We start from the raw sequence: 267,081 nt of genomic DNA, 5'->3' as shown, positions 1-267,081 counted from the left end.
AGAGTATTAGAGTTGAATCAAAATTAATTGTCAAGCTTGCTATTGTTTGAAATTTATCTCTCTAATTTTATAAGGTAAAAATCCACGTAGCGTTCTAAGTAAACATGTATCTTGAAACAAAGGAATTATTACTACAGATAACACCACCTGATACAATAACTTTGGATTTGGGGGGACTTTTTCAGTTTATTGCATTAGCTATTCTTATCTTTTCTTATCTTTATCTTTCTTTTGTCTTCCATTCCTTGGACTTTGGTTATACCAAAAGTCAGGATAAAAAAAAATTGAACACACCTCTTCAAGTGGATAAAATCAAACCAAACCTGTTGCCATTGAGTCAATGACTCATAGCGACCCTATAGGACAGAGTAGAACTACCCCATAGGGTTTCCGAGGCTGTAGTCTTTGCAGAAGCTCACTGCCACAACTTTCTCTCGTGGAGTGGCTCATAGGTTTGAACCACTGACCTTTTGGTTAGCAGGGGAGGGCTAAACCATGTGCCACCAGGGCTCCTTCTTCAAGCAGATACTTTTTAGAAATTTTAGTCACCATTTGGTGGTGGGGAGAATAATTTGAGGTTTGTGAATATTAACTGATTGATTCAGCAGGACCCCCTTCCTCATTTAATTTCGATTTTTCTGCTTTCAGTTTTGCTTTAATTGACAGTTGATAACCCGGACGAGGGGAAGACTCATCTTTTATTTTTGATTAGTGAACTAACCTCAGAAAAACAGCTTTTTCTGTTTCTAAATGTAATGTCTCTTTTTTCAAAAATGAGCAATTTTTAAATGTTAAGGGTTTGGTTTATATTTCTGTATGTTAGCCCTCCTTTCACTTAAGATCTCAACAATAACCAAAGAAATGGCATGAGACCAGTATACCCCATATCACACCATTATCCTTGAATCAGAAAATCCCTATTTCCTCTGAAGTTTTCCATGAACCTGACACCTCAGAAACTGAGACTGTCTTAAACCCTTGACCAGGTAGGTCCTGCCAGATTGCTGTCAGATTAAAGAAAAAAACGTGCTTTGGGTTATTCAGTGAACAGTCACACTGAAGAAATAATCTTCCTTCCTTCTCCACGTCTCTACCAGAAATGTTCTCCTTTCTTTAAAAATCTAGGTTTAAAAAAGAACATTTTTCATCTATTTAATTTGCATTTTTCCAGGCTGAATATATTTATTTCCTAAATGTCGAAGTCACATTATGCATATCATGCCTGATGCAATCTGAACACGTGTGTCCCCTAATACATATAATATGAGAGTTCCATACTCTTTTCTAGACACCTAAAATCAGTTGCCGTCAAGTCCATTCTGACTCACGGCGCCCCTATGTCTGTCAAAGTAGAACTATGCTCCATAGAGTTTTCGAAGGCTGATTTTTTGGAAGTAGATTGCCAGGCTTTTCTTCCGAGGCACCTCTGGGTAGACTCAAACCTCCAACCTTCTGGTTTGCCACCGAGCACATTGACCGTTTGCACCAACCAGGGACTCCTCTAGGCACCTAATGAAGGCTAAATACACTGTAATCTTCTGAGACCATATGATTCTAATCCCACCTGTTCGTTCTGATTTCCAACTGGCGTCCTTCCATATAAATAAATGCTTACTGTGTAATAACTGAAAATGTGACAAAAGCATTAAGTAACAAAGTCCCCCTACCCTAAAAAGCCCAAACAAAAATGTTAGGTGAAAGGGCAAACATCCAGTTGAGGTAAGTGGCTGTGACAGGCCAGAATTTGTTTTGTTTTACTTTTTCTTTTTTCCTTTCTCAACATTGTTTCATTCTGAGATCTTCAGCTCCAGGCAGGCCTGAAGCACAGTACTTCCCTACTTTTCTGCTACTGGTAGCTGGTAGTCATATGCTAGCAACAAGATGCTGAATGGGAAAGTGTCTGATGGACATTTAATTTTGTTAATCATCCACATACAGGTAGTCCCCGACTTATGATGGGGTTCCATTCCACCAACTCTGTGGTAAGTTGGTTCTGATGTACGTTGAATACTTAATTTTTTTTTTTAGTTTTCATTATTGTTGCCTTTTATTATCAGTATCTTTATAAAGCTGATCTTTATTTGTCTTTGGGGGTTGGAAACATATAAATTTACAGATATGATGACATCAGCAAATTACTCACTGCAACATTGTATGTAATACATGTTACTAATGAAGAGATGTACAAAAAACCAACCAAAAAAACAGGCGGTAGTAAGTGCGGGTCATCATAACTTGAACACATCATTAAGTTGGGGACTACTTATATTTGAAAAAGAGGCTTTAGGAAGCATACAAATGACTAATCAGGAAAGTTTTCTAGCTGTTGGTTATTTCCTGTTCTTCTCTACAAAACCCTTATTCAGCAGTCCTGTCAACTTGATAGAAACTTTTAAAATTTGAAGAGAAACCGATAAATATTTGATTATTCTGACATTGTTCAATTTCTACTTCTTGTGGGCCAGAAACAAAAAATTTAAATCTTCAGGGTGCGTTCTAAACTATGCAAATCCCAGGTTAATGCCTGAATTATTTGAGTTGTTCTTTTTCATTTATACCCTTCATCTGCTAAAATAATGAAAAATAGCAAAATGGTTACTATTCAGAATCTTTATGGAGTCATTTTGGACAATGGTTCAAGCACTTGAGCCTCAGTTTCTTCAGCTTTAAAATAGGCATGGTTTGTGTAAAGTAGCAGAAAGCACCAATACCAACATAAGGTATTAGTGTGACAACTCAAGGCCTTACCACTTTAGCACGCCAAATGTTATTTTAACTGTTTAGGATAGCAGTTTTGCTCTACCATCATATAAGACATGTTGAGCATAATTGTACAGTTTTTAATGACATAAGAGCTTCATTGCATATCAACCGTGAAAGCATGCTACAATTTTCTGATGACCAGGGCTTCTTCACTGCATATTGAAGGTCCTTAGACTATTGTACTTGAGATCAAATACTTTAACTTATTATTTTTATTAATTTTCTTGTGGGATTTGAAGCTGTCCTCTCTCACACCTCTGTCAATTACCTTCCATAAAAGCTACTCATCACCTTCTTTCTTGCTTCTGTTTTGTGAGGCTGATGTTCAAATAACCAAGCAAGTTGACAATGTAAGTAAAGTAAGAATAAATGTATATTGGAAGAGAGCTTAAGAACATCTCCTGAGTGAAGAAAGTCTATACGTTTCAGCCCTTGGACTTTTGGTATGTTGTATCCATTTGTTTTTTCTTACTATTTGATTCTGAGCTGTGTTCTGGAGATTTCAGAATGCCAATAGACTGATTCCAGATAGATGAGGTAGTGTTACTGTATATTTAATGTCAATAAATCATGCAGTGGTTAAGAAGACGGTCTCAGAGGTCAACATAACTGGATTTGAATCTCATTGTTTTGCTTACTAGCTTTGTTACCTTGTTCAAGCTCTCTAAGCTTCAATATCCTCATCTATAAAGTGGGGAGGAAACCCTGGTGGTGTAGTGGTTAAGTTCTGTGGCTGCTAACCAAAAGGTCGGCAGTTCAAATCCACCAGGTGTTCCTTGGAAACTCTATGGGGCAGTTCTACTCTGTCCTATAGGGTCGCTTTTCGATAGAATCGACTCAACGGCAATGGGTAGGCAGATCCACGCATCTATCTTCGGAAACCCTTGTGGCTTGTGGTTAAGTGCTACTGCTGCTACCCAAAGGGTTGGCAGTTTGAATCTGCCAGGTGCTCCTTGGAAACTCTATGGGGGCAGTTCTACTCTGTCTAGAGGGTCGCTATGAGTCGGAATCGACTCGATGGCACTCTTTGTTTTTTTTTTTTTCTTGGTATAAAGTAGGGAGGATAACACTACTTTTGTCATAGGATTGGTGTAAATTTTAAATGAAATAACACATGCAAAGTGCCTGGCATAAGATCAAATGCTTAGCATAAAATCAAATAGTAGCTATTGTTGTTATTATTATTATTGCCAGTTCTTGAGACCACTGTTTTAATAGTATTAAAACACACACTATGGTGAAGTTGTTGGTATTGCTTCTAATCCAGGCAAGTGGCACATGCAGACAGGGCAAAGCCCAAAGCCCTAAACCCCTGGTCAGAATTCCAGGAGCCATCAAACACAAATGTCCAGACAGATCAAATATTCAACTTCATTTTTACATTAAAATGACTACCTTAAATATATGTTTGGGAGATGTTGGTCATTTATTCATTGATTTTTATGCACTGGAAAGAATGTTAATGAGAACATTAATTAATAACTACCTGCAAAAGTATGAGGCAACTCTGTATAGTTCATCTTTGTCTAGATGGAGCTGGGAAAAATGTTTTTTTTTTTTAAAGGCAGAAGCTTACAACGAGAAGGCGTTCTTGAGGAACCAACATAAGGCTTCTAGTGAAAACCTTAGTTCACTTTCATAATTCAAGTAAATTAAGTTCAAATTCCAATTAAATACCCCATGCTTTTTGAGAATAATCCCTCTGTCTACATATTCTAGTGAGATAGGTTTTAGTATTTGTTGGTTGCTATTAAACCAATAGAAATGCACTGTGGGATGTGGATATTAGTTTTAAATACTTACTAGTTTGTTAGTACTTGAGTCAGCAGCACAAAAGACACTGTCAATGGCTTCTAATGATGCATAAGAAAATATATAATCAGGATTATAGAACCTCTTGATCTCTGTCAACAACAGCTTTCCAAAATTTTTCACTATCATTACTCACATACTTTGGACATGTTATCAGGAGGGACCAATCCCAGGAGAAGGACATCATGCTTGGTAAAGAAGGGGTCAGCAAAAAAGAGAAAGACCCTCAATGAGGTGAATTCAGACAGTGGCTGCAACAATGGGTTCAAACATAGAAAGGATTGTGAGGATGGTGCAGGACCAGGCAGTGTTTCCTTCCCTTGTACGTAAGGTCGCTATGAATTGAAACCGACTCAACGGCACCTAACAACAACAGCACTCACTTTATTAGTATGCGTCAATGGTAACTGCTTCAATGGTAATGAAACGTCACCTGAAGAACTATGGCAATAACTGGGCTATCATTGGGTTTTAAACCATTTATACCCACATTTTATTTAAACCTACCTACCATTTTCCCTGGTGGCGTAGTAGTGGTAAAGCGCTATGGCTGCTAACCAAAGGGTCAGCAGTTTGAATCCGCCAGGCGCTCCTTGGAAACTCTATGGGGCAGTTCTACTCTGTCCTATAGGGTCACTATGAGTCGGAATCGACTCGACGGCACTGGGTTTGGTTTTGTTTTGGTACCATTTTCATTACCCATTGCTGTGGAGTCGATTCTAACTCATAGCAACCATATAGGAAAGAGTAGAAACACCCCACAGGGTTTCCAAGGAGTGGCAGGTGGACTCAAACTGCTGACCTTTTGGTTAGCAGCTGAGTTCTTAACCACTGTGCCACCAGGGCTCTTAAACCTACCTAGTCGTATGGATTTGGGTGTATGTTAGTTTTTACTGTGATCAAAAATCCTTCTCTGTGGAATTAAAATATTTTTCCCCGTCATGCTTTTTAATTTACAAAGGATTTTTGTATTCATTTTAGTTGACATCATTAATTCTCACAGCCACATAATCAAGCTGATAGGGCAGATATTCTTCTCATTTTACTTACCCTCAAAGAAAGATTGTTTCCAATGCTGAAGAAAGGTGAGGATGAATAGTAAAATACATTACTAGAGATAAACAAAACTACTTCATTATGATAAAAGGTTCAATTTACCAGAAAGATATTACAATTCTAAAATCATATGCACTTAATAACCAGCCTCAAATATATAAAGCAAAAATTGACAGATTTATAAGAAGTAATTAACAAAAACATTATCATAATGGGGGACTTTACCATACTACTCTAGGTAATTGGTAAACCTAAAAGATAAAAAGTTAGTAAGGACATAGAAGACTTGAAAGTAAAATTACTATTGTACACATAAAATGGTACATGTAGAAATTCTTAAAAATTGATATGTGCTAGTTCATAATGTAGCTTTACCAAGTTTCACTGATTGGTATTATACAGATCACATTCTCTGATCCTAATAAAATTGAGTTAGAATTAAATAATAAGTAGATAACTAGAATGTTTGGGAATTACAAAAGAACACTTCTAAATAACTTACAGTTCAAAGAAGAAATCATAGTGGAAGTTATAAAATACATATAACTGAACAGTTATGAAAATCTACGTATTATAATTTATGGTATACAAGTAAACTGGCATTTAGAGGGAATTTTTCAGCTTTACAACCTTATAAAAGGAGAAGGGTTAAAAATTAGTGGGTTAAGAAGCACTCAACTGAAGAAATTAAAAAAGAAAAGCAGAATAATCCCACAAAAAAAATATAAAGATAACATAAAGGGATGAGCAGATATTAATGAAATAGGAAAAATATTTGACAGGATCAAAAAAGACAAAAATTGGTTGTTTGAAAAGTCAATGAAATCAACAAATATCTGACAAGATTATAAAAGAGAGAGAAAGCCCAAACCAAACCTGTTGTCTCTGAGTTGATAATAACTCATAGTGACCCTAAAGGACAGAGTAGAACTGACTCATAGGGATTCCAAGGAGTGCCTGGTGGATTTGAGCCACTGACCTTTGGTTAGAGGTCGTAGCTCTTAACCACTATGCCACCAGGGTTTCCAAAAGGGAGAGAATGAACAACTGCATAATATTATGAATGAAAAGGACATTAAACTATGGGTGTGGTGGTGATTTTAAAAATTAGATTATGACAAATATGAAAAACTTTGTGACAATACATTTGCACATTTGGAACAAATGGACAATTGCCTAGAAAAAAATATAGTCTACCAAAATGGACACAGAAAGAAACCTGAATAATACTAAACCCATTAAAGATTTTTAAATACTTTCCCAAGGAAAACAGCAAGCTTTACATGTCTGGCAGTTTTGCACTGTGTTAACTTGATAAGATGGAATTATTTACCAAAATTGCATCCCTATATGATTTTGGGATACAGTTGGTCACTCATAGAAATTTGCATGAGTTTTGGAAGGCAGAGTTGAAGTAACATCCATTTTCTCTGAAGATCGTGTTGGTCGGGTGTAGTGAAAAACAGATGCACAGTGACCCTTAGTTTATTCCCCACGGTGATAGCTGTCAGGTTGCAGATTGTCTTCACTCTCCCTTGCTTGGTGTCCAGCTCCTTTTCCTGACTGCTGGATCTGATGCATACTAGCAGCGCAGCAGCCCCAGGCCCACCATCAGACAGAAAACAGCCTTCATAGAGTTCTACTTGGGCAGCTGGGAGCACCTGGCTTCCCAGATTTCCCTTCAAGTGCCAGCTTGTCCACTCATCCCTTTGCATCATGAGTGCTGATTAGTAGCTTCTCTCTAATCCTCCATCTCCCCTGTCTGGACCTTACTTTCCTAGCATCTTCTGCAATTATATAAGATCCAATTTCTATAATAAATCTCTACATCATAACATTCAGTAATTTGTTTTCTTGATTGAATACTGATTGATACAACAGGCACATTTAACCAACTATTTAAGGTACAGATAATTCTCACATTACACAAACCCTTCCAAAGAATTAAAGAAGGAAAACACCCCTTGCTCATTTTAGGAGGTTAGTATAAACTTTATTTCTAGAGTAGGTGAGTATAGCACAAGAATGGGGACATCAGTGGTTCAGTGGTTGAATTCTCTCCTTCCATGTGGGAGACCTGGGTTCAATTCCCAGCCAGTGCACTTCATGCACAGCCACCCCCCATCTGTTAGTGGAAGCTTCTCTGTTAATACGATGCTAAGTAGGTTTCAGCAGAGCTTCCAGGTCTGCTGGAAATATGTAAATATGGTTACATATTTAAAACCAATATGTGCAATTCAACACAATAACAAAAGAGAGCGAGAGAGAGAAGACTAGTAATAAAGGCCTGAAAATCTACTTCCAAAAATCAGCCAATGAAAACTCTTTGTATCATAATGGTCCAATCTGCAACTAATCATGGAGAGAGTGCAGGACTGGACAATGTTTCAATTTGTTGTGCATGAGGTCACCATAAGTAGAGAGTCAACTCAATGGCAGTTTTTAACAACAACCTGACACAAGAAAGAAATATTACAGGCTAATCTCAATTACAAATACAGAGGCAAAAAGTTTAAACAAAATACTAACAGACTAAACCCAGCAATATATTAAAAAGATAGCATATCATGACCAAGTGTCAATTATATAAGAAATGAAAGATTGGTTACATATTTAAAGCCAATAAGTATAATTCAATGCAATAAAAAAAAACCGAGAAAAACATCTCAATAAATGCATAAAATTTTTTCAATAAGATTCAACATTCATATATGACAAAACCTCTTTCTTACCAAAAAAACCAAATTTACATAACATGATGAAGGAAATCTACTAAAAACCCACAGAAAACATTATACTTAATAGTAAAATGTTGAAAATATCCGTTTTAAAATACAGGTCAAGACAAAGATGCCCCCTATCATTATTTCTATTCAGCATTGTGTTAAATGTCTTACTAATCTGATAGCAGAGTAATAGTCTAAAGATATAAAATTAAATTTTAAAAATATATAAGGATTGGAAATAAGAAAATTAAATTCTCATTATTTACTGATGAAAACACAAAAGAGTCTACAGCTAAATTATAAAAATAACACAAATATATAGCAATATAACTAGAAAATATAATTAAAACATATCTATTTTAATTACTAATGTAAATATGAAGTAACTATGAATTAATCTAACATATGTGTCCAGGCCCATTATAGGGAAGGTAAAAAACTTAACTGAAAGACATTAAAGATGACCTAAAACATTTTTGAATGATATATCATAAGAAGTCTTAATATTATAAACTTGTCAATTCTCCCCAAACAGATCTATAGATTCAGTTAAATTTCAATAAAAATTCAATTTTATTAAATAAAACTTGAGACACTGGTTCTGAAATTCATATGGAAATATCTGGATTTATCAGAAATCTCCTGACGAAATCAATTAGGTGACTGGATAAAATACAAACAACAATCCATTTGAAGGCATCAAATAATTACCAAGGAAGTTGGACTAGGTACTAAGATTTTGGAGAGAAGGAATGGAAAGTGCAAAGAGATGCACCTGATAGTCACTGTCACTTTTTACCCTTGAGGCATTTGCTAGTTTGTAAGAGTAGGCTTAAAAGACAAACAGAGGCTAGGAATAAAATAAGGAGCAGTGATTAAGCACCTGACCGCTAACTGAAAAGTTGTTGGTTCAAACCCACCAGCTGCTCTGCAGGAAAAATATGCGGCAGTCTGCTTCTGTAAAGATTGGAAACCCTATGGAGCAGTTGTAGTCTCTCCTATAGGGTTTCTGTGACTCAGCATTGACTCAGTGGCCATGGGTTTTTAATAAGATTGAAGAAGTTCATATTCTACAGCTTAACCATTTTAATCTGAGATATATATCTTAAAGAAACTCTAAGGCCTATGTATCTCAAGGCACATGGCCCTAATAAGCCATACAAGCTTTCACATGGGATGTTTAAATGGCTACACCTTAGTCAAAAGTACTAAATAAAAATAGTCCAGCCCTCAGAAAGAAACAAAACTTCAGATTCATTCATTCCAAAACTGAATTAAGGTGATCTAACCACATCTTTAATTTTGCTACAATAAAATGTAAACCCTCTATGGAGGAATATAACATCATTTAGAGCCTCTGATTATCTCTTCAATATTTTACATGTTTAGCATTTAATAAAAAAAAAAAAAAAACTACCAAGCAAACCAAGAGTTAAGATAATTGAACAGAAGCCAAGAGGAATTTTTAAAAAAGGCAAAATAAACAGACCTACAGCAGTCTAGATACTGGAGTTATTTGACATGGATTTTATATAAAGACAGATATTTTTCAGCAAAAATTTATTAACAATAACCAACTGGAAAATACAAAAGCTGAAATTAAAAACACAATAAATAAGTTTAACAGCAGATTTGACACAGCAAAGGCAAGGTTAGTGAATTAGCAAATAGGTCAATAGAAAATGCCCATACCGAGGCATGAAAAAAATACAGGAAAAGCATGAGACATGAGGCACACCAAAAAGTTATTACTGATTTTTTATTTCTAGAAGGAGAGAAGAGAGATTGAGGGTGTCATGGATTAAATTGTGTCCCCCAAAAATATGTGTATGAGTTTGGCTAGGTCATGATTCCCAGTACTGTGTGATTGTCCACCATTTTGTCAACTAATGTGATTTTCCAACGTGTTGTAAATCCAACCTCTATAATATTAATGAGGTGGGATAGGCAGCAGTTACGTTAATGAGGCAGGACTTAATCTACAAGATTGAATTGTGTCTTGAGCTGATCTCTTTTGAGATATAAATGAGAGAAAGCGAAGCTGGGTACAAAGCACGTTCTTTGAGTTTCCCGCACAGAGAAGCTCCTAGCACAGGGGAAGACTGATGAAAAGGACCTTCCTCCAGTGCCAAGAGAGAATGCCTTTCCCTGGAGCTGACACCCTGAATTTGGACTTCTAGTACTAGACTGTGAGAAAATTAATTTTTCTTTGTTAAAGCCATCCACTTGCGGTACTTCTGTTATAGCAGCAGTAGATAACTAAGACAGAGGGTATAAGCTATATTTGAAGGGATAATATCTGAGAACTTTTCAAAACAGGAAGCCAGATATAAGAAAGGCTACAAACAGATAAATACAAAAGCAACCATATTTGGCAAATAAGAATATATAAAAATTTTTTAAATAGGAAAAAAGTATTACTTTTGAATGAACAACAAGTAATCAACAAAAGAATCAACAGAAGTAACAAAGCCAAAAAATAATGGGATAATATATTTACAGTGATGAAAGAACATAACTGGAATTCTGCATCTAGTAATGAATATTGTTCAAAAATCAAGGCAAAACAAGGACTTTTATAACAAAAACTTGGAGAATAAGACACCAAAAGATCTGCACAAATAGAAAAATTGAAAGATGTGTTTCAGGCACAACAAGAAATGACAATCAAAAGGGTAAAAATGTGGGTAAATTTAAATGAATGTAGACTGTACTAAAGAGCAAAAGTTATTCATGAAAAAAATTAAATAGGAGGACTTCGTGTATCACATATTAGAAGTTATTATAAAGCTGTAGTAACGGTCTTAGTCTGGGTTCTCTAGCCAAGCTGACATACAACATTAACTGTCACAATAACTTAAGAAGTATAATATTATTACAGAGATAAATAAGTAGATAAACACACACATAGAAAAACACACACACATAGAAATCTGAAAGATGATAGAGGGAGCAATGAACATTAATGGTACAAGGGTGAATTATAAGTAAGTAAAGCTTGGAAAGTGATAAAGCGTACAGAAAATAATACATAAAAATCGATTCCAGGCAGGACTTGGAAAGCAAAACTATAAACGTAATAGAATAACTTATAGGAGTAAATCTTATAAACTTGAGGTAAAGAAGGATTTTTTAATCATGATCTCCCAAAAAAGGAAAAAAAGTCAATAAATTCTCATTAAAATTAAGAACTTATGTTCATCAAAATACACCATAAAGAAGGTGAAAAGAAGCTTTGAAAAGAAGCTTGCAAAAAATATAACTGACAAAGGATAATATAAATCTATAAAAATCTAGAATGTATAAATACACCCTCAAATTAAAAGAACATGTTCAGCATTTCTCAAGCTGAGAGAACTGAAGAAAAAATTGAAGGATTCTATGAGCAAAATATTGAATAATGCAGGAAGCATCAAAAGAAGATGGAAGGAATACACAGAGTCACTGTACCAAAAAGATTTTGGTCAATGTTCAAACATTTCAGGAGGTAGCATATGGATCAAGAACCAATGGTACTGAAAGGAAAAGTCCAGCCTGCACTGAAGGCATTGGTGAAAAGCAAGGCTACAGGAATTGACAGAATGCCAACCAAGATGTTTCAACACATAGATGCAGCACTGGAGGTACACACTCATCTCTGCCAAGAAATTTGGAAGATGGCTATCTGGCTAACCAACAGGAAGAGATCCATATCTGTGCCCATTCCAAAGAAGGGTGATCCGACAGAATGAAGATATTATTGAACAATATCACTAATATCACATGCAAATAAAACTATACTGAAGATAGTTAAAAAATCGTTGCAGCAGTACAACAGGGAGCTGCCAGAAATTCAAGCCAGATTCAGAAAGGGATATGCAACCAGGGGTATCACTGCTGATGTTAGATAGATTTTGGGTGAAAGCAGAGAGCACCAGAAAAATGTTTACCTGTGTTTTATTGACTATGCAAAGGCATTTGACTGTGGGGATCATAACAAATTATGGATAACATTGGAAAGAATGTGAATTCTGGAACACTTAATTGTGCTCATTAGGAACCTGTACATAAACCTAGAGGCAATTATTTCAACAGGACAAGGAGATACTGCATGATTTAAAATCAAGAAAGGTGTGCATCAGGGTTGTATCTTTTCACCATGCTTATTCAATCTGTATGCTGGGAAAATAATCTGAAAAGCCACACTATATGAAGAAGAACGTGGCATCAGGATTGGAGGAAGACTCATCGACAACTTGTGATATGTAGATGACATATCTTTGCTTGCTGAAAGCAAAGAGGACTTGAACTACTTACTGATGAAGGTCAAAGACTACAGCCTTCAGTATGGATTACACCTTAACATAAAGAAAATGAAAATCCTCCCTACTGGACCAATAAGCAGCATCATGATAAACAGAGAAAATGTTGAAGTTGTCAAGGATTTCATTGTACTTGGATCCACAATCAATGCCCATAGAAGCAGCAGTCAAGAAATCAAATGGTGTATTGCATTGGGCAAATCTGCTGTGAAAGACCTCTTTAAAGTGTTAAAAAGCAGAGATGTCACATTGAGGACTAAGGTGTGCCTGACCCAAGCCATGGTATTTTCAATCGCCTCATACACATGTGAAAGCTGAACAACAAATAAGGAAACTGAAGAAGAATTGATGCATTTGAATTATGGTGTTGGAGAAGAATATTGAGCATACCATGGGCTGCCAGAAAAATGAACACGTCTGTCTTGGAAGAAATACAGCCAAAGTGACCCTTAGAAGCAAGGATGGCAAGACTCTGCCTCACGTACTCCAGTCCCTGGAGAAGGACATTATGTTTGGTAAAGTAGAGGGTCAGCGAAAAAGAGGAAGATCCTCAGTGAGATGGACTGACACAATGGTTGTAGCAATGGGCTCAAACATAGCAAAAATTGTGCAGGACCAGGCAATGTTTCGTTCTGCTGTACATAGGGTCACTATGAGTCAGAACCTTCTCCATGTCACCTAAAAACAACAAAATTAAAAAAGAAAGAGACAGACAACACAATAGAAAAATAGGTAGAAGGCGAAACACAAATATAGCCATAAACCACATGAAAAGATGATCAATTGCATTAGTAATCACGGAAATGTGAAATTTATAACTTTGTGATATCATTTCACACCCACCCATTGGCAAAAATTTTAAAGTCAGGTAATTCCAAAATTTGGCAAGAATGTGGAACAATCAGAACTCTGATGCACCATTAGTGGGAGTGTTAATTGATTACACTCAATTTAGCATTACCTCATAAGGCTGAGGGGCCCTGGTGGCACAGTGGTTAAGAGCTATAACTGCTAACCAAGAGGCTGGCAGTTGAATTCACCAGCTGCTCCTTGGAAACCCTATGGGGCAGTTCTACTTTGTCCTGTAGGGTTATTGTGGGTTGGAATCAACTCAACCACAATGGGTTTTTAATGAAGTTGAAGAAGTTCATATTCTACAACCTACCAGTTTTAATCTGTGGTATATATCTTAGAGTAACTCTTACGCCTGCATATCTCAAGGCATATACGAAAGAGTTCATATAGCAAACAAACAAAAAAAACCACATAAATATCCATCAAGTGTAACATGAATAAAAGTATGCTGGTATAGTTATATAATGGAATATTGTATAGCAGTTAAAATAAGTGTATTAAAGCTAGGCACATCAAATGGATCAATCTTAAAAACAATGTTGAAGCAAATTTTACATACCAAGTAATTCCATTTACATAAAGTGTTTAAGTAAGTAAAACTAAACAATGTATTTTTTGTGTATTCAAACTAAAGTGGTAGAACTATATAGAAAAGCAAGGGCATCACTGGTAAAAAAAATTCTGGAGAGGACTTGTCTTTGGTGCTGACAGAGGATGCCTTCAGTGATGGGCACTGCGGCTTAGGTCCTGTCAATGCTTTGTTTCTTAAGTCTCAGTGGTAGATACGTGGGCTTTATTATTATTATTATTGTATTTTAAGTTGCCCATGCAGTTTTTCAGTTTTTTTTTTTTTTTTTGATGATATGTCTTAGAGTTTAAAAAGAAAGAAAAGAACACAACAGAAATTGTCCCCAAATTCTCATGAGCACTTCATGGATTCCAAAGCAGAATTATTCACATTCCTTGCATAGTCTGAGCTGGGTCTGCTGAACAATGGATCCCTGAAGCCATGGAGCTTGCATGCTGGATTAACATGTTTCTGAGCTGGGGAATTTTCCTTTGCCATTTGAAGAGCCTGAGGAGAGATGGAAAATGCTGTGTACCACACACACATCTTGAACACTTTGGGCAAAGAGAGGGATTAAAAAAAAAAAGAAATGAGATAATAATGGGGGTTCTGAGGAAAGAAAGGCTGTGTAAAATCTAGGAGACAGTAGGGAAAAAAAGGCATTTGGAATCTCATAAGAAATTATTTTGTTGGAAATGGTAAAATCGAGATGTTCATACTTGTGAAGGATTAATCAAATTCTAATGCCTTCATTCGCTTTGATCTTCTCTGTAGCTTCTCTTAATCTGAGCTTCAACAATCCATTGTTGGGTTTTCCCCCCCCATTTTGAGTTTTAAGAGCTGCTTTTGAATACTTGAGCAAGTGTCTCTGTGTTTGCTAAATTATTAAGCAGATTTTCATAGCAATGCATATGTCTATTCTGAGCTACAAGTTATAATGAAACTGTCCTTCCTGCATTTGTGAGATGATGAATAAGGATTACATTGTAAATAATTAAATTGAATAGAGGAAATCAACATCACAAATGGAAGAAAGCAGCAGCTTTCCCGATCTGGCTTCCAAGTCTCCTGCCTCTGAGATCTTTGTTTTTAACCCTCCTCCATATTAGACCTCTTAGCTTTGTTGCTTCTCATTCCAAACCCATAGCTTTCTTTCAGTCTGTCTCTTAGAGTTCAAAAAAACCTTTTATTCCCTCATGATTGTTTTTTCCATATTAGACCTCTCAGCTTTGTTGCTTCTCATTCCAAACCCAGAGCTTTCTTTCAGTCTGTCTCTTAGAGTTAAAAAAACCCTTTTATTCCCTCATGATTGTTACCACCTTCTTATTCAAAAAACGGCATAAAACTCAGCAAAATTCTCAGAGCACGAGGCAAAATAGAAAGTCATTTCAGTCATTGCTCAGTCAGCTCACTGAAGCAGTCATTCGATCCACTTAAGATTAGAAGAGAGAAAAGAACCTTCCCAAACCTAGCCCAGCAACTAGAGAATCTTAGATATACCACATATCCTAAATGTCATTTGGTTCCATGTTCAATGTAGAATTTCCTCTCAAATGTCTACAGAAAGGACCCTTCAGCTTCAGCTTTTGCCTTAACACTTGCAATCACCAGGAGCTTGGTACCTCAAAAGACAGCTGTTAATGCTGTTGGAATTATAAGAAAATTCTTCCTTATACTCAGCTCCAACAGCAATCCACTGGGCTCACTCTGCCCTCTAGAAGATCAATTCTTTCAGTGCTGGAAATTTTAGAAAATAGTGCCTCCTTGTTTCAAGACTCCTCGTGAAGCCAAATATCCCTGCTTTTGTTGTCCATTCCTCAACTGATTATGTTTTCAGAGCTCACACTATGCTGATGTCTCTTCTTTGGAGGTCTGCCTTTGGTATATCAGCATCTTTTTTAAAGTGAGATGTCCAAACAGAGTACCACACACCAGACGTGGTCCAAATCCTGTGGAGTATAAAGTGATTTATTTCCCTCTTTTATGCTAAACTTCCCAGAGCAGTCTAAGACATTGTCAGTTTTGTTAGAAACTACATCCCACAGGAAGCTCAGATAGAAATAATCAGGGATTAGTACCAGGAACCCAATGGAGCTGGCTGCAACAAAGAAAGGTTCTTTGTGAGGTTGCCACAGGTCTCCAAGGCATTCATCCAAGACCTAGAAGTGAAATATGCCTGGGCCACAGGGGCATTGGGCAGGAAAATAGGGAACTGGGGTTACTCCCTCGGTCCCTTGCTCCAAGGCCTTGTGTCTCTGTTTTTCTCTGCAGGTCTGCTCTACTCTCCCTCTTCTCTTGGCAAGGTGGCCCTTTCACATCTTTTATGTTTCCTTGTAATTTGTCTTGCCTGTAATCTAATGTGCCATGAAACCAATCCAGCCCAAACTCTATATCACCTTTCATTCCAAGTATCTTTCATCATGTAACTAATTGCATCTCAAACTTTGCTGTCATAGAACCACCTGGAGACCTTGTTAAATGCAAGTACCGGTTCAGCAGGTTTAAGGTAGGAGTCTGGGTGGTACCAGTGGTTTGCGATGGGCTGCTAACCTAAAGGTTGGCTGTTTGAACCTACCCAGGGGCACCATGGGAGAAAGGCCTGACGAAATGCTTTTGTAAAGATTACAGCAAAGAAAACCCTATGGGACGGTTCTTTCTACTCTGTAATACCTGGGGTTACCATGAGTCAGAGACGACTCAACGGCAGCTGACAACAATAGCTCTAGTGTATGAGGGGATCTGCATTTCCAACAAGTTCCCAGCTGACATGGATGCTGCTAGTCCACAGATGTCGCTTGGAGTAGCAAGGATGCAGCTGATTCAGTTTCTCAGTTTCCAAATTCCAAACTGCTGGTGAGGAAATCTGATTTTCTTTGTCCAGTTTTTGGATTTGCTCTCCCTGGGTCAGGTGTTCCCCCTGGTCGAATTAGCCATTGACAGGAGAATAGAGGCACATAATACAAATAGGATTAACCCCCTTCAGTAGGAACAGTGAGTGTAAGACAGGGAGCAAAGGCCCTGAGATCGGAGGGTGCCTGTTGGAGAAATAGCGAAGAGACTGCTGTGGTTAGAGGAGAAGCAAGTAAAAGAGAAATAGAGTATACTATCAGGGAGGTATATAGAGGGCTGAGTGTGAAACCTAGAGACTTAGTAAGACAAGGAACAGAGGGGCCCCCAAATCTGCAAACAAAGTAACAAGAAATGGGCCAGGGAGCAGAAACAAAGCCATTCCCCAGAACAATGGGGCAGGGTATCTAAAAATAGCCCACAAACTTTTTTAAAGTTGCCTTTCAGAGGCAGCTGGAGAAAATCAGGCCCAGAGACATGCACAGAACATCCAACTGCGACTGCTGTGTGACCTTCCACCAGGGACAGTGAGGGGCTACAGCCCCAGCTGGGGAATCGAACCCAGGGAGTGAGAGACTGCACAGGCACGGCACCCCATAATAAGTTCTGTCACGAATCCCAGAGGTCTCCAGGACAGGAGCCATCTTAGAAAGCTGCTGCTCGTGCACCGTAGTTAACATATCTCCGCCTGTGTCTATGAATAAATATGAATCTTTTCCCCCCCAAGAACTTTTAAAAACTCAGGCTCGTCTTTTGTTCTGTGAGATGAGGGTGAGCGTTGCTCTAGGCCCTTCTCGTCTCCACTTGCAAGCCTCTTCAATAAAGCTTTGCTCATGTGGAAAACTACGTGCCTTACCTGCTCATTCTTGACCAGTGAGAGGCAAGAACCTTACTCCAGTAACAAGTGGGCTAGGTAGTTCACTAAAATCCACCTACAGGTGGCTTCACTGGAGAATTCTACTGAACATTCAGAGAAGAGTTGACACCAATACTGCTCAAACCATTCCAGAACATAGAAAAGGAAGGGATACTCCCAAATTCATTCTATGAAGCCAGCATGACCCTGGTACCAAAGCCAGGCAAAGACTCCACCAAAAAAGAAAACTATAGACTAATATCCCTCACAAATATAGATACAAAAAAATTCTCAACAAAATTTTAGGCAGTAGAATTTAACAGCATACCAAAAAATAGTATATCACCACCAAGTGGGCTTCATACCAGGTATGCAAGGAAGTTTCAACATTAGAAAATCAATCAGTGTAATTCACCACGTAAATAAAACAAAGGGCAAGTATTACATGATCATCTCAATAGATGCAGAAAAGGCATTTGATAAAAGCCAACACCCATTTCTGATAAAAACTCTCAGCAAAATAGGAACAGAAGGGAAATTTCTCAGGATAATTAATGCCATATATACAAAACCAATAGTCAACATTATTCTCAATTGAGAGAAAGTGAAAGCATTCCCCTTGAGAATGGAAACCAGACAAAGATGCCCTTATCACCACTCTTATTCAATATTGTACTGGAAATCCTAGCTAAAGCCATAAAGCAAGAAAGGGAAATAAAGTGCATATAAATTGGTAAGGAAGAAGTAAAACTATCCCCATTCTCAGATGACATGATTGTATACACAGAAAATCCCAGAGACTCTACAAGAAAGCTACTGGAACAAATAGAAGGATTTAGCAAAGTGGCAGGGTACAAGGTCACCAAACAAAAATCAGGTGGATTCCTCTACACTAACAAAGAGAACACCGAAAAGGAAATCAGGAAAATAATACCATTTACAATAGCCTTCAAAAAGAAAAAATACTTAGGAATAAATTTAACTAAGGACTTAAAAGACTTATAGAAAGAAAACTACAAAATACTACTGCAAGAAACCAAAGAAGAACTACATAAATGGAAAAACAAATCATGCTCATGGATAGGAAGACTTAACATTGTGAAAATGTCAATACTTAACATTGTGAAAATATAATGCAATTCCGATCCAAATTTTAACAATATTCTGTGATGAGATGGAAAAGCTAATCACCAACTTTATAAGGAAAGGAAAGAGGCCATGGATAAGCAAACATTACCGATGAAGAAGAACAAAGTAGGAGCCCTCACATCCCCCAATCTCAGAACCTACTATATAACCATTGTAGTCAAAACAGCCTGGTACTGGTACAACCATAGTCACATAGACCAATGGTGCGGAATTGGGGACCCAAGAGTAAATCCATCCACCTAGGGACAGCTGATCTTTAATCAAGGGCAAAGTTCATTAAATGGGGACTTTAACAAATGGCGCTGGTGAAACTGGATATGAACAACTCTAGGGGCCCTAATAAATGGCATAAATAGAATACCAAACGTACCTAAAATGTACAAACAGCAGAAGATAAACTAGATAACTGTGATCTCCTAAAAATTAAACACTTGTGCTCATCAAAAGACTTTACCAAAAGAGTAAAAAGAGAACCTACAGACTGGGAAAAAAATCTTTAGCCACGACATATGCGAGAAAGGTCTAATTTCTGAAATTTATAGAAAACTTCAACACCACCACATCAAAAAGACAACCCAATTAAAAAATGTGCAAAGGACATGAACAGACACTTCATCAAAGAAGAGATTCAGGCAGCTAAAAAACACGTGAAGAGATGCTTGCGATCACTGGACATTAGAGAGATGCAAATCAAAACTACAATGAGATGTCATCTCACCCTGGTAGTAATGGCACTGATTAAAAAAAAACACAGAAAACAGCAAATGCTGACTAGGTTGTGGGGAGATTGGAATTCTTATACACTGCTGGTGAAATGGTACAACTACTATCGAGAACAGTATGGCGCTTCCTTAAAAACCTAGAAATAGAAATACCAATATGACCCAACAATCTCACTCCTAGGAATATATCTTAGAGAAATAAAAGCCATGAGAAGAATAGACATATGGGCATCCATATTCATTGCAGCATTATTCACAATGGCAAAAAGATGGAAACAACCTAAGTGCCCAACAACAAATGAATGGATAAACAAACTGTGGTACACACACACACAATGGAATACTATGCAATGATTAAGAATAATGATGAGCCCTTGAAACATCTCACAACATGGATGAACCTGGAAGACACTATGCTGAGTGAAATAAGTCGATCACAAAAGGACAAATATTGTATGAGACCACTATTATAAAAAGTCAAGAAAACGTTTAGGTACAGAAAGAAACATTGTCTGATGGTTACCAGAGATGGGAGGGGGAGGAAGGGGAAATCACTAACTTGAAAACACTAAAAAAAAAAAAAAAAAATCCCATTACCGTCAAGTCAATTCCGACTCATAGCGACCCTATAGAACAGAGAAGAACTGCCCCACACGGTTTCCAAGGAGCATCTGGTGGATTTGAACTGCTGACATTTTGGTTGGCAGCCATAGCTTTTAACAACTACGCCACCAGGGTTTCCAAACTAGAAAATCGACATGTGTTAACTTTGGTGAAGGTAAAGGCAATATACAATATGAGGGGAGTCATTACAATATGATCAAAGCAAAGGAAGACACTGAGAGGTATGAAAGAGTAAAAAAAAAAAAGTAAATACTACAACATACACAATTCAGCAACAACAGTAATAACAATCATTTATGAGTGGATAGCTAGGTAGATATGTATGCAGAATAGGTGGGGGAGAGCGTATGGGAGCACACCTATGTGCATATATAGGTCTGACTGTGCATATTTCTACATACATATTTGTACGTGCTACATGAATATTCATATATACAATACAGCACACAGGGAACACAGCCATGGAAACTTCTTAGACGTAACCAGACATCTTTTGGAACTGAGTCACTGGACTTAAAGGGTAGTGACTATAGTCTCAGGGGACATCCAGGTCAATTGGCATAACATAGTTCACAAGCACAATGTTCTAAGTCTTAAACTTAGGTGAGTATCCACTAGTGTCTGAAAAGTTTACCAACGGCCATCTAAGATACATCTATTGGTCTCTTTCCATTCAGAACAAAGCAGAATGAAAAAAAAAAAAAGCAAACACTTAAGGAAACAATTAGTCCAAAGGAGTAATGGACCACAGGACCACAGCCTCCACTAGCCTGAGACCAGAATTAGATGGTGCACAGCTACCATTACCGACCACTCTGACTAGGGTCACAATAGAAGGTCCTGGTTAGAGAGGGAAGAAAATGTAGAACAAAATTCAAATTCACAAGAAAGACTAGACTTATTAGACAGAGAGAGACTGGAGGAATGCCAGAGACAATGGCCCATAGAGAGCCTTCTAATTTGAAACTGAAGCTACTTCAGAAGATCACCTTTCAGCTGAATAATAAAAAACAAACAACCAAACCCAGTGCGGTTGAGTCGATTCTGACTCATAGTGACCCTATAGGGCAGAATAGAACTGCCCCATGGAGTTTCCAAGGAGCGCGTGGCGGATTCGAACTGCCGACCCTTTGGTTAGCAGCTGGAGCACTTAACCACTACGCCACCAGGGTTTCAGAAAATAAACAGTAACAGCCGTGAGGAAAGTGTTCCTTAAACAATCATCTATGAGAACAAAAGGGTAACATCCGCCCAAATGCAAAGATGAGAAGGCAGGAAGGGGCAGGAAAACTGGACAAATGGAAATGGGGAACTCAAGGTGGCAATGGGGAGAGCGTTGACACATTGCAGGGATTGCAACCAAAGTCGCAGAACAATTTGTTATAAAATATTGAATGGGAAACTAATTTGCTCTGAAAACCTTCACCAAAGGCACACACACACACACAATGTATCCACAACAGAGGTCAACTAAAACCCCTAAATAATTTTTACATAAGTTGCTCACTAAGCCAGGTTTTGTCCGTCTTGTACTTATTTAATTCTTCTGATGGGAAAGACTGCCATTTTCCAATGTAACTGACATGGCTCTGATTTCCTTTAAGCACTATCCACAAATTAAGCTAAACTTGTTCCTGATGATGTGAAACTTTGTCCCTTAAATTAAAATAGCCTGGGGAAAAAATACTTTACGAATTATCCCCTTAAGATAATTTTCCATGCTTCAGATTTTATTTTTCTGATATAACTTTGAGAGTTTTGGGGGAAGAAATGATAAATGCTTGCCCCCAGGCAGTCATCTAAAAGAAGAAACCCTTTATATCGCATTCTTTTTCTTTGTTCCAGGCCCTGAACTCAGTGCAAACCAGCCTTCACGTATGTGAGATCTGCAATTATAATGGCCAATGTCTCTTTACAACAGCTTCTCCAGGCGGGCCTATATGACCTTTCCAGGCTTCTTTACTGTGCAAATGACATCTTGGAGGAAACACTGTGCAAGTTCAGAACAAAAACCTCTACCCTGCACCTCCCAGCCCACATACCATACAAGACACCGAGTTCCCCACAACACTGATGACATTGGAAAAGATCTCAGCAATTTCCTTTTACCATCTGCTCTAGATGCTTACTCCTTGGTGGAGATACTATAGTGCTGCCACTCGATTCCAACTGGCTCAATGTTTTCTGAGTTTCAAGTATACAGGTAGTTTCTAGGGACTGAAGTGCTTCAAGGAGTATGCAGTGAAGAGGGGGTGACAGGGATGGATGAGACAGGATAACGAGAAAGTTCTCTGGTATGAGAGTAGGGAGGGTAAAGTGATTCTAGCTTGGGGGAGTTTAGAAAGAAATCCTGTAGCGATTCATTTCAGTCCTGGATTGTCAGAGTTGGACCTATTGTTCATTGACTTTTTTTTTTTTTACTAGTCCTAGAAAAAATCATATGATCCGTTTGGGGTTTGCAAGAGGTCGTCCATAATTCAGAGAACTGGCACGTTAATTTAATCAGAAACTTGGCCTCTTTTCCATCTCTTCATTTTGTCAATTAAGAGGCATAGCCACAATGGATAGATTCATTCTGAATGCAAAAAAAATCAAAGTACTCTCAGAGATTTGCTGGACCAAGGAGACACTCACATGGGACCACTTTGGAGATCAATTTTCAAAGCTCATGAAAAATAAACGCAAGTGTCCTTGGGTGAGTCTGTTAGCATCTGTACCACTGCATTATGTATGACCCTGGCGGTGCCCATGGCTCGCCTATTCATCACACTGTTTCAACAAGGCTTTTCCATTCTTGCCAAGTAGTAGATATCAAGACAAATACAGTTTCCTCACTCTGCTTTTCTTGGCAGAAACCTCTTTTGTACTTTCCTTTTAGCAACTGGTAATTTATCTTTGGTATAGTTGTGGTGGTCTGGCCTCTCCCCTTAGGGGGCAGTTTTGTAGGTTTCTCAACATCTCCCTAGTCTTAATATTGACTTGATAATTTTCTTTTTGTATACCATCACTTTTTAAAAAAAAATTTCAAATAAACTTTTTGTTTGATTCCCAGGTAGATAATTCCAGATGAAAAAAATATAGATCTAATTGCTATCCTCTATTAGCTTACACACAAAACAAAACAAAAAAACCAAACCAGCTGCCATGGAATAGATTCCGACTCCTGACAACACCTAGGTACAGAACTCCATAGGGTTTTCAATGGCTTATTTCTTGGAAGTAGAGTAGGCCTCCAGCCTTTGGGTTAGCAGTAGAGCGTGTTAACCATTTGCACCACTCAGGAACTTACACACAAATAAAACCAAAAAAATAAACCTGTTGCTGTTTAGTTGATTATGACTCATGGCAAAACCATATGCTACATAGTAGAACTGCCTCACAGGGTTTTCTTGGCTATAGTCTTTAAGGTAACAGATTGCCAGACTTTTCTTCCACGCAGCTGCTAGGTGGGTTTGAAGTGCCAAACCTTAGGTCAGTAGTCTAGGGCAAATCATTTGTGCCATGCAGGGAACTCACACACATATATACACAGATATAAAGCAAAGCAACTAGCAGCAATTAATTTATTCATTTTAATGCTATGGTATGTAAAATGGAAATTTGCATTTGAGCTGTAGTTCCAATACACAGAGTCATTATATTTGCCTAATTAGAATGATTTCTGTGTTTTATAGACGTTTAATTTTTGGCTACCATAGCAAGTAGAAAGCCCGGTGCCATTTTTCTTTCTTCCACAGATTTAATCTATGTTAACAGCCACTGAAACTCTTTCAGACTGCTGAATATTTGTCTTCAGGCAGAGGTTCCCCCCGCCCCCCTTGGCCAAGACAGTAATTGCCATTACTTAAAAAAAAAAATCATTTTCTTTATTTTGCTTATGCTCCAAACCTCCTATTCTAATTTTGCTTTGTATTGCTTTCCCTGCTGTTCCTAGATTCCTCAATTCTCATTAAGAACTATTGTTTAAACCTTGCAAAGGACAGTCATTGGTTTGTCAAAAAATGTTTTTTAGTCTAAGTCACATCATGTGGGTTGTCATTAGATTAAAATACGTGATAACTGCATACTGCAACTGAACCGTCCCTCCAGAAATTCAACAAGTTCTCTCAGGCAATGGTTGGGGCAGCCTAGAATGTTTCCATAATTTGTAAATTTAACTCACAAAGTTCTACGATTGTCAGCTTTGAATTTTCTCATTGTGCCCTTAAATTAGAGACATATTTGTGCAGTGACCATGTCTTGCAGAAGCCAAATCTTTCTTTCTTCCTAAAGAATGACTTTCCTTAAGGAGAATAGAGCTCATTTAGAAAATTTAGTCAGTTGTTCCTTTGCTTCAGAGAAGTTTGGAATGAAGACAAATTGGAGGAAGTGTGCAATTTTTGACATGAAAAATGGAGACATGGATACGATCCTAAACCATGAAATTTTCTCTTAGCTTTAAAGGCTTAAACAGAGCTGGAATGATGTTCTTTTGCAACTCTAAACATCTAGAGAAGTCAGCTTTTGCTGTAGCAGTGTTTGCAGAGTATAAGCATTTACTACTGGAGCTAGGTAGGATGTTTTTAAGCGGTATAGATAAACAAATGGAGCCCTGGTGGCACAGTGGTTAAGAGCTACAGCTGCTAACCAAAAGGCTGGCAGTTCAAATCCACCAGCAGCTCCTTGAACACCCTATGAGGCAGTTCTACTCTGTCCTATGGGGTCGCTATGATTTGGAATCAACTCGATGGCAGTGGGTTTTTTGTTTGTTTATATAAACAAATTTATATTTTAATGGTTAGCTGTTACTTTTTATCCAACATTTTATCATGAAAATTTTCAAAGTGCAGCCAAAGAGTTTTACAGTAAACACACATAAGACCACCACCTAGATTCTATCAATATTTTATTATACTTGCTTTACCACCTATCTAATCTTCTATCCATCCTCCGATTCAGTCATCAATCCACCATATTTTTTAAAATATATTTCATGGTAAGTTGCAAACATCAGTACATTTCCCCCTCAAGTACTTCAGCGTGCAGGTCTTTAATGAGAGTTCAATATTTGTTTACAGTTTATTTTTCTTTGGAAATAAAGTTTACTGAGTTTGATGAATGCATACATACATTGACGTAACTCGAGCCTCTATCAAAATATAGAACATTACCATTATCCCAGAAAGCTCTTGCCTGTTCTTCCTTAATCCTTTCACCTGCTCCTATACCAGGCAACTCCTGTTCTGAATTTTTTCCACCACACATTAGTCCTTATTCTAGAACTTAAATGAATTCATGCAGCATGTACTCTTCGTGGAAAACTTCTCTCACTCAGCCTAATTTTTTTTTCATTCATCCTGTTGCTGTACATATCAGTACTTCATTCCTTTTTATTGCTGAATAATATTCCATTATGTGAATATATCACAATTTGTTTACAGTCTCTCAAATAAATAAAGCTTATATGAGCATTTTCATACAAGTTTTTTTGTGTGTGCAAATATGTTTGTATTTCTCTGGGGAGAATGTTTAGGATTGAAATTGAAGGGTAATAGGATAGGTGTATTTTTTAGTTTTATAAGAATGTTTTAATATTTTTTCTAAGATGAATGTACCATTTTACATTTCTACCAATAATGCATGACAGTTTCAGTTGTCTACAGTCAAAATGCACCCATTCTGGTTGCGTTAATGGTATCTCACTATAGGTTTAATTTGCATTCGCCAGGCATTTATTTTTAATGTTTTAGGAAAAATACAATTACAACATCAAGTACATGATTTTAGGCACGTTATTGTTTGAGCCAAGGCCAAGTAAAAAATGAGTCAATTTAAGATAAAATAAAAATAGAAAAATTGATAGCTGCCATCAAGTTGACCCCAACACTTGGTGAACTTACGTACCACAGAACAAAATGTTGCCTTGGTCCTGCATCATCCTGTTATGTTTGAGTTTATTGTTGCAACTATTGTGCCAGTCCATCTCCCTGAGGGCCTCCCTCAATCTTACTGGCCCTCTGCTTCACCAGATATGATGTCCTCCTCCAGCAATTGATTCCTCCTGATGATGTGTTTAAAGCACATGAGTCTGACTGTCTTAGGCGGGGTTCTCTAGAGAAGCAAAACCAGTAAAGGGTATAAATATATATACATAGAGAGATTTATATCCAGGAAATGGCTCATGCAGTTGCAAAGGCTGGAAAGTCCCAAGTTTGTGGGTCAGGATAGATGCTTCTCCTGATTTGTGGAGCCGCATGGGGCTGGTGAACCCATGATCGGCAGGTCAGAGAGCAGGGCTCTTGCTCACAGGCTGCGAAGATCAACAAATTCCAAGATCAGTAGGCAAGACTGCAGGTAAGCTGCTAGCTCAAGTCCCAAGAACCGGAGGTCCGATGAACAGGAGCAGGATGCAGAAGGAGCAAAAGGCGACGAGACTTGCCAAAATGTTCACTTATGTTTGATGTAGGCCACACACCCAAGGAAACTCCCTTTCAGCTGATTGGCTACTAACAGCAGGTCCTATCATGGAGGTGATCACATTACATCAAATCTCATCATGGAAGTGATCACAACATCATACGGCTCCCAAACCACTGAGAATCATGGCCTAGCCAAGTTGACACACAACTTTATCCATCACACCAACAATGTTCTATTGTGATCTGTAAGGTTTTCTTTTGCCCAACTTTTAGAAGTAGATTGCCAGGCCTTTCTTCCTATTTGGAAGCTCTGCTGACCCTGCTGGTATTTGAAATACTGGTGGCATAGCATCACAGCAACATGTAAGCCACCACAGTATGGCAAACTGACAGATGGGTGGTGAAAAATAAAAATACTAGGTTAACAATAGTTGATTTCCAATTTTGAAACAATTTTAAACCTTTTTTTTTTTGGAAATAGGTGATTCAAAATTGGAAAAGGTATGTGGCAAGTTGTATCCTTTCACCTTACATAGTCAATCTGTATGCTGAACAAATAATTTGAGAAACCAGATTATATGAAGAAAAATGCAGCATCAGGATTGGAGGAAGACGCATTAATAATCTGTGATATGCAGATGGCATAATCTTGTTTGCTGAAAATGAAGATGACTTAAAGCACTTACTGATGAAGGTCAAAGACAATAGCCTTCGGTGTGGCTTACACCTGAAGAAAATGGAAACCCTCACAACTGGACCAATAAACAGCATCTTGATAAATGGAGAAGAAATTGAGGTTGTTAGCGATTTCATTCTACTTAGATCAACAATCAGCATCCATGGAAGAGGCAGTTAAGAAATTAAATGACATACTGTATTTATTGGGCAAAACTGCTGCAAAAGGCCTCTTTAAAGTTTTAAAAAGCAAAGATGCCATTTTGAAGATTAGGGTTCATCTGACCCAAACCATGGTCTTTTCAATGGTTGAGAAAGTTGGGTAGTGACAAAGGAAGACAGAAGAAGAATTGATGTGTTCAAACTGAATAAGTGAACATTTGAGAAACTCTGTTACAAAGGAGGTAATTTTTTACTCCATTTATTTCTGTGGTTTTTTTGGACTTAGTAAAAACACCAAAACCTAGAAATCTTTAAAAAATTCTAATTACCATCATTTAGAATACTGTTGTTGAACTCTGAGATTAGCCTGAGAGAAAATATCAGGCATCATCCCTGCTTTTGAAACCATGCTTTAAACAGTCTAATTGTAAAAAACCAAAACAAAAGAAAATTGAATTACAAAGGCACACAAGGTGAATATTAGTACACCCTCTGGAACCAGGCTGCTCCTTGGCTCCATCATTTACTAGCTGTGTGACCTTGGTGAATTACCTTACTTTTCTGTGTTTCAGTTTCCTCATCCATAAAATGTGAGTAATAATGGTACTAACTTCATATGGAGTTGCGAGGAGAATGTGAGTAAAAATGTGTAAATAGCAGGTAAACCAAACCAGAACAAACCAAACCCAAACCAGTTGCCGTTGAGTTGATCCCAACTCATAGTGTCCCTACAGGACAGAGTAGAACTGTCCCATAGGGTTTCCAAGGAGCGCCTGGTAGATTCAAACTACTGACCTTTTGGTTAGCACTCGAGCTCTTAACCACTGTGCCACCAGGGCTCCTTAAATAGCTCAGAGTAAGCACCATATTGAAGTCCTTGGGGGGTGCAAACAGTTAAGTGTTCAACTACTAGCTGAAAGGTTGGTGGTTTGAACCCACCCAGAGGCACCTTGGAAGAAAGACTGGGTGATACGCTTCTGAAAGGTCACACAACCTTGAAAACTCTGTGGAGCACAGTTCTCCTCTGCACACATGGGGTTGCCATGAATCGGAATCAACTCCTCAGCAACTAACAACAACAAGCACCATGTAAGGGGTAAGCTATTATTACTGTTGTTATTTTAGAAGAACTAATCAGCTCAAGGAGTGAAAGACTCTATAGGCCAACATATTCAACTAAGGAATGAGACAGGGGAATAAATAGCTCTAGAAAGCAGAAAAATCACCTGGAAGAGGCATATAGTCCTGTGTGGAGATGAAGCTGCTTGACTGAGACCTTGTGCTTTGAAGGTTTTCTCAGGATGTCAATGGATTGCATGAAACCAACTAGGCACCTTCTGGTATGGGCATATGTCATTGTCAGCCTGGCATTCGCTTCCCCTTTTTCTAATTCAGCAAGCTGCTTTTTCTTAGGCGACACCTGTTCTAAATTCTCAGGGTAGGTGGCTGACCCATTTCCTGGCCCTGTGACACAGACCTGGCCAATCAGCATTTCCCATCGCTCTGTTCACAATAATTGATGTAGAGATGAGCACTTGATCCAAGTCAGAATAATAATACTCAATTCTGGGACTTCTTCTGGAGCTACTGAGAAAGAGTAACTCTGTTTCTATTGGAGTTGCCAAGCTGATAAGCCATAGTGATGGTACTGCCGAGGCCATTTTGCCACCACCTCCCAAAGTCTGGCTGAAACTATGTCCCACAGAGAGAAATGCAGAGCCGGAGCCAGAAAGAACAAGAAGGAGAGACAGATTACTGACTTCATTTAAGCAACTGTTCAAGCTGTACGTGATCAGACCTTTCCAGCTTGTGAATATCACCTTTTTTTTGCCTTACCAGTTTGAGTTTGGTTTCTGTCTTTTGTAACTAAAAATTCTGATGAGTATATTTTTATAATCTAGGGCACATTTTTGCAAAACCATTTCCTTGCATTAAGGGGGCTTTGCTGTGTTAATACAAACATTTTTCTCCATTGAAACTTGTGTAGGTGGTTGTATAGATTATGTGGAGACACTGGCCGAGCCAGGTTTATGAAATTTCCCAGCAGATCAGGTGGTAGGTTTAGAGAGAAATTATGTCAGCCAGCTTATTGTGAAGCAGCCATGGGAACCAAGAAGAGAATAATTATCTCTTGGGATCACCTGGATTCCATGATCTGTGTGTTATGGAATGAAGTGCGATAAGGGAGTGGGTAGGGTAGGATTTTTGAACAAATCTATATTACACAGATGCTGCCCTGGTGGTGAAAATGCGATGGGGAAGGCAAGAGATACGCTGCTTTACTTTCCTTCTTTTTCTCTCAGTCTGTCCCTCTCAGTTGTTGTTTCTGAGAATTCCAGAACCTCTGCCTCTAGGTCTCAACACTCTTTGAGTGCCTCTGATAATAATCTTACCTCATATCCCTGGACTAAGATTCTTGTAACTATGATGTAATCATATGATTTCAATTGGACTGGTCGTTTGGAAAAGGCGACTTTCAATCTTCTAGTTGCACTGGAACTAAGCCTAAGACTATCACATCTATATTTAGTGATTTACTAATCACAGTATCAATAAATATGGCTTCTTATGACAAAGCTGGATAATTGTACTTCTTGTTAACAGCTCATGTGCCTCAAAGAGTAATTACAGATAATCAGAAAGTTTAGGTTCAAAAGATTTTGCATATTATTGAATGATGAAAGGAAGATGCTTGAAAAGTGTCGTAGCAGTTAATCACTGAGGAATAAAACTGTCTGCTTGTGCACACCAGAGCCTTGGTGGCACAGTGGTTAAGAGCTCAGCTGCTAGCCAAAAGGTCAGCAGTTCAAACCCACCAGCTGCTCCTTGGAAACCCTATGGGGCAGTTCTACTCTGTCCTATAGGGTCACTATGAGTCAGAGTTGAATCAACAGCAACGGGTTTGCTTTAGTTTGGTTTTCATGCACACCTAAGAGAAGTGGGCTTGAGCTCTTCTGTGATGTCTTAGTTATCTAGTGTTGCTTTGACAGAAATGCCACAAGTGGGTGGCTTTAACAAACAGAAATTTATTTTCTCACAATTTAGGAGGCTAGTAGTCCAAATTCAGAGTGCCAGCTCTAGGAGAATGCTTTCTATTTCTATTGGCTAGGGAGGAAAGTCCTTGCCTCTTCAACTTCTGCTTCCTGATTCCTCCATGTGACTTGGCATGAATCTTACCCCATCTAGGCTTCTTCAGCTTGCTTGTTTAATCTCTTTTATATCTCAAAAGAAATTGTCTGAAGACACATCCTACACTATTCCTGTCTCATTAACATAACAAAGACAACCCATTCCCAGATAGGATTATAACCATGGCATAGAGGTTAGGATTTACAACATATATTTTGGGGGAACACAGTTCAATGCATAACATTCCACCCTTTGACTCCCAAAATTCATGCCTTTCCCACATGCAAAACACATTCACCCTATCGCATCATCCCAAAGCCTTAAATCAACACCAAGTCCAGAATCTCATCTTCTGAATCATCTAAATCAAATATGGGTGAGACTTTAGGCATATTCCATCCTGAGGCAAAATTCCTCTTCAACTGTGAACCTGTGAAATCTAGAATACAGGTTAAAAATACAGGTTACCTGTTTCCAAAGTGCAATGGTGAAAAAGGCACAAGGTAGACATTTCCATTACAAATGGGAGAAATTGGAGGGAAAGAAGGGATAACTGACACCAAGCAAGTCCAAAACCAAGCAGAACACATTACGTCAGCTCTCAAGGCTTTAAAATAATCTTCTTTCTCTGAGACCATCTGAACAATGGCCCCGACCGCCAGACTCTAGGTGTTGACCATACTATCCAGATTCTGGCTGGAGACCCTTTGTCCCTGAGCTTCAACTCCACCTTCCAGGCCTACTGAGATGGCAACTCTGCTCCCTTGGCTTTGAGTGGTCCTATTTTCCCAGTCATGGGAAACCCTGGTGGCATAGTGGTTAAGTACTATGGCTGCTAACCAAGAGGTTGGTGGTTCAAACCTACTGGGCTCTCCTTGGAAACTCTATGGGGCAGTTCTACTCTGTCCTATATGGTTGCTATGAGTCGGAATCAACTCGATGGCTGTGGGTTTGGTTTTTTTTTTGTCTTTATTTTATTCTTCTAGTCTACCTGAGTGGTGACCCCATTCCCTCGGCCCTGGCAGCTTTGGGAGGCATTCCTATCCCCTGGAACACCTTAATTGCAGCCCCACACTCCGGAACTGAGTTAGCAAAGATCTGACTCTTTGAAACCTAGGAGACCACGGCCGCAGTCTTTGTCATAGAGAAGGGCCCACTTCCCATGCTTCTTCTAACAGTTCTGCTGATTTCCAAGCTGCTCCAGGAATGGCCGTTTCCTTGGAAGACAACAGATGTAGTTTCTTTGGCCTCTTTTCTGCTTGTAGAATCCTAAGAGGCAGACAGTGTTCTTTGGTTTCATTCATTCTCTGTTCCCTTCGGTCTAAACTGATGGATTTTGTCCTGTGGTAGTTGGTTAGATCCATCAGTCACAGGCTTACATTCTTGGAGAAAATTCTAGAACATGTGTCCTTAGTTTGTACAAGAAGAATTTTCCAAACCTTTAAGTTCTGTTTTCATTTTGCACAGTTCATTTTTAAGTCCATCCTTTTCCCTTGCATTTTACAATAAGGGGCAAGGAGAAACCATGTGGCCCTTTAAGAGCTTCCTTAGCAAGCTCCTCAGCCAGTTTTCTAAGTTCGTCACTTACAAATTCTACCTTCCACCAAACATTTGAACACACTTTAGACAAGTTATTTGACACTGCATAAAAAGCATCACCCTTCCTCCATTGTCCAATCACATGTTCATCATTTTTCTTTTAAAGCCTCACCAGAAGCACATTTAACATCCTCATTTCTAGCAACATTCTGTGGCTGGTGCCACATCTCTAAGACAATAGAGACTTTCTCCTCACTTCTTTCTGGGCCTTCACCAGAGTTGCCTTTGATGTCCATAATTCTACCAACAATCACTTCAAGGTAATCTAAGCTCTTACCACTAGGCATTATAAAACTTTTCCAGCCTCTACCCATTACCCAATTCTAAAACTGCTTCCACATTTTAGGTATCTGTTAAAGCAGCACCCCACACTTGTAACATGATGTAATTATCCAATTTCAATTGGTCTGGCCATCCGAAAAAGGCGCCTTTCAATCATCTGGTTGCACTGGAACTAAGCCTAAGATTGTCGTTGTTGTTGTTAAGTGCTGTCTAGTCAGTTCCGACTCATAGCGACCCTATGTACAACAGACGGAAACATTGCCAGGTTCTGAGCCATCCTCAGAATTGTTGTTATGCTTGAGTCCATTGTTGCAGCCACTGTGTCAGTCCGTCTCTTTGTGGTCTTCCTCTTTTTTACTGATCCCCTACTTTACCAAGCATGATGTCCTTCTCCAGGGAGTGGGCCCTCCTGATAACACATCCAAAGTATGTGAGACCAGGTCTTGCCATCCTCACCACATGTATATTTAGTGACTTCCTAATGGCAGTGTCAATAAGTATGACTTCTTGTTACAAAGCTGGATAATTGTACTTCTTGTTAACATCTCATGTGCCTCAAAGAGTAATTACAGATAATGAGAAACTTTAGGCTCAAAGGATTTTTCATATTATTGAATGATGAAAGGAGGGTGCTTGTAAAGTGTCATAGGGGTTAATTACTGAGGACTAAAACTGCCTGCTCATGCACAGCTAAGAAAAGTCGTATGAGTTGCAATAATTCTGTATGCGAACATTGCAACTTCACACTAACCTACCTTATGGAATATCAAACACTCAGGAAAACAAAGAGAAAAGGTACTAAGAAATATGTGGGTTCAAGGGGGAAATTAGAAGTCAAAAAAACTAACTTGTAATCATTAGCAAGAATTTCCTGACTATAGTCCATTCTCTCTTTACTTCATTTTTCATTCATTTATATATTTAATTAATTCATTTATTAAATAAATATCAAGACTCTACTTGTGTTCCAGGAACTACACAATGTGCTGGGTATACAATGAGCTGCCCTCACAATGAGGTAGGCGTTAATAATTATTAATTATAATTAATTAATAGGGGCAATGATGGTTCAGTGACAGAATTCTTGTGTTTAATGCAGGAGGCCTGGGTTCGATTCCAGCCAATCTTCTTCATTTATAGCCATCACCTGTTCGTAGGTGGAGGCTTTCATGTTGCTATGATGCTGAATGGAAACCCTGGTGGCGTAGTGGTTAAGTGCTATGGCTGTTAACCAAAGGATCGGCAGTTCAAGTCCACCAGGCGCTCCTTGGAAACTCTATGGGGCAGTTCTACTTTCTCCTATAGGGTCGCTATGAGTCGGAATTGACTCGACGGCACTGGGTTTGGTTTTTTTTTTTTTTTTTAATGATGCTGAACAGGTTTCAGCAGTGCTTCCAGACTAAGACAGACTAGGAAGGAAAACTTGACAATCTACTTCTGAAAATCAGCCAGTGAAAACCATATGGATCACAGTGGTCCAATCCATAACTGATCATAGGGATGGTACAGGACCTGGGAGCTTTTCTTTCCATTGTGTATGGGTTTGCCATAAATTGGGGGCAAACTCAAAGGCAGCTAACAACAAAAACATAATTCATTCATTAATTAATGAAACATTGTTTAGTGGAAAATGATAGTCCATCTGGGGAGACAGATGTTAAACTACTGTCGTTATGACTACTACAGAGGAACGTTACAGTGTGAGATACTGGAATTTAACCTAAACTGTAGGGGTCAGGGCAGGTTTCCCTGAGGGACTGATATTGAACCTGAGAACAGAAGGAGGAAAAGAGTTAGATCAGGAGGAGGGGTGTGGAAAGACCATTTTTCACCAAAAGAACAGTGAAGCCCCTGAAGTGTGGAGCAGCTGGCTCTTTGAAATAGTTGAAAGAAGTTAGAGTGGTTGGAGGAAGGTGAAGAAGGTGAGAGTGGCTGGGGCCTGATCAGACCAGACTTTCTTGGCTTTGCATAGGAGACCGAACTTTATCCCAAAGCTGGCAATGCCAGAACACGGACAGGTGTAATGGGAAATTTTAATTTTTCTTATGATTGATACTTAAGTCCCCCACATGTCTGTCAGTTTGTCATAATGTAGAGGTTTGTGTGTTGCTGTGATGCTGGAAGCCATGCCGCTGGTATTCAGATACCAGCAGGGTCACCCGTGGAGGACAGGTTTCAGCTGAGCTTACAGATTAAGACAGACTAGGAAGAAAGACCTGGCAGTCTACTTCTGAAAAGCATTAGCCAGTGAAAACCTTATGAATAGCAGCGGAACATTGTCTGACATAGTGCTGGAAGATGAGCCCCACAGGTTGGAAGGCACTCAAAAGATGACTGGGGGAGAGCTGCCTCCTCAAAGTAGAGTCCACCTTAATGATGGGGATGGAGTCAAGCTCTCGGGCTGATGTGGCACGACTCAAAATGTGAACAGCTGCAAACATCCATTAATAATCGGAATCTGGAACGTACAAAGTATGAATCTAGGAAAATTGGAAATCTTCAAAAATGAAATGGAATGCATAAACATCAATATCCTAGGCATTAGTGAGCTGAAATGGACTGGTATTGACCATTTTGAATCGGACAATTGTATAGTCTACTATGCTGGGAATGACAACTCAAAGAGGAATGATGTTACATTCATCATCAAAAGAACATTTCAAGATCTACCGTGAAGTACAATGCTGTCAGTGATAGGATAATATCCATACACCTACAAGGAAGACCAGTTAATACGACTATTATTCAAATTTACGCACCAACCACTAGGGCCAAAGATGAAGAAATAGAAGACTTTGAACAGCTGCTGCAGTCTGAAATTGATCGAACGTGCAACCAAGATGCATTGATAATTACTGGCGGAAGGGAAACAAAGAAGAAGGGTCAGTAGTTGGAAAATATGGCCTTGGTGATAGAAACAATGCCAGAGATCAAATGATAGAATTTTGCAAGACCAACAACTTCTTCTTTGCAAATACCTTCTTTCACCAACATAAACGGCCACTATACACATGGACCTCGCCAGATGGAACACAGAGAAATCAAATTGACTACATCTGTGGAAAGAGACGATGGAAAAGCTCAATATCATCAGTCAGAACAAGGCCAGGGGCCGACTGTGGGACCGACCATCAATTAATTGCTCATATGCAAGTTCAAGCTGAAACTGAAGTAAATCAGAGCAAGTTCACAAGAGCCAAAATATGAACTTGAGTATATCCCATCTGAATTTAGAGACCATCTGAAGAATAGATTTGATGCATTGAGCACTAGTGACTGAAGACCAGATGAGTTGTGGAATGACATTAAGGACATCCTACATGAAGAAAGCAAGAGGCCACTGAAAAGACAGGAAAGGAAGAAAAGACCAAGATGGATGTCAGAGGAACTCTGAAACTTGCTCTCGAACGTCAAGCAGCTAAGCAAAAGGGAGAGTTGATGAAGTAAAAGAACTGAACAGAAGATTTCAAAGGGCCTCTCGAGCAGATAAAGTAAAGTCTTATAATGACATGTGCAAAGAGCTGGAGATGGAAAACCAGAAGGGAAGAGCATGCTCAGCGTTTCTCAAGCTGAAAGAACTGAAGAAAAAATTCAACCCTCGAGTTGCAATAGTGAAGGATTCCATGGGGAAAATATTAAACGACACAGGAAGCATCAAAAGAAGATGGAAGGAATACACAGAGTCATTATACCAAAAAGAATTAGTCAATGTTCAACCATTTCAAGAGGTGGCATATGATCAGGAACCGATGGTACTGAAGGAAGAAGTCCAAGCTGCTCTGAAGGCATTGGCGAAAAACAAGGTTCCAGGAATTGATGGAATGTCAATTGAGATGTTTCAACAAACGAATGCAGTGCTGGAGGTGCTCACTCGTCTATGCCAAGAAATATGGAAGACAGCTTCCTGGCCAACTGACTGGAAGAGATCCATATTTATGCCTATTCCCAAGAAAGGTGATCCAACCAAATGTGGAAATTATAGAACAACATCATTAATATCACACTCAAGCAAAATTTTGCTGAAGATCATTCCAAAGCAGCTGCAGCAGTATATCGACAGAGAACTGCCAGAAATTCAGCCCGGTTTCAGAAGAGGACATGGAACCAGGGATGTCAGATGGACCCTGGCTGAAAGCAGAGAATACCAGAAAAAAACAGAAGGATGTTTAAAAAAAAAAAAAAATTTTTTTTTTTGTTTTATTGACTATGCAAAGGCATTCGACTGTGTGAATCATAACAAACTATGGATAACATTGAGAAGAATGGGAATTCCAGAACACTTAATTGTGCTCATGAGGAACCTTTACATAGATCAAGAGGCAGTTGTTCGGACAGAACAAGGGGATACTGACTGGTTGAAAGTCAGGAAAGGTGTGCGTGAGGGCTGTATTCTTTCACCATACCTATTCAATCTGTATACTGAGCAAATAACCTGAGAAGCTGGACTATATGAAGAAGAACTGGGCATCAGGATTGGAGGAAGACTCATTAACAACCTGCATTGTGCAGATGACACAACCTTGCTTGCTGAAAGTGAAGAGGACTTGAAGCACCTACTAATGAAGATCAAAGGCCACAGCCTTCAGTGTGGATTGCACCTCAACATAAAGAAAACAAGTACCCTCACAACTGGACCAATGAGCAACATCATGATAAATGGAGAAAAGATTGAAGTTGTCAAGGATTTCATTTTACTGGGATCCACAATCAATAGCCATAGAAGCAGCAGTCGAGAAATCAAAAGCTGCACTGCATTGGGTAAAGCTGCTGCAAAGGACCTCTTCAAAGTGTTGAAGAGCAAAGTTGTCAACTTGAAGACTAAGGTGCACCTGACCCAAGCCGTGGTATTTTCAACTGCATCATATGCATGTGAAAGCTGGACAATGAATAAGGAAGACTGAAAAAGAATTGATGCCTTTGAATTGTGGTGTTGGTGAAGAATATTGAATATACCATGGACTGCAAAAAGAACAAACAAACCTGTCTTGGAAGAAGTACAACCAGAATGCTCCTTAGAAGCAAGGATGGCAAGACTGCATCTTACATACTTTGGACATGCTGTCAGAAGGGATCAGTCCCTGGAGAAGGACATCATGGTTGGCAGAGTACAGGGTCAGCAGAAAAGAGGAAGACTCTCAACGAGGCGGATTGACACAGTGGCTGCAGCAATGAGCTCAAGCATAACAATGATTATAAGGATGGCGCAGGACCAGGCAGTGTTTCGTTCTGTTGTGCATGGGGTCGCTATGAGTTGGAACTGGCTCCTCCGCACCTAACAACAACAACAACTTATATTGTTTTATATATACATGAGATTCTCTTGCTTAATTTCTGTAGTGTTGACCACTTTTTTTTTTTTTCAAGGGAAGCAGAGAAATTTAGAGTTAAAAGAATAAGTAGGTCAACAAGGACAGAGAGCTTAAAAGAAATTGGGGGTGGTGGTTTGGGGGTTTTCTTTGTTCCATTATATCATTTTAGAAATACGTTTTCTACCTTTTTATTTGCATATTTTGAAAAATAGCAAACAAAAGCTGTCAAACCATTTTGTGACGTAGTTGTTTTGCCAAACTTTGTTAAACCATTAAGGCTATAACTGACTGAAGTATGTGAGATTTAAGATTATTCTTAATCCATTCTAGATTAAGTTGGTATTTGTAAAGTAGTAACTGAAATCTTACAATAACGTGGTGGTTAAGAGCGTAACTGTGGACTTGGGTCAGTAAAGTTCAAGTCCAGCTCTGTTAATCACTGGATGTATGACAGTGAACGTGTGGCTTAACCTTGTCTACCTTTATTTTGCTCTTATCTGTAAAACAGAGACAGTAATATTGGCTACTTTATAGGATTGTTGTGAAGATTATGAAATAATGCATTTAAGCAGGGTGTCAGTAAATAAATAGTACAAGATCAATCAACCATTAACTGATTAAATAGATAAAATTTTTAGTCGAAATTTTTTTCCACTAAAATAGATCACGAAACTTCCATGTTTATTGTAGTAGATATTCTCTTATAAGTACACTGTGACAAATAACAGATAACCAAGTTTACACACACGAACATCAGCTAATATACAGAAGCTTTGGAGGGCAGTCAGGAGAGTTAGAAGTTTGGATAAGAATGAATGAATAAGAGATTAAACAAGATAGATGTTAACTACAAAAAGACAATCAAATTTAAATGGGCACATGAACAGAGAAGCTAAAAAGAAAAGGCAAGAGGGTTTGAACTCTCATTTTAGAGAGTTCAAAAAGCAATAAAATTTTTTTTTTTTTAATTGACTCTTGAAAGTAAAATGTCTAGAGAAGAGCAGGACAACGAACAATTATTTTCAGGGGCTGGGGAAGTAGTGTGAAATATGGAAAACTGTTAAGTATAATACAGTGGGGAGTAAGGGGGTCTGCATAAATGCATTCAAATGAAAAACCATATATATTAAAAAAAAATAATCCTGGCCAAACAGTTTACAACCTCAGAAATAAAATGATGAATACCCCAAATTAGTAGATAATATCAATTCTGAACTAACCCTTCTCTGGCATAACTCATGTCTTGTAACTCCTCCCTCTTTCCTGATCCACTCCAAGGCATATGCTCTGGCTCCTGTTGGTGATGCATGTTAGCCAGGTCCTGTGGTTGCCTGAGAGGACAATCTATCTCTATCATTATCAGACCCAGAACTTTCTTGGTCAGGTAATGTTGAGAGTTGACTCTAATTATGGGTCTGGTGACCAGGAGGAGAGATTGCAGCAGACCATGAGAAGGACAAGCATTGCCTAGTAAGGTGCTTTTCTAACTTGAAGCATCTTGGGGTATATGTGTGTGTGTTGCGGTGGTGGTGGTAGTTCCATCTTCCAACAATGGGAAGTGGGCCTCCCCTGTAGTTCCAGAAAATTCAAGGGAGTCTGGCTGCCCAAGGCTCTCAAGTGCATCAACTCAGATATTTCTCATTTTCAGAGTCCCACTTCTTCCCCATCAAGGCCTTGATTTTGGCCTGGGAGACTGGCCTTTGCTAGGGATTCAGCCTTCTCTGAATTTCGATCATTCCTAAATTAAGCTCTTCAGCCATGGGAGATCCGAGGGTCACTGTGAAAACTGCCAGAGTGTTTTTTTTTTTTTTTTGAAACTCTCATGCTTTGCTTTAAACCATTGATTAACAGAACTGCCAGTCATTTTCTGTCTTTATTAAATCAGTTCCCCAGTCATAGTTACTACTGCTCTGATACCTATTAAACACCTGTCCCATTGCACCAGTTACTTTATCCGTTTCCACATGTATCTTTTCCCAGTTTAGGTAAATGTTTAAGCAATCAGCGTGCAGGGCCTATTAGTCTGCCGCCACTGAAGTGGTCCTCATTCCTGTCTCGCAGATCAGTGATCCAACTAGAAAATCTCATCCTTGGCATTGTTCCCTACAACTATTTGTGATATGAATTCTCTGAGGTTGGGGCCCCTAGAAGAGGCACTTGATTTGCATTTTTTTGGTTCAAGTTATTTGAGGAGTGCTCTCTGGAGAAAACTAGTAAGAGTAGCAGGATAGAGCAGGAAGAGAAACTAACTCAGGGAGGGGTCTCAGCTGGAGACTAGCGTCCCCTTGGGGAAGATTTAGAGCAGGAACTGCACTGCAGATTAGGTACTACCTACTGTAAGGGGGCTTGTCTTTGGTACCAATATCAGTCAGTCTGCACTGTCTGCCTCACTCCTACCCACCCCAACACTCCTGTTTGGCCTAGAGGACAATTCTCCATGGAGTTATCAGCTAACACCTAGAGCAGTTGCGGGGTGGGTGCTTTAGGCAGGAAAGAGAGTGTGGCACCAACAACAAATAGCACTACCACCATTATAATTGTTATCGTGCTTAAAAATATTCTTGAAAGGCAGTCAGTATTTTTACAATTGGAAAAATTCTCCCTTTCATGGCTGCTGTGAAACTGATGTTATTTTCTTCTTCTACAAATAGTTGTTTTCCTTAATGGTAAACTTTGTCTAAGTGGAAAAGCCTTTTAATTTGAAGTGAAAATGCAAGTAAATTTATTAAACAGAGTGTTAATAAAAAGGTTTATTGTAGTAATTTTCTCTCCTCGTTCCTCACAAGGCCTCCTAACATATATCCACACACACATTGCCCTCCTAAAAATGGCTGTCTGTTGGGTTCTGAGGTAAGAACAGTTTTTTTTTTTTTGGTCAGCTGTAATCCAGGAGAGGGTTTCCAAGTTGGTGAATTAATGCACTGTCTCCTGCTTACAACTAGCTAAGAAGGATACAGTATCACATTATATATTCACAAACATAAGTGGAAACCAGAATTAATTAGCACTTTGTGCCGAAAAATCCATTTTGCCTCAGTCATTTCATGTGAGTACCTGAGAAATTGTTTTCTGAAAGTTGCTGGGAAACTTCCAGAATGATCCATTAAACTATTAATGTGAATCTACTTATAATTTACAGGCATGTTTTTACAGTTTCAGGCTACTCTGGGTAGTCCTCACAACAGAAAAGAAAATACTTTTCTGAAGGTAAATCTAATTTTCTTCTTACATTCAGCAGACGTGAAGGAATTTGGGGACATGTTGCATTTAGGGAAACCCATTTATAAATGTTTTTTAACTCTTGCAGCAGTCATGAGAAGTGCTTAACTTTTATTCAAGCCATTGGTTATGAATATTGGAAGTGAAAGCTGAGGTTTTGGTGCAGAGGTAGTGGGCTGAAGTATCTTGTCAAAAGAGAACAACTTGCACATTTCAGTGTTCACTGAAGTTTGTAGCACCACAAATACTATAATCTTCTCTAGGGGAAAAAAATGCAGAAGAGGTGGATTGCTTCTCTTGCCAGGAGACAGACATTTTGAGCAGGTCTCACAAGAGCAATAATGGCCCAGCATGGGTTTGATTGATCTGTGACTGGATAAGTACTAACTTGAAGAAAGTATTCTAGACATATTTGGAACTTATACCTTCTCTATTGGGCTGCCTTGAAGATTTAACTGTCACCACAGGTGCTATGTGATCAGTAAAAAATGTAGTGACTCCTGAGCTTTTGGAGGTGGGTGATGAAGGGTGATAGTGACATGTTGAAGGAAACCAAATCTTCTCTTTTCTGGTCTGGAGTAGTGGCTAGGTGTGATGTATACTGTTGTGTGCTGTCAAGTCGATTCTGACTCATAGCCACCCTATAGAACAGTGTAGAATTGCCCCATAAGGTTTTCCTTGGCTGAAATCTTTATAGGAGCAGATCACCAGGTTCGAACCTTCAACATTTTGGTTAGCAGCTAAGCTGTTAATCATCACACCACCAGAGCTCCTGTGTACTAGTCAAGAGTTATTGAGGACTAAGGATGTACTAGGCACTAAGACTTTTAGTGTATTTATTCATAAGGGAGGTACTGTTACTACTCACATTTGACAGGTAAGGAAATTGAGGCAAAGAGAGGTTCAGTAACTTACCCATAGTCACAAAGCTGGTTAGTGATAGAGTAAGATTTAAACCTAGGTAGTTTGACTCCAAGAGCACACAGGATCTTAGTTATTTTGCTGCAAAGCTTCTGAAGGTATAACATAACCAGGAGAAGGAATCTACCTGTAAACTTACATCACTCAAGTTAGTTTGAAGCAAGGCAATATCTCCACAAAAAAGTTAAGTGAGGAATTGGAAAATTTTCTGATGAATTTGGTCAATTCTATTCAGCAATCCATCTGTTTCGAAAAAGTCAAGTAGTTGGTGGTGGTTTTTAAGTCCTCAATTACTGTTTGTTTGTTTCTCCCCTTGTTTTCCTGAATTCTCCACTTAAATTTATTGAGTCTGTAGCAGCTAAAAAGAACCAAACTGTGGTGATACAAATGGAAAAAAAAAAAAAAATAGCCTGCATCTGACTTTGAATATGTTTCCCTCTGCCGATGTGGATTTGTAGAAGGGTTTTGGAGAGACATATGCAACTTTAGTTGGAAAAAAAAAAAAAAAAAAGTAGGAGCATCAGAAACTTTGGAGATCATCTGGAGATGAGGAAACCAAGGGTGAACAGAGACCAAAGACTTGTCCAAGACCAAGTGAGATGGCTCAGAGAGCAGCTTAAAGTGAGCCTTGCATGTTGGCTTCTTATAACAGAGCTCTTTCCACAATGGTGCCCTATAAATTGAAGAATCAAGCTATCAGGCAACACCCAAAAAGTAACAGCTCTGGTGACAGGGTGTTTGCTGACAGAGAGGCAAAGTCAAATGGAAAAACTCCCATACTGAAAGGCTTCTGGGCCATTCAGCCACAGAGAGTCCTCTGGGGAAGAATATATTTGGCTCGAGTTTACTCTTTGGTACAATAGATGCCTGACAATGAGGTGGCTGGGGCTGGCTGGAAGGGTGATAATGACAAATTGGCAACCAAAAAGAGTATAAAGCAGACTTGTCGCTTGAAAACCTAACCCAAACCACAGTGAAAAACAAGGGGCTATCAATTGTAAAGTGCCAAGGATCTCAGGGGATTTGATATGCTGGGAAACTATTCCAATTTCTTCCTTATATACTAGGTCTTTTGAATATATCACGATACTGTTATCCCACCTTTGACAGTTGTGCAAAATGTTTAGTTGTGACTGATTTACATTCACAAAAATTTCCTGTCTCCAGAAATTAATTTAAAACATCACGGCTATAAAGACTAAATGTTGGTGCTTCAGATTTCCAGGCATATAAATATTTATTGACTAAATGAAGAAATGAAGGTTTACTGTAGCTGGAACATCATGTCCCTGGTCAATCTTGACCTATTTTTATGTGGAATAAATTTTTAAAAAATTATAATAACACTTCCTTTTACATCTTTAACTGAAAGTTAATTAAATAATTTCCAGTTAGTATCACTTGCATAATGCTTCTTGAACTGCTTTGTACAGTTTCTTTTAAGCCTTCAGTAGCTTTTGTTAACAGTGAGAGAACATGAATGATGCCTTAAGGTTTACACATACCTAATATTCTGTACAATTAAATTTGTGCATTTCTATTCAGCTCACCTTATTAAATGAGGATAAAACTGTCTTGTACCAACTTAATGGGAACATTGAAAAACCAGTGAGAAAATGCCCCAAGTGCTTTGATAACCTTACTTGTGTGTGCCTGGTGATTATATTAATTAAAATGTCTTTTGCAAGCAGCGCATAAGTGTGTTTTTAGTCTTTGAAATAAGTTGATTTTTAACAAGACAATGCAGTTAGACTCAGATTCATTTGAAATGTAAGCATTTTAGAAGGGGAAAAAATTCAAGCTGTAATGTCCTGACTAAAAGAAACCATGACATGGTTTCAGGGGATATCTAGGTCAATAGGCATAACAAAGTTTATTAAGAAAATGTTCTGCATCCCATTTCGGTGAATGGTGTCTGGGGTCTTAAAAGCTAGTGAGCGGCCATCTAAAATACATCGATTGGTCCCAACTGACCTGGAGCAAGGAGGAATGAAGAACACCAAAGACAGAGAGAAAATATTAGCCCATGAGACAGAAAGGGCCATATAAACCAGAGACTCCATCAGCCCAAGGCCAGAAGGACTAGATGGTGCCTGGCCACCAACAATGACTGCCCTGGCAAGGAACACAACAGAGTGTCCCTGACAGAGTAGGAGAAAAGTAGGGTGCAGAACTCAAATTCTAGTAAAAAGACCAGACTTAATGGTTTGACTGAGACTGGAGGGACCCCAGAAGACATGGTCCCCGGACTGTCTGTTAATCCAGAACTAAAAGCACTCCGGAAGCCAACTCTTCAGACAAAGATTAGACTGTACTATAAGACATAAAATGATACTCGTGAAGAGAGTGCTTCTTGGCTCAAGCAGATGCATGAGACTAAATGCGCGTCTCCTCTCTGAAAGTGACATGAGACGGCAACAAGGGACAGGAGCTGGTTGAATGGACAAAGGAAATCCAAGGTGGAAAAGAGGGGTGTGCTGTCACATTATAGCAACTACGGTCACATAACAAGGTGTATATAAATTTTTGTATGAGAAACTAACTTGAACTGTAAACTTTCACTTAAAGCACAATAAAAAAATGTAAAAATAAAAAAAAGTTAAAAAAAAAAACCCAAAACCATGATCCCTTAGAGAAATGGTTGATTCTGTGTCTTGAGCTAGAAAAGTACAAGGTGAACCTGGGACTTCCTGTAACAAAAAGCAAGGAAGCTATCAAACACTACCGAGGACATGTCAAAAGAACATAGTAGAAGCCATTCTGAAGGGCTCCCACTGGCCAAAGATGGGATAATTAGAGCAACTAAAAAGAATAACAACTACAATTGATCAAAATACATTGGGTATTTTAAAAACCATGAGTTCATAAAGATAGTTAAAAAAAAAAAACTCTCAAAACTCATTTGTCGCCATCGGAGGTGGCTAGTACATTAAATAGATACTCTGAAATTGGTTAATTGGTAATTTAAGGGCAGAATTGAGCATTCATTCTGTCTTTCTTATGTAGTTTCCTATATAAATTGTGTTTCAGGATGCTCAAAATGCCTCAGTTAAAGAAGAATGCTTTTTTTCTAAGCAAAAGAATTTTAGTTAATAAATGTGGATGAAAGAATGCAGTTATAAAATCACAGGTTTTCATTCCCCAAAGATTCAGGCAACTATTATCAAAACGGATGATGAAAGGATTAGGTAAAAGTTTACAGGGACCTGGATATGTGAAAGGTATCAAAGTAAAAATCCATAGATTATTTACTAGTATAAGCGGAAAAGTCAATGCTGTGATGGGAGAGATTGCCATCTGAACCACTTGATCCATCCTAAAACAGTTGCCATCTATGTGTCAAAATAGAACTATGCTCCTTAGGATTTTCAATGACTGATTTTTTGGGAAGTGCCTCTAGGTGGACTCAAACCTCCAACCTTTCAGTTAACAGCAGCGCATATTAACAATTTGCACCATCCAGCAACTCCTTGCACCCTAGACTGTCTAAAAACAGAGCATCCAGGCATGTATGCCTCCTTAGAGAAGCAATACGAAGTGCACATGCCACCTAAAAATGTTTTTTGGCAAAAATCTTACGCCTAAATTTAATCATGCTTTAAGATCTAATGTCTCATTTATAGGCAATACCAGGGATAGAGGAATGAGGTAAATGACACCATAAGCTAACAATAAGACAAATCAGAATGTGGGGAAATTCATAGGCCCACTGATCCGGATTCTTTAATAAATCATTTGACATGGAAAAAAATCAGGGAGGACCACTCTGTAAGAAGACATTTTGGAGACAATCAGGGAAATTTGAAAAAATGGCAAGGTTATTATATGATAGTTAGAAATTATTATTAGTTTTGCTAGGTTTCATAATGGTATTGTGGTTATGTAAGCATGTGTCACTTTAAAAAGATGCGTGCTGAAGTCTTTAACAGTAAAATGTCATAATGTTTGAGTTTTGTTTTAAAACAAATATGGTAAACATAGCAAAATGTTAATTGTTAAAACTAGGTGCTGGGAACATATGGGATTATTGTACTATTCTCTACTTTTATGTATAAAAATTTTCATAATAAACAGTTTAAGCTGTGGTTAGGCACAATAAAATTATTTGTGAAATAAGCTCTGAGACACAGTTCAAAATATTCAAAAATACTTCTAATCACTTTTTAAAATATGCATGCATATGTATATGTTGGACATTTTGATAGGAATAAAATAGATTTTAAGATGCAGTAAGGATTTTACTTGATATACTAACTCTACGTAATAAAAGAAAAAAAGGAAAAATAAACAGATTTTTATATTCTGTTTTTTGGGAATACTTAGCTTCATTGCAGCTCCAAAGCTACGAACTGAATAAGGAGTAAAATTCATTGACTAGAACTGCAATTTTTAAAGAAACATGCCATTATAATGAAAACATAGTTACTATACTATAGTTGTAAAGTAAGAAGTATAAAGGTCATGCATTACACCAAAATCCTAGACGGGGAGAGTCCTTTTTAATGGTATTATGAGTGAATTCCACCACCCCATCCGTCAGTTTGTAGTACTATGGTGGCTTGCATGTTGGTATGATGCTGGAAGCTATGCCACTGGTATTTCAAATGCCAGGAGGGTCACCCATAGTGAACAGGTTTCAGCAGAGTTTCCAGACTAAGACAGACTAGAAATAAAGGCCTGGGATGCTAATTCTAAAAATTAGCCAATAAAAACTCTATGAATCACAACAGAATATTGTCTGGTATAGTGCTGGAAGATGAGACCCCCTAGGTTGGAAAGTACTCAAAATACACAGTGGCTACAACCATGGACTTGAACATACCAACAATCACGGAGATGGTGCAGGACCATGTAATGTTTCGTTCTGCTGCTCATGGGGTTGTCATGAGCTGGAGCTGACTCGATGGCAACTAACAACAACCTGAGTAAATTAAATGAGATTTCTAAAATTTCCACAGTTAAAGCAAAATCCATAATCTAAAGCCTCAAAATACAGTTAACTTAGTTTCAATGGACAAACAAATGTGCTTCCTCAGCACACACATGATTTCTGACAATTCAGTTGCCTTCACATACTTAATCTCATCTTCTACATTTTTAAATTAAAGGTTTACTTATGGGTCTAAAGGTAGGTGAATAGGCCTACATTTAATGACATTCCTAATGAGTAATATTTCATTCAATACTTTCGAATAATAAATGCATGTTTAATTAGCTTGAAATTTTATATGAAATCCAGAGTTTTAGGGCATTTTGAATATAACAATCACTTGGGAGTTATCTCCATTTCTGGAATCAAGTTTCTTTTCCTAAAAATCCCAGTAATAAGACACACATGTTCTTGACAGACTCACCCATTAGAGCCACGATACAGAAAGGCCATTCAATTTTAAATTCAAAAGTTTGTGTTCGTATTAATAGCTCTGGCCATTTCAAATTGCATTATGCTGAAAAGTTGATATTTAAGCTATGAGATGCAACAATTTATCTCTATCTCCCCCCAAATTTTTCTTATAATAGCCATGCTAGAAGTGAGCTTGTAGTGAAAAATGATCTCTGAGAATAATATCTGGGCTCAAATAATGGACATTCAGGTGAAAGCATTTTTCTTTATCTCATGAATTTCGTCTAACCCATCATGAGTGGATATCAAAAGTAGTGAACAAAAACAAAACACGTAATGGACCACAACTACCACGGCCTCTACCAGACTGAGTCTAGCACAATTAGATGGTGCCCAGCTACCACCAACAACCGCTCTGACAAGGATCACACTAGGGAGTCCTAGAGAGAGGTGGAGATAAATGTTGAACAAAATTCTAACTCACAAAAAAAGACCAGACTTACTTATCTAACAGAGACTGGAAAAACCCTGAGAGTATGGCCCCCGGACACCCTTTAAATCAGTACTGAAGTCACTCCTGAGGTTCACCTTTAGCCAAAGATTAGACAGGCCCATAAAACAAAATAGACTAAATGGACACACCAACCCAGGGGCAAGGATGAGAAGGCGGGAGGGGACAGGAAAGCTGGTAATGGGGAACCCAAGGCCGAGAAGGGAGAGTGTTGATGTGTAGTGGCGTTGGCAACCAATGTCACAAAACAACGTGTGTATTAATTGTTTAATGAGAAACTAATCTGCTCTGCAAACCTTCATCTAAAGCACACACACACACACACAAAACACAACAAAAATGTCAGAAAGAAGTTTGCATTTACCCTAATGGAAAAAAGTTTTTTACTTAGCATCCTTTTCTGTATTAGCCTAAAAAAAGTGTTTTCTTTCTTTCTAATTTGTGTCAAAATAACGAGACAGCCAAGTTCTTTTGGCAAACTTCTGGAGGATCATGGTAAAGAATAAACCAAGGCTCATTATAGCCCACCCAGAAAAGAGAAAGTAAGAAATAGTAAAATACATAAGAAAATAAGTAATATTAGCTAATATTTATTGACCAACTACTAAGTACCAAGGGAAGAACATTCCCAGCATTTCTTGAGCTGAAAGAACTGAAGAAAATTCAAGCCTCAAGTTGCCATATTGAAAGATTCTATGGGCAAATTATTGAACGACAGAGGAAGAATCAAAAGAAGATGGGAGGAATACACAGAGTCACTGTACCAAAAAAAATTTAGTCAATGTTCAGTGATTTCAGGAGGTATCGTATGATCAAGAACTGATGGTGTTGAAGGAAGAAGTCCAAGCTACACTGAAGGCATCGGCGAAAACAAGGCTCCAAGAATTGATGGAATGCCAGTTGAGATGTTTCAACAAATGGATGCAACACCAGAAGCACTCACTCATCTCTGCCAAGAAATTTGGAGGACGGCTACCTGGCAAACTGACTGGAAGAGACCCACATTTATGCCCATTCCAAAGAAAGGTGATCCAGCAAAATGTGGAAATTATCGAACAATATCATTAATATTACATGCAAGTAAAATTATGCTGGAGATAATTCAAATATGGTTGCAGCAGTACATTGACAGGGAACTGCCAAAAATTCAAGCTGGATTCAGAAGAGAATGTGGAACGAGGAATATCATTGCTGATGTCAGATGGATCTCGGCTGAAAACATCAGAAAGATGTTTACTTGTGTTCTATTGACCACGTGAAGGCATTTGACTGTGTGAATCATAACAAATTATGGATAACAGTGAGAAGAATAAGAATTCCAGAACACTTAATTGTGCTCTTGTAGAACCTATACATAGACCAAGAGGCAGTGTTCAAACAGAACAAGAGAATGCTACATGGTTTAAAATCAGGAAAGGTGTGCATCAGGGTTGTACTCTTTCACATACATATTCAATCTGTATGCTGAGCAAATAATCCAAGAAGCTGGACTATATGAAGAAGAATGTGGCATCAGGATTGGAGGAAGACTCATTAGCCACCTGTGATACGCAGATGACACAACCTTGCTTGCAGAAAGCAAAGAGAACTTGAAGCACTTACTGATGAAGATCAAAGATTACAGCCTTCAGTACCGATTATGCCTTACCATAAAGAAAACAAAAATCCTCAAAACTTTACCAACAAGCAACATCGTGATAAACAGAAAAGACTGAAGTTGTCTGGAATTTCATTTTACTTGGATCCACTGTCAACATCCATGGAAATAGCAGCCAAGAAATCAAAAGACACATTGCATTGGGCAAATCTGCTGCAAAAGATCTTTTTGAAGTGTTAAAAAGCAAAGATGTCACTTTGAGGACTAAGTCGTGCCTGACCTAAGCCATGGTATTTTTGATTGCCTCATATGTCTGCGAAAGCTGAAGAATGAATAAGGCAGACCAAAGAATTGATGTTTTGAATTATGGTGTTGTCAAAGAATATTGAATGTACCACAGACTGCCAGAAGGGCATCTTGCTTGGTAAGGTAGAGGGCCATTGAAAAAGAGGAAGACCCTCAATGAAATGGATTGACACACTGTCTGGGACAATGTGCTCTTGCATAACAGCAATTGTGAGGATGGCACAGGATCACGCAGTGTTGCGTTCTGTTGTACATAGGGTCGCTATGAGTTGGAACTGACTGGATGGCACCTAAGAGCAGTAACAAAGTACTATGCCAAGCGCTTTACAAGGATTATCTCATTTAATCCTCATGACAATTCTATGCATTGGGGACCTTTACAATCCCCTTTACGTAGACAAGGAAACTGAGGCACAAAGTGGTTAAATAACTACCTCAAACAAATGGTGGAGCCAGTTACTTGGACTCCAGAGTCTATGTCCTTTAGTCCCAGGTAAGAACTTTCATTGATCACAGCCACTATAATAAATGAGATTTTTAAATTTCCAGTGAAACAAGGAAATGTCTATAATCCAATGCCTGAAAAGACTGTTCTGCCAGTTTAAAAGTATACAGTGAAAAGCCATGAGTACTTTTCCAACACACACACGCACACACACACGTTCATATACATACACACCAAACATACAGACACCTGAGGGAGAAGTCAGGGATCTATAATGATACAGCTTATACCCACAAGCACATGTTAAAATTTACTGATCCATTCAAAACCTAGTTAGCCCTTGCCAGGCCCTAGAGATACCAGGGAAAACATGCAAAAACAGATTCCTGACCTGCAGAGCTTGTCATCTATTGAAAAAGATACACGTTCAACTGACGGTTACACAAATAGCAGTTTATCTAGGTGGTGATAAGCCCCACGAAGCAGAAGCACACAGTGCTGTGAGAACACAGTGCATCTTCCAGGTAGAGGAAATGGGGACTCGTGAAGGTGTGAATCGGGAATAATCAGAGCAAATCTAAGAAATTACTGTGCCTTTCTGCCTTTTGCCTTTTTAATTCACAAAGCTGATTTTCACTGGAAAGATAAGGACTTGTATTGTTTTATATATGTTTATACTTCTCTATGGAGTCACTGGGTGGTGCACGTGGTTATGCGTTCGGGTACTAACTGAAAGGTTAAAGGTTCAAATCCACCCAGAGGCTCCTTAGAAGAGAGGCCTGGTGATCTACTTCAAAAAGATCACAACCCTTGAAAACCGTATGGAGTGCAGCGCTATCCTGAAACACATGGGGTCACCATGAGTTGGAATCAACTTGATGGCAACTGGTTTATACTTCATTATTAGTTTAAGTGTGTAACAGGGCAACCAGATGTCTGGACCTATCGGGGGGTGAAGAGTCTGCAGGAAAGGTGGGGTGTTTCTAGAAAAGGAATTTCAGCTGTGCTATCACTTGGGCTCAGATACATCCAGGCAAGTCTGGGGAGCATGTGTGGTGGTCAAAGGAATCCATTTCAATGGGGCTGAGGACCCTCCAGGGAGGGTACTCACCCAGTGAAAGAAGAATCTAGGCTCAAAAAGCTCAACCCAGGGTAAAGATTTGGTCATTGCAGAGGAGAGTGTAGAGATTCTGAATCAGTGTAGTGGCTGTTACCCCAATCCATCCCCTGGCCCCCCATAGAGAAGGGGCAAGCTTTTTCACATAGAACATCTAACTAAGGGGGAAGAGGCAACTTGCCCCACTGCAGAGCAGTGCCTGCCTTGCCTGTCAGAGCACAGAGATTTCAGGGTTCAATGGAGAGCTGTGACAGCAGCTGAGCCTGGTGGGATGGGAGCAGGAGAGGTGGGGTGGAGTTGACCACAGAATCTGGTGGAGCAGAGTGTGCATAATAGAAATGCATGATAGAGTAGGGACTGTGAGACAGCCCTTGGCAAGAAATCAGAGTCCTGCATCAGTGGGAACAACAAGCCAGCAAAAAAAAATTGCCTCAATATAGGCTGATGGGTCCTGGGGAAATCTGGGTTACGTGTAAATGAACAAATGAGTTGGCAGGGCTGCCTATGTCCATTTGGAAGTTCAAGAGGTTTATTTACATTGTATTGATTTTCTTATTCTAAAACTAAGTCGAAATCAGAACTGCATCGAATTGGAAGACAAAGTGTTCATTTTCCAGAAGTGCTCTGGTATTTTATAGTAACTCATATGTAACTATGAGCAGTGGAGGAAGATTCAGGAATAGCAAACACTATTTGCCTTCTCTTCATAAAAAGATACTGGCTGCCTTAAGAAACACCCAGTGCTGGAGTTTTCGTAAATAAAACATAGCAGAGAAACACCCAGGGGAACAGATTTTCCTTCTAGTATGAAAGGAATTAGTGTAGTCAATAGAAAAGGAAGCTGTGTATGAAACCCCAGAATACAGCACAGGGTTTTCACCCTGCGGGTCTGCAAATACCAAAGATTACAAAAACCCATAGTGAGATCCCAGGATGGTGTGTCAGGAAGCAGCTGTCACATTTACTTAACCCTTAGGTTGCTTCATTGTTTTAATAGAGCTGTATATGTATGCTTTGTGTGTATAATCTTTTCTATAAAAATGTTGCTGTTGTTAGTGCTATCAAGTCAGCTCTGACTCATGGGACCCCATGTACAGCAGAACAAAACATGGCCTGGTATTGCACCTTCTTCCTAACCGTTGGCATGCTCAAGTCTACTGTTGTGACCATTGTATATTTTGAGTGCCTCTCAACCTAGGAGGCCCACTTCCAGCATTATATTGGACAATGTTCTATTGTGAACCATAAGGTTTTCACTAGCTAATTTTCAGAAGATCTCCAAGCTTTTCTTCCTGGTCTTAATCTGGAAGCTTGCTCTGCTGAAACCTGTCTACCATGGGTGGCCCCTACTGGTATTGGAGATAACAGTTCCATAACTTCCAGCATCACAGCAACAAGCAAGCCATCACAGTATGGCAATACATATGCTATAATGCATGTATAAACTTAAATATAAAGCCAAAAACCAAACCCATTGCCGTGGAGTCAATTAAGGGTTCCTTCCTTCAACTATTATATAGATGAAGAATAATGAAAAGGAGAAGAAAACCTAAAAGATTACAGCTCAAGGGGATAATCAGTTAGGTAATAGTCTCTTTTATATCAGTACATTCCAATCTTTTCTTGACCCAGAGCTCTCCTGACTTGCCTGGAGTCTTGACCCGGCAGAGGATCAGGGCCTTAGAGGTGGCCAGCGCATGCATGATTCTGCGTGTGTCTCCAGTTTGTGGGCAGGGGGAACACTCTGTCCGCATAGCTTTTGCCCGCCTTCCCCCAAATTTTAGAAATCCTTGTGGTCACCATGGCTTCTCAGCAGGGCCTCCTCGCTTTGATCTCAGGGAGAGGCCTTTGGTAATAACCATTAGTGCCTGCCCCAGACCTACGGGGGCTGGAGATGAATCAGGTAACGTTAAAATCAGCCAGTAGGGAGCCCTTAAATTATTTTAACAGTTTTAATCATTGATTTAGCCACCTACTGTGGCTCTAATTAATTTCATTCACACTTAAAAAAAACAAAAAGCAGTCAATATTTCAGTCATGTACCTGAAATATTGGTATTCCGGTCCTGTTTTTATTTTCTTTCCTAGGTAGTTGGCTATGTTATACCATCTCAAAGTTACACAAATACAATATTTTCGTTAGCTAGACAGCGAGCCCTGGTGGCGCCATGGGTAAGCACTCGGTTGCTAACAGAAGGTCGGTGGTTGGAAATCTTCAAGGACTCTGGGGGAGAAAGATGTGGCAGTCTACTTCCGTAAAGATTACAGCCTTGGAAACCCTGTGGAGCAGTTCTGTTCTGTCCTATAGGGTCGCTGAGTCAGAAGTGACTCCATGGCAATGGATTAGACAGGGATACAAATTGCATGTATGTTTTAATGCTTGCTTTATTCATTTCTGAAGCTTGCATTTATTGAGATTGTGCTTCTATCATTTGTATTAGGCCTCTAGGACTTGGCTAGTCAAAGGCAGAAATGACCTCTTAATGCTTTTCTTTTTTTAAAGTTAAGGAAAATGCTTTGTGTCCATTATGCATTTTTCTCCATTTTACTCTGGGCTAAGAAAATACATTAGATTGCAAAATGAATAGAATTTTCTATTGTAAAAATATGTTCTGAGGTGATGTGAAAAGAGGCATAATGTTCAGAGTAACTTGGCTGAGGAAGGTCTCCACAAATAGAAGGTTCTTGGTTGTTAAATAACAGTGCTGTAGGGGCATTGCCACTGTACACATTGTATAAACCTGTGGCCACTGAGTTGATTCCAACTCACGGTGACCCTATCTGTTACAGAGTAGAACTGCTCCATAGGGCTTTCCTTGTGGTAATCTTTACAGAAGCAGATTGCCAGGCCTTCCGCAGTACCGCTGGATGGGTTCGGACCGCCAACCTGTAGGTTAGTAACCAAGTGCAAACTGTTTGCACCACTAGGATACCACAGTGTATAGATGCTCCAAAGAGCCATGAAGAATGACGTAAGTCAATTGATCTAAAAAGTATGAAACAGAACGTGAGAAACGCAACACCAGAAGTTGAAGTCCAAATTATTTTTGGATCAGAGAGTGAGTGGACGACTTGGACTCTATTTGCTAACAGCAGCAGGTGTCTAAGTACAGTACTGACCAATCACCAGGAACAAGATATTTTCTCCCAAATATATTTGTCCTGAAACACTTTGCTCAATGACATAGCAAGATGCTTCCTAGTCAGTGCAGAGAACTGGGGTTTTATCCATTTATACTCCACTCCTTTCCAAAGGAATTGAATGTCTGTAATGAAATTGAACTTAGAATTACATTGAAATCTTACCCTTTTACTTTTGATCTAATGAGCGATTTTCCTCATCTGTAAAACTGTGATCCAATTTAGACTGCCCCACTAGGACTGCTTTGGTGAGCCAATATGGAAATCACGTGAACTGTAAAATGATTCCGACTCATAGTAATCCTAATAGGATAGAACTGCCCCATAGCATTTCCAAGCCTGTAAGTTTTTACGGTTTATGACTTCCCCATCTTTCTCCTGCAGAGCAGCTGGTGGGTTTGAACAGTGGGCCTTTTGGTTAGCAGCCAAGTGCTTAACCACTGTGCAACACACCCACCGCCTTCGAGTTGATTCCAACTCATAGTGACCCTATAGGACAGAGTAAAACTACCTCATATGGTTTCCTAGGCCGTAAATCTTTACAGAAGTAGACTGCCACATCTTTCTCCCATGGAGCGGCTTGTGTGTTTGAGCTGCTGACCATTCGGTTAGCAGCTGAACGCTTTAACCACTGCACCACTTGGTTGGTAACAATAGGTCGGTGGTTGGAAACCATCAGCTACTCTGCGGGAGGAAGATGTGGCAGTCTGCTTCTGTAAAGATTACAGCCTTGGAAACCCTGTAAAATATACGTGGATACTATTACTGAAAGGCTTAATACAAACAGTTAAGCTGAAAAGTTGGTGTTTCAAACCCACCCAGAGATGCCTTGGAAGACAGGCCAAGCGATCTGCTTCCAAAAGGTCAGTCTTGAAAACCCTATGGAGCAGTTCTACTCTGCACACATGGGGTCACCAGGAGTTGAAACTGACTCTATGGCAACAGGTGTGGTTTGGTTTTAGATTTAGAAATTACATCATTGTTGGACTTCACTAGATAGCAGTTTTAATGACTTATCTATGTTCTATGGCGTCAGTGGCCTTGTGATTTTTGAGTAGCCCTCAGGGTCCTGGATGCCCCTCTGAACTGCCCATAAAAGGGATAAAAGAAAACAGAAACATAGATTAATTTTAAATCAAAAGTTATGATTTTATTTTTAATCTTAATACACCAGAAAAAATAACTTTTTCAAATGTTGTGAAGTAAGCACTTGAAAATAACATTTCCAACATTGCTGTGAGGCTTGTATGGGTGGGCTTCTATCTGAACATTGGCTCTGGGGCCCCTAAGAGGCTAAATCTCCCAGTGGTTTTCAAGGTAGCAGCAAGCAGCCTCCTGCCTGAACATCAGAAACTGACATGACCCGGGAGCACTATTAGGCTACTTCTGTAGCCTTCTTGATTTTTGTCTACTGGGAGAAAGACTCAAGTGCAGCCAAGCATTTATAGCTGGGTTTAAATACCAACATATGGGTTTAAGTACCAACATATGAGTCAGGCGCTTCAGTTACGGCCTAAATGTTTTGCAAATGTGTCTTGACCTTGATTTATGGAACCAGGTTCTTTAATTTAACCAGTTGCTTGAAGGAGAAGTTTGCTACAATGTATTTTTGGTTTCGGACTTCCACTGAACTGATTTTAAGACTTTTGCCTGCCCAACCTAAAATCAAAGTGCCCTTATGGAGACCTCCCCAAACCCACACACTGACATGCTCCCATTGTCAGTCTCTTTAATACCAGGACAATTTCTATTTTACTTAAAAAAAAAAAAGAGAGAGAGAAGTATAATTCAGGAGGAGGGAAGGGTAGCAGAAGAGCCTGGGAAGTAGATTCCTTTTTTCCTTCTGTGAGGAAAGCAACTTGATGATTCAACAGGCTTGTGGGCATTTCTTGACGCTCTGCACAGGTGTACTAATACAACCACTTCAGTTATGGATTCTGCCACATGGCTCACGGATGTTTGTAACTGGAGCCTGTGACAACTGGTGTTCAAGAAAATGCTTTAACTGCACTGACACTTGTCCTGCTTAAGTCCCGGGTTCGGGCCTATGAAGGCTCTTAATTCACTGGCAAACTGGGACCTAACACTTTGTCCTGATTGTCGGCACAAAATGGGGTATCGTTGCTTTACCAGCTCTCAATTTAATGTGTACACACTACCGGCCAAGTCCTGTGGGACATTCTCAGCAAAATCTCTTCCATATTGTAATGAATCTGAGGCACAAAGAATCAGGTCTTGCATATTTGAAACAAATACAAAAGGGACAGGAGAACAACTTTAAAAAAGCTATAAGACAATGAGTCACAGCATTAACAAAGGCTCCTATAATGTACTGTCTCACATCAATAGTAAAATATTTATTATTGAAACAAAAGATGGGAAGTGACCTTCCCTTCAACTGTTGGAAAGTCCTGGGCTTTCATCATGAAGTTCTCACACAATTATATGAAAATTTTTCATGATGAAAAATTAGGATGGAAACTTTTCAGAGAAATAAGTATCTAAAAGAGGCAGAAATGGGCCATGCCTATACAAATACACAAGTCAAAGCGCTGAACTGTGGGAGGCCAGGTCTGTCTGATCTTCTTCACTCCTTCAAGAGCTCTCCTGAAGCAGCCCATGGCCAATCCAACCACTGTGTTAGATCATCACCCGCCAAACTGGAAAAGAAATGCCCTTAAACTGTGTTACAGCTGACTCAGTCTTTAAGCAGAAGCTATTCTATCAGAATAAAGAATTAAGATGGTAGCCTGATCATGTTGTCCTTCCCAGGTAATTCAGCAGTCTGGGAATGAGGCCAGACTTCTGGAATATTCCACTCCAGTGTAATTGACTCCAGTTGCTTTCCTTGTTCTCTGATGTGATAGGCATTATCTTATAAAGATATCTGATTTTCAAAACAATTCTGTGGACTTCCTATAAGTGCTCTCTTAGGTTGCTACTGTCTTTCCATTAAACTGGAAACCTTGGTGGCACAGTGGTTAAGAGCTACAGCTGCTAACCAAAAGGTTGGCAGTTCAAATCCACCAGACTCCTTGAAAAACCTAAGGGGCAGTTCTACTCTGCCCTATAGGGTCACTATGAGTTGAAATCGATCGATGCAACAGGTTTTTTTTTTTTTTGGTTTTCCATTAGATTATACAAAATCCCACTCAAATGAAGTTTCTGACTCAGTCTAGATCTACATTAGTAAAGAGAGGTGAAGAAGTGAGGGAGATACGATCAACCCTTTCTTTCCTTTCAAGCATCATATATGTATGTATTTCCCTTCGCTCTCCCCCCATCTAATTTTTTGTAGTGGAGGGTGATACCCTAACTGCCATCAAGGTGATTCGGACTCATAGTGACCCTATAGGACAGAGAAGAACTGCCCCATAGGGTTTCCAAAGCTATAAATCTTTGCAGAAGCAGACTGCCACGTCTTTTTCTCTCGACGAGGCTGGTGGGTTAGAACCACCGATCTTCCGGTTAGCAGTCCAGAGCTTTAACCACTGCACCACTATGGCTCCTGGAGGGTGATTAGAAGGATGGGAATAAATTTTTGGAATAACAACATCAGTCCATGATTTTAATTTGGTACTCTGGACCTGGCTTTGGATAGGAATAATGTAGTTGTTTTTGTCTCATAACCCATCCAGAAGATTCAGGTAAACCCCTCTGCCACATGAATAGTGTATTGCTCACTAGATTGTTTTCCATCGCAAACTCATGGCTGATGCTCACGCCCTGTGTACAAAGTCGCATGTATACATGTATAAGAAATCAGGGTTCATTTTTATTCAGGAATGATGTTTTCACCATACTGGGACTGGAATGCAGTGGAACATCTTCAATAGAGAGATAATCTATTGCAGCACAGTGGGGCAGCTATAAAAACTTGCCTGCCCAAGTTTTCTGGAATGTTAACTGACAGCAGGATTATCTATGTGACAGTCGATTCTCTGGTAGGTTTCAGATTTGCCATGGGATTGTGATCCAGCCTCATATCTTGATACAATTAAGCAGCTGAGATGTTTAAAAACATGGTACTAAAACCGTAATACCAGAATTTTGATTTTTAAAATGTGTTTTTTTTTCCTTCCCATGATAAACATCAGAAATGCTTTCAGATATATTTAGCTAATTTAAAAACTATTTATTACACATTCAACCTGTAAACAAAAATCCTAAATCATTTCACAAGTGAACACAAGTACAAAATCATTACCAAGATGGAGGTGCTTTGGAACCATCATTTGGGATCTATTTAAGGGTTCTGCTCATTGCCTTATTCTAACCTGCATTAAAGGATCAATAACAAATCACTGAATTAAATAATTAAATTAAATCAACCAGATGAGCCTCTAACTGGTCCCTCAATTAAACTCCAGTTAGCTATTATTTTGCCTTTTCCTCATTTTAATTATTCGGCTCACTTTCTGTATAAGGAAAAAAAGGCTTATTGCACAGTATCATGTATTTTCAAAGCTCAAAATAACATTATTCGAATCCTACAAATCTATTAGTTGTTTTTTATCGAGGGACCGGTCTTTTCAGCTCATGTCAGTTTTTACCATAGTAATAGTGCATTCCACCATCAACTGTTTCTCATCCATGAGCCAACGTCAAGTCATCACAAACTGTCCACAATAATTTAACACAGATGTCACAGCTCTGCTCCCTGTCACACCTTCTCCCAGCTCTACCAGCCATGACTTGGTTTACATGGACTCTTTGTTCATTGTTCAAGCCATTCACACAGAATGGAATAAAACTTTTTTCTTTTTAAATTCCACACATAAACGAGGTGCTGAAAAAGCCCTTGTCATCTCTGACAGAAAAGCAGAGCAGCTCTGTTTCATGAATGACAGCACAATTAAAGCTAAAATAATATAAAAATAATTTTGAAAAAAATCCCTTTTACTGTACACTCTCAAATAAAGCCAGGAAACAAACAAGTTTCTTTTTCTGCTAGCCATAAAATGTGTTTCTATTCATTTAGGCTTTGAGGTTCAGTGTACCCCACATCTGTATGCATATATGTGTGGTTACGTGTGTAATCTATGCAATGTAGGAGCCCCTATTCTTTTCATCTAGTTTGTCTAATCATTAAGCTACTTAACCAATTAAAATACTGTTTTATCACACTGGATGACTTTATGTAATTGCTTCTGTGAACTACTAGGAACGTTTTACATATTTATTTGGCTTGCAAAGGATTGAAATATCATAGGTAATATAATCTAGCTTTTTTTTTTTTTTTAATATGGCTCTTAAATTGATTTTCTGAGTTCCAGAGAGAAAGTCCCTTTTAAAAAATTTCTGAAGCCGACTTGAAGCAGAATGTCTTCTGATTTGGTCCAAAAAAAAAAAAAAAAAAAAACCGATGAATATTTTACCCCATTTGAAACTATAGTAAGTCTATAGGGGGCCCTTGGTTGTCAACTGTTTCAGCCAAACTTGCCATGAAGTGTTTGTTGAAGTATCTTCGCGTGGCCAGCAGAGGGCATTTTAAACACCTCCACATTGCTTGGGGGAGCAAATGCAGAAACACAGTGTTCACACGTGTCAGGAAAAGCCTTGTAGGATTCTTTTTGAAAGTCACAAAAATGCAGAAAATATGGACTGTATCACAGGGTTTCATCTGGAAGGTTATGCGTATGTGTGAAGTCAGATCGGGAGGAATAGACATATTGACTGTTGAATAGAATCTCCGGCTCATCTCTCTCCCTCACCATCTTTTCTCAGCTCGGGAATGGTATTGCACTGAACCTCCTTTACAGACAGTACAGAATCCATTTCCAAATCGTTTGGTTGAGTTCTCTTAATCGAGTTTTTGTCTGATCTATTCTGTATTTACTCTCCTGTTACAAAAGCCTGGGGCAACCGGATAAAGGCTAATACTTCCTATCTCATTTAAGAGCAGAAACTGCAGTTCAGTGATCGGAAAAGATAGAGCTGCCCCTTTGGGAACTGGGTGACAAGGCTTCCATCCTCCCAGGAAGAACCCTGAAGAGCATTCTGCCCCGTTTGGCTTGGGCAAACTCACTAGCCTGAGGCTGTGCCCCCCAAAAACGAAAAACCTGTATAGGACAGAGTAGAACTGCCCCATAAGGTTTCGAAGGAGCGCCTGGTGGATTCGAACTGCCGACCTCTTTGGTTAGCAGCCGTAGCTCTTAACCACTATGCCACCAGGATTTCCAGACACTGTATGGTAAAAGGAAAATATTAGTCTTTCTCTAAGTTGAAACATCATTGTTTACATCCAATTTCTTAATGGGTGATTAAGACATCTTTTGTGAAGGTGGGGAGGGGGGCTACAATGGCTCACTCTTCTTTAAAAGTTTTTAATTTTTTCAAAAACATTTGTTGTTCTAGCTATACACCCAGTGTCTCTTCCATTTTTATCTTTGCTATATTGGCTCTGGTTTAGTGTTGAAAAAGAATAGGAAGGATTTTATGTGTATGTGTGTGTGCTCGCACAGTTTTTTAAATAAAATTCTTTCATCCTTAGAGAGATGTAACAGTAAATACATTTTTTTCATATCGTGTTAATAGCCTTTGTTTGCCTTCTGTTTCTCTTTCTCTCTGCCTCTGGCTCATTTTTGTTCTCATTTGTCATAGAGTTGACAGATAACGAGGGGATGGGGTCTTCCAGCAGCTGTCCTTTGAGATGGAGGTGAACTCAGTGAGTCCTCACCAAAAAAGGATCATAAACTTACTGGGTTAAATCAACCTAATTATCCCTAAGCTGCCTTGGGTGTTGTGTTTGCTCGTATGTTTTGTTTTAGCTGCACCATATGTGATTCCTTGTGCCATTTTCTTTTGTCTATTTTTTTTTTCCTTGATGACCCTGAGCTACGGCTTTCTCCTCAGTTCGAACACTATTCAGCTTTCATTGTTTTCCTCATTTTGCCGATGTAGGCCTCAAAGAAGAAATGGCAGAAGAGCACAAAGTAGCTGAGGTACATGAGTGAGGACCAGAAGATGTTCTGAAAGTGAGAATGACATTGGTCTTGCTGCATCCAGGAGAAGACCAGATAGTTAATGACACAGCCCATCACCATCTGAGTGATCTGGGACAAGGTGATGAACATGGCAAACTTCCGGGAGACTCGGAACCCCGCTGCCCGCAAGGCATAGTAAGAGTACATCACGGCGTGCACGCCGTAGTTCATAGTCATGAACCAACCACCCCCGGCAACCATGTCTTTGTAGGAGTACCAAGAGTACAGAAGCACAGTGATGTGGTGGTACCAGTGCAGGAAGATCAGCTTCTGCTTCCTCAGAATAATGAAAATTGTATCTCCTGAAAGACAAAGAAGAAGAAAAATGCACTTGAGTCCTTTGGCTATCACATAATGAAAATTTCTATTATTGCAAGAGAGTAGCCATCTTGAGCTATCACTTGAGATCCAGATTGTTACTGTTGCTGTGTGCCATCAAGTCAAATCTGACTCATAGTGAGCCTATAAGACAGAGTAGAACTGCCCCAGAGGGTTTATGGGAGCAGATTGCCAGGTCTTTTCTCTGGTGCAAACTTGATGTCTGGTTGCACTAGAAGGTCCCTCTTCTTAATCTGAAAATTATTTAAGCACAAAGGGAACTAGTGAAGAGCTAGTGAAACCACACTGTCTTATTTATCTCTCTCATACTGCAAGGACACGCTGCAACGCTTGGCCCTAAGGAAGGGCTGAGGATGCTGGGCCTTCAAAGGACCTTTAAAGGTCCTGAAGGCCATCACTGGAATAATACAGGTGGAATCCAATACCATTTGCAGGAGCTATTATTTACCTACTGGATCATGGTTCTTTCATGTTTGTTTAGAAGAGAAAAGGAAAGTTGCCAGTTGCCGTGTTTCTGAACCTATTATAATATTCTCACTGATGTGTTCTTCTCTAGTGTGAGATGCCTGCTTTTTATAATGCCTGTAAATGTCAATGACAGGCTGATAGTGATGGATGGTGATTGTAACTCCCACATGTACATTTAAGGGACAACTGGTATCAGGAGACCTGAAGTCTACTTCTTAGTGTTAAACTGCTATTTCTGCGTGCCTGTGAAAGACCCACTATTTCTGTATAATTACTACTCTGTAGTAATTCTGTAGGCCTGACTTTATTCACAGTGAAAAAAAAAAGACAGAAGTCTAAGAAGTGGTATATTAAATACAAACTTAGTCATTCATAAATATCTAAACACATGGTAACAAAAGTTTTTTGGCTTAAAGTAATAAACATTTCATTCTCTCTAAATCTTTACATTTAATTTAACTCTATCATCACTGTCTGCATCCCCTACTATGAAATAAATATTAAAATTTTATGGTCTAGAGAACAATTTCTATGCCAGGAAAGTAGCAGGAGACAAAACATGAACCAGATTAGAACGGGCTAAGGTAGAATGAAAAGGGGATCATACATACGCCTCTGGAGTTGAAAGAATTGCTTTTTGCTTTTCCTGTCTCGGGGGGCAGGGTGTCTCAGGCTTGATCTGAGATACACTGTGGTTAGGTGCCGTGGAGTCACCTCTGACTCATAGCTACCCTATGGACAAGAGAATGAAACACTGCCCAGTCTGGTGCCATCCTCACAATTGTTGCTATGTTTGAGCCCATTGTTGCGGCCACTGTGTCAATCTACCTTATTGAGGGTCTTCCTCTTGCTGACATTCCACTTTACCAAGCATGATGTCCTTGTGCAGGGACTAGGCCCTTCTGATGACACCTCCAAAGTATGTGAGATGAAGCCTCGCCATCCTCGCTTCTAAGGAGCATTCTGGCTGTACTTCTTCTTTTTTTAATATACAATTTTATTGTTGTTATTGAGAATATACACAGCAAAACATATACCAATTCAACAGATTCTACACGTACCATTCGGTGACACTGATTACATTCTTCAAGTTGCGTAACGATTCTCACCTTCCTTTTCTGAGTTGACATAAATTCACTGCCCCTTAAGTTTCCTATTTCATCTTTAAAGTTGCTGTGGTCAATTTGATCCCATTTGATCCCAGTTCTTAAAAGAGCATAATGGTCAAGGCAAACATTTTTTACTAGTTAAGCTAAATTATTGTTTGGTTTTAAGAATATTTCAGGAGATGTTTTTGATTTAAGGCTTAAAGATTATCTCGGGACAATAGTTTCAGGGGTTCATCCAAACTTCATGGCTCTAGGAAGTCTGGAGTCCATGAGAATTTGAAATTCTATTCTGTATTTTTCCCTTTATGATCAGAACCCTCCTTTGAAATCTGTGATCAAATCGATCAGTAATGGTAGATGGGTACCATCCAGCTCTTCTGGTCTCAAGGTAAAAGAAGCAGCTGTTCAAGGATGCAATTAGCCGTACATTCCATATCCTCCTTCTACTCCTGCTTTTCCTCCTTCCTCTGTCATTCTAGGCAAGTAGAGACAAATTGAGCCTTGGATGGCTGCTTGCAAGCTTTAAAACCCCACACACTATGGATCAAAGTAGGAGGTAGAACAGAGGCACTAAACATGTTATTAGGCCAATTAACTGGGATGTCCTGTGAAACAGTGACCCTAAAGCTCCAAACCAAGAAACCAAATCCCATGAGGTTTTTGGTTGTACACAATAAGCTTCAGCAGCTACCTTTTTTTTTTGGTCATTGTTGTAAATATATCTATCACAAAACTTTTGCCAATTCAACATTTTACAGGTGTATGACTTACTGACAGCAATTACAATAGGGTGTACAACCCTACACTTAATCAATACAGTATTTCCATCACCATCAACACCCCCCCCCACACACACTTCATCCCTCCCTCCTGCCCCTGGCAACCACTAATAAGCTTTATTCTCTATACATTTGTCTTTTGTTGTCTTTTTATATAAGTGAGGTCATACAATATCTGTCCTTTTGTGATTAACTTATTTCACTCGGCATAATGTCTTCCAGCTCCATCCATATTGTAGCATGTGCCAAGACTTCATTTCTGTTACTGGTTGAGTAGTATTCCATTGTACGTCTGTACCACATTTTGTTTATCCATTCATTTGTTGTTGAGCATTTAGGTTGTTTCCACCTTTTGGCCATTGGGAATAGTGCTGCAGTGATCACTGGTGTGCAAGCCTCTGTTTGAGTCTCTGTTTTCAAGTCTTTTGGGTATATACCAAGAGTGAAAATGCTGGGTCATATGGTAATTCTATTTTTAGCTTTCTGAGGAATTGCCACACTGTTTTCCACAAGGGCTGTACTATTTTGCATTTCCACAAGCAATTGGTTAGGGTTCCAATTAACCCATATCCTCATCAACATTTGTTGGTTTTTTCTTCTTTTTTTAATCTTAGTCATCATAGTGGGAGTGAAATGGTATCTCACTGTGGTTTTGATTTGCATGTCTCTGATGGTTCTGATGCTGAACATCTTATCATATGTTTGGTGGCCACTTGAATGTCCTCTTTGGTGAAATGTCTATTCAAGTCCTTTACACATTTTATGATTGGGTTGTATGTCTTTTTGTTAAGTTTTATATATATTTTGGTTATTAGGTTCTTATTAGATATATGGTTTCTGAATAGATTCTCCCAGTCAGTAGCCTGTCTTTTCACTTTTTTGGGTAAAGTCTTTTGATGAACAAAAGCTTTTAATTTTTATGAGGTCCCATTTGTTTACTTTGTCTTTTGCTGTTTGTGCTTTTGTTATTATATTAGATGATCCATTGTTAAAAGCTAGGCCTGACAGTGTTGCTCTGCTTTTTCTTCTAAGAAATTTATAGTTTTAGTTTGTACATTTAAGTCCCTAATCCCTTTTGAATTTGTTTTTGTGTGTGGTGTGAGGTATGGATCCTGTTTCATTTTTTTGCATGTGGAAATTCAATTTTCCTGGCACCATTATTGAAGAAACTCTTCTTTCCCCATCAAATGAATTTTACACCCGTGTCAAAAATCAGTTGATCATAGATGTGTGGGTTTATTTCTGTACTCTTAATTCTATTCTATTGGCCTGTGTGTCTATTGCTATATCACTACCAGGCAATTTTGATTACTGTAGCTATATAGTCTGGCTGTACTTCTTCCAAAACAGATTTGTTCATTCTTCTGGAAGTCCATGGTATACTCCATGTTTCTAGTTACTTGGTTGGGGAGGAGGGGAGTGTCTTGAAATCTTCAAAATAAAATTAATTTGAATATGTGCGCGGGTAGATGGAGTAAAGAAGATGAGGATCTCCCAATAATGGTTCGGGAGCCTCTCAGAAATGCCACTGTAATGCCATATCAAAGTCAGTATCCCAGGAAGGCTGCTGACTCAGAGAATGGTAACCTCCCTCAGGCAACAAGGTTCCAGAGGGACTCATTGAGACCGCTCATGGTACTTCTTCATATTTCAGTTGACATATAGATTTTTTTTCCTCTGGAGAAATCACGCATCACATTTGATTTGTCATGAGCCAGGGTCGTGCCAACCATGGTATTTATAGGCTTGCCAGACACTACAGCATCACCCAGAAATGCAAACTATCAGAGGCTGTGTATTTGGTGCTGGCCAATCAGTCTTTTTTGCCAAAGGTCCAGCTAGCATTATGTAAATGATTTTGGCCAAGTATATGCAATAGGACTTTTGAATCTTGAACATTTTAGTCATGTCACCTCTTTGAGCTACTTTCTGGTTCCTTTTCTCTTTACCATGATTTCTCTAGCACTGGTTCAGCTGTTTTCAGTCAAGAGCTAGCTTTGCAGGGAGGGCGTGGTGTTCCTTGTACCCAGGTTTGCCTCCTGAATTATACCTTCTGCCCGTGTGCCTGGTAAGCGAAGGTCTCTATGCAGCCATGGAGATGTCCAACAACATTTGGAAGCCCCAGCATGCTCATGGCCACAAAGAGACACAGAGTACCTACTCTGAGTGTGTAGTTTTTCACAGATGGCTGTGCTCCCCTTTGCAGAGTTAGCTGGAGCACAGCTGAGTCAGAGTTTTCGAAAACAATGACAAGCCAACTGAGCAAGGACCTAGACTCAGAGCAGATGTTTCCAAGTTTTAACAAAACCAAATCTCAGCAGGTTTTAATATAATTCAAACAGTAGGCGCTCAAAGATTTTGACACACAAAGCAGGTTAGTGGCTCCCTTCTTCTCACTTGTTCTAGTAGATTGTAACCCTATAATTCACTGAAATAAGCTCATTGTTTCTGCTGAAACAGAAAGCCCTTCTTGCTATCAAGAGTTTAGTGAAAACTGCAGGAATATGAGGTTTTTTTTGGGAAAATACAGCTTCAGTATTGAACATGAAGAACTGTTCTTTATTTTCCTAAGCTCTTTTCTTTCTGGTGTTCATATGGGAGTCTAAAAAGTTAGATAAATGAAAGGTAGGACGTAGGGCCTAAAAATAAGAATAGCTCTAAATAATCTAAATGGATAAATCTTTCCTAATTAAATGCTAGTGAAAAGGTTTTCTATGAGTGAAACACTGTGAAAGAATTTAACTTACAAAATGAAAGAAGCCATCCAAGCAACCTGTTCATTTCCTAAATGAAGACTAGAGGGGTAACTATTTCAGAGACACTCAAACTGCACAGGTTTTTGGATCTGTTTTGACTCAGCAGTTTATCTCTGGTAGGCCATTGTCAAATGAGCTCCACAATATTTGAAGGAAAATAAATCTTATTGTAAAATTGAGAAAAGGTACTCAAGATATAAAAATATCTGTATAATGGATCTGAAACTGCCTGAAGAATTTGTGTCACTAACTAACTAGCCCCCCTAAAGAACTATGTCAAGATTAGCATATGCTCCCCACCCCCTCAGCTCTTCGGACCATTGTCAACAGTATCATTCCCATTTTAATTGTGAAGGGATGGATTATTTGGTATCCAACCTACAAACTACTGTGGTAAATTAGGCTTCTGCAGGGAAAGGGATTATAACGTCAATGGTATAGCATTTCAGTCAACTGCAAGTGGTAGACTTGAGTTATAGATCCTTCTGGGCTCAAGAGGAAAGACTCTGTTCAGTTATATTGTCTGCTGTGGTGAGGAGTCCTGGTGGCAAAATGGCTAAGCGCTTGTCTGCTAACTGAAAGGTTGGTGGTTTGAACCCACTCAGCGGTTCCATGGGAGAACGACCTGGTGATGTGCTCCCATAAAGATTACAGCCTAGAAAACCCCATGAAGCAGTTTTACTTTGTCACATGGGGTTGTTATGGGTGGAAAATTGACTCGGGAGCACCTAACAACAACAACAACAACATGGGGTAGCAGAGACTGGCACATTTGTGCCTAGATTAAGATACGGATGATTCCTTAATGTCATCAAGATCAACAAAATGAGACACAGGATGATAGCACTAGTATCTCTGAGTTTTGAGCTAATAGTTCTTCTCTTGTAATCCTATTTCCATCGACCACCCTAAAAATTTGACTTAAATTTAGAATTCAAGTAGAAAGCGACCATTGTAGGTAGTGTGGGATGGCTCCTCAATGAATGATTCCTCCAAGAGGTAGAAAGGACTATTTTCATTCTCAAGCCCCTTAAATACAAATAGAGAGCTAGTTTTTCCTTTGCAAGCTGAGGCTTATGGGCCAAAAGTACAAAAAAACCATTTCTGATATTTTTTGGTTTTGGTTTGTAAACATTGTTGAGAGTAGTAAGAGTTGGAAACCCTGAAAGAGTTTGAGGATAGCGTGTAGAGGAAATACGCTGTTTCAGGCATTTACCACATTCCTATATTTGTAGTTGTATTAAAAAAGATCAAGAAGGGGATTAAAGAGGATACTTAAAATACAACAGTGTGGAATAAATTAAAAGTCAGGGGGAGGGGGTGCATGTTTCTCAGCCTGCATAATTTTCAAACTTTAATAATGCATGGATTTATTTTAAGGAAAAAGTCACAAAACCCCAAGAATAAAGAATACATATTCTCAGACCAACCCCAGTTTCAGAACAAATGCGCTGACTCAGAAACTCTATGAATCTAATTTACATAACAAAGTTACTGTGAGAGAAATATATTTGACAAGATAATTTTTTAAAAATATTAGCCGTAAAGTGAAAACTCAAGATTAATATATTCTCAAACACATTACCCATTGTAGTCAAGTTGATTCCGACTCATAGCGACCCTATAGGACAGAGTAGAACTGCCCCATAGAGTTTCCAAGGAGTGCCTGGCGGATTCGGACTGCTGACCTTTAGGTTAGCAGCCATAGCACTTAACCACTAGGCCACCAGCATTTCCAAAAATATTCACGATGAAATTTTGAATTCCTAAAAATATATCTGCAGAATTTCCTGCATTGTTTGCAGATCCAAGTCTGACAATCACTGCTCTAGCTTAAGATTTTGGACCTACAGTCTCAATTCAAGTATAAAAAAATAGCTTCCTGGGGCCTGGTTCATAACATTCACATAATAAATTTCCTTTTAGATAAAGTAACCGTTCTATTCCACCACTGTTAAAAGCCTGGCCCATGGTAGGTACTTAATGTAAATTTATTGAATAAATGAATGAATTCATACTAATGCATTTCACTTTAAGACTGTGTGTGTGTGTAACAGTGATCGAGTTATTTTAGATTAAGTAGTGGCTCATCTTCACGCTCCTCCCCCTCTTAGGAAAGATTATCAGAAAAATGTTTTCTTCTGCTGCTCTTCCTTTGTTTTTAACCTGGTAAGACGGTGGTCAAACCTGTATTTCAAGCCAACTGCTAGCTAGTCATAGGCAACAGATGTATAGCACCCACTGGAAAGTGGACAGGTAGCTAATCCACATATCGGAGACCTCATACCCTATATAAATAGACACAGAACGTGAACTAGGGGCATCTTACAGAAAGATCGTTGATAGCTTATGTTATAGGTGACTTAATATAGGGGAACTCGGGATGTGTTATAAATACTATAAGTAAGGGTTTTGAATTGAATACGTATGATTCTTAACTCCAGATTAAAAAAAAAAAGACAAATAAATAAATAAGGAGCCCATAGCATGGCAAGGCTATCTCCCTAAGAATATATACCAGTTTGTGGCATGGTGGCCAGCACTGCTCACAGATAAACTCAGCTCATCATCACCAGCGGCGCCCTTTTTCTGGCAATAAAGGTATTTTCCTAGAGAACTATACCTGTGTCAACTCCTTGCCATTTACATTTTTCACTATATCTGCTAACCTGTGCCGCTCTTATAGTCAAGATCCATACAGAGTTGAGGGAAAAACCTTAGGAGTCTACAAATATGGCTAATATTTTCTATTCTAGCAGGTGAACTACATTCTCCTTCCCCAAGGCCCATCCCTGTGATGATAAAAATCAAACAACGCCAGAGACCAGCCCTTAGCATTTGCTAATGAGAACATGAGGAGGCCCAAATGAAAAGCTTAACGTGCTAATCTCATTCTTAACTCTAGAGATGAAAAGTGTATTGTGATATGGGACTTGGATATAGCTTCATTGCTCTTTTTCCCCCATATTCTAATATTAGTTCAGCTGTTAATGGGACTTAGAGAAGGGGCTGTGTATATTTTATAAGCTGCTGGAAGTGTATTTTCAGTAGTGCTTAAAAACCTGCATGGTCTATGTAAACTATTTTGCTTTTAATATACACAATGTACAATTATTTAGAAGAAGGGAGGGAGAGGAGAGAGAAAACGAAAATGGAAGTCAATTAAGAATCCAAATTCAATAACTGTAACTTTCCTGCAACCAACAAAATAGGACCTTAATTTTTTTTTTTAAGACAGATATTATAGATATGCAAGTAGCTACAAAGTGACAGGGAGAAAAAGGAAGGCGAGAAGACACTCACCTAATTCAGGTGCTTTGCTTAGCACAAATGCATAAGCCCAGAACTTGCTGACAGGTCCATTGTAAAAACCCTGGTCACAAACTGACTGCTTCAGGCCTTTGGTCATCAAAATGTACACCATATAAGCACCAGTTCGAAGAGCACCGAATATACTTCATAATGAAAAGAGAAAAGAAACAATATTCAGGAAAATAATTTCACTTCTGACATTAACTATACTTAGAAGACTGGGTTGCCATTGGTGGGAAATCGGCACAGATGGAATCACAATAAATTTGCATTTACCCCCAAAGCATCCTAAAATCTGCAAGCAAGAGCTAATAAAATTTTTCAGTGCTTTTTTTTTTTTTGTTCTGAAGACCACACATGAAACCATTCATTCTTCATCAGTGTCCCCAAAAGAGGTCATGAAAAGCAGGTTCAGAGCCAGAGCAGGGTTTCATGATGAACTTTGGTGATCTCTGTATTTCAGATTGAGAACGATCCCACAGGGAGTGAGATGGGGTTTCTGTAAGCTCTGTCCTATGTCCAATCATTCCGGTTCTATCCCCTGAATATCTGTTTATCTCTTTAATCCAACTCTTCCTCATCTGGACTGGCTTAGTCAACCCAGATGTCCATAGCCTCTCCTTGGATTTCTCTAGCAGCCTTCACACCACTGTCCGTGGTTACTCCTTTGCCTTCTCTGTTGTTGTCACAGAGTCAATTCTGACTCATGGTGACCCCATGTGTGCAGACTAGAATTGCTCCATAGAGTTTTTAAGGCTGTAATCTTTTGGAAGCAGATAGCCAAGGCTGTTTTCTGAAATGCCACTGGGACAGTTTGAACCACCAACCTTTCAGCTAGTAGCCATGTGCTTAATTGTTTGTGTCAACCTCCCTCTAAATCTCCCTCAAAGGCTAGCTCTCCTATCCCTTCTTCAGGTGCCTCAAGGAAGCCTGCCCAGAAAGACATTAGTGCTGACTCGTCTGAGCTCCGCAGAGCCATGTACATACCTCTGCTCTAAAACTGTTTTCAATGCTCTGTAATGTGTTTAGCTCTGCATAAGCATAGTTGAAAATATGGAAGAAAAAAATGAAGAAACTGTCATATGAAATTTTTGTCAAGGAACTGGTAAGGAAACAGGAGGGCATCAGCTCTGGAATGTGTTGTGCTCAGTAATGCAATCTCAAGTGTGGGAGGACTTGGCAACTGAAAGGAGCAGCCTTCATGACGTGAATGACCCCTTTAAGTGTGTGCCCCAGAGTATGCAAACCACAGGCGTGACTGGCTGGGTGGGGTGGTGATGTTCTTGCCCATCCCTTTTTGCCCTAAGGGGCAGCATCCCCTTCCAGGTTTCAGAAGACAATTAGGAGATAAACTAGGTGACAACTGTTGAATTGAGTGGCAGTCTCATCAAATTGGGGGAAAAAAAAAACACAAAAAAACCAACCCTGTTGATGTTGCCTCGATTCTGACTCATAGAGACATCATGTATTACAAAGTAGAACTGCTTCGTAAGTTTTCTTGGTTGTAATCTTTATAGATGCAGATAGCCAGGCCTTTGTTCTGCAGCACTGATGAGTAGGTTCAAACCAGCAACCTTTTGGTTAGTAGCCAGGTGCAAACTGTTTGAGCTACTCAGGGATTTTTTACATTATAGATCCTGTTTAATCCTTCGGTGGCTTCCCACTATACTTATAATGAAACCTCAATCCCTGACCAGGACACATAAGGCTTTTAACAGCCTGTCTCTCCCCCATCTCCACTCTCACTTTGCCGTTCTTTTTCTGCTCACATAAGCCAATCATTCCATTACTTACAGTTCCTTTCAGTTTCCTGCCTCAGGGCCTTTGCACATTGCTATTTCCTCTGCCTAGTGAGCTGTTCCCCTTGTTCACTTCACGGCTGGCTCCTTCTCTTTCTCTTATCTCAAAGGAATCTCTCCGTCAGTGGAATGACCTCAGACTTTACAGTCAATAAACTCTCCTAATTTGGGAGAGTGATGTGGGGAACTGAATCTGCTTGTTCAAGTCAAGTAAAGGAGGCTTTTTTATTCCCATCTGAACTGATTTTTCTGTTTTGTCTTTACCTTACCATGTGATGGCTAAACCTTAATATGAAAAAGTGCCTCTGTCATAAATTAAGATATTGCATCTTGACCAATTTATTAGCTGCTATGGAAATTAAAAAAAAAAAAAAATTTTTTATGCAAAGTAACATGGGAATGTGGACATGGCATTTCCACTGAGTTTATGTAGCAGACACTGCTGGTTGCCTATTCAAGAGCCAAGACCCTTCTGTCTTCCCCCCAAGAAAAGTGACCTTATCTCTAACTCAGGAGTAAACCTTGATTATCCAAACTAGTTCCAGTAATCCCATTTCCCTTACCAGTGATTTATATTAGTGTGAGCGTGTGACCCAATTCTAGCCAATGCGATCAGAAGAGAGGGCTGCTGGGGGCCTTTGGGGAAAGGGTTCCTTATTCTTTAACAGGTCTGCAACTGTAGCCGTCATCTTGTAATCAAGAAGGAGCTAGCTTGAGGACCAAGCCAAGTCACAGAGGATGGCAAACTAGTCCTTAAAGATGGGACTGAGCTGCTGAATTAGCCAACCTCCGAGTGATCCGGTTTCTAGACTTCTTGTTTTTTGAGATGCTAAATCTTCCTTATTGTATAAGCCATTCTGCATTTTCCTATTACTTGCAGCCCAGTGCTTTCCACTGGACACAGCACGCGAGGTCCGATTTTCAGTAGACTTTTGAACACTAGTTAATATTTTGTGCAGAAGTTCCCTCTGTGGCTATAAAACACATCTAATCGTAGATATTACTGATGAGCTACTTACTACATCAGTTATCTGCTTTTATTATACCAGTGGGGGAGATGTCAATGACTTTTGTACAAATCCAAAGCAATAAAACACCAATGACACGTTTTCAAAATGTATTAGTCTCTGCTTATGAGGTCCAGATCTATAAATTTTCAGAATATTTTATAAAGCATCCTCTTCCCGGCTGACTCCAGCTCAAGATACCCAGGAATCACACAGCCCGGAGCATTTTTTCTCTTATTTCTTGCTAGACAGTGTGCTCCACACGTGATGGACTAGATCCGATTAAAGTGCCTTTGGAATGGTTACTTCCCTTTGATTATCCAAGTCTCAAAATCATTGCAGGTCAAATATGTATGATTTCTTAAGTATCTGCACAGTTTAATTTTTTCTCTGAATTATTAGATATTTATTGGCATTATGCTAGTTGCTGGAGTGGCAAGCTTCAACAAGCTAACTCTGGCTGGTGGTGGTCCTAGAAGATTTGAGGGGAAGTGGTATTTGAGTTGAGTGAATAGGTATTCAAAAGTTAGGGGGGTGGTTAGTGGGTAAGAAAGGCATTTCAGAACCTTGTAGAACTGAATATTTTGTTATCATGGTGACCCACAATATTGCTGACAACAAGTGTATAGCACATATTATTGTCCCATATCTGGACATAAGCCTCCCTCCCTAAGCTCTGAACAATAAGCCTGACTGAGAACAAAAGACAGAGGCACTTTTATAGAAACCATCAGTGCCAGCCATTGGGCCTACGTGTCTGCAGGCAAAGGCGCATTGTTACGATGTGACACTGCTACTGCTGGGGGGCAGCCAGGGAGCTGCTTGGCCAATGGGATGATTGTTATTCATGGGAAGCCATGGCTCTGCCCCGGCACATCTCAGCCACTGCACACTTTGGAGCCATGTGGCTTTTATTATAAGTGGGTACAATGCCACAAAGACTGTGGCACCTTAGCAAAATACATTGTAAAGGAGGGAGGCTTTTTTTTCCTCCCTAAATTACATTACGTCAAGAGACAGCATGAAGCAGAAGGCAAATACACAGCTCGTGTTCAGCTACTCCCAGTCCTTTCTGATGTTCACGCAGACATGGCTAATCAATCGTGATACTCTTTCTGGCCATGCCTGAAGATAGCATCAAAGTTCTTCTCAACCACTATAAGTCACTACCAATATGTAAGCTGTAAACTGAGGCCTTTTTAGACTGGCTCCAAGCATAGTCCCGCCCCTTACCGGTACTACTTTCACACCTTGGCAAGTAACTTAATCTATCTTTCTTCATCTGAAATGAAGATGATGTTGTCTATAATTTGCAAATTAGTTCTAGAAAATTTTAAAATGATTTTTAAAACAATATTTAGCATACAGCCTGATAGATGTGCTCAATAAAAAATTTTATTATTGTAATTTTATTATTATTCATTATTGTTGTTACTGTTGCTGTTTTACTTTGTCTACCCGTCAACTTTGAAAATCACCTTTAACTCTCATTTCATTTTGTCATGTAAGAGCGGTAAAGGTTAATTGTCTCTAACTGAAAGCCAAGAAAGCTAATAGAGAATTTGATTTGCACTGATGATTGTTCGCGTTGTTCCTATTTCTTCCACTTATCTCCACGAAGCCAACTTTTACATGAAATAAGTGACACCTAATAGTTTGCCACATGAGGTGAAATGGGCATCTTCCATAGAACTTCATGAATGCCATGAAGAGGAGAGGATGTTGGTATAGAAAAGCATCTGGTTCACATGAAATTTATCTTTAAATCAGGTAAGAAAGATTATTCTAAATCTAGTGCCTCAAACAGGCCCAGAGCCTGGACCACTGTTTAATGAGGGCAGATCACACTGGACTGTGTCACATGTCTTTTCCCAGCTATATGGTCAGACTGGCACCTTTTTTTTTTCCCCTTCTGGGAAGCAATATACAGTAAAACCTGAAAAAGCCGGAATCTGTTGAAGGTGGAAACCTGTTCGAGAAGGAAAACGCAAATATTTTTCATTAGAATGAGCAACAGAAAAGTGGTAAGACTGCACCCTGTCAAAGGCGGAAAACTCGCTAGACTCGAAAAAACAAGGCAGTCCTGTTGAGTGCCAGCTCTCAGAGGTTTCACTGTATCATTTTTCTTGTCAAGACCCAGTTTTGATCACAACAGTTCATGGAGCAGCAGAGAACTCCAGGGGCAGGGGGTGCAGTGGATGCTTTGTTTCTCCTCAGTCATCTCGGCCACAGTGCAGCAAGAAGATCGGAGGAAAATGCAGCCTAATTAACTGAGGCGCTGCTTTTCAAACTACTGTTCCAGATTCCCAGTCCAAAAGGAGCCTGAGCAATTTGACAAGGCATGCCAAGAATGCCACTGAACTCTTCATTGTGACCATTCTGGGGGTTGGCAGGAAGCCTTTTATTTTTTAGTACAGTTAAACCTGTGAGAGGTGACAAGAAACAAGCCATATATTATACTACATATATAAAGGAGCCCTGGTGGCACAACGTTAAGCTCTCAGCCAGTAACTGAAAGGTTGGTGGTCCAAACCTACCCAGTTGCCTCCACGACCTGGAGATCTGTTCCCATAAATGAAATATTACAGACCAGAAGATCCTATGAGGCAGTTTGACTCTGTCACATGGGGTCACTATGAGTTAAAGTTGACTCAACAGCACCTAACAACAAAATACATGTATGTATATATATAAAGTACATGCATAACATAATCAAATTTCAAATTTTGACAGGAAAATTCGTGGTGCTGACAGAATACTAGGGGAGGGTGTGTATGTTTGTGGGTGGGATTCTTCTTTTGATATATCATGGGCTACATAAACAGATATTGGAACATTTAGAGTATAAGTTCAGGAAACAAGTCCTCACTTTCACGATCTATTAGTTTTTTTTTTTCTTTTTCTTTTACAGGTCTAAGTATTGGAGTCCTTTCTAAAGAAGTGTGGGGGATATGGCTAACCTTTGAAACCCAGGCTCTGATCATTAGGTCCGACCATTTAAAAGACTGAATAACTCTGTATTTTAGCATTCCAATTTTATTGCTATCTGCAAGTCAAAGTGGAATGTCTCAGGAATGACTCAGAGAATTCCAGAATTCTGCCTTGGGTAGAAAGAGCCGCGGGTATAAATCATTAATAATGCTTCCATTTTTTCAACATGAACACCAAAAGATGGTAAAACCACTCTTACATTGTTCATTTACTGGTCCTCAACTTAAATGTAAAGTATTTTGAAATCAAAACAGGATTTCTCAAGGACCATATCTGTTCAAGTGTTGATCACCCCCCATCTTATTAATCCAATAATCAAAGGTGCAATTACTTCCAGGATTGGGTAATGGAGAATGTTTCACTACACTACTAGTCTACAATCAGGGGAGAAAAAAAAGATGTGAGATCTTGTCAGCTGTCAAAACATGGCAGCAGCTGAGCCACAGTAAAACCAAAAAACCAAACCCAGTGCCCTGGAGTCGATTCTGACTCAGTAGGAACTCTATAAACATAGGTGAGGCCACTGATTTTCCTGATAACAAAATCTGAACTGCTCTTTCTCTTAGCACCTGTCAGTTTCAAGAGTGGGAAGAAGATAGAATGATCCCAGAGCAGACTAAAACAAGGCAAAAACCAAAAAACCTACTGTAATACCTCTAGGCTTGGGAAGCAGTATAGGAATCTGGTGTTTGTGATATGGAATAATGGCATCTCCACATCAGTATCATAAGCTTCTACGCACAACGTGTAACCCAAATTCTAAAACCTTTGACAACTGATGAGAGGCCAACTCAGCACAGAATGCCTAATATGGTCTAGTGTTTAGCCTTTGCTAAAAATATATTTATTGATAATAATATGACAAGATGTCCAAGTGTGGATTTTTATTTTTGGTCCAATAATTCAGCAGTCAAATAATGATACACAATTGCAGTTCTCCTGTTGATTTACTTCTTCTACTCCTTCACTAACAATTCAGTGTGTATAATTTCACTTTACCTTTTACTACTGAGTGATCATCTCTAAATTTGACTCACTGGCTGTGCCAGGAGCTCTCAATCAGTTATCTCCATTAGAAAATTTACAAAAATCTCCCAAACAACCCTGGTGGAGTGGGAGAAAAATGAGAAACAGAACTCAAATTCTTGACAAGTTCGGACTTAGTGGACTAGTTGAGACTAGAGGACTCCCTGAGACTACTGCCCTGAGATACTCTTTAAACCTTTAACTGAAACTATCCCAAGGTTACATTTTAGGGAAATAACAGATTGACACACAAAATAAATGATATTACCTGTGAGTATGGCTCTCCATTGAAAACCTTATGGAGCACAGTTCTACTCTGACACACATAGGGTCCCATGAGATGGAATCAACTCAGTGGCAACTGATCAGTTCAATATAATTTCCAGTTATAGATAAAATAGGGATACAAAAAACAAACAAACCCATTGCTGCTGAGTTGATTCAGACTCACAGAGACCCTATAGGACAGAGTAGAACTGCCCCATTGGGCTTCCAAGGAGTGGCTGGTGGATTCGAACTGGTGACTTCTTGGTTTGCAGCCAGAGCTTGCAGTAGCTTTTAACTGCTGCGCCACCACGGCTACTGCTACCTAACTCCCAGGAATCATTTTGCAAGTGGTTGTTAGCACCTACTACTTAGCAGGCCCTGGGGAAAACATGGTACGTAAAGTAGGCTACGACCCTCCTTGTAGAGCTTTTAGTATAAAGGGTAACCAGAGTCCACAGTAACCAAAAAAGCTGGGGCGGAGGGGGAAGGGACTGATAAGAAAGAAAAGAACTAGGTATAAAAAGCTAAAATTAGTTTAGAACAGGATGAGAATAGATAAGGCCTCTTTGAAGAAAGGTCATTTAAGCTCAGTCCTGAAGCACGAAATTGCTGCCATTGTATTTTTGCAGTGATATCTAAAAATAGCTGTTAAATAATAACATGCGATGATATTAATGTAATTCCTAGGATAATTAAACACTATGTGTTGTAGTGGAGAGGCTATCAGTGCTGAAGGCTTCATGGAAGAAGCAGTAAATGAGAAAAGACTTGCAGCCCAGAGAAGCTATCTTAGTGGCTACGACGGTTCCCCACAGACAAACGTACAGTGGACATGCCATCTGACTGCTGTCACCACTCACCATGAATCCCCTTGATAAGGCAGCAAAATTCAGTCTGAGACAGATGTTCTAATTAAATGTGTGATAGGATTGGTTGGCTTCGACTTGTTTTCTGATGTATTAGTTATTCCCTTAACTTTAAATTTAAGCACTTTTTTTTTTTTTTTTAATTAAAGGAAAATAAATAAATGGAAAAGAACCCTTAAGGGTCTGAATGCTACTTGGATAATAACTCCTTTGCTTCTCAGAGATATGATAGTTTACATACTGCTGAGTACAGTCCTTGCCTCTACAATGAACGACGACTTGTACATAACACCTTGTTCCAGGTATCTGGCAATGCAAAGGAATGCTGGGGCCAAGTTTGAAAAACTAACCTGACAAAACAAACCTGGCAGATGGGGCAGTAAGGAGGTGGAGACGTTAAAAAAACAATGACAGCATGGTACCATAATGGGGCCCAATTAGAATTTCCCAAAAGAAATAGAACATCAGGCTGGGGAACTTAAAACACTTCACTTCAGTTTGAGATGTTGATTAAGATTGCACACTACTTCATGAAACAGGCAGGTTTTTCTGTTATGTTACTTCAGCTATCATTATGTTTTAATTTGGGACACAGGGATTTCACCTCCTTGGTACTACTAGTAGCCTCAGCCCGTTTAGGGACAGAGTGGAAGGCAGCCATGGTTTGCTTCATCCTGACTGTCAGACCAAACAATGCCAGCTTCGATTCTTGCCAACAAGTATTCGACTCTGTGTAAGCATTGTGCTGGATGCTGGCATGATATTCCACATGTAAAGAACTTTCTTGAGCTCCTGCATTATGCAATTTGATTCTCAGAACAACTCTACCAGGGGCACCATTATCATCCTATTTTATAGACAAATAGGCACAGAGAAGTCAGGGGACTTGCCCAAGGTCCACAGTTCCTGAGTAGCAGAATCTTTTGAGAATAGCTCTAGTGCTTTGCCTCTTATCCCAAGGCTGCCCCTCTAAACTCCGCACCAGACTTCCCTTTAGGGTAGTGTGGTTCTACATCCGGGCTGGATATTACAACCACTGGGAGGCTCTAAAACCATTCTAATGCCAATAGAATCAGAACCTCTGATTTGGGAGTATTTATGAGTTCTAGAAAGGAGTCCTGGTGGCACAATGGTTAAACACTTGGCTGCTAACTGAAAGGTTGGCAGTTCAAACCCACCACAGGAGAAAGTGATTAGCTCCCATAAAGATTTACAGCCTAGTAAATCCTATGGTATTTTCAATCACCTCATATGCATGCGAAAGCTGGAAAATGAATAAGAAAGACCAAAGAATTGATGCCTTTGAATTACGGTGTCGACAAAGAATATTGACTCTACCATGGACTGCCAGAAGAACGAACAAATCTGTCCTGGAAGAAGTAAAGCCAGAATGCTCCTCAGAAGTGAGGATGGTGATGCTTTAGCTCATGTACTTTGGACATGTTATCCAGAGGGACCAGTCCCTGGAGAAGGACATCATGCTTGGTAGAGGGTCAGCGAGAAAGAGGAAGACCCTCAACAAGATGGATTGACACAGTGGCTGTAATGATGGACTCAGGCATAGCAATGACTGCTTGTGAGGATGGTGCAGGATTGGGCTGTGTTTTGTTCTGTTGTCATAGGGTCCCTACGAGTTGGAACCTACTTGAGGGCACCTAATAGCAACAACAAATGCTGTGGGGCAGTTCTACTCTGTCATATGGTGTTGCAATGAGTCTGAATAGACTTGATGGCACATAACAACATGGGTCCTAGAAAAAGGTCCCTGGGTGGCACAAATGGTTTGTACTTGACTACTAACATAAAGGTTGGTGGTTTGAATCTACCCAGTAGCATCACCAAAGAAAGGCTTGGTGATCTGCTTCCATGAAGATTACAGCCAAGAAAACCTATGGAGCAATTCTGCTCTGTAACACGTGGGGTTGCCATGAGTTGGAATTAACTTAAAGGCAACAGGTTTTTTTTTTTTTTCTCTTTTTCTTTTTTTTTAATGAGTCCTAGCTCTGGGTTAGGAAAACCCTGGAGACTTCACCCTCCAAGATACCTGCCTTCCTGTCTCCCCTCCCCTCACCACCCCCACTACAAGAAACTCTGGACGAAGTTGCAGAGAAATTTGCTTATCTGTGCAGCACTATTGTCTTAGATGGGAAAACTTCTCCCTGAATTTTAAGGCTTAGAGGTCTCCTAAATTTTATAAAATTATGTCTTCTGGTGGGTGTGTTTCTTCCGTTGCTTTATCTTCTTGATTCAACTACCGATGAGATGCTATCTAATGTGTTCCTGGGAAGGCTTGCCCAGGTCTAAGGTATAATGGCTTTGAATTACATGCGGAAAGAACAATGTGCTGGATTAGTTACCCCAATTAAGTACGGCAAAAAATTAAAAGTTGTATGAACTAAAAAAAAAACTGGAAATAAATGTGGGCAGTAGTAAAGATTGATGCTGAAGGCCGGAAAAAAAAAAAAACTCACCAGGGTCATAAAAGTGCTTAGTCATCTTGTTTCCACAGAAAACTTTGTTTCTTTGAGAAAACTCTTAATCTCTTTTGGAATATCACCAAATTATTAAGAGAGTGACAATTCCCATGCCAAGACTAATAGCGCTGCTCCATTAACTGCATCTCAGCATCTTAACTAGGTTCTACAGCCTCATGAGGAAACCAACCTTTTTTTTTTCCTGAAGGATGACTAACGAATATTTCATTTGGAGTGTACTTGAATCATGATATATAGCATTATTTATATATAGTCTCTTCCCCAACCAAACCAAACCAATCAAACAATTACCATAACCCAAGAAAATAAAACAAAAAAACAAAGGAAGGGGGAAAAAAAAAGGAGAAAAAGTCATTCTGACCCCAGTTTTTCACATCCTAAAAATTAAGGGACTGGAAATGTCCTTTATGATTTCAGCTCTAAACTTCTGTGATAACATATTATGATGATAAGAAAGGGAGCAAAAATATGTTTCTGCTCTTTCCTATGCCCAATTTCTTCCTTTGGGTTTATTAATCTAAATTTCCATTAAATATATTTTTACAACTTTAAGCCACACATTGATTGCCATTAAGTTTTTCTGCAATTTTCATAGTTGTTCACAGTAACGGTACTACTAAAGAAGCTAAACATAACCAACATCCATTTCACAAATACTTATTGAGAATAAATGCCTGCTAGCTGACAGGCCCTGGACCGTATCTTGCTGCCATTGAAGAGAGTTTCATTTCCTTAAGAAACCACTCAAAGACCATCACTGAAAGAGATGGTGTGTTATGGATTGAATTGTCCCCTCAAAACATGCCTTGGATTCCTGGCCCTTGTACCTGTAAATGTGATCCTATTTGGAAATAGAGCTTTTCCTTTGTTATGTTAATGAGGCCACACCAGTGTAGCGTGGACCCTAAACTTAATCACTTGAGTTATAAAAAGATCAGAACAGACACAGACACACACAGGAGTTTGGAAAGCCATCAAGGAACACCAGAGATCCCCAGCAGACACCAAAAATAAGAGAGGCTTACAGAAGGAATCAACACAGCCGAGACCCTGATTTGGACTTTTGGCATCCAGAACTGTCAGAAAATAAATTTCACTTGTGGCAATTCTATGACATCACTAGGTAACTAAGATATAGCGGACAAGAAAACATATCCCTTACTAAATCACATCTTTATTTTTTTTAGGATGGGGATACATAGCCTTCCAGGGAAGTTCCAGAGGGCTTTTCAAAGGATTATAGGGCTTGAAACCTCTTTGGCAGGTGAACTTCATAATGCAAGGAGGGGACCACTAGCCTCTCCATTACCTGGATCCTTTCTATCAGAAACACAGTAGCTATAAAACAAGACCAATTCACCATTATCATGAGATATAGAGAGACAGATAGTCAGACAGATAGCTATCAACTGAAGCCAGAAAGACCTTTTCTCAAGAGACCTCTCAGAGGAGCAGTGAGTCCACAGTCTTAAAAAAAAAAAAAAAAGCAGCTATAAAAATCATTTCTACCTAAGAAAACCAAAAATCAAACCCGTTGTCACTGAGTCGATTCCGACTCCTGGCGACCCTATGGGTCACAGTAGAACTGCCTCATAGGGTTTCCAAGGAGCGCCTGGTGGATTTGAACTGCTGACTTTTTGGTTAGCAGCTGTAGCACTTAACCAGTACCAGCACCAGGGAATTTATCTTCCAGGTGAAACTTGACATTAAGCTCTTCAATCGCAAGGCATTTACAGATGGTGCTCAGATGGGCCGCCCTTCAGATCTGACACGGTGACAGCACCAGGTTGACAGCAACTGTGTTGCAAGTTCACCTGCTCCTCCAAAGACAAAAAAAAAAAAAAGACAAGGGCCAGCAAAATCCTCAGGCAGCACTTACACCTCTCAATCAGTGGCCAATCCAGAATCTCCTACTGCAAAATCTCTAAGAGTTTGTCACGGCTACTCTGAGGTGTGAGTATCTGCTGGAAGACTTTAGAATGTGCCCCACGTGGCCTGCTCTGGGATCCTTTCACCGTCCATTTCCATTGCTCCAAGGAAGTCTGGGAATTTTCACTCTCCTGTACCTCAAAGCTCAAATCAAAGCCTTCCATAATCCTCCACAATAAAGTAAAAGAAACTCATGGACCTAATTCAAATACAAAATGATTTTGAACACAAAAATCATAGCATAAGTATGCATATTTTTATACATTTGTGTATACCAGGTTGTTAAAGAAGGAAAATCCACTGTGTTCCTTAATTCTTCTACAGCTCCTTGGCATTCTGTCTTTTTACATTTTGCTTACAAATTCATATTTTTGAGTGCTCTTGTTAGTTGCAGTTGAGTCAATTCCGACTCATGGCGATACCATGTATACAGAGTAGAACTGCTTCATAGGGTTTTCAGGCTGTGACCTGTCAGAAGCAGATGGCCAGAGCTGTCTTCTGAAGCACCTCCGGGTGGGTCTGAATCACCAACCTTTCTGGTAATAGTCCAGTGCTTAACTATTTGTGCTACCCAGGGATTCCTCATATTTCCGAGTAAAACCAAAAAAAAAAAAACCACCGCTGTGGAGTCGATTCCGACTCGTAGCGACCCTATAGGACAGAGTAGAACTGCCCCATAGAGTTTCCAAGGAGTGCCCGGCAGATTCAACTGCCGACCTCTTGGTTAGCAGCCGTAGCACTTAACCACTACGCCACCACTGTTTCCTATTTCTGAGTAGGGAATTTAAATCAGACAAGTTTTACTTACTAGCAGCAACTGCCCACTCCCAAACAGAGAGCCAAAATGAATGCTTTTAATTACTATGCCTCTGAAAAGTTATGTTTTATGCGTCAAATTTTATCTATTTTGAATCAATTTAACAAGACATGTACACCCCCCTTCCCATAATACTTACTTTAGGACTGTTCCTGTAGGTGTTCGGTGCTATGGAGTTGATTGAGTTGATTTTGACTTGTAACAACCCATGTGACAGAGCAGAACTGCCCCATAGGGTTTTCTAGGCTATAATCTTTACGGGAGCAAATCATCAGGTCTTTCTGCCCAGGAGCCACTGGGTGGGTTTGAACCACCACCTTTGGGTTAGCAGCCAAGTACTTAACTGTTGTGTCACTGGGCTCCTTGTTCATGTAAGTAGGAAGGACTTAATAAAATGCTAATCACTAATAACATGTGTAATATCAAGTGAGATAAAATATGCGAAAATATATCTGAAAACTGTGGCAACCTCTAGAAGGTTAAAGTGTTATAGGAGAGGCACCTGGTGCCAACAACCCGATTCCTAATCTCTTCTCTACTTATGGAGTGCTCCTTTTCACTTCCTTTGAAGCTAGAGATGGCAACGCCTATGTTCTGCCTACATCACAAGGTTGTCATGAGGATCAAATAAGCTGAGAGATGTTAAAATTATTTACTCAACAACACTAAAACATTATTATTGATACTACTACACTCTCACCCTTTCATCAACATCCTGACTACCTAATTTTCTTTTATAATCTCTCTAATTTCTGTCTAAGAAAACACATACTCTAAAACCATCCGGAGGCATAGTAATTGTGATCTGTAATTTGTAAGAGTTAGGAACATGCTTAAACTCAGCTTACCTTCTCTCCTACTTATTCCTGCTTATCTATGTGCTTTTCTTTCTTCCTCATCAACGTTTCTTAAGGCCAAGCTGCTAGATTTTAACTGCACACATCTGGTAACTTTCAAGATTGGGTATCTATGTATACTTCTCTCTCTTGGTAAGAAACTATATCTGACTACTAATGGATTGATGGTGGAAAATAATGTCAACCACAAAATAAGGAGAGCATTAATGCTTTGTTCCCTTGTTTTAGCACTGGAAAAAATTTTCAAGCCAATTCAATCACTTGGCTGGGACCACAAGTTAACGGAAATAACTCCATTGCTTTTGTTTCCACACCACATGTGGAAGCTTATACAAGCTGATAGTTGCTACAACTTTGGACTGCAGCCCTGGCTTGGCATTCTACCAGTCAAATCCCAAGCGTGTTCCCCTTTCTTTGAGCAGAGGCATTTTTTTTTTTTTAAAACCCTCAGGGTAGAAAAAGGTTAAAATGTCATTGAGTGTGGTTTCATAAAAAAATTATAAAATAATTTTTTTTTTTTTTTATCATCACAAATGTCTTTAGAAAAAAAAAAGCCTGGAAGTGGGTTTTACCTGTAGAATAACCCTGGGGTTTGGGCTAGAATATGGGACGGAAAATGATACTGGTGAAGAATGAGCTTCTTGGATCAACCAGACACATCAGACTATGTTGGCATCTCCTGTCTGGAGGGGAGATGAGAGGGCAGAGGGGGCCAGAAGCTGCCCAAATGGACATGAGGAGAGAAAGTGGAGGGAAGGAGCATGCTGTCTGATTAAGGGGAGAGCAATTAGGAGTGTATAGCAAGGTATATATAAATTTTTGTATGAGAGACTGACTGATTTGTAAACTTTCACTTAAAGCACAATAAAAAAAGAATAACCTGGGGCCCTTAGGCACAGCAAGGATAATAAGAACTCAGTGGGTATTTGTGCGTTACGGTACTTATGAATTTGATGAGTATGACTGGGAAATAAAAACAAAGGTTTCCAAAAGCCTGGAGAACCATGCTTTTCCTGCTTTACAGATCCCGGGCTACTGAATTTTCCCAACGGCCTCATTAAGCGTAGCTCAAACTCCCAGGCTCCTGTAAATTTCCTTCAGGAGATGACAGTATGGATCACATGGCCTGGACATCCAGGGGCACAGGTCTTCTTCTCGCTTCTTTAAATGTCAGCATGGAGGGACAAGGGGAAATACCTCTCCCTCTTCTGACTTCCTAGCCATCTCAGCAAGGGGGCTGGAGGACTTGAGATTTTATGAATTCTTCTTTGGAGGAGAAGCCAGTTTGCACCTGATGTTTAAGAGGGGAAATGAAAAGATATAGCCCAGAACACAACTAGAAATCAGTTTGTATGCGTTTGGCATTTTCGACCTCGCTTTCTGCCTGTCTGTCGTATCCTTTCCCATAACCCACGGCCCTTCAAAGCTTCAGGTTGCAAAACACAGATACTTCTGCTCCTCCATCTCTGCAGGAAATTCCTGTAATCTCTCAATCAGTTGTTAAGAGAAGACAGATGTGATTAGATGACTGCCACTCCCTTATACCTCCTATAGTATTAGGAGCATTTTCAAGCTATGGGAATGCAAGTAGTTAGTCCAGGTATTGGCTGAGAATTTCAGACAGGAAAGGGGCAGGAATTTCTCATCATTCACTCATTTAATCAACCACTGTTTCCTGAGTGTTTTCTATGTGCCAGGCACAATTTCAAGTGAATGAGAGGCCTGAAATCATGGGATCTCAGGAAGTTTGGAAAGGATGTGGATAAGACACAGGTACTGGGCATCCAGCAGTGAACTAAACAGGTCTTGCATTTCTTGGAGTTCACATTTTAAAGGGGGGAGAGATGTAGTATGTAAGATGGTGATGAGAAGGATAGGGAGTGTGCTGGGTGGGCCTGGGGCTTCCTATTTTATTATATGATGTAAGGAGGCCTCAATAATATGGTGAGAGTTGAGCAGAGACTTGAAAAAAATGAAAGGACGCCCTTCTTCCCATGACCCTGGCCTTCGGACTTTGATGGGATCCCTAGATCAAACCGTGCCCTAGTCCTCCGTCTTTTAAAGTTGGTAATTGACCCATAGGAGGCCTGGGTCCTTTATCTCCTCAAAAGCAAACTGTAATAGGGAAGGATGTTTAGTGCTGTTTCATGTATTATGGTACAAGGTGGTAATCCAGAGCGAGGAGACAGAAAACTTCCAGTGTTACAGCCAGCATCCTGCCAGAAAGATATAAAGAAATTGCCTGAAGATGACTCAGCACCTGAGGCTATAAGCTGAATCTGTTCATAAGTAAAAATAAGGAATTAGTGGTGAGTGCTGAAGAAAAATAATTTTTAGTGCAAATGCCTTGGGAAAAGAATGCTATGAAGCACATGGTAAGAATGAGATCAAACTGTTCTTTATACTTTACTGTATACTAACTATATAAGTAGTACCTGACTTAAACAGTGGGGCTCCGCTCCAATGACTGACTCGTAAGTCAGTTCTGACGTAAGTCGAATAGCTCTATTTTTTGGTTTTCATTATTATTGCCTTTTATTATTAGTATCTTTATAAATCCAATCTTTATATGCCTTTGGGGGTTGACATGAGAATGAAAACATCGGCAAATTACACGCTGCAACGCTGTATGTAGTGCATATTACTAATACTTAAGATGTCCAAAAAAAAAAAAAAAGGATGGTCCTAAGTGTGGTTTGTCATAACTCGAATACGTCATAAGTTGGGGATTGCTGTCTGTTATAAAGTACATCAAGTTTTGGTTATTGGATATGGGCACAATCATTATTCACAAACACTTTGAGCAGTTCCATAAAAAATCTCAAAACCCCCCTTCAAGGTACAGCTACATGTAAGTATCAAAATTAATAAATCTTACCTGTAAAAAAAAAAAAAGTTTTTTTTTTTCTAGTATTGAGACAATATTCTGGTGCCTACTACGAACAAAATCACAGAGCACAGATATCCCTTAGAAAATTCTGATTTCATTAGAGTGTTTCTATCAGAGTTCATTCACAAAAACAAAAATCTATGCCTACTACGTAACAGATTCATTTTAGGTTCAAAGGATTAGGAAGGAGAAAAAGATGAGAAACCTATTTTCAGTGAGACTTTATTCTAGTAGAGGAAATGAACCAACATGTTAAAAATAGCTTAATGATTTCAGATAGTGGTCAGTGCCATGCTGATAATATAACTGGGTGAAGTAATGATAGGGATGGGGAGCAAGGAGGTTTTCTGCTGGTAATTAATGACAGACCTGCAAGAAGGACACAGTCAACAGAAGGAATGACAACTGTAAAGCAATAATGAGCTAGCTTGGCATGTTTGAGCTCCAAGGCCAGGGAGGCTGGCAGTGACAGAAGCTGGGATGAGATAGAGTTCAACAGGTGGGCACAGACCAGGTCTTGTGGAGCCTTTCAGGAATTTATATGGAACACAGATAGTAATATTAATAATAATATTTTATTCTAACTACATGATATAGACATTGGTGGGTGTTAAGGGAGTGACACAATGTGATTTATGTTTTTCATGACAACTGGCTGCTGTGTGGAGAATGGGCTGTAATATAAGAAAGCCATCAGGGGGACCATTTAGAAGAATATTAATATCTCTTATTTCCAATTGAGAGATGGTGGTAGCTGGGACATGGTAACAGTGGGCATGGATAGAAAGAAGTAGACAGACTTGGGACTATTTTGGCAGTATGGCTCATTAGATTTCCCGAGAGACTGGGTTATGGGTGGTGTGATATAGCAAAGAAGAAAAGAAGATTAAGGTTTTTTTGTATGATCAGCAGGGTGGATAGTGATGCCAGGTAATAAGTGAGATGAAGAGAAATCACCTTATTCTTATTTATTTGTGAATTAATAAATTAAGTAGTAGAGGGTGTGTGTGGGCTGCTTTTGTTGTGGCTAGGTGCCACTGAATCAGTTCCAACTCTTAGTGACTCTATGTACAGTAAAACGAAACACTGCCTGGTCCTGCACTGTCCTCACAATCGTTGCTATGCTTGCGCCCATCATTGCAGCCACTGTGTCAGTCCATCTCATTTAACGTCTTCCTCTTGCTGACACTCTACTTTACCAAGCATGATATTCTCCTCTAGGGACAGGTCCCTCCTGATAACATTTCCAAAGTATGTGAGACAAAGTCCCGCCATGCTTGTTTCTAAGGAGCATTCACATTTCTTCCAAGATAGATTTGTTCATTTTTCTGTTAGCAAATGGTATATTCCATATTCTTTGCCAATACCACAATTAAAAGGCATCACTTCTTCTTCAGTCTTCCTTATTCATTGTCTAGCTTTTATATGCATATGAGGTGATCGAAAATACCGTGGTTTGGGTCAGGTGCACCTCAGTCCTCAAGATGACATCTTTGCTTTTTAACACTTTACAGAGGTTTTTTTTGTAGCAGATGTGCCCAATGTCGTTTGATTTTTTGATTGCTGCTTCCGTGGGTGTTGATTGTAGATCCCAGTAAAATCATGATGCTGCTTATTGGTCCAGTTGTAAGGATTTTTGCTTTCTGTTGAGGTGTAATCCATACTGAAGGCTATAGTCCTTGATCTTCATCAGTAAGTGCTTCAAGTCCTCTTTGCTTTCAGCAAGCAAGGTTGTGTCATCTGCATATCGCAGGCTGTTAGTGAGTCTTCCTCAATCCTGATGCTGCATTCTTTCTTCATCATATAGTCCAACTTCTTGGACTATTTGCTAAGCATACAGACTGAATTAAGTATGGTGAAAGGATACAACCCTGACACACACCTTTCCTATGTGGGGGTAGAAAAGAGGAAATCAAAAGTACTGTTTAGGCACGCTTGATTTGAGATGCCCAGGAGGCACCCAAATGAAGATAACATAGCCTTTGGATAAACCAGTTAGGAGTTTAGGAAAGCACTCAGAGCTAAAAAAAAAAAAAAAAAAAAAAAATTTGGGAGTCATTTCATATTTAAATATCACTAAAAAAAAAAAAATTTTTTTTTAATAGAGCCCTGGTGGTACAGCACTTTAAGTGTTCAACTGCTAACCAAAAGGTCAGCAGTTCAAATCTACCAGCCCCTCCTTGGAAACCCTATGGGGCAGTTCTACTCTGTCCTATAGGGTCGTCATAAGTTGGAACCGACTCAAGGCCACCTACCAACAACCACAAGCTCATTTAAGGAGAGAATGTAAATAGAGAGAAGAGGTCCTCAGAAGACTGAGCCCTAGGGCACTTCAACCTTTGAAGGTTAGATAAGAGGGAGAATTGGGCACGACTGCAGAAGGACCAGTCAGAAGATTGTTGTAAGGTCTACAGGCCAGGTAGAGTGCTCAGAGTAGGTAGTCAAGAGACATTAACGGAGGACCTACAGAGAGGATGGGATGACTAGACAGCTATGGGAGAGAAAGTGGTACTGGGTGCATGTTGCTAGGATGCTGGAAGCTATGCCACCAGTATTTCAAATACCGGCAGGGTCATTCATGGTGCATGTGTTTCAGTGGAGCTTCCAGACTAAGACAGACTAGGGATAAAGGCCTGGTGATCTACTTTTAAAATTTAGTCAGTGAAAACCCTACAGATCACAATAGAATATTGTCCAGTACAGTGCTGGCAGATGAGGCTCCTAGGTTGGAAGGCACTCAAAATATACAGGGGCCACAACTACAGACTCAAGCATACCAACAATGATCATGAAGATGGGGCAGGACCAGGCAACATTTTGCTCTATTGTACATGGGGTTGTCATGAGGTCAAGCTAACAACAAGAAAAAAGAGTGTGAAATCAAAGAGTCCCTGTACTGAGCCTTGTGAACAGGAAGGAAGAAGTCATGCCACTGTCCTCATGGGGAAACTAGGATTAAAACAAAGATGAATTAAAAAAAAACTTCTAATAAAAACTATACATATTGAAATATTCATAAATTAAAGGAAAATATCAGTCACTATCCTATTAACATAACAACTATTATAATTTTTATTACCTTTCAGTCTTGCTCATTTTCCATTCATAATTGAGCTGAGAAAACCTAAATAGTGCAGCCTACATTTTGTACTTATCATCAACAATTTTTCCATGTTGCTACATAACCTAACCTAAACCTAACCATTGCCGTCAAGTTGATTCTGACTCATAGCGACCCTATAGGGCAGAGTAGAACTTGCTCCATAGGGTTTCCAAGGAGCACCTGGTGCATTTGAACCACCAGCCTTTTGGTTAGGAGCCATAGCTCTTAATCACTGTGCCACCAGGGTTTCCATGTTTCTACATAGTCTTCATGAATTCCCTGTTTAATAACTGCATAATAGTCAATCAAATGCCTGCACCGTAATTCAGTTAACCACTCCCATTTTTCTACACATCTATTTAGATTTCCTTCTAATTTAAGTGTAAATATTGCTGCAATCAACATCACTATATATGAAGATTTTTCCTTGTTTTGGAGTGTTTGCTTGGGACAGACTCCCAGTAGTGAAATTACTTAATCAAAGGATTGGCTAAGAACATTTTTATAACTCAATTTCAGACCATGCTGAGTTTGAGGTAAGATGGGACATCTAAGCAAGAAAATGCAAACTAGCATGAAAGAGAGACTCAGGAGTGCTGGCAAATCTACATATCCAACCATATGTGCACATGAAGGGATGTGGGGTGGGCGAAGCCGAAATCATGCAGAAAACCTCTTCACAGGAAACCAAAACAGAGTCAGGGCCCACGAGGGAGACATTCGACACTGATGGGGTGGCTCTGCCTGTCCCAGGTCTGCAGAGATGGCATTAGGTCAACCAGGAAGCTGAGGGAGACAGCAAAGTCCTCAAGTGAAAGGTTACCAGAACACTGATGTTATCACAGGGGCAAGCACCAGGTTAATAGTCCATGGTGCTGGAAAAAATGGCTGTAGAAAGGTCAGAAACACAATAAAAAATGCATGATTAAGGACCAAGTATGCCAGTGTCAGCCAGAGAGTCACAGTCTGATATTTTTGCAGAGAAGCACAACCTGCTTTGCACTTCTCATCTGTTGACCATCTCCCCGAGGTCTTTAGTTGTTCAATAGGGATTATCAGCTTAGCAGTCCCTGGAGTCTGGGGTAGGCTGTGATGTTGGTGTCTAAAGGGCACGTACCGTGGGAAACCAGTTGCTGTAATATCAATTTCAACTCATGGCAACTCCATGTGTGTCAGAATAGAACTGTGCTCCATAGGGTTTTCAGTGGCTGATTTTTCAGAAGTAGATCACAAGGCCTTTTTTCCCAGATGCCTCTGGGTGGACTGATACCTCTGAATTTTAGGTGAGCAGACTGAGCCTTTAACTGTTTGCGCCACCCAGGGATAAGGAGCATGTAAGATGAAAACTTTAATAAATGTAAATGTGTGTGAACTGTGTGTTGGTGTGTATTTTTCTGGGAAGAGTTCATAACTTTCAGTACATTCTAAAAGGGATCTAATATTCCCAAGAAGTTTAATCTACCATTCTTCAGGGTAATTACTCTCATTCTCTGGCCTTTTTCTTTAACAAAAGTTTGACTCTTCAAGGAGTTTCCCCTAAAAGCATGCCACCTCCAAAGACTAGAAGGCAGGAGGTGACAGGAAATCTGGTAACAGGGAACCTAAGGTTGAGAAGGAGGCATGTTGACGTGTCGTGGGGTTGTCAACCAATGTCATAAAACAATATGTATACTGTTTAACGAGAAACTAGTTTGTTCTGTAAACCTTCATCTGAAGTACAATTAAGAAAAATGCCATCTCTTCTGTATTTTAATCAGACTTATGGTTTTCTCATGTTTAAGCCTGGCATGCAATCACAATATTCTAGAGATTCCTGTCTGTTTCATATTGTAATTCTAAGGGGATTTTCCAAATACATCTCTAAAAGCATCATTTAGACCAAAGCTGAAGTACCCTTGGGTTTATAACTTCTGGGGTTCATAATTTATTCTGAGTTTCTCAGAGATGGAAAAACTCCAATATCTTGATTTTCTCACAAAACAATCTTGAAGTTGCCATCTTCTGGTCCTTCTGTTCTTCAGGTCCCGATTTTACATTTCTAGAACAGTCTGTGATGCTGATTCTGACAAACTGGTTCTTGAATTTTAGTGCAAATAAGAACCATCCACGGCAGTTGTTAAAAATGCAGATTTCCAGGTTCTACCACCAAAGACTGCAATTTAATAGTTTTTGCAGAGGGCCCAGAAATGGGAATTTTTAATGAACATTCCAGGTGTTCTGATACAAATGGATTAGCAGTCTGTTTGGAAACCCTACCAGGTTTCTCCTTCCCCCTCAGGCTCATAAAATCATATTTCTCTCTTGTTGATGCTGCTTCCAAAGTCTTCTTGGATTCAGAGCTCTTTAATTTTGACTATCTCAGTTTATGTAAGCAACATAGTGTTGAATCAGATCAACAAATCCTGATGTGGTCACCCACAAATTATGTGTCCTTGGGTAATTTTCTTAATCTCTCTAAGCATCTGATTCCTCATGCTCAAAGTGGAGACACAGTTGCATTTTATATGAATCTGGATCATGACATTATGAAACATCATGAAATAATGATAACACACCCAAAGTATGTGCAGTATAGTGCATGTAATTTTATGTGTGAAATTTGAAAGACCGTGACTTCTAAATCTAAAAAATGTTCAAAAGACCCATTATTTCAAAGCTGGTGGCCCAGGTAATTTAAACTGCATTTATAACATTGTCACATGGGAATACTGCTTCAGTGGGAAATAGAAACACATACAATTTTTGGTCAGCATCTTCTGAGCTACCCTGTCGCCGATTCGGTTCCTCAGAAATCCCCAGTGTGGTTTTGGTGACTGCTGTGCTCTTAGTTTAACAATCACCAGTGGTAAATTCTAACAATAACACCATCCGAACATTTACGAAGCAGGGGTGCCGGGGAAAGGACGGAAAAACGTGTCAGAACCTAAGAACTTCAGAATGAAGGAAAAAAGCTGGAGATGGTGCAAGGTTACTATTAGGTATGTATTTATTTGTTGTATGTAAAATTACGTTTTAAAACACAAAATCACCCAGATGTAGATTTATAAGTTCTGAAAAATATATCCTTCTACTTGACATTGATTCTATAGGAAAACTGGACTTGAATGATGAAATTGTGAAAAAATTAAATATTTCGAGATATTCAAGAAACTCATTCATAAAATGTAACCACTCTATGTTTTCTTTGCAGAGCTATTGTGAAGATGAGTTAAGAACGTAAATAAAGCACCTGGCATGTAACACCTAGGTCCCTGGGTGGTGCACGCGGTTTGTAATTGACTACTAACCTAAAGGTTCAAATGCACCCAGGAGCGCTGTGGCATAAAGATTATAGCTAAGAAAACCCTATGGAATAGATCTAGTCTGTAACACGTCGGGTAGCCGTGAGTCAGAATGGACTCCACAGCAATGGGTTTGGTTTTTCAAATACGTTGTGTTGTTAGGTACTGTCGAGTCAGTTCCAACTTATAGTGACCCTACGCACAGCAGAACAAAACACCACCTGGTCCTGCGACATCCTCACGATCATTTTGTTTGAGCCCACTGTTGCAGCCACTATGTCAATCCATCTCATCAGGGGTTTTCCTCTTTTTCACTGACCCTCTACCTTACCGAGCATGCTGTCTTTCTCCAGAGACTGGTCCCTCCTGATAATACGTCCAAAGTATGTGAGACAAATTCTTGCCATCCTCACTTCCAAGAAACACCTGGGCTGTACTTCTTCCAAGACAGACTTTTTCGTTCTTCTGGCAGTCCATGGTATATTCAATATTCTTTGCCAACACCACAATTCAAAGGCATCAATTCCTTGTCTTCCTTATTCATTGTCCAACTTTCCCATGCATATGAGACTACTGAAAATACCACGGCTTAGGTCAGGCGCACCTTAGTCCTCAAAGTGACATCTTTGTTTCTGAACACTATAAAGAGGTTCAGTAGATTTTCCCAATGTAACACATTGTTTCATTTCCTGAGTGCTGCTTCCATGCACGTTCATTGTGGATCCAAGTAAACTGAAATCCTTGACAACTTCAATATTTTCTATATACAACATCTTAAGAAAAAACCTATGGAGCTACTCTGCACACATGGGGTTGTCATGAGTTGGAATTGACAGCAACTAACAACAACAACAAAATGGTTATTAGGTTTGGAAATTCAGAGGAACAAAAAAACTTATAATTTCTTCTTTATTGTCAATAGACAGAGCTTGCTCACTTTAAATCAGAGTATTATTACATATCTTTGGAAGATGGACTTTTCAGAACAACACAATTTTTCCATTCAATACTAAGAGCTTCCTCCTGCTCTACCTCCTACCTCCAGCCCCAAGTCTTTCCACGAATTACATAAAGTCCCAAGGAACCCAAAGAGCTGGTTGAAATCCTCAGCTCTTGTATTATTACAGTAGCCTAGGAGTAGATAATGACTCTGATTTTCTTTTTCTTTTATTTTCCAAGCCTTTGGTTAGATGGCTCTCTACATTCTGTTAGTCAAAGCAAACGGACCATTTCTGAGAAAACTACTCCCTCAGAAATATTTTTATAAAATTCAAACACTATTCATTCACTTTGGCTCACATTTTTCTCCTACTACAAGAGTCATCTGAATGGCCTGAAAACTTGGCAGTTTTAATGGGTAATTATTCTCACTTTTGGACCTGATACAGTACAGGAAACAATAAGAGACTTCCGGAAGGTTTCCAAGCCCAGCTGTCTCTGACACTCCTCTCTCCCTGTGCTGTAAAAATAGTTGATTAGGTTTCTTAGTGTGTAGCTGTCATTAATGGCACAGCAGAGAGGCTCAAGTTTATCTTGTTCATACAGTTACTTAAAATGCACCTACGTTTCTCAGATCAAGAAATAATAATTTAACACATGGTGGGATGAAGGAAGTGTTAACTTTTAAAAAATAGCTCTTGTTTCCTGGTTGGTTTTCAGGATAAGATACATCGAATCTAAATCTAAAGAGATTTCTAGTAGCTTTGTTATAGTCAAAAGATTGCTCATTTGTCTGTAACAATGAGTCATTTCAGTTCTGCCTTTCCTTTTCTTTTTTTCCAGATTCCTGCCTTTTTGAAGAACATCTTGCAGGGTTTAGCCTTGAAGTATTTAATGAAACAAGAGGTAATGCTGGCCAGGCCCTCAGTTCAAAAGCTTCCAGGCCCTTCATTCATTCCCAATCAAAGGGTTCAGTGGAACAATATGAGCAGACTGTTTTCACCAAGCCAAGCACAGGACACTCATTAGTGTTGAAGCTTGTACAGTTTATGGGAGTTAAAATGAGAATACACACTATTCCCTCAAAGGACAAGGTGCAGCAACAGCAAGCAAAAACATGAGGAATTACTCAAGTAAACTAGGGCATAGTGTAAGGGGGACGCTACAATTTAACCTAGACAAAACTTTTGCAATGGATTTCTTTTTCCTCTAAAAATAAGATCTGTTTCTGTTTTTTATTTGGGTTATTTACTTTTTTTCCCCCTTCTAGCAAATGCAACTTTGATAACTATTTCAATCAATACTATATGTTTAATTTAAGGTAAAAATGCTCAACTCACATGGGCAAAATTAACAGTGCAATCTTCTCTTCTTAAACTAGTGTGGAGACAGTAGTGTGTGAAAACATGCATTTGGCTGAAGATAACTATACCCATTCCTCATTTATCAACATGGAGAGGTTCCAAAGACCAAGTTGCTATGTGAAAATGTATAATGACCATATCAGATCACAAAATGGAAGATGACTACATCATTACACAGCTGCCAAATTACATCATTACATAGCTACCAAATTACATCATTACACAAGTTGACATATAATCTTAACCGTCACAGCCACTGTTATTCTTGCCTTGCCCCTTGGCATTTGTTACTACCAGACATACGTCGTTAATGTGCAAAACAGATAGTAGATTTTTTGTGAAATTTTTGATAACGAGATAGTTGATAAGTGAGGAGTAGGTGTATGTACAGGCTGTTTACAGACCTGGAATAGATTTCTACGGGCAGGCTCAGAAATGTGGATAAACGCCACACTTCTGGATTTCTGAGTAACTGAAATTCACTCGTAAGAGATCCAGGTCTTTTTTGAGATGCAGGCAGATGATGGGGACACTAGCTGCTAACATTGTCTGTGGACTATGTGAGATCCTTGTTCAATGAAAACTTTTGATTAGAAGGGCCAGCTTTTCTCCTTGTCAAAGCAGCTCATGGTTGTAAAGTGTCAGTGTTGCACCAAGATAGCAGGTCATTAAGTTACTAGAAAAACCTCAGAACTGTGTGATGAGCATAACCAAAAGGAAGAGGAGGAGGAAGAGGAAGACTAAGTAGAGGAGCTCAGTTTCTTAGGTATCTAAAGGGCACAAACTCGGCAATATGTTTGTGTACTGCAGCAATTTTCTTTGCACAACACAACTGGCTTTAGGGTCTGTTGCTTGGGTTTGACTTGGGCAAGCCATTTAAAACTCTCTGAGCCTTAGTGTTCTCACTTGGAGAATAAGAATAAAGTAAGTACCTCAAGGCAGTTTTGAAAATTATGTAAGGCAATGTATGCAAACACAGCTTAGTGTAGTGCCAGGTACCTAATAAGCTCCTGAAGAACAGTATCTATTCACTTAGTATTATAAAGGCAAAGACCAATATTCTCTCAAACCTTTCCCCCTAATTCCACATAAAAACAAACTAGTTGCCATCAAGTCAATTCCAACTCATGGCAACCCTGTGTGTTGCACAGGAGAACTGCGCTCCACAGGGTTTCATGGCTGTGACCTTTCAGAAGTAGGTTGCCAGGCCTTTCTTCCAAGGTGCCTCTGGCAGGTTTGAACTGCCAACCTTTTAGTTAGTAGGTAAGTGCTTAACAATTTGCACCACTCAAGGATACCACTACCTCCCTTAAATCTTTTGTGTTGAGGTGGGGGTTGTTGTAGTTATCTAGTGCTATTACAGAAATACCACAAATGGGTGACTTTAACAAACAGAAATTTATTTTTTCACAGTTTAGGAGGCTAAAAGGTGCCAGCTCTGGAGGAAGGCTTTCTTTCTCTGCTGGCTCTGGAGGAAGGTCCTTGTCTTTTTGAGCTTCTGCCCCTGGGCAGTCTTCACGTGGATCGACATCTGTCTTCCCCTATCTCTACTTGCTAGCTTGCTTTTAATCTCTTTTATATTGACTCAGGATACACTCTGAACTAATCCTTTTGCATGAACATAACAAAGAAATCACATTATCAAATGGTATTGTAACCACAGGCATAGAGGTTAGAATTTACAACATATTTTGGGGGGACATAATTCAATCCATACCAGGGGTTTAAAACGTTGTGTGGAGCAAAGCCAAATTTTCTGAGGGCTCCTCCTGAGCAGCATATATCATAAACCAAACCCAAACCAAACCCACTGCTGTCGAGTCGATTCCGACTCAGAGCGACCCTACAGGACAGAGCAGAACTGCTCCATACAGTTTCCAAGGAGAGCCTGGCGGATTCGAACTGCCGACGTCTTGGTTAGCAGCCATAGCACTTAACCACTACGCTACCAGGGTTTCCGCATATATCATACGCTACCATATATCAACCACATGAGGACCTTCTGTTGAAGAGGAATAGAAGTGAAAATAGGACACCCTCTATTCATATTTCTGTCAATCACAACTATTAAAAGATGCAAGTTTGGGACAAACACCAATAGCATTCTACACATAATGCTTGTATCACATATTGCTTGTAAGATATATTATCCATTCAGTCATTTATTGATTGAGGCATAATTGTGAATCATACTTTGTGCTGAAATTGGACCTGCCTCAGGAGTTAGGCTTTGATCAAACTTAAAAGAAAGTTTATGTGTGAATGTGGAAGAAGAAATATAGAATGCATTCTAAAGGAATGAAATAAAGGGGATCAGTAAAATATTCACAGGTCAGGTAAAGATGGAAGGAAGTAAGACATAATCAAGAGAAGAAATACATGAGGCATAAAAATGTGCATCTGCCTTAATTTTTAATGATTTCAACCTATAACTTAGTTCTTCCCTGAGTATTTAAAGATCAATGTTTTTAAGGAAGGAGCCCTGGTAGTCAACATCTAAGTGCTTGGGTGCTAACTGGAAAGTTGGTGGTTCAAACTCATCCAGAGGTTCCGTGGGATAAAGACTTGGCAATCTGCTCCTGTAAAGATCACAGCCTAGGAAGCCCTACGGTACAGTTCTGCCCTGTCACATGGGGTGGCTAATTGCCTTCTCTGCCCTTCTGTCTTGAGCTGTGCATGGCCTTATCCTGGACTCTTTTTGATTTATTTTTTGCATCAAACTACCATCAACTCCAATTTAAAGCTAAACCCTTTCAGAGAACCCAAATCCCAATGTCCTGTATTAGAGAATTCTGAATAGCTAATGATTCATAATTTCTTCAAATCATAAACAATTCTATTAAGCTGTACTAAAGATTTCTGCACCAACTCTGGGTTAACACAAATACCTACAATTGATGAACAATGTCTCCTAGTTATTTTAATCACCCTGTATATCGATAATGCTCACTCACTTCTCAGAACAGAACACTGCAAAAAGCCACTTCTCTGTCCAACATTGTACCATGAGTATGAAATGAACAGGAGTAAAAGAAAATCATTGTTTTATTACGTTGTTAGGAAATCGCAGTGTGTGAGCAATGAAGCGGAATGTTCTGAATCAATCATTTTAATTACAGAGATCTGATTCTAAATCTTAGGGCTCAGAAAACCGTAAGAACAATCATGGATAAACAATGAATACAGCGAACATTGCTTGGGTACTGCAGCCTCTAGCAAGCACTAACAATTGAGTTATAAGTGACAATAAGATGGGATCAACCAACCCCCACCAATTTTCACTTTTAAATTTTTTGAAACAAATAGTAAGAAATAGTGCCAAAGAGAGCTAGCTATCAATTAAACCTATCTATGTACTGGTTGTTGTTAGCTGCCATAGAGTTGGTGCCTCACTCACAGTCATCCCATGTACAATGGAATGGTTGTGAGTCAGACCATTGTGATCCATAGGGTTTTCATTGGTTAATTTTGGGAAGTAGATCACCAGGCCTTTCCTCCTAGTCCATCTTAGTCTGGAAGTTCTGCTGAAATCTGTTCAGCATTGTAGAAACATGCAAGCCTCCACTAATAGATGAGTGGTAGCTGCACATGAGGTGCATTGGCTGGGAATCAAACGTGAGTCTCCTGCATGGAAGCTGCGAATTCTACCATTGAAAATCTGGTAGCATTGGCTAAAAGAATTCATGGCCGTGAGAGAAAAAACTAGGACCCCCAATATCATATACAAAATCAAGTGAGATCATAGGCAACCTGTCAATTCCATCACATCATCAAAAATAGAGGAACGGTTACTATTTGAAGCTCTTGGTTGAAATATTGTTTTTGTTCTTAGGTGCTGTCAAGTCAGTTACAACTCATGGCAACCTTATGTATGACAGAATGAAACGTTGCCCGACTCTGTGGCCATCCTCACAGTTATTGCTATGTTTGAACTCATTGTTGCAGCGACTGTGTCAATCATCTTGTTGAGGGTCTTCCTCTTTCTCACTGACCCTCTACTTTTCCAAGCATGATGTCCTTCTCCAGGGACTGGTCCCTCCTGATAACATGTCCGAAGAAAGTGAGACAAAGCCTCTCCATCCTCACTTCTAAGGAGCATTCTGGTTGTCCCTCTTCCAAGAAAGATTTGTTCATTCTTTTGGCAGTCCACAGCCTACTCAATATTCTTCGCCAACACCGTAATTCAAAGGCATCAATTCTTCAGTTTTCCTTATTCATTGTCTAGCTTTGTCATGCATATGAGGTGATTAAAAATACCATGGTTTGGGCCAAGCACACCTTAGTCCTCAAAGTGACGTCTTTGCTTTTTAACACTTTTAAGAGGTCTTCTGCAGCAGATTTGCCCAATGCAATACATCATTTGATTTTCTGAATGCTGCTTCCATGGACATTGATTGTGTATCCAAGTACAATGAAATCCTTGACAACTTCATTCTTTTCTCCATTTATCACGTTGTTGCTTATTGGTCCAGTTGTGAGGACTTTTGTTTTCTTTATGTTGAGGTGTAATCCACACTGAAGGCTGTGGTCTTTGATCTTCGCTAGTAAGTGCTTCAAGTCCTCTTCACTTTCAGCAAGCAAGGTTGTGTCATCTGCATATCGAAAGTTGTTAATGAGTCCTCCTCTAATCCTGATGTTTCGTTCTTCATCATACAGTCCAGATTCTCAGATTATTTGCTCAGCATACAGATTAAGTATGTTGAGAGAATACAACTTTGGCACACACCTTTTCTGATTTTAAACCACCCAATATCCGCCTGTTCTGCTCAAACCACTGCCTCTTGGTCTAGCTACAGGTCCTGCAAGACCACAATTAACTGTCTGGAATTCCTATTCTTCACAATATTCGTTATGATCAACGCAGTCAAGTGCCTTTGCATAGTCAATAAAACACAGGTAAACATCTTTCTGGTATTCTCTGCTTTCAGCCAAGATCCATTTGACATCAGCAATGATATTCCTTATTGCACATCCTCTTCTGAATCTGGTTTGAATTTCTGGCAGTTCCCTGTCCATGTACTGCTGCAATTCTTTTTGAATTATCTTCAGCATAATTTTACTTGCATGTGAGATTAATGGTGTTGTTCGATAATTTCCACATTCTGTTGGATCACCTTTCTTTGGAACGGGCATGGATATGGATCTTTTCCAGTCGGTTGGCCAGGTAGCTGTCTTCCAAATTCCTTGGAATAGACCAGTGACTGCTTCCAGCATCGTATCCATTTGTTTAAGTATCTCAATAGGTGTTCTGTCAATTCCTGGAGCCTTGTTTTTCATCAACACGTTCTGTGCAGCTTGGACTTCTTCCTTTAGCACCATCGCTTCTTAATAGTATGCTACCTCCTGAAATGGCTGAACGTCAATCAATTCTTTTTGGTACAGTTGACTCTGTATATTCCTTCCATCGCTCAATTTTTTAGCAAAGAATTCTTCAATACTGCAACTTGAGGCTTGAATTTTTTCTTCAGTTCTTTCAGCTTGAGAACTGCGAAGCGTGTTTTTCCGTTTTGGTTTTCTAAGTCCAGGTCTTTGCACATTTCATTATAATACTTTGTCTTCTCGAACTACCCTTTGAAATTTTCTGTTCAGCTCTATTATTTCATCATTTTTCCATTCACTTTACCTACTGTACGTTCAAGAGCAAGTTGAATTGAAATATAGAGAATAAAAATTGATAGCTTTCATGAGAGAACTACCAATACTTTCAAGACTGCAGGTCAAAAGAGGCCTCCCACAGTGGTTCCATGTGGGAAAGGCAGAATATTTAGGAATATGATTTTTATTTATCTGACAGCAGTGTATAACCATTGGGTTTATGACTAATGTTTTTTTTAAGCAAACCCTGACCCTATTTGTTTTCTAGAGTCCTCCACTCACATCCATGCCTTGAAGAAATACGGACTATCAGAAGAGGGTGGGGGAAAGGAAGACTCACCTCTCACTGTTTCAGTAAATCTGCTCACTAATGAGCATCTCCAGCTTAGAAACTTCTAGAATTTTTGCTTGTTATTCACTTTTATATTTTTTTCTGCTGATCTACAACTGTGGTTACCTCACCTTAGTAATGAATGTCATCATCATCTGATACATTCCAGAATACACAATTAGGCATTTTCATAAAAAAGTTAAGTCAATTCCTTAGTCTGAAGGATTTTTTTAAGAGTTCAAATTTTAGTTCAAAATACTGTAGTTTGTTTTTTTAAAAAATCCTGCCAAGCAAGAATCCTAAGGATCTGTAAAGTAACTCAAGAAGTTTATAAGCACTGTAATCTTTAACCTTAGTCTTAACTCAAAATAATCTTTACCAAATGCTTCAGGGGTTATGATACTTAATCCTAAATTACCCTGCAATCTCTTCTAGAATGCCCATGTTATTTTTCAAACAAATTTCAGAAGAGCTTTAGTACTCCAAATAATTAAAAACTAATTCAGAGGACATTTTGGTTAAAGGATTTAAAATATCTTACATGTCAGCTGTTTCAAGTTGTTATAGCACCTGTAATACAAACATATTATTGAAGTCATACTTTTGTCCAAACTCAAATACATCAATTGGGTTGCAGATTATTAAAATTATGATAAAAGGATCTCAAGTATAACTTTAAATTATTGGAAGGGCATTCACTAAAATATTAACAATAAATAGCTATGGGAAGTGAGAGCAAAGGGTTTGGGCATGTGCTTTTCTGTGATTTGCAGTTTTTATGCATAGAACCATCACTTTCATAACTAGAAAGAGAAATTTAGTGAAAAAAATAACTACTGGGTAGCTATTCCATCAGAAAAATAAACAAGTAGTCAATTGACTGTGGTTCTGGGAGAATGAGAGGTCATTCCTCGCCTTTGTAGACTGTAACCTGCAGCTCTTTTTCAAGCTTGTAGGCATCACATTGATAGCAGTCTGGGTTCTCTACATAAACTATTACATTTAGAACAAACTGGAATAAACGTTCAATTTTTATCTTATTTGAACTAAATCATTACAGTATGAGTGGACTTGGTCGGGGGGGGCATGCAGGAAGTACATAAATCAGGGAAGTCTGGAGCACCATACTGAGCTGCTGGTTGGTGACCCACAGGAAGGACACCAGCTAAGGGAAGGAGGGACCAGAGGCCACAGTGCCACGCAAAGCAGGGGGATGTTCTCCTGGCTTCTCCTCCGTAAGCCCCTTTGACAGCAGCTTGGAATTCTCCCTATTTATTTAAAAACAACAATAAAAACAAGCAAAATACCATGTACTCACTAAACTGATGTAATTATTTTCTTGGGAATACTTGGAGCTCCCAGTGGTTCTTAGATTCAAGCGGAAAGCGGAAATATTTTCCTATTTATCCCTTTGGAAGGAAATGCAGACAGTTTTTTACCAAGCCTTCTCCTCCATTTTTCTTACTAATTTTTTTAAAAGATAAATATTTATCGAGTACCAGTGACACAACAGGAAACCAGAGAGACAAAAATCCCTGCCCTCATGGAGCTTAGGGTCTAGTGGGAGGAGACAGATAATGAACATAGAGTAGGCTACAAGGTCATAAGTGCTACGGAGAAAAATAAACTAGGAAAGGACTATAGGGAACATAGGTGTGAAATACTGTGATTTTTAGACAGGAGGGCAGGAAAGGCCCCACTGAGAAGGTAAAATTTGAGCAAAGATCTGAAGGAGGTGAGCGATAAGCCATTAGAAGCCATCTGGGTAAAAAATGTTCTAGGCAGAGGGAATCATGAGTTTGAGGGCCCCGAAGAAGGAAACTTGGTAGAATGTTTAAGAAACAGCAGGAGACTGGAGAGAGGGGAGAGGAGAGGTTAGAATGCAACAAAAGCCGGCTTATATAGAGCCTTGCAGGCCTCTGGAGAGTTCCTGAAATAATATGATGTTAATCCCTAATTTCTTGAAGCATGCCTCTTTCACAGAAGCCAAATGAAGGCAGGACTAGAGTATGTCTGAGGCAGTTGGTACAGGACCTATAAAAGGTAAAAAGGCGTAATGACTGAAAACACCAACTGTGTGGTGTTATGGATTGAATTGTGTCCCTCAAAAATATGTGTTGTAAATCCTAACCCCAACGCCCAATGGTTTTAATCCACTTGGGAATGGGTTTTCTTTTTTACATTAATGAGACAGGATTAGTGTAGGGTATGTCTTGAGTCAATCTTTTCTGAGACATGAAAGAAATTACGCAAGCAAGTGAGGATGCAGAAATGGGGGAAGAGAGATGCCAAGCCACATGAAGATCTCCCAGGAACAGAAGCTCAAAGAGACAAGGACCTTCCTCCAGAGCCAACAGAAAGAGAAAGGCTTCCATTAGAGCTGGCTCCCTGAATTTGGACTTCTAGCCTCCTAAACTGTAAGAAAACAGATCTCTGTTTGTTATGGACACCCACTTGTAGTATTTCTGTTATAGTAGCACTAGATAAATAGGATACATGGGAACATGCAATGAATTGCATAGTAAGCATCAGCTGTCTGAAAGTGTAACTGGAAAAGTGGTCAACGGTGAGATTTTTATTCACTAATTCAGGAACTGTGCGCGCTAAGAGTTCTAGGAACAGCAAGACACAACTGTTGCTGCCAGAAACTCACAGTCTACCAGGAGGTTCCTCAGTAAGGCAGTATATGCCCCAAAACCCAAACTTGTTACGTCAAGTCAATTCTGACTCATAGTGGCCCTACAGGACAGAGTAAAACTGCCCCACAGGTTTTTCAAGGAGCGCTTGGTGGATTCAAACTGCAACCTTTTGTTTAGCAGCCGTAGCACATTGGCTTGGATGGAAAGTTAGTATAGGTCAGTGGTGAAAGGTGGGTTGAGAAAAGATTGTATAGGCAGTTCCTGGGTTATAAAAGTCCAATTTATAGACAACTTGTACTTTTAAGAATGGACTACCATAAAGCCTATTACTTTAAAAACTTGAGTTAAATACAATGGTTCATAGTAACGAATGCACAGACTACTTTGTGACACTCATGAAAACATTGCATGGTTTGGAAGCATTTCTTCAGTGTTTTTTATGGCTAGAAAAGTAAAATATATATGCCTTAGGCTGGGTTCTCTATAGAAGCAAAACCGGTGAGGTGCGTATATAAATATATACATAGAAAGAGAGAGAGATTTTTATTAAGGAAGTGGCTCATGCGGTTGTAGACGCTGGAAAGGCCCAAGTCAGTGAATCAGGCTGGAGACTTCTCCTGACTCATGTAGCAGCTGTGGGGGCTGACCAATCGGAGATTGGTAGGTAAGTTTGCAGGCTGCTGGCTCATAAAATAAATAGAGGCTGACAAATCCCAAGATCAGCATAGCGGTTCCAGTGTAAAGGGAGTTTCCCTGGGGTGTGGCCTGCACCATCTTTTATCTTACAAAAAGACAAAAGGAGAGAGAAGCGATCAGAGGGTTGGCGATCTCATACCACCAAGAAACAAGAGCCAGGAGAATAGCACGTCCTTTAGATCCCAGGTCCCTGCATGGGGCAACTCCTGGACCAGGTGAAGACTGATGACAAGGACCTTTCTCCGGAGTTGACAGAGAGAGAAAGCCTTCCCCTGGAGCTGATGCCCTCCCTGAATTAGGACTTCTAGCCTACTAGACTGTGAGAGAGTACATTTCTCTTTGTTAAAGTCACCCACTTGTGGTATTTCCTTTATAGCAGCACCAGCTGACCAAGACAAATGGGCATTTCATTATCGTTCTTACTGGGACTTTTTTTTTTTTTAATGGTGCTTTAGGTGAAAGTTTACAGAGCAATTTAGTTTCTCATTCAAAAATGTTTACACAAATTGTTTTGTGACATTGGTTGCAATCCCTGTAAATGTGTCAGCTCTCTCCTCCTTTCCCTTATACCCTGCGTTCCCTGTGTCCACTTGTCCACTTTTCCTGTCCCTTCCTGCCTTCTTGTCTTTGCTTTTGGGAAGGTATTTGGTCTCGTCAATTGAGCGAACTAAGAATCATGTTCCTCATGTGTGTTATTGTTTGTTTTATAGACCTGTTTAATCTTTGGCTGAAAGGTGGACTGTGGGAGTGGCTTCAGTTCTGAGTTAGCAGGGTGTCCAGGGGCCATAGTCTCAGGGGTTCCTCTAGTCTCTGTCAGAACAGTAAGACTGGTCATTTTTTGTGAATTTGAATTTCGTTTTTTTTTTTTTCCCCCCGCTCTCCCCAAGACCCTCTATTGTGATCCCTGTCAGAGTCGTTGTTAGCCGGGAACCATCTAGTTCTTTTGGGCTGAGGCTGGTGGAGGCTGTGGGTCATGTGGTCCATTGGTACTTTAATATTTTCCTCGTGCCTTTGGTTTTCTTCATTCTCCTTTGCTCTGAACTTGGTGGGGCCAGTACATATATCTTAGATAGCCACTCGCAAGCCTTTAGGACCCCAGACGCTACTCACCAAAGTAGGATGTAGAACATTTTCTTTATGAACTATGTGATGCCAATTGGCCTAGATGTCCCCTGAGACCATGGTCCCCAGCCAAACTAGAACATTTCTTAGAGTGAGAGAGCAGCTATTAATAATTACACTGAGACAACAGGCATAAAATTAAGACTGTCCAGAGCAAACCAGGATGGATGGTTCCCAGTTTACAAGCTTGATGGAGAGTTGCCATTTCTTATTTTTATTATTGTCTTTGGTTTTTCAAAAGGAGACAAGTGATTAAGTTAGTGTCATTTTATTGTGATTTCAGAAAGCCTTTTCTGGTAAAGGATCTAGTTTTAGGCATCTAAAAGATAAATAGAATGTTAATGAAGTAGCCTGTGTCCTGTAACTCCTCTTTATTACCTATTACTGATGGCAAATGTGGAGGTTTTATGTGGAGAGAATCTGGGATGCCCTGGATTGGCACTGGAAGTTGATGCAACCCCAGCAGCATTTTACTTGAATTATTTCTGAAGATGAGAGGGCTGGATAAATTCTCTGGGGGTGGGGAGAGTACATAAAGCATGTGTGTTTGTGAATGCTTACATATGCACACACATGTTGAGGAGGAACAGGTAGGAAAAGAGTTTTCTTTATCGTGTAGCTTCAATTTGTTTGGTAGTTACCTTGCCTCATTTATAGGTGAACAGATAATAAAACTGATATTGAAACTGAGTGGAATGGCAGCTCTTAGGTTGAAAGAGATTCAAATACGACTTGAAATTAAGAACAAGTCCAATATCTTTCAGAGTAGACGTTGTTTCCTTTATTTATGAAAAAATTACCATGGTGTCTTCATCCAAGAAGGAAGTCAATTTTGGAAGTACTAAATAATGGGCTCCAACACATCAGTGATCATGAGGATGGCAGAGGACTGGGCAACGTTTCGTTCTGGTCTACATGGGTTCTATATGAGTTGGAGCCGACTGGACAAAACTAACGACAAGGAGACATAGGGGTTATTTTTCCTATGGCAGTGGGCTTTTTTGCCTTTATTGTTTATTAAGCTTTTTGCCTCACTGGGTTTATTGGGCTTTCCACCACCCACCCCCCTTCATTAGAGATCCTTCACATTTTTCTTGGTGCAGAGGGAAAACAAAATGTGTCCTGTTATCTTTCTGTGGCCTGACCACTAAAACCGCCAGTGTGTCTCAAATCATCTGGATGTAGCGTTGTTCCTAGTCTCCATGATTTAATCTTTCAATAAACAAATATTCCAGCAAATTGATTTGAAAAAAATCAGGTTGATTTGAAAAAGATCAATTGACTTTGCAAAGAATGAAAAGTTTTATGCACTCTGGCCTTTAGAAATGAATATTTTTCTACCTGTCCATTAGTTTAAGTTTAAAAACTGAGAGAAAAAAGCTGCAATTTGTAAATACAGCCTGAGAACCGAGGAGAACTGAGGCGTTAGGGTGATGAGTACTTTCTATCATTCTTTCACAAAACGGCACAGAAGCGAGGGAGGAAAGAAGACACCAAGTACTGACACAGTTAAGGTCATATTTTACATTTTCGAGTCGATCTAAACGTAAAAACAAATCAGATTTTGATTAAAAAAAGATGATAAACAACCAATGAAAAGGGTATTATCTGACCAAAATTCGTTACCATTGAGCCGATTCCAACTCATAGTGGACCCTATCTGACCAGAAGTCCCCAAACACTAATAATGATAGAATCCTCAAGAGATGAACAACAAGTGAGTGGAAAAGAAGGTCCCAAATTAATTCTTTCAGCTACCCATACACACTTAACTCAGGGTCAACCGTCAGAAAAGAGAGAACAAAAGCCATTCTCAATTTTAGCTATAAGTCTACCGTGAGTGGATCGATACGATACATAGATCGTATTTTGATATAAACTTGCTTTATTTAACGCACATACAGTGTTTCATTGGAATCTTATAAAATGGCTACAACCGTTACCACTTCTTTTGGAAAACTGAATCTTCTTTATTATGTTTTAAACTTAAAAAAAATATATATTTCCATACTTTGTATCAAACACAGTTAGTTATCTTTTTGTTGCTGTTTTCTAATTACATAAAATACTAAAAAAGGAGCTGAAGCTTCCTTTGGAGTCTCCCTAATCCCATTTCTCTCCCTCCCTCCCCAGAACCAGAAACAATCACTATCCTGAAGTTTTCACATAGGCCTCTGTACTTTCATCGCATATATCTTCATAAATGCATGGGTGATGAAACTTTCTATGAAAATTAATAAAACTTTTAATAATCCTAGTATTAATCACAGCAGCTTGCTTTTTTACTACTCGGCATTTTGCTTTTAGAGGTATCTTTTGTTACTTTTGCCTTTTTGATGATTTCTTTCGAAGTGTGAAATTTATAGCCTGTTATTCATAAAACAGGAGCATCTCTTGTGATACTTACAGTTCATGTATCCAGTACCACTGCTTAGATCATTGATCTTTGTGGATTAAAGCAGACCACTTTTGGCAACTAAAAAACAAAATACTAAAGAGGGACCTGAGTACAAACTAATTCAAATTGTTCTGAAATTTGTCATTTTTAAGATACCATTTTACAGGCCCATGGCACCCTCACTGCTTCAATATGGGCACTAGAATGTAATATTTTTCTCATCTGAACAGTTTCAGTTGGTTTTATTATATATTTATTAGCCTTAAAAATAAGGCAATTGCCAATAACTTCTTCAGATATTAAATACTGATGTGTATACATGCTGTCAGTAGACAACAGGTATCTAATGATTTGATTAAACCATTCATCTGCTCTGCAATGCTAAGCATACTTTTTTTTAGAAAGTGCTGTATGTAAGCAATTTGTTCATGGAAGCCCTATTAGGGAAAAAAAAATTTGGAATAATTTTCTATTAATCTTGACTGTATTTTATACTTACACTTAAGATAAATTTTAATAACAAAATGAAATACGGCCAGGAAATAAAAATGAGGTTCTACTGGGGAAATTGCTGGTTAATAACTAGGCAAGAAGTCAAACTGCAAAGTGTGAAACACCTGGATTTGTGCAAACAGAGCATAAAAAAATTGAGGTCATAGTGAATTACCAGGAAACAGGAGTAAGCAAATTTTAAGCAAGTGTGATACTGGCAGCTTTAAATATGCAGCACCAAACAATTCTCTTATTACAATGTGTACTGAGAAGACACTGGGCTTTGACCTGTTCTGGGTCCAAGACCTCAAAGATGGCTCCTTGGAACTCCTTATACTGCTGATGAGAAGAAAACACTGCCAGACAGGTAACAGGTCAAGACAAGACTGCTCGAATGAGATGCACACACATCTGCCTCCAATCTGGAGGCATCTGAATTTATTAAATAAGCACATAGACCGTCCTTTACAAATAAGCCCAGAAAAAAAAAGATGTCATAGTAACTTGATTGACTGGCTCAGCAGACTCTAAGGAGAATGGGTCACAGGCAACTTTAAGTAGGTCTGGTGCTTGCTATCCTATCAAAGTTCCATAACAAACCCAACACTAACTTTACCTCATTTGCAACCATGAACAATCTCATCTAAAGGATTTACTAATTCAAATTACCAGAGTTTTTCTCAATATTTATCCTAAGGAAATGTTCAAACATCTAGGGCCATCAAGTTAGAAAATGTTTACTTTCAGTATGGGCAGAATGTAGGTTGGAAGTAGGGTGCTATGGCACCGTTCCACGCATGTCTCTAAAGACAAACTGCCTCCAGAAGCCGATGGTTTGGTTTTAAATAAAGGTGGAATCCCAGCAAAATCATTCTCAAATGAAATCCACTGTGAGCCTTGGAAAACTTAAGTGGTCATATCTAGTACTCATCAAAATCTATGACAGATTTCAATAAATGGCATTGTATGAAGACTGCTATCATTTTCATTTTCAGTGTAAACTCAAAGGTAAAGAGAAAAGGAGAATAAGAAAACAGGTAATTCTTGCCAAAAAAAAAAAAAAAAACCAAGAAACAAACAAATAAAAAAAATCCCACCACTTTCTAAAGTACACTGGTAATCAAGGGAAGGTTTTATTGTTGCTTCAGTTTTCTAAATATCCAAATTAATTACCATCTCAGTTGTCTCAGTTTGTGAGTAAGCACCGTGTATAGGATCTGGATATTAGTCATAGCTGAGTCCCTGGTTATTGCAATAAACTAAAAGCCACGCCTGGGAAGTTAGAGGGAAGAAAAAATTATTCCTCAGCAGCAAAATACATGAAAAATCATCTTTTCAGTAATTTTCCAAAAGAAGCACCTTCCTACCCCCCCCAATCCAATTTCTGTAAGTGAAAAATGTGGATAAGACCAGTTCTCTCTTTCTCATTCCTTCTTTTTCCAAATCGATATCTCATCTTGCAGGGAGGCAGAGGAGGGGGAGGCATACTACATGACAGACCCTTAAGTTATTACTTAATTGAAAAATATCTAATAAAAGGAAGGTCTCCTGAGCCATACATACACTTTTATATTTGATACTATGCACAGATGGATTTGAAAACTTACGAATTATAGTAAGGGAAGAGTTTTACAAAAAACACATCCTTGTAATAATTAAGTTGCCCTCAACCACATAGGAAAATTCTTACTACAACTCATCCAAATATCTACTTGTGAGAAAAGCACATTTTTGAGGGATCAACTTCATTCAGGAAAAGATGTTTGGATGTCAAAATAAAAATAGCAAACTACCACTTGAGATCATGTGTGTATAGATAGATAGGTAAGGATAAGAATAGATATATACACATATGTATAATATTAAAATTTTTTTAAATGCAGAAAAACAGAAGAATAAAATAAACACCAGGTATCCAGAATTAAGAATTGCCCACATTATCGTGTTTGTTTCATTTGTTTTGAATAAGGAGATAAAACATCATAGAAAAAAATTCAAATTCTTTCTATATGCCTAGGCTACAAAAGCCATGCTCCACATGCACTGTGATTTTTCTGTTTTGTTTTCCAGTAAATACTAGGCACTGGTAAATAAATGCATGTCAGAATACTCTCCTCTAGTATTTTAAAAATGCTTTTAAAAATAGTTAAATGTGATAACAGGTAGATGTTTTGTGTCTAGGATTAAGATTTACATAAATGTTATATAAAAAATATCAATATATCATTCTATGTGTTGCCTGTTTCACTTACTGAATTGTTGACTCATATTCTTTACCTGCAGAGGAACCTCAATATGCCGTTCCAAACGAGAGCCAAATTTATGACCTTGGGTATATCCCACCTGAATTTACAGACCATCTCAAGAAAAGATTTGACCTGTTGAATACTAACGACCGAAGACCAGATGAGTTGTGGAATGACATCAAGGACATCATATATGAAGAAAGCAAGAAGTCATTAAAAAGACAGGAAAGAAAGAAAAGACCAAGATGGATGTCAGAAGAGACTCTGAAACTTGCACTCGAATGTCAAGCAGCTAAAGCAAAATGAAGAAATGAAGTAAAAGAACTGAACAGAATTTTTCAAAGGGTGGCTCGAGAAGACAAAGTACAGTATTATAACGACATGTGCAAAGACCTGGAGATAGAAAACCAAAAGGAAAGAACACACTCGGCATGTTTTAAGCTGAAAGACCTGAAGAAAAAATCCAAGCCTCAAGATGCAATAGTGAAGGGTTCTGTGGGGAAAATATTAAATGACACAGGAAGCATCAAAAGAAGATGGAAGGAATACACAGAGTTATACCAAAAACAATTGGTCGATGTTCAACCATTTGAAGAGCTAGGACACGATCAGGAACCGATGGTACTGAAGGAAGAAGTCGAAGCTGCACTGAAGGCACTGGCGAAAAACAAGGCTCCAGGAATTGATGAATATCAGTGGAGATATTTCAACAAACAGATACAGGACTGGAAGTGCTCACTTGTCTATGCCAAGAAATTTGGAAGACAGCAGCTACTTGGCCAACTGACTGGAAGAGATCCATTATTTATGCCTATTCCCAAGAAGGATGATCCAACCAAATGCAGAAATTACTGAACAATATCATTAATATCATATGCAAGCAAAATTTTGCCGAAGATCATTCAAAAGTGGCTGCAGCAGTATATCAACAGGAAATTGCCAAAAATTCTGGCCAGATTCAGAGGAGGACATGGAACCTGGGATATCATTGCTGATGTCAGATGGATCCTGGCTGAAAGCAGAGAATACCAGAAGGACGTTTACCTGTTTCATTGACTATGCAAAGGCATTCAACTGTGTGGATCAAAACAAATTATGGATAACACTGTAAAGAATGGGAATTTCAGAACACTTAATTGTGCTCATGATAACCTGTACATAGAACAAGAGGCAGTTATTCCGACAGAGTGAGGGGACACTGAGTGGTTTAAAGTCAGGAAGGGTGTGTGTCAGAGTTGTATCCTTTCACCATACCTATACAATCTGTATGCTGAGCAAATAATCTGAGAAGCTGGACTATATGAAGAAGAATGGGGCATCAGGAATGGAGGAAGACTCATTAACAACCTGCATTATACAGATGACACAAACTTGCTTGCTGAAAGTGGAGAGGACTTGAAGCACTTACTAATGAAGATCAAAGAACACAGCCTTCAGTATGGATTACACCTCAACATAAAGAAAACAACTGGACCAATAAGCAACATCATGATAAACGGAGAAAAGATTGAAGTTGTCAAGGATTTCATTTTACTTGGATCTGCAATTGACACCAGTGGAAGCAGCAGTCAGGAAATCAAAAGATGTGTTGCGTTGTCTGCAAAAGCTAGACAATGAAAAAGGAAGACTGAAGAATTGACACCTTTGAATTGTGGCATTGGCGAAGAATATTGAAAATACTAAGGACTGCCAAAAGAGTGAACAAATCTGTCTTGAAGAAGTACAACCAGAATGTTCCTTAGAAATAAGAATGGTGAGACCGCGTGTTACATACTTGGGACATGTCAGGAGGGATCAGTCCCTGGAGAAGGACGTGACACTTGGTAAAGTACAGGGTCAGCGGGAAAGAGGAAGACCCTCAAGGAGATGGACTGACACAGTGGCAGCAACAATGGGCTCAAGCATAACAATGACTGTGAGCATGGCGCAGGACCTGGCAGTGTTTCCTTCTGTGGTACATATAGTCGCTATGAGTCAGAACTGACTCCACTGCACCTAACAACAGTCCTAAATTTGAATTGTAAGTACCAGTATCAACTCAGGAGTGCATTCCATTTCTGAACTCGGAAAAAGCCTAGAAATAACTAACTTAACACAAAGGTGCACCCCTAGTAATCAGATGGCAGTTGCCACTGAGGCAGTTCCAACTCACGCTGACCTCACGTGTGTCAGAAGAGAGCTGTGCTCCAAATGGTTTTCAGTGGCTGATTTTATCAGAAGTAGACCATCAGGCCTTTCTTTTGGGGTGCCTACAACTTTCCGGTTAGCAGCTAAGCATGTTAACTCTTTGCACTACTCAAGGACTCCAGTACCCAGATAAATCTGTTGCCCTCAAGTCAATTCTGACTCAGTGACCGATTAAGTGTTCAGCTGCTAACCAGAAGGTCAGCTGTTTGAATCCACCAGCTGCTCCTTAGAAACCCTATGCGGCAGTTCTACCCTGTCCTATAGGGTCATTATGAGTCGGAACTGACTCAGTTGTAATGGGTTTGGTTTTTTGGCTGTCTTCCTAAGGATGTAGGGCTCCTGGGAAAAATGGCTGATTCCCGTTCAGGACAAATATATGGAAGATGCCTGGAATATCTTGTTATACCAAAAATCAAGGTATCAGCACTACTCAGGGCATGTGGAAAGGATTCAAGGGTCAACTTGAAGAAGCTCCTATTGTGAAGGATGGGATAACTTACCATTAAAAAGAATAACAGCAGCAATGGACTAAAACAAGTCAAAAAGATCGCTGACAAATAAAAATGTATAAAGCCATAACTGTATAATGATACTTTAACAAAACAAACTTTATTGTTCACATATTAGGTAATCAAATCATTGGTGGGGGCACTAGTAAACACGGACAAAGTATCAAGGATTTGTTTTGCCTTTTGAGGGCACTGGGTTGGTTTGAGTTCCTGTAATATCTCTCCCTCTCCACAAACACATACACATACTTTGTCTCTCTCTTACATCTTGGGACAACTGAATAGTTGATAAAGTCAAGCTTATTCTTAGAGAAAAGTCTTGTCAGATATTAAACCTAAATATAATCAACCTTCTAGATCTAACTGCCAGCTTGTAAGAAATACAGAAGACAAAAGAATATAATCAGCAAAATCCAGTCTATGGGAAAATGTATGGGACAAATAATCTAGTTTCTTCAATGGACAGACTTAACGAGGAGGTGAAAAAAGTGGAAGGCGGATTCCATAAATTAAAAAAGAGAGCAACCAATAGAAATGTATGGATCTCATTTTGATCTAGTTCTTGCAAATAAACCATTAAAAAAAATCATTTGTGAAACACCCAGGAAGATCTGAATAATGCTTGAATTTTAATAACATTAAAGAATTACAATCAATTTAGGTGAGATAATGATACTCCAGTCATTTTTAAAAATAGAACATTTATTTTTTGGAAATGGTTTCATTTCAATCTGCAACATTTCAGTCCGTATTATTTCAAAACAATCTGGGGAAGTAGGACATAAGTGGGAATACTGAAGAAACAAGGAAGCCTTGTGGCATAGGGGTTAAGTGCTCGGCTGCTATCTGAAAGGTCAGCGGTTTGAACCCTTCAGCTGCTCCACAGGAGAAAAGATGTGGCAGTCTGCATCAGCAGAGATTTACCGCCTTGGAAACCCTACGGAGCAGTTATACTCTGTCCTGTTGGGTCGCCATGAGTGGGAGTTGACTCCTCAGCAATAAGTTTGGTTTGTTCTTTCTTTTTTTTTTTTTTGTATAGGTGAAACAAGATTAGTAAATGTTGATAATCATTTAAGGAGGGTAACCCGTGTGTGGAAGTTTATTGTACTCTTTTCTCCACTTATACGAGTTAAAGTTTAATAAACAAAACGAAAGGTAAAGACCGAGGGCATATTGAAAATTCTGTAAAATCCTGAAAAGACTCATTTGAATAAAGGTACATTTCCCCCCACATATCAGATTACCATAGGTGGGGCATACTCTGTCAAGTTTAAATGTAAATAAAAATGAAATGCTACTTCATATGACCTGGTACGGACTACAGGAGTCTCTAATGACAGATCCCGAATCAGGAGTCTCTCAAGTCTGCTACCTTATAAAACACACCCACAACAAAAGAATATTCTGTAGCAGCAGGGAATGGCTGTTTTAGATGCGGAGAGCTAACATAATAGAAGTGTTCAGGTTACAGGAAATCCTCTTCCTGTCTAATCGTTTTTAATAAGCTAGATAATCAAATGAGTTTTCCATATTGCCCTTCATCTATATTTATGCAGCAGAAATAATGAAATTGAAGCACCAATTCAGTCCTAACAGCTGAACTGGATTATTGGAGGATCAAATTGGACAAGAAGGAAGATGGCCCAAAGGCATGCAAACTAGGAGACTACACAAAGTGTGGCAAATTTGGTTGCAGTGAAGGCTTTCTCTTTAAACATGGCTTTATTTTAGTCCTCAAGGTACTCTATAATCAGACATGTAAAAATATAAAATATAAAAAAATGTAAAATATAAAATGGTCCCATCTGATAACAGTTAATGTATAATATGAAAAATACAAAAGAAATCCCAAATATTAAAATGAATAGTTCTGTGCTTCGTAGTATATCCTCCTCTCCCTCCAAGCCCAGTTATAAACTGGCCAGTTTTGACAAGCAAAACACAAAGAGAGCAGGTGCCTTTGTCATCGCTGCAGGTAAATTTTGGCACCTGCCTGGACACCAGCTGCGTGCTAATTAATCTTCTGATTGCCTAGATCACCAAATATGACAAAACTGGAAGTGCTCCTTCCAGCTTCTGGAGGAATGTGTCTGCGTGTTGGCTGACAGATGTCCGTGGGGAAGATCAAGCTGTGTCACGACAGCCTGTACGGCAAGCTCTGCCAGACGCAGAGTGAGAAGTGGCTGCCCGAGCATATGTGTTTGAGGCAGTTCCAGGCATCTGGGTGGAGAAAGCTTCTGAGAATGGCAAGCAGAAGCATGCTCTGGCTAGTGATGTGGACACAAACAGATGTCCAGGGTCTGCTCATACGCCTGAGTGCCATCTATTGATTGTGTATTAGTCTGTAACAGCATGCCCCTCACATCTGAGCCCTACCTTACAACAGACTTCACCATATTACTGCTGTGGCTTTCCATGTAGCCCTTTATCTATATTTATATAGCAGAAATAATAGAATTGGAGCACTGCTTCCAGCCTTAACAGATGAATTGGATTATTGCATGATCAATTTGGACAAAAAGGAAGGTGGCCCAATAGCTCTCAAGCTAAGATTGTGCACAGTGTGGAAAATTTGGTCCCAGTGAAGGCTTTTTCTCTAAACATGACCTTATTTAGTCCTCAAGGCATTTGATAAATATAAAATAAAACACTCCACTGTCACTTTCTTTCAAGAAATCCAATGAAATGGATGGACTGTATTAAGAAAATGAAATAACCTACCTGAAGACTGCAAGGGTCAGAGACCAGAGTACTAATGGCTTCCGCAGTTCAAACTTTGCCCGTTTGTTCATTAGGTGCCGACCACCAAATATAAAGGCAGCATACAGAGCGGAAAACAGGAAAGATTTCTTCCTGTGAATAAAGAAACAAGAGCTTACGAAATAAGACTCTTTAACCAATTAATTTTATTAGAAGACAAATTTTATACCAGTTCCCCTCTTTATGAGCACCGAAAACATATTCCTGGGAACGTGTCCGTTCACTTAGGAGAGAGTGTGGTTAGTCCATGTCTTCCTTGTTGAAACCTCCCTTGACAAATGAGATCATCAAGCGTATTAACCAACAACGCATTAACTGTCACGTCAGGCTATGTTTTCTTTACCAGCTCTATGACTCTAGAAATTGCAACAACATAGCCTTGAGCTGCAGAAAACACGTTTTACCCTTTCATTGAGAGAATTAAATTTACTTTTCAAAGTTTGCAAAGCCAATTTTCATAGATGAATTAAAAAAAAATTGATTCAATTGAAAATAAATCATTGATGATAAGGCTGTGTCTTGAGAAAATAAAGGCAATAGGCTAATGGTATTAAAAGATGACCTTGGAGTAATTCTTGCTGGATTTAAAACATTAAAATGCAAGCTACATGACATATGGCTTCCCCAACATGGATTCTTGAAATCCTTTCCCTCAAAGAAGGCATGTGTTAAATTTCAATATAATTGTTAATAACAGGCATAATTGCCAGACATTATACAACAAAACAGGAAGCACTCAGAACTACCTGTAAAGTACACTTGCCCCAAAACTTGAATCTAATCAAACCTCTTGATCTGTTTGTAGGAAATACAGTGGATAAACGACATAGATCGTGAGGAAGCAATCAGACAAATCCAAAATGTGGACATTCAGCAGGACAACTGAACTTCAACAAGTCTGTAGCATGGAATAAAATCTGGGATTATTCCAGGTTTAGAAACATAACCAAATATAGCGTATAGAACATTTTTGGATTCTTTTTTGATCAATTGTAAAAAGATATTTTTAATATAATCGGAAAAATTTTAATAAGAATTACAGGTATAGATGGTATAAAAAAACTTTTTAATTTTATGTGAACTGTAATTTTAAAAGTCCATACTAGTTACTGATACACACTGAAATATTTATAGGTGAAACTAAGTGACATCCTAGATTTGCTTTTAAAGACTCCAGCCAACAAACAAAACCAAAGAAATATTGAGGGTGGAAGGGTGCAGCAAAATTCACAAGAGGGATGATGGAACATGGGGATCATTATTCTCTCTCTCATCTTTTTCTTTTTTTGCACATTTAAAATTTCCATAATAAAACATTTTTTAAAGATGATTCATTGTGAAGAAAATATCTGCATCAGAAATTTTTCAGTGAAACACTCGATGGAGCAATATCTCAAGAAGTCCACTTTGAAAGAGCTGTGTTTTGAGCCATGTCTTTGGTAGTCAGGTTTTGGTAGGACTCTCAGTTGGACATACACGAACAATATAAAATAGAATCTCCAGGTCCAAATAAGCCTGCTGGTTTATTGCTGTACCAAGTAGAGTCAAATGATAGTACTTATGATGCCAAAAAAAAAAAAAAACCAACAACAACAACCAAAAAACAAGGTTCACTAGGACTTTGATTTAATAGAAAGCAACAAAGGCCTTGTAAATAATTTCTGCATCTGAGCACATTTCCTGAAAAAGCAACTTTTGTCTTTAAGTGGGTATTCCTCAATCAATCAGATCAATAAGGAAGGGGTAGAAAAGTTATAAACACATAATGCAAAACGTGTTAAGTTAAAAAGCATTATTTGTAAAATGCTTCCTTTTTTTTTTCTAACTGCTGACATTTATTGCTGACTCATAAGGGATCTGATAACACATTATTTACACAAGCAACACTCTGACTTACTTAGTGAACATCACCAAACAAAGCAATGATTATAGAAATTCGCCCATCAATGAGTGCTGAACAAATCACTCACTGAGGTTTGCAAAATCTACTCTTGGGTACCTAAGACCTGACATACAGTAGTAGGTCGCTCCATAAATATTTGTAGAATAAAAATGGACTTGTCACATCAAATTTTCTGATAGGGAAAACAATTATGCACCTACGCATGGTAAATGTAAGTCCTGACTGAATGAGTAGCACTTTCCCAATAATGTATTAGTAATAAATTAAAAAATTCAGAAAAACTGTATAACTTATTTTCTTCCTCCGGAAAGACACAGACTATTTGTATATCTCTAAGAGAATTCCTCCCCATGTGTCTATCAGTTTGTCATATTGTGGGGGCTTGCATGTTGCTGTGATGCTGGAAGCTATACCACCAGTATTCAGATACCAGAAGAGTCACCGATGGAGGACAGGTTTCAGCTGAGCATTCAAGCTAAGACAGACTAGGAACAAGGACCCAGCAGGCTACTTCTGAAAAGCATTAGGCAGTGAAAACCTTATGAATAGCAGCGGAACATTGTCTGATATAGTGCTGGAAGATGAGCCCCCAGGTTGGAAGGCACTCAAAAGATGACTGGGGAAGAGCTGCCTCCTCAAAGCAGAGTAGACCTTAATGACATGGATACAGTAAAGCTTCTTTCATTTGCTGATGTGGCACAACTCAAAACGAGAAGAAACAGCTGCAAACATCCATTAATAATTGGAACCTGAAATATACGAAGTATGAATCTAGGAAAATTGGAATTTGTTAAAAATGAAATGGAACATATAAACATCAATATCCTAGGCATTAGTGAGCTGAAATGGACTGGTATTGGCTATTTTGAATCAGACAATCATATAGCCTACTATGCTGGGAATGACAACTTGAAGAGGAATGGTGTTGCATTCATCTTCAAAAAGAACATTTTGAGATCTATCCTGAAATACAACGCTGTCAGTGATAGGATAATATCCATACGCCTACAAGGAAGACCAGTTAATACGACTATTATTCAAATTTATGCACCAACCACTAGGGCCAAAGATGAAGAAATAGAAGATTTTTATCAGCTGCTGCAGTCTGAAATTGATCGAACGTGCAATCAAGATGCATTGATAATTACTGGCAATTGGAATGCGAAAGTTGGAACCAAAGAAGGGTCCATAGTTGGAAAATATGGCCTTAGTGACAGAAACAATGCCAGAGATAAAATCATATAATTTGGCAAGACCAACAAGTTCTTCAATGCAAATACCTTCTTTCACCAACATAAACAGTGATTATACACATGGGCCTCACCAGACGGAACACACAGAAATCAAATTGACTACATCTGTGGAAAGAGATGATGGAAAAGCTCAATATCATTAGTCAGAACAAGGCCAGGGGCCGACTGTGGAACAGACCATCAATTGCTCATATGCAAGTTCAAGCTGAAACTGAAGTAAATCAGAGCAAGTCCACGAGAGCCAAAATATGACCTTGAGTATATCCCACCTGAATCTAGAGACCATCTGAAGAATAGATTTGATGCATTGAACACTAGTGACCAAAGACCAGATGAGTTCTGGAATGACATCAAGGACATCATGCATGTAGAAAGCAAGAGGTCACTGAAAAGACAGGAAAGAAAAGACCAAGATGAATGTCAGAGGAGACTCTGAAACTTGCTCTCAAACATCGTTGAGCAGCTAAAGCAAAAGGAAGAATTGATGAAGTAAAAGAACCGAACAGAAGATTTCAAAAGGTGTCTCAAGAAGAAAAAGTAAAGTATTATACTGACATGTGCAAAGAGCTGGAGATAGAAAATCAAAAGGGAAGAACACGCTCAGCGTTTCTCAAGCTGAAAGAACTGAAGAAAAAATTCAAGCTTCGAGTTGCAATAGTGAAGGATTCTATGGGGAAAATATTAAATGACGCAGGAAGCATCAAAAGAAGATTGAAGGAATACACAAAGTAATTATACGAAAAAGAACTAGTTGATGTTCAGCCATTTCAAGAGGCGGCATAGGATCAGGAACCCATGGTACTGAAGGAAGAAGTCCAAGCTGCTCATAAGGCATTGGCAAAAAACAAGTCTCCAGGAATTGATAGAATATCAATTGAGATGTTTCAACAAACAGATGCAGCGCTGGAGGTGCTCACTCATCTATGCCAAGAAATATGGAAGGCAGCTTCCTGGCCAACTGACTGGAAGAGATCCATATTTATGCCTATTCCGAAGAAAGGTGATCCAACCAAATGTGGAAATTATAGAACAATATCATTAATATCACGTGCAAACAAAATTTTGCTGAAGATCATTCAAAAACGGCTGCAGCAGTATATCAACAGGGAACTGCCAGAAATTCAGGCCGGTTTTAGAAGAGGATGTGGAACCAGGGTTATCATTGCTGATGTCAGATGGATCCTGGCTGAAAGCAGGGAATACCAGAAGGATGTTTATCTGTGTTTTATTGACTATGCAAAGGCATCTGACTGTGTGGATCATAACAAACTATGGACAACATTGGGAAGAATGGGAATTCCAGAACACTTAATTGTACTCATGAGGAACCTTTACACAGATCGAGGCAGTTGTTTGGACAGAACAAGGGGATACTGATTAGTTTAAAGTCAGGAAAGGTGTGCTTCAGGGTTGTATTCTTTCACCATACCTATTCAATCTGTATGCTGAGCAAATAATAGGAGAAGCTGGACTATATGAAGAAGAACGGGGCATCAGGATTGGAGGGAGACTCAATAAGAACCTGTGATACGCAGATGACACAACCTTGCTTGCTGAAAGAGAAGAGGACTTGAAGCACTTACTAATGAAGATCAAAGACCACAGCTTTCAGTGTGGATTGCACCTCAACATAAAGAAAACAAAAGTTCTCAAAACTGGACCAATGAGCAACATCATGATACATGGGGAAAAGATCGAAGTTGTCAGGGATTTCATTTTACTTAGATCCACAATCAACAGCCATGGAAGCAGCAGTTAGGAAATCAAAAGACGCATTGCATTGGGTAAATCTGCTGCAAAGGACCTCTTTAAAGTGTTGAAGAGCAAAGATGTCACCTTGAAGTCTAAGGTGCGCCTGACCCAAGCCACGGTATTTTCAATCACATCATATGCATGTGAAAGCTGGACAGTGAATAAAGAAGACTGAAGAATTGATGCCTTTGAATTGTGGTCCTGGCGAAGAATATTGAATATCCCACAGACTGCCAAAAGAACGAACAAATCTGTCTTGGAAGAAGTACAACCAGAATGCTCCTTAGAAGCAAGGATGGCGAGGTTGCTTCTCATATACTTTGGACATGTTGTCAGGAGGGATCAGTCCCTGGAGAAGGACATCAGGCTTGGTAGAGTACAGGGTGGGCGGAAAAGAGGAAGACCCTCAAGGAGGTGGATTGACACAGTGGCTACGACAATGAGCTGAAGCATAACAAGGAGTGTAAGGATGGCTCAGGACCGGGCAGTGTTTCGTTCTGTTGTGCACAGGGTAGATACGAGTCTGAACCAACTGGACGGCACCTAACAACAACAAGAGAAGTCCCTGAAAACCCTGGTAGTATAGTGGTTAAGAGCTATGGCTGCTGACCAACACGTCAGCAGTTCAAATCCACCAGGCGCTCCTTGGGAACTCTATGGGGCAGTTCTACTCTGTCCAATAGGATGGCTGTGAGTGGGAATCAACTCAGGGCAATGGGTTTGGTTTGTTTGTTTGTTTTTTAAGAGAAGTCCCCGGGTGGTGCAAATGATTAAGCACAAGACAAAAGGATGGTGGTTCAAACCCACTCAGAAGAACCTCTCTAAACAGACCTGGTGATCTGTTTCCAAAAGTTCACAGCTTAAAAATCCTATGGAGCATACCTTGCACGCATGGGGTCACTAAGAGTTGGGATCAACTAATAATAACTAACATATTTCATAGAGGAGAAGAATTGAGGCAATTTTTACTATGGAACATTTCAGGAAGAAAGTACTTTTTGTCATGAAAATATATCACTTCATTTCTTCACTGGAATTTGCCAAGTGCAAATTTAAGGTACTTAAGAGATAGATTCACTATCTGCGTTTACGCTCATGAGCAAGAGCTCACTGAAGAAAAATAAAATTCTACACAGTTAATGTAGGCAATAGTAACCTGAAATATAAGTAATATACAGTTTTCTAAATTATAAGGTAAAGACAAGTGGCAGTAATAATGATAGTAGTATTAATATTAATAATCATAATATTTACGAGTGCTTCCTGTGTTTAGACATCATGCTAAAAATCATTACCATTTAATTCTCCTAATCACCCCCCAGGATAGGGAAAGTGGTGTCTTCCATTTATAGATGAAGAATCAGGCTTAGAGGTTAAGTAGCCTCAGATCACCCTGCTTTCCTGTAGGAAACTTAGAGGAGAAAAAAAAAAGGTGCTCCTAATGTGTCATCTGATACGCATGTAAGAATTCATAGGCTCTCCTGCTGAATTACATGGTTATTGTGTAATTATGGAGAACATCACGTAACTTTGAAAAATGAAAAGGAAGCTCCCCACCTTGATGTTACAACTGCATTCTCTCAGCCTGGAACTCTTTTATCCATACCTCTTCACCTCCCTAAAAATACAAATTAGCTATATATACCACTGAAAACCTTTCCTTATAATTATTCATCATTCCTTCACTCACACATTCAATATAATTCAGATTTTGGTCATGGCTGGATTAATTGTATTATTTGCAATTATGAACCATGTTAAATCAATGCCTTTATCAGAGCTTTGAGCCAGTTTGTTCTGGAGAACCCTAGGAGAATTCTAGCAAGCTCCCTGCTGAGAACTTTCATTTCTATAAAGTTCCCAGGAAGTTATACATAAGGATCACCTGGGGGTCTTATTAAAATGTGGATTCTGATTCAGTATATCTGGGGTAGAAATGCAGGAGTTTGAACAGGAGCCCTGGTCTTTATAAGATCCTATAAACCAGCCTGTAAGGGGAAATGTGCCAAGAAAAGAATGAAAATCTTCCCTTTGTATTTTTTCTCTCACTAATTTTCTCAGTTCTAGAATGCAAATTAATATTAATGCACTGATAATTTCCTGTGAAGGATCTTTCTCTTTTCCCGTGAAGATTTCCAAAGCTCTGTATAAACCATCAACTCAAAAACTAAGGCAACCAAGTCAATCAATATAGAATCGCAGCACTTGAGAATTGTAAAGGGCCCTAGAGATGGAGGCCAAATTTCTCATTCCACTGAAGAGGAAATAGAGGTCCCAATGACATTAGTTGCTCGTGACCACACAGCCAGGCCCCTCTGGCTCCCAAGACCATTATTCTGTGCATCATTGCACATAGCACATTGGTCAACACCACCCAAAATTGTCCTGGCTGTGATCAAGCAGGCTGTGATCAAGCAATTAAACACACACTAAGTGTCTAGGCTGTATTTGGGTCACAGGCAGTCAACAACAGGAGTTGATATTTGCTTAAGTGTTATTATAAAAATTAATTGCTTATTGCATACTATGTATATCATCTACTGTGGTGAAATTCAAGTAATGCTTTGGATTAGTTTAGAATTAAGGCAATTTGGGCTTCTTCTTTAAGAAAGAGTCATCTAATGAAGCATTAACTCTTACCTTTTCATCTGAGTACTCAAAATTTATGTATCATTTATGGTTGAATGTATAATTATTTTTCCACTTTGCTTATTAAAAGATAAAACTTCCTTCAGCAAAGTGAACAATTTGAGAGGACTATAATTGCCTTGTCTTTCTAGTATCTCCGATAAATATTCAATCATCATCAAGATGAATAATGGCCTACTGCTAGCTCACTTAGTATTTAACATGGGTACATTACTTTCCTAATGCCTCAAGCCAAACAAACAAACAAAAAACAAAACCTGCTGCTGACGAACTGATTCCAACCCACAGCGACCCTATAAGTCAGCGTAGAATTGCCTCACAGGGTTTCCAAGAAATGGTTGGTGGATTCGAACTGCCAACTGTATGGTTAGCAGCCATAGCACTTAACCACTGTGTCACCAGGGCTCCAATGCCTTAATGGTAACCTAATGACATTTCATATTCTCGCAGGCCTCCTTAGGAGGGTGTAATGATAACACTACACGGTTTCATTACCAGATAACTAGTAATTTCTAGATGGTATGGACTCCTCCTGTTTACCAAATGTCAAATGTGCATCCTATACCACACCTTTCTCTGTAAACGTTTAACAAATATTTTTCAGCTAATGTGTGATCACTAAGTAACCAATTAAATAAACATCACCCAAATGAAATACTGATGTGTTTTGAGTTTCTTATGCTTATATTTCTACTTTTTATTAAAAAAAAAGTATTGTGGTAAGATATGTATAACATAAAATTTGCCATCTTAACCATTTTTAAGTGTACAGTTCAGTGACATTAATTACTTTCACAGGGTTGTACAATCATCACCACTATTCATTTTCAAAACTCATTTTGTTTTTACCTCAAATGGAACAGATTTATCCTTTCCCCCTTTCATTTCTGTCATCAAGTATAGCATCCTTAGGGATCTAGATTTCTCTACCATTCCTAGAGGGTGCTTTGTATTCATATCAGAGTAGCTGAATGAGTCCCTGTTTATGATTTGTATTTATTGCTCATCCAGTAACGCTTCTGAAAGAGCATGTATAAACTGAAATGTTTTTATACTGCATTTTTTAATTCATGTATGCCACTGAAACCAATATTTAGCATGAGTCTCTTAAGCACACGCATCGAGACTTCTGCCAGCTGTATTGTACTCCTTAAAGAGTCAAACAAGTCTATTTAAGAACGAAGAAACTTTTATGTGGGTAGCATTTTGACATAATTACTAATATAACACCTTGGAAAGATGGCTTGAGCTACTTCCCAACTCTAACATGTCTAGATGGCTTTGTTTTATTGTTCTTGTACAAGTGTAATGTGCAAGGAGTTGTGAAAGTGAAAATCCAGCTATTATAGATTTGTGAGGAAAAAAGAAAAACCTAAAGCACTACCCACTTCAGCTAACGACTACCTACTGCACAGAAAGTTCTCATGTCTGGAGTCAGAGAATCTAAAGCTGAGACAGAATGCTAACTGGTGAGATTACCTCTTCTTTAAGTTATCTCCTCTAGTTCTGCTGCTAAATAATGATAGGAAATAATTCAAGGTTCTGAAAGGGATTGTAGAGCCACAAATAAATTGGATTCCAAGGACCAATGAATATGATACACTACTTTATGTCCACCAGACATCCAACGGTTGTCTATGGTGGTGCAATGGTTAATGTGCTCGGCTGCTAACCTAAAGGTTGGAGGTTCCAGTCCTCTAAGATGTGTCTCAGAAGCAAGGCGCAGCAATCTACTTCTGAAAAATCAGCCATTGCAAATGCTGTGGAGCACAGTTCTACTCTGACACAGGTGGGATCACCAGGAGTTGAAAGCGACTCAACGGTAACCAACAACAATATGGTGGTTTATACTTTGGTAAGGATATAACCCAACCAAACCACTTGCTGCTGAACTGATTCCGACCGATGGCGACTCCATATGTATAAGAATACAAAGGAAGGTTTTTCTTGAGGAGGGTACTGAAACTGTACTCGTGGAGTCTGACCAGGGCTAGATTCTGTCACATACTTGAGGATTAACCAAATATTCTTAAAGGCATTTTTCTACATTAAAAATAACTGAAAATTTCCAGAAGTTTTTATTCATATGTAAATTATACCTGGAAATCAATCATGTGTCCAGAAATTCTGACAAAGAATAATTTTGCCACTAACAATGGAAATTAGCCCATAATTTAAAAATATGAATAGTGGCATTTTTATTGATTGAAATATGAATAGAAGGTAAAGCTTTGCAAGTATATTTTCCCTGTAGATAATTTTAAGACAAAGCCGAGGCTAAAAAAAAAAAAAAAGCACATTATTCTAATCTGGTATATGTGACCTAGGAAACCAAATGTGTGATTTCTTGGCTTCTTTAATTTGCAAACACCACGTTCTCATTCTGCATCCCGTCATATGCTAATTTAGCATCACAGGTTCTCTTTATTTATATTAAGAAAAGGTGAGAAAACTATTGTTTTGTAATTCAGTTACCCTAACTTTGAAGTAAGTTATGATCAAAGTAGAGCCACATATAGTACAATGAGTACAATAAAATAACTACATATTCATTTCCAGAAAGTATACCTCACTTAGAACAGACCTGTCATAGAAAGTTGCCTGTATATATCTGTGAACATATATTTTTTACTTTGTTTTTTTTTTTTTTCTTTTAATCTTGTTGAATTCTGTTTTCTTGTTGGCTTTCCTTTTACTACTGGAAACAAGATCTTTGGGGAGAAAACACTTCCAAAAGATTAAAAAAAAAAAACAAAAACTAAAAGCGGCAATCTCGCCAATACATAAATTGGCAAAATATCAAATAATTCCCATTGTTTACTTAGATATTATTTATCAGTAGCTGATGAAAAATGCTGACATTCATCCATTCACACACTCAAAACTCAATGAACTTTGAATCATATTCATTTGTAGTACAGCTAATATGTCATACAATAATTAAAAAAAAAAAGTAAACTAATCCCTATGCAAGAGTAAATTCTGCCTCTGCTAATCTAGTTGGAAAGATTAAAAAAAAAAAATTCACGAGAATACATAGTTATATATCAGTGAGTGGTAAGTATGTACACAGATAGTGTTTTACAAATATTCTGAGGAGGAAGATACATTCTGTGGAAAGGCAGGCTTTGAAGTGGACCCTGCAAGCTAAGAAGACTTTGAAAAGATAGGCAAGAAAGAAGGGGGAATTTCAGGTGGGAAGAAGCAGTGGGACAAAGCAGTGGAGCTAGACATAAGCTAAGTTGGAAAGCATATTGAACCAAATGCTTTGGGTTGGGGGTGGGGGTGGCAGAAGGTAAGTTTGGAAAGGCAGGTTAAAGTTGGATTGTGTGGAGCTCCGAAATCTCAGGATTGGGAAGGGTTCTTAGAGATCTTTTATTCTAAAGTTCTCAATTCAAGAATTCCTTGTTTAAAAAGTTAGGGCTATACATCAACCTCTTGGTTGGAATTAAGTTGTGAAGTATGTGACCACCCAGTAATTAGTTACTATTTTTTTTTTTTTTTTACTAATAATTAAAGTGGAAACCCTGGTGGAGTAGTGGTTAAGTGCTACAGCTGCTAACCAAAAAGGTCAGCAGTACGAATCCACCAGGCTCCCCTTGGAAACCCTATGGGGCAGTTCTACTCTATCCTATAGGGTTGCTATGAGTTGGAATTGACTCGACAGCAATGGGATAATAATTAAAGTACAGTAAAAAAAAAAAAAAAAAAAAAATTTTTTTTTTTTTTTTTTACCAACTTCAAATTCTTAAAGAATTCAAACTCACTGGATCTACTGAGAATGGAGGAATCCCCAAGACTATTGCCTTGAGATACTTTTTAAACCTTGAAGCAAAAATATCCCCTGCAGTAACATTTTAACTAAATAGCAGGTTAGCTCAAAAAGTAACGAATGTTAACCCTTGAATACCGACATCTTTTAAAAAAATTATCAATATGAAACCAAATGGACAAAAGTTACTCTAAAGCATAGATGAGAAGCTTATGAGGAAGTGAGACTAAATTAAGGGGAATGAAACAACTAGAATGGAAATAATGAGAATGTTGACACGTGTGAAGAACGTAACTGATGAACATTGCATATAGAAACTGTTGAATGGTAACGTGTTTTGCTGTGTATATTTTCACCAAAAATACAATATTTTTTAAACTACAGTACTGACATATGTGGCTTAGTTTTATTTTCTTCTTCTAAAATTAAAAGAAGATTCACGCACATGAATACCATTATGCACCCAAGTGTGAGGAACTGTTCTCCCAGTGGAGAACTGCTGGTTTAAATACTGGAAACCAGTCGCTGTCGAGTCGATTCTGATTCACGGAGCCCCCGTGTGTGTCAGAGTACAACTGTGCTCCACAGGGTTTTCAAAGGGTGATTTATTGGAGGTAGATTGCCAAGCCTTTCTTCTGAAGCACCGCTGGGTGAACTTGAACCACCTATCTTTCAGTTAGCAGCCAAGTACTTTAATCATCTGCACCATCCAGGGACTCCTCAGTTGACTACAGAAATATAAAATCTCAGGATTGGGAATGGATCTTAGAGATCTTTTATTCTAAACTTCTCAATTCAAGAGTTCCTTGTTTAAAAAGTTTCTGGCTGATGATCACCCAGTTTCTGCTGAATGTAAAAATAGCAATAAACGCAATCTGGCTTTTGTCATCAGCCCTGTAGTGTAGCTAGATTTCTCCGCGAAAAGATCCACGTTCTGGAGTCACTGATCTTTTCCATTTCTTCCTATGTGGATCAACAATAATCTTTAAAACAAACAAATCAGACTTTATAGGCAAACATAAAAATCTGTTTCCTGCTTGTCCTTATCCTGAAAAAGGCTCAAATATTTTATAGGTAGTAGGTTTTTCTCCAAGAGCTGGAGACTAAAAGCAGCAGTGTAAAAACACTATAAAAAGGATATATTTATTCACAGTGGAATGTAAACAGGATTTCAGGTTTATAAAAAAAAGTCCAATTCAGACAGAATTTTTCCCAGCTTTAAATAAAAACCAAGAAAAATGACTGCTTCAGGGACAGCTATATAAACAAGCATAAACATATCTACTACCTGTAAGTACTTTATCTATATTCATGGACTGAACATTTAAATTGAAAGATGACCCATTTCTGTTGCAGTTTACAATGAACTTGTATTTATATGTTTTTTTTTTCCCAGTTTACAAAGAGACCTGGTGGCACAGTGGTTAAGCATTTGGCTGCTAACCAAAAGGTCAAAAGTTTGAATACACTAGCTGCTCCTTGGAAACTCTATGGGACAGTTCTACCCTGTCCTATAAAAATCGCTATAAGTCAGAATTTATTGACTATGCAAAGGCATTAGACTGTGAGGACTATAATAAATTATGGATAATATTGGGCAGAATGGCAATTCCAGAACGCTTAATTGTGCTCATGAAGAACCTGTATGTAGTTCAGAGGCCATCCTTCGAACAGAACAAGGGAATACTGAGTGGTTTAAAGTCAGGAAAGGCATACATCAAGGTTGTATCCTTTCACCATACCTATTCAATCTGTGTGCTGAACAAATAATCTAAGAAGCTTGGTTGTATGAAGAAGAATGGGGCGTAAGGATTGGAGGAAGACGGATTAATAATCTGCGTTATGCAGATGACACAACCTTGCTTGCTGAAAGTGAAGAGGACCTGATGCACTTACTGATGAAGACAAAGACCACAGCCTTCCATATGGATTACACCTCAACATAAAGAAAACAAAAATCGTCACAACTGAACCAATAAGCAACATCATGATACACGAAGAAAAGACTGAAGTTGTCAAGGATTTCATTTTACTTGGATCCACAATCAACACCCATGGAAGCAGCAGTTAAAAAATGAAAAGACTCATTGCATTGGGCAAATCTGCTGCAAAAGACCTCTCTAAAGTGTTGAAAAGCAAAGATGTCACCTTGAAGACTAAGGTGCGCCTGACCCAAGCCATGGTATTTCAATGCCTCATATGCATGCAAAAATAAGGTATTTTCAATGCCTCATATGCATGCAAAAATAAGGAAGACCGAAGAAGGACTGACGTCTTTGAATTGTGGTGTTGGTGAAGAATATTGAATATACCATGGACTGTCTAAAAGAACAAATAAATCTCTCTTGGAAGAAGTACAACCAGAATGTTCCTTAGAAGCAAGGATGGTGAGATTACTTCTCATATACTTTGGACATGTTGTCAGGAGGGATCCGTCCCTGGAGAAGGACATCATGCTTGGTAAAGTAGAGGATCAATGAAAAAAAGGAAGACCCTCAACAAGGTGGACCGACACAGTGGCTGCAACAATGGGCTCAAGCATAACAACGATTGTGAGGATGGCGCAGGACCAGGCAGCTCTGTTGTACATAGGGTCGCTATGAGTCGGAACCAGCTCAATAGCACCTAAAAACAACAATATGTGTCAGAATCGGCCTGAGGGCATCAGGTTTGGTGGTTGGGTTTTAGTTTACACTAAGGAGCCCTAGTGGTACAGAAATTAAAGCACTTGGCTGCTAATCAAAAGGTTGGCAGTTCGAACCCACCAGCCACCCCGTGGGTGACAGATGTGGCTGTCAGCTTCCGTAAAGATTCACAGCCTTGGAAACCCTATGGAGGCAGGTCTACCCTGTCCTGTAGGGTCACTATGGTTTGGAATCTACTCAACAGCAGTGGGTTAGTTTACACTATTGCCTCACGGACAGCTGTAAAGGTATAAAGTCAAAGGAAAAAAATTATATGTTTTCAATTTAACTATTGGGTGATTAAAATACTGTTGTCACTAATTTGTCCCTTGGTACCAATTTTGAAGAGGGGGAGGGAAGCAATGAGCAGACATTCCCCAAATGTTATTTGTGGACTCAGGAGAAAATTGCTCAGCGGTGGTGAGGATTACCTCACGGTATGGCTCACAGATACATTTTTTGTCAGCAAAATACAATTTACATAAGAAATTAAGCCTGAGTTAAAACTAGCAATGACAAGAAGAAATACTTTAGTAAGTAAAAATGACATACATTTTTTCACCCATGAGATGAGTTATCACCCATTTATTCAAGAATGGACTGTAAATTGCATTTTGCTCTTAGAAATAATGTGGCAACATTTCAGTTCAGGTATTCAGATTGCTCCTTCAAAATCCGAATGCTTGTTCCGTGACACAAGAAGATAAGTTCTGTAGACACTAGCTTTGAGAACTCTGGTAATGAGGACAACTTGCTTTATGAATTTGATTGTATTTGTTTCCTCTTGCTGCTGTAACAAATTACCACAAATTTAGTGGCTTAAAACATTACAAGTTTATTATCTTATAGTTCAGGAGCTCAGAAGTCTGAAATGAGTCCTACAGGGCTAAAATGGAGATATTGACAAGGTTGTTTTGGTTCTGGAAGGTTTGCGGGAGAATCTGTTTCCTTGCCTTTTCCAGGTCCTAGAGCTCTCCTGCATTTTGTGGCTCATGGACCATTCCACCATCTTCAAAGCACATCACTGCAATCACTGCTTCTACTGTCACTTCTCCTTCTCTGAGTTTAATTCTCCTGCCTCCCTTTATACAAACTCTTGTGGTTACATTGGGCTCACCTGGATAATCCAGGACAACCTCCCAATCTCAGATTGTCTAAATTTAAAGGATTAGTCCCTTTTGCCATGTAAAATAACATATTCACAGGTTCCAGAAAGTTGGTCACAGACATTTTGGGAGACCATTATTTAGCCTACCACATAGATTAACCTGAATAAGTAAGGCCTAAATCCATGTTTCTACTGTAACACATAAATGAATGCCCTACAGATGCAAAACTTTCGTGTCTGTTCCTGGTTTGCTATATCTAATGCCAGCTTCTCTGCAACTCACGAAAGCATTTTAGAATGCAAGGGGCTGAGAGTCGTACTGTTATGGAGGTTGTTTTGAACCCACTCATACATATAACCCACAAATGTCAGTGCCTGAACTCTTACTGGTAACATATGACTTAGTATATACCTAACAACAGGCTGGACACCAAAGTATAAAATTTCTAGTCTACAGTTTCTTAGAAATTACTGTTTGTACTCAATTTATTTCCATTTCCAGCAGTTTTAAATTGCTATGTCTTCTATACTCCTTTGCAACAAAGATTTTGTTGCCTCATATGCATGTGAAACCTGTACAATGAATAAAGAAGGCTGAAGAAGAATTGAAACCTTTGAATTATGGTACTGCCGAAGAATATTGACTACACCATGGACTGCCAAAAGAACAAATAAATCTGTCTTGGAAGATGTACAACCAGAATGCTCTTAGAAGCAAGGGCGAGACTACATCTCACATACTTTGGACATGTTTATCAGGAGGGATCAATCCGAGGAGAAGGCCATCATGCCTGGTAAAGTAGAGGGTCAGCGAAAAAGAGGTAGAACCTCAAGAAGATGGACTGACACAGTGGCTGCGGCAATGAGCTCAAGCATAACAAGGATTGCGAGGATGGTGCAGGACTTGCCAGTGTTTCGTTCTGTTGTACAAAGGGTCGCTATGAATTGGAACTGACTCCGCAGCACCTAGCAACAACAAATGATCTGAATTGACATTTCTCCAGAGAAGATAAACAAATACCCAACAAGAACATGAAAAGGGGCTCAACATTGTTAGTCATCAGGGAAATGAAAAATCAGAACCACAATGAGATATCATTTCACACCCACTAGGATGTTTGAATCAAAAACTCAGACAAGTGTTAGTATGTGGAGATATTGGAACCATCATACATTGCTGGTGGGAACGTGAAATAGTGCAACTGCTAATGGAAAAAAATCTGGCAGTTCCATAAATGATTAAACAAAGTTCCATGTGACCCAGCAATTTGACTCCTAGGTCTATATCCAAGAGAAATAAAAATATATGTCCATGTAGAAACTTGTATACAAATATTTACAGCAGCATTACTCATAATAACCAAAAACTGAAAACAACCCCAATGCCCTTCAATGGAGGAATAAAATCCCCAAAAAACCTGTTGCTGTTGAGTTGATTCCGACTCACAGAGACCCTACAGGACAGAGTAGAAGTGCTCTTTAGGGTTTCCAAGGAGTGGGTGGTAGATTTGAACTGCTGGCCTTTTGGTTGGTAGCTGAGCTCTTAACCACTGAACCTCCAGGGCTCCAAAAAACAAATGAATAAACAAAATGTGGTATGTCCATATAATGCAATGTTATCTGATTGTAAAGGAATGAAGTACTGATACATGCTCTAACATGAACACTGAAAAAATTATGAAAGACTGGCTAGTTGAAAGAAGCCAGTCACAAAAGACCACGTTCTATCTGATTGCATTCATACTAAGCCCAGAGTAGGGAAATTTATAGAGAGAAAGTAAATTAGTGGTTAGTGAGAGCTCAGGGGAGGGGGAAAAGAGGGGGTATAGAAAAGGGTAGCAGGAGAGGCAGGGGAGATAGCAAGGTGATAGCTAAAGGATATGGGTTTCTTCTTGAGGTGATAAAAATGTTCTAAAATGGACTGTGGCAATGGCTGCACAGTTGTGAATATACTGAAAACCACTGAATTGTACACATTAGATGGGTGAATTGTATGGAATGTGAACTGGATCTCAATAAAGCTGTTAAAAAAAACGGCAGGATAACACAACCAATCTGGGTCAATATATTATGCCATTGTTCTAGAATTAGATTCTCTTCGTGGAACCATGGAGGCTGGTGTGATCAATTCTTACAAATTGTACATCTGCTGCAATTCATCTCTAGCCATGAAGACAGTCCAGGACTGCATTCACAATATCTCCAGATAAGAGAATAATCTGAGATGAAGAGAACCAGAATCCATGGTCACCGTCAAGACACATAATACCCCCCAACCCACACAGAGTTGAAATTCTTCTTGAAGTAGAATTCCAGCTATTTCTTGTCATCTCTTCATTGACCAGTCCTAGAGTACAAGAATATTTCACAATAGTCAATCCTAACTTAGCCCAAGATGGGGCAATATTATAAAAATACATTAGACTGTCAGAATTTATAATGCTTCCAGTCTCCCCTAAAACATTCAACTATGACAACCTGAAGAAATTAAGGTTTCCATGACAAAAAACTTTTTAAAGTCAATAGTGGGAGTGGCTTTATCTAAGGCTTGGAAAGAAAATAGGTGCTATTGTATGATGAATTGTACTAGTAATACTGAACAAAATTAGAACATATTATTGATTACTCTTACTAGCTACTATCAGGCCTTTGCTCCCCTACATTTTTGCCAAGTTGGAAGGAACTCATTCTCCTCTGATGATAGAAAGCTGAACAAGCTGAACCGGAAACTGCTCTCTTTTACATGTGTTATCAGTTTCTACAAGGCAAACCAGAGTAAAACCTGTCAGATAGTGTCCAAAGCAGGCTTAGGAGCCTTTTATCTTTATATTTGTTTCCATCATGTCACACAGAGAATTTCACTTTGCTTTTTTTTTTTTTTTAATTTCATTTTCAAAATCAAGAAAAATGATTTTTTTTTAAAAGGAGCTTTTGGAGAAAAACACTTAATGGGAAAATCTTAAGAACTATCAGAAGACATGGAAAATAGACACAGCTTCCATTTCTACAGAAAGTGAAAGGGAACTTAAAAAAATTTTTTTTTTTTTTTAATAGACTGTGAGGCAAAATTTCTTCTTCACTTGCCCATCAGGCGAATCCTGGGATGGGACTAAGGCACAGCTGGGTTTATCAAGCACAGGTTTTGAGAAAGGAGATCCTCAAAATAACAATAACAATGGGATCCTTTTCTTCAAGTAGTCTCCCAAAGTAGGAAAAACGCTGAGGTAGAGAAAAGCGTGTATCTGACTCATCATTTTTTTGGAAGCCAGGTTAATGTGTCTTCCCATATTCCCAAGAAGAACTTTCCTTTTGGGAATATGAATTGTGAGGGGCTCCGCCCTTTAAGTTGGAACCCTCTTAGCGCAAATGGTTAAGTGTTTGGCTGCTAACCAAAAGGTCAGCAGTTCAAAGCCACCAGCTGCTCCTTGGAAACCATATGGGGCAGTTCTGTTCTGTCCCATAGGGTAGCTATGAGTCAGAATTGGCTCGACAGCAACGGGTTTTTGGTTCTTTAGATTGCTTATGCGGGGCCAGTTTACCACACGCACAGGCGGTGTAAAGAGACAGCCTGAGTCGTTGCTTTTGCTCTTCTCTTTTCTACTTTTCTCATTTGCTAAGACAGAATTACTAAGCACCAAGATTGGAGTAACAATATTCATTCTTAGCTCTGCTAACAAAGAAGTTTCACTTAAAAAAAATTTTTTTTTGACAAGATGATCCTTTGAATCTAAAACATACTTTAATCAATTTGAGAAATGTTAGATGCTTAAAAGGCTATAAAAAACAGTTGAAAAGGATTTACTGAACAGTCACAGGTTGCAGCTCTACCCATACCTCTCGTATACAAGAGCTCTATTACTCTAGGCTCCTGTCAAGTCACCCATGACCATGGTGACACCATGTACAACTGAGCAAAATGATGCTTGGTCTAAGCCAGGACTGTTGTGCTCCATAGGGTTTTCATTGGCTGGTTTTTTGGAAGTAGATCCCCAGACCTTTCATCCTAGTCTGTCACAGTCTGGAAGCTCTGCTGAAGCCTGTTCAGCATCATAGCAACAGGGAAGTCTCCACTGACAGCAGAGTGGTGGTTGCCTAGGACCTTACTGCTTCATAATAGGCACAAAGTTCAGGCCTGAAGTAGAATGTGCATTGTTGCAGGCCCCTGAAATTAGAACGTTTCAATTTGGTCAAAGTACCAACAACTCTTTTTGTTGCTGTTGGAGTCCCTAGGTGGAGCAAACAGTTAGCATACTCAGCTGCTAACAAAAAGGTTGGAAAATCAGTCCACCCAGAAGGAGCTCTGAAGAAAGGCCTGGCTTTTGGGGGGACATCTAGGTCAATTGGCATAACAAAGTTTATTAAGATAAAGCTCACATCCCTTTTTGGTGAGTGGCACCTGGGGTTCTAAAAGCTTGTGAGTGGCCATCAAAGATACATCAATTGGTCCCAACCCAGCTGGAGCAAAGGAGAATGAAGAACACCAAAGACACAAGGAAAATATTAGATCAAGAGACCATCAGCCTGAGACCAGAAGAACTAGATGGTGCCTGGCAACCACCAATGAACACCCTGACAGGGAACACAACAGAGAGTCTCTGACAGAGCAGGAGAAAAGTGTGGAAGAGAACTCAAACTCACATTAAAAGACCAGACTCCACGGGCAGATCCACAACTGATTATGGAGACAGTGCAGGACTGGGTAGTGTTTTGTTGTTTGTGCATGGTGTCGCCATGAGTTGGGACCGCCTTGATGGCAGCTAACAACCACAAAGCTCCTGTATGAGAAGAGTTTCGTCTGTTTAAGTACAAATATGTCATTAAAATATTCTTATCTATATAAACATGAATATATCATTAATGTCACAACATGGGTTATAGTTGCTACAGACTATAGGAATTTGAAAAGGTATGGCACTGTCTATAAGACTATGTTCAAAATACTTTTACAGTTCTAATCGGATAGCGGCTATGGTTGCACAACAAGATGAATACAATAATGCCACTAAATTGTACATGTGAAGGACGTTGAAATGGCAAATGATTTGTTACATACATATTTACCTTTATTTAAAAAAAAATTTTTTTGTTATGCTTTAAGTGAAAGTTTACAAATCAAGTCAGTCTCTCACACAAAGACTTACATACACCTTGTTACATACTCCCAGTTGCTCTCCCCCTACTGAGACAGCCCACACCTTCCCTCCCTCCACTCTCTCTTTTAGTGTCCATTTCGTCAGCTTCTAACCCCCTCTACCCTCTCAGCTCCCCTCCAGGGAGGAGATGCCAACATAGTCTCAAGTGCCCACCTGATCCAAGAAGCTCACTCCTCACCAGCATCCCTCTTCAAACCATTGTCCAGTCCAATCCCCATTCTGAAGAGTTGGTTTTGGGAATGATTCCTGTCCTGGGCCAACAGAAGGTCTGGGGGTCATGACCACCGGGGTCTTTCTAGTCTCACTCAGACCATTAAGTCTGGTCTTTTATGAGAATTTGGGGTCTGCATCCCACTGCTCTCCTGCTCCCTCAGGGGTTCTCTGTCGTTTTCCCTGTCAGGTTAGTCATCAGTTATAGCCAGGCACCATCTAGCTCTTCTGGTCTCAGGCTGACATAGTCTCTGGTTTATGTGGCCCTTTCTGTCTCTTGGGCTCATAATTACCTTGTGTCCTTGGTGTTCTTTATTCTCCTTTGATTCAGGTGGGTTGAGACCAATTGGTGCGTCTTAGATGGCCGCTTCCTAGTGTTTAAGACCCCAGACGCCAGTCTCCGAAGTGGGATGCAGAATGTTTTCTTAGTAGATTTTATTATGCCGATTGACTTAGATGTCCCCTGAAACCATGGTCCCCAAACCCCCGCCTCTACTATGCTGGCCTTCGAAGCATTCAGTTTATTCGGGAAAGTTCTTTGCTTTTGGTTTAGTCCAGTTGTGCTGGCTGACCTCTTCTGTATTGTGTGTTGTCTTTCTCTTTACCTAAAGTAGTTCTTATCTACTATCTAATTAGTGAATACCCTGTTCCCACCCTCCCTCCCTTCCCCCTCTCGTAACCATCGAAGAATATTTTCTTCTCGGTTTAAACTATTTCTCGAGTTCTTATAATTGTGGTCTTATACAATATTGGTCCTTTTGCAACTGACTAATTTCACTCAGCACAATGCCTCCCAGATTCTTCCATGTTATGAAATGTTTCACAGATTCCTCACTGTTCTTTATGGGTACGTAGTATTCCATTGTGTGAACATACCATAATTTATTTATCCATTCATCTGTTGATCATATTTACCACGATTTTAAAAGAATGTTTTTATATGGTTCAAATGATTTGGTCTCTGCCTACTTTTCTGGAATCGTATCTTGTACTTCCCCTCAAACAGCCACATTTTGATTCTCAAAAGACATAATGCTCCTTCTATATGCCTTGCCTTTGCACAAGCCGTTATTGCAACCTTGAATACAATTTTGGCTTATCCTTGTCATTTTTGTTGATCTCTGTGAAGTTTTTCCCTGACCTCTTCTGGGTTAAGTTGATTACCCCTTCCTTCATCACCACTCTTCATTCTACTTATCTTTTACATGCTTATTATAGTGCTTATCTCTTTCACATATAAGTTTACAAGTCTGTCCTTTGAAATCTTGAAAAGTGGGAACTGTTGTTTAACACAACTTTGTATGCCCAGGGCCTTATACCACAGTGCTGGCATTTAATGGGCCCCTAGCATAGGAACGAATGAATAAAATACGGAATTACACACACAAAAAAAGCCTTTTGAAAATGCCTTAAGCGAAAAGAAAAAAATACATATTACTGGCAGATTAAATACTACAGCCACTATTCAAGCCATCTATGAATCTATGCTTTATACCCGCTTGATTCTAAATGTAAACAGTGAAAATTACATTACAGTTTTATTTTTCCTCAGGAGCTAAAAGAATCTTACCAATTAATTTGAATTCAATTCTACTGGCCTTTTTAAAAAACCTCTCTTTGGAAATATAATTATGTTTTACCACGGCATTCCTGCTCCTAGAATAGTATACTCTATCAGACAGTGTTCAGAAATACTGGGAGAGTGACATGCAATGTCTTTAGTTCTTGCTGGCCATAGATCAACGTATTACTTCTCAGTGTAACTGTTTGCATAAATTAAGCCAAAGACAGAATACTCAAAACCAAACACATTGTCGTTTAGTCAATTCAGACTCACAGTGACCTGGCAGGACAGAGAACTACCGCACAGGGTTTCCAAGGAGTGGCTGGTGGATTCAAACTGCCAATCTTTTGGTAACCACTGTGCTACCAGGGCTCCAAAAGACAGAATAGACAGGCATAAAAAAAGTGAGACTGGCCCTGTGACAGCATAGCTTTCCTCCTGATAATACTGTTCTAATTTGCAACCAATAGAATGTTATTCACTGATGCATTTCCCAACAGATTCTGCCAGGGGGTAGGTTTAATCTGATATCACAATCTAAAACAACACAATATTTTGATTCTAAATAAAACATGTTTGTTTGATCAGAATCATTGTATAATCAAAGAAAACGATAAGATGCCATTTGGTGTCCACCAATAGATAAAGCAATTCCCCATTCTGGTGGGGATACAGGGACACAGGTGCTGTTATGTTTTGCAGGTGGGAAGGTAAAATGATAGATTTCTTTGAAACAATTTGGTAATATGCCAAGAACCTTGAAAAACATTTATACCTTTTAATACTGCAATCCTACTTTAAGGAATCTGTCCTAAGGAAATAATCCTAAATATTTTTTATGGTAAAGGCAAGATAATCACTGCAGCAAATTAGTGAAAAAGTAGACAAAATCTCTTCAGAGTTAAGGGAGTAAACTTAACTATGGTACATTCACAGGACAGAGTAGAACTGCCCTACAAGGTTTCCAAGGAGCAGCTCATGGATTCGAACTGCTGACCTTCTGGTTAGCAGCTGAGCTCTCACCTGCTGCACCACCAGGGCTCTAAGGGACTATTACGCAGCCGTTATAGTTATGCAAAACTTACATGGTTTTAATAACTTGAAAAGATGTATCATAATGTACTAAGTGGAAAAATAAAGTAGAATGCAGTTTAGTCAAAAATTGGAGGAAGAAATATCTCACAAAATTTAGAATATTTACCAGTGGGTGGCAGAACCACGCATGCTTCCTTTCTTCTATTTTTTTCCATATTTGAATTTCTCTACTAGTTTAATAATGACAAATGGAAGATTTTATAGACCTAAAATAAATTTTAAAAATAATTTTTTTTTAATTAAACAAATACAAAGTGCTAAAACATACCAAAAATTGGGTGGCAGTTACATACGTTTTGTATAAAATTACACAAATTTTCTTCCACACACTTCTGCGTAGATCTGATTGGACAGTGGTACAGCAGCTGATCATTGCATCTAGGGGGGTCACAAAAAACGGGGTTTAAATCCCCGGCTGTTGAATATTATTCTGGGATCACAAGTAAGTTATAGTTCTCAGCCTCAGTTTCCTTGTTGAAAAAAAAGTGGAAAATAACGCCTACTTCTCAGATAAATCATCAGAATACTGAACCTGGCAGCATCTGACACATCTAAGTACTCAATACGTGGTAGTGAATATTATTGCTTTTTATATTAAAAAAAATAATAATAATAGAAAATTTTAAAATAAAAGCATTGGATGAAAAATCAAGCTACTTGAGTCTCTTAGTCCTGAGGCATTTCAGGCCCAGTTCAACCATTTTAAAGGTACAAATGAGACCAGGATGCTCATGAATTTGATATTGGCCCTTTGTGAGTACAGAAATTTAAAAAGTAATAAATAAGCAAAAAAGCAGAATCCAAGTTTGTAAACAAGAGTTTTTCTGAGAATAAGTCATTTTGATATCTCAGCTTGAATATGAAGAGAAAACTGAGAAACAATTTGAGCACTTTTTTTTTATACACAATTCCCAATACAGGCCACGAGTCAAACATTTCTTAGATGCCATGAGCAAGCAGGTCACCCTTGAAATGAGCTGAAAAGTACTGGTCTACCTAAAAGCAGTATGCTAAGAAACAGTAACAATAAAGCCTGGCTATAAATAAGTCTTCTAAGCCAGATATTTGAAATGAAAACAAAAAAATGTTATGGGTAGATAACATTTTTTTCCTGACCTGTTTATGATGGGAGAAAAAAGTAAGGTCTCCTTTGTAGTCATTTAATTCCTGAAGTAACAGTAAAGAAAGGGATTCAATTAGCCATGGCTGATTTATGCTGCAGTTAAAGGGCCCATGAAACATTAGTAATACCAGTACTGTTTGCAATCATGACATTAATGTTTGACAGTGCTCACTCTTTTCACAACTTAACAGTATTTTTTACAACTGAAGATGTTTACTGCAGGAGAGTTTCAGAGTTAGGATGCCTGAGCTGAGCTCAGGTTGGTCATGGTGTATATGGGTAGAGATGACCGTACTGTACTGTGAGGTCGCTGCTCTGCCTTGGAGGTCAGCGGTAAAAGGCAAGCCTGGCCACAAAGTTAAGGTCTGATGTAAGCTACATTTACAAAACTGGCATCATTTTTTTTGGTGCCAGCAGACATACAAAGGTTATCAACTTGCTTAATACAAACATGACACTATCATCTGATTATTCCAAATCAGCTACTGTCCAAGACTTTGACCTCCATTCCACGTCCCCGATCTTGGGCAAAACTGACTGATCATGAGCAAAAAGTCACCAGTTATTTGACCTGAAGTGCACTTTTCCCTTTGGGCCAACAACAACTGATAATCTTATGTAATCAGTTTCTACCTTCTGGTCATGACTTTTGCCCATGACTTTCCCTAGACGTTTACATGAGGAATTAGCTTCCAAAGGATTCTATACAAAAGGTGATGATTATGAAAGACCTTAGGGAGGCTCATCTTCTCCTCAATATCCCTTTGGCTTCCAGAGAAGTGGGCAGCAAGTTTTGTAGGATTAAAAGGTATGAGCGTTTTTAAGATTCTTGGTATATTATCAAGAATCCTAGCTGCCTTCAGCTGAACTGGAGTTCTCTTCACCCTAACAGTCAAGTAGCAGGGATCTGACTGGTAGTCTTCCATGTGAAGTAACTCTAAGGCGTAAAGCTTTAATTTCAAGAGTGGTATGTAGATGCTGAAAAGCTAACCTCTATTTTTAGAGTTAAATCTTTTCCCCAGTTACAAATTCTGACTGGATCCATTTTGTGTTGTTATACTCTACTAAATTCTCCATAAAGATACGGCACGGGTAAGACTATGGACAAAGGCAGCCTTGTGTGACTGACTGTACTTGGGCTTTTTGGTCAAGAATTCTCATCCATGACTGTATATGATATTAAAAGCATAGGTTTTACCTAAATGATAGCAAAATGACTTGATTCTTTTTTTTCCCCACCATTAAACCGATGAATTCACTTCGGTAAATTGACTGAATCTAGTAATCTACAAGTCATGTATTTGCTGAAATTTATATGGCATATATCTGTATATCACTGAATCTGCTACAAAAGACCTCTTTAAAGTGTTAAAAAGCAAAGATGTCACTTTGAGGACTAAGGTGCGCCATGGTATTTTCAATCGCCTCGTGTGCATGTGAAAGCTGGACAATGAATAAGGAAGACCGAAGAAGAACTGGCACCTTTGAATCACAGTATTAGCAAAGAACGTTGAATATACCATGAACTGCCAGAAGAAAAACAAATCTGTCTTGGAAGAAGTACAGCCAGAAAGCTCCTTAGAAGCTAGGATGGCAAGATGTCATCTCACATGCTTTGGATATGTTATCAGGTGGGACCAGTCCTTGGAGAAGGACTTCATACTTGGTAAAGTTGAGGGTCAGAGAAAAAGAGGAAGATCCTCAGTGAGATGGATTGACACAAAGGCTGCAACAATGGGCTCAAACATAGCAATAATTGTGAGCATGGTGCAGAACCACGCAGCGTTTTGTTCTGTTGTACGCAGGGTCAATAACTGACGACCTCATGTCTAGTCTCCACAGTCATCCAAAAGAACATTGTACTCTGTGATGGCACAGATACTACACAGAAAAATGAAATAAGAGTCCCATATTCTTTTCTAACCCCAGCAACCTATCGTCACTCTCCCACAGACATGGTTTTATTTCCACAAACTAAGGAATGAGAGAAATTATAGAAAACATACTTTATTTTGTTGTTGTTGCTAATCTATCTAGGGTTTTCACTCTTGAAAGGTTTGAGTTATTCATTCAGCAAGTATTAACTGAACACCTATTAATGTCCCAAGCATTGTTCTAGGCTCTGGAGATGCACTGATAAATGAAACAAACAAACTTGCCCTCATGGATATAATTATCTTTCTTCATAACTAATGGGCTATTTCAGGTGGGTGATATTAGTTGTCCTGGAATTGCTTTGAGGATGATAGTTTATCTAACAACATAGATCAAAGCTCTAAAGTTCCTAATTAATAAAATTGTATTAAGCCTTTCAATTTAAGGTACAAAATTTGGTTGAATTATTATTACTAAGAAGATTTAATCTGGGCTGAGAGTAATGATTCATTTGCTCTTTCATACAGCTATTCAACTAGTGAACTGAATGTGAACTATGTGCAAGGCATTGAGAATAGTTAATAAAACAGACACATTTCCTACCTTCTAGAGACTTTGGAATCTTCTGGAGTCATGTTGAAGTAAATAGAAAATGGAAGGAATAGATTATAAAGAAATGTAAAGGAGGGCACCCCAAACCAGTTTTATGGGATCAGAGGTTTTCTGGAGGAATATGCTGACAGGGTGAGTATGAGCCTGGCAAAGAAAGGGCAGGAGGTGAGAGGGTACAGCATAGGCAAAGAGTCAAAGGTAACAGAAAGAAAGCACATTCAAACAACTATCAGCATTGTGCATGCCTGACATTCAAGTTCAAAGAGCAGGTTGGGAAAGTATTGAAGAGATGAAGACCCAAGAAGTAAGTGGGAGCAAGATCATGAGGGCTCTTACAAACCATTTAAGAAGTTTTTTTTATTTTGTTTTGTTTTTTAAATCCAAAGAGCAATGGATAAGCACTGAAGGGTATTATTGAAAGAAGTCAACATGTTCTCAGTTGTGATATATAGCAATTTCTCGGTGATGAAATCAAAGCTGTACCTGGAGTGAGTCTTGTGTGGGTAGCATAGGTTTTAGATAACAACAGGACCTGCAGCTGTGGATGGGGAGTTGTGGTGGGTAGCAGTGGTCACAGGAAGTTCCTGTGTTCAACACGCTCAGTTAGGGGGAGTCACTTCAGAGTAGCTGATTATATGGTTAAACGTTCGATATATGGGTGTATGAGGTAAGTCAGGTGCCTTCAGCAACTATTTTCACTCACTTATCTGTGAGCATAGGGCCCAATGCAAAAAGTAGTATTTCTTCATTTGTTTCAGTGCTTGTCTTAGTCATCTAGTGCTGCCATAACAGAAATACCACAAGTGGATGGTTTTAACAAAGAGAAATTTATTTTTTCACAGTCTAGTTTGGTTTAGTAGGTTATAAGTCCAAATTCAGGGCGGCGGCTCCTGGGGAAGGCTTTCTTTCTCTGTCAGCTCTGGAAGAAGGTATTTGTCCTCAATCTTCCCATGGTGGAGGAGCTTCTAAGACACAGGGACCCTGGGCCCAAAGGATACACTCTGCTCCTGGTGCTGCTTTCTTGGTGGTATGAGGTCTCCAACTCTCTGCTTGTTTCCCTTTCCTTTTACCTCTTGAGAGATAAAAGGTGGTACAGGCCACACCCCAGGGAAACTCCCTTTACCTTGGATCAGGGAGGTGACCTGTGTAAGAGTGGAGTTACTAGCCCATTCTAATCCTTTTAACATAAAATTACACTCACAAAATGGAGGACAACCACACATGACCTAGCCAAGCTGATACACAGGTTTTTGGGGGGACATAATTCAATCCATGACAGTGCTTATCATAAAGAATTTGATTTTGTAGATCAGATAAAATCTTAGATATAAGATCATGTTCCTCCCTTCATGTATCAACCACCAATATGCAATGATGTCAGTTTCAGGACTAAGAAGACAGTTACCGAGGTTCCCAACCAACAAGACCGAACTTGTAAAGGAAAGTTCTAAACTTACTTGGAACACATTTTTGAAGCTCCAAGAAAGGCTGGAGTGATGAAGACAGATAAGTGTGTGCTTGAGTTACCAAGATTTTATATTCAGGCCTCAAAAGCAAAATAAATCTTTTAAAAGTACAGGTTTATCTTGATTCACGCAACAGATTTACTCAAGGAAAATTATGTATAAATCATAAAAAAAAAAAAAAACTAAATTGCACAGTGCTTAGTAGACACTAAGCTTTCATGAAGGATAAGAGAAAAATCTGGGGACAGTTAATGGTGATGGTTGAATAACATGATGAACAAAATTAATATTACTGAGCTGTACATGTGAAGATAGCAGAAATAACAAATGTTTTGTTACCTATATATTTACCACAATTAGGGGGAAAAAAAAAACAACTGAATTGTATTTTGGAAATACTTGAGGAGTGTTCCTAGTTAAAAAAAAAAAAAAATTGATGATTATTTGTAGAGATCAGATCTTGTTTTTATCTATTTTCTCAAGCAAGGCAAGTCTATGCTGAATTGCTCTTTCTCCTCACTAGGTGAGAGGATAGGATGTTAACACAGTGCATCTCCTGGAGTAAAAATTGAAAGTTCTTGAGTCTCTCAAGAAATGCCACAATATCAGGACAGTTCTTATAATATAAATGATGTACCTCACAAGATGTCCTCTGACTGAAACTCTAGTCCCACTGGGCTGGATCATGTTGGGTATGGCAGTGTGACTGAACACCCATCCAGGATACCCTCCCTTTCAGCCGTTGATCGAGCGCTAGCCATGTGAGGGAGTTCTGGCAACGGTGTGTAAGTAGAAGTAGCCAGGTGGGAATACGGAGAAAGCATTTCAAAACAGATTGACTTGGGTGACATCCGTTAGCGTTTTACTCTTTCTTGCCCACTCATAGATCTGATGTCTGGCAGCAGGCATCTTGTGGCCCCAAGGCAACACACAGCACTCAACAATGAAAGAAAGATGAAAAGAGCTTGGATTCCCAGGGGCAACAGTGAGCTGCCTTATCAGCTCTAGATTCGGTGCCCCAGACTTCAGCTGAATGACAAAAAAAAAAAAACATACTTATTTCAGGTTCTATTTGCTGAATTTTCTGTTATTTCTGGCCCCACATGTTCTTAATCAACATACTGAATTTCTCTCGAATCTTCTCTCAGTATAGCATACAAAGTTCTGTTGTTACTGACAGTATGTGGAATTCAGTGCTGATTTAGTAATACGGGTGAGAACCAGCATGCCACTCCTCCCAAACGTAAATGGCGGTGGTACTTCTTTAGCCTCATTCTTATAAACACACTGAGCTGTTTGATCTATACAAGCTGTGTTGTTACCACAAAAGGAAAAAAAAAAAGAACAAACCCACAACAACAGCAAAACTCTCCACACATTTGCTGGTCTTTTTTTTTTTTTTTTTTGGCCACAAGTATTATTCTCAGTATTTGGGCCTGGCTGTTGTTGGTGTTATGTGCCTTCCAGTCAATTCTGACTCATAGCAGCCTTAAGTACACCAGAAGGAAGCACTGCCTGGTCCTGCCTCATCTTCACAATTGTTGCTATGCTTGAGCCCATTGTTGCAGCCACTGTGTCAATCCATCTTGGCTGGTCAAATATTAAAAATGATTGAACCCAGGATGCTAGAGTAGAAATGACAGTGGCTCAAAGGAAAGTAACTTTCCAGAAGAATAGAAGGTGGAACATTTAGGAATTCCGACTCATAGCAACCCCTGTAGGGTTTCGAAAGAGCAGTTGGTGGATTCAAACTGTGGACCTTTTGGTTAGCCGCCGAGCTCTTAATCACTGTGCCACCAGGGCTCCAGAAAACTGTATATACTTATATATTTACTGTCAGTAATAAATCCAAGTTACCATAATTTATGTGAATAAAAATAACCAAGGGCTCCAGCTGATTTGTGTATTCAAAAACATTTATTAAATACTGGCGTTCATAAAAATTACCTGGGGAGTCTATTTCAACAAAACAGAAATTCTGATTCTCTAAGTCCTGTGGGGGCAGGGAGGGGCGGGGTACATCAGTCTATGCCGTGCTAGGTGCTGGGGTCACAAATCACCATTTGCTCATAGTCTAGTGAGACAGAAAGTGATCAAAACTTTACAATGCAGCCTGGATATTCACAGGGCAATGAAGAGGGTAGTAGACGAACATAAAAAGAGGGACTTCTGACTCAGTCTTTGAGAGCAGGATGAAATTCTCTTGCAGAAATGACTAGTTTTTAAACAGTAATTAAAACACAGAGCAGCAAGAGAAGAAACGGAGAACAGCGTTTCAGGCCGGAGGAATTGTGAGTACAAACCACTCAGCAAGGGGGTGACTGTTCACACACCCAGTGGCACCACAGAAGACAGACCTGGTGATCTGCTTCTGTAATGTTATGGCCAAGAAAACCATGTGGAGCAGTTCTACTCCATAACACATGGGTTGCTAAAAGTTGGAATAGACCCAACAGAAACAGATATGCGATAGGTATATATGGCTACTTGACCTTTATCCTGAAGGCCACAGGAAGCCATTGAAGGGTTTTAAATGAGGAAAGAAGGACACGGTCAGATTGAGTTTTCAGAAAGCCCTCTAGGCATCTACAATATTATGGCGGACAGACTGGAGGAGTGTAAATCGAAGGTGGAGAGGCCAGGTAATGGCGATTCTCAGCAAGAAAGACACCTGTGATAGTGGAGACAGGCAAAGGAGAAGAGTTCTGAGCTGATAACCACCACAGAGTAATCACTCCCTATGTTTAATGAAATGAATTCAACAAACGATAGACAGAACTTACCAAACTGTTTAATGTGGGGAGAGAGGTGAAAGAGGGGTAGGTGATGATTCCTGGGCTTCTGGCTTGTCTGACTGTGTAGCTGGTGTTAGTCTGGGATCAGGAGCAGAGAATAAACGGCATTTCAGCAGTCCCAGTAAAGACAGCTAACAGGACTGTAAGGCTCACTGGTAGAGATGGGAAGAAAAGGTGTGTGACTTAGAAATATCTGGGATGAAGAGATCTTTTGGAAGCCATCCCTGTCTGAGTGGTAGTGGTTGAAGTCATGGACAAAATGAGGTCACCCAGAATACTCTGTAGGTCAAGGTGGAGCCTATTTGAGCAGAGAAGAGTGAGAAGGGACAGCCAAAAGGTAAGAGGAAAACCAAAGAGTATCATGGAAAACACAGTTAAAGAAAAGAGAAGGTGTCAGTGTCACAGAGCAATCAAGTCAGATAAGGACTGATAAACAGCGTTCCACTCTGACCCACATCAGCTTAATCAGCACCTTCCCTATGAATGGCTCATTCATTTCTTCAACAAATATTTACTGAAGTTCCCTTGGTGCCAGGTGCTGTGTAGACAAATCTTAAACATAAAAGACAGCCTCCACTGAGTTTATCCAAAACCAAACTAAACCCACTGCGGCTGAGTCAATTCTGGCTCACAGTGACCCTATAGGACAGAGTAGAACTGCCCCATAGGGTTTCCAAGAGGTGGCTGGTGAATTCAAACTGCCTATCTCGTGGGTTAGCAGCGAAATGCTTACCTACTGTGCCCTCAGGGCTCTGAGCAAAAGCATTTTCTTTTTGGATGGAGCCTGTTTTATGTATGATGCAGCCCATGGCTTATTTAACATTGTATGCTGAATCAGACACAAACACAGGACCTGAGTTTCTCTGTTGTCTTGGTTATTTGGTGCTGCTATAACAGAAATACCATAAATGGATGGCTTTAACAAACAGAAAATTATTCTCTCACAGTCTAGGAGGCTAGAAGTTCAAATTCAGAGCACCAGCTCCAAGGGAAGGCTTTCTCTCTCTGTGTTGGTTCTGGGAGACAGTCTTTGTCCTCAGTCTTTCCCTGGTATAGAAGCTTCTTAGCACAAGGATCCAGGGTCCAAAGGATGTGCTTCACTCCCAGTGCTTCTTTCTTGGTGGCATGAAGCCCCTCTCTCTCTGCTTGCTTCTCTCTTCTTTTGACTCTTGTAAGTTAAAAGCTGACGCAGGCCACGCCTCAAAGAAACTCCCCTTAAATTGGATCAGGGCTGGGACCTGAGTAAGGGTGTTGCATCCGACCCTAATCCTCTTTAACATAACCTAATCTTGCCTCTTCTCAAGGATGGGAATTCCAGAACACTTAACTGTGCTATATACATGGATCAAGAGGCAGTAGTTCCGACAGAACAAGGGACTACCGAGTGGTTTAAAATCAGGAAGGGTGTGCGTCAGGGTTGTATCCTTTCACCAAACGTATTCAATATGTATGATGAGCAAACAATCCAAGAAACTGGACTATATGAAGAAGAATGGGGCATCAGAATTGGAGGAAGACTCATTAACAACTTGCATTATGCAGATGACACAACCTTGCTTGCTGAAAGTGAAGAGGACTTGAAGCACTTACTAATGAAGATCAAAGACCAGAGCCTTCAGTGTGGACTACACCTCAACATCAAGAAAACAAAAATCCTCACAACTGGACCAATAACCCACATTGTGATAAAGAGAGAAAAGATTGAAGTTGTCAAGGATTTCATTTCACTTGGATCCACAATCAACAGCCATGGAAGCAGCAGTCAAGAAATCAAAAGACACATTGCATTGGGCAAATCTGCTGTAAAGGACCTCTTCAAAGTGTTGAAGAGCGAAGATGTCACCTTAAAGACTAAGGTGTGCCTGACCCAAGCCATGGCATTTTCAATCACATCACATGCATGTGAAACCTGGACAATGAATACAGAAGAGTGAAGAAGTGACGCCTTTGAATTGTGGTGTTGGTGAAGAATATTGAATATACCATGGTCTGCCAGAAGAACGAATAAATCTGCCTTGGAAGAAATACAACCAGAATGCTCCTTAGAAGCAAGGATGACGAGACTGCATCTTACATACTTTGGACATGTTGTCAGGAGGGATCAGTCCCTGGAGAAGGACATCGTGCTTAGTAAAGTACTGGGTCAGTGGAAAAGAGGAAGACCTTCAATGAGATGGATTGACACAGTGGCTCAAGTGACACAACAATGGGCTCAAGCATAACGATAGGATGGTGCAGGACCAGGCAGTGTTTGGTTCTGTTGCCCATAGGGTCGCTAGAAGTCGGAACCAACCCGACTGCACTAAACAACAACAATCTTGCCAACAACAACAAAAACATTAGATCACAAAATGATGGTCAACCACACAATACTGGGAATGATTGCTGAGCCAAGCTGACACACATTCTGGGGGGGGAGGACACAATTCAATCCATAGCATCCGCCAGGCACCCTGTTGATACTGAACTTGGACAAATAGAGGAAGAAGTGAAGTGAAATGGGGCTTAGAAAATTACAAAAGCCTGAAAGTGGGGAAGAGAAGAAAAACTACCAGCAGCATGGCCTCCTTATCCTGTGACCTACTTATTCTTCTGCTTAACCCAAGTCTGTTTGGGGAGCAAAGTCCTAGGCTGATGAAAACAATCAATAAGCTCAAGCGGCAAGAAAAGGCCTTTTCCATTATACTCTCTTGGTGTCAGAAGAAGAAATTAAGAAAGAAAAAGTTAAACTCACCAAACTAAATTAAATATGTCTCCGCCTTTGACTATAACTTACAGAAACGCCCCATCTCATAGTTACTTAACCAAGTAATGATTAAATGTCCATTTCTTAACAGTTACTCCAAAAACTTAAACTTTAAACTCAGAAAAATAGCAATGATAAAAAGCCTGTTACATACTTTTTTGAAAACTAGAACTACTAATAACATCCATAACACTAACATTGAGTAGATCCCTTTATTAGTTCAGTTACCTGTTCATTTGCTCAACAGACATTTATTGAGTTCTGGCTAAGGGTTACAAGTGTTAAAAAAGGTCATGAAGCTTGTATTTCAGTGGGAGAGACAGAAGTTAACAAATAAGTTCGAGGATCTATAACAATGTCATAGTGATAACTGTTAAGTACAAAAATAAAGCAGAACAAGTGTGTCAGGAACAGCATGGTGGTCAGGAAAGGCCTCCAATTCCTTAAGTAGAAATACATGAAAAAATGTTGGAAAGGTGAAAATATATTTGACTTCATAATTGCTGCTGGTTCTGATTCCCTTCAATACTCTATCATTGAGATTGACTATGTGCTTAGCCCCATTTTAAGCATAGCAAGAGATGGAAAAATGAAAATATTTCCTGCATACCCAAGGAGTCTACTATCTAGTAGTAACTGTGACACAAGGCAGAACATGCTCTGTCATGAGAAAGTTATAAAAATAATTATGCCAGGTGAGCTGCTGGCAGAATTATTTCAAATTGTTAGAAGACAAGTGCTCTGCTAGAACTTACATGACGGCGGATAACGGAACAGTGAGTTGGGAAAATACGACATTCCAGGATGACAGAACAGCATAAAAAAGGGTGGCACAACTGGTTACACGCTGGACTACTAATCAAAACCTTGATGGTTCAAACCCACCCAGAGGCAACTCAGAAGAAAAGCTTCGTGATCTGTTTCTGAAAGGTCATACCCACTACAACCCTACGGAATACACTTCTACTCTGCACGCATGGGATTACCATGAGACAGAATCAACTCAATGGCAACTGTTTGCTTTTTTCTTTTTTTTCAAGAGACTGTTCAAAGAAAGAAGATTATTTCAGATTATTCCAGTTTGGCAGGTGTGTTGTTAAACCTGATGTGCAAGACAGAACTGAAGAGAGAATCTGGGACAGGACAGTGAAAGGCCTTGAATTCCAGGCTAAAAGTGTCAGGCCTATCCTTTAATTTACATTCACTAGTAGACTTGGAAAATAGAGCCTAGAATACTCCTTTACGATGTGGATGCACAACTGGTTGAAGATGAGGGAATCACCTTAAAAGGGCAACAAGAAAGTTATTAAAATTAATCTGAGAAAACCTGAACAATGAGACTTCTTAGGCTTGTACCAGTGTCCAGTATTACCTGAGATTTTGGTGATTTACTGCAGAAAAATCAACCACTGAAAACTCTGTGGAGCACAGTTCTCTGACACAGATGGGTTTGCCATGGGCTGAAGCAGACTGCATGGTAACTGGTTTGGTTTTGGTTTGGTACTAAGAACTTGGTACTGACTTCTTTAATATTGCCCAAATTCCACTAAGTGGATGTCTACCCCTATTGAAAGCTTCCAGTGGGTTAAATAACTTGCCCAAGGTTGGGCAACTAGCAAGTAGTGGGGTTCCTGAATTCAAATTAGCCTGTATAACTCCAAAGCAAGGGTCAGCACCTTGGATGATAAAAAAAAAAAAACATAATTTAATTGGTAAATCAGAAGTTCGAGCATGACAGTTATAGGGCAGCAAGGTGGTAGCATAGGGAAAAAAGTAAGATGCTAGAAAATAAAAAATGAGTAAGCACAAGCATCAAGAAAAGGCCTTATTGAGTAATAAGCCAATGGAAGGACTACAACATAGCGCTCTCTCCTTCCCTCTCTGCTCTTCTGATAATGAAGCTCAATCAAGGCAGCCTGGAGGGACAACGAAGTAATCCTCCTATTCTCAGCACTGGTCTGATCCAGTGCCAGGCACCGCAGACGACTGATGTTCAGGGAAGATCCTTAAAGATGAACGAAGGGTCAAAAAATAAAATCTAAGAAGAAATGACAAAGTGAACCAGCAAGAAGGAGTCTGAACTTAATTTAGCATGAAGTTTCCTAAGAATTGACACCTATTTTCTATCAACACCACAAGAAGAACCATCAATGACATGTTAAACCTTTAGCTAAAAAACGAACTTAAGTTTGTGACTGAGATGTTAATTCAATCAAAATGATATAAATGATTAGGTCTGGGTTAACGCAAAAGGTATCTGTAGAGAGACCTCATCAAACGTGAACTATGAAATGGGTACAAAAATGTAATGAATTCCTTAAAGGACCGATCATGGAGACTGCACCTTCACAAAATGAAGTTAGAAACTGAGACACACCAGTTCAGAAAAGTTAGTTCACCAAATTCTTGTTTTTTCTATTAATGGTGTTTGTTTACGATTCTAGATACTTGAAATTCCAAGTATTTTGTTCTCAATTTTCTAGAGAAGTATCTCAAATTTCTCCCTCATTCTTTGGCCCCCCATGAATACCCTCAGATGTTTTCTCTGGCAGTGCAAGAAATGGCCCTGCATTATGAATAAAACCAAACCAAACCCATTGCCGTCGAGGCCATTCTGAATCATAGCGACCCTATAGGACAGAGTAAAACTGCCCCGTATGGCTTCCAATGAGTAGCTGGTGGATTTAAACTGCCAACTTTTTGGTTAGCAGCCGAACCCTTAACAACTACACCACCAGGGCCCCATGCTTTAGGAACAGACACTCAAATTTGCCTACTTTACATTTCTTATTCTAAGCTTAATCAATCTTAGCTTTGAAAAGGCCATTCTGACAATTCTTCTGGGTAGAATTTCTACAACTACAGATTTGTCTTTAATAAAATGTTCACTCTATTTGAAAGCCTTTCATTTAAAACATTAGAAATACATAAGTAGTTTGTCCTATGACCAAAGCTAGAACTGATTATGTATTCGATTGACTGACAGAAACAATCATCTCCATCAGTGGCAATCAGCACTTCCTTATAACCTGTATTTAAGACTGGAGATGTTGTCTTCGAATCAGTTTATAAATTATTTTCTTCATTCATGCAGAATAACTAATTCTGTAGGATCTGCCAGTTACCTCTAATTATACTGGCTGTACCCAGTGACCACGTTGAATGGCATTATTCTACCTTTGGAAGAGTTGGCTCAAGGTCAACCATGATTTTGTGTTTCATATCATTTTTTATGTTTCGAGTTCTCAAAAGTGCTAACTTATTTCTGAAGCTGTCTGAAGCTGAATTAACAAAATTAGCAACTAAATAATAACTACACCATGTCTACCCATATCCCAATACAGAGCACAAAGAGAAGACTGGAAGGTTAGAAAGGTAGAAATGGAAAAGAAATGGAGGCATGAAAATTTCCAGATTCTGGACTGGCCTATTAAATAAGTACATAATTCACATAAATGCAGGATTACTTCCTTTCGTCCTTCTTGGTAAAAAGGCCAAGGATACCATAGTACTAAGTATCACACATGACAAGGAAAATGGCAACAGAGGGACTGCAACACGTGACCTGAGATCATATTTAAGTTTGAGATTATATACACATCAAGAAATATAGTAAATCTAATTTCTTTGGTTTCCACGGAAAACTGGAAATCAAGAAACTTTGAGGATGATATTTCAGGGTTAATGACAGAAATTTTTAGTTCCTTCCAGCACTAAAATTCTGTGGTTCTTTGACTCTGATTCTGGATTACTGTATCTACGTTGGTTAGCAAAAATCTGAATGATTGGCTGGCTGCCTTTACAGGGTTTCCACTTTATGGCTGCTTTCTCTTAGTAAGTTCATCATTGTGTCTAACTTCCTTTGGGGCAAAGTTGGAAAGCGGAGGTCAAAGTCAATCAGAAATAAAGCAAACTCACCTTCCATTACCTGGGGAAGACAACACTTTCACTACTAAACATTAACCAGTAACCTGTTGCTGTGGAGTGAATCCTGACTCAGGTGGTGACCCCATATGTGCAGAGTAGAACTGTGCTCCTCAGGGTTTTCAAGGCTGTGACCTTTTGGAAGCAGATTTCCAGCCCTTTCTTCAGAGATGCCTCTGGGTGAGTTCGAGTCTCCAAGCTTTCGGTTAGTAGATGAGTACTTAACTATTTGTGCCACCCAGGGATTCCGCTAGTAAACATTAGCACACTCAAAGTTTTACAAGCTGTTTTGACTTTACTGTAGATCTATCTTACATCCATGTCAGTTAAGCCAGTACAGATACTCCCCGACTTACGACATATTTGAGTTATAAGGAACTGCACTTACGACCATCTGTTTTTTTCTTTTTGTACATCTTATCGTTAGTAATATGTACTACATATCATTATATCCACGTCATTACTATGAGATAAAAGTATTGCCACTTTACAGCTAAGAAAACTGAGGCTCAGAAAATGACTTACTAATAAATGGCTAATAAACAGGACCAACACCTATCCGTCAGTTTGTCATACTATGATTGCTTTTGTATTGCTCAGAATATTGACTACACCATGGCCTGCCAGAAGAACAAACAAATTTGTCTTGGAAGATGTACAGCCAGAATGCTCCTTAGAATGGAGGATGGCAAGACTTCGTCTCACGTACTTTGGACATGTTATCAGGAAGGACCAGTCCCTGGAGACGGGCATCACGCTATTTAACGTAGAACCAAAAAAATGCCATTGCCGTCGAGTCAATTTCGACTCATTGCGACCCTATAGGGCAGAGTAGAATGTAGAGGGTCAGTGAAAAAGAGAAGGACCCTCAGCAAGATAGATGGACACGGTGGCTGCAACAACGGGCTCAAACATACCTACTATTGTGAGGATGACACATAATTGAGCAACATTTCATTCTATCGTACAAGAGTTGCTATGAGTTGGAAACGACTTGAGGGCATCTATCAACAACAATAAATAGAATATCTAGGTTCAAAGCAAGTCTAGTTCTTTCCTCCACTCCACAGCTTCTGCTCAGGTCATTACAGAAATGTATAGAGCAATTCTTCCTATATTGCTTAGGTTTCTAAAGAGCAGTAACCCACTCTAGCAATACAACATACTCCATAATTTACTACCGAGTACAGTGCTTCACTAGTGATTCACCAGTAACTTTTAATTTGATAAATCATATCTAATAAAAACAACTGAAATGGGCAAACTTCTCTTTCTTCATGGCCTCGTGGTTATGAAGCAAGCTAATAATTTAACATCTGTAGATTTGTGCTATTTGTTTTATGTATCTCATTAATTCCACAAATATTTATTGGACACCTATTACCTGCCAGACTCTGAGCTAGGTGCTGAACACATCATATTGAAAAAGATGTGTTGTTCTATTGAATGGGGGAGAGATGGACACTAACCATCAAACCAATAAAAGTAACTATGATGTGTTTCAAAGGAAAAATAAGCAGGGTATTGGGAGAGGGAATGATTGCAAGAGGGGAGGAAGTTCTTTTAGAGAAAGGATGAAATGTCTCCCTGAGGAGGTGGTGCACAGGCTGAGATCTCAAAAATGGGAGCCCCCCTTGAAAGGAGTGAAAAGGAAAACATTCCAAAGAGAAGGAACAGCATATGGGCAAGTCTGATCTACAGTTTGGTATGTGTAAGAGGCTGAGAAATTGTACTATGTAGTTAAGACATAGTGGGGGTGGGTATGAGATAAGAAACCTTCATGTATATGTGCGCCTTCAATCCATCATGATCTGAATAATTTTGCTGTAAGTCAGAGACTATTATAGACTCAGCATAAAAAACTAAAACCATAATACCAATAGACTGTCTAAGCCAAAGACACATTGTTCCATCTTTTTGATAAAGGTTTACACAAAGTTAAATCATTATATAGAATTCTAGGTATAGATTTATTCATGGATAGAGTGATAAACACAGATATATCTAGTATCATGGAAAAAAAAAAGGTTTAGAGGAGTAAAAAAAAAAAAAAAAAGGTATCAAGACCATTATCTCTCAGGATTGGAGGGTAGGAAAATTTCACTGGTTACTAGTAAATTTTAAGAAAAAAAGAAAAGGTGAGATTATGGATGGCTTACCAAAAAGGAAATCAGGAAAAAAATATCATTTGGAATAGCCACCCAAAAGATAAAATATTTGTGAATAAACCTACCTAGGGACATAAAAGACTTACACAAAGAAAACTACTGTCTTAGAAGAAGTACAGCCAGAATGCTCCTTAGAAGTATGGATGGCGAGACTTCATCTCACATACTTTGGACACGTTATCAGGAGAGACTAGTCCCTGGAGAAGGACATCACATTTGATAAAGCAGAGGTTCAGTGAAAAAGAGGAAGACCTTTAGCAACGATTGTGAGGATGGTGCAGGACTGGGCAGTGTTCCTTTCTGTTGTACACAGGGTTGCTAATAAGTCGGAATTGACTCGAAGGCCCCTAAGAACAACAACAACAGGGACATAAAAGACGTATATAAAGAAAACTACAAAAAACTACTGTAAGAAACCAGGGGATCTGCATAAATGAAAAAAATACTATGCTCATGGATAGGAAGACTTAATATTGTGAAAATGACAATATCACCCAAAGCGATCTATAGATATAATGCAATTTCAATCCAAATTCCAACAACATTCTTCAGTGAGGTGGAAAAACTAATCACTACCTTTATATGGAAAGGAAAAAGGCCCCAGATAGGTAAAGCATTACTGAAGAAAAAGAACAAAGTAAAAGGCCTCACATTCCCCGGTATCAGAGCCCTACTACACTGCCACAGTAGTCAAAACAGCCTGGTATTGGTAAACAGTGGACACATGGACCAGTGGAATAGAACTGAGAACCCAAAAATAAAATCATCCGCCTATGGACAGTCGATCTTTGACAAAGGGGAAAGAGATATAGTTTCTTTAACAAATGGTGCTGGCAAAACTGAATATCACTTGCCAAAAAATGAAACAGGATCTATACCTCAAACCATACACAAAAACTAACTAAAGATGCATCAAAGACCTAAATATAAAACCTAAAACCATAAAGATCATAGGAGAAATAATAGGGACAAACCTAGGAGCCCTAACTGATGGCATAAATAGACTATTAAGCATAATTTTTTAAAAAGCGCAAACAGCAGAAGATAAACTAGATGATTAGAATCTTCCGAAAATCAAATACTTATGCTCATCAAAAGACTTTTCCAAAAGAGTAAAAAGAGAACCCACAGACTGGGAAAAAATTTTTGGCTACAACATCTGACAGGGGTCTAATCTATAAAATTTACAGAAAACTTTAACACCTCAACAACCCAATTAAAAAATGGGCAAAGGACAGGAACACACACCACCAAAGACATCCAGGCAGCCAACAAATACATGCAGAGATGCTCGTGATCATTAGCCATTAGAGAGATGCAAATGAAAACTACAATGAGATACTCTCTCACACCAGTAATAATGGCACTGATCAAAAAAACAGAAAATGATAAATGCTGGAGAGGCTGTGAGAAAATTGGAACTCTCATACACTGCTGGTGGGAATGTAAATGATATAACCACTATGAAAAAGGATATGGCACTTCATCAAAAAGCTAGAAAGAGAAATACCATGTGCTCCAGCAATCCCACTCCTAGGTACATATCCTAGAGCAGTAAGAGCCACGACATGAATAGACATATGCACACCCATGATCACTGCAGCATTATTTAAAATAACAAAAAGATGGAAATAGCCTAAGTGACCATCAACCGATGAGTACATAAGCAAACTGTAGTACACACACATAACAGAATACTATGTAACGTTAAAGAATAATGACGAATCTGCAAAACATCTCACAACATGGATGAGCCTGGAGGACATTATGCTGGTGAAATAAGTCAATCACAAAAGGACAAATATCTTATGAAACCACTACTATAAAAAGTCAAGAAAAGGTTATCACATCGTCAGAAACATTCTTTGATGGTTACTAGGGATGGGAGAGGCGGAGAGGGAAAACCACTAACTAGACAGTAGACACTTTCATGAAGACAGAGATAATATACAATACGGGGGAAGTCAATAACCGGAGTAAAGGAAGACACTGAAAGGTACACAAGAGTAAAGGGCAACAGTGGCAAATACTAATACATATACAATCCTGCAACAACAGTAATAACAAATAATCATGTACCAGTGGATACATAGATAGACATGTAAGCTGAACAGGGGTGGGAGGGCATATGGAAGCACACCCACACACATATACATATATAAAGCCGTTGCTGTTGAGTCGACTCAGACTCATAGTGACCTTACAGGACAGAGTAGAACTGTCCCATAGGGTGGATTTGAACTACCAACCTTTTGGTTAGTAGCTGAGCACTTAAGCACTGAGGCACCAGGGCTCCATATATATGTATACATGCTCCAAATACACTCATTTGTGCAACCATACACCTCATGGGACTGAGATAAATACTGGATTTGAGGGGTAGGGACCATAGTCTCGGGGGACATCTAGGTCAACTGGCATATCATAATCCATATAGACAAAGTTTTACATTCTGCATTGGTGAGTAGTGACTAGGGTCTTAAAAGCTTGCGAGCAGCCTTCTAAGATATAAGTGGTCTCTGTCCAGAGCAAAGAAGAGTAAAGAAAATCAAAGACTCGAGGAAACAATTAGTCCAAAGGACTAACAAACCACAACAGGAACCACAGCCTCCACTAGCCTGAGACTACAAGAACTAGATGGTGCCCAACTACCACTACTGATCGCTTTGACCAGGACAACAATAGTAAGACCACAGAGTGGGAGAGAAATGTTGAACTAAATTCAAACTCATAGATAAGACAAGATTTACTGGTCTGATAGAGACTGGTGGAGCCCTGAGTCTATGGCTCTTAGACATGCTTCAAACTTCTAACTGAAATCACTCCCAGAGATCATATTATAGCCATACAATACACAGGCCTACAAAATGAGGAATGTATACCTCAAAACCATCAACTATAAGAGACCCAAAGGGCAGCATTTGCCCAAAAGCAAAGTTCAGTAGGGGTAGGAAAGGTGGGTGAGTGGACACAGGGAACCCAGGGAGGAAGGGGAGAGAGTGCTGACACATTCAGGAGTTTGCAACCAATGTCATAAAACAAGCTGTGCATAAACTGTTGAATGGGAAACTAATTTGCTCTGAAAGCTTTCACCTAAACAACAATAAAATGTTAAAAATAAAAAAAAAAAAAAGGTGAGATTATAGAAGGCGAGATTATAGATGGCTTACTTTTTTGTGGATGCTTATTTTTTAAATTAAGAAAATAAAATGAAGAAAGCTTTTCTTTTTCTGAAAGCCTGGTCTTGAGAAAAATTTCAGCTGGTTAAATTTAGGTAGCTAAAAAAAATTGTCTCCGACAATGTTCTCTGGAATGGAGCCTAATTCATTTTTATTTGAGTGAGAATTGGATACATTTTTATCCACTTAGGGCTCTGGTCTGTCAATATTTTACTTTTCAGAGGTAGGCAGACATGCATAGACAGTCATGGTGACCTCAGTAAAACTCTTTCCGTTTTAAAATCTATTTTATTTCTATTGTATTTTTGGCTGTTAAAGATTTTGGGGGGAGGGGGAGGAGACTTACAGATACATTTTTAGAGAATGACCACACACATAAAAAAATTTCCCCTCACTCTCTGAAAGACCTGGACTTTTTCCTCCATGTGTCTACTCTGTGTTTCTTTTTGGAAGTGATTTTGAAGCAAAGAAGAGAACGGCTATATAGTCAAGCCCACTCTTCCTATCAACATTGCGTTTTGACCTATAATTTTTCAGGGAAAATGAACTTTGTCTGCCTAAGGTTTTTTTTTTTCCAATTACTTAACCTCACGCTGCTCCTACTCCCAAGTAAATTTCAGACAAACCTTTCACTCAGCAACTAATAATCTCTGCCATAACTGAAATAACCTCTACGTTACTGAATCGTCACGCCAAAGAATCTCAAAACTCACTCCTTGATTTTATACTGTGTTATAATCTTAAAGAAAACCCTGGTGGCCTAGTGGTTAAGTGCTCCGGCTGCTAACCGAGAGGTTGGCAGTTCAAATCTGCCAGGTACTCTTTGGAACTCTATGGGGCAGTTCTGCTCTGTCCTATATGGTTCGCTATGAGTCGGAATCGACTCGACAGGAGTGGGTGGTGGTGGATAATCCTAAATGTTGGATGTGCTTTTGTCCTGTCCTGCCCCTTCCCTTGTAGACACCTTTCCTAACTTGCTCTTAAACTAATCATTAGGGGTGGGTTGTATCGCTCCTGTTTGGTTGGCGTTCCTTACAGCTCCTAGCACATCACTAGGCACGGTGATGGTGATTGGCTATGACTTCCCTAATCCCCGAGTCACTGGGGCTGAATCGCTTGCTCACCTACTGGATGACTGCTGGGATGATTCATTTGCCTCTTAGGTTGCCACTGGCTCTTTGTTCTTAGCTGCTGTAGAGTTGGCCACTGCCTCATGGCAACCGCATGCACAAAAGAACAAAACACTGCCTGGTCCTGTGCCATCACCATGACTGGTTGCAGATCAAACTATTGTGATCCACGGGGTTTTCACTGGAAGATTTTCAGAAGCAGATCATCTGGCCTTTCTTCCTAGTTTGTCTTAGCCTGGATGCTTCAGTGAAACATGTTCAGCTTCATAACAACACACGAGCCTCCGCTGACAGGTGAGTGGTGGCTGCATAGAGGTACACTGGCCAGAAATCAAACCCCAGTCTCCAGCACGAAGGGCGAATTCTACTACTGAACCACAATGCCCCCATTGTTGACTTTTACAGCTCTCAATTCCCCAGCTTGTTTTGGAGATGGACATCATGAATAACATCTTGCTAAGTCCAAAACTTAAGTTTGTGTTTCAGAGAAAGGCAGAAATGTTGGGTCTCTCTCTCTCTCTTTTTTCCTTTTCTTTCTACGAAAGAAAGCCAAAGGAAGCCTGAGCACAGTCCACCCGACTTCTTGATTTCTCCAACTGAAATAATGAGCCTGTTTTCCGCACTTCCTAAGTATCAAACCCCTACCAAACTCTACCACTTAATCCACTAAAAAGAATAAACATTGACTGTGAGGCTCCAGTTCTTTTTAAAGTTTGGGATGGTTTTCTGCCTTGAATTCTGAGCGTGTCTTAATTGCAACCAAGAAATAATTTTTTAAGGAATGATTAAAGTCATCAGACATTAACGAAGTCTGGGTGATACTGAGAATATCCTTTTATTACCCATGCGCCTTCAATGACCATTCATTAATCACAACCAAGGGTAATATTTTTTCATGAAAACACTAAAGTCCTCATGAGGTACCTAAAGTTTAGCAGAGTCTGAATAATACTGTGCATAACTTTTTATTACCCACAATGATCACCTCTTGGACACCATAAAAATGCCAGTAATCACAATAAACTCTTACAGAAAGGCTATCCTAGTATTCTAATGCTTTGAAACCCTCATCTATTATGACCTTAATAGATAATACGTAAAGGGATGTTTCACAATAGTTACTGAGGATGTGTACCAGTAATAGTCCCCTCTTGGACCTGTGAAGAGTACAAAGCCTTAAGCTGCACGTTTTTTGGTAGCTAGTCAAAGGACTTACAATTTAGACTGAACAAAATATTAAAATAAACTAATTTCTGTTATCCCCAATTTACAGACTGTTAAGGCATTTGCATTTTACACCCCACCTCCAAAATGAAAATTTCTCACTGGCCCATTACCATCTTAGAAAAACTCAGCACATAAAATTGATTCACCCTGAGCCATGAACGGCTGACAGGTGTTACTTTTAGTCTTCAAAGTTGCACGGTTCTGAGCACACTGGACTCACTGGCTAGTTGCTGTAGAGTCAATTCTGACTCCCGAGGATGCCACGTGTGCAGAGGAGAACTGCTCCATAGGGCTTTCAAGGATGTGACCTTTTGGAAGCAGATCTCCAGACCTGTCTTTCGAGGTACCTCTGGGTGGATCTGAATAGCCAACCTTTTGGTTAGAAGTTCAGAACTTAACCATTTGCACCACCCAGGGAGCCTTTAGAATCATCAAGGGAGCTTTTAAAGAGACAATATTTGAAAGCTACCTTCCAGAGGCTCTGATTTGTCAGGGTGAAGGCCTGGGATACCAGTATTTTTTAAAAGGTGTCCAGGTAACTAATTTTCTGCCCAGCACATCTGAAGCATACCCATAAAGAAAAGAGAAACAGCAAGTCACCCTCAGAAGGGAAGTATCAGAAGCTCTAGGGGACTGGAAGATCTGAAGAAGCACTGCAGATGACTAATAAGTCCCCAGGCAGCACAGCTGGTTAAGTGCTTGACTGCTAATCGGAAGGTTGGTGGTTTGAACTCCCCCAGTGGTGCCTCAGAATAAAGGCCTGGTGATCTGCTTCTGAAAGGTCACAGTCTTGAAAACCCTACTGAACAGTTCTACCCTGTACACGTGGGGTCGGAATCTGTGCAGCAGCAACTGGGTTCGTTCTGGTTTTGGGGAGGGGTGGTCCTTATCTTAAGAATCATTGTGATCCTTACAGAAAGAAATATTTGAATTTTACTGGTATTGGAGCCCTGGTGGCACAGTGGTTAACAGCTTGGCAGCTAACCAAAACGTCAGCAGTTCAAATCCACCAGCCACTCCTTAGAAACCCTACGAGGAAGCTCTACTCTGTCCTACAGGCTCCCTATGAGTCAGAATCAACTCATGTTAGTATTCTATTAGTATAAAAGAGCCTTGCAGTACTTGGCATTTTAGGCCAAATGAAAAATAGAAGAAATTCAGTTCATGTGGGAAAATACACTCTCATCCAAACCTGATGACAACCATAAAGATAGTTTCGCCCTGCTTTAGGATCTTCATTCCCTAGCTCCCACCTTTTCTACATGCTGCTCCTGGTTTTCTGCACTTCTGAACCAGCAACACGCCCAAATGCTCTATACCCCTCCCCACTCTCCCTGCCCAAATAGCAGCAGCAGCAGGGGCTCTGGCCATGGGGGACAATAGTACAGTTATAAGCCATGGTGGTCACTCATAACCCATCACTTATTATTGGTGGTACGCTGATCTCTTTCCAGACGTAACGTTGGTTTTCAAAGCACAACAGACTGTGGAATTGGCATAACACAACCAACAAGGATATGTGATTAAGATTTGAGAAGCACTTTGCTTCTTATCAAATTTCCTTCTTATTGGGGAGATGGCTCCCTTCTCACTGAAATATCATGAAATCAGTAATTAATCTCTCTAATAGAAATAGAAAGGACTTTTGATATTCATAAATGATATCTTCTAATTCCTCAAATTGGTATTACTGTTCTAGTACCAACAGGTTTTTTTTTTTCTTTTTCCTTCACACACACACAGACAAGTTATTATCACATTCCCACATACTACTTCTGCTCTGATAGGTAGGGAACACACTCCTGAATGGGTTGAGATGTGGTGCTGCCGAGCTGGCTACCACACTCAAGCACCTGGGAAGTATATCACTCACGCACACTGTCTCACAACTCTGGAGAACTTCATCCCCAGTGAAACAATAAATGTTGTTTGCACGTAGTTTAAGCCGTGAATGTTAGCACTGCAAATATTCTGCATGTATATTGTATTTTTTTTAAAAAAAACTTGACAACACTATTCAAGGTGATTTCACTTAATTAACCATATTGTAAAAAACACAACAACCCAGGCGTTACCATATCAGTTTTACAGATGAGGAAACAGGTGTGGAGGTTAAGCAACTCATGCTGTTTTAAAAATTGTAGGTACCAGTGGCTGCAGCATGCTTCACTGGCATTGCACACTTCTTACCATTTCCCAGGCCTGTGTTCGACAGCATGGGCTGGACTTCAATATTAAAAGGTTTTCATTCCGACATATATGTTTTAAGAGCATTAACTGCATTTCCAATTTTAACTCCAGGTAAAAAAGGGCTGCAAAGTCCTTTGTCATGCACATTGATTTGGTAAATTTTACTGGTGACTCACAGGGAGAATGATTGTCCTGCCAAGTCACCCACACATGATGGACGTTCCCATTCCACTCAAGAACTCAGACATGAAAATGCGCAGACATATGGGTGGTCTGAAGTCTGACTGCCAAGCCTGCCTTTCAGTGCCAGCTCTGCCAAATGTCATTTGTTTCTGGGAGCTTTGTACTCCAGGGAACTTCACCTATTACATCCTGGCCTTCACTCACTTTTAGTAACATCCTGTGGGTATAGGAATCTGCCTGGCCTGTTTAACAGATTTAATTTTGATCCCATTCTAACAAGAATTTACAAACATTGCTTACATTCTTATTTTATATGCCTGCCTAAATTGTAGAATTACTGCCATTTGATTTAATTAGTCTACTCATTTTGTCTGCCTAAGGAATTTGCGGACAAACACTTAGATGAATCAATTAATGTAATAACCAAGAAGTTCAAATCTGTAGTAGTAAGAATGAACTCTCACTCTCTTGATAGTCAAACTTGTCCTTACTCCTCTGGGTGGATCATGGCATTTCCTCACTCATACGGAACAGGCAAAGGGCATAATGACTGACTTCTAGTTAATTCCTTTTCATAGCATTTAGTATCCCTTGGCTGGTGGTTTTGTTGCTATGTTCCCATGCTTTCCAGTTATCATCAATCCAACTCTCCAAATCACTCATCTTTAAATTATGGTTTTACTTTTTGAAGATGTTATTAATTATACCAATCCTAAATCTTCTAAAGCTATTATTATAACTTACCGATTATCCTCTTATACTCAGCCTCTCCTTTGTCCCTAAAGCATCCACAGAATGTCTTGTCGCACAGCAAAGTTTCACAGGTCCTTAAATCTACCAATTAAAAATCAATAATCTCGGTGCCTATCAAGTCAGCAGGAAATGTAGGCTGGAACATAATATGTGTCACTGTGTTCTTGATTTATAATTTCATACTAAATTGCCAGGGACATAACATTCCTGATCCCAGGATTTGATAAGGATTCATCATTAAAAAACAAACAAGCACTCTCATTTGACATTGTTAGAAGTGGCATATCTCTTCAATGTCAGCTCAAACAAGTAGAAGATTTTCACCCAGACTAGACTCCATTGCTGTTTTCGTTTTTAAACTTATCTTTACAAAATTTCTATGGCTCCTTTGGAGATTTTTGATGTATATAACACAGGTCTTCCAATTACTTCATTAGTTGAATTATTTTTTAATGGCATTCCTGCATCTGAGGATAAGATCAGAAAAGTTTGTTCTGTCATTTCACGTTTTGCATTTATAGAGGAAATGGTAGAGTGGGCTCACAAGAAAACTGTGTAGTCAGTTTGCATAGAAACAACCCATCCTAAGAAATGGCTTATAAGTAAGTTGGTGACAAGACTGGAGCTTTGCTATTCAAAAGGTGGTGACAGCCAGTACTAATCAACATCATCCAAGAACATACTAACTCTCAGAGGCAGATTAACCAGTAAGCAATGTACACAAGGGCTTACTCATGTTTCCTTACTAATCTGTAGTGCACAATTTCACATGCGTTTCACATCTTTGATGTCAACTGGGCACTAGTAACCCCCTGTGTACCTTGCTTATGGAGTAATCCGTTCCTGCTAACCCTACTGAAAAGGAAAAAGGATTCCCCAGGCCATCTGGATGCACATTAAAATGTGAACAACCCTGGTTTAGAAAGTTTCATTTTCTGTCCAGAAAACACCAGCAGCCAAAAAAAAAAAAAAAACCAAAACAACCCCATAAAATAAGTTGAGATTCAATCAAATTGAGTAGGTTCCATAACATAAGAGGGGTGGTCTTGAGAAAAATTTAAGCCAAGGCACAATACAGTAATTTTCAAAGCAAAAGCATTGAGTCTGTCATATATGGGCCTTCTCTATGATCCACTGGATCCTAGAGACGCACAACCCATCAGTTACTATTACAGTTGAAATAACTCACAAAACTACGTAGTGTCCTGCATTTTGGCTTCACCCCAATGAATAATCTGCACGTAGGCATTTTTAGAAGAAAGGGAAAGCCACGGAAGTAGCTATGAATATTTTAGATACTGGACAGGCTATCTTCTACTGTAAATCAATAAACTTGGCACAATGCTTACAATACTGTATTATTCATATAATGTCATTCTCTACTGGCATTCAAATCATATTTACTTATCTCCATTCTCAATTTTTCGATGATGAATGTGAACATTTTATATATATATATATATATTTCCTAACAGAGCCTGAATAACCATCCTTGAGTTGATAACCCCATCAGAGTACAGATCAACCATGTACAGTAGTCAACCATGGCACCCCTCCCTGCTTCACACTGGTACCTAGTCTGCAGTAAGGAGCCCCATTCTAACAGAACACGCTAGGATGAATGCAGTTAGTGCTTTTTTGCTTGAGAGTTACACAGAAGTCACCATCACCAATAAAAATACAATCCCTAATTAAATCTTTAAACAGACTCGCCTTGCTTTGAAGACTTGAACTAATTCCAAATGGAACAACTGTAATCACTACAAAGAGGATTTTTGCCAAGAAATACTCTGTTACAGATGGAAATTCCAGCATTTCAAATAATCTAATTTTAGATACCAGAGCCCATGGGCTATTCAAAACTTTCTCTCTTGGAGGCGGAGCCAAGATGGCGGACTAGGCAGACGCTACCTCGGATCCCTCTTACAACAAAGACACGGAAAAACAAGTGGATCGATCACATACATAACAATCTACGAACCCTGAACAACAAACACAGATTTAGAGACGGAGAACGAACTAATACGGGGAAGCAGCGATTGTTTCCAGAGCCTGGAGCCAGCATACCAGTCAGGTACGGCACAAGCACAGAGACCTGCTCCACCCCCCTGAACTAACCCCGGGAGGGGGACTAGCCGGTTCCACGGGCGGCGTGGGACGCAGCCGTTAGGAGAAGTCCCCGGGAGGCAGTGACTGATCTTGGAGCAGAAAGAGCAGCACCCGAGCCGGGGAACCGTCCCACAGGGATTTGGACTGCACGCAGGTGGCTTCATTAACATCTGAATAGCCTGAGCCAGAGGGAGAACTCTGATAGGGATCTGACTGCAGTTTTTTTTAGCGGATTTTCTGGAAAAACTAGTTTCCCAGTGATGGCTCGGAGACAACAATCCATATCAAACCACTTAAAGAAGCAGACCGTGACAGCTTCTCCAACTCCCCAAACAAAAGAATCAAAATCTTTCCCAAATGAAGATACAATTTTGGAATTATCAGATACAGAATATAAAAAACTAATTTACAGAATGCTTAATGATATCACAAATGAAATTAGGATATCTGCAGAAAAAGCCAAGGAACACACTGATAAAACTGTTGAAGAACTCAAAAAGATTATTCAAGAACATACTGGAAAAATTAATAAGTTGCAAGAATCCATAGAGAGACAACATGTAGAAATCCAAAAGATTAACAATAAAATAACAGAATTAGACAACACACTAGGAAGTCAGAGGAGCAGACTCGAGCAATTAGAATGCAGACTGGGACATCTGGAGGACCAGGGAATCAACACCAACATAGCTGAAAAAAAATCAGATAAAAGAATTAAAAAAAATGAAGAAACCCTAAGAATTATGTGGGACTCTATCAAGAAGGATAACCTGCGGGTGATTGGAGTCCCAGAACAGGGAGGGGGGACAGAAAACACAGAGAAAATAGTTGAAGAACTTCTGACAGAAAACTTCCCTGACATCATGAAAAACGAAAGGATATCTATCCAAGATGCTCATCGAACCCCATTTAAGATTGATCCAAAAAGAAAAACACCAAGACATATTATCATCAAACTCACCAAAACCAAAGATAAACAGAAAATTTTAAAAGCAGCCAGGGAGAAAAGAAAGGTTTCCTTCAAGGGAGAATCAATAAGAATATGTTCTGACTACTCAGCAGAAACCATGCAGGCAAGAAGGGAATGGGACGACATATACAGAACACTGAAGGAGAAGAACTGCCAACCAAGGATCATATATCCAGCAAAACTCTCTCTGAAATATGAAGGCGAAATTAAGATATTTACAGACAAACACAAGTTTAGAGAATTTGCAAAAACCAAACCAAAGCTACAAGAAATACTAAAGGATATTGTTTGGTCAGAGAACCAATAATATCAGATATCAGCACAACACAAGGTCACAAAACAGAACGTCCTGATATCAACTCAAATAGGGAAATCACAAAAACAAACAAATTAAGATTAATTAAAAAAAAAATACACATAACAGGGAATCATGGAAGTCAATAGGTAAAAGATCACAATAATCAAAAAGAGGGACTAAATACAGGAGGCATTGAACTGCCATATGGAGAGTGATACAAGGCAATATAGAACAATACAAGTTAGGTTTTTACTTAGAAAAATAGGGGTATATAATGAGGTAACCACAAAAAGGTATAACAACTCTATAACTCAAGACAAAAACCAAGAAAAACGTAACGACTCAACTAACATAAAGTCAAACACTATGAAAGTGAGGATCTCACAATTTACTAAGAAAAACGCCTCAGCACAAAAAAGTATGTGGAAAAATGAAATTGTCAACAACACACATAAAAAGGCATCAAAATGACAGCACTAAAAACTTATTTATCTATAATTACCCTGAATGTAAATGGACTAAATGCACCAATAAAGAGACAGAGAGTCACAGACTGGATAAAGAAACACGATCCATCTATATGCTGCCTACAAGAGACACACCTTAGACTTAGAGACACAAACAAACTAAAACTCAAAGGATGGAAAAAAGTATATCAAGCAAACAATAAGCAAAAAAGAAGAGGAGTAGCAATATTAATTTCTGACAAAATAGACTTTAGACTTAAATCCACCACAAAGGATAAAGAAGGACACTATATAATGATAAAAGGGACAATTGATCAGGAAGACATAACCATATTAAATATTTACGCACCCAATGACAGGGCTGCAAGATATATAAATCAAATTTTAACAGAACTGAAAAGCGAGATAGATACCTCCACAATTATAGTAGGAGACTTCAACACACCCCTTTCGGAGAAGGACAGGACATCCAGTAAGAAGCTCAACAGAGACACGGAAGATCTAATTACAACAATCAACCAACTTGACCTCATTGACTTATACAGAACTCTCCACCCAACTGCTGCAAAATATACTTTTTTTTCTAGCGCACATGGAACATTCTCTAGAATAGACCACATATTAGGTCATAAAACAAACCTTTGCAGAGTCCAAAACATCGAAATATTACAAAGCATCTTCTCAGACCACAAGGCAATAAAACTAGAGATCAATAACAGAAGAACGAGGGAAAAGAAATCAAATACTTGGAAAATGAACAATACCCTCCTGAAAAAAGACTGGGTTATAGAAGACATCAAGGAGGGAATAAGGAAATTCATAGACAGCAACGAGAATGAAAATACTTCCTATCAAAACCTCTGGGACACAGCAAAAGCAGTGCTCAGAGGTCAATTTATATCAATAAATGCACACATACAAAAAGAAGAAAGAGCCAAAATCAGAGAACTGTCCCTACAACTTGAACAAATAGAAAGTGAGCAACAAAAGAATCCATCAGGCAGCAGAAGAAAACAAATAATAAAAATTAGAGCTGAACTAAATGAATTAGAGAACAGAAAAACAATTGAAAGAATTAACAAAGCCAAAAGCTGGTTCTTTGAAAAAATTAACAAAATTGATAAACCATTGGCTAGACTGACTAAAGAAATACAGGAAAGGAAACAAATAACCCGAATAAGAAATGAGAAGGACCACATCACAACAGAACCAAATGAAATTAAAAGAATCATTTCAGATTATTATGAAAAATTGTACTCTAACAAATTTGAAAACCTAGAAGAAATGGATGAATTCCTTGAAAAACACTACCTACCTAAACTAACACATTCAGAAGCAGAACAACTAAATAGACCCATAACAAAAAAAGAGATTGAAACGGTAATCAAAAAACTCCCAACAAAAAAAAGTCCTGGCCCGGACGGCTTCACTGCAGAGTTCTACCAAATTTTCAGAGAAGAGTTAACACCACTACTACTAAAGGTATTCCAAAGCATAGAAAATGACGGAATACTACCCAACTCATTCTATGAAGCCACCATCTCCCTGATACCAAAACCAGGTAAAGACATTACAAAAAAAGAAAATTATAGACCTATATCCCTCATGAACATTGATGCAAAAATCCTCAACAAAATTCTAGCCAATAGAATCCAACAACACATCAAAAAAATAATTCACCCTGATCAAGTGGGATTTATACCAGGTATGCAAGGCTGGTTTAATATCAGAAAAACCATTAATGTAATCCATCACATAAATAAAACAAAAGACAAAAACCACATGATCTTATCAATTGATGCAGAAAAGGCATTTGACAAAGTCCAACACCCATTTATGATAAAAACTCTTACCAAAATAGGAATTGAAGGAAAATTCCTCAACATAATAAAGGGCATCTATGCAAAGCCAACAGCCAATATCACTCTAAATGGAGAGAACCTGAAAGCATTTCCCTTGAGAACGGGAACCAGACAAGGATGCCCTTTATCACCGCTCTTATTCAACATCGTGTTGGAAGTCTTAGCCAGGGCAATCAGGCTAGACAAAGAAATAAAAGGTATCCGGATTGGCAAGGAAGAAGTAAAGTTATCACTATTTGCAGATGACATGATTATATACACAGAAAACCCTAAGGAATCCTCCAGAAAACTACTGAAACTAATAGAAGAGTTTGGCAGAGTCTCAGGTTATAAAATAAACATACAAAAATCACTTGGATTCCTCTACATCAACAAAAAGAACACCGAAGAGGAAATAACCAAATCAATACCATTCACGGTAGCCCCCAAGAAGATAAGATACTTAGGAATAAATCTTACCAAGGATGTAAAAGACCTATACAAAGAAAACTACAAAGCTCTACTACAAGAAATTCAAAAGGACATACTTAAGTGGAAAAACATACCTTGCTCATGGATAGGAAGACTTAACATAGTAAAAATGTCTATTCTACCAAAAGCCATCTATACATTTAACGCACTTCCGATCCAAATTCCAATGTCATATTTTAAGGGGATAGAGAAACAAATCACCAATTTCATATGGAAGGGAAAAAAGCCCCGGATAAGCAAAGCACTACTGAAAAAGAAGAAGAAAGTGGGAGGCCTCACCTTACCTGACTTCAGAACCTATTATACAGCCACAGTAGTCAAAACAGCCTGGTATTGGTACAACAACAGACACATAGACCAATGGAACAGAATTGAGAACCCAGACATAGATCCATCCACGTATGAGCAGCTGATATTTGACAAAGGACCAGTGTCAATTAACTGGGGAAAAGACAGCCTTTTTAACAAATGGTGCTGGCATAACTGGATATCCATTTGCAAAAAAATGAAACAGGACCCATACCTCACACCATGCACAAAAACTAACTCCAAGTGGATCAAAGACCTAAACATAAAGACTAAAACGATAAAGATCATGGAAGAAAAAATTGGGACAACCCTAGGAGCCCTAATACCAGGTATAAACAGAATACAAAACATTACCAAAAATGATGAAGAGAAACCCGATAACTGGGAGCTCCTAAAAATCAAACACCTATGCTCATCTAAAGACTTCACCAAAAGAGTAAAAAGACCACCTACAGATTGGGAAAGAATTTTCAGCTATGACATCTCCGACCAGCGCCTGATCTCTAAAATCTACATGATTCTGTCAAAACTCAACCACAAAAAGACAAACAACCCAATCAAGAAGTGGGCAAAGGATATGAACACACATTTCTCTAAAGAAGATATTCAGGCAGCCAACAGATACATGAGAAAATGCTCTCGATCATTAGCCATTAGAGAAATGCAAATTAAAACTACGATGAGATTCCATCTCACACCAGCAAGGCTGGCATTAATCCAAAAAACACAAAATAATAAATGTTGGAGAGGCTGCGGAGAGATTGGAACTCTTATACACTGCTGGTGGGAATGTAAAATGGTACAACCACTTTGGAAATCTATCTGGCATTATCTTAAACAGTTAGAAATAGAACTACCATACAACCCAGAAATCCCACTCCTGGGAATATACCCTAGAGATACGAGAGCCTTCATACAAACAGATATATGTACACCCATGTTTATTGCAGCTCTGTTTACAATAGCAAAAAGTTGGAAGCAACCAAGGTGTCCATCAACGGATGAATGGGTAAATAAATTGTGGTATATTCACACAATGGAATACTACGCATCGATAAAGAACAGTGACGAATCTGTGAAACATTTCATAACATGGAGGAACCTGGAAGGCATTATGCTGAGCGAAATTAGTCAGAGGCAAAAGGACAAATATTGTATAAGACCACTATTATAAGATCTTGAGTAATAGTAAACCTGAGAAGAACACATACTTTTGTGGTTACGAGGGGGGGAGGGAGGGAGGGAGGGTGGGAGAGGGTTTTTTATTGATTAATCAGTAGATAAGAAATGCTTTAGGTGAAGGGAAAGACAACACTCAATACATGGAAGGTCAGCTCAATTGGACTGGACCAAAAGCAAAGAAGTTTCCAGGATAAAATGAATGCTTCAAAGGTCAGCGGAGCAAGCGCGGGGGTCTGGGGAACATGGTTTGCAGGGACTTCTAAGTCAATTGGCAAAATAATTCTATTATGAAATCATTCTGCATCCCACTTTGAAATGTGGCGTCTGGGGTCTTAAATGCTAACAAGCAGCCATCTAAGATGCAGCAATTGGTCTCAACCCACCTGGAGCAAAGGAAAATGAAGAACACCAAGCCCACATGACAACTAAGAGCCCAAGAGACAGAAAGGGCCACATGAACCAGAGACCTACATCATCCTGAGACCAGAAGAACTAGTTGGTGCCCGGCCACAATCGATGGCTGCCCTGACAGGGAGCTCAGCAGAGGACCCCTGAGGGAGCAGGAGAGCAGTGGGATGCAGACCCCAAATTCTCATAAGAAGACCAAACTTAATGGTCTGACTGAGACTGGAGGAATCCCGGCGGTCATGCTCTCCAGACCTTCTGTTGACACAGGACAGGAACCATCCCTGAAGACAACTCATCAGACATGAAAGGGACTGGTCAGCGGGTGGGAGAGAGACGCTGATGAAGAGTGAGCTAATTATATCAGGTGTACACTTGAGATTGTGTTGGCAACTCTTGTCTGGAGGGGGGATGGGAGGATAGAGAGAGAGGGAAGCCGGCAAAATTGTCAAGAAAGGAGAGACTGAAAGGGCTGACTCAAGACGGGGAGAGTAAGTGGGAGTAGGGAGTGAGATGTATGTAAACTTATATGTGACAGACTGATTGGATTTGTAAACGTTCACTTGAAGCTTAATAAAAGTTATTATAAAAAAAAAAAAAAAAAAAAAAACTCCACATAGACACAGAAAACTACGTGGAATTCAAGGCAAAAGCCAAAGAAATTATACCAGTTAAAAAACTTAAAAATATGGAGGCTTGAGCTGGAGAGCTAACATATAAAAAAAAAAAAAAAAAAAAAAAAAAAAAAACTTTCTCTCTTATTATCAGGCAGCTACTCCTTTTCTTCTAGATCTGATTTGCACTCTCATTTTCAGCATAAGCTCCCAGAAATATGTTAGAACTATCATCGGAGCCTAGGAAGGTTAGTACTCAGCATTCTGTAACACAAGAGGGTCCAGGCCCACTGGAAGAGGAATTAGGGGTGCTTCAGGTGGAGAGGAATGGTCTCATCTGAGGTACAGACCAAGTAGACAGTATAAGGAAGAGATAGAAAGAGGCCGCACAAGGTGAGAATGAAAAAAACAACCCAGCCCCAAGCTAATAAAGAGGGAAACAAATCCTAGCCAACTTCCTAGGGCCAAAGTAAGGATTGTTTTCCAAACACCTCTTTTCCAAACCCCTGTTGCACAAGGTGAGAAACCAAAGATAAAGAGGATCTCCAGGCAGAAGCCCCCTAGTTTTTTTTTCTTCAAAGACATTTTGCTTTCCTTAAGAAAGTAACTCTTTCTTTGTTTTTAATTTAGAAAGGCTAATCATATTCATTTGTCAATATTTTCAGCTTTAAGGAAAACAGTTTAAGAAAACATAAAAATGTAAATACACTTGACAGAAAACTGCTATTAAACAACTCTGAAAAGGCAGGAAGTATAGACTTTCCTTTTACAGAAAACGTTAAAACTGTAAGAGCAGCATAACTTATATAGAGAAAAAAGCTGGTTCTGAAACCCCGGGTTTTTTTTTAACACATAAAACCAATTTTTCTTCCATAGTTTTTTTCAACAATGTTTACACTGGGAAATAGGTATCTTCACATTATGTTGTTTCAAACCAGATACAGACATCAGCCTGAGTTCCATCAGTCAGCCAGCTTCTTGACACCATGGCAATACCATCTGCAATCCAACACCATGGCAAAGAGCGCATTCGGGTCTTTCATGTATGGGTGAGCCACTAAAATCTGGTCGATTTTCAGTCTTTGCTCAAAGTCAAGGAGGGTCTTCAGAAGGGCTTCCCTTAGCTCGCTGGTTTTCGCAGAAGGCCACTGGACCTGCAGGGCCCTACTCAGGATACTGATGGGAAGTATGTCACCACGGCTATTTCCCAACAGAGCAATTGAGGACTTCTGATTTGGTTCTGAAATAGAGGTGAACCAGTCTATCCACATTTAGGTGATCATAAAGCAGGGCCGGGATGAGACAGAAAAAAAACAATTATTAAAGACAGATGAAGATTTTGGAATTAAATGGATCTGGGTTTGAATTCTACCTGGACCACTTTCTAGCTGTGTGACCTTGCAGGATAAGCCTCAGTTTCCTTATCTGTTTTCTCCTAGATATGTTGTGATTTTAGGAGACGATGAAAGAAAAACTGGCTACCAAGATGCTCAGCAGATATATAAAATTTGTCTTCCTGTAAGGCTTATGAAAATATTTTGAAGCATCTGCTATTTCCTGTTAAAGAATCTTCCTAAGACTGATATTCACCTTCCTACAAAACAAATCATCATTTAGACAATACCTACATAGAAAAATGCATGTTGTGGGGACGCCATAAGGAATTGATACATGAATGAATGCATTCGTTTTCAAAGGCCACATCCTATAGCTCATCCAGCATTCTCACTGCCTGAATCACCGATCATCAATAGATAGGCAACAAGAATTAAACTCCAGACTTGTTTTTGATGGCTCTCTGTATAATAAATACCTGAGCGAGTGGTAATTTTCATAGTACTATGTGTTCCTACAATTTCACCTGGCAAAAGGGAACCTCAAACACATAATAGCCCTGTCAGTAAATGCCAGTTTCTAAAACAGATGATTTACATGTTAAAGTTCTCAACTTTAAGGAAGTAAATATTTTTGAACCTTCCAATTCATATTTTGAAAAAGTAAAAAAAAAAAAAAATTTAAAACTTTTTAAAAGTAGAATACTTAAAAGAATAATTCTGACATTATTTAGATAGTTTTGGTTATTCTTTCGTGGCATGGCCTTTTATTTCCACATTTTAATCTTAGTATTTAACGACCATACTGATGTTTTAGAAATAAAAATACAACTTTTATTTTAAATAGAAGTTATTTGTGTAATAAGACAGAGAAGACCTAAGCTCATCTACCAATGATGAAATAAAAATTCTTAGAAAAATTCTCTCCCATAATGCAGAAAACAGCTCCTTTGAGAGACGGCAGGAGGAAAGTTGTTTGCTAATAGCAATGGATGCTTAGTTTTCTGATACTGTTAAAATTAAAAATTACCATGATACCCTAGAACTAATGAGTTCTCTACTCAAATCAATCACTTAATAAATGCTGTATGCCACAACTCATTCTTAACTATATAGTTTTTTTATATTTTCTTTTCAAATGACTTATTTATTAATTTAAATTTGTTTTCAACATTCTGTTTTTCTTGATTTACTTTTTTTTTCCTTTGACTTACTTTTCAGAACACTGTTTCTGATTTGTATTTAGGCCAAAATGCAAAAAGGTGTAATAAAACCATAGTCTTCATTCTATCAAGAATGCTATACATGAGATAAGCACTTAACTGAATTTCTATACCTCCTAACTGCATAAGTGCCACCTGACTAGAGAGATTTTGAGGTCTTGTAATACCATTGTTGGGGCATTGGTGGCTCAGTGGTAGAATTCTCACTTTCCATGCAGGAGACCTGAGTTTAATTTCTGGTCAAAGCACCCCACACACAGCCACCATCTTTGGTCAGTGGAGGCTTGTGTGTTGCTATCATGCTGAACAGGTTTCAGCAGAGCTTCCAGACTAAGATGGACTAGGAAGAAAGGCCTGGTAATCTACTTCCAAAAACCAGCTGATAAAAACGATCACAATGGTCCGATCCACAATGGTTCATGGGGATGGTACAGTACCAGGCAGCTTTGTTTCCTGGTGCATAGGTCACTATAAGTCAATACCATTGCTTCATTAATGGCCACTGATAAGACTGGTATTTGGGTGTGACCAATAGCATAGGTATTTGAATAAGTTAGAAGACTTGGCTGCAATTCTTTACTAAAAGTGTTTCCTACTAATGAGAGCAGTAATGATGTTGTGACTTGACAGGCTTATCCACTTAAGAGACAGAGTTCTGGGCCATAAGGAAGTCTAAAGGCATGTTTAGTGTTGTAGTTAAGAGTTAGTTGATACCTGCCTCTGCCACTTATTAGCTATATAACTTCTGGCAAGTTACTTATCTCTTGATTTCTCAGCTTCCTCATCGGTTGTGCAACACCGGGTGTGCAGTGTAGAACTGTTCCACAGCATTTTCAAGGCTATAACCTTTGGGAAGCAGATCAGCAGGCCTATCTTCCGAGGTGCCTCTGGGTAGATTTGAACCACCAGCCCTTCGGCTAGTAGTCCACAGCTTTACTGTTTTCGTCGCTAAGGGACTCCTTTCCTTATCAGTAAAAAAGAGACAATAAGAAACCTTTGTTGTCTAGGAGTACTATAAAGATTAGCTTATATGATGGATTGTGCAGGACATATTTAGTATTCAATCAGTGAATATTAATCTTATTATAGTCAAGAATAAGAAGTCATTATTTGAAAATATTACCACCTTTAAACAGCATGCCCATCAACAGATGAATGGATAAACAAACTATGGTACATACACAAATGGAATACTATGCAACTTTAAAGACTAACAACAAATCTGCGAAACATCTCATAACATGGGTGAACCTGGCGGGCATTATACCGAGTGAAAAAAGCCAATCACAAAAGCACAAATATTTGTATGAGATCACTATTATAAAAAAGGAAAAGGTTATTACACAGACAGAAGCATTCTTTGATGGTTACCAGGGATGGGAGGGGTGAGAGGAAGGAAAATCACTAACTAGATGATAGACACATACTAACTTTGGCGAAGGGAGAGATAATACACAATACGGGAGAAGTCAGCACAACACAATCAAAGTAAAGGAAGACATTGTAAGGTACACAAGAGTAAAAGGCAACAACGGTAAATATAATACATATACAATCCTACAACAATAGTAGTAACAAACAATAATGTACGAGTGGATACACAGGAAGATATGTAAACTGAACAAGGGTGGGAGGGGGTATGGAAGCACACCCACGTACATATACTTGTGTACATGCTGCAAATATATCTGTGTATGCAATAGTATGCACACAGGGGACACAGTCATTTAAACTTCTTAGCCATAACCATACACCTTCTGGGACTGAGATACTGGGCTTAAGGGCTACGGACCATAGTCTTGAAGGACAGCTAGGTCAACTGGTATATCATAATCCATATAGACAATGTTCTACTTTCTTGGTGAGTAGGGACCGGGGTCTTAGAAGTTCACAAGTGGCCTTCTAAGATATAACAATCGGTCTCTTCCAGTTTGGAACAAAGAAAAGTGAAGAAAACCAAAGACCCAAGGAAACAATTAGTCCATAGGACTAATGGACCACATGAACCATGGCTTCCACTAGCCTGAAACCAGAAGAACTACATGGTACCCAGCTACCACTACCAACTGCTCTGTCACCGACCACCATAGTAGGTCATGGACAGAGTGGGACAATAATGTAGAACAAAATTCAAACTCATAAAAAGGACCAGACTTATTGATCTGACAGAATCTGGTGGAACTCCCGAGACTACGGTCCTTAGATATCCTTCAAACTTGGACTAAAATCCCTCCTGGAGATCACATTATAGCCATACAAAAGACAGGCCTGTAAAATGAACAGTAACACCAGTGAGTAATGTACACCTCAGAACAATCAACTATACAAGTCCTAAAGGGCAGCATTTGTCCAAGAGCAAAGTTCAGGAGGACAGTAGAGGTGGAGAGGCTGGACGAATGGACACTGGGAACCCAGGGAGGAAGGGGAAGAGTGCTGACACATTCAGGGGTTTGCAACCAATATCACAAAATAAGCTGTGTATAAATTGTGGATTGGGAAACTAATCTGCTCTGTAAACTTTCATCTAAACCACAATTAAAAAATAAAAAAATTTAAAATACTTTAAATTCTAAACTGGATGAAAATCTTGGAGGTAAAAGGGAGGTTTATCTAATACAGGTTAACAGTAATATGAAAAAAAAAAAGTTGCCATCGAGTCGATTCCTACTCATAAGGACCATATAAAACAGAGAACTGCCACACAGAGTTTCCAAGGAGCACCTGGTGGATTTGAACTGCTCCCCTTTTGGTTAGCAGCCCTAGCACTTAACCACTGTGCCACCAGGGCTTCCTAACAGTAATATGAACATACAAACTATTCAATTCTATTTATTACTGGCTCTTGGCATTCCCATACTCCCCCAACCCCAATATACTGCCAAAAGTTTAATACTGACTGAATCACACTATAATAAGAAGTATTTTTCTTTAGAGACTATGGAAAGCTCATGCCTTAAATTATCCCAAACCCTATTACGGATCCTTTCTTTTTCTTTTTTTTTTTTTTTTTACAGAATAGTAACTGAATACACCATCAGAGACATCATTGTTAAGAAAAAGACCCGCCTGTCACAATGGATTCTTTCCCTGGCATTGTATTTACAACTGACATTGTCACACTGTTATGGTTATAAAATGTTTACCTGCTCAAACCTCACCTCTCCCCCACCAAGCTGGGGATCTTCCTTGTTTAGAAAACAGTACAGGATTCTCTCAGGTAGAGGAAGAGCATATATTTAGGGAAAATACAGGTGACCATGTGTGGCCTTTCCGTACAGTGAGTGATTCCTAATACCAGAGCTCCTCCAACTCTGAATATGTTTGAACCTATGAAACACCTGAGGATCTTGTTAAAATGCAGATTCTGATTCAGTGGGTCTGGGGTGGGGCCTGGGATTCTGCATTTCTAACCAGCTCCTTGGTGATGCTAATGGCCCCCACACAGATCACACTTACAAGTAGTGAGACTGAGTCAAGTAGGTCACTATAGTGTGTGTGTTAGAAGGCTAAAAATATCTTAGAAAAAATTTAGATGAAGAAGGAGAAGGCATCTTGCTGCACTGTCCTAGAAACCTTATTTCAAAATGAACATTTGCTTCTTTTAAAATCTGCTTTTTCAAATTGGCAGACAATTTTTTCTTTTCTTGCAAAATTAGGATAGCAGAGCTATCCGACCCCTCTTGAGTAAACGCACTGGTCTAAGGAGAGCAGGAAGGACACAGTAGTTGATGACTGTTCTATTTGCTGTATCCTTGGATCTGGTCCTGAAAACAAGAAATTCACTTTTTAATGTCATGATCAGGAAGCATAGCCTGTGCTGGCTTATAAACAGGAGCCAGAACACTGACAGATTCGAAGAAAGAATTATAAACAGTGCATATTAGAAAAATGCCTGGTGTTATGACATAAGATCTTGCAAATCTTATAAAATATATAACAAGCAATGATTATAGTAAACGTATGTCTTAATCTTTTAAAATATTTATCTTCAAAACAGAACAACAGCATTTACCACTACCTATCTCTCTTCAGGAAATCATGGTGGCATAGTGGTAAAGAGCTACGGCTGCTGACCAAAAGGTCAGCAGTTCGAATCCACCAGGCGCTCCTTGGAAACCCTATGGGGGCAGTTCTACTCTGTCCTATACGGTCACGATGAGTTGGAATTGACTTGATGGCAACGGGGTTTTTTTTTTTTTTTGGTATCTCTCTTAAATGCATTAAATCTTAGCAGATAGCAGAAAATACAATAATTATTAGAAGTGGGATAAAAATAACACTGAAACAGCTTAAGAACTGCCACTTGTCACTGAGTTGTATATTTTAAAAAGTTGAAATGGTTAAAACAAAACAAAAACAAAAACTGCCACAGCTACATAGCATGAGAAATTGACTCAATATAAAACCCCCAAGGTGGTCAGACGGAAGGTACCATGTAAAACACATAAAGTACAGTTGATCCTCCTTCTTTGAGTATTTGCAAATTTGTCATAACCACTAAAATTTACTTGCACCCCAAAATCAGTACGTGCGTTGCTTCTGCAGTTATTTGCAGACATACACAGAGTGGCAAAAAATTTGAGTTGTCCAGAGCACACCTTCCCAGCTGAGGTCAAACAAGGCAGCGCCCTGCCTTCTTGTTTTAGTTCTCTTGCTGTAAACCTTTTTTTCCCACTCAACAATTTACACACAGTTTGTTTTGCAACACTGGTTGCAATCCCCTCAATATGTCAGCACTCCCCCTCTTCCTTCCTCACTGGATTTGTTTCCATTCGCCCAGCTTTCCAGTCCCTTCCTGCCTTCAGAGATTTTGCTTTTGGGCAAATGCTGCCATTTTGGTTGACTTTTCTAAGATGCACCTGCCTCACGGATGTTGTTGTTCCCTTTGTAGTCCCGTCTATATATTGTTTGGCTGACAGGTGATCTCTGGGAGAAGGTTCAGTGCCAAGTTTGAAGGGTGTCTAAGGGCCATAGTGTCCAGAATTCCACCAGTCTCTATCAGACCAGTAAATCTGGTCTTTTTATGAATCTGAATTTTGTTCTACATTTTTCGTCCACTCTGTCCAGGATCTTCTATTGTGGTCCCGGTGAGAGTGGTCATTAGTGGTAGCCGGGCACCATCTAGTTCTTGTGGTCTCAGGCTAGTGGAGGCTGTGGTTCATGTAGTCTGTCAGTCCTTTAGACTAATTGCTTCTTAGAGTCTTTGGTTTTCTTCAGTCTTCTTTGCTTAGAAGGCCACTTGCAAGATCCCAGTTGCTACTCACCAAGGTAGGTTGTAGATCATCGTATTTATGGACTATGTGATGCCAATTGACGTACATGCACCCCAAGACTATGCACTCAAGTCCTAAGCACTCAAGTCTGGCCCTGCAGTTCTGTGAGGTGTTTGCTTACGGCTAAGAAGTTTTCATGACAGTGCCCCCTGTGTGTTCTATTATATATATGTATGTATGTAGAAATGTTCACTGCCAAACCTATACATGCTTGTGGGTGTACTCCCATGCATCATCCTATACCTGTTCAGCTTACATATCTGCCTACATACAAAAAAAAAAAAAAAAATCTACTAGTAAATTATTGTCTGTTATTACTGTTGTTGTAGAACTATATATGTAATACTGCTTATCATTGTTACCTTTTACTCTTGCATACCTCTCAGTGTATTCCTTTGCCTCGGTCATGTTGTGCTGACATCCCACATATTGCGTACTATCTTTCCTTTCACCAAAGTTAATACATGTCTACACCTAGTTAGTGATTTTCCCTCCCCCGCCCCACCCCTGGTAATCATCAAAGAATACTTCTTTCTGTGTGTAAACCTTGTCTTGATTTTTTTCATAATAGTGGTCTCGTGCAATATTTGTCCTTTTGTTTTGAGATGTTTCGCAGATTCATCATTGTTCTTTTTTGCTAGGTAGTATTCCATTGTGTGTATGGACCATGGTTTGTTTGTTCATTCATCCACCGATGGGCACTTTAGTTGCTTCAATCATTTTGCTATTGTGAATAATGCTGCAATGAACTCGAGTGTGCATATGTCTATTCGTGACACGCCTCTTATTTCTCTAGGGTATATATCTAGGAGTGGGATTGCTGATCATACAGTATTTCTATTTCAAGCTATTTAAGGATGCACCATACCATTTTCTGCAGTGGTTGTACCTTTTTACATTTCTACCAGCAGTGTATGAGAGTTCCAATCTTTCCACGATCTTGGCAGCATTTGCTGTTTTCTGTTTCTTATCAGTGCTGTTATTACTGGGGTGAGATGCTATCTCACTATACTTTTGATTTGCATCTCTCTAACGGCTAATGATCGAGAACATCTCTTCATGTATTTGTTGGCTGCTTCAATGTCTTCTTCAGTGAAGTGTCTGCTCACGTCCATTGGGCATTTTTTTAGTTGGAGTGTTTGTCTTTTTGTGATTGAGGTGTTGAAGTTTTCTATAAATGTTAGAGATTAGTCCCTTGTTGGCTATGTCATTACGAAAAAAATTTTCCGAAAGGATTCGCACAGTAGCAGGATACGAGATAAACATACAAAAATCACTTGGATTTCTATACACCAATAAAAAGAACTATGAAAAGGAAATCAGGAAAGCACTATCATTTGTAACAACCCCTAAAAAAATAAAATACCTAGGAATAAATCTAACCAGGGACATAAAAGACCTATACAAAGAAAACTACAAAATGCTACTACGAGAAACCAAGAGACTTACATAAGTGGAAAAACATACTATGCTCATGGATAGGTTGACTTAACACTGTGAAAATGTCAATTCTATTCAAAGCAATCAACAAATACAATGCAATAATGCAATCATGATTCAAATATCCACAGCATTCTTTAACAAGATAGAAAAATTAATCATTAATTTTACATGAAAAATACAGAGGCCCCATATAAATTAATCATTAATTTTACATAAAAAATACAGAGGCCCCATCTTTGTACTGAAGAACAAAGTGGGCGGCCCGGCACTACCTGACCTCAGAACCTATCATATAGCTACAGGAGTCAAAACAGCCTTCTACTGATACAATAACAGACACATTGACCAGTGGAACAAAATCTAGAGCCCAGATGTAAAGTCACCTACCTATGGCCACCTGATCTTTGACAAAGGCCCAAAGTCCATTGAATGGGGAAAAGACAATCTTTATAACCAATGGTGCTGGCAAAACTGGATGTCCACATGTAAAAAATTGAAATAGGACTCATACCTCACACCATATACAAAAACTAATTCACAATGGATCAAAGACCTAAATATAAAACCAAAAACTATAAACATCATGGAAGAAAAAATAGGGTCAATACTAGAGGCCCTAATATATGGCATAAATAGGATACGAACCATAACTAACAATATGCAAACACCGGAAGATAAGCTAGACAACTAGGATCTTCTAAAACTTAAACACTTGTTCATCAAAAGACTTCACGAAAAGACTAAAAAAGAACCTACAAACTGGGAAAAAATTTTTGACTATAACATAGCAGACAAAGGTCTAACCTCTAAAGTCTGTGGGAAAATCCAACACCTCTACAACAAAAAGACAAATAATCCAATTAAAAAATGGGCAAGGGAACAGACACTTCACCAAAGAAGACATTCAGGCGGATAACAGACACAGGAGGAAATGCTCGTGATCACCAGCCATTAAAGAAATGCAAATTAAAACTACAATGAGATACCATCTCACCCCAACACTACTGGCACAAATCAAAAAAGCAGAAAATAACAAATGCTGGCGAGGCCGTGGGGAGAATAGAACTCTTATGCACTGCTGCTGGGAATGCAAAATGATACAAACCATTTTGGAAAATGATATGGTGCTTCCTTAAAAACCTGGAAATAGAAATACCTTATGATCCAGGAATCCCACTCCTAGGAATATGTTCTGGAGAAATAAGAGCCATCACACAAATACACATATGCACACCCATGTTTATTCCAGTTATATTTACACCAGCAAAAAGATGGAAATAACCTAAGTGCCCACCAACAGATAAGTGGATAAAAAAAATATGGTGCATATACGTAATGGAATACTACTCAAAGATAAAGAACAAAGATGAATCTATGAAACATCTCACAACATGGATCAATCTGATGGGCATTATGCCAAGTGAAATAAATCAATCACAAAGGGACAAATACCGTATAAGACCACTTTTACAAAAACTCGTGAAAAGGTTTACACACAGAAAGAAACAATATTTGGTGGTTACAAGGGAGGACAGAGACGGGGCAGGAAAAGCACTGGCTAGACAATAGGTTAAGTGGAAACTCTGGTGACGGGTAAGACAGTACACAACACAGGGGAAGCCAGCACAATTTAACCTAGCAAATTCATAGAAGCTTCATAGACACATCCAGACTTCCATAGGGATTGAGTTACTGGGCCAAAGGCTGGGGACAACGGTCTCGGGGGATATCTAACTCAATTGGCATAAGATAGTTTACAAGGCAAATATTCTACATCCTACTTTGGTGAGTAGCATATGAGTCTTAAAAGCTTGTGAGTGGCCATCTAAGATATATCTACTGTTCCCATCCTGTCCGGAGCAAGAGAGAATAAAGAAAACCAAAGACACAGTGGAAAGATTAGTCCAAAGGACTAGTGGATCACAGCTACCACAGCCTCCATAAGACTGAGTCCAGCACAACTAGATGGTGCCCAGCTACCACCACTGACTGCTCTGACAAGAATCATAACAGAGGGTCCCAGACAGAGCTGGAGAAAAATGTAGAACGAAATTCTAACTCACAAAAAAAGACAAGACTTACTGGTCTAAGAGAGACTGGAGAAACCCCAAGAGTATGGCCTCTAACAATAGCCCCTAGACACCCTTTAAACTCAGTACTGAAGTCACTCTTGAGGTTCACCCTTCAGCCTATAAAACAAACAATAATGCACATAGCTAGACTAAATGGGCACACCAGCCCAAGGGCAAGGACAAGAATGCAGAAGGGGACAGGAAAGATGGACAAAAGGAAATGGGGAACCCAAGGTAGAAATTGGGAGAGTGTTGACACTTCATGGGGTTGGCAACCAATGTCCCAAAACAATACGTATATTGTTTAATAAGAAACTAATTCACTCTGAAAATCTTCACCCTAAAGCACAATAGAAATAAATAAGAGATTTACAAGATGGGAAAAAAAAAATTGTTTTTTCCTCAGTCAGTGGTGAAGTATTTTCACATGCACAAGTATTAAATTTTTAGGAGGTCCCAGTTGTCTAGTTTATTCTCTTCTGTTTGGGCATTTCTAGTTACATCTGATAGTCTATTTATTTATGGTATAAATTAGGGTCCCTAGGTTTGCCCCCATTTTTTCTTTCATTATCTTTATAGTCTTAGGTTTTACATTTAGGTTTTTGACTCATCTGTAAACATTTTATGCAGTTTCCTTAGTGCTGCATTTTTTTTTTCTTGCGTTTTGTTTGCGATTTTGCTGTTTAAAATGGCCCCCAAGCGTAGTGAAGTCTAGTATTCCTAAGTACAAGAAGGCTGTAATGTGCCTTAGATAGATAATCTTCATTCAGGCATGAATTATATTGCTGTTGGTCATGAGTTCAATGTCAATGAGTCTGTAATGTATATTAAGTAAGGTGTCTTTAAACAGAAACATCCGTAACACAAGGTTATGTATTGATCGGCTGATCAAAATGCTGTGACTAGAGGCTTGCAGGAATCTAACTCTGAATTTCCCTTAGGAAATTCACTAATTCAGTGTCCAATGTGACTTTATAGGATGTAACTACCAGGAATAATGAGCACTGACTGATGAATAAATACTCCTTCACGATTCATAAACTACTGATATATTTTTATCCTCCATGTAAATCTTATTCTTAGAATAAACAGTTTTCTTCTTGGTGTCCTGAAAATTAAAACTTCTAAAGCTTATGCTCCTATATAAATAAGGAAGTTAAAAAGTATTATACCTTTAAATTTTTAAGGGTGGTTTTACAGATTTCAAAACAAAACAAAACAAAAAGCCAAGAGATCTTTGTTTAAAGTGGGATTCGTTGAACTTTCCAATGCCATTCCTGAAATAACTCCAGAGATGGAATAATGGGCTTCTTTTTACTCGGTAGTTTCTTTCTTAATGCAAGGTAAGCAGCTTTCCAAGGGTGAACTGACCTAACAGCATTCTTTACTTCAATTGCAAGAAAACAAAGTTTTTTTTCCCCCCAAACACAATTGTATACCAAGGCACAGGCATTATATATCAAAAAATAACAAATTCCTCTCTTATTTAGTAAGATTAAGGAATTTTTAACAGCACCAGGCATTTTATCATCAACATTGATTTTGTAATGTAAAGATTAACATGTGGCTTACCTCTCTCCAAATTTATTTTTTAAGTTATCTATCCTGTCTTCAAACCCAAACAACAGCTCTATCGCTTTTCAGCTGCCAACTTGCCTACCACAATATTACCTCTGAGCTGAGAAGATGGCTCGGAAGCAGTAATGGAGGGAACACAATAAAGAACATCACTCTCTTCAACCATGGAATCCCATTCTTATTCGTAATTAACTTAGAGGAGAAATAATATCATGAAAGTGGCTGCAATAAGGCCAGTAGTATATTGGAAGAAAACGACAAGTGCTTTCAACAAAGAGCGATCAGAGACCAAATCCTGCCCTTTTAACATTTATTAATTCTGTGCCTGAGCCTCAGCTTCCACATCTGTAAAATGGAGATAATACCTTCCTTGCACCATTATTATGAGAATAAGTAACGTAGTTTAAGCACATGATAGGCACTTAATTTTTTTTTTTTTAATGAATACCTACTTAACTCCAATAAATCTGAGAAAATTTTGGGCATCACTGCTAATACATTTTTTTAAACTTTCATGAAAATATAATTTTTAAGTATGCATTAACCATGCTTTTTAGTCTGGTTCTTTTTTTTTAGTAGCCATATTTTTTAAAAAAAATGAAAATGATGACTTTTTTCAAACTACAAAAAACATTTAGATGGATTCTATTACAAATTAGATATTTAACAAAATGAATGTTTACAAATTTGTACCACATAACCTCAGCATTTAAACGATGCTATAGACTCGATGGCAGTGGGTTTGTGCGTATAGGGTCACTATGAGTCAGAATTGACTCGACGGCACGGGGTTTGGTTTTTGGTTTAGTGATCTTTGTTGGAATATTTTTTACTCTGATGTGACTCCATTTTTTTGAGCACAGAGAAACCCAGATTATCCCAGTTCATGTCCCCATGTCTGTCTATATCCCAGAGATAACTCAATATGCCAGGACAGATTTAATGGCTGCACAGTCCAGGTGTATTTAAAATAATTAGAATCACTTGGGGAGGTAGAGAGGCCCCTAATTTCTAACATCTTCTTAAATTACTAGTTCTCACCGCCTAACCTGGGGAGATTTTAAAACTACCTTCCTTATCCTTAACCCCAGAGAGATGCCAAGGCACTGGGATTGGTGATTTTAAAAGCTTGTCAGGTGATTAGAACACATAACTCATGTTATGAACCACTGTCCTAAATAATGAGAGCTAGTACAATCCAGTGTAGAAATAATAAAGTATAAAAGAAAGACAGTGCACAAACATCCTCTTAAAAACAGTGCCTTAGTGGACATGTCTTCAAATATTCCTGTTTTCCTTTCTTTGAATGCCTAGTCTAGAATGAAAGGATAAAAGCAGAAGAGAAAGATGAAAAAATCAGAATTTATAGGAAATGTAAAATTACATCACAGCCACCTTGAAAATACTAAGGATTGGCAGTTGTTGCTCAATCTGCCAAGACTGGTTAAAATTTGTACACTGAGAAAGTTAAAATGTTTTCTGGAGTGGGATGCTGTGTCAGGAGAAAGGATTAGGTAACAAGTGACCTAAAATTAGGATGTGGATTCTCCTCAAGGACTGCAGCATAGAGGATAATGAAAGGTAATGGTTTTTCCAATATAATTCTGTGCCTGATTGAGCTCCGTCTAAAATTTTCCTAACTGAACACGTAGCTCAACCATGTATACAAGACTAAATGAGCAGACCAGCCCAGGGGAAAGGACTAAAAGGCAGGAGGGGACAGGAAAGCTGGACAAATGGAAATGGGGAACCCAAAGTCGAGAAAGGGGGAGTGTTGACACGTCATGGGGCTGGCAACCAATGCCACACACACAAAAAACAAATCCTTGTTGTTGAGTTGATTCCTACTCTTGGAAATACTATAAGACAGAGTATAAATGCTCCATAGGGTTTCCAAGGAGCAGCTGGTAGATTTGAACTGCCGACCTTTTAGTTGGCAGCTGGACTGTTAACCACTGAGCCACCAGGGTTCCTAGTATCATAAAACAATATGTGTATTAGTTGTTTAATGAAAAACTAATTTGCCCTCTAAACCTTCATCTAAAGCACAATACAATTGGCAGAACACAGCTTATAAAGAAAATATTCTATTTTCTACTTTGGTTGGTGAGTAGTGTCTGGGGTCTTAAAAACTTCTGAATGCCATCTAATATACTCCACTGGTCTCACCCCATCTGGAGCAAGGGAGAATGAAGAAAACCAAAGACACAAGGGAAAGATTAGTCCAAAAGACTAATGGACCACAATTACCACAGCTTCCACCAAACTGAGTCCAGTATAACTAGATGGTGCCCGGCTACCACCACTGACTACTCTGACAGGGATCACAATAGAGGGTCCTGGACAAAGCTGGAGAAAAATGTAGAACAAAATTCTAACTCACACACACACACAAAAAGACCAGACTTACTGGTCTGACAAAGACTGGAAAAACCCCGAGGGTATGGCCCCAGACACCCTTTCAGCTCAATAATAAAGTCATTCCTGAAGTTCACCTTTCAGCCAAATTTTAGACAGGTCCATAAAACAAAATGAGACTAAAGGGGCACACCAGCACAGGGGCAAGGACTAGGAGGCAGGAGGAGACAGGAAAACTGGTAATGGGGAACTCAAGGTCTAGAAGAGGAGAATGTTGACATGTCATGGAGTTGGTAATCAATGTCACAAAACAATGTGTACTAATTGTTCAATGAGAAGCTAGTTTATTCTGTAAACTTTCATCTAAAGTGCAACGATAAAAACATAATAATAAAGAAAAAATATTAAGCACAACATTAACAGAAATAAAAGGGTGCTCAGTGGTTGAGAATTTGGCTGCTAAAAGCCAAAAGGTTGGCAGGTTGAATCCACCAGCTGCTCCTTGAAACCCTATGGGGCAGTTTTACTCTGTGCTATACAGTCGCTATGAGTTGGAATTTTTGGGGGGTTTGTGTGATAAAACACATGCTTGTTTTTCAGGAAAGAAGGGACAGGAGGATCGAATGCATTTCTTTAAGCAATTAGTTTTGTACTTCCTTTAATAACAAATACTTGAATAACAAATGTCTACTTAAAAAAATGGTAGGTACCTAATATCTTTCATATGGCAGTCCACCGCAGGGTATTTGTGGCTTGAAGTCATGGCAAGACTGGAACGAGGATAATCATCAAATCAAATCCCCCACTTTTTTAACTTCCCTTTTCAGCCCTGACACCAGCAGCCCATATGGCACTTCCTTCTCTGACCCTAGCCACCCAGAGCTAAGTCAGATCTCACAAGCTAAAAGGACATGGTCATTCACACTGCCAAACAGGGAGATGCCAGCCACAAGTTCAGGAGTGCCCCCAGGCTCCCTAACTTCTGACCTGCTGGCTCCTACTACTCTTTTAGGTTCAATAACTCACCGGAATGACTCACAGGACTCACAGGAAGTGCTATACTTACGATTACAGCTCTATTGTAGGAAAAAAAGGGTACAAATGAAGAGTCCCAGTGAAGCCCTAGTGCCTCAGTGGTTAAGAGCTACAGCCGCTAACCAAAAGGCCAGCAGTTTGAATCTACCAGCCACTTCTTGGAAACTCTATGGTACAGTTCTACTCTGTCCTTGCTATAGGGTCACTATGAGTCAGAATCAATGGCAATGAGTTTTTTATAAGATGTCTGGAAGGGTTCCCAATGCAGCACTTCCATGTCCCATAAAAGGGCCCTCCCACATTAAATGGATGTTTTTTTTTTACCAACCAGGAAGTCCACAGAGCTTCTGTGTTCACAGCTTTTATTGGCGGTCTCATTGAATAATGCAAAACTCAAGCCCCTCTCCCAGGCAAGGTAAGCACAGTGCTAACCTTGCATACCAGATCATCTGTAGTGAACAATTTTACATGGGTTTCACCACATCTTTGATCTTTGTTACCTTATTTACTGGGTCATCCACCCCTGTCAGGGATTGTAAATTTGAAAAGGGGCTTTGATTCTGTAGGAAGGTGCTCTGGGGTTGGGAGAGAAACAGATGGCAGCCATACCTAGAGGCAGAATCTTTGATGTGCTTACTTTGTCTATTGGATAATCAACTCCTGCCCGGGGCCTCTCCCCTGAGGTTGATTGACATCAGGGGATGGTCCTTCTGGCCTGACCAGCCCCTCTTCCCTGAGGTTGGTTGATATCATGAAGTGATCATGAGGTATTTAAGTGGTGGGTCTTTCTGGCTTGGCCAGCCCCTACCCTAGAGTCACCTCATCACCTAACCTAACCTGTTAGGCACAGTCTGAGTCCTTATCTAAAACACTTAAATTCCAAGTTTTTTTTTTTTTTTTTTTTAAAGAGATTATTCCTTATGAACCAAGGACAAAAGGCCAAATTACTTCATGTACGTCTCACAACTGGTAAAAGGTGCTCTTTCCTCAATCACTTAGTTGATTTGTAACAATCTCTGCAAACTTGCTAACCATCATTCTGACCCAATTTTTGGTAAATTCAGAGAGGATGATGGTCCCAAAGCAAAAGGCTGTTCACACTATAGCGGAAAGAAGAGCTCACACATCTTAGTCACCAGTAACGCTGAGAAACACAAACTTCACTTGTTCCCTCCACAATTAATTATTAAAAGCAGAAAAAACTGAAACATAATAGGAAAATAATTTGGTATATGCAATGTGAAGCAAACATCTAGTGATTCTACTTTGAGGAGGTCAGATATCAAATATTACACAGTACGTTTGGGGGAAGAAACCAAAAAACCAAACCTGCTGCTGTCAAGTCAATTCCAACTCATAGTTACCCTACAGCAACCCTGCAGGACAGAGCAGAACTGCTCCATAGGATTTCCAAGGAGCTGCTAGTGGATTCGAACTGCCAGCCTTTTGGTTAGCAGTCAAATGTTTAACCACTGTGCCACCAGGGCTCCAGGTAAAGAAAGTACCTGGATAGTTTATGAAGTATAGCTTACAGATATTTTATAGATTAAGTATTTATTTATTTATAGGTCTAAGAAAACCAACAGCATTTCGATAAACATTTTCAGAGAGCCAACTATCCCAAGGCATATATCCATATTATGAATTGAATTGTGTACCCAAAAAATATGTGTTGGCATCCTAACCCTTATGTCTGTGGATGTAATCTTATCTAATGTAATGTAATCACCTTTCAGTTGAGGTCATACCAGTATAGGATGGATCCCAAACCTAATAACTTCTGAGTTATAATAAAGAGCAGCATAGACACAGAAACATGTGAGCACATACTGGGGAAGACAGATGCCATGTGAGGATCACCAAGAACCAAGCGATGCCCAGGGCTACCAACAAGGAAGGAGTCTGTACAGTCAAGATCCTGATTTAGACCTTTAGCCTTCAGAACTATAGGAAAATAAATTTCTATTTTTTAAAGCCACCCACTTGGTATTTCAGTCAGAGCAGCACTAGAAAACTAAGACAATCCAATCCATTATGGAGGATATAAAAACACCAGACCTCAAGGGGTTATACATGTTGAAATAGCCCGAGTGACACCTTCTGTTTGTTTCATTATATCGCTAAGTTTTTTGTTTTTTTTTTTTAAGGAAGAGAAGTAGGAAATACATGCTCGTGAAGGTAAGAAGTAGACTGGAGATCACTGTTTAATATAGCAAATCCTTTTCTAGGAACAGGTTGTTGTTGTTGTTAGGTGCCGTCCAGTCAGCTCTGACCTGCAGAGACCTTATGTGTAACAAAACAATATGTTGCCCAGTCCTGTACCATTCTTAGGATTGTTGCTATGTCAATCCATATCATTGAGGGTCTCCCTCTTTTTCTCTGACCCTTCACTTGACCAAGCATGATGTCTCTAGCAATTGGTCCCTCCTGATAATATGACCAAAGTAAGGAAGATCAAGTCTCATCCTCCTTGTTGCTAAGGAGCATTCTAGTTTATTTGCTCTAAGATTTGTTTGTTCCTCTGGCAATGTTCTTCACCAACACAATTTGAACGCATCAATTCTTCTTTAGTTTTCCTTATTCACTGTCCAGTTTTCATAGCATATGAGGCAACTGAAAATGCCATAGCTTGGGTCAGGCACATTTTAGCCATCAAAGTGGTATCTTTGCTTTTTAAGACTTTAAAGAGGTCTTTTGCAGCAGGTATGCCCAATGCAATACGTTGTTTGATTTCTTCACGGCTGCTTCCATAGGTATTGTTGATCCAAGAAGAATGAAATCTCTGACAACTTCGGTTTCTTTGACATTTATCATGTTGCTGTTTATTGGTCCAGTTGTAAGGATTTCCATTTTCTTTATGTTCAAGTGTAATACACACTGAAGGCTGTGGTCTTTGACCTTCATCAGTAAGTGCTTCGAGTGCTCATTTTCAGCAAGTAAGGTTATGCTCTCTGTGTATCTCGGGTTGTTAACGAGTCTTTCACCATGTTCTTCTTCAAATAGTCCAGCTTCTTGGGTTACTTGTTCAGCATATAGATTGAATAAATAAGGTGGAAAGATCCCAGCTGCACACCTTTTCCCATTTTAAATCATGCAGTATCTTCTTGTTTTGTTTGAACAACTTCCTCTTGATCCATGTACAGGTTCCACATCAGCACAATTAAAGGTTTTGGAATTCCCATTCTTCAAAATGTTATCCATAATTTGTTATGATCCACTCAAGGAATAGGTAGGGTATATATTTTTTTAAATAAATATATTTAAAGAGTAATTAAATATTAAATTCTAGTCATGGTGCAAAAAACACATACATTTAAAACTTTTGATAGATATTGCCAAAAAGATCCCTAAGATCTTAGCCATTGATTGCCCCTCTAATAGTCCGTAAGCTTGTCTATACCCCCATACTCTCAATACACTGATATTGATCAATTTTTTAAATTTTCCTCATGGAGTTACATGATTTAGTTCCTCCTCAACTCTCTAACCCACCTTCCTCTTCTCTGTACTCACTTATCTGCTCTACCACACTGATTCCTTGTGTGTTACACTCCTCCTGGATAAGTCCTTTTCACTGCTCCTGTCCTCAGCCTCACATTTCAATATTCACAAACCTCAACTCACCATCTTATAGTCTTTGCTCAGGTGTCATCTTGTCTAACCCCCCTGCAAAACCATGTGTCCCAGTGTCCCTGCTGACCTTCCTGCTTTACTTTTCTCCATACCTCCATACCACAACAGGCACAGTACATGTAAACTATATGTAAATATATACTATATGTTTTACTTATTTTGTGTATTGTCTATCTCTCGCTACTAAAATGTAAGCTTCATGAAGGCAGGGACTAAAAAGTGGTTTGTTATTAAGTAATCTGCATAGCCTTGCCATTTTGCAAACTTCCATTCACACCAACATCCTGGTACTAAAGCTTTGGGTATTTTATTTTTAACTTATTCAAAGTATCCTTGCTGTAACAATAAAATACTGAAAGCTTTCATATTGCCCACATGTTGTTATAATGTGTGCTGAGTTTTGAAACCCACCATCTTCTACAGAATATTTAACTAGAAAGGAAAATAAATGGTTTCATGTGAAACACTGACCATATTCAGCAGTAAGATAAGGATGAGAGTATTGTCAATTACCAAATAAAGGGGTTAGGAATTAGGTCAAAAGAGAGGGAAGGAAACTAAATACCCCACACATTGACTCATCTGAGATTTTAATGAATACTTTTCTCTTTGGACTCTTGTGTCTTATTGGAAAATTAGTAAAATGGTTCTTCCAACACAGTAGATTGGTATTAAGGAATAAAGAGAATTCAAGTCTTTATCCAGAACAACTAGCAATGGATGCTGCTCTGTGAAAGAATGCTATCCCCTCTTATAATGCTAGTAGGAACATATAATGTACAGTCATTACAGAGAACAACTTGACAATATCAATATTTCAAATATAATTTGACCCATGTATATCCTACAGATATGCATATACATTATCTGAAATAAGAAAATTAGAAACAACACAAATCCCCATATCATAGAATAACATAGAGTCTTAACAGCAATATAGAATATAGAAGTTCCTTGTTTATATTACATATATGTGTATATATATACATACAAACATACATAATACATAATAGATTTTTAAGATGTAGGGTTAAGTGAAGACAGAAAGATAGGGAATATTACGTATTACATGCTACTGTTGTTGCTTTTAAAAAGAAGAAAATAGAATATGTATTTGTAACTACTTGTATGTACACAGGATATCTCTGTAAAGGTATACTGGTTATCTACAGGGAGGTGGCTGGGAGAAGAGGTGTATCCTTTATACTGAATACTCTTGAACCATTTTGCTGAATATAGATATTTTGGATGAATTTTTTTTTTTTTCTGGAATATTAGAGTTGCCGTTTTTTCTTCTGTTTCTCTGCCTGCAAACATAAAGACAGGAAATCTGAAATGGAGTCCTACTTTGGGTAAGGAAAAACCTCCTGGCAGTTTCTCCAACTTATTTAGCAAATAATAACTTCTATTGTTAATCACCTTTGTTTATAAACCAGAGCAGCTTGTTGGGGCTAGTGGGGGCTTCTGCTTCTCGCTGGGGTGAATTTGCTTTCTTATGATGAAAACTCCCCAACAATAAAAGCTTAATCACTGGACAGAATTGCAATGATACAGAACCTAAATTTAGAATACCATGTTAATAACATGGAAACCCTGGTGGTGTAGCGGTTAAGTTCTACGGCTGCTAACCAAAGGGTCAGCAGTTTGAATCTATCAGGTGCTCTTTGGAAACTCCACAGGGCAGTTTTACTCTGTCCTGTGGGTCACTATGAGTAGGAATTGACTCAACGGCACTGGGTTTGGTTTTATTAATAACATATTTTAAGGTACACCAAATACACAATGCATGAAGTAATAAATTCTACTATTTACTGAGCCTTTATTATGCATCAAGATGTCCCTGGGTGGCCAAGAAATTTGCAATACACTGCTAACCTAAAGGTTGGCAGTTCGAACCCACCCAGTAGCTCCATGGGAGAAAGCCTTGGTGATCTGCTTCCATAAAGATTACGGCCAAGAAAACCCCAAGAGCAGTTCTACTCTGTAACACACGGGGTTGCCATGAGTCAGAACCGACTCCCTCCCAGTAACAAGTACTATGTATCAAGCACTTGATATATGTTATCTAATTAAATCCTCACAGCTCTGCAAAACTGTTACTTTGATAATCACTTAAAATGAGGAACTACAGTCTTCAGGGGTGAGTCACTCACTTGAGGTCACTCATAGTAAATGGCCATTAGAATCTGAACTAAATGTTCTCTGTCCAGGACTATGCAAGGAAAAAATGGCTACATGTAAACTGATACAACCAAATCATTTAGAGAAAAATACAAAGCCACACTGAGAATACAAAGAACTCCAAACTATCAGATAAGACTCAAAAAAATGAAGAATCAATATCTGAGTTTTTAGCAGCTGCTTTGGAAAACAGTCTAGCAGTTCCCTGCTATACTCCTAGGTATATATCCAGGAAAAATGAAAACATGTCCACACAAAATCTTATACACGTATGTTCACTGCAGCATTATTCATAATAGCCAAAATGTAGAAGTAACACAAATGTCCATTAACTGATCAATGGGTAGATAAAATAGGGTTTACCCGTATAAAGAAATATTACTCAGCAACAAAAAGAAATGATATACTCACACATGCTACAACAAAGTGGGCCCTGATAGGTTCTCAGAAACAAAACAGAAAGCAGAAGTCCACTCTGGTGCAAAGCCTTAGTTCATCTGATGCTGGCTTTGTATTTGTTGTGTCTTGTCTGGAACCCCATTCTCCTAGGTGTTCCCAGGGCTGACACTGTCTTGTCATTTGGTACCAGCTCATATGCCACTCCTTTAGAGGCCTTCTCTGACTACTAGCTAGAACAGTTCCCCCAGACCTCAAGTCGCCTTTTATCACTCCAAAAAATCAAAACTTGTAGGTGTCAAGTCAATTCTGATTTGTGGCAACCCCATGGGTGTCAGGGTAGAACTGTTCCATAGGTTTTCTTGGCTGTAATCTTTATGGAAGCGGGCTGCCAGGCCTTTCTTCTGCAGTACCACTGGGTAGGTTAGAACCACTAACCTTTAGGTTAGTAGTGGAGCACAAACCGTTTGTGTCACCCAGGGACCAAGGGACCTCCTTCTATCACATCTCTGTTTCATTTCCATTTTTGCAGTTCTCAATGTCTAAAATTACTTTGTTTATTTATTTACATGCTTAATGTCTCTCTGTCTCACTGACATACACGTTCCATGAGAGCAGGGGTCTTATGTTTAAAACAGTGTCTGGCAATTATTAAAAACCCATTGCCATGGAGTTGATTCCGACTCATAGCGACCCTACTGGACAGAGTAGAACTGTCCCATAGGGTTTCCAAGGAGCTCTTGGTGGATTCGAACTGCCAACCTTTTGGTAAGCAGCCGTAGCTCTTAACCACTACGCCACCAGGGTTTCCTGGCAAATATTTATTGAATTGATTGGATGAAATTCTGCAAATAGTTACTGAGCTTACCATACAATCACAAGTTGCTTAACATCCACGATACGTTCTGCGAAATAGGACGTTATGTGATTTGGACATTGTGCGAACATGCCTAAATCACCAGCAATAGCATTCACTAATTTTCCACCCTCATATTGTTTAATAACCTTTTGTTTCACTTCCAAATCCATGCTTCTGCTTTGCCTCTTGCTGTTGCTATCACTAGCACTGGTTTTGCCACATTTGGGAGCCAAGATGCATTTCATGGTAATATTTTCAAAAGAAAATTAAACAGAGATAATGCTACAACATTTGAGATACACAAGATACATGAAACCAGATGCTGCTGCCTATAAGTCAAAGCATACGTTGTTATATAGAAAACTTTTTATTTATAAGTAGGGGAAGTTCATATTAAAATAAAGATAGAGAGTACAGTACATACATAAGCCAGTAACACAGGCATTTATTATGACTATCAAGACGTGTATTCCAGATTATATACACATTGTACCATTATACACCTGGCAGCACAATCACTTTTTATACCAGAGACATGAGATACAAGCATTATGTGCAGGAAGCTGTCCTGTTTGCTACATCTGGTTATGTCTGCTAGATCACATTACCCAACCCGGATTTCTGAACTCTGCTATAACCTTATGGGACCACGGACGTATACGTGGTTGGACATTGCCTGAATGGATATTATGTGGCCCATGACTGTACATTATGGCAGGCTTGGACAAAAGGGGAGTCTTAAAGTATAGAATGCTATAAGGGCAATAACACAAATCAAAACTAACTTTATTATGAGAAAACCCACAAGTGCCAAACAAATTGAAGAGTTAGGGGTTTCAAAAATAATGCAAAGATCAAACCCATCTAAAAAGAAAACCTTAAAAGGCTTGATGAGGCGACAGCATTGAGTTGTGCTCTTAGGGTAAGTTTTAAAAGTGGGAAAAGATGAGATATTCCAGGTGACAAAAACAAAAGGAGAACAATGGCCTGAAAACACATAAGAAATAGCGAGTGGTTCAGTTTGCCAGGGTTACAGATAAGATCCACCAACCCATCGATCAGTTTGCCTTGTGTATTGCTGTGATGCTGAAGCTATACCACTGGTATTTCAAATTCCAGCAGAGTAACCCATGGTAGACAGGTTTCAGTGGAGCTTCCAATCTATGACAGACTAGGAAGAAAGGCCTGATGAACTATTTCTCAAAATTAGCCAATGAAAACCTTATGGATCACAACAGAATCTGTCTGACTCGCTTGCGTTGGACACAACATCAACAGGAGCGATCAACTGCTAGAGGAGGTCATCATGTTTGGTGTAGCAGAGGACCAATGAGGGTGAGGAGGACCCTTGATGAGAGGCATCAACATAGTAACCACCACGATGGACTGGAACATGCTGGCAATTATGAGGATGACGTGGGTCCGTGCAGTGTTTCCTTCTATTGCACGTAAGGTCGCAATGAGTTGGAGTCAACCCGACAGCAGCTAACAGCAACATACATAAGTTATATGCGGGAAAAAAGGTGAACTATAAGAGCAGAATGGTGAGTTGAGGTCACACTGCAAAGAATCTTCAATACCAGGCTGGGAAACAGGAAGTCAATATGGAGGCAATGAAGAGATTTTAGGCAGGGCTGTGACATGATGCTTCTGAATGTTTAATGAGAAGTTAAAAAATATTGTTGATTATTCAGTAAATCAGTTGTCAAGTTAAAAACATGCAATGCTAAAATGGCAGCTGCTAATGATACCTGTAAAGGCTACCATTTATGAAGGGCTTCTAAAGTGCTAGACATTTCGTAAGCAATTGAGACACCTTACCTAGTTTAATTCTTACCACAGCCCGATGTGATTATTCCAATTTCACACATAGAAATGGAGGCCTAGGGGGTGGCTAATTAATGTGCTCAAGTTCACAAGCCATTAAGTGGCAAAGGTGGGACCAGAACTCAGCATGTCTGAATCTACAGCTCCCAGGCTTTAATACACTGCTTCCCTGACATAAAGAGGAGAGGCCAGGGCTGTCTTAGAAAAAGAAAAAGGGAAATTGCATTTATAGCATGAGTATTATGCACCAGACACCAGTAAGCACTTTGACATAACTCAATCTTCACAAGTCTGCCATAGGGATACTATGAAAATTTGTCAAAAGAAAGGCCGATGGGAGGCAAGCAGGTAAGCTGCTCGTTTGGAATGCAGGGTGTGGCCTTTCTGTGCATTTAATCTTTATAATGTCCATCCACATTGTGACAAACATATAAGCTTGTGGGGCAGGTTTGGCCTCTGTTCTGCAAAAGGAGAACTGGCTTCTGAGGAGTTGGACAAGCTAAATAGACTGTTTGCTTGGTGTGTGCAAACAACAATAAACTCAAAATGGCAATACTCTCAAATATCCTCTCATGTAAAAGTACAGTGTGATTAAAACAAAAACAAGGAATAGTTTTTGGTTGGACCATGTCATGCTGCCATTTCCCAGGTCAAATAGTTAACTATTGGCAATTTCACGTGGTTCATCTTAAATATTATTTTGGCTTATGAAAGAATAGGCCATGTCCACCATTATGTTTCTACCCCATTTATGTGGTTCCTTTCTGCCTACCAGAGCTACTCCAGTTCCTCTCAGGGGCTTTCAAACTGACCATCTGCCCCCAAGTATACAACCTTATTCCCCACAACAACCCAGCTAAGCCTCAGTCAGGCCAGGATGATCAAACCCCGCATGTTAATAGCCCTGTAAGAAACAGCATGAGCAGGAATGAGCCTGGGTCATTCAGCTCACAGAGACGGTAGTGCAGTGTGTTAGCCCCGTTCTCTTTAACACATGCGGCTCACGTGGTCCAGGAGAAGCATGGGCTCTGGTCTTGGGAGCAGGACAGACTTACTTTCTAATCCCGTATCAGCCACACACTTGCTATGGAGCAGAGGTGAGTTAATCACCTTTTGAGACTGTTTCCTCAAAGATAAAATAACATTTATTATATACTGCTATCAGGGTTATCAGGAGGGTTTATAAAGTAAAGTACGTGGAGTGTTCCAGGTGACACTTCTTTTGAAAAATTCAAAACATATACCCATGTGTTGAAGAGAATCCAAGATTGGTTCCTGAGGACAATCCTATATCCTCTGCCCATACTCTCTGGCCCACGAGGCAAGGTGTAAAGGAGAGGTGGTCTTCTCCAATCAAGGACTCATTAGGTTTCTCTACATTGCTCATAAATTATCCACTTGTGATCCTGTTTTCAATGAACCTGGCTTCCTCCTCCTCAGCCACTTGCAGCCCCAGCATTCCTGGAACAGCTCAACAAAAGCCCAGATCAGAACTGATCTTCAGGGAAGATATACTGCCAGCATTATCTAGTCCCCTGGATACTGTAAATGCTAGCCTGCTATCAACAAGTGAGATTACTGGAGAGTTGCTTAGGTCATGCTAATTTGGCTACTAGGCTATAGTGTTCTTTGACCTTACATTCTTGACTTTTCCCCAAAGGTTGTTAGAAGTCTTTGTCTAGGACCTTGGTTTGTCAGAAGCCAGAAACAGCATCTGGCTCTCTTAAACAATAATTAGATGCCCACCTTTCTTTCAGGTAACAAGCATTATCTAACTTCTTGTGTTTTTCCTTTTGCCCTGGCTGCCAGCAAGCTCTGAAAAATGCTGTCACTTAATCTCTGCAGAGGACATAGCATTATTCTGTTACTACTGCTGTGAAGTAAACTCCCCACTCTCATTTTTATCAATCCAACTATAAGCTCTCAAGGTCCCTACTTCCTAATGGATTCATTCCAAAATACTCCACTACAAAATGATTTTCCTTTCTGGGTTACTATACTTCTTATATTTCAGCACTTGAGTATCTGCTCTGCTGTATGACATTTACTCAAAAGAGGAAAACCCTCAATGAGATGGATTGACACAGTGGCTGCAAAAATGAGCTCAAACATAACAACAATTATGACGATGGCATAGGACAGGGCAGTATTTCATTCTGTTGTACACAGGGTCACTATGAGTTGGAACCAATTCAACAGCACCTAACAACAACGTGATATTCTACCTGTATTTTGCATATACGTTTTGCTTTCCTGAATGGATTGTAATTCAAATAGATTGAAATATTTACAGATGTGTCTACCAATGGTAAGGCACTGACTTCTATGTCTCTGTCTTCTTACCTGACTCCTGTACAATGTCAGACACATGCGAATCATTTAATAATCATGGGCTGGCTTCACTTGACCCAAAAACAGGCTGCAAGTACACAACTGCTGGAGACCAGAGCATCTAAAAGTCTCTCCACTGGTAAAAAGAAGTGCATTGAAACACAGGAAAACTAGCAGAAAAGCTTAGTTCTATCTTAAAAACGTCATCATGACTAGAATTTTGGTACACATACAGAATTACTATACTAGCTGTATATGTGTGTGTGTATATATACAGATAGGCACACGCATGTAGTTTCTTTTCTTTTTTTACAAATTGACTATATTACATATGCTGTTTTGTAGGAAGACTACCCCCCCCTTAACAATACACAGTGCGTATTTTTTTTTGTCCAATAAATACTCTTCTATAATTTTAATGGTATTTTTAATGGTTAAATAAGGGTCTACTAAAAGACTTTTGGGGGAGTAAGGGCTTTCCATCAAAACATTCCTGACTAGAATTGCTCTTTGTCAAGGCACACAAGTAGTTAATTTATTTACTTTTTTGGATATGTAGAGTTTTCTCATTTCTTAGTAAGAACAGAACGCCTAACTCAATGTTTAAAGCTGTTCTAATGGTTTGTATAAAACTTTTTGAAGCCTTGAAGGAGCTGACAAATAGCAAGAAAATTAAAGAAGTTCTTTCTCCTATTTTTGGTACAAAATTTTAGATTTAGTGCTTAATTCAAACTGGAAGGCCGACTTTGGATCTGTTACTTAAGATCAGTATTTTTGTAGTAATTTTGCCCTCATGTTATTTATGAATATACAACCAGGATATAAATGATCATAGAAGGAATCACTCAAAAAAAAAAACAAAAAAAAAGTGAAACTGTTCAAGAGTGAATCAGCATTTTCTAGCTGTATTTTTAGCTTGTTACTTTAGCTTGTTCAAAGGACTCTAACCTACCAACAATCATAAAGATGGTACAGGACCAGGAAGCATTTCATTGTTATACAGAAGATTGACATGAGTAGGAGCTGACCACAACTAACATGTCAGTATTATATTGCTATACGTTTTAAGCCCAATTCAAGAGACACAATTGGAACTTTCTCAAAACCACTCTCTTATACAATGTATTTCCATTGACCTGGGGCCTTCTTTAACAAAATGAACCCCATTCTTTCACCTTTTTAAAATACTGTCTTTGAAATAGCTTCTGTGATTTTCCCAATGAGTACTGAGGTCATAAACCAAAGAGAGAGAAGTATACCACAGTGGGTGGGCCCAGCCTGCCTGGATCTGAAGCCCAATTCTGCAGATCACCAGCTGTGTGACCTTTTGCAGGTTTCTTAGCCTCTGTGCTTCAAGTTTCCTCATCTGCAAAACGTGCTGTTTTTAATTGCCCTCGATTTGATTCCAACTCACAGCAATCCCAGGTGTGCAGAGTATAGTTTTCAAGGTTGTAACCTTTCAGAGTCAGATACACAGGCCTGTCTTCCGAGGTATCTCTGGGTGTGTTCAAACCGCCAACCTTCTGCCTAGCAGCCGGGTGCCACTCAGGGACTCCTCTACAAAACACGCCCAGTCATAAAGCTTATTTCATGAAACGAAGGATTGAGTAAGCTTAATGTTCATTAAGCCTTTAGAGGCACATGGTAGATTCTCAAAAAAGGTGAGCTAATGTCTTTATTAAAAGCTCAATATAAGTCTTTAAATGAGTATTGCTCATGATTTGCAAACACTCAGCAATCGCCTTTCGCATTCATAAATGCAATGGCAAAGGATGCACTGTGTGTTTCTGTATGTGTATGTGTGTGTACATACAAACACACACACATATTTTTTTGTTTTAGTGTATGTAAAATTAATTTAAGAGAATAAGGAGGCAGAGATTTGGCACCCTTTACCTTCAAGATAGACAAACTGAATATTTAAATTCATACAATAAAACTTTTGTCTACCATTATCCACCCCTCTCCATAATCCTCTCTGGGTTCTCCCTTAAAAAAAAAAAAAAACCCATTGACATGGAGTAGATTCCAACTCATAGTAACTCTACAGGACAGGGTAGAACTGCCCCATAAAGGTTCAAAGGAGTGCCTGGTGGATTTGAACAACCGACCTTTTTGTTTAGCAGCTGTAGCACTTAACCACTACACCACCAGGGTTTCCTGATTCTCCCTTAGGAAACCACAGTTGTTTGTTTTTTTTAACCTAATTCTTATCTCCTTTAATATAAATTTTCATCTCCAGCCTGAAAGGTATGCTTTGTGATTTAAGGTTCAAAAGACAAGTTCCCCGTATGAAGAGAAACCTGCCTTATCAGCATTCGCTGGAAAAGTATTTTTATTGCTAAGCATAGGTGAGTGCTGCCATTTTAAATCTGGGTTATACAGGACAGGATGAAGACTTCAACTTGGATGTTACTTCCTACAACTGAACACTGAATACCTCCTATGAGGTACATGGGTTAGAGGTAGACAGCGCTAATCCATCTGATGTACGTAGATGAAACCCTTGGAAGGAAAAGCCTTCTAGATAATAATTCTTATTTGAAATTGGTTGCTTAGATGAGTGAGTACCTTTCTTCTTGAGAGATGTGATCTGACTTTTTACTTAGTTTAAAGTAAATGCTTGCAAAAATGAATACATAAATATTTGTATTAGCCTAAGGTACTTAAAATTCTTGCTGGCTTTTTAGTGTGGATTTTTCAAACTGCCTTTTAGTCTTGTTACAGTGAAACAATAGATATATATGTCCCCTGGAACATGGGTTTTTTTTTTTTTTTTTTTTTTTTTTTTGAGCCTTTGTGCTACACAGTGCAGAAGAAATAAACAGGAAAACCAACCTCAGTGCCAGGATTCCCCAAACCTGCTCTTCTTCAAGTCCTAAGTACAAGAGGAAAGGCAGAATTTACAGCCATGCTGACTTCCTACAGCGCACATGGCGCCTTCCAATCTACCCTGTGCTGGGCATCCTGCAGGTATGTGTAAGAAAGAACAAGAAGCACTCCATTATCAGCATAATAGTATACTATTTCATCCATTTACTTTATCTGCTTATCAAGGTATTCAAGTAGCACCTCTGACCTGCTTCTCCAACTATACTGCACAAATTGCTGGGTGTGACTTAGTCAAGCATGAGAATGAACACAAACGGGGAAATGTGAACTCAGTCTGTCAAGGCACAGGAGTAGACAGTAATCGGAAGCACGGAGAATGTGGTCCCAGAAGACCAGTGTGCTCCCTGAACACTACTCCCAGGAGGCAATAACTGCTGCACATTCTGTTAATGCTCCTAATGATATCCACTACCAGCCATTTTCTCCTAGAGCACCCATGGAAACCCTGGTGGTGTAGTGGTTAAGTGCTACAGCTGCTAACCAAAAGGTTGGCAGTTCGAATCCACCAGGTGCTCCTTGGAAGCTCTATGGGGCAGTTCTACTCTGTCCTATAGGGTTGCTATGAGTCGGAATCGACTCGACGGCAATGGGTTTGGTTTTTTGGTTTAGAGCATCCACACTGACACATTTCCAAAGACTCCTGACCATCATCTAAATTTATTAGACCTGATGAGAACTGATTTTGGTTTCTAGATCTACATGAGGCCAGCATAATGTAAATTACCCTTTTATTAAATAAATAGCCTGTGTCAGGTACTCCATGGCTGCACTATGCCAAAACAAACTCCTGAACTGTAAAAACTTTCCTGTTGGTTCTTCTGCTAGACGCTTTGTCACAAAGCAAGGTAACTGAGCACTGTGCTCTATTAACAACTGTCTATTGGGGATCAAACTGACAACAGCAATTTGAAAGATCAGACAGGAAACTGAGGGGGCAGTAGGTTTATGTTAATGGGAGAACAATAATTCAGAAAAGAAGGGTGAGAATGGCTGCAAAACTTGAAGATTATAATCAATGTCACCACGTTATACATGTAGAAGCTGTTGAATTGGTATATGATCTGCTGCATATATTCTCAAAAACAACACAAAATAACTAAAATAAATTATATAAAAAAGGTAAGGTAAAATGACATTACATTCAATGCAATTTTTTTGTAAATACAACATCAGGCTGTAAAAAGCCCCTCAGCCATTTTAAATACATTTTTTCATAATAATGAATGCTGTTACCTTTGAACATGAATTCAAAATAAATTTAAATGATCAAGTTCAGTTAGTTATTTCTTTTTGCCTGTGGTCCTACTGGAATCAGATTGGACTTGACCTTAGCTTCCCTCATGCACCGAGTTTATGTTCTTGCAGCATCAAGAGTAAATAAGATCTTGGGCCAAAGTCCATTAAATGGGGAAGAGACAGTCTTTCAAAAAATGGTGCCGGTAAACTGGATATCTATCTGTAGAAAAATGAAAAAGACCAATACCTTACACCATACACAAAAACTAAATAAAAACTGGATTAAAGACCTAAATATAAAACCTAAAACTATAAGATTCCTGAACAACAACAAAAAAAAAAATAGGGACGATGCTAGGGGCCCTAATATATGGGATAAATAGAATACCAAACATAACGAAAAATATACACATGGCAGAAGATGAACTATATAAATGGGACCTCCTAAAAATGAAACACTTATGCTCAACAAAAGACTTCTCTAAGGAGAACCTACAGATTGGGGAAAAATTTTTGGCTACAACATATCCAACAAGGGTCTGATATCTAAAATTCATAGAAAATTTGATGTCTCGACAATAAAAAGACAAACAATCCCATTATAAATGGGCAAAGGTTATGAATAGACACTTCACCAAAGAAGACATTCAGGCAGCTAACAAACACATGAAGAAATGCTTGCAATCATTAGCAAATAGAGAGATGCAAATCGAAACTATAATGAGATACTATCTCACCCTGACATTACCGGCCCTAATCAAAATAGAAAATAACAAATGTTGGCAAGGTTGTGGGGAGAATGGAGCTCTTATACATTGCTAGTGGGAATGTAAAACGGAAAACAGCATGGTGCTTCCTCAAAAAGCTAGACATAGAAATACCATATGATCCAGCAATGCCACTCCTAGGTATATACTCTAAAGAAATAAGAGCCATGACATGAATACATATGCACACCCACGTTCACTGCAGCATTCTTCACGATAGCAAAAGATGGAAGCAACCTAAGTGCCCATCAACAGATAAATGGATTAATAAACTGTGGTACACAGACTCAATGGAATACTATGCAAAAAGTTAAAAGAAAAATGACGCATCCACAAAACATCTCACAACATGGGTGAATTTGGAGGACATTATGCTGAGTGAAATAAATCAATCACAAAAGGACAAATATTTTATAAGGCCACTATTATAATACGACAACAAAAGGTTTACACACAGAAAAAGAAAAAAAAAATTATTCAATGGTTACCAGGGATGGGAGGGTAAGGGAGGGAAAATTACCAAACTGATAGAAGACAAATGTTACCATTGGTGAAGGGAAAGGCAATACACAATATAGAAGAAGTCAGCACAACATAAGCAAGGCGTGGGAGGGCACTGAGAGGAATACAAGAATTAAAGATATACCATAGCTTTTTTTTTTTTTACCATAGCACAGACAATCCTGCAACAAAAGTATTAACAAACAATAATTTACAAATGGATACATAGGCAGATAGATGTGCCTAGAGGTGTGGGAGTATGTAAGGGAGCACACCCACTGGCAGATACAGGTTTGGTGGTAGGTATTTCTACACACATGACGGCAGATGCTCCTCATATATTAACACAGACAACAGAGCACACAAGCGGCACAGTCAGGGAAACCTCTTAGACATAACCAAACACCTCGAGGGATGAAGTTCCTAGGCTCAAAGGCAAAGGGACCATAGACTCAGAGTACATCAACATCAACTGGCACAACACAGTTCATAAAGGCAATGTTTTGCACCTATTTTGGTGAGTAGCACTTGGGGTCTTAAAATGTTGCAAGCGGCCATGTAAGATACAAGCATTGGTCTCTTCCCGTCCAGAGCAAAGGACAGTGAAGAAAACCAAAGACTCAAGGGAGCAATTAGTCCAAAGGACTAACGAACCACATGCACCACAGCCTACACGACCCTGAGACCAGAAAAACTTGATGGTGCCTGGCTACCGCTACCAACCACTCGGACTGGGATCACAACTGAGGGTCCTGGACAGAGTGGGAGAAAAATGTAAAATAAAATATTGAATTCACAAAAAGACCAGACTTATTCGTCTGACAGAGACTGGAGGAAACCCTGAGACTATAGCCCTAAGACACCCTTCTAACCTAGAAATGAAGCTATTCCCAGAGACTACCTTCCAGCCAAGCAATAAACAAGTCCATAAAATAAACAGTAACACCCAAGAAGAACGCACTCCTTAGAACAATCAATTACAAGAGATCAAAAGGGCAATATTTGCCCAAAAGCAAAGATGAGAAGGCAAGGAAGGTGTAGAAAATCGGGACAAAAGGAAAAGCAGAAACCAGGGCAGAAATGAGGAGAGTGCTGATACATTGTGGGGAATGAAACCAACCCCAAGAAACACTTTCTATACAAACTATTGAATGGGAATCTAATCTGCTTTGTAAACTTTCACCTAATACACAATTAAAAAACAAAAAGTATAAATAAGATCTGTATTATATTTATGTACTGAGTAACTGAAGATGAATGACATGTTTTGACATCAGTAACCACAGCACATGTTGGGTCAAGTTTTAGGAATCTCATGTCACGTAATATGTAAAACTATTCTTTCTTCATCATTTGTTTATACTGTGTTTAAGCATTACTCTTCCACTTTCATTAGAAGTTTAGTAATTAAAGTCTTATCTTTACAGATTAAAGAGGGAAGCTGGTGTAAAGACATGATGCTTGGTGATATGGCAGCCATCTTGTGACCACAAAGGAAAAACTGCTGACATATTAAGGATGGCAGAACAGAAACTCAGAAAGAGCCTGGGTCGCTGATGATATTATTAAACCGCTGAATGAATGTGGAGGCTTCTGGCCAGACTTACTATTTTATGTGAAATGATTAACTTTTTTGTTTTAAGCCACAGTAATTGAGTTCTGTTACTTGCAGCTGAAAGCATCTCAACCCTGTTTCTTTGATTGGTGGGTATATTCTGCAGAGCAAACTGATCAGTATTAACCAAAAAGGACATAATCCATGAAAGACCTAATCTGAAATTTACTGCATTTTTCAGTCTACTGGTTAAAATTAAAAACATTTTTAATACAATTATTTAGTGGATTGTTGTGCTCTTTTAAAACCTTTCTTTTTGCTAACTAAGAATAACAGAAAATAATATTCTCATTGAAAAGAGTGATATGCCTTTGAAATTATTCACATGTCAGCTAGAACATTAAAAAAACAATTCTCCCATTTACAATCTGGTACAAGAAGTATTGAACACCATGGAAAAATGTACATTCTATATTTAGAAATCATTCAGTTTACAGAAAAATATAGTACAAAGACCATGACAATATTGTTTATAAAGAATATTGTAGAGATGGGTAGCTAGAAAGAAAAATAAGTTTAAAAGGATTTGTACCAAAATGCTAGTGTTTACCTCAAGGTGACATTTATTTTCTTCTTTTTGCTTACCTGTGTTTCCTAAGTTTTGTACAGTGTATTATTTAAAGTTACTTGTTCCAGGACTATCTGTAGAAAGAAACTGACAGAAGTTTATTCCTTTTAAAAAACTTTCTGTGATGATATACATCTTTGCTTTATCAAAATGAATCCTACATTAAGTAAAATCTTAAGAACAAAAAATAAAAGAGTATATGTATATGTACAAATTCTAGGCCTTCAGTTACACACAATTTAATTAATGAAGCAAAACATTCTCTTTCTCCCTTCTCTATATACATTTCAGAAAATTGGGTAGAAATATTAAATCTTTAAACCCAGCTGAACTCATGAGAAAGCAAGACTATTGCTTTTTATTTTCAGATGAAAAAAACAATTTAAGCTAATGATTGAAGACAACTGGTAAGCTGCTGATGATCTGGCCTAAGATCAATGAAAACAGAATTTATAATGATACTTCCAAATGTTCTAGACTTTGCATACAACTTAACCAGAGAATACTTGGAGGTGTTATATTGTAACTACTTGAGGAAAACCATTTAAATCTGTTAGAGCATATCTAGGTATGATAAACTATAGATATTAAAAAAAAAAAAAAAAAAAGGGCTGTTTTTTTTTCCACTGGATAAAATTTAACCCTGAAAAAAAAGAAAAAAGTGAAACTTGTTGCCATCCAGTCTATCCTGACCCATAACAACCCTTTACGACAGTGTAGGATTGCTCCATGGGGTTACCAAGGAGCTGCTGGTAGATTCGAACTGCTGATCTTTTGGTTAGCAGCCATATCACTTAACCACTGTGCCACCACGGGTCCAATTCTGAAGGCACCCAGTTGGATCAGTTTTGGTTATTTTCTGTACTCCACTGTGAGAAGGTGGGACAAGCATAGTTCATCAACCTCAGAGTTCTCATTCCTTGTCCCTCCAGCATTGCTGGAAAAGAAGAGTCCTTGTGGAGAGAAAACAGTCAACTCAAGAAGTTTAGTCAGCAGACATGGTTGCACAAGATGGTGGATGCAGTTAATAATACTGCAATTTACACTTAAAAATGGTTAAAATAGCAAATTTTATGTATGTTTTACCACAACTAAAATGAAAATTCAGTCAGATAACAAATGCATAGATCCCTCAGGCTGAACTTATCCAAAGTTTAAATTGTCAAAAACATGGTGGAGTCTATTACCCAATGTGTTCCATGTAGTTTTCAATTGTGGGCGTGTTATTTCATCTAAGTTATGCGAGTCAGAAGAAATCTCTGGTTTGCCTGAATTATCCACATGAAGTAACACTGACAATCCAAGCCCAGATAGCACTTAGCCTGTGTTAACCTCTTCTTACTGGCACAGCAGAACTAAGAGGAGTAGAATCAATGTTTGTTTGATTCAAAAAGAATAAGTCCAATAATTAATTAAGGTTTTTTAAATCACCGTAATATGAATATTCATATTACGGTGATTTAAAAAACTCGAGGGCACTGGGGTTTTGGGGAATATTCATATTATGCAGCATTAAAACTGAAGTCTATTTTCAAAATAAAGTGCTTATCAAATAAATTTGAAAATTCGCTTTCATGTTTAAAAGCTTAGCAAAAGTTCATAATTTGTGGATATTCTTGCTTTAATGTTTTAAAAAAGTCAAATATACACTCATATAGCATTTACTCTTACTAAACCAAAACCAAAACCCACTGCCCTCGAGTCGATTCCGACTCAAAGCGACCCTATAGGACGGAGTAGAACTGCCCCATAGAGCTTCCAAGGAGCGCCTGGCGGTTTCAAACAGCTGCCCTCTTGGTTAGCAGCCGTTTCCACTCTACTAGATGGAACCATTAAAGTGGGCGCTCAAGTCAAAACATTAAGCTTAACTAACCCCCATTGTCGTGACTCACAGCGACCCTACAGAACTGAGTAGAACTGCTCCTGTAAATCTTTATGGAAGCTGACTGCCACATCTTTCTCCCACGGAGCAGCTAGTGGGTTCAAACCTTTCGGTTAGCAGTCGAGTGCTTCACAACTGCACCACCAAGGCTCCTTCATTTTACTTAAACAAACGCCTTGCCATTGGTGGATTCCAACTCTTAGCGACCTTACAGTGCAGAGCAGAACTGCCACATTGGGTTTCCAAGGAGCAACTCGTGGATTCAATCTGCCAACCTTTTTGTTAGCAGCCATATGCTTAACCACTGCACCTCCAGGGCCCCAATTTTGCTATTAGAGAGATATAAAAAAAGTTGCTAGAGAATTTGAAACTATTTATAATTTCTTATACTTTATTTTGGAGTATTTTTAATTTTTTTAAAAAATGAATTTCTGTAAAGGAAAACGATTCCCTTCCAAAAAAAAACTGAAAGGAGATTAATGTATGTTTTCTTCTGATGTTCCAGAAGTGACCAATAATGTTCAGGAGATTTAAATATTAAATTAGTTCAAGAAAAGTAAGGAAAAAGTATTTTAACGCTTTTAGAAAAACTAGGTTTAATATATTTAAAACATTATTTATGCAGTATTTTTCTTAGTATTTAGTAGTTCATTTTTGCCACTTCAGGATATTTCTTGCATCTAGAAAGGATGCTTATTTAAGTTGTCTGTAACAAAGAGTGAAATTTCTTCTAAATTTGCAGAAAGTATAGAACCAAGTTGATCATTGAATCATTTACAGAAGATTTTTAAAACCCTGGTGGCTTAGTGGTTAAGTGCTACAGGTGCTAACCAAGAGGTCGGCAGTTCAAATCCACTAGGTGCTCCTTGGAAACTCTATGGGGCAGTTCTGCTCTGTCCCATAGGGTTGCTATGAATTGGAATCGACTTGACAGCAGTGGGTTTCGTTTGGGTTTGGTATCCTATATAATTTTGAACCATTTTCCTCTAAGCTCCCTTTCCCCTTTCTTGTGCTTTTCATCTTGAAAGCTGAGACAACAGAGAGGCAAGACTAGTATCAACTACAGGGTAACTATAATGTAAAAAACAGAAACTACTCTCCATGGTGTTGGCGAAGAATATTGAATATACTATGAACTGTCAAAAGAACTAACAAATCTGTCTGGGAAGAAGTACAACCAGAATACTCTTTAGAAGCAAGGATGGTGAAACTTCGTTTCAGATACTTTGGACATATTATCAGGAGGGACCAGTCCCTGCAGAAGGATATCATGCTTGGTAAAGTAGAGGCTCAGTGAAGAAGAGGAAGACCCTCAACGAAATGGATTTGACACAGTGGCTGCAACAATGGGCTCAAGCATAACAACAATTTCAAGGATGGCGCAGGACCGGGCAGTGTTTAGTTCTGTTGTACATAGGGTCTCTATGAGTTGGAACCGACTCGACGGCACCTAACAACAACAACTCTCCATGGACTCAAACGCACCCCCAAATCTCTCTCTTTTTGCTTTAAGAGGAAGTCTAGAGAATGCAGGAGTCCAAAGCAACGCCCAGGACTAGTAAGATCTTCTGTACCAAGTAGTCCTGTGAAAAAGCCCTGCCACACTATTCCCAGTCAGATCCATGAGACTTGTTACCAGCTCAGACATATCAAGTTCTCTGGGTCCACAGAGCCTCTAGATAAAACCGGGAATCCCTGGATGGTGCAAATGGTTAACGCGCTTGGCTGCTACCTGAAAGGCTGGAGGTTTGAGTCCATCCAGAGGCACCTTGGAAGAAAGGCCTCGGGATCTACTTCTGAAAAATCAGCCATTGAAAACACTATGGGAGCGGTTTTAGTCTGACCCACATGGGGTCCCCATGAGTTGGAATTGACTGGTCTGCAACTGTTTTTTCTTTCTCTCTTTTTTTTTTTTGTAGACTGCGCTAGCCCTTTAACCTTCATTTCAGAGGGCAACAAAACCCTTTTAGCTCCTCTAATTCAGACATACAATCTCCTAGGCATTCTGCAGTGCTGGATCTATTCGTTAATGATATATTCCAGGTATGTATTCAGCATCTGTTTCCAGGTGCCACAAGGTCCCTGAGCCAATTATTCTATTCATTTTTTTCTCCCTCGGGGCAGGTTTATGTTTAATCTTTTATCTCTATTAGATTAGATGACTACTGTCCCTGGGGAACCTCTGCCCCATTAGATGCAATCCTGAAAATAGATACCTAAAAGTTATAATGTTAAAGTCAAATTAATGTCTTTTACCACCTTCCCTTATTTCAAGAAGTATGACTCCTTCCCACTAAGAAATAATCAATTGACCAATTTGTTACTGGAGAAAGAGAAGGAAGATTTACTGTGACATCAACAGCAAGGCTCATCTCTACCTTAAGCTAAGAAAACCTATTCATTTGGAGAAAGAATGGAGTAAGAATGTCCTCACAAATGGCCTTTATGTTTAATGGCATTGCTTATTTTAATGTTTATTAAAAATGCATCTGTTACTTGATACCAGATATTGCACAAACCCTTTTTTTAAAGGAAGTTTCTCTTTTAGTATAAAAATAATAGTACATTATAGTTAACAGAGAATGAAAAAGTAAAACCACACGCGTAATCATGCCATCCATACATACACAGAAAACAATATAAGAAAAATTAACAGAAACTGGGAAAACGGAGAAATAAATTATTATTTTACCATCTTTACACAGTACTTTTACTATTTTGGTACCATATTCTTCTTTTTCCATTTTTCCCTTGTGCATCCAATCCCTCCCTGCCTCCTCCATTTTAGAAAAATCTCTTTTAAAAACGTGACTGATTACGGCAGTTAGAGTTTGAGTCCCTGGAGAAGGACCAATAATCCCCAACAACTGGCATGGATTCACTAAGAATGAGTCACCCCAAATTAATATCCTTTTCTCTTAAGAATCAGATTAAATGAAGGGAAAAGTTTTTTATTATTGTTTCAATAAGGCACTGGATAGTCTCCCATGATTCACTTAACCCCATGCCACTGAGTCGATTTCGACTCTTAGCAACCCTATAAGGACAGAGTAGAACTGCCCCACTGGGTTTCCAAGGCTGTAAATCTTTAAGGAAGCAGACTGCTACACCTTTCTCCTGTTGAGCAGCTGGTGGGTTCAAACTGCCAACCTTCTGGTTAGCAGCCAAGTGCTTAGTCACTGTGCCACCAGAGCTCTCCGATTCACTTGAGGATACGATCAAAATGTGCTGGATAAAATCACATACACTCAAAAGTGAGTAACAGCCTTGTGTAGTCATGCGTGTGGAGTCCTGGTGGTATACTGGTTAAGAGCTTGGCTACTAATCAAAAGGCTGGGGGTTCGAATCCACCAGTGGCTTCTTGGATACCCTATGTGACAGTTCTACTCTGTCCTATAGGGTAACCATGAGTCGAGTTTTTAATGGGTATCCATGTGTACAGGCATTCACTTATTCAACAGGCATTGAGTGCAACTGTATGTCAAATTCTGTGATGGACACTGATTTCAAAGCTAAAAGAAAAAATACAAATCTGTTTATGAAACAAGTTCCAGGAAATCAAAAAGGAAAGAGCAATGGGTTTTGATGGGTGGAAGAGAGAAAGGGGAAGGCTTTGAAATTCCCATTTGAATAGGCAGACATGGGAGAAACACAACTTCAAAAAGTAATACTAGAAAGGTAATTTGGAGTCAGATTTTGAATGGTCTTTCAAACTATTCAAAAAGAATTTGGATTTGTCCTATAGACAATGAGAAGCCATTGAAGGTTGCTAATCACAGCAGTGCTATGATTGTATCTGTGACTTAGAAAGATAATGCTGACATCAAAGGAACAGAGAGGAGTGATAAAGCAGTGGTGTGGTGGGGAGAGGGTGGGGATAAAAGAAGCCAGTGGGAATAAATGGAATGCAACTGACAGACAGATCACACAAGACTTGGGAGAGGAGTGAGGCGAGGATCTTAGTTTGGGTGGCAGGCATAGTTATGTCCTGGTCTCAGATGACAAGAGAGGTAGGACAGGTTTGGCAGAGGACGAAGGCTTTGGTTTGTGATGTGAAATCAAAGGTTTGAGAAGGCAAACCCAAAGAATGAAATGGGATCAGGGTTATTTGGAGCAGTACTTCTCACTGAAGACGACTGTAAGTATCATCTAGAAAGACTTTTCACAATTATACCTGCCTGGGCCCCTCCACAGACCGGCTAAATCTGAATCTCCAAAGTGAAACCTGGGCATCTGTATTCTGATGGGAAACAAACTCTCCAGGTGGTGGTTCAAATACTTGGTTAAGAACTACTGACTTAAAGCATGGTTCTGAAATGCTTTTTGCCCCCAAACTTTTCTTCCATCAGTGGAAAATGAACTCAGTAATTACAAAGGAGTAAAGAACCAAGTACCAACCAAGTGATGCAATCACATCTGACATCAGCAATCATACCCAACATTGGCAATCATGCTCAATATCAGAAATCACAAAATATAGGCTCAAAAAATTTTTTTGTTACAATATGAATGCAAAAATGATATTAAAAAAACAACTGCAACACAAGACAGCCCTGGTGGTTCACTGAAAACAGACTGTCCTTAAAATTTCTAGAATGCCATGTATAGTAGGAGCTTCGTAATGTTCCAAAGCACTGGGCGGCAGCCATTACCCTCAGTTATTCTCTAGTACACACTGGCTCATTTTAATGTATAAGTGCCTAATTTTAGCCTTAGTAAATTCTTAGTAGTTTCCTAACAGGTAATATTTAGTTGTTCAAATCAAAAGAGACCTAATTTCCCCCCCCCACACACACACAACTATCTATGTGGATTACAAGTGGACTGCAAATGATATTTAAGAAATGGCTTAGAAAAGAAGGCTCAGAGAACATATTGCCATTTTCAAATACACACAAGATGGTCATGCCGAAGTGGGAACAAAGTACAGCTAGAGTCAGAACAGGGACTAATGGAAGAATAATGGAGGGACATAACTTTCAGGTCACTATTTTTTTTTTTATGTAGAAGAGCCTTCAAACAGAACCACCCCAAGTGAATGGACGAGAAGAGCTTCTTAGGCAAGTCCTCATCGTCTGAGTGGATAAGCAAGTCAAGAATAAGGAAATTGCTTTACCAGGTAGGAGACTAATCCCAATGATTACCCATATGTACTTTCCAAATGCTTTCCATCAATAACCTTCTCTGCAGTCAAGAAAACTTATTTTTAAGACACTTGATGCCCTATCCATCTTTTTCCTTGTAGCCTCAAAACAATATGAAAATGAACAATGATGTGAGACAGAACGGTAATCTTCCTTTTTCCCCCTTCTCACTGACCCTCTGCATTCACCAGGGTGCACTCTCAAACCCCACCGTCACACTCACTTAACTCCAGGGATCTTCACACACACATTCCTGAGTATAGGTAAAAACTTCCCAAGGAGTATCTATATACAGATAGCTTTAAAGAAATTGACTTCCATATCCTTAACATCCCATATGTACACTTTTCTAAAACTTCCTGAAAACATGGCTGTGCTTACAGTAAATGGTCTCTCATTTTACAAAAGACAGATACAACCAAAATCTGACTATGGTGCATGCTCTGTTTGAAGAAAACCTCTTAGACAGATAATCTGAAAAAACCTCACAGAGGGAAAGTTTAAAGGTGCTGGCTTAAGGGAAGTCTTCTTTAATGGTAAATTAAGCCTCTTTAAACCTACAGAATTTTGTCTCTTCTCTGCCTTATACATGTTTCCGTCAACAGTGAATTTGGCTCCTGTTGGGATGTTCTGAATGTAGGACAAGCAGAAACAATATAGGTTAGTGCTGTTGATTCTTTGAAATATAAGTAGAATGCTTTTTTGGAACTACCCAGTTGAATAAAGCCATGGATAAAAATATTATGTGATTTATTTCAGATTCATTCTATATTTTCAATAAAGTAGATAAATCTCTTATCATCATATAATGAAATATTTACTGTCATTAGTCAATCCCCATCTTCACCCATTTTATAAAATTAAAAAACAAATTTCCACTTACGATGAAAAATTGTAAATATGGGAAGTAGCACATAGTTTTTCAAAATCCTTTTACGGCAATGTGAGCAAAAAGGTTGAAGAGAACTCCTTTACAAAACTCCATAAAGGCATTTATTTTTTTTCTAATTAAGCATCATAACATTCTTTGAGCTCTTAATTTTCTCTTACTTTCTTTGTCAGTACCAACTGTAGCACTCCTTTGAGACACACAAGAGCATAAATTTTCTACAGCTTCATGAGAATTACTGCCTACCAGACAACAAAAAGAAAAAACACATTACTGCTCTGACAAATGGGTGCTTCTTAAATTTGGCCTCAACGAAATTTAAAACTGCTTCATTTTCCAGATCTCTGGGTCATTAATTTTCTAATAGACAAAACTGCAATTAAAACTACACATTCCAAGTATCTATGCTGCCTAGTGAGAAAAGTGAATTACTCTGCAATTGACAGGCACCCCAGTGGACCAGTTCATTTATGTTTCGGAGGCCAGTTATAAAACTGTAATAAGCCAAGCGTGCTTTACCTGTTCAACCACAACCATGACAACAACAAAAAAACCCAAACCCATTGCAGTCTATTCCAACTCATAGTGACTGTATATGACAGAGTAGAACTGCCCCATAGAGTTTCCAAGGAGTGGCTGATGGATTCGAACCACTGACCTTCTGGTTACCAGACAAATCCTTAACCACCGTGCATCAACCTCAGGCTTAGATGGGGAACCAGGAGAATGAATGAGCATGTAGAAGTCCCCTAGTGGATTTCCCTGTCTTGTGAATGAAAGGACTAGAAGAAAGCACTGTCCTTAAAAGGTTTATCCACCAAAGGTTTACCACAATTCAAGCATATAAGAAAAAACTGATGTGTGAAAGTCTCATATTACTTCACCAAAAAATGAAACCGCCATGCTTCTTTCATTGAAATAAAAAATCTCTGAACAATGTCCAAAGATTTACTTGAAGCACATACAGTTGTCCCTCCGTATCCAGGGGTTCTGCATCAGTGGATTCAACCAACCACAGATAGAAAATACTTGGAAAACAAAAGTTCCAAAAAGCAAAAACTGGAATTTGCCATACATGCCAACTACTTTGCTGAATCACACAGATGAAGCGATGTGTAAGCATACCCTGCTGTAGCCGTCCTCCATTTTACAGATCCTCAGTCTCCCTCATGTTCATTTGAGCACGGCTCACCTTAAGATGTGTTTGTTTGCTACTTGTGTTGTGTGTGCCCGTTGTTTCTGTGAAAAAATGGCTTCTACAAAGCAATAAAGTGGTCAAAGCAATCCCTCAAAGGCTAAGTGTGCGGGGGTTGAGGAGAGCAAGAGGAAGGAGTTTAAGGCTAGTAAGGCGTGGATGGCTGGCTATGTAAGGCACTACAACCTCAAGAACTTCAAGATTATGGGGGATTCTGCATCAATGCCAAGGCAGCATCAACGTTCCCAGACAGCTCAAGAAACTCATAGAAGAAAAAGGCTACTTTGCCGACCAAGTCTTCAGTTGTGATGCAACAACTATTTACATAGCAGTTACATTGTATTAGGTATTATAAGTAATCTGGAGATGTTTTAAAGTATACAGGAGAATGTGCATAGGTTACATGCAAATACGATGCCATTTTATATACAGGACTTGAGCATCCTCAGATTTTGGTATCCTCGGGGGTCCTGGAACCAATCCCCATGGATACTGAAGGACGACTGTACTTGCAAGCTCATAACCCCAAAATCTGAGTCACTGTGATTTCCTGATTGAAAGAGAATAATTTTATCTTTAATGTGTATAACATATAGACTATCACACTTTTGCTGAATAAATTCCTAAATGAGATAATCTCAGGTGTTTTTTAGGAAATAAATTAATAATCAGTGTCTCTTACCAGGAGTGCCTACACTTCACACTGTTTGCTATGTGTAAATGAAGAGAAAGCTAGCTTCTAAAAATGTTTCCAAATGTTCAGAGTAGAGCTGGCCCCCATGTTGAAATAAACCATGTTTATATTAACAAAAATGTTTTCTCTTGCCGGAATCTTTCAAAGTAGATTATAGGTTTTTTTAAGGCAGAAGAGGTACCATACTTTTTCTTTTTGCCTCAGGACATACCTTGCTAGTGGCCCTACATGTTGTTGTTATTAGTTGCCATCGAGTTGATTTCAACTTGTGGTGATGCCATGTGTGCAGAATAGAACTGTTCCATAAAGTTTTCAAGGTCGTGATCTTTCGGAATCAGATATACTGGCACCTCTGGGTGGGTTCAAACTGCCAACCTTTTAGTTAATAGTCAAGCCTAGCTTAACCAAGCGAGCCACCCAAGGTTACCTGCTCCTACATAGTGAGGGTCTTTATCTGGTCTCTGGAGGGCTGACTGCACAGCCATTTTGGGTTACCTCAAGAATTTAATTATGATCCCCATACAGCTTCCCTTTTCCCTCTTTATCCCACTGAGTCTATGGTTCAGAAAATAAAAAGCAAACAAACTGACAAAAAAACAGTTTCTGTCGAGTCAATTCCAACTCACGGCGACTCCATGTGTGTCACAGTAGAACTGTGGTCCATAGGGTTTTCAAGCACTGACTTTTTGGAAGTAGATCGTCAGTCTTTTCTTTTGAGGTGCCTCTGGGTGGACTTGAGCCTCTAACCTTTTGGTTAGCAGTCTAGCACGTTAACTGCTTCCATCACCCAGGGACTCCTCAGACAACAATAACGATACAATAAAATTGTATATGCGCTAGGCATTGTTCTAAGGGCTGAACGTGTCATTAATTTGTTTAATCCTCGCAACCACCAGGCCCGATACTATTACTATCATTATCTCCAGTATAGCGATGAGGGAAGCGATGCATAGAGGGTGTATTAAAATGCCCAAAGGTCACTCAGTTCCTGTGTGGTGAAATCAGGATTTGAACCTAACCACACTGGCTCCTGAGACCACGGGCCTAACCACCACACACAATACCATAGTGAATACTCATCACTATACTTATGAAAAACTGAAAAACAAATTCAATTGATAGTGGAGTCCAAGAATACATTAGAAAGTCAGAGAGACTAATCCCTCTCTGCCCACAATGAACAAGATAAACCCAGCCAACAGCCTACCTTCTTTTCTCTCTCCCTTCCTCCCTGAAGCTACTGACCTACAGGCTATTTGTAAAGATAACGAAGTTCTTTCTATCGATTTAGATGATGATGTAAGACACATTTCCATTTCATATCCTAAATTAGTGGCTAGATCTGCTCCCAACCATGGAAAGCTGGCATATCAGAGGTGACAGAAAATCGTCATGGAGAAGAGATTGTTTGCAACTAGATGCCCTGAACAAAAGGCTAATATCCTTAATATATTCCAAGTGTAAACAAATAGCTCATTAGGAAAGAACAGGCACAGATAAATTCACAAGAGCAAATTAAGAGTGTTTTCTTTCTTGCATCTTCACATTTTTAAATGTTTTCATTTCTTTTTAATATTTCTTCAGACTTAGGAAGGGAATTTAAATCTATAAAACAAAGCTAAAAAAAAAAGTACTCCTTAATTCTTCATATTGTCCCAGGTGATCTCCAAAAACAGGGATATCCCCAACCCACACATTTTTTTTTTTCTTTTCTTTTCTTTTCAGTCAACAAGGGGAGGCCGTTTACCAGTAGCTACTAAAATCTGCCCCTAGGAGAACCTGGCTTGAAGGCAGGCAGCACTGGGTGGATTTTTCAGCTGCAACGAAAAGAAGCTCCCAGAATACAGAACCAAGCTGAGTGTATGATATTAATATCACAGAAAGGCAGACAAAAAACATTTTCTAGGCCAAAGCTTTAAAAGAAAATTCGCAAATCTGTTGTGTCATGGGTTTGTTTTAGATGAAATTGTAAATATTTTATGACAGAAGCATCCTTAAAGGTGACTTGACTTTCTGCAATTATAAAAGTGTTGATAAGAGCTGCCCCATAGGCTTTCCAAGGCTGTAAATCTCTATGGAAGCAGACTGCCATCTCTCTCTCCTACAGAACGGCTGGTGTGTTCAAACTGTGACTTTTCAGTTAGCAGCTGAGCGCTTAACTACTGTACCATCAGGGCTCCACCCAAGTGATATTCAGAAAATAATAATTCTTCATGATTATTTTTCTACACAGTTTAACATTCATTATGCCCAGCAATGCAAATAGGTGTTTTTTTTGTAATTATGCTGGCAAATGGTGAACATATACAATCTTGCAACAACAATAATAATCAACAATAATTCGTGAGTAGATACATAGGCAAGTATGTATGCTAAATAGGTGTGGGGGTTGTATGGGAGTACACCTGCTTGCATATATAGATGTGACTGTGGATATTTCTGCATATGTATTTGTAAATGCTGCATGTATACTCATACATATAAGAGCACATAGGAGGTGTGTGCTCTTAGACATCGGGACTAAACTACTGGGCTTGGAGGCTAAGGACCATAAGTCTCAGGGGACATCTAGGTCAATTGGCAAAACACAGTTCATTAAGATAATATTCTACATCCTAGTCTGGGGAATAGCATCTCGGGTCTTAAAAGCTTGTGAGTGGCCATCTAAGAAGCATCTATTGGTCTCTTCCCTCCTCAAGAAAAGAAGAATGAAGAAAAATGAAGACTCAAGGAAGCAATTAGTCCAAAGGACTAATGGCCCACATGAACCACAGCCTCCTCTAACCTGAGACCAGAAGAACTAGATAGTGCCCAGCTACTACAACTGACCACTCTAACCACAATGGAAGGTCCTGGTTAGAACAGGTAAAAAATGAACAAAGTTCAAATTAAAAACAAAAAACCAAACATACTGGTCTGATCGAGACTGGAGGAACCCCTTAGATTATTCCCTAAGACAACCTACTAACTTGAAAGTGAAGACACTTCCAAAAGTCTCCTTTCAGCCAAATCATAGACGAGCCTACAAAATAAACAATGAAGAACGTGCTCCTTACAATCAACCACATTAGACCAAAAGGGCAACTTTTGCCCAAAACCAAAGATGAGAAGGCAGGGAGCAACAGGGAAACCGGATGAATGGAAACAAGGAACCCAGGGAGGAAATGGGGAGCGTGCTCACACGTTGTAGAGATTGCACCCAATGTCAATGAACAATTTGTGCCTGAATTATTGATTGGAAAACTAATTTGCACTGTAAACTTTCACCTAAAGCACAATAAAATGTACAAAAACAAAAATTATAGGTACTTTATGTGCTTACAGTGCTAGCAAGTTTTCATTGTTTTATTGATTGTCACACTCCATATTCAAATACAGGGATGATTAAGGCCTGGTGGTCCTGCCCATTCAGGTCTCGGTCAGGCCTGGAACTCATTTTCCTCTTCTAATCCCTGTATGAGCCCTGGTGGCGCAGTGGTTAAGAGCTCAGCTGCTACCAAAAAAGGTCAGCAGTTTGAATCCACCAGCTATTCCTTGGAAACCCTATGGGGTAGTTTTACAGCACATTTTAGAGGAGTATCTTTAACTCAGCAGGATAATCTAATAGCAAAAAATAGACAAGAAATGATCCTTAATGAAATATCAGTTTTCATTTTTTAAAAAAGCCACTCTTTACATATGTATGTTTGTGTGTGTACATATATATTTACCATGCATTTTCACTGAACTTTTGATGATCTTAGAACTATTTAGTATACTGTCCATTAAGAGAAAAGTTAAGTAGTTAATTTGATGAATTGATCCCGTATTTCTAGAAAATGTTTATGCTGTTGTTTGTTTTTCAAGTATACTATCTTTAAACCTCTGACTTCCTCTACATACTCTACGAAGTATTACTTCAATTATTTAGTTAAATAAATAGTTGGTATTAAACTATTCTAAAGATGTACATATTGACCACTAAGGAATTAATAATATTCATTAATAATATAGCATGATTACTTTCTTTCATTGTAAAGGTTTGTTTTATCCTGGATCAATATATGTATGCCTTATTTTCTACTTCCACAGCTTTAAAGGAACATCTCCCTAATATGTCAACAACTCTATTCTAAATTTATCGGCACTATTTTTTAACATTCTCAACCTGTCAAATAATCTGTCAATTCTTATTTATTTATTTATTTTCTTTTTTCTGAATACTTCTGTTGTATAGTCCTATTCTCCTGGGCCAGTCTGAGGAGCTATCCTTTTCTCATTCACCCTGTGTTATAATTTGTTAATGGAGCCCTGGCACCGCAATGGTTAACCACTCCGTTAACTGGGCTGTTAACTGGGTTGGTTTTGAACCAACCCAGTGGCCCTGTGCGAGAAAGATCTGGCGATTTGCTTGGGTAAAGATTACAGCTAAGAGAACCCTATAGGGCAGTTCTACTCCATCACATGGGGCCTCTATGAGTCGAAAATTAACTTGATGGCACCCAGCAACAACACCACCCTTTGTCAGGTGAGGCATTGGTGGTTTGGTGGTAGAACCTCTGCCTTCAACGTAGGAGAGCTGGGTCCAATTCCCAGCCAATGGGCCTCATGTGCAGCCACCTCCCATCTGTAAGTGGTGGCTTGTCTGTGGCTATGATGCTGAAAAGTTTTCTGAAGATTTTTCAGACTAAGCTGGACTAGGAAGAAAGGCCTGGTGATCTATTTCCAAAAATCAACCAGTAAAAATCCTATGTATCATACAGTTCGATCACACCAGTCTGATTTGCAACTGATCACAGGAACAAGGCAGGACCGGACAGTGTTTCGTTCCATTGTGCATGTGTCAGAGGCTAATAACAACAGTTCACTTAAAAAAAAAAAAAAAAATTTTTTTTTTTTTTTTTAAGCCCTTGCAAAATGTCAGGCCGATAATTCAGTCTCAAAATTCAAAGGATCATTTAAAAATAGTAGTTCCAAGAAATTAAGGACTGTGCTAAAATATCTGAAGTTCATCTCTAAGAAAATGGGATTATACGTATTTCACTTAAAATATGTGATCAAAAATCTGATAAAAGATAGTAGGGATCCCCCTCCCCCAAATACATTATGTCAATGATACTTTCCTTATCGTATTGCAATTAGAAACCCTTTCTATAAAAACTTCAGAAAATTAAAATATGCATCTCTGAAGGACATAGAATAAAAGCATTAGGTCCCCAGGCCCTTTGATAGCCCAAGATTGGAACCATTCCTGAAACCAACTCTACAGACAGGCATTGGCCTGGACTATAAGATAGACAATAATGCTGGTGAGGAGTGAACTTCATGGCTCAAGTAGGCACAGGAGACTGTGTGGGTGATTCCCGGCTGGTGTCAAGATGAGAAGGAAAAGGGGGACAGAAGCTGGTTGAATGGACGCGGGGAATACAGGGTGGAGAGGAGGAATGTGCTGTCTCATTAAGGGGAGAGCAGCTGGGAGTGCACAGCAGGGTGCGTATGGCTTTTTGTATGAGACTGACTTGATTTGTAAACTTTCACCTCATGCACAATAAATAAATTAAAAAAAAAAGCATTAGAAGGATAAATGAGTGATTATCACACTAAAAGATATCACACAAAAGGTAAGTGTAAATCTTTTTCACTTGTCCATCTTTTTGAAAGGCAGGCTTAAAGTTAAATTTCAAAAAAAGTTCAGTGGGTCACTTAACAAAAGCCATCCTGAAAGTACTGGTGATTCCAATACACTAGGAATAAAGAACAACTTAAAAACCACGAATCCTCAATATACAAATGAGTTGCAATAAACACGGAAGTTTGAATTTAAGATTACTTACATGGCACTGTGCTTTAGGAAAAAGCTACAGCTGCTAATCAAAAAGGCTGGCAGTTCAAATGCACCAGTCGCTCCTTGGAAAACCCTATGGGTAGTTCTACTCTTTCCTATTGGGTCGCTATGAGTCGGAATTGACTCGAAGGCAATGGGTTTGGTTTGATGCCTTAGGATGATTCTTGGGTAACAAATTTAAATTACAAATTCTTATTTTGGACATTACACATTTGTACCTGCTCATAAATACACATACAAACAATAATCAGAGTACAGATAAAGCAGTGAAATTATGAGCCTTAAAATTTCAATAAAGCCATGTTACATTTCCATTCAGACTTCCTAGGATTACCAACAGAATTAAGATCTGCAGTACAGGTAACTTCTCTAGGTAAAATGACTGTGCTCGCCAAACAAAAGTAAGTAGAAAGCAAATGGCAGCAGGCTGATTTGAAGCTAGGACCTGGTACAAAACAAACCAACCAGTTGCCTTGGAGTAGATTTTGACTCATGGTAACCCCATATGAGCAGACCAGAATTTCACTCCACAGGGTTTTCAAGGCTGTGACTTTCAAGGCTAGGCCTTTCTTCCAAAGCAATCTGGGTAGCTTTGAACCGCCAACCTTTTGGTTCCTAGTGAAGCCCTGAACCGTTTGCACCACCCAGGGACTCCTTGTTGTTGCTATTGTGGGCAGTGGATCGGCTTTCCGACTCATAGCGACCCCATGTGACAGAGTAAAAGTGATACCTAGGGTTTTCTAGGCTGTGATCTTTACAGAGGCAGATCGCCAGGTCTTTCTCCCTTGGAGCCACTGGGTGATTTGAACTGCATTCTTTCGGTTAGCAGCCAAGTGTTTAACCATTTCGCCACTAGGGCTCCTTCTGGGGACTCCTAGGGGTGGATAAAGGTACTGAGCACAGGTAGAGAGCTGAGGCAAATTTTGTGTACTGATGTCTGGTTTTTATTAATAAAGAACAGCTCTGGTCACCTATATCCATAATGAAAAATCAAGACAATTTTTTGGATAATTGTCTCAGAAAATACTCAGAGCTCAAATATCCAGATCACTGAAGCGAAGCTGACTTCTAGAACTGCCTCAATAATGTCACATTCCTTCATTTTACTTCGCTGGCTAAAGGCTGATGAGGCAGTTATTTTGTGCCCTCTATTTTTTTTTATTTCTAAGGAGCCCTGGTAGCACAGTAGTTAAGCACTCAGCTGTTAACCAAAAGGCTGGTAGTTCAAACCTACCAGCTGCTCACCAGGAGAAAGATATGGCAATCTGCTTCCATAAAGATTACAGCCTTAGAAACTGTGTGGGGCAGTTCTACTGTCCTATAGGGTCGTTATGAGTCAGAATCGACCAGACGGCAAAGGGTTTGGTTTTTATGGTTTTATGTATTTCTAAGCTACCATCCCCCTCAACTGCCTAAAGTTGAAAGATGCTTCTTCTTTGAAGGAAGTATGCGAAGCAACTGTTGTATCTGGAGTGGACCGACTTTGGAATGAAATTCAGTGTGACTCTGACACCTTCAGACTTATCATCTCACATCAAGAACAACAAGCAAGATTCTCTAACCTTGATGCAGACCCCCAAAATCTCGTAAAAAGACCTGGGACTAGAGGAACCCCGGAGGCCACAGACCCCAGACTTCTGTTCCCCCAGGGCAGGAATCATTCTCAAAGCCAACTCCTCAGACAGGGATTGGACTGGAATAGGGAATGGAAAATGAGGCTGGTGAAGAACAAGTTTCTTGGATCAAGTAGGCACATGAGGCTATGTTGGCATCGCCCGTCTGGAGGGGAGATGAGAGGGCAGACGTGTCCAGAAGCTACCCAAACATACATGAGGAGAAAGAGGGGAGGGAAGTACTGTGCTATCTCATCAGAGGGAGAGCAATTAGGAGTGTATAGCAAGGTGTATGTAAATTTTTGTATGAGACTGACCTGATGTGTAAACTTTCCTTTAAAGCACAATAAAAAAAAAAAAAAAAAGATTCTCCAACCTTGAAATTTAACTTCTGATTTAACAAAAAGCAGAATGCGAAAATGCTGCCACAGTATATGATTTATAACTAATTTAAATATACAAGTGGATAATATAACCACAAAATAATTTGCACTGATCTGGTTTTCTTCCTTGGGAATCCTAAATAACCAAAGATTGTATGAATACTCATTGTTTTTTAAAAGATACATGAATATTCAAACCAAAGTTCCCACACATTTCATTACATTCTAGAATTATAACATAGATCACGTTATTTTTCTCTGTACATTTTCTCAGTCTTTTCATTCTTAACCTAGAGCATATTATGCCTATATTATGGTGCTTTCTAAAGTTTATTGAATGCCGTATTATGTTTCTCACACTTAGGACTTTTTGATCCTAAGGTTAATATGACCTGTAAGTCTCCTAAATTAGTGACAAGCAACATAATGAGTACAGTGTGGCCATAGTATTTTCCTAGACAGCTGGCCAAATTTGTATTTGCTGTAATGTCATCGATTAAATGAAACTCTGTGGCCTTTTCTGCTCCATAACTAGATTGTACTATTTCTCAGCCATCTTTCTCACAAATACATGCAGAAGGTCGCCAGGATTTCAGGGATCAATGCGAAGCAACTGTAGCTAAGGGAAAAACAATGTCCTAATACCCTGCCTGCATTTTAAAAGTTTAATGAAGATAGTTATATTTTCAGTAAAATACTAATATGGGTTTATATTGCTTTTTAATATTGAAATATTACTTTCTAAACCTTGTTATTTTCTAAACTTCACATATAAAAAAGAAAATATGAATGTATAATTCTCAAAAAATGATTCTTTAACTTTTTTCTTAGTAAAAAATAAGTTTGTGAATAAAAAGGTTTCCTCAGCCAGACCGTATTTAATTCTAAAAATTCTTACACTATCTTACTGACCATGTAATATAGAAGAAAAATTATAAAAATAAAATCCTTATATCCATCTCCACAGAGGGAGGAAAAAAAGTCAGAAGATACAAAGCATTGAAAGGCTAGATGTGTGGAACATGCCAGAGGAGCGGGGGAGGGTTTCATGAGGTTCTAGGCAAGCCCTTTAATGACGTCACCTCACATACATAATGTTACAGCAGTCAGCACAGGCCTCCTGGTTTCCTATTGGTGAATACCCTGTCAGCCGACATCAGAAGATAATCATCATTGGCCAGACAATTACAACTGGAGCAACTAGCATCCACTGCTGTTAACACAAACCTGGCAGGCTGCTGAAAGAGAAGGCAGAGCCCAGCTTCCCTTCTCACTCAATGAATTTTATGTCAACTTACCAATCACTAAGCAATTCTGCTCCCTTGCTAGCAGCACTTACAAACTAAGTCAACTATTAGTGAGAATAACAAGTAAAGGCCAGACATGTCATAAAAGAACAAAACATCTCTATTCTCAATGTTGTCAAATCACAAGGGCTTTTCCAGGTAAAACTGGAACTCAAAGCCCTCTGGAGCGAAAAGCAGACATTTTCTTCTCCCTCAGGATATGAACTCTCACCTGGTGATATTATCCTGGGTATTTTTAACTTGACATGTAGTTTCAAAATAAGGCTATTATTCTCCCAGGGGATATATTTATTACTTTGTATTTCAATTGCTCTTCTATTATATATGAAAGAATTTGTTAGGAAAGTAAAAAAGGTCTATAGTATTTACTTCATGTCTAAGCCAGTATGAATACAAGGTTATCATTCATTAAAACGGCAAAGAACTTGATAAACATGCCTCATTCCAACCCCACTCCAAAAACGGGGCTCCATTCCATTAATATTTGCTAAGGTAATGAATACGGATTATAGGGTTTGTTTAATAAAGTACCTTTAAGTCCTTTTAAATGATGATAGTTAGCACTAACAGTATACTGGCAAAACATCTCTCCTGGCCTTCCTCACGGTTCTTCAAAAGCCAACGGAGCTCATTTTTAAGAGGCAAGTTAAAATTCTCAAAATTAACAAGTTTTGTTTGAGGCTACCTCTAAGGTTTTTAAGGACAGCTGCAAATAAATCCCAAAAGGCAGAGTAGAAGATTCACAATAATGGCTTTTATTTTCCTCTAGACTTTTTTTTTTAAGTAATGTGTCTATGGAAAAGATGTGGTTTACTAAACTTTCCTTCCTAAGAGTTAAGGTCTAAGCCACGGTTATGGAGCTGTCTTCTGTTAACAAAAATAATTAAAAGAAAACGTTCATTTTCTTACATATCTGGTTCAAGGCTTTTAGGCTACTGGGTTGTTTTTTGTTTGGGGGAGGTTATAAAATTGGGGCCCCAGGATGCTGGAATAAGAGAAAAAAACAGAACAATTAGGTTCAGGAAAAGCTGCAAGCAAGGGGTAACAGCCAGCAGGGTTCTTTTATAGCAATATGCAAGCCAGGAAGAAGAAAATTAAGTCAACAAAGGGAAAAGAAGCTGGGGAAAACCCTAATAACTAAGAAACAGTATTCAAAACGAAGGGGAGGCCAAGTATGTTCAGCTTCAGGTATTAACAGGTAGTACTGGCAATAAAGAAAAAAATTTTTTTTTTTTTTTTTTATTTACTGGCAATAAAGTGGGAACCAATCACCATTTTAACTCACTGGACAAGCACTTTCTCAAGCACCTGTTATGTACAAGGTACTCTGCTGGGTGTTGTGAGGAACCAAAAGTGGAATGAGGCAAGAAATTTGCCTCTAAAGAGCTGATCTGGTAGAAGACAGAAACATGTATGCAAGTATTCATCTATATAAATAAAAGCCAAGAAAAAAACATTGCCAGAAGAAAGGTATAAAGAGCTCGGAGGAAAACAGTAGTAAGCTCAACAAGAAAAGATAAATTGACACATTTTTGCCATTTTCAGTCCCTTGAAAGCTAGGCCCTGTCTGGCTCAGTGAGTATTTGTTGAATGAATGTTGGGAAGAAGGCGGGAAACAGTACCTGGAAGGCACAGAAAGTGGCCTCAGAGAAAACACAAGTAAATAAGAGGCGGTATGGACCGCAGCAGTGCGAGGGAACACTGAGTGGGCCTCAGTCCTCCCAGCTAGAGGAAGTCGACTCCGGAAAGGCAGGTTCAACCAGGGAGCAGCAAGCTGGAGACATAGAGGACGTTAGAAAACGCAGAGCACACAGGGCTCTGGGGGAAGGAAGGGACGGGGAAAGAAGGAAGCTGTGTGGCGGCAGGATGTGTCAAACACCTGTAGAGAAGACCCGGCCCCACGGCTGGCACGTCTGGCGGCAACCGGGGCCGGCTGGCTTGGGCTACCATCCCCTCCCCGCCTTTAGTGCGACCCTCTACGCAGCAGGAGGAAGCGCATTTGTAGTAAGACCCATGGAGGTTTCCCGAAGTGCCAGCGGCCCTCAATGTTTAGTCTCCTTTGGGATCAAGCTTCGCGGTACACTACCACCTACGGACCCACAATCGGAGCTATCGGCAGGGGCGGCCTGAGCTGCGGACTTGCTCCGGGGAGGGGACTCGGCCCCTCATCCCGGAGGCCTGCCGCACTTTCCGGTCCTCCTGAGCGGCTCGCGTCCTCTTTAGCCTCCGGCTCTGGCCGGACACAACCATCAGCCGCCACCGCCCCGCCGCGTTCCCGGCCACGCCGCCGCCAGGATGAACGCGCCGTGTTCTCCGCGCCCGCCCACAAGCAGGCCGGGCCCCAGGCGGCGTGCGCAGCGCAGGAGGCGGGCTCAGCCCAGCTGCAGCCACAAATCGCCAGCGGGCCCGGGTCGGCCTGCCGGAGGTAGCGGCCGGGAGGCGGGAGCCGCGGCCGTGCTTCTGAGGCTTCTGGCTGGCTGCAGAAGGCGGGAGGAGAGGAAGTTGAACCTCCCGGCTCCGGGCGCGACACCCCCTCCTAAAGCATCAGCTCGCCTTAGCCTACCGCGCGCCGGCGTCTCGGGTTCCCCCATTGATGAGAAAGGGGAGGGAAAGCAGGTCTTGAGGGCACCCGGGCGCCGCGCGCTGGCGCACGCCGTGCGTGTAATGCCCGGCGCTCTGGCACCCCCTCGGCCAGACCCTCCTGTCGAGTCCCCCAACCCCGGGACTGACGGCCACTGCTCAGCTCCTGGGTGCGTTGGGTTTGCCTTTTACTGAACCAGCCAGTCCAGGGAGTGCGGGGAAAGGGAATGTTTCTGCCACAGCTCTATCTACAAGGAAGAAGCGAGACAAGCACACACTCCCATGTTAAATATTGCAAGGTGACACCGGATCGCCTCCCACACAAAGATTTTCAAAAGGATTGGCAGAGGGAATCCAGTAAACAGGAAAGATGCTTTCCCTGATGAGAACTTTTTCTGGGGAAGAGGACTCTGCGGACCGAGGTTTTTTCTTTTTCTTTTTTTTAATGTGCTTCAAATCCAATCAGCAGCTTCCCACTGAATTAGAAGTGTGTGAGTCTAAAGGCGTTACCGTGAAACAGAAACTTAATAATGGCGTGGCTCTACTCGCTCGGTTTCATTCATTTTTATTACGGCTTTCATCGTCCCTTCCTTTTCCCCCCGTCCCCCGGTCTCTTTCTAAAACCGGAAAGGGGTCCGAGAATGGAGGAATCGAGCTGGGGAGTGGCAGAGAGAGGAGGGCAGTGAAGTAGGAGAGCTGCAAGGAGAAAGGAAGGACACAAGGGATGGGGAGAGGGCGAGGACAAGAGTCGAGGGCGGTGGGCTGGAGAGGGTTAAGGGAGCCGGAGACCAGATCCTCCCTCCGCTGCCTTTCACACTCGGCTGTTGGGAGGCCGAGCAAGAAAATCCAAATCCAGATGAAAACGAGGTTTAGCCCAGGTAGGAAATCTGGACTGTCGCATCTCTCTCGCCTTCCCTGTCGCACTCTATGCACACATACGTTCTATGTTATATAAGCTATATTAAAAATGCATGTGTGGCGGCGGTTCACACAGGGACACCCACAGACCCGCACGCTTCCTGAAGCCCCAGGATCTACTGCACCCCAGGGACCCAGGAACTTAGGTATCGGCTCGCGCTGCTCGCCGATTCATCGCTCCATTCACGCCCAGAGAAGGAATACCGACATTAAAGCACACCAAAAAGACGCGCAGGGCTCCCGGGAACAGTATCACGCGAAAGCATCACCTACCAGTTTTCTTGCATCCATTGGATGGCTTCATTCTCGTTGAACTGCTTTTCGAATTCATATTCTTGTAAAGTCAACACTGACATGTTCATTGGGGCTGATCTTCGGAGTCGCTACGTGTTCTCTACACAAAATAAAATAATCTGTAAAGCGCTTGATTTCGAGGGTTCGCCTGTCTGCTTCTCCCACCCACCCCCCCTCGTCTTCCCCTCGCCGCTCGGTCTCAGGCGGCCGTTCTCTCTCCCAGCCTTCCTCAGCTACATCCAGGGTTGAGCATTGCCTGTGCCTCGGTTCGCTTCTTCTCCTCGGTCTGGGGCTCTCCTCCTCCCGGCGTCTGCATCCACGGTAGGAGGAAATGAATGCCTTGCGGTCTTAGTGCCCGCACGTTTGTCCATCACCCCTTTTACTCGTCTAGAGGGAAATCTCCTCCCCCTCATGCGACTGGAGAAATTAACCCTTTGAGAGGGAAAACTAGCACCAGCGCGACCTCTCCTGCCCAGGGGGGCAATTTTGTTTACAAGAAGGAGGCTGGGGGGGAGGGAAGGAGGGACGCGGGGAGGGAGGAAGTGGTCTAGAGATCATCTACACCCCCCAGTCCCAACCTCGTGGGCCGCCTCGCTCTGCCTTTGAATGAAGTTTCAGCTTGCGGGGCACAGCCTGCAGGCGTGCGGACCGCGGCTTGGAGAGTAGGCGATTGGGAAATAGTAAAAGCTGCCAGCTCTATCGCAAGAGAACTTTGGGCAAATTTGCCGAGAACGCATTTCCTACTTTCCACGCCCCCACTGTCCCCTCCCGGCCCCCACCTCCACTCTCTTCCCTGAGATCTGGCTTTGACTCACGCTAACCTGCGCTCCTTACCTGCGGACTGGGAACGCTGACAATGAAAAAAAAAAAAAAAAGACGATGAGGATAGTGGAAAGTCAAGACCTGCTACTGGCTGGTAGAGGGAGAAAGCGCCGGGAGAGGGGTCAGGAAGGTTTTTGTAAGGTGAGGGGGGAGAGTTAATGGAACCGAAACAAAGAGGGGGGAGGGGAGTTAGCAGATAGTAGAACTGGACCAACTGGTCCAATGCAAAAACTTTATTTGTATGCGTGAGTAATCTCCTTTTATTTATTGTCTGTGGAGGTGGAACAAAATAATGTTTGAGGAGAGGGTTAAATGCAATGTTGATCCCCTATTGAGCCCCCTAGCCTTACAGCAACCTTGTCCACGATTTAACCTCAGCTTCCAAACAGGACCCTCTTTTTTTTTTCCCCAGAGTGGAAAAGTATTTTCTGTTTGTTTATCCCTCCACCCATTCCCGCCCCCTCCAAAAGTTAAGAAATATGCGGTATGGGACAAGGAGGCATCTAATAATTTAATCTATTAGTTTGTTTGTAAACTTAAAAAAAAAAAAAAAACAACCAAACAAGGAACCTATACTTTAAAAAGTAGGTGGCAAGGATGGCGAGACTGTCTCACATACTTTGGACATGTTATCAGGAGGGATCAGTCCCTGGAGAAGGATATCGTGCTTGGTAAAGTAAAGGGTCAGTGGAAAAGAGGAAGACCCTCAATGAGATGGATTGACACAGTAGCTGCAACAATGGGGTCAAGCATAACACCATTGTGAGGGTGGTGCAGGACCTGGCAGTGTTTCCTTCTGTTGTACATATAGGGTTACCAGGAGTTGAAACCAACTCCAGGGCACCCAACAACAACATTAGGACAGGGAAGAAAAATCCTTGTCTCAAATCCACTGAAGAGTGGGAACTGGGAGAAGCACATCTGTAAGGGAGAAAGACATAATAAAGAAGCGTTAAAAAAAAAAAACAAACTCCAGTACAATATTACATAAAATAAAGGACTAGACTGGTTGATGATTGAAAATTAATTTATAAACTGACAATCCCAAGATTCCATGTATGGTCTGTACTCATCTCTTTAAGGGGCCTGTCATACAAGTCTGAGTGAATTTGCAGGCCCAGGCCAAAGCGCTTGGAAGGACTGGACTGGAAGGTGGGTGTGGTCCCAGAAGAGATAAGGATTTAGCACAGTGCCTGGGCCTGTGAACAATCAATAAATATTTGTAAAGTGAATGAATGATCAAATCATTGAAAGAAGGGAGGGAAGTGAGAAAGGAATCAAGAATAAGAAAATTGAGCAAATGGTTTACTGAGTGTTGGAAGTATGAGTCCTACTTTTCTCTTAAAAGGCTTTCATTTCTAAATTCAGTATTCTTACTAGTCATCACCTCAGTTTCACAGTAGTATCGGAAATGCTCATTTAGTTACTATGTTTCTTGTTAAAATAATGTCTGTTATTGCCTGTTTATTTTCTGAGGATGAATTTGGGTTTATGTTAAAAACAAGTATCTGATTTGTTCTTAAGAGCCTCTAGAAAAAAAGTTACTCTAAATAGGAGATAGATCCCTGTTTCTTGACCTTTACGGTAGACATATTACAAAACATGATAAACGCTTGATAGTACTGACGAGGGTGTTAAGAACAGGCACTATTAGTGGCAGTGAAAATTGGTGACTATCCGGAAAGCAATTTGGGTTTTTGGTAGTTTTAATCCACATATCATTTAACCATTCACTTACCAGATATTCACTGAGTGCATACTCCATGGCAGGTACTCTTCTGAGCACGTGGAACTCAGTAGGGAACCAGAGAGGCTAGTCTCCTGCTCTCTTGGAGCTCACATCCAGAGGGGAAGAAGGATTCCTGTGGAGTGAAGTGCTGGAATTAGCATTAAACAAGCAAGATGTGAAGGGGTGAGAGTGCTTGTTTAAACCTGATGGCACTCACTGAGAAGGTGACCTTCAGCCAAGTGCCCCAGGACAAAAGCCAGCCACCTGGGAGCACAGTGTAACAAGAAGGAAAACCAAGTACAAAACCCTGAGGTAAATAATGGGCTTTCAAGTTTGAGTAGAAAAGACTGGGCTGTCACCAGGCCAGAGCTAAGAGATAAATGATTAGGTTGGAGAAATAGGCAGGCAGAAGCCAGGTTGTAGCAGTCCGATAAGCCAATATAAACCAATTGCCCAGTTGATTCCAAGTCATGGTAACCCAAGAGTAGAACTGTACTCCCTAGGGTTTTCAATGGCTAATTTTTTGGAAATAAATCCCTGTGTCTTTCTTCCTAGGCTCCTCTGGGTGGATTGGAACCTTCAGCCTTTAGGTTAGTAGCAAGGTGAGTTAATCATTTGTACCACCCAGGGACTCCAAACCATGATAAGGTAATTGGATTTTATTCTCACCAAAATGGGGTAGGGAAATATTAAAGGGTTTTAATGTTAACTCCTAGTAATTCCACCACTAGAAACTTACCTTATGGATACAGTCACAAAAACATTCTAGATATATGTTCTTTCAGTACTGCTTGTAACACCAAAACACAGGAAATAATGGGACTGGTTAAATAAATGTTGGCACACTGTTATAATGCAATATTATGAATTCTTTTAAAAAGACATGGTTCTACAGATCGCAATATTGAAAGAGCTTCCAAATGTATTTTAAGATGAAAAAGAAAGATATAGCACATTGTGTACAGTGTTATTCCTGGCATGTACATTAACAAATGTATCTACAATTGTTTTTTTTTAACCCCTCCCCCCCCCCCCAAAGACCTGGGAGCAAACGAAGGAGAGTGTCTACTTACTATTTGCATTGTTTATTTTCTTGCACTATTTCAATTTTCTTACCATACACTTACCATTCCTTAAAAAAATTGATAGGGATTAGCTGGACAGTGAGATAATGTGTCACTTATGAGTTAGAATCAACTCGACAGCAGTGGGTTTGGGTTTTTGGAAAGTGAAAAACTTAATATGTAACATAATATTAGAAATTGAAAATGGCAAATTTTCTAGACTTACTTAAAATTACAAAACATATGCTAAAGTCTGGCTCTTTCTTTGCTTAGAAATTCTTCCGAAGAGAGGCTGCCGAAGGTTAGGAAAGATGGAGGAAAATGTTGGAAAGGTGCCCAGTAACACCACTAAGAATTTTTATTAAACACTTTATTGTGTGTTTCTAGGCCATAACCAGAAAGGTAGCAAATATTGAGTATAAATAACTGGGGCTTAAAAGGTAACAGTTAACTGGCATTAAGCCAAAAAAACATAAAATAATAAATGTTGGAGAGACTGTGGAGAGATTGGAACTCTTATACACTGCTGGTGGGAATGTAAAATGGTACAACCTCTTTGGAAATCTATCTGGTGTTTCCTTAAAATGTTAGAACTACCATACAACCCAGAAATCCCACTCCTCGGAATATATCCTGGAGAAATAAGAGCCTCACACGAACAGATATATGCACACCCATGTTTATTGCAGCACTGTTTACAATAGCAAAAAGCTGGAAGCAACCAAGGTGTCCATCAGTGGATGAATGGTTAAGTAAATTATGGTATATTCGCACAATGTAATACTACGCATCGATAAAGAACAGTGATGAATCTGTGAAACATTTCATAACATGGAGGAACCTGGAAGGCATTATGCTGAATGAAATTAGTCAGATGCAAAAGGACAAATATTGTATAAGACCACTATTATAAGTTCTTGAGAAATAGTATAAACTGAGAAGAACACATTCTTTTGTGGTTATGAGAAAGAGGAGGGAGGGAGGGTAATATTTACTGATTAGTTAGTAGATAAGAACTACTTTAGGTGAAGGGAAGGACAACACTCAATACAGGGAAGGTCAGCTCAACTGGACTGGACCAAAAGCAAAGAAGTTTCCTGAATAAACTGAATTCTTCCAAGGTCAGCGGAGCAAGGGCGGGGGTTTGGGGACTATGGCTTCAGGGGACATCTAAGTCAATTGGCAAAATAAATTCTATTAAGAAAACATCCTGCAACCCACTTTGGTCTGGGGTCTTAAATGCTAACAAGCGGCCATCTAAGATGTATCAATTGGTCTCAACCCACCTGGATCAAAGGAGAATGAAGAACACCAAGGTCTCAAGATAATTATGAGCCCAAGAGACAGAAAGGGCTACATGAACTAGAGACTTACATCATCCTGAGACCAGAAGAACTAGATGGTGCCTGGCCACAACAGATGACTGCCCTGACAGGGGGCACAACAGAGAACCCCTGAGGGAGCAGGAGATCAGTGGGGTGCAGACCCCAAATTCTCATAAAAAGGCCAGACTTAATGGTCTGACTGAGACTAGAAGAATCCCGGCGGTCATGGACCCCAAACCTTCTGTTGGCCCAGGACAGGAACCATTCCCGAAGACAACTCATCAGACATGGATTGTACTGGACAATGGGTTGGAGAGAGATGCTGATGAGGAGTGAGCTACTTGTACCAGGTGGACACTTGAGACTGTGTTGGCATCTCCTGTCTAGAGGGGAGATGGGAGGGTAGAGAGGGTTAGAAACTGGCAAAACGGTCACGAAAGGAGAGACTGGAAGGAGGGATCGGGCTGGTTCATTAGGGGGAGAGTAAATGGGAGTATGTAGTAAGGTGTATATAAGTTTATAAGTGAAAGGCTGACTTGATTTGTAAACTTTCACTTAAAGCACAATAAAAATTATTTTAAAAAATGTAACAATTGACATTTTGTAATAAAATTTCTAAAATTAAAATGGAGAGGAAAGAGTATTTTGAAGGATAGAAAAATTTATTGCAATGATGACAACTAAATGAAAGATCTGAATTTCAGTCCTGGTTCTGTTACACACCTAGCTATCTGATCTTGGGGAAAGTAAATTGAAACTTTATTTTTCTATATGTAAAATAATAGGAATAGGCTGGATGATCTTGATGTTGTCATTGTTGTGTTCTGTTGAGTTGATTCCCACTCATAGCAACCTTATGGAACAGAGTAGAACTGCCCCATAGAGTTCCCAAGACTGTAATCTTTATGGAAGCCAACTGCCACATCTTTCTTCCGTGAAGCTGCTGAGTTCGAACCAACAACCTTTCAGTTAGCAGCTGAGGGCTTAACCACTGTGCCACCAGGGCTCCTTGATTATATTGATTAAAAAAAAATTTTTTTTTTTTTCTTTTTTTACTAGCTCAAAATTTCTGTAATAGAGAAATATGTCCAAATGCATACACATTCTTTCTGGGATCTTCTAGCACTGACCTGCTTTTCTAGACCTCTATTCCATAGGTGGAAACTCTGGTGGTGTAGTGGTTAAGTGCTACGGCTGCTAACCGAAAGGTTGGGACTTTGAATCCACCAAGTGCTCCATGGAAACTCTATGGGGCAGTTCTGCCCTGTCCTGTAGGGTCGCTATGAGTCAGAATCGACTCCACTGCAAGAGTTTTTTTTTTTTTTTTTTTTTGGTTATTCCATAGGCATAGTCCAGTTATGCTGGACCTTTTGACATGCTCTGAACGTCTTCAGCTTTCCCACCTATGCTGCTTTTCTCTTATAGTTCCTTCTGCTTGGGACAACTTTCCCTCTCCAACCCCCTATTTCTGCCTGTCACATTCAATCCACTCTTTGGGTACTCACAAGCTACTCCCTACTTGAGGCCTTTTGTATTCGTAGGGATCATCACTTTCATCTCCTAAACTTTTGAAGCCCTTGTTAGCATTGCTCCTAAGGCCCTTAGCTCATTCTCTTCTATATTATAGCCATTATGTAGGAGATTGTAAGTTTCATTAAGGGTAGGGACAATGACTTACTGATCATGGTTCCCCCACAGCCTTCCTTACACATCCATAACACCTGTTCATGTATAAATTCCATTATTATTTCAATTTACAGATAAGAAGTTGAAGTGCAAAGATATTAAGTAATCTACCCCAACTCTCTCAGCTCTTTACTGGTAAAGTCAGAATTTGACCCTCTACAATCTGGATCCATTCTCATAACCACCACACTTGAAAAACTGAGGAATAAAAAACCACTCCTCATCCACCTCCTAATCCAAAACATACCCAGTGCCATCAAGTCGATTCCGAAAAACATAGCAGAGAGTATTCATTTTAAGCCAAAGAGAGACAACCCTCTTAACTTTAGACCATTGAAAAGAGTGAAGCCAATTAACATAGTCTACCTCTTTTCCCTCTTCAATTCCTCCTCTTCCCTTCAGAAAGCATTGACCAACTGGATATTTATAAAGGCCTTTTCTTTATTAATTCACATGCAGATGGAAAAATACATCTCTTTGTATTTGTATTTGTATTTCTATATGTGAGTCCAACTCTGAAAACATGATCCCTACAAAGTAAGCTTTTAGAAGCTACATATATTTTGCAGGAGATAAAATATCCTTGCAACACACATGACTGAGTGTTAACCTCTTAAATGGAAAGTACCTGCAAATAGGTAAGAAATTTGTAGTTCACATTAGGCTTTCATTCTATGAAAAGCATATTCAGTAAGCTCTGAGTCCCTAGGTCTGTGGACCACAGCTTGGGAAGTCCAGGAAGTCCTTGTTTAAATCCAGCACACCTTGGCCACCGTGATCAACACAGAGCCAGTATTTATTAAGCACCTACAGTATGCAGGGCATTACATGTTTAGGTACATAAAGAACATCTTATCTTTGTCCTGTCTCTAGAGAGAGAACTTGGCCACCCAGTCAGTTTGAACCTGGGAACTCTGAACCAAATTACTACATCATCCCACAGTTACACAGCGCTCTTTCCACAAGATCCAGAGATTTCTAAATGGAAAAACAAACCCTGAGTATGTGAACTTTTAATTTAGTTTGCTTATGTTTGCCCCATGGGAAGTATTGGGATCCAAGTCATAATTTCTTCACTTTCTCTCTTTGGTGCCACCAAGCTGAAGTTAGGTCAGGACACAGGGCACATGTGGAAAGGGAATGTATTCTCTGAATACAGCTGCAAATTGCAGTTTATAGTCTGGCCCCACCTACAGAGGCTGGCAATACAGCAGTATATCTAATTTTTTTCCCCCACTGAACTTTGGTATCCACCTGATTGCAGATCTTTTCAAAAAATTGGATAACGTATTTTTTTTTGTAAAAGAGACTCACAAAACATACTTTTATGTGCGTTCATAATATTGCAGATAAAAAGCTGGTCCACAAATTAGTAACTGCCTTCGAGCAGAAAAATCAATATTCATTTTCTGGCCATTTTCATTTTAGACCTCTCTGAAAATTATAAATCCTTATAGGAGAAGAGTCAGATATGGCTTACAATTCCCCACTAACTCTGACTTTGGGCAAGTTGCTTAAACTCTCTAAACCATGGTTTTTTAAAAATTTTTTGTGTGGTTGCTGTTAGGTGCCGTTGAGTTGGCTCCAACGCATAGCAATACCACCTACAATAGAATGAAATGTTGCCCTGTCCTATGCCATCCTCACAATCATAGTTATGTTTGAGCCCATTGTTGCAGCCACTGTGGCAGTCCACCTTATTGAGGGTCTTCTTCTTTTTCGCTGACCCTCTTTACGAAACTTGATGTTCTTCTCCATCCTTGAGTCTAAGGAGTAAAAAACCAAAAACCAAACCCATGCCGTTGAGTCGATTCTGACTCATAGCGACCCTATAGGACAGAGTAGAACTGCCCCATAGAGTTTCCAAGGAGTGCCTGGCAGATTCGAACTGCCGACCCTTTGGTTAGCAGCCGTAGCACTTAACCACAAAGCCACCAAGGTTTCCAAGTCTAAGGAGTATTCTGGCATAAATGGGGAATAATAGTGTACCTATTTCACAGAGATATTGTGAGGATTAAATGAAATAGCCATGTAAAGTATAGGCCAGTTAGTATCTGGCAGCGTTACTAAGCTCTCCAGTGTGAGCCTTGGTCCTAATTATCATACTCCTACTAGGAAGTCATAGGAGCCCTGGTGGCACAATGGTTAATTGAAAGGTTAGTAGTTCAAATCCACCAGCTATTCTGCAGGAGAAAGATATGGCTGTCTGCTTCCTTAAAGATTTACAGCCTTGGAAACCCTATGGGAGCAATTCTATTCTGTCCTTTAGGGTCACCATGAGTTAGAATTGACTGGAAGGCAATGTTGTTGTTGTTGTTGTTTTTAACAAGGAAGGGCTAGAGAAATAAAAGAGTTCATCATATTAGCAAATATTCCTTGTCGATTTTGAAGGGATTTGAGGATATAGATGATAGCAAATATTTTAAGTAAATAAGAGGGATGCAAATAATTATGCAAACATAGACTAATGCCTCAAAATAGATACCTACAAAGGTTTAATCAGATGAACTGTAGCGCAGCAGTTAAAAGAAGAAATTGGATTAAAATCTGTGATTAGGGACTATGTTGGGTGCTCTAAAGTCCAGTTTTAACCTGGGATTTTCACAACACTCTGAGCGTGTGCCTTCCACACTGAAGACAGTTTCTGTCTGAACTCTTTTGAGTCTGCAAGCCAAGGCTTTTCACTTTGGTAGTGAGCGACAGCGGGTAATAAAGTTCGAGGGAGAAGTTGTCCTGGTCCTTGGGATTCAGGACCACTCTAGGAAAGATTCAGGAGGTGATGAGCATTTCCCTATCTTGTGCTTTGTTTTAGGTGTAGTCTAATATACTTCTCCTGTATACATTCAACGCACAAAATTGTTCAGTAGTACAAATATTTATTTGAGATATAAATGAAAACCTAAAGAACACTGTTTAATAATGAAAGATTTCTTAACACTGTTACTAAGATCATAGCGCCCCTAGAGGTAACTGGTCAACCTGCATGTAAAAGGACACAGTTACCCTTAACATTATTCTTGGTTCTCTCTCCGTTTCCCCTCCCCGTCTCCCTACTGCCCTCACTATATACATATAGAAATTGCCTTCACTCTTGATTATCTATGCTAATAGAGAAGAGAAGACACGAGGAAAATACCTAATGATGAATTGTTGTTGTTAGCTGTCGTGGAATCCGCCCCCACTCACGCGACTCCACACATTACAGAAGGAAACACCGCGTGGCTCTGCGCCATCCTCACGATCTCTTGCGGAAGCCTCAAAAAATATGTGGGCCCCAGAGGACCACTCTTTCCTACCGTGATCCAACCCTCACCTGTCAGAGGCATCATAGCAGAGCAGGGACCTTTGGATGAGCAGGGAGTTGAGTATCATGTAAAGTTTAGCAGCGTCTTGTGACTTAGGCTAAGACTTGTACACAGTGAACAACCATTCAACTCCTAAAGACTAACTTTTCCGACTGTTCCAGGCCAGGTAGCCTATAGGAGAGATGGATGGAGGCGGGTGGCGGGGGAACCTTGAAACCTCATTAGGAGGAACCTCTGAAGACCATTTCCATGCCATCTCCGTACTAAGAATAATCGTATCCTCTTAAGTAATTGATCTAGTATAAACAGCACTGTGAATCATGCGTGCCTTCACTGTTTAAGACACTTGAAGGCAAATCTGTGATTTGCCCTTGTAGCAAGTGTTTTGGTTTATATAATACATGTATATAACTTCATTTCCCTTGTCCACCTTGTAATCTTATCCTTATTTTTCCTTCTTTGAAATTGTTTTATAATTTTGTTGTATTTTGTGCATCCTTTTGTCATATGGAAGTGAATCTGTGACTTTCCCGTGTAGCAAGTGTTTAGGTTTAACTTCATTTCCCTTCTCCATTTTATAATTTTACCCTTCTTTTTTTTTTTCTTTTAATTATTTTTACTATCACGTATTTTATATGTTATATTTACAAGATAGGAAAAGAATGGAAGAAAGTGAGGGAAGAGAGAAGGAAAGAAAGGAGAGGAGGAGAGGAGGGAAGGGAAAGGGAGAAAGAAAAGAAGGGAGGGAGACCTACTAGCCTAAAATGCACTCAAAGCAAGATGTGGCAGGATATGTCATTTCATTTGCCTGTTAGACAAAGGGCATCTTGAAAGGGATTAGTGTGGCACAATGGAAATAATCCTTGACCTGCTGTCAGAAGACCAGCCCTACCATTACCAGTTAGATATTGCCATCAAGTCAGCTCTGACTCACAGCGACCCCATGTGTGTCAGAGTAGAACTGTGCCCCGTCGAGATTTTCAAGGGCTAATTTTTTGGAAGTAGATCACCAGGCTTTTCTTCTGAGGCACCTCTTGGTGAACTAGAACCTCCAACGTTTCCGTTAGCAGCCGTGTGTTAACCATTTACACCACTCAGAGACTTCTAGCCCTGCCATTAACCCACTGGAAATCCTGGACAAATTCCTTCACCTTTCTGGGCCTCAGATTCCTCATCTGTGAAATGAGGGTCTTGGACATTGTAATCAGTAAAGTCTTCTCCAGCTCAAAAGTTCTCTGGTTCTTAGTGGGCAGAGGAGGAGATGTGAAGAGGACTGTGACATAACTGGCCACGCTGCAGACTGATCACCTCAGGTTCACGTGCTCTGAGTGTGGCAGGCACTCAGGAGCAAAGATTCCTCTCCGACCAGTTTCCAGCCTAGAGTCTTTCTCAATTACACTAGGTGGAGATCTCATGTACTTACTCAAGTCTCTCGGGGAGAAAACATTGGAAGAGAAATTGAAGAGTGTGTTAACTGCTTGCACCACCTAGGAACTCCTATAGATATAGACAAGAGGTAAGAGGAAAGCAAGGGATGCCACAGGGAATTGAAAAGAGCCTTGAAAGTAAGTGACTCTAAAAGAAAGATTTTGAAAAGCCAGAAAAGAGATTTGAGAAGATAAGTAAAGCAGTGACAGGGAGATTTGGTTTATAACATCAGTAGGAAAGAAATTGGAAAAGCAGAGCCTATACTCTTCTTTAAAAATTTATTTATTTATTTATTGTGTTGTTTTTGAGAATATACACAGCAAAACATACACCAATTCGATTCTGCATGTACATTTCAGTGACATTGATTACATTCTTCGAGTTGTGCAACTGTTCTCATCCTCCTTTTCTGAGTTGTTCCTCCCCCATTAACATAAACTCACTTCCCCCTAAGCTTCCTACCTAATATTTCAAGTTGTTGTTGTCAGTTTGATCCCATATAGACAGTTTTCAAAAGAGCATAATGCTCAAGGCAGATATTTTTTACTAGTTAAGCTAAAGTATTGCTTGGTTTTAAGAAGACTTCAGGGGATATTTTTAAGGTTAGGGCAATACTTTCAAGGGTTCATCCAGCCTCCATGGCTTCAGACATCTAGATTCCATGACAGTTTGAAATTCTGTTCTGCATTTTCTCCCTTTTGATCAGGATTCTTCTATAGAATCTTTGATCAAAATATTCAGTAATGGTAGCCAGGCACCATCCAGTTCTTCTGGTCTCATGGCAAAGGAGGCAGTAGTTCATAGTGGCAACCAGCTACACACTCCATATCCTCCTCCTATTCCTGACTCTCCTTCTTCCTCCTTTGCTCTAGGTGAATAAAGAAAAAATTTTGTGTCTTGGATGGCCACTCATAGCCTATACTATTATTTCTTTCTATATTGAAATGGACAGTTGCTGCTTTTGCCTCTCTTCTTATGGTAACCGCAACCCACTTTACTTTGATAAACCACCCCTCTTTGTTCCATGAGGACCCAAGGGACTACTATCAGTCATAAACTAAAAAAACGAAACCCACTGCCGTCGAGTTGATTCCGATTCATAGCGACCCTATAGAACAGAGAAGAACTGCCCCATAGAGTTTCCAAGGAGTGCCTGGTGAATTCAAACTGCCAACCTTTTGGTTAGCAGCCGTAGCACTTAACCACTATACCACCAGGGTTTCCAATCAGTGATAGTGTAGCCTTTTCCTCTTCTTCCCAACCACAGAGATAGAGAGGGCACTTGATCCAGGCTGGGGCAACTGTAGTAGTTCCATTCCTGGGCCCAGTTACTGTTTTAGAGTTGGACATATGAACCAAGCAGAGCTAATACAACTCTTCCTTAAGGTTACATCCTTGTTGTCGAACCAGTTCCAACTCATAGCAGCCCTATGCATAACAGAACAAAACACTGCCCAGTCCTGCGACATCTTTACAATCGTTGTTATGCTTGAGCCCATTGTTGCAGCCACTGTGTCAATCCACCGCATTGAGGGTCTTCCTCTTTTCTGCTGACCCTGTACTTTGCCAAGCATGATGTCCTTCTCCAGAGACTGACCCCTCCGGACAGCATGTCCAAAGTATGTAAGACTCAGTCTCACCATCCTTGCTTCTAAGGAGCATTCCGGTTGTACTTCTTCCAATACAGATTTATTAATTCTTCTGGCAGTCCATGGTATATTCAATATTCTTTGCCAACACAATTCAAAGGCATCAATTCTTCTTTGGTCTTCCTTATTCATTGTCCAGCTTTCACATGCATATGATGTGATTGAAAATACCAAGGATTGGGTTAGGTGCACCTTAGTCTTCAAGGTGATATCTTTGCTCTTCAACACTTTAAAGAGGTCCTTTGCAGCAGATTTACCCAATGCAATGCATCTTTTGATTTCTTGACTGCTGCTTCCATGGCTGATTATGGATCCAAGTAAAATGAAATCCTTGACAACTTCAATCTTTTCTCCGTTTATCATGATGTTGCTCATTGGTCCAGTTGTGAGGATTTTTGTTTTCTTTATGTTGAGGTGCAATCCATACTGATGGCTGTGGCCTTTGATCTTCATTATAAGTGGTTCAAGTCCTCTTCACTTTTAGCAAGCAAGGTTGTGTCGTCTGCATAACACAGGTTGTTAATGAGTCTTCTTCCAATCCTGATGCCCAGTTCTTCTTCATATAGTCCAGCTTCTCGGGTTATTTGCTCAGTATACAGATTGAATAGGTATGGTGAAAGAATACAGCCCTTACTCACACCTTTCCTGATTTTCAACCAATCAGTATCCCCTTGTTCTGTCCAAACAACTGCCTCTTGATCAATGTAAAGGTTCCTCATGAGCACAATTAAGTGTTCTGGAATTCCCATTCTTCGCAACATTATCCATAATTTGTTATGATCCACACAGTCGGATCCCTTTGCATAGTCAATAAAACACAGGTAAACATCCTTCTGGTATTCTCTGCTTTCAGCCAGGATCCATCTGACATCAGCAATGATATCCCTGGTTCCACATTCTCTTCTGAAACCGGCCTGAATTTCTGGCAGTTCCTTGTCGATATACTGCTGCCCTGTTTTTGAATGATCTTCACCAAAATTTTGCTTGCACATGATATTAATGATATTGTTCTATAATTTCCACATTTGGTTGGATCACCTTTCTTGGGAATAGGCATAAATATGGATCTCTTCCAGGCCAGGAAGCTGTCTTCCATATTTCTTGGCATAGATGATTGAGCACCTCCAGCGTTGCATCCATTTGTTGAAACACCTCAATTGATATTCCATCAATTCCTGGAGTCTTGTTTTTTGCCAGTGCCTTCAGAGCAGCCTGGACTTCTTCCTTCAGTACCATCTGCTCCTGATCATATGCCACCTTTTGAAATGGTTGAACATCGACTAATTCTTTTTGGTATAATAACTCTGTGTATTCCTTCCATCTTCTTTTGATGCTTCCTGCGTCATTTAATATTTTCCACATAGAATCCTTCACTTTTGCAACTCGAGGCTTGAATTTTTTTCCTCAGTTCTTTCAGCTTGAGAAACACCGAGAGTGTTCTTCCCTTTTGGTTTTCCATTTCCAGCTCTTTGCACAGGTCATTATAATGCTTTACTTTGTCTACTCAAGCCGCCCTTTAAAACCTTCTGTTCAGTTCTTTTACTTCATCAATTCTTCCTTTTGCCTTAGCTGCTCAAAGTTCAAAAGCAAGCTTCAGAGTCTCCTCCGACATCCATCTTGGTCTTTTCTTTCTTTCCTGTCTTTTCAATGACCTCTTGCTTTCTTCAAGTGTGATGTCCTTGATGCACACAGAAATCAAATAGACTACCTCTGTGGAAAGAGACGATGGACAAGCTCAATATCATCAGTCAGAACAAGGCCAGGAGCCAACTGTGGAACAGACCATCAATTGCTCATATGCAAGTTCAAGCTGAAACTGAAGAAAATCAGAGCAAGTCCACGAGAGCCAAAATATGACCTTGAGTATATCCCACCTGAATTTAGAGACCATCTGAAGAGTAGATTTGATGCATTGAACACTGGTGACGAAAGACCAGACGAGTTGTGGAATGACATGAAGGACATCATACATGAAGAAAGCATGCATATGATGCGATTGAAAATATCATGGCTTGGGTCAGGTGCACCTTAGTCTTCAAGGTGACATCTTTGCTCTTCAACACTTTAAAGAGGCCCTTTGCAGCAGATTTACTCAGTGCAATGCATTTTTTGATTTATTGATTGCTGCTTCCATGGCTGTTGATTGTGGATCCCAGTAAAATGAAATCCTTCACAACTTCAACCTTTTCTCCATTTATCATAATGTTGTTCATTGGTCCAGTCGTGAGGATATTTGTTTTCTTTATGTTGAGGTGTAATCCATAATGAAGGCTGTGGTCTTTGATCTTGATTAGTAAGTGGTTCAAGTCCTCTTTACTTTCAGCAAGCAAGGTTGTCTTATCTGCATATATATTGCAGTTTGTTAATGAGTCTTCCTCCAATCCTGATGCCCCATTCTGCTTTTTTTTTTAAACAATTTTTATTGTGCTTTAAGTGAAAGTTTACAAATCCAGTCAGCCTCTCACACAAAAACTTATATATACCTTGCTACATACTCCCAATTACTCTCTCCCTAATGATACAGCCCGCTCCCTCCCTCTACTCTCCCTTTTCGTATCCATTTCGCCAGCTTCTAACCTCCTCTACCCTCTCATCTCCCCTCCAGGCAGGAGATGCCAACACAGTCTCAAGTGTCCACCTGATCCAAGAAGCTCACTCCTCACCAGCATCCCTCTCCAACCCAATGTCCAGTCCAATCCATGCCTGAAGAGTTGGCTTCGGGAATGGATCCTGTCCTGGGCCAACAGAAGGCCGGGGGGCCATGACCACCGGGGTCCTTCTACTCTCAGTCAGGCCATTAAGTCTGGTCTTTTTACAACAATTTGGGGTCTGCATCCCACTGCTCTCCTGCTCCCTCAGGGGTTGTCTGTTGTGTTCCTCTTCAGGGCAGTCATCAGTTGTTGCCAGGAACCGTCTAGTTCTTCTGGTCTCCGGATGATATAGTCTCTGGTTCATGTGGCTCTTTCTGTCTCTTGGGCTTGTAATTACCTTGTGTCCTTGGTGTTCTTCACTCTCCTTTGATTCAGGTGGGTTGAGACTCATTGATCCGTCTTAGGTGGCCACTTGCTAGCATTTAAGGCCCCAGACACCACTCTTCAGAGTGGGATGCAGAATGTTGTCTTAATAGGTTTTATGATGCCAATTGACTTAGATGTCCCCTTTAACCATGGTCCCCAAACCCCTGCCCCTGCTACGCTGGCCTTCAAAGCATTCAGTTTATTGAGGAAACTTTTTTATTTTTGGTTTAGTCCCGTTGTGCTGACCTGCCCTGTATTGTGTGCTGTCTTTCCCTTCACCTAATGTAGTTCTTATCTACTATCTAATTCGTGAATACTCCTCTCCTATGCTCCCTCCCTCTCCCCTCTCGTGACCACAAAAGAGTGTTTTCTTCTCAGTTTAAACTATTTCTCAAGTTCTTATAATAGTGGTCTTACACAACATTTGCGCTTTTGAAACTGGCTAATTTCACTCAGTGTAATGCCTTCTAGGTTCCTCCATGTTATGAAATGTTTCACAGATTCATCACTGTTCTTTATCGATGCGTAGTATTCCATTGTGCGAATATACCATAATTTATCCATTCATCTGTTGATGGCACCTTGGGTGCTTCCATCTTTTTGCTATTGTAAACAGTGCTGCAATAAACATGGCAGTGCATATATCTGTTTGCGTAAAGGCTCTTATTTCTCTAGGATATATTCCAAGGAGTGGGACTGCTGGATTGTATGGTAGTTCTATTTCTAGCTTTTTAAGGAAGCGTCAAATCGATTTCCAAAGTGGTTGTACCATCTGAAATTCCCATCAGCAGTGTAGAAGTGTTCTAATCTCTCCACAGCCTCTCCAACACTTATTATTTTGTGTGTTTTGGATTAATGCCAGCCTTGTTGGAGTGAGATGGAATCTCATTGTAGTTTTGATCTGCATTTCTCTAAAGGCTAACGATCGTGAACATTTCCTCATGTATCTGTTAGCTACCTGAATTTCTTCTTTAGTGACGTGTCTATTCATATCTTTTGCCCACTTTTATTTGTCTTTTTGCAGTTGAGTTTTTGCAGTATCATGTAGATTTTAGAGAGATCAGGTGCTGATCAGAAATGTCATTGCTAAAAAATTTTCCCAGTCTGTAGGTAGTCTTTTTGCTCTTTTGGTGAAGTTTTGGATGAGCATAGGTGTTTTATTTTTAGGAGCTCCCAGTTATCTAGTTTTTCTTCTACCTTCTTATTATGTTTTGTATACTGTTTATGCCATGTAATAGGGCTTCTAACATTGTCCCTATTTTTTCTTCTATGATCTTTATCATTTTAGATATTATATTTAGGTCTTTGATCCATTTTGAGTTAGTTTTTGTGCATGGAGTGAGGTATGGGTCTTGTTTCAGTTTTTTGCAGATGGATATCCAGTTATGCCAGCACCATTTGTTAAAAAGACTGTCTTTTCCCCATTTAACTGTTTTGGGACCTTTGTCAAATATCAACTGCTCATATGTGGATGGATTTATGTCTGGATTCTCAATTCTGTTCCATTGGTCCATGTATCTGTTGTTGTACCAGTACCAGGCTGTTTTGACTACTCTGGCAGTATAATAGGTTCTAAAATAAGGTAAAGTAAGGCCTCCCACTTTGGTCTTTTTTTTCAGTAATGCCTTTTTTATCTGGGGCCCCTTTCCCTTCCGTATGAAATTGGTGATTTCTTTCTCCATCTCATTAAAGAATGTCGTTGGGATTTGGATCAGAATTGCATTAAATGTATAGATTTCTTTTGGTAGAATAGACATTTTTATAATGTTAAGTCTTCCTGTCCACGAGCAAGGTATGTTTTTCCACTTACGTAAGTCTCTTTTGGTTTCTTGCAGAAGCATACTGTAGTTTTCTTTGTATAAGTCTTTTACATCTCTGGTAAGATCTATTCCTAAGTATTTTATCTTCTTGGGGGCTACTGTAAATGGCATTGATTTGGTGATTTCCTCGTCTATGTTCTTTTTGTTGGTGTACAGGAATCCAACTGATTTTTGTATGTTTATCTTGTATCCTGATACTCTGCTGAACTCTTCTATTAGTTTCAGTAGTTTTCTGGAGGATTCCTCAGGGTTTTTTGTGTATAAGATCATGTCATCTGCAAATAGACATACTTTGATTTTTCCTTGCCAGTCTGGATCCCCTTTATTTTTTTATCTAGCCTAATTGCTCTGGCTAGGACTTCCAGCACAATGTTGAATAAGAGCGGTGATAAAGGGCATTCTTGTCTGGTTCCTGATCTTAATGGGAATGTTTTTAGGCTCTCTCCATTTAGGGTGATGTTGGCTGTTGGCATTGTATAAATGCCCTTTATTATGTTAAGAGATTTTCCTTCTATTCCTATTTTGCTGAGAGTTTTTATCATGAATGAGTGTTGAACTTTGTCAAATGCCTTTTCTGCATCAATTGATAAAATCATGTGATTCTTGTCTTTTATTTATGTGGTGAAAAAAAAAAAGATTACATTAATTGTTTTTCTAATGTTGAACCATCCCTACATACCTGGTATGAATCCCACTTGGTCATGGTGAATTATTTTTTTGATATGTTGTTGAATTCTATTGGCTAGAATTTTGTTGAGGAGTTTTGCATCTGCATTCATGAGGGATATAGGTCTATAATTTTCTTTTTTTGTGGTGTCTTTACCTGGTTTTGGTATCAGGGATATGGTGACTTCATAGAATGAGTTTGATAGTATTCCGTCCTTTTCTATGCTCTGAAATACCTTTAGTAGTAGTGGTGTTAGCTCTTCTCTGCAAGTTTGGTAGAACTCTGCATTGAAGCCGTCTGGACCAGGGCTTTTTTTTTGTTGGGAATTTTTTGATTACCTTTTCAATCTCTTCTTTTGTTATGGGTCTATTTAGTCGTTCTACCTCTATTTCTGTGAGTTTAGGTAGGTAGTGTGCTTCTAGGAATTCATCCATTTCTTCTAGGTTTTCAAATTTGTTTGAGTATAGTTTGTCATAGTAATCTGATATGATTCTTTTAATTTCAGTTGGGTCATCTCATTTCTTATTTGGGTAATTTGCTTCCTCTCCTGTTTTCCTTTTGTCAGTTTGGCTAGTGGTTTATCAATTTTGTTGATTTTTTTCAAAAAACCAGCTTTTGGCCTTGTTAATTCTTTCAATTGTTTTTCTGTTTTCTATTTCATTTAGTTCAGTTCTAATTTTTATTATTTGTTTTCTTCTGGTGTCTCTGGGTTTCTTTTATTGCTGTCTTTGTATTTATTCAAGTTGTAGGGATAATTCTTTGATTTTGGCCCTTTTTTCTTTTTGGATGTGTGCATTTATTGATATAAATTGGCCTCTGAGCACAGCTTTTGCTGTGTCCCAAAGGTTCTGATAGGAAGTGTTTTCATTCTCATTGGATTCTATGAATTTCTTTATTCCATCCTTAATGTCTTCTATAATCCAGTCTTTTTTGAGCAGGATATTGTTCAGTTTCCAAGTATTTGATTTCCCTGCTTTTCCTGTTATTGATTTCCACTTTTATTGCCTCATGGTCAGAGAAGATACTTTGTAATATTTCAATGTTTTGGATTCTGCTAAGGCTTGCTTTACGACCTAATATGTGGTTGATCCTAGAGAATGTTCCATGTGCACTAGAAAAGAAAGTATACTTGGTTGCTGTTGGGTGGAGTGTTCTGTATATGTCTACGAGGTCAAGTTAGTTGATTGTGGCATTTAGATCTTCCGTGTCTTTATTGAGCTTCTTTCTGGATGTCCTGTCCTTCACCGAAAGTGGTGTGTTGAAGTCTCCTACTATTATCGTGGAGCTGCCTATCTCACTTTTCAATGCTGATAGATTTTGTTTCATGTATCTTGCAGCACTGTCATTGGGTGCATAAAATTTAATATGGTTATATCTTCTTGGTGTATTGTCCCTTTAATCATTATACAGTGTCCTTTCTTATCCTTTCTGATGGATTTAACTTTAAAGTCTATTTTGTCAGAAATTAATATTGCCACTCCTGCTCTTTTTTGATTGTTGTTTGCTTGATATATTTTTTTTCCATCCATTGAGTTTTAGTTTCTTTGTGTCTCTAAATCTAAAGTGTGTCTCTTGTAGGCAGCATATAGATGGATCTTGTTTTTCAATCCATTCTGCCACTCTCTGTCTCTTTATTGGTGAATTTAGTCCATTTACATTCAGGGTATTTATGGATAGGTATGAATTTAGTGCTATCATTTTGATGTCTTTCTTTGTGTGTTGACAGTTTCTTTTTCCCAGTTTATTTTATGTGCTGAGTAGATTTTCTTTATATATTGTCCTTTCCTCATATTTGTTGTTGTTGATTTTGTTTCTGCTAAGTCTGTATTTTTCCCTTGTATTTTATTTTGATGAGTAGGATAGTTTGTCTCCTTTGTGGTTACCTTATTATTTACCCCTATTTTTCTAAATTTAAAACTAACTTTTTTTTCTTTTTATTGCCGTATCTTCCTCTCCATATGGGAGGTGTATGATTACATTTCTTAGTCCCTGTTTATTATCTTAATGTTGTCTTCTTTTATATAATAGCATTGCCGTTACCATGTGCTGGGCTTTTTTTTTTTTTTTTTTTTTATAATCTTGCTTTGCTTTTTTGGATTTCCCTGTCTGGGTTGACTTCTGGTTGCTCTGCCCAGTATTCTAGTCTTGGGTTGATACCTGATATTATTGATTGTCTAACCAAAGAACTCCCTTTAGTATTTCATGTAGTTTTGGTTTGGTTTTTACAAATTCCCTCAACTTGTATTTATCTGGAAATGTCTTAATTTCACCTTCTTATTTAAGAAACAGGTTTGATGGATATATGATTCTTGGCAGGCAAATTTTTCCTTCAATTTTTTAAATATGTCATCCCATTGCCTTCTTGCCTGAATGGTTTCTGCCGAGTAGTCTGAGCTTATTCTTATTGGCTCTCCTTTGTAGATGACTTTTCTTTTATCCCCTGCTGCTCTTATAATTGTCTCTTTATCTTTGGTTTTGGCAAGACTACAATATGTCTTGGTGACTTTGTTTTAAGATCTACCTTATGTGGAGTTTGATGAGCATCTTGGATAGATATCTTCTCATCTTTCACAATATCAGGAAAGTTTTCTGCCAACAAATCCTCAACAATTCTCTCTGTATTCTCTGTTATCCCTCCCTGTTCTGGTACTCCAATCACTCATAGGTTATTTCTCTTGATAGAGTCCCACATGATTCTTAAGGTTTCTTCATTTGTTTAATTCTTTTATCTGATTTTTTCTTCAAATATATTAGAGCCAAGTGATTTATCTTCAAGTTCAGAAATTCTAGCTTCTACTTGCTCAATTCTGCTCCTCTGACTTTCTATTGAGTTATCTAATTCTGTAATTTTATTGTTAATCTTCTGAATTTCTGATTTCTGTCTGTCTGTGGATTTTTCCAGCTTATTAAATTTTTCATTATGTTCCTGAATAATCTTTCTAATTTCTTCAGTTTCTTTGTCTGTTCCTTGGCTTGTTCTGCATATTGCCTCATTCCCTTCCTGATGTCTTGAAGAGTTCTGTATATTAATCTTTTGTATTCTGCATCTGGTAATTCCAGGAATGCACTTTCATCTAGAAGATCCCTCGATTCTTTGTTCTGAGAGCCTATTGAGGTGATCATGGTCTGTTTCTTTATGTGACTTGATTTGACTGTAGTCTCCGAACCATCTATAAGTTATTCTATTGATTTATGCTTGCTTACTGTGTCATAGCTGCTTGCTTTGTTTTGTTTTGATATACCCAGATGGGTTGTTTGAGTGAGCTACCTTGATTATTTTTGCCTTTGGAGCTCTGACGTCCTGTCCCCAGATGGCTAGAGCTATTTTCAGGTATACCAGTCTAGGAGTCCATTCACTTTTCTTATAATAATTCAGCTCAGGTTTCCAGGTATCTGATCATCAAGTGTGTGGTACAGGCTCTGTCCTACAGTCTTATAGGGGCAAGGGTGATTGGCATTTATATTGGTATCTGATTGCAGCATGGGGTCACACTCTGAACAAGGCAGGGGGCTGAGAACCGACCCCCGAGTGTCTCTGAGGAAAGCGTGTCCCTGTTCCATAGAGTATGCAGGTGAGTGGGTCCTGTAGATGGACCATGGGCACCCAAAGTTTTTGGTTGTAAGGACTGGGAGGTACCAGTTATCCTTGGGCCCCTGTTATGGGTGGCTGGGTGACCTGAGTGGAGCTACCCGTCCTTAGGTCCCTGATGTGGGTAGGTGATGACCTTGTTTAATAGGCAAAGCAATGTCAAACATCAAATACCCACCTCTCCACTGCACAACTGAAATTGTTGTAGTTTGCCAACAAGGGCCTATTCTCCCGAAATAGGCCCACACAGGTCCATGCAGAGGGGAAAGGTGCTCAAAGTCCACAGACCATTTATGCGTGGATAGGAGCCGCTTCTGTCCTGAGCTCCCCAGGTAAGTGGAGCTGGCAAATTATCTTTTCCCCCAATTGCAATTTTTTTCTTTCCCCAAGGCTGGGAAGATGGCTCTATGTGCTCAACAGTGCCTATCTCAGACCCAGAGAAGCCAGCCACTAAAGCCAGCTTGGTGGGGGGGAAAGGGGCAAGGTAAAATATATGCAAGCACTTAGCTTTTGCTGAGAGCTCTGTTCTTCCCTGGTTCCGGAGGTGTGAGTAGGCTGTGTGGCTGGCTGCTTCTACCTGAGGAAACCGTGGCTGAATGCTAATACCAGCCCGCTGCTGCCGGTCCAGGAATGGTGCCCGATGGCTCCCCGCAATTCAGGTCCAGTAACTCCTCTCCACTTCTGAACTGTCTCTTCCTCCCTCTGCCCCTCGGTTTGTTTTCTAAGCTTGCCTTTGAAGCTCAGGGCTACCAGCTTGTCACAAATACAATTGATTCATATGTTTTTTCATGTCTTTGTTGTAAAGAGGGCTTGCCGGAAGCGTCTGTCTATTCCGCCATCTTGGCTTCGCCTCCTCATTCTTCTTCATATGGTCCAGCTTCTTGTATTATTTGCTCAGCATACAGATAGAATTGGTATGGTGAAAGAATACAACCCTGATGCACACCTTTCCTGACTTTCAACCAATCAGTATCCCCTTGTTCTGTCCAAACAACTGCCTCTTGATCTATGTACAGGTTCCTCATGAGCACAGTTAAGAGTTCTGGTATTCCCATTCTTTGCAATGTTATCCATAATTTGTTACAAACCACACACTCCAATGCCTTTGCATAGTCAATAAAACACAGGTAAACATCCTTCTGGTATTCTCTGCTTTCAGCCAGGATCCATCTAACACCAGCAATGATATCCCTGGTTTCACATTCTCTTCTGAAACCGGCCTGAATTTCTGGCATTTCCCTGTCGATATACTGCTGCAGCTGTTTTTCAGTGATCTTCAGCAAAATTTTGCTTGCTTGTGATATTAATGATATTGTTCTATAATTTCCACATTTGGTTGAATCACCTTTCTTGGGAATAGGCATAAATATGGATCTCTTCCAGTCAGTTGGCCAGGAAGCTGTCTTCCATATTTCTTGGCATAGACGAGTGAGCACCTCCAGTGCTGCATCTGTCTGTTGAAACATCTCAATTGATATCCCATTAATTCCTGGAGGCTTGTTTTTCGCCAATGCCTTCAGAGCAGCTTGGACTTCTTCCTTCAGTACCATTGGTTCCTGATCATATGCCACCTCTTGAAATGGTTGAACATTGACTCATTCTTTTTGGTATAATGACTGTGTGTATTCCTTCCATCTTCTTTTGATGCTTCCTGTGTCTAATATTTTCCGCATAGAATCCTTCACTATTGCAACTCGAGGGTTGAATTTTTTCTTCAGTTCTTTCAGCTTGAGAAATGCCGAGCGTATTCTTCCCTTTTGGTTTTCCATCTCCAGCTCTTTGCATGTGTCATTACAATACTTTGTCTTCTTGAGCTGCCCTTTGAAATCTTCTATTCAATTCTTTTACTTCATCAATTCTTCCTTTTGCTTTAGCTGCTTGACGTTTGAGAACAAGTTTCAGAGTCTCCTCTGACATCCGTCTTGGTCTTTTCTTTCTTTCCTGTCTTTCCAGTGAACTCTTGCTTTTTTCATGGATGATGTCCTTGATGTCCTTCCACAGCTCATCTGGTCTTTGGTCATTAGTGTTCAATGTGTCAAATCTATTCTTCAGCTGGTCTCTAAGTTCAGGTGGGATATACTCAAGGTCATATTTTGGCTCTTGTGGACTTGCTCTGATTTTCTTCAGTTTCAGCTTATACTTGCATATGAGTAATTGATGGTCTGTTCCAGTCAGCCCTTGGCCTTGTTCTGACTGATGATATTGAGCTTTTCCATCATCTCTTTCCACAGATGTAGTCAATTTGATTTCTCTGTGTTCCATCTGGCGAGGTCCATGTGTATAGTTGCATTTATGTTGGTGAAAGAAGTTATTTGCAATGAAGAACTCATTGGTCTTGCAAAACTCTATCATTTGATCTCTGGCATTGTTTCCATCACCAAGGCTATATTTTCCAAGTACTGATTGTTCTTCTTTGTTTCCAACTTTTGCATTCCAATTGCCAGTAATTATCAATGCATCTTGATTGCATGCTCGATCAATTTCAGACTGCAGCAGCTGATAAAAATCTTCTATTTCTTCATCTTTGGCCCTAGTGGTTGGTGTGTAAATTTGAATAATAGTCGTATTAACTGGTCTTTTTTGTAGGGGTATGGATATTATGCTATCACTGACAGCATTGTACTTCAGGATATATCTTGAAATGTTCTTTTTGACGATGAATGCAACACCATTCCACCTCAAGTTGTCATTCCCAGCATGGTAGACTGTATGATTGTCCAATTCAAAATAGCCAATACCAGTCCATTTCAGGTCACTAATGCCTAGTATGTTGATGTTTATACTTTCCATTTCATTTTTGATGATTTCCAATTTTTCTAGATTCACACTTCTTACATTCCAGGTTCTGAATAATAATGGATGTTTGCAGCTGTTTCTTCTCATTTTGAGTCATGCCACATCAGCAAATGAAGGTCCCGAAATCTTTACTCCATCCACATCATTAAGGTTGATTCTGCTTTAAGGAGGCAGCTCTTCCTCAGTCATATTTTGAGTGCCTTCCAACCTGGGGAGTTCATCTTCCAGCACTATATCAGACAATGTTCCTCAGCTGTTCATAAGGTTTTTACTGGCTAATGCTCTTCAGAAGCAGACTGCCAGGTCCTTCTTCCTAGTCTGTTTTAGTCTGGAAGCTCACCTGAAACCTGTCGGCCATGGGTGACCCTGCTGGTATCTGAATACCAGTGGCATAGCTTCCAGCATCACAGCAACACGCAAGCCCCCACAGTACGACAAACTGACAGACACGTGGGGGGGTTACATCCTTAGGGTTTGATAAAATGGATTCAATGAACTTTAGCAATCTCCATGACTACCCTTCACAGGAGTCCTGACCCTGCTGGCCTGTTTATGGTGGATGGATGATGGTTCGTTATGTCAGATATTTAGCCACTCACTTGGTATTAACTTCTAAGTAGCCAGTCTAGGTTCCTGAAGAGATCCAAGCTAAGTTAAATGATTCCATGGTTTTCAAGTAAGGACAAAGACCTTCTGAACAGTGTATCAGAGACCACTGAGGGTTTCTTATACAGGGGTGAGCTTTGAGAGGGGAAAAGGAATATAAGGTATAAAAACTGGAGGAAAAGTAAAGGCCAAAAAATTCTTTTCTATGAGACACAGTGAAAAAGAAATGTTGTTGCCAAACACAAAAGAAACTTTCTAAAAATATTGGTAAATCAAATTCTGGATTAAGAGCTATACCCTCAACTTCTCCTGAGGTTCTCTTTCCACAGCACCTGGATGTAAAATTATTGTCACAAATCTGCAGGTGTCTGGCGAAATTCTTTCACTAGCATGCAGAATCAGTCAAGTGGTGCCAAGAACTTGGCTAAGCCAGAGCAGCTGACAAGGGAAGTGGTTTCTGGTTACGGAAGGAGCACTTGGGTTTGCTTTGTTCTCTCTCTTCATTGGCCTAACTTCCATTTTAGTTTAACTATAGCTCTTCTCCAGTCACTGGGGCACAGACGGTTAAGTGCTTTGCTACTAACGAAAAGTTTGGCAGTTAGAATCCACTCAGAGGCACTTTGGAAGAAAGGCCTGGTGATCTACTCCTGAAAGATCACGGCTATTGAAAACCCTATGCGACATAGTTATACTCTGATGCATATGGGGTCACCATTAGTGGGAATCGACTCTACCACAACTGATAGTAGTTTATAATTACTCCCTAGGTTCACACCCCTCCCCCTGAGATCTATCGTGTTGAGAGAGGAGGAAGATATAAATTAATCACAGTTAGAGGAGTGTGATGTGAAAATGGCTAATATTGTGAAATGATAGCTTAAATTGTATTACATAATTTTCCCTTGCATTATTTTTTCTTTTTTAAATGTGTGGTTGGGGACACAAAAATGTGACTTCATTTCTTAATGTTTACCACCAGATTCACAGCTCCTGGACTTGGGAACTTCTCCTTTGCACAGTTCTCTCTGTACAGGCGATAAGGTTTAGAACACAGGTTACATGAAGGTTAACAAATCTTTTTGTGTTACCAGAACTGGTCTTAAACAGGACGAGAAAGATGATTCTTTTCTTGCCTTCCCACTTAACACTTGTAGGAGCCATGTCATTCGTTTGTTCAGGTACACATTTATTCAGCAAATAGCTTGTAGTTGTTAGCCACATTCAGGTTGATTCCTACTCATAGTGACCCCATGTATGCAGAGGAGAACTGATCCATAGGGTTTTCAAGGCTATTACCTTTTGGAAGCAGAACACCAGGCCTGTCTTCGAAGGTACCTCTGGTTGTGCTCAAACCACCAAGCTTTCGGCTAACAGTTGAGCACTTAACTGTTTTTGCCATCCTGGGATTCTTAGCAAGTCTTTACTGAGTGCATATTTATGCCAGACACTGGGCAAGTGCTTATGATACCCTCAAAAGTCCAGTGGGGGAGATGGGCAGTTAATTCACTCATAATACATTGAAGTAAGAGCTCTGAAAGGACTATTGTGGAGGTTATTTGAGTCTGTGAAGTTTCCAGCTGGGATCCCAAAAGTAGTAACATGAATTCAGATTGCAAGGACAAGTAGGGCTTCGATCCCAGAATTCTCTTCTCAGGGTAGTTGTGTGATTCAATGGTAAGAACATGATCTTTGTATTCATATTTTAACCTGGCACCACCGCTTTCTGATAACATTTCTTCAGACAACCACAAAAGCAATAGCTTACTGTCTCTCAGATTTGGATTATGTGCCTTACATGCGTTATTCCATGTAACCCTCCCCACAGCCTGTGGTCCAGATTCTGTTAGCATTCCTAATTTAAATATAAGGAGCAGCAAGACAGTAAGACACTTTTCCGAGTTGTAAGAAAAGGATTTGAGACGAGGAACACAGGTGGTTCGATTTAAGAAACTACACTCAACCCATATACAGCGCTCCCTCTCTTATTTACCTCTGTGTCCTTCTCTGAAAATTATAAGGCTTAAATAGATTGTCAGTGCAATATGACTAGCACAATGCTCAGGGCAATAGCAGGCATGTGCTTTATAGTATGACATTCCCCTTAGTTCCACACAGAGAGGTAGACCTGAAAGGGGCTTAAGAGATGATCCAGGATGGTCACTCCCATTCTAGAAATGAGGAACTATTGAGGTCTGTAGATGTTGAGTGGCTTTTGGAAGGGCATTTGGCTTTGAGTCTGTTCATTTGGAAACATTGAAAGTCTCATAGTGGATATCATGGTGTGGGCAACTCCACAAAGTTGCAATCTAAAATTTCCATCAAAGGAAGAGTAAATCGAGCTCCAGCCATTAATGGATATCAGCTGCCACAACGTCTTTTAAGACTTCAGGGTTGTTCAGTGTAATTAGATCTATGAGGTCCACTTACATTCCTGTTTAAAAAAAAAAAAGGAAACGCACAGTTTTGTTTTAAAACAGTATAATACAAAAATATAAATAATATAAAACAATATAATGTAAAAAAAAAAAAAAAAAAAAAGATAGTGGAGAGGGTAGCTCCACTCAGGTCTCTGTGCTAACAGACTGCCTGCATGTGCCACTTATTAGCTGGGTGATCTGGGCAAATTATTTATCTCTCTGTGCCTCAATTTCCTCACCTGTAAAAATAATAACAGTACCTACCTCATGGAAACATGGGAACTGCCAGAAATTCAAGCCGGATTCAGAAAAGGACTTGGAATGAGGGATATCATTGCTGATGTCAGACGGATCTTGGCTGAGAGCAGAGAATACCAGAAAAATGTTTTATTGGCTATGCAAAATTTTTTTGACTATGCAAAAATGATGACGTAAAATTGCTGAACAGAAGATTTCGAAGGGCGTCTTGAGAAGACAAAGTAAAGTATTATAATGACATGTGCAAAGAGCTGGAGGTGGAAAACCAAAAGGGAAGAACACGCTCAGCATTTCTCAAGCTGAAAGAACTGAAGAAAAAATTCAAGCCTCAAGTTGCCACGTTGAAGGATTCTATGGGAAAATATTAAATGACACAAAAAGCATCAAAAGAAGATGGAAGGAATATACAGAGTCACTATACCAAAAAGAATTGGTCAACATTCAAACATTTCAGGGGGGTAGCATATGATCAGGAACCGATAGAACTGAAGGAAGAGGTCCAAGATGCATTTAAGGCAAAGGTGAAAAACAAGCCTCCGGGAATTGATGGAATACCCACTGAGATGTTCCAGCAAATGGGTGAAGCACTGAAAGTGCTCACTATCTATGCCAAGAAATTTAGAAGACAGCTACCTGGCCAACCAACTGGAAGAGATCCATATTTATGCCTATTCCCAAGAAAGGTGATCCAACAAATGCGGAAGTTATCAAACAATATCATTAATATCACAGGTAAGTAGAATTTTGCTGAAGATCATTCAAAAACAGCTGCAGCAGTATATCAACAGGGAACTGCCAGAAATTCAAGCCAGATTCAGAAGAAGGCATGGAACCTGGGATATCATTGCTGATGTCAGATGGGTCCTGGCTAAAAGCAGGGAAAACTAGAAAGATGTTTACTTGTATTTTATTGACTATGCAAAGGCATTCGACTGTGTGGATCCTAACAAATTATGGATAACATTGTGAAGAATGGGAATCCCCGAACACTTAATCGTGCTCATGAGGAACCTGTACATAGATCAAAAGGCAGTCATTTGAACAGAACAAGCGGATACTGCATGATTTAAAGTCAGGAACTGTGTGCGTTGGGGTTGTCTCCTTTTACCATACCTATTCAATCTGTATGCTGAGCAAATAATCTGAGAAACTGGACTAGATAAAGACAAATAGGGGCATCAGGATTGGATGAAGACTCATTAACAACCTGTGTCATGCAGATGACACAACCTTGCTTGCAAAAAGTGAAGAGGTCTTGTGAAGCCCTTACTGATGAAGATCAAAGACCGCAGTCTTCAGTATAGATTACAACTTAACATAAAGAAAACAGAAATTCTCACAACTAGACCAATAAGCAACATCATGATAAATGGAGAAAAGATTGAAGTTGTCAAGGATTTCATTTTACTTGGTTCCACAGTCAACACTCATGGAAACAGTGGTCAGGAAATCAAAAGATGCATTGCATTGGGCAAATCCATTGCAAAAGATCTCTTTATAGTATTATAAAGCAAAGATGTCACCTTGCAGACTAAGGTGTGCCAGATCTAAGCCATGGTGTTTTCAATTGTCTCATATACATGTGAAAGCTGGGCAATGTATAAGGAAGTCTGAAGAAGAATCGATACCTTTGAATTATGATGTTGACAAAGAATTTTGAATATACTGTGGACTGCCAAAACAACGAATCTGTCCTGGAAGAAGTACAGCCAGAATGCTCTTTAGTATCAAGAACAGCGAAGACTTCATCTCACATATTTTGGACATGTTATCAGGAGGATTCAGTCCCTGGAGAAGGACATCATGCTTGGTAAAGTAGAGGGCCAGTGAAAAAGAGGAAGACCCTCAATGAAATGGATTAACGTAGTGGCTGCAACAATGGGCTCAAGCATAACAATGATTGTGAGCATGGCTCAGGACTGGATAGTGTTTCATTCTGTTGTACATAAGGTTGCTATGAGTTGGAGCCAACTTGACAGCACCTAATAACAACAACAACATACATATTGTTCAGTAACGTTGGTTACATTTTTCACAATATATCAGCGTTCTCATTATTTACATTCTGATTGTTCTGTTTCCGTTAATCCAACTTCCCTGCCCCCCTTGCTTTCTCATCTTAGGTCTAGGATAAATGCTTTCCATTTGGTTACATTTAAATGATTATTCTGAGGAGCATAGTACTCACTAGAGTAGATGACATTTGAGCTAAGACTTGAAGAAATTCAGTTTGCAGAAAAAGCATTCTAATTTCTAATTGGAAAGAACAGCACCGGCAAAGACATGGAGGCATAATGACAACACCATCAATAATAATAACCGTCTTTTGGCTATAGGAGGGCAGTGGTGGCTAAGTGGTAGAATTCTCACCTTCCATGCGGGATACCGGGGTTTGACTCCCAACCAATGTACCTCACATGCAGTCACCACTTCTGTCAGTGGAGGCTTGAGTGTTCCTATGATGCCAAACAGTTTTCAGTGGAGCTTCCAGACTAAGACTAGGAAGAAAGGCCTGGTGACTGACTTCTGAAAATCAGCCAATAAAAACCCTATGGATCACAACTGGCCAGTGTTTTGTTCCATTGTGCATGGGGTTACCACAAGTCAAGGGCCAGCTGGATGGCAGCTAACAACAGCACTGAGTATAGACAATGTACCAGACCCTTTACATACTCCATTCCATTTAACCTTATTGACAGCCCTGCAAAGTAGGTTTTATTATCTCATAATACAGGTAAAGAAGCTAAGGGTCAGATAAAATGGGACGAGGCAAAAGCAGGATGCAATTCTAAGTATGATTAAAGTTTTTTTCATGTCTTGGGTGTGGGACAGAGTAGTCAGAGATAAGCTAGAAAGGTGGCCAGAAGTCAAATTGTAGAAGATCCTGTGGGGCATTTTGATTTTAAGGAATTTGGACTTTACTCTTTAGATAATGAGGCACCGCTGAGGAATTTTATTCAAGGGGAAGGCCAAGATAAGTTGTATACTTTTGAACATTTATGGAGTCTAGGATGCATTGTGGAGGAGGGATTTTTAAAAGATAGTTTGGTTTCACCCAGCAATTCCATTCCTGGGTATGAAAACGTGTCCACACAAAAAAGTGTATGTGAAAGTTTAGAACAGTATTACTCGTAAGAGCCAAAAAGTGGAAACAATGTAAATGCCCATCAAATGATGAATGGATAAACAAAATGGGGTATATGTATGATGAAATTTTTCTTTGGCCATAAAATGGATGAACTTTGAAAACATTTTGCTAAGTGAAAGAAGCCAGTCACTCATACAAAGACCACACATTATATGAGTCCATTGATACAAAATGTCCACAATAGGCATATCTAGAGAGAAAGAAAATAGATTGGTGGTTGCCTAGAGCTGGGGGATGGAGACAGTAGTGGTGATAGCTGAAAGGTAGGAGTTACTTTTTAGGATGATAAAAATATTCTAAAAGTGATGTGGTAATGGTTGTACCACTCTTTGGATATACTGAAAACCATTCAATTATGCACCTTCAGTGTGTGAGTTGCATGGTATGTGAATTATTTCTCAATACAGCTGTTGCAAAGAAAAAAAAAAAAAAGACAAGCTGGATACCAGCATTCAAGAGGGGTTTTTTGGGGGGCATGGAACTAACATTTTGCATTGAATGACAATCAGGAAATGAGACTTTTCATATATATTACCTCATTTAGTTTAAGTGATACAACTTTGCTTTGCAACAGGGTTTTTTTTAAATCTTCAATTCACAAATGTCCGCAATTGAGTTTATTGTCACTACAAAATCTTGCCCTTTGGCCTTTTCCAGAACGTATTGCCTTCATGTGGCTCCCTTCTAAGATAACTTACTTATTTTGTCCTCTCTTGCGTTTTTATCTATTGCTATTTCCTTTCCATATTCTATGGGTATGTGTTTTCAATGGTCACTCAAGACTTTTTTCTAGGGCATTATTCCATTCAAAAATATTAACATTCATTCAGAATTTAGTGCTCAAATTCAGATAACCCTTTGATACTCTGCTATAAGGGGTTTTGGTTTCATCTTTTTTTTTTTTTTTTTTTTACAATTTGTAGAAATAATTTCTGTTGTCCCCACAGGTGAAGATGAATAAGTCCAGCATCTTTTAATGACTCTTCTTTCCTTCCAGATGATAAGTGCCACCAGAGATGAACTAATTACAGTTACAGTGCAGTGTAAATGGTTAACACACTTGGCTGCTAACTGAAACATTGGTGGTTCAAGTCCATTCAGAGCCACCTCAGAAGAAAGGCCTGGCCATCTGCTTCCAAAAAATCAGTTATTGAAAACCCTCTATGAAACAGTTTTACTCGGACGCACATGAGGTTGCCGTGAGTTGCCATTGACTCCATGGCAACTTTTTTTTTTTTGGTGTCCGGGTCTTTACACTCCTCCCTCACTAGATTCCAGTCACACAGGGCTCCTCCCCTTTTCATTGCTTGTCATTCTCTGGGTTTCAGCTCAGCTTAATTATTCTGAGACAGGTTTCCCGGACCCAAAGTAGCAACTTTCCCTCAATTATTTTCTATCACACTACCGCTTTGATCTCCTTCATAGCACTGTCATGAGCTGTAAGTAGCTCGTTTATTTATCTCCTTACTTGTTTCTTGTCCGTCCCCTCCTCAAAACAGAATCCTGTCTGTCCTGAGGAGCTCTCCATCTCCTATGTCTAGTATAGTGCCTGTACGTGCTAATAACACCAATGGTTTAGTCAACACCAATGCGGTCTTTACGTATCTTATTATCTCACCTAAGAACTCAAAAATAGTTGTGAAATAAATGTGATAGATGAAGAAGTGGAGGGGTTTTAAAGAGAAAAAATCAGGGAAGACTTCACCATTGTTGTGGTTAGGTCCTGTCGAGTCGGTTCCGACTCATAACGACCCTATGTATCACAGAAAGAAACACTGCCCCGTCTTGCACCATCCTTACAATCTTTGTTATGCTTGAGCCCATTATTGCAGCCAGTGTGTCAATCCATCTCATTGAGGGTCTTCCTCTTTTCCACTGACCCTGTACTTTACCAAGCAGGGAAAGTTCAGGGATTGATCCCTCCTGACAATATGTCCAAAGTATGTGAGATGCAGTCTAGTCATCCTTGTTTATAAGGAGCATTCTGGTTTTCCTTCTTCCAAGACAGATTTGTTCATTGTTTTGGCAAGTACACGGTATATTCAATATTCTTCGCCAACACCACAATTCAAAGGCATCAGTTTTTCTCTGGTCTTCCTTGTTCATTGTCCAGCTTTCACATGTATATGAGGCAATTGAAAATACCATGGCTTGGGTCAGGCACAACTTAGTCTTCAAGGTGACATATTTGCTTTTCAACACCCTAAAGAGGTCCTTTGAAGCAGATTTGCCCAGTACAACGCCTCTTTTGATTTCTTGATTGCTGCTTCTATGGCTGTTGATCCAAGTGAAATGAAATCCCTGACAACGTCAGTCTTTTCTGATTATCATGATGTGGCTTATTGGTCCAGTTGTGAGGATTTTTGTTTTCTTTATGTTGAGGTGTGATCCATACTGAAGGCTGTGGTCTTTGATCTTCGTCAGTAAGTGTTTCAAGTCTTCTTCACTTTCAGCAAGCAAGGTTGTGTCATCTGCATAATGCAGGTTGTTAATGAGTCTTCCTCCAATCCTGATGCCCCATTCTTCTTCATATAGTCCAGCTTCTTGGACTATTTGCTCAACAAACAGATTGAATAGGTATGGTGAAAGGATACAATCCTGTCACACACCTTTTCTGAATTTAAAGCAGTCAGTATCCCCTTGTTCTATCCAAACAACTGCCTCTTGATCTATGTACAGGTTCCTCATGAGCACAGTTAAGAGTTCTGGTATTCCCATTCTTTGCAATGTTATCCATAATTTGTTACAAACCACACACTCCAATGCCTTTGCATAGTCAATAAAACACAGGTAAACATCCTTCTGGTATTCTCTGCTTTCAGCCAGGATCCATCTGACATCAGCATGATATCCCTGTTTCCACAGCCTTGTCTGAATCCGGCCTGAATTTCTGGCAGTTCCCTGTTGATATAGTGCTGAAGCTTCTTTTGAATGTTCTTCAGCAAAATTTTACTTGCATGTGATATTAATGATATTGTTCAATAATTTCCACATTCTGTTGGGTCACCTTTCTTGGGAATAGGCATAAATATGGATCTCTTTCAGTTGGTTGGGCAGGTAGCTGTCTTCCAAATTTCTTGGCATAGAAGACTGAGCACTTCTAGCCCTGCATCCGTTTGTTGAAACATCTGAATTGATATTCTGTCAATTCCTGGAACCTTGCTTTTCACCAGTGCTTTCAGTGCAGCTTGGACTTCTTCCTTCAGTGTCATCAGTTTCAGCTCATATGCTACCTCTTGGAGTGGTTCAGCGGCGATTAATTCTTTTTTGGTATAATGATGTGCATTCCTTCCATCTTCTTTTGATGCTTCCTGTGTCATTTAGTATTTTCCCCATAGAATCCTTCACTATTGCAGCTAGAGGTTTGAATTTTTTCTTCAGTTTTTTCAGCTTGAGAAACGCTGAGCGTGATCTTGCCTTTTGGTTTTCTGTCTCCAGCTCAAAGCCACCCTTTGAAATTTCTGTTCAATTCTCTTACTTCACCATTTCTTCCTTTTGCTTTAGCTGCTCGGCATCCGAAAGTAAGTTTCAGTGTCACCTCTGACATCTATCTTGGTCTTTTCTTTCTTTCCTGTCTTTTCAATGACCTCTTGCTTTCTTCATGTATGATGTCCTTGACGTCATTTTACAACTCATCTGGTCTTTGGTCATTAGTGCTCAATGAGTCAAATTTACTCTTCAGATGGTCTCTAAATTCAGTTGGGATATACTCAGGGTTGTACTTGGGCTCTCGCGGACTTGTTCTGATTTTCTTCAGTTTCAACTTCAACTTGCATATGAGCAATTGATGGTCTGTTCCACACCTGGCTTGTTCTGACTGATGACATTGAACTTTTCCATTGTCTCTTTCCAAAGATGTAGTCTATTTGATTCCTGGGTATTCCATCTAGCGAGGACCATGTGTACAGTTGTTTATTTTGG

General features: G+C 39.4%; 1 protein-coding gene across 4 annotated transcripts; it reads right to left on the bottom strand.

The window, feature by feature from the left end:
* Window positions 1-55,608: 55,608 nt before the first annotated feature.
* Window positions 55,609-232,562, bottom strand: ELOVL6 (ELOVL fatty acid elongase 6). 4 transcript variants are annotated; one of them, XM_049885543.1, is made up of 5 exons: window positions 232,413-232,562; window positions 231,814-231,934; window positions 116,750-116,881; window positions 70,174-70,325; window positions 55,609-61,721 (listed from the first exon to the last, which is right to left on the bottom strand). In XM_049885543.1, exons 2-5 carry the CDS (start codon window positions 231,900-231,902, stop codon window positions 61,297-61,299), a joined length of 798 nt encoding a protein of 265 aa, XP_049741500.1. In that variant the 5' UTR covers window positions 231,903-231,934; window positions 232,413-232,562; the 3' UTR covers window positions 55,609-61,296. The 4 variants fall into 4 exon arrangements, with proteins under 4 accessions (XP_049741500.1, XP_049741498.1, XP_049741503.1 ...); XM_049885541.1 differs by lacking the exon at window positions 232,413-232,562 and adding an exon at window positions 232,091-232,285; XM_049885546.1 differs by lacking the exons at window positions 116,750-116,881; window positions 232,413-232,562 and adding an exon at window positions 232,091-232,288.
* Between the last annotated feature and the right edge of the window lie 34,519 nt (window positions 232,563-267,081).

This window comes from Elephas maximus, chromosome 5, assembly GCF_024166365.1.
Source record: "Elephas maximus indicus isolate mEleMax1 chromosome 5, mEleMax1 primary haplotype, whole genome shotgun sequence".
Taxonomy (NCBI): Eukaryota; Metazoa; Chordata; class Mammalia; order Proboscidea; family Elephantidae; genus Elephas; species Elephas maximus.
This window is presented reverse-complemented; position numbering and strand designations above follow the sequence as displayed.

Bases quoted from the DNA above. Each gene is read 5' to 3' on its own strand.
- ELOVL6 (XM_049885543.1), bottom strand. From the start codon at position 231,902: ATGAACATGTCAGTGTTGACTTTACAAGAATATGAATTCGAAAAGCAG. The intron at 116,882-231,813 runs GTAGGTGATGCT...CTTTATTCACAG, and splicing joins CAATGGATGCAAGAAAACTG to GAAGAAATCTTTCCTGTTTT. The intron at 61,722-70,173 runs GTGAGTGTCTTC...TTTGTCTTTCAG, and splicing joins AAGCAAAGCACCTGAATTAG to GAGATACAATTTTCATTATT.